The following is a 285005-nucleotide window of genomic DNA, read 5'->3' on the forward strand; positions in this document are numbered from 1 at the left end:
TTCCTACTAATCTCAACTTGTTTCCCTGCAAGAGGGAGTGCAGTCCTATCTGGTGACTTCCATTTTCACCTTGGGAAGCCTTGCAGGGGCATCCTTAGCAAAGTCTGTCTATGTGACGTGTTAGAGAACGGCCTTGGGTGTGACTCAAGAAGGCAGGGGGCCACCTTGCCTGAATCTTAGGGTACAAGCCACACCTGTTGTTCTTCCTGGGGGAAGCGAGTTGTAATTCTCAGGCTGAGGAGTTGGACTGGCCATGCGGCTTTGGCACAGTCCCCACAAAAGATCCCAGACACAGGGATTAGATCAGCGGGAAGCTAACTTTGAAGCTTTGGTCACACACGTGTAATAAGAAGAGCACTTACAACGAAGGGGACACCCTTGGACCCTCGGAGTCAATTCCAGACTGTCTGCAAGTCCCTTTCAACTTTGACCTTGAATTTCCCTTTATCCTTGGCTTCTTTTCAGCTCTCTCCATCCACATCTGCCTGTGACAGGGCCCAGACTGCGGCGGTGACGAGGGCAGAGGCCCGCGAAGACATTACATGGACTTCCAAGTCTAGATCTATAAATATATTTATTATAATATACCAAGAACTTAACAATAAACATATACTATGTACAATACCATTACAGAGAACCCTGTTTATATCATTCACAGAAACAGCCAGTTTTGCTCCAGTGTGATAGATGAGGAGAGACGCGCGGTCTCAGCGTCATCTGTGTTGAGTCCTGCTGACCACTAACACCTCCTTTGGAGGCAGCCGCACCCCGACGCTAACGTAGCCCTGCCCCAGGCAGTTAGAAATTTGTGCTCCAGTCCTTGGGTTCACACTTGCACCCTGTTTGACATAAATACGTTAAATGACATACAATGTATGTAGTTTTGTGCTTATTACTTTTTAAAAGAATAAATAATATTAAAAACTGCATAACGAAGCTCGGTATCTCGTCCAAGTGGGAGCCGCACTTGTAAGTGCTAGAGCTGGAATTTTTGTGTCCTCAAATGCTGAGAGGTGGAAGGCGAGTCCTGTCCTTTTCTCCTTGTAAATGTTTCTGGTTTTTTTTTTTTTAAATCATGAAATGACAGCAGGTTGACTTCCTAGATATAAAAATGGTAGATGTGTATTTGGTACCAACTTCAACTAAACAGCGCAGTGGCGGCGGCGTTCTTCTTGCCCTGGAATGGAAACTGATCACCGCATGAGGTTGGAGGGTCTGAGGACTGGCGGGGAAGGCCTCTCACGTTCGAGCCCCGGGGTCACCTCTGTCCCCGCGTCCCCGTCTCAGGGTGACATGCTATAAGAAGAGCGATTCTGCTCATGCCCCTCGGGCCGTGGCTGTCATGGCTCATCTAAGAAGGCTGTCCCCATCCTGAGAGCTCTGGTGGCAGGTGCCTTAATATATAGCTATAAATATCAAAAATAGTCTCCTGTGCTTTGTAGACCTTGATCCGCCCGCCCTCCCTCCTTCCGTTCCCACTGGGCCTGGGTCCTCAGCTTTACCTCATGGAGGGAGCTGGACTGTGGTTGCCTTCTAGATCAGAACCCCCAGGAGGCACAGCTTTTATGGCGGCTGTCTGGGAGTTACTTTTTCTAAAAATAAAACGGGGGCGTTTACTCCCCCCAGGAGAGATCCTCTATTCTGCATGTAGAAAAATCAGAGCAAATGCCCCGCTCCGGCTCTGCCTACAAAGAGCTTGGGGAATTCCTGCGTTCTCCCTCTTGTGGCCTCCTCCTCTTGGTACTTAAAAATAGCTTTTTGTTTATCAAGAAAATGCCTTGGAAATCTAAATAATTCATATTGGATAAGAGAAAGCTAGCATGATCATCTTGTCCTTCTCCAGCAAAAACGTGGTAGAAAACCCTGTGAGGACAGGCAGCTCCCCCAGCTGTTCCCCGCTGACCGGCGGGGTGGCTCCAGCCACGCCTGGCTCTGCCCAGGCGGCGGGACCTCTTCAGCCCCAGTGGGGACCAGCAGCCTCCGCGACCTCGTGCCGTACAATATTGTCCCTTGTTTTCTCTTGGCCACTGGAAGTGTAGATTGGTTAAAAACAAAAGTAGGAATCAAAGTGATAAGGACACTTTGATCTTATTCCAAGAGAGCCTGACGCCTAATAGTGTCACAGGATAACTGATCTAGGGTGGTTTTGGGGTCAAGCTTGCTCTGCAGGAAGGAAAAAACAGCTTCTCTCTCCCAGTTGAAAAATATGTGAGACTCTATTGCACCGGGCAGAGTGAGCGCCTCCGTTCAGAGCAAGTTCTTCTGCTGGAGCCCCGGGGCCCCGCTCGCTGGACGCCCCGGGTCCTGCTGCTCAGAGCGCTAGGCCCCACTTTCCCCAAAGGCAAGGATGATTTTCTACATTCAATGTAGAGAGTATTCGAATGTTTAGCGCAGTGAGTTCCTTGATTGTGTTTGTCGGCCTCTTATCGGTGTTGCTGAAAATCGATCACTGTGAGAAGCATTTGCCTCACCGGACTCGTCCACAGTCTCGTGTGGGTGATCAGCTGATGTCAGCCGCTTTGAATGTATTTCTTTATCACGACGCAGCCGTGTCTGAACACAGGGCAGGGCATGTGGGGGAGGAGGGTCCATGTGTTGGTGGCGGGCTCGTAGGCCTCCATGTTGCCCAGCGCGGGCCCCTCACTGCTGACAATGCCCCCGGTCGCATAGATCTTGCCATCAAGCACCACGGCGCTGTCAGGGGAAGCGGGAAGAGCATTAGCCACTGAACTTCCAGTTTGGACCTGGAGGTAGATCCTCAGTACCCTGTTTCGCTGCAGGCTGCTTCTCCCCTTTTGCAAAAGTGATATGGGATCTCACTGCTCTCCTTTGCCCTCTGACCCAAGCTGGTATAAAAAAAGACACCTTTCCTCCAGAGCCGATCAGAATGCCACACTGCACTACCCTTGGAGCTGTGGGTAACACATTAATACTGGGTGTCCTGGGACCTGCCGCACTGAGGAAAGATGGCTGGGAGACGGACAGGCTCTTAGCTCCGTTCACTGAGTCTCATCTCTTCCTGTGTCCGCACAGGCCCTCCCTGCCGCTCAAATCATGCTGGGAACATGGCTCACAGAAGGCCAGCAGACAGGATAATAAGTCCTCACTGGGCATCGGCCACCAGGCCGCATTTTCCACCCTTTCCGGGGTGCTCAGGGTCAGAGCTTCTCGCTGTGGTTCCTGAACAGCGCGGCAAGTGCTGCTGCCCACCTGGGACAGCCAGGGCCCGGGGTGCCCTCGGCAGGGTTACCCTGCGGTCCCTGTGCCATGCTCACGGGCTCAGTCCTGTGTCTCGGTCAGTCCTGTGAGCTCCGCCTGCTGCCCCGTCTGCATTTCCTCCCTTCCTGCCTTCCAGCCACCCTGTCCCATGGATCCACGTGCCAAGCCCTGCTTGTTCGCTCATCTGAGCGAGGGGCAATTTCTTCTGGGCTAGCCCCTGAAACTGGACAGATACCCTTGGAAAATCCCCACCCATTTCTGCACTTCTGAGCCTTGAAGAGAACGCGCCGGTTTAGACTTCCTAGCAGACACCGGAGGTCCCAGCCTTCTCTCCTAGGCGCCCCATCCCACCCGGGCCCCTCACGTCCCCCTGTTGGGGCACACCTCTCCCCTGCTGCTCTTGCTAGACCCAGCTTCATCCTCCCCTCGGGCACCATGTCTTTCTGCTCCCACTTTGGGCCTCAGACGAGGCCTGGGAGCCCTCCCGACAAGCCCTGTTCCCGTGCCAGCTGTCTGTATCGGTGCAGAGTGTTGTCAGAGGGGCCACCAGGTAGTGTGTGCGACATGAAAGTAAGGCAGAGAACTGGAGAACCTTCGTGCTACTGGGCGCTTAGCAGTTGTCTTGTCCAACTGCCCTTTTCATTCACAGAACCTCCTCAGAGAGGGAAAGGACCTTGTCCGAGGTCACGTGACAGGTTAGTAGTAGTGCACTGCTTTTTAGCTATGCTGTACAAACAGTGGGTGCTCCCTAAGGTGCTTTATGCTGAAAAGCCTCTTGTCACATGTAGGGCATTGCAGGGCTCTGGGCTGGTGCTACTTCCCGTCTGTGATGGGGCAGGTGGTTGGGCGTGGTGAAAGGCGGGAAGAGCTGACCCCACAGCCGCACCCCCACCGCCTGCTAAGAAAAGTTGTGGCCTCCAAAGCTGTGGGGCTGGTCCCTGCGGGAAGAAGCCCTTCTTTTCTGGCTTTGCTGTGGGGTCCGTTGAAGCCACAGGGCTGGGCTTCCAGGCCGGGGGCTGGCCCCAGGCACTCCACAGTCTGCGCTGGTGCTCCTGCCCGCACCTGCAGAGGGCGGGGGTGGGGGCTGCTGCTGTGGGCCTGGGCCTTGCTTCGGTCCATGAACCGTGGTCACTCACTGTGCTCCAGCCTGTCCTGTTGTCCCTCCCTCCCTGCCTCCTTTCCAACCCCGGCTGAATTGCTGCGGCCCGCTCACCTGCAGAACTGGCGAGAGTGGTTCATGTTCGGGCCGGCCTTAATGTTGCCTTTCTCGGGGTCATAGATGGTGGTGGCTCTGGCATAGGCCCCGCCCAGGATGAACACGAAGCCATTGAGGGTGACGGCAGGGGCGTACTTGTTGTCTGCAGGGAGAGCAGGGCAGGCAGGTCAGCGCATCACTTCTTGGCCTTCTCCCCTTCTCTTTCCCAGCGGGCCCTTCAGGGGAAGGGAGCTGGAGAGACTTCCAGTGTCACTGACTGGCCTGAGGATGAGGCTCGGGGCCAGGAGACACTGGGCACATAGTATGGCTCACCCTCTGCTCAGCTGCCCCTGGGCTGGGGTTCGCCCCCTCCCACCCCTGGACTTGGGTTCACGGAAGCGTTGGGCTGAGCCCACCTCCTGGGCTGGGCATTGAGGTGGAATGAAACGAGGAGGTGGGGCGGCTGCACTGGGCCTGGGCGGGGGAGACAGCTGGTCCTCACCAATCATCGGGGACTCAATGAAGCTCCACGTGTTGGTCTGTGGCACGTAAGACTGGAGGACACCTGCGGCTCTGCCAGCCTCATTGACACCACCAAACACGTAGATCTTGCCGCCGCACACGGTGGCTGCCGCAGAGTGCACTGCCTTGGGCAGAGGGGCCACGGCCTCCCACTGGTTGGTGATGGTGTCATACCTGCCGCGAGAGGAGAAAAAGAGCCCAAGGTCAAAGTGGGCCACAGCCGAGGCGTGGACGTCGGGGAGCACCACCATCTGCTTCCTGCCCTGGGCACCGCTGGCACGCGATCACACAGCTGGGGGCCCTTGCATGAATCACTCAAGGCCACCTAGCGCCTGCCCTCCTGAGCCCTCTCAGCCTTCGTCCTGAACCTGGAAAAGTGATGGCATGTGAGTTCCAGACCAGACAGGGAAAAACGTGGGAACAGGAAGCAGCTCACAGGAAGAGTGGAGCTGGGAGTAAGCAGACGCGTCAAGGAACCGGGGTCTTTGAGCTCTTTCTTCCGGAGGCAGCTTGGGGCTCAGTTCTCAGCGTTTGTGCCAAGTGTCCCTTGTGCACTGACCTCACGAGCCCTCCCTCTGGGCCTCCCAGCTCCGGCCCACGCCCACCCTGCTGACAGCCTTCCCGAGAGCTCTGGGCCCGAGGCAGGACCTCGCTGTGGGCTGGCTGCACCCCCACACTCGGGCCCCCCCACCCCCATATCTTTCCTGGGAAGGACATTGGGCCCACTTGTTCCCGTGGACCTCCGTGGAACACGAGCCGCACCACGGTCACAGTCCTGTGACCCAGGATGACAGCCTTTCTTTGCTGGTGCCCCTGGCTCTGGAGGGGATGAGGGGACAGCTGTGACCCAATCCAGCTCTGAGCTCGTGAAGACGCCGTATTGGAGAAGAGGCTGAAGTGCCTGAAAGGGCAGCAGGGCTTGACCGAATCAAGCCCCACCTGAGTGACAAATGCTAATAAGCAAAGCAGTAAGTGTCTTTCTGAACAGTGTCAGAAGTTCAGGTATCTGTTTTCTTCAGCCAATAGGGCAGAGATCCAAAGAGCTCCTGTGGAAGGAGCTGGGAGACGGCAGGAGGTTGTGTGGCTGTTAGTCTTCGGGCTTTCGGTACAATGGCACGTTCCGCCAAACACAAATTTCCCGAGAGCTTGGTATTCCAGGTGGCTGATTGCCAAGCCACAGCCCTCCATCAGCTCAATCTGTCAGCTTCCGGCTTGGGAGGGATATGCTAATGACATGCAAATGACCCCACAGAGCGGGGCGCTCCACTACCATTTATCCAGTAACCACAGTGACTGCGATATATTGCTATAAAATATTAGGCCCAGTTATTCATATAATGATATGATACAGGTTTGTCTACTGCACTGTTGTTTTAATCTATAATTACATAATATTGCTCTATTCCCGTAATACAGTAATGTAATATAATTATAATGCACCATATATCTCATTCATTATCAAGATGAGAGCAATTTGTACCATTAGTGCTTCCTGGGGAATAAAGCACCCTGGTGTCGGTCCCCATTGCCCTACCCTTCCTGTCACCATGAAATCTCATCATCGCCACCATGTGGCACAGGACCTGTCTTGCCCAAAGGGCTCAGCTGTGCCCCTTGGGAGTCCCGCACCCTCCACCTCACTTGCACGTACACTCCCAGGGATCTGCGAGTCTGTGTCCGGTCCCTCCAAGGACAGCCGACACCCCAGAGGGCTGACGAGGGGCTCGGGGCCCCTCCCGGCACCCTGCCGTCCTGGGCTGCTCCTCCACCTGTGGGGTCCCAGGGTGGTCTTGTCACTCGGTGCCCAGCCCTGCACGGAAAGCTGGTACAGGCTGCTCTGGGGCCCAAGGGGAGTGGAACTTATCCCCCTCTTTGCGTATTTGATCCTCGAACAAATCCCTGTATTTATCAACAAGTGTAAGTTTGCAAAATGAGCAATCAACGTCTTAGGAGATTAAAAATAGCTGACAAAAGCAAGATGGGATGACAGATCCAGCTCTGTTTACTCCTACCTAGAAAATGTCTCTTGTTGCATGTGTTTGCTGTTGGCTGACAAACAAGTGGACGCGGGGGCTTCTGGGAGGCGAGGGGCCACTGACGGCTGTCAGCATCGGGGCTGACCCGGGTTCAACGGCACTATTAGCATCCTCGTAATCACACAGGGATTTCCCCATTATCTCCCAATCGATATGACAATTAAATGTAACTGAGCCATGTCTGGGCTCCACTTGGGGGAGTTAAAAGCCCATGGTGAACATGCCCAGCCTGCCTCGCTCTGAAACCGTCCTTGCTGTCACATTTGTCAACTGCCCAATTAGCCACTGAGGGGAAAGTACAAATTGAGGGGTATGTGTGGCTCTATAGGCAAAAAGCTGTCACATGGGGAGATATGCTTTCTGTGGCGGCTGCTGGTGTGAGCCAGGGAGGTGGGCCAGGGTGCGGGAAGGACATGGGAAGGGGCTCCGGCGATGTTGGCTGGGTCCTCCTGGTCTGGAACCGGGGGCCAACGTGTCACCCTCTGGGACACTGTTTTTCCAGAGGCAGGATGGCACCGAAGCCTCCGCCTGCTCTGCCGCTGCCTCCCTGCCTACACCTGCCCCCTCTGCGCGTCGCCCCTTTTAAATGGCCCGAGGAAGCCAGTGGGGACTTCCAGCAGAGGGCAGGCTGATACCCTGGGTTCTGGACCCCACCGGCTTTTATCCCCTTCTGGAGAATTCTAGATGGTTGGCCAGATCTGTGCACAGTGGTTCTTCCCTGTGTCACATGAAGATTTCCTGGTAAGTGCGGGATGAGGGAGAAAGGGAATTCCCTGGTGTGTTACTGCCCACCTGCAGGGACATGAAGCCTAGCCACCGGCATGTGCGCATCTGGGCCTTTGGTGCAGCTTCGTCCCGAATCCCAGAGGGCCTCTGGGCTGGTGCTTGCAGCCCCCGTGCGTCCGACTGCCAGGTCAGGCCAGCGAACCCATCCGGGCCTTCCCACCCCCAGGTCTCATGCTTCCGGCTTGTCTGATGCCTGAATGGGCTGTGGGGACAAGAGTGTCCCACGGCAGTGACTGGGCAGCTGTCGCCATCCTACCCCACAATCCCCAGTCCTCTCACTCCGTTGTGTTTGAAGAGCCTGGGACTATCACCTTACAAATGTCCAACCTCTAGTTGTCTCAGTGGGTGGGTGTTGGGAAGGAGGAGCAGTGGGACACTAGCTCTCGGTGACTGTCAGAGGACGTCCCGGGTGTGCCTGTGGCCTGTTACCTTTCCACGTGGTCTACGTTGCCTGCTACCCCAAGGCCCCCGAGCGTGTAAATCTTCCCATCGTAGACGAGGCTGTTGTGCCGACAGCGGGGGACCGTCATTCTGGAGACGAGGTTCCAGTTGTCAAGCAGGGACATGTAGCACCAGACGTCGGCCAGCGTCACCCCTGATTCCATCCCACCTGCAGCAGGGGTGGGGGGCAGAGGGCAGGCAGGTGAAGAGGAGCCTGTGGCCAGGCGGCCCAGCCCCGGGGCAGAGGGAGAAGCCTTCCCCTTTGTTGCAGACACCCCTTCCTGTGCCTCGGCCTCCCTCAGCCCAGACATGCGCAGACCAGTCCACTCGGAAAGCCCGTGCCCAGTCTCCAACCCGGCCCTGAGGGGCCTCACCTGAGAGGTAGATGTTGTCCCCGGCACTCACTACACTGAAGAACTCGCGGTCGTAGAAAGGCAGCGAGGCCAAGGGGTACCACTTGTTGTTCTGTGGGTTCCAGCAGGTGACGGCCACCAGCGAGCGCTGGGTCATCCCCACCATCTGACGGCCCCCGACCAAAACGATGACTTCCGCCACACCTGCAGGGACACAGATGGGCACCCTTGGCACAGCCCCCGACACTTCAGCATCTGTACCTAGTGTTTCTCTGGAGGACCACCCAGAGCCAGGCTGACCGTCTGCATTTGGGGGGCTCGGACCATGTCCCTCAATACCTGCTGAGAGGCGTGGCCTGGTTCGGGGCGTCTGCATCTCCTGGCGGGCGTGGGGCAGCATGTGGTAGCGTTTGGCCTCATTGACCAGGTCCCGACATGCTTCTGATGACTTGATCAGCTCCTCGTTGTCAACCACGTTGAGCAGGTAGCTGGGGTGGATGAAGGGGAGACGGACCACGGCCAGGAGCTCTGCGGCATACTGTAGGGTCAAGGAGACAGGGGGTGTCCTGAGGGATGCAGATGGAGCTCCCTCTTGTGGTGTGTTTTGGGACTGCGTGACACGGATAATTCAGCCTGTCTTTGGCTTGGTATAGCCGCTTGGCTCCCAGCAGCTACAGGGGAGGGGAGGAAGGAACAGGGAGGCCTGGCCTGCTGCAGCCGGCCTTGGGAGGGACAATCCATCTGTGGGGCTCCTCCTGCTGTGCCTGAGCTCCCGGGAGCTCCGGGCACCCTCCTCCCTGAAGGACCCTGATGCTGTCCATGGGCCCTGTGGCCTCTTGGGCAGTGCGGGTCTCCTTCAAGTGGAATGCCAGCCCTGGGGAACCTGTGCTGACTGACGTCTCATCTCTCATCCCTCCCTTTGCCTGTCTGCTGCCCATGGGGATAGTTCCCCCCTCCCTCTACCCAGGCCTATGGTCACCGGAGAAGGGGTGGCCTGGAAGAGAGGGGGCGGGCCTCACCTGAGCACGGGAGGCAGGGTCTTTCTTGATCCACTTGATGACGGTCTCGTACACCAGCTCCTCGGCCTTGGTGTTGAGGCTGTCGTTGGAGATGTAGGCGATGAAGTCGTCCTTGGAGATGCCGAGGATCTCCTCCTGGGCCGCCACTTCAGGGAAGATCTGCAGCGCGAAGGCCTTGGCCATGTGGTAGAGCTCGCCGCACTGCATGGCCTCGGCCATGGCCAGCACCCCCAGGCAGTTGCTGGCCGTCAGCTGCTTCTCTGGGGGCGAGAGCACATGACCACTGACCAGAGGGACCTGGGTGGGGCACCGCCTATTCTTGTTGCCTGTCACTCTGGATCCCTCCCTGAGCCTGTCCTTGTGACCTGCTTGCAGTGCCCAGAGCCCCCAGGACTCCCTGTCCTGAGTTTTTTCCTGCCCCTTCTCATGCTGACTATCCCAGGGCCTCTCTCTGCTGCTGCAGGTCGCAGCAGGAGACTGCGAGGTACGGAGCGTCGGCACCAGCCTGAGAGCATCCTCACTGCCTGTGGGCCTTGGGGTAGAAGGAAGGGGTTGCACGATAGAAGCTTATGTCATCTTTCATAAGTGTGACAGGTATGTGTGGGGTCACAGACTCCTACTCTAGAGTCTTGAGAGCAGTAACGCCCCACACGTGCCACCCACCATCTCCCGTGGGCCTCTCAGGCTCACCCCCTTGACCTCCGGACCTGGGGTCCATCTGGTCAGCTCTCCCAAGATCCCGCTAATGGTTATTCTAGCCTGGAAGTGCCCGGATCCCAGGACATTTCGGGAGTCTGACTCTGAAGCTGTGGTTCCTGACCCTCTGGATTGCCCTGTCCCCCAGGGCCGCGTCTCAGGCCCTGGCTGCCCCCGCCTGACTGCTCCTGGCCTAGGCCCAGCCCTAGTCCCCTCTCTGCACTCCACGCCCGGGCCAAGGACTGTCGTGGCGCATCCTAACCCCACCCTCGCCCCACTCTGCCCCGCACAGAGCAGCTCCAAACTGTAAACTAAGTGTGTGCTCTGCTGAGGGCTGGCCAGAAGCTTGTGACACTCAAATCCCCATCCTGGGCCGCAGGTCTCGGTGTCCAAGGGACCGTCCCCAGTCCGCATGTCCAGACCTGTGTGAACATCTGGTGTGGTACAGCTGTGATGTATGTTCAAGGGATAAAAATTATTTGGCTGCTTAGTTCAGTGTTTGGAGAACAGGGCTGGCCAGGGGTCAGCTCCCCGCCAGCAGGCCCTTCCTACAACCCTTGTGGCTCCATTTGCCCCCACAAGGCTGCCTGGTCCTAGGGAAGTGATGCAGAGGAGCCCTCTGTCCATGCTGGTGAGCAAGGCCTTTGCGTACGTCTTTCTGAATGATCACTTTCACACTGCTTTGGAACTCCAGCGTCATCTGGAGCAGGGGTGTACACGCAGCCCTCCCCTCTAAATCCTTGCTGTTTTTGGATTCTCCCTACACTTGTGCTACGTCCCCCCAGAGGACAGACGTGCTCCCTGGGCTCACCCAGAAAGGACACACAGACTTTGCAGAAGGTGTGGAACTGGAACTTGCTGGCCGCCTCCAGCAGGGTCTTGGCATTGGCCGAGTCGATGACCAGGGAGCCCGTGTACACGAACTCCAGCAGCAGCTCCAGGACGTCTGCCTGCAGGTTGGACAGGACGAGCTCCAGCTTCTCCCGGCCGCTCTGGCTGCCATCTTGCACCGACCTGGGCAGAGAGACCAGGGTGTCCTTATCTGCCACCCCGCGGCCATGGCGCCGCCTCCTCACAGGGCTACATCTCCCTGCACGCCTTGGCCACGCCCTTCTGTTTAGGACTCAAGGGACATGGCAATGACACACCTGAACCTAATCAACCTTACACGGGATCTGAAAGAGAAGAGTCTGACCAGAGACGCCCATAAAGAACAGAAAACCCTGCTTATCACTACTTGGCATGTCCATGCAAAAAAAGGTGCAAATCAAAAAGCATGAGCCGTGGATGGGGACGAGGACCAGGACTGGCCTCAAAGGGAAACAATACGGTTCAGCCCCACTGCTGGCCCTGGCGTCTCCGCCAAACAAGGCCAGCAGGTTCCGGGCCTGGGAGATTCTCCTGGGAGATTCTCCAGCGAGACTGAGGCTCCCAACCGGCTGTGCTCACAGCCAGTCCGGAGACTTCCTTGAACACCCCAAAGACTGAGGGTCCCAAGCTGTCCCGGAACGCTGACTCCAACCCCACCTCTTTCCAAAAACATATTGTTTCCTTTTAGGCATGGGAAGGAAGCCCTTCATGACATTGCTTTGAAACTGAGGACGAGACGAGACAGACGGACAGAATGGTTAGAGCTGGGAGGAGGGGAAGGGGGAACAACCAAGGACTTCCGCCACAGACAGCCAGCAGCCATGACCTGGGACCTGGCCCGGGGCGGGACCCTCCTGCCACATGGAACACGGGGTCAGAGGTCAGAGTGGCCTGCGTGTAGAGTGTGCATCGGGCTTGTGAATTGGGGGGAGCGGGGGAGGGACACAAATATATAAGTATGTTCATATCTGGTGTCTACAGAAATACAAAACCATTGCAAAGGCTCCTAAGGCCTGGCAGCCGCACCCTAAAGCTGGACCTGGAAGGAAACAGATAAGATGAAGCAAAAACCACACCGATACAGAAGTGACCAGGAGGAAAAACACCCGGAGCGTGAAGAGTCGGGAGGCAGGCGTCTTGGGGTGATCGATCAGCTTGGCACCAGCCTCGGCCGCTCTGACCAGACCTGTCTCCTCACCGAGCCGGGCTCTGCCCAGGGCTAGGTCCAGTCACAGTCCTGGGAAATGACCTCTGCGCTCCCCCCCTCCTGAGCGGGCCAGGGCCAAGGCCCCTGTGCCTGGTCCCCGTGGGTGCCTGTGGCTGGCAGCAGGGCGTGGAGGTGTCGGGCGAGCAAGCAGGCCAGCCCCAGGGTGAGGCCGACTCCTGTGGGAGCAGGGAGCTAGGGGACCTGGGTGCCACAGCTGTGTCGCTGACAAGCAGGCCGCCTTGACCTCTCTGGCCCTCGGGCTCCTCTTCTGCAAAGCAAGACGACTGAACCAGGTGAGATCTGAAGTCCCACGGGGAGTCGGTGTGACAGAGGTTGGAGAACATCCTTCCCACGAGACTCTGCTCTACACCGTGGTGCCTGAAATGCCACCGTTAGACCTGTGCTCTCTCTGGTTGGGCGCTGGCCCCCCAGAGACAACACAACACAGCAGCACCTGGCAGGGGACAGGTGCCGCTGCCATCCCATTGCCTGAGCGAGGGTCCCAGAGACGGGCTCACCGACCAGGGGCCTGAAGGGGTCATTGTACCTCCCAGCCCAGGGCAGCCCGGGCAGCAGAGAGGGGAAGGTGCCGCTAAACAGAGTCTGAGCAGAGCCCCTTCTCAAACCCACAGATACGTGGTGTGTGTGAGTTTGAAAGTGACAACAGACTCAGTCTGCTGTCGGGATGGGTGTCCATGCTTGGGTGACTTGCATAAGTGTGCAGACTTCATTCACTATAGGATCACTTGAAATAGCAGGAATTCTGAACACACCAGGCCTCAGGGGCCACCTGGTCAGCCTCCTGGTCTAAGCCTTTATAGCCTCGGCCTTCACTCCTGCCTGGCCTTCTCTGACCTGTCCTGCTCATGCTCTCCGTAGTCTGCAGAGGTCGCGCTGGGCCACAGCCAGGGCTGGGCTGAGGAGGCCACAGTAGGGCTGCTCGCCTTCTCCCAGGGCCCCCAGACACTGCTGTCCCCACATCTGGCCAGCCCTCCTGACTACCACGAGTCCTCAGGAGAGGAGTTCAAACTCAGTGTAACAGCCAAGGTGGGACTTCAGGAGGCGCGCGCGCGCACACACACACACACATACACACAGAAATGCATGTGACACGTGATCCTGAGAACCCCAGAATCACCTGCAGGGAGGGGTGTCGAGCCCATGGAAGGGCAGTGGGGCCCTCAGTCCCAGGTGAGCGATGAGCGTGACGGGACCAGCGGGGCTGCACTTGTGGGGAGATGCTTGTCCTGCCCACAGTCTGAGCCAGGGAGAGGGCGGCGGACAGGGTGGTGCCCGCGTGGCCGGGGAGCACTGGGTTGCCTGGGGAGGCACACAGGATGTTGACCATTGTAGGTGCTGTGCAGGGCTGGAAAAGACCACTGTCCCTATGACCTACAGCTGTGGCTCTGCTCCTCCAGCACCCCAGCAGGGGCACCCATGGAGAGGAGGAGGCCACTGGGTAGAGGATCTGGGGTGGTGGTGGCTGGAGGCCCCTGGGACAAGCTGCCAGATGCTGTGAGCTGAATGGGTGTTCCACTCAGCCGCAGAGGAATACCTGGGGACACGGTGGAGGCTTTGTCAGGTGCTGGAGTTCAAGACATGCAGGAGGTGGGGCCCCGGACAGTGAGGCCTTGTGCAGCTCACCTGCACATGCTTGCTTCTCTCCCTCATAGGGGTTCAGGTGTCGCCCAGCCAGCTGTGGCGGCTGAGGGAGGCGGCGGTCTCTCTTTGTCTATGACCATCAGACTGCCTTGGGACCGAGCCTCAGTGCTCCTTAGGGCTCTTCCCTCTGGGCAGGCAGACCCTGAGATGTATCTCCCCTGATGGGTGGCCCTGGCCACCACTGGGGGCTGTATCCTTCACAGATGACCACCTGTCCCTGCCCTAAGCTAGACCTTGGGGTCCAGTGTCCTGTTCTGCTCAGCCCCATGGCTGCTGGGCAGATGGAGTCATGGCACCGCTTTAGCGGGAGGTGGCACAGGGCAGGAAAGGACAGCGATGACCTTGCCAGGTTGGGACTGTCCGGCTGTGTGCCCATGGAAGTGGGGGGCAGCCCACACGGGGCCCACGGATTCTGTCAGAAGACTATAACTTCCTGGGGTCCCTTTCTCCCCAAAGGGGGTGTGGCCCAGGGAGAGACAAGGGTATGGTACACAGCGGGCCTGGGTCTATGGATGTGCCAGGAATGCCTCGTCCCATATAGTGGAATGTCTGACATCCTACCATTAACAGTTCTGTCGCCCAGGATAGGAACTGCGCTCTCCAGCCTTCAGGACAGAGTCCCTCATCTGCCCCTCACCCTCCTCAGGGATCCGATGTTTTCAGTTTGCAAGTCAGATCTGGAATAACGGAAGGGAACTCTGGGGCAGTGCTTGGCGGGGCACACGCCAGCCTCCCTGGGTCCTGAGGACTGTTGCAGCTCATGCGGGCTCTGGCCCACCCCTGGTGACTTGGCGGTGGCCTGGCTCACCTCATTCTGCCAGCACCTGAGATGTGTGAGTCTCTTCTTTTGTTATCTGGTTTTCCAGACACGCCTGTCTATTCTACCAGGAAAAGGGCAGACTGCCACCCACAAATGCCTGACTTTGCTGCGAAGGAGGGGAGAGGCGTACGGCTTGACTAGTGCGTTAAGTCTAGCAAGTGCCCCTACATCCAGGATCTGTGCCCCTCAGGTCCTTTCCACTTCCCCTGGAAAAGGGGACAGACAAGATGCCCAGAGCCTGCACGTGACGTTTGTGAAATCATCTTGGACTCATCAATGTCTCCATCCATTTTCATTCACTATGAACAGAGGCTATAGCTCAAATGTGTTGTTGGCTCCAAATGGCTTTGTGATTTGGGAGGCAGAAGGCCAGGGCTTTCTGGGACTGCACATTTCCTCTCTCTCCCAGACCTGGGAGTGTGTTTGGAAATGCTGGCAGGGACGGTGGCAACTCTGCTGTCTCCCAAGACAAACGGTCCTTGTCCCCTCTGAGGGGGCCTGCAGCCTGTCCGGCCACTGAGTGCCGCCAATGCCCGCTGCGGCTCCTACTATCCCTGAGAGCTCCTCGGCACCCAGGGGGTAGGTGATGGGACTTCTCCTCCAGGCCTGTGCACCGGGGTTGAGAAGTGGCTCTGGATTTGGGAAGCTGCAACCGCAGCACCCCACTAGGCCTGTCTGCTCATAAGATCCTCCCTCCTTCCCAAAGCCTGGGGCTCTCCTCCACTGAATCCTGCTGGGGCTTCCCTTGCGGCGTGGTTGTTACGCAGCACCAGGCTCCACGCTATCCAAAGACAAAGCTACAGCTCCTTCTCCTGCAGGTGTTCACCCCCGATCGTCACAGGGACTCGGATGGGGCCACAAAGGGATGGCGGGGCCGGGCCAGCATGCTCAGCACAGGCTCTGAGCCTCCCGGCCTGTGCGCTCTCCTCCAAGGCCTCCTTGGCCTCCAGGCCTGACTGCAGAAGACTCAGCGCCCTGCAGGCACGGGGGCGAGTGCCTGTGACTCAGGCACTGCCTCAGGTGCCCACCTTGGGCCGATCCTGTGGCCAGTCATAAGTGTTTCTAACAGACACACATGCACACACAAACGCACACACTCTGCATCCCTTTTCCTTGCACGCCTGTCCTCAGTGTCAGCCCTGAGATTTCACTGTCCTTCCTTGCAGACTTTGTGCACAAATGAACGCTACAGTCCGTCCTCCTCTGGATCAGCCACGGATGGTGAGAGCATGAGCTGTGGACTCAGGCCTCCACGAGAATCCCGGGTCTGTCGGCCACATCAACGTCTCTGGGCCTTGGTTTCCTCATCTGTAAGGTGGGGATGCTCATGGTTCCCGCTTCTAAGCTTAGTGGGCGGATTTCCAGGATGACATGGGCCATCTCTACAAGCCTCCTGTGGGCTGGTCTTGCCCTCATCAGAGGAAGAAGACAGGTTGGGGCTAAATGAGGGACAGCTAAGGAGTAGAAGCTGCTGTAGCCTCACCGAAGGTGTGAAGAAGGGACACGTGGACGAGGTGGGGGTTGGCCTGGAGTCTGGGCGTGGAGAACAGGGGCTCTGGGCAGCTGAGCTGAAGGGGAACCGGCCGCTGGTCGGGAGAGGATGCTGCAAGACCTGCCCTCCGGCTTCCAGGCTGATTATCATGTTCACGAAACACACGCCTGACCACGGCACCCCCGGGCCTGAAACAGAGCCCGTGATCCAGCGCCTGCCCGGGCCTCCTCCCCTCCCTGCCCACCAGAACTTGGCCCTGCAGCGCGGGGAGTCCCCTGCTGGCCTCGGCCTCACACTTGCTCCTCTCCTGCCTGCCCTGCCCTCCATCTGGTCAATCCCATTCTTGGTTCAAAACCCACATCAGTTGCCACCTCTTTTCCAGTGGCGCTGGGGAACGCCCCTCCCCCGCTAGAGTTAGCACACGGCCTGCGAGCCTCTGAACCTCCCAATCTGTGTCTTCCTGACCCTGCTAGACAGCCTCTCCCCGCAGACTGGGGGCTCCCTGACGGCAGAGCCCCTGTCTTGCCTAGGGTTTTGCGGGAGACCTGGCCCCCAGGAGGGTGCTGCTTGTGCGCTGAGTGAAGAGCAGTGAATGACTTGGTGTCCCTATGTCAGTCCTGGGGCTCCTGGCGAGGTGTCCTCACTGGGGTTGGGTCAGTGACCACATCACCTGCTCCAGGCTCTGAGCTTCCAGGCCTGGAGGTCCTGGGAGGCAGGGGCGTGGATCGCTTGCCCCCGACAGTGCTCATGTGGACCCTCAGGAAGGTAAGGGCTGGGGCATCGGGTCCCCACTCCCTCTGCCTGTGTTAGTGCAGCTGCCCGAGGGGGCAGCCCCGGCCTGGGGCTCAGCGGGCAGGGTCCTGTCTCTCCCGCGGGGTGTTCCGGCCGCTGCACGCTCAGTCTCCAGGGTCAGGGGGCAAGGAGAGGGCAATGACAGCGTAACACCACCAGCTGCTCCCTGACCTCTGAGAATGTGAAATTCTCCAGGACTGTCCACGGCCGGAAAGGAAATCATCCTCAGAGAGTCTGCTTTCCTCCTCACAGAAGGAATTCGTTTGCAGCTCTCGGCAGAGATGGCAATGAGTGTCCGCAGCGAGGGCCAGGGAAGTTAAGTTTAAAATGGCTACCATGTGCCATTCTGATCCGCAGGCGCGGTGGCTCCTCTGGGCTCGGCTTTCGCTCCCCTCCTCCCTGGGCCCCCATCTCCCAGACCTGAGGCCTCTCTCTGGTTCCCCCCGTCGCGCTGCCTACCAGGCGCCTCCGCGTGCTTGTCCTGCAGGCTGCTGACACGCGACACGCCGAGCACTGCGTTCATCATCTTCCCCGGCTGCCCTGATGCTGGTCTGGGGACCTGCCCCCGGTGACCTCATTCCTCTCATGTCCTAGCGCTGGTACCTGGAAGCCTCTGCAGGGCTGGTCCTGCCACTCACCCACCCTTACTGTCACCATGCAAGGCCACCTGGACATCATTTGAACCAACCTCCTGTTTTACAGATGGGAAAACCCGAGGGCTGAGAGAGAGGATGTGACTTGCCTGGGGTCACAGGACACGTGGCAGGGACAGGTGTAGAGCCCAGGTCTCCTAGCTCCCAAGGGGGTGTCCTCCTCCAGTGACTGCCTCTCAGATCCCATCCTTTTGGGTCAGGGTCACGAAAGCACATCCCAAGTCCTCCCGCCTTCAGGGGGACATCCCCTCCCCACTGCTCCCGACGGCCCCTACAAGCCCAGGAGTCAGGCCTGCCTGCCCAGCCTGCCCCAGGTCACACCCATCTCTGGGAAGGCCATCGCCCTTTCCCAGTGCTCATGACTGTCTCTGTCCTCAACTTTCCATCCCAGGCAACCTGCCACCTTGCCTAGAACATTCTGGAACATTCCAGAACATTCCAGTCAACCCATCCCTTGCCTGGAAAGTTCTTCATCCTTCTTTTTGGCCTGTCCAAGAAGCCTTCACCGCTTTGGGTTTCCACCTAGTGGTGTCCTCTTTCCCTGCTGTGTGCACGAATTTGGCTTTACATGTAAGGTCTCTGAAGACAGTCAAAGGGGTGCCTGTGCTCCTCTTGCCCACATCTTTCTGGCCCAGGGCTGGGCCACTGCTCAGTACCAACCTGCCCCTGCGGCCTGCCCCTCCTGTGATCTTCAGCTGGTCTGGACCAGGACCAAGGCCCTAGGATGCCACATGTGCAACTCAGCAGCCAGGTGCCATCACTGCCAGGTCCAGAATTTGCCAAGTGTGGAAGCGCAAAGAGCTCTCTTGGCCTGAAGAAGCCATTGGGCATGCCCCACTCCCCCCAGAGCTCATGCCCCTGACCCCTGGGCTCGGACAGAGAGAACCTAAGCAGCGGGGGCGGGAGACCCAAGCTGTCCATGAGACTGGAAGTCACAAAGAGCCTGCCGCTTTCCGCACGGCCGGGGCCGGCGTGGCTGGGCAGGGCTTTGCACGCCGGGCAGCTCAGCTCTAAGTGAAAGGACACAACGGATTGGAAAGGAGATGCCAGCCAGTGTGCCATCCTGAAACAAAACACAGTCACTCTGGGATTAGTTGGCAAGTCCAAACACAGCATTGGGAAGCAAGCAGAGGTCCTGTCCTCCCACGCTGAGCACAGTCCTGGCTCAGCGTCCGCCCCGGAGAGGCTGCAAGGCAAAATGAGCAGCGGCATTAATCTGCTGATGGGTGAGAGAAATAGGAGTGTCCCCCTGGGCTGGCCCCTCGGCTGCTCTCCCTCACTAAGGTGCTAGAAGGTGGCCCCTGACTTCTTTGCAAGGGTATGAAGCAGACAAATTAAAAAAATCAACGTAATGGAAAAAAAAAAGATGCTCATGCACCATTAAGACTCATTCCGGTAGAAATAGCCGGGGCAGAGGGCAGGCGCGGGGAGGGCGCAGACGCCGAGAGAGACCGTGTTTAGGACACAGCTGGTCTGGGCTCAGACGACGCTGACTGAGGCTCAGTGTGCAAGTGTGAAGACATGCAGCACGGATGAGGCTTCGGCTACAAGTCTCCTCCCCGACTCGGGCTGTGAAAAAGTGGCCCCTTGGGCACCTTGTGCCCCTCAGCAGGGGCAGGTGTGGTCGATGTGCTCTCCTGGCATTACATTCACTATCGACAGCAGTGACCAAGGTGCCGGGTACCCCGTGCTGGCCCAGTGGGGGTGGTGTGCCGTGGTCCCTCACCGTGGGGTCTATCGTCCTCCTAATCTCAGGCAGGGCTTGTGAGCCACTGAGAACGCGGGCTCCTCGGGGCCGGGCGGGGGTGTTGCCTGCTGCTGGCAGAGGCCCCTAGGGACCAGCAAAGCTGTGTGGGGTGGGCTGGGGCAGTGGCTGCTCTGAGGCTGCGTGTGAGAGGGCACTGGGGAGGGCGGGGGGAGGGAGGAGGAGGAGAGATGGCTACTGGCTCTGTGACAGGGAGTCACACTTCAGGAACCTGCAAGAGAGGGGAGGAGAAAAGCGACACAAAAGCGTCCTACAAAGGAACAGACCCGACCACAGCTGGAAGGAAGGCAAACCTTTGAATCAGGTCCTTGAAATACAAGCTGCAGGAAGCTAGAACATTTTGGTGGACTTCAAACTCTCTGCCTTCAACAACAATTTTCAGGTCTGTAAAGGCTTTCGCTCTGCGCTGCTGGTTCAATTCCTTCAACATTTCTGCAGAACAGAGAAGACAGACAGGGCCAGGTTCCCATTAAGAGGTTTTTTTTTTTTTTTAAATTAAAATTTTTTTTTTTCAAGAAGTAGAGAAATAGGAAAATACTTGATACTTTTCTTGGCAAGACTGGCTCAACACCGACAGTCAAAGGAAGTCACAAACATAATGCATAAACAAGCGGCAACTGGGAGGGGCCACATAACCAAAGGAACCACAACTTTCAAAAGCAAAAAAAAAAAAAAAAAAAAAAAAAGGAAAAAACAAAACAAATACAATAAAAATCAAACCCAGAAATTGAAAGGTCTGGGGAAAAGAGTCCCATAGTGGCAATTGGAAACATAGAGAATACGTTATCACAGACGACTAAAAACTGCTATATCACTACGGAACAAGTTCTTCAAATGCCAATGAGTGCCGATGTATTTGATACCAAGTAAAGCATGGCATTGTGATGCAAGATGGGCTGGATATGGTTCACAGGAATAAAAACCACAAAACCTGCAAAAACAGCATCTCTTCTGTTAGACACTCACAGCCAAGGCTGGGGAGAGTTGCTTGGGGAGGGGTCCCTTGAAAGGAAGGGCAGAGTGGGGCCCTGGGGGACACTTCCTTCCATTTCAGATTTCGGGGGCTGCTGGGGGAAGCAAGCCAGGGGCAGGGACTGCCTGTACCTCCTCCCACATCCGGGCTCATTCAGGACTCCCACCCTCGCCGGGGGCTTCAGCACGGGATGGCCTGGCTTGCAGCCCCAGCAGGTCCTGGGCAGCGGCCTCTGGGCCTTTCCACCCTGGTGCACACCTACCTTTGCTCGGTGTCGCAGCCCCCCGGGCTGGCACAGACAAGGACCCAGGCCCACAGGCTCTGAGCCTGGGGGTGTCGGAAGCTTCTCCCAGGCCCATCTCCAGGCTCAGAAAGGGGAAGGAGGAGAGCCTGACTGCTATGCTGCTTAGTTTATATAAACTCTTTCATTTGCAAAAGTTAGGGCCTTTGGGGGACCTGCGCTCCCACAAGCCTCGCCTTGCCTGCCTGCCCCTGGAAAGAGCCTGTCCTTAGCATCGCTGGTGGCGGGAAATCAACGGCCCGGATTGGAGGGCCAGAATGATCTAGACTGTGGTGAGGCAGGTTACGTCATTTGGGAGGTGAGTGGGAGAGGGTGGTCTGCAAAACTGAGCCCTGCCCGCTGAGCCCCCTACCACTGCCCCAGCCCTCCAGGTCTATGCAGAACCCTGGCTGGTATTCTGGAATTGCCCTCCGGTGTGCCCTGCTCCAGCCTGACTCGTCACCTCTGTCCACATGGGCCGGGCCGGCGTCAGCTCCTGCCAAGACGCCCTGAGGAGCCCAGCGCTGCTTCCCACACACCCGAATGTGCGTGGAGACGCCCCGGCGCTCCCTGAGCCTCCGTATGTGCACCTGTGAAATGGGGATGTGGGCTCCCGCTCTGTTCCCAGAGCCGGTGAAGGTCAGACACTCAGGGATGGGCAGGGCCCGTGGGCTTTGCGGTCAGGCAGGCTCGACTCTGCTGAAGACTGCAGAAGACGGTGGGGGGGTCCTGGAGCACGCCCCGCATCGGGAGACTGAGATGTGCGGGCCGTGGCAAATCACTGACACCCCCATCCCCACGCGGGGCTAGGCTGGAGTGGCGGCGGGTGGGGGGCGCTGTTGAGGCCCCTGCGAGGCTGCCCGCAGGTGTGCTCAGACCGGCAGCAGGGCACGCGGCACCGAGTGGAGGGCATGGAGGTGCTGGCCGGGGGACCAAAGGCCTGGGGAGGGTGGGGTCACTGCAGTTGGGCTGGCAGGGTCAGACCGCAAGACGCTTTCAAGGGGACTCACATTTAACCTTCTGGGCACTGGGGAGCCACTAAGGACTCTGCAGGGAGCGACAAAGTTAGACCTGGGTTTCAGACCAATCAGTCTGGCAGCCACGCTAGAGGCAGGATGGAAGCGGTGCACTGAGGCAGGGCCCTGAGAGGGCCTGAGCCCTGCCTCCCGTCAGCTGCGTGGGCTTGGGAAGTTAATCCACGTCCCCAACGGCCATGTCCCTGCAGTGCATGCCTAACAGACGCTTGGAAGCCTCATTGTTACTGTTGACGGGGGTGACGGCTGCATAATCCAAGTGAGAAGTGACAAAGGCCCTAACTGACAGTCACAGAAGGACAGAGAAGGGTGAGTATTTAGGCTGTGGGCGCCTGCCATGGCCCTCGGTGCAGGAGGGGACATGGTGGGGGGGCAGGGTGTGAGGGCCTCTTCCAGGTTTCCGGAGGCATGTTGGGAAGGGAGGGGGTGATGAGTTTGGTTCTGTGGTCAGGGCTAGGGCCTGTGGGACACGGACGTTGGACAGAGAGGGGCCGGGGCCTGGGCTGGGGGTGGGGCAGCGGGTGCCTGCCGCAGGTGCAGGAGGCCTGGGTGCGGAGGCGCCGCGCAGGGGGAGCCCGCAGGGCCAGGCTGGGCTAAGGCTGGACTGCTGTGCTCACACATCAGCTCTCAGAACAGCCACCATCCGAATTCATTCCCAAACCAAGAGCCAGGTGAAGGATGTCACCTTTTGAGAGAAGCAGCGTTGGCGGGGAAGGAGTTCTGGGCTGGACTTCCAAAGACCGGGATGCTGGTTCTCAGTCCAGCTTTGCCCCTAACTGGCTATGTGACCCCGGGCACGTTGCCCTAGCTTCTGGGGCCTCAGTTCCCTCGAGCACCCAGGACACCTGCTCCACTGCCCCCTGGTTGTCACACTGCCGTGAGTGGCGGCAGCAGCCCACGCGCCTGCTGAGTTAACCACGCCCAGGGAGCCAGGAGAACACAGCAGCGTAGGCAGCGCACAGCGCGCACAGTGCCACTGCCTCTGGTCCCGGAGCTCTCTGATTGTGCGGGAAGATTTTACTTTTAAACCAAAATTCCAGCGACGATGACACCCACAGTCCCAGCCTCGGCAGCAGCGCCTCCTCCCCAGGGATTCCAGGAGGATCAGGAAGGGGCTTGGGGACCCAGGTCCTCATAACTGCAGGCACTGCCCGCTCCCACTCTGTGGAAATCTGGCTTTAATAGCTGAGCAGGATTACTTGGTTTCAGAAGAATTTTTCAATTTATGAAAGTGTTCACAGGGGATTCCTTTTCACAGCAGGGTCCCAAGCGCATTCAAAGTATTGATCGTTCAGTATGCGCTTACGGCTGCCGGCTGAGCGCCCGGCCGAAGGAGCGGCACTGTGGGACATCACGGCCCAGGGTCCACGGGAGGAAGCCGGCACCTGCTCTGGGCATAAGCTGCCCTCTTGCCCACCCCTGCCTCGGCTAAGGACAGCCCTTCATGCCTGAGGCGCTTGGTGAACTGCGGGCTCCAGGGGAAGCCTTCCTGACGCCCTCGGTGGTCTGCAGGCCTGGGGCGGAGCCTGACCCGCGTGGGGTCGTCAGAGTGGCCCCCAGCAGCGCCCCAGCACCCTGTGGAATTTGGCTGTCTCAGTCGTGTGGAAGCCGGGGTGGCCCAGAGACACATTGGGGGGACCCCTCCGGGAGAGGTGTGGGGGCGCCTGGGGAGGGAGCTGTCTGCCAGCCTGGGCCTTGGCAGGCACCTTGCTGGGAGGGAACGAAGCCTTGGCCTCAGGGCCCCTCTCTGTTGCGTGACTTTCTGGAATCTGCGTGGTCTTTCCCAGGTTTGAGTGAGATGTCCCTCTTGTGCCTGCGAAACCGCATGACACCCTTGCTCGCTCACGCAAGCCCTGCCTGCTACCCTTGGACTTAACCCTTCATAGGGACCACCTCCATCCCCATCCCCCAGCGCATGGACACCTGGGCAGAAAGCAGGGGCCTCCCTGGTCCCTAGGCTGACTCCTCGGCTCCTCCCCGCCCCCTCCCACACCAAGCCCACTCTTCTGGCCCCATTCCTGCCGGCGCCCCATCTGAGCCTGCCGCCCTCCTTCACCTGTCACTGCGGCAGCCTCCAAGGGTGTCCCCGTTTCCTGCCTGTCCCTGTCCAAGCCACCTCCACACAGCAACCCGGCCATCAGCCTCTACTTAAATAAACCCTTTTGGGTTGAGCAGGGAAAGCAAGGCCCCTCTTCCCCCCACACCCCGGCCCTCCACCCCCTGGGGGAGCCTCAGCCGGGCAGGCCCTTCCCAGCTTTCACTCCTCTCTCTGTCTCTCTGCTCAGACCTTCCTGCCCCTCTTCTTCTGGCTCATTACCGTTTGTCCTTCAACACGGGTTAAGGTGGTATTAAGCCCCCATCCTCTGCCTTCCTCGACAGCCTCCCCAGCCCCCGGGCTCACCTTCAGGGCATGCTATGTGCTGTAACGATTTACATGCCCGCTGCACTTCACAGTGTTTTATTCACATATTTATCTTCAACACTCCGCACAGGGCCTGGCATATATACAGTGTGTCTGGTAGGCTGCAGCGATTCTTCGCAGCCCCTCCCACCAAGGGGTGGAGTTCACCTCCCCACCCTTTGAGTTTTGACCGGCCCTGTGACTTGCTTTGGATCCTAGAACATGGTCAAAAGGCCAGTGTGTGAGTGTGAGCCACGGCCTCGAGAGGCCGTGCTGGCTTCTGCTCTTCCTCACAGGACCCCTGCCACCAGCCCTGCCTGGACAAGTCAGGGCTGGACTGTCGGAGGCTGAGACACCTTTTGGAGCGGAGATGAGCCATCCCAGGTGGGCCACTCACACAGGCCGGCCCCGCCCCCAGTCTCTGCTGGGCCCCGCCCAGGTCATCTGAGCCTGACCCAGACCGCACACTGGAACCAGAACCTAAAAGCGTGCTGGTTGTTTTAAGCCACTAAATCGTACAGCTGTTGGCTATGCAGCCGGAGCCGGGAGGCAGGAACACACGACAGATGCCAGTGCTCAGAGAGCTTTCTCTGGGGCAGCTTTTCCTTTTCACTCGTTCAGTTTGAAGCTAATTATTATTATTTTGTAACTGCGGTTCACTTTACCTGCTTAACCATTCTTACGTGTACAGTCCAGGAGTGGTGAGCCTGAACTGTACACGTAAACAACATTTCCACTGTTGTGCAGTCAGTTTCTAGAAATGTTTTCATCTTGCAAAACTGAAACTCGATACCCATTAAACCACAACCCCCCACCCCTTCCCCTCTGTCTACCATTCTATTTTCTGTCTCTACGGATCATACTACCCTAGGCACCTCAGCATGTATGTGGAATCATACAGATTTGTCTTTTTGTAACTGGCTTACTCCACTGAGCATAATGTCCTTGTGGCTCAGCCACGTTGTCGCATTCGTCAAAGTTTCTTTCCTTTTTAAGGCTGAGTATTATTCCACTGTAGGTATGTAACACATTTCATTTATCCATTCATCTATTGGTGGGCACTTGGGTTGCGTCTGCCTTTTGGCTCATTCTTAAGCCCCAGTTATGGACCTCTCTGGACACCCGATCTCCGACCCCGTTGTAAGTGGTGAGGGTGACCCGGCTCTGTGGACCCAGCAGCCGGGGGCGTCGGGGGAAACAGGGACACAGGGGAGGGCTGGCCTGGGGCGGGACACTTTGTTTTGGGCGTGTGAGGCCACAGAGAGAACCAAGACTGGAGATGAAGTTGCAGACCAATTTGTGCATATTTTTCACCAAACGACGCATGTTATTTGTCAGAGACTAATGGGTCCCTTCCAGCCGGGTTGGAAGGGCTGTCGGAGGCAGTAATAAAGAGGAAGCGGTGGCAGATACGAAAAAGGAATGGGCCTCAGTGGCGTCGCGGCAGGAAAGCCCACTAAGTCCGAGCCCTGGGAAGGTTGCGGGGCCGAGTAATTTTTTTCCGAGCTCAAGGAAGAACCTGGCCGGTGACGAATGCTCCCGGTCCCACTGATATTTATGACACGCATTTGATAAAGGACTAGAAAAAAATTATAAACTCAGAGCAGTTGGGAAATTCACCAAGAAAGCCCAGCAAAGGCTGTGTCATGCTTGCCCTGAGGATAATCCACCAGGAAGCAGAAGAGCTTGATGTGTGCAGACACTGTGGGGAAACGGTGGCTTTCCCCAGAGCCTCCTGCTGCTGCTCCTCAGTGGGGGCACAGCCGGGCAGGGCGCACTCGGAGGAGGCCAGCCCCCAAGCTGAGCGCTCCCTCCGTCTCCTCCTCCTCCCCCAAGTGCTCGGGCCATGCATGTCTCCCCCTCCTTTTCTGCACTGGGCTCAGAGTTGACCTTGAGGGCCGCTGGGATCCAGCTCCCAGGTAAGAGGGACTCAAACAACCTGGGTTGGAAGGGAGGGTTGCCTATTGCGAAGTCACACCAGCCCCCGCCTCCCATGGGCAAACTCTCCCAGGAAACAGGGTCTTCCAGAACGACTCAGACTTCTGGCCCGATCCAGAGTCTTATTGAGAAAACCTTCTGATCATCCTTTTGTCCAAATGGAAATCCCTACCATTTATCTGAAAGGGAACAAAAGCCTGACAACAGTCACTAGCACTCGCCAGCCTGCTTTCTTCCAGTTGCCCAACACTGGGTGACAAAACCTATTCCTTAAGCAGTGAAATGTGGCACCGAAGGTCCTTTCTGTCCCTGCAGCCCCCAACCCAGGGCTGTGTACCTGTGGGTGCTTGGTATGTGTTTGTTGGGCAGAATTGAAGTTACCACCCAGCTGGAACATTCTCACGCCCTCAAAGGAGATATAAATGTCATTGACATTTTTTTTCTTAAGAATATTTGAAACTCTCATAAAACCAACAGAAACATCACCTTCTCTTCCTCTGGCTTTGTGCTCCTGTCTCTTGGGCCCGAAGACTGACCAGAGGCAGCTGCCAGCCTGGGCTTGTTGGGGTCGGCATGACTTGGGTACCCAGAGCAAGCCACAGAGCCACCATGTTGCCCTGTAGCCTGGAGCCAAGGCCCTTCCCTTATCCAGTCAAGAGATGCCTGTCCCTTATTCCTAAACTCCTCTCCAAGGGCACGGAGAGCCTCCTGGTACCTGTGCCTCCCTTTGTGCGTAGCTTCATCTTCCAGTTACCCCCTGAATAGCCCTCCAACCTCTGAGTTCATGCCCCGTAAGTCTATTCCTTCACGTGGGTAGTTTCTTTTTCTGCTCCTTTGGCCAATTCTTGCCCCACACATGTTTCTTAGGGGCCTACTCTACCCCTCGAGCCTCAGCTTAAAATGCATCCTATAAGAGCCCTCACTGAACTCCGGGTCACAGACTTGTGCTGGGGTCCCACAAGATGCTGGTGGTGCCTACAGTAGAGACTGCTGGCTGCCTGTTTCCAGGGGAATGTCTGTCTTTCTCCTTTCTGGGCCGTAATCTCTTGGAGGGCTTGTCTTTCTGGCCTCCTGGGCACATAGCATCATGTTTTGCACAAAAAGTTCCTTTCTGATTAGGGTGGGTTGTGGATCAGATGCAGACATGTTCTTGATGGTAAGAATAACTTCCCCAGAAGACGATCCAACAGAACCATCTGAAATGTTACAGTTGTATGGAGCTGGGTGGAAAGAATGCAACGTTCAAGCCCCCTCTAACTTCAGGAGACAGCAGTGTTAATAATGACAGTGATGATCCCATAATTTGTATGCCAATCTGTGGCTCTGAAGCGTTGTTAAGTTCACTGTCTAGGTCCTCCCTGGGAAGAGATCTACCTAGTCTCTTCAGCTCAAGCAGCTTTGAAGAGCCCGGAATGGGTCTCCTGGGAAAGACTGGCCACCTGCAGAGCTCTATTGAGCACAGTGTAGCCCGAAGCCTTCAGGGCAACTCTGCAGAATAGGCGCCTTCCTGGCCAGTGGCCAGAGAGAGGTTTACCCGGACGCAAGCCAAGGACTGGTCACCCTCACTAACAGCTCTTGCCTTGTGGCATGGCAGAGTAGGAGTCAAAGAGAATGGTCTTTTGTGTGGCAAGAATGGAGGGGGGAAGGGCAGGGGACAGAGTGTTAGGATCCCAGCAGCAGCTCAAGGAACCTGGCCAAAGGGCAGTCACTGCAGAGGTGGGGGCAGACTCTTGGCTGATCGGGGAGGCCACTGGGCAAACCCGGAGGCTGCAGTGGAGGGGTGTGCCCTGGTTGGGTTGACACTAGCAGCTGTTTGTCCTTCCTGCCCCCAGTAAGGAAGCTTCCACCGGCTCCTCCCCCTGCTTAGAGGATGGAGGTCAAGGGGGTGATAGGAACGCTCTGGGCAGGAGGGGATGAAAGTTTCATGGGGGGAGGGTGGCAGAGCTAAGAGGTCTTGGGAAATGGACAGAGCTTGAGTCAGTTGGGTGAGAAACGAGGTCAAGACCAGTATGCAGAGTTCTGCAGGGAGGAAGGGTCCCTGGGTGACATGCTGGGGCTGGGGGGGCTGATGCTCAGTGAATTAAACATCTAAGTGAGTGAAGTCAGGATCCTGAAGAGCTCTGTGAGGACTGGAACCCTGAAAGTGGGCTTCAGAGGGCCAGGTGGGAGGCCACGGCAGATGGGCTGGGAGTGGCTAGGGGTCAGGGGTTTTGGAAGGAAGGTGGCCCTACCATCACTCTCTCTCCAGGGGCTAGAACTTGGCCTCAGGATCAGGGGAGAATGAGACTTGTGTCTGGCCCCCGGGACAGAGTTGGACCTTACGCCTGGGGAGGGGTTGGGGAGCTCAGGCCTCCCTCTGGGTTCTCACACTGCTCCGTGCTTCCACGAAGCTGCCTGCAGTGCAGTTAGAGGTGCTGCTTCTTTCCATTGGACAGTGGGCCCTTGGAAGGTGGTGAGTGGTTCTTGGCTGGAGGGAATAGAGTCAAGAAGCCAGGACAGAGTTGGGGCCAAGAGGGAGACCAAGTTCAGGACCTTGGAGAGCTCTATGCACCCAGGAGACTGGGCAGAAAGCCAGGAAGGCTCTAGAGAGGTTAGGGGTGCCCTGCATGAAGCTGAGGGGTGGACACCCCTCTTAGAGGAAGGCTCTGAGATCACACGTTCTGGCAGCTTCTGTCTGTGTGGCCCAGCCCTTTATCCATGAAACAAGTGTTTGTCTCCTGTGTGCTGGGCACTGGGCGGGGTACTGAGGACACATGTGAACGGAGATGCTCGCAGACCTGGGGAGCTCATGGTTTAGTGGGGGATACAGTAACTGTGAGGCCGAGTGAGAAGAGTTTTACTGGGCAAGCGCTGGACAGAGGGGTCGAGGAGGGACGTCTGGCTCTGCTCAGAGGAGCGCAGGGAGGTCCACGGTGCGGGAGAGACAGGCTAAGGGACTGCTCGGAGGGCGAGCAGGAAGCAGGAGCTTGCCATGTGGGCTGGGTGGGGGGCGAGGTGTGATTGACAGGGACGTGTGCGTGCGTGCTGGAGTGTGCGGCATGTGTAAGTATGTGGGTATGAATGTGTGAGCCTGTATGTATCCATGTGTACAAGCATATGTGTGTGTTTGACTGGGTGGTGAGTGCGTGTGAGCGACAGGGAGAGGAGCCGCAGAGGAAGGTGGGTCCCTATCAGACTGTGAAAGAAATGCACCTACTGGTGGTCTTCATCTCACAGGAGACTGGGGACCACTGGTGGATTTTACGGGAGACAGTGAGAGAGGCAGCTTTGTCTCTTACACACAAAGGGGCTGCTCCGAATCAACCCTGCCTCTCTCATACTCCTCCTCGCTCTCCTACACCATCAGGTACCCCCTTTTCTCCACGGCCCTCTGCTGGCCCATCCCACCCTGCTGCCCAGGTACACAGCCAGCCAGCCAAGCCCACTTGTCAGATATCTGCAGGTGTGAGACCCTGGGCTGAGAGCTGGGGAGGGGAGGAGGCTGCGGGGTGTGGGGGGGTTGGCGTGTAGAGGAGCACATAAATCAATAGTTCTAAAGGATTTGTAAGAATTAGTGAACCGGAGCTGGGAGTACAATTAACTCAGTTACCTCGGTAAAGAGGGAAGTGAAATGGAGCCCAGGTGCCGGGGCTAAGGCAGGCAGCTTGGAGCGCAGCGTAGCCCCGCGTGGGCCTGCAGGGAGCTCAGCGGGGCTGGGAGGAGGCAGGAGGGGCAGTCCTGGGAGCCCCTGTGTGGGGGTGGGGGGAAGGGAGGCTGGGGACCCCTCTCTGTTCCCCTTGTGCCCCCTACAGTCTCTCGGGAGGGGGGGTCTCCCCATGGCCTTCAGCCCCTGCGTCTGTCTGTGCCCTCCCCTCCTGCCATTCCAGGAAGGCTCGGCGTCATTTTCAATTTTCATATTGTAAATGGTCTTTAACTACCATGCAAGGAATTGCCACGATTATCGTAGGAAGATTAGAAAATCCTGATAAGCAAGAAGAAGAAGAAAGGGGGCTGTTCTCTCCAGGTGGTCAGGAGCCACCTGCCAGGTCAGAGGGTCAGCCGGGAGCCTGGGCGTCCCACCCGGGGAGCAGCCTCGGCCACCAGGGAGGAGCTAGGCCTGGGCCTGCCTAGCGGGCCCCCTGCCTCCTTGCCCCCGCCTGCCAGCCATCAAGCCATCGCTCCAGCCTGGACGAGGCCCCCAGGCCCGGCCCCTGTGGGTGCCTGGCAGGGTGAACAGGTGGGCTCTCCTGACACTCTCCCTCCCTGCCCCTCCTGCCTCCTGTCTCCCAGCTCAGGCCTCTCCCCTGCTAACTCCTCCCTCCTCGATGTGTGATCTTTGCTGGCTGACTTCTGTCTCCCGATAGACTGAGCCTTGGCCTGGAGAGATGCCACCTTTCACTGCCTGTGTTCCCAGAGCCCAGGGCAGCCTCTGGGACCCACAGGAGGGGTCCCAGGGTGGCCTCCAGGTGTGGGGCTCTGAGCAACGACAGATGGGTCTGAGACCCCGACGTAGGAAGGGCAGGCCTGTCTGGGCACACCGGCCGGGCTCCTTGACCTCCTGGATTGGTTTTCCAGACATGGGACCTCGCCATTATTTCAGCGGAGCTGCCGGCGTTAACGATACCCTCCCCGCCCAGTCACTTCCCCGCACTTATTTAGCCTGACAGTCTATTTTTCTTGAGCAGCTGAACCTATTAGGCTCTATAATAAAGCCAGAGTGCTGTTTTTACAAACTCTCATTGGAAGTAATTACCCAAGAGGAGCCGGGCTGCACGGGTGGGGCCCAGCCTGTGCCTCGGCTGCGGCCCTGGGTTGTGGGGTCCTTCTGCTCTGGGTGGGGTGCTGCGGCCACCTGCCACTGTGCTCAGAGGCTGATGGGGGGTGGGCACGTGGGGTGGCTCTGCCCGTCCCCCGCACAGACACCAAAGATGAGAGGCCGAGCCCCGCCCCAGGCTCCCACCGCACCTCCCACCACCCCGCCTGGTTCTGTCCTGCACGGTCACCCTACCCCCTCGGAGCATCATCGTGTGTGGCAGGGAGACCAAAGTGATCCAGTGCTTCCGCTTTGTGCCCTCGCGAGCTTTCTTGGCATGACGTGTGCTTACACACTCGCTGGGGGCCGGCTGCTGCGAAGGGGAGCGAGGGCTGTGGCGTGAGCGCGGAGGGCCAGCGCCCAGGCGGCTCTCCGCCCAGGCTGTTCCCTTCGTTGGGAACAGCCTCCTCTCCCTCATTCAGGGAATGTCCCGCGACTCCGTCAGATGAGGTTCAAATGCTGCCCTGTGGTCCCCCCACACTGGGCTGACCACTCTGCCAAGGAGATTTTGCATCTGTCGGGCCCTAGGACTATGGGCTGTTTAAGGGCAGGGGCCCCGCTGCTGACTGAGAGAACGGCTGTGACCAAAGGGACAAGAAAACAAAGAGTTCCTCCAGGACTTGGGCGTGGAGACACTGCGCCCTGGCGAGGCAGCGGGTCTCCAGCTCCTGGGTCTGCAGTGCCCCCGATGACACAGAATCTGACGGAGAGTCGTCCTTGGCTCCAGACACGGCCTCTAGCCTGGGGCCGAGAGGTGGGGAAGGCAAGGTGAGGCCTGGCCCGGGAGCCGCCTCTGCCACCGTGGGCTGGGGCCGTCCTGCCCAGCTCTGCCTGGGAGGTGAGTACGGTGTCCGTTTGGTGCCACAGAGCCTTTTAGGAAAGGAAGCCGTCCTCAGGGCCCCTGGAGCTTCTACAGATCTACTGTGGCGGTCCAGGGTGACTCTGTCTTGGGGTGAATGTTGTCTCTGGTGGGTGGAGTGAGGAGGTCTCAGTGGGACGGGAGGGTCTGGCTGGGTGTCCACAGTCCCGTGCCAGGGACTGCGGCCAGGCCCTGGGGCAGGCTGGGGAGAACGCTCTCCCGGCACAGCTGACTGGGAGCTTGGGGGCGGGGGGTCTGCACGCCAAGGCATGGGCCTCCCCAAGATTGTAGCAATGACCCCATGTGACCCAACAACGTTGGATCCACAAAGGAGTGGGCTGGGCCACCTGGCTGCTCAGAAATCACCCCCTGAGCTCCCTTCTGCCTTCTGAAGGTCCTTAAACCAACAATTCCCTCCTTCCTCAACCCCTGCTGGCCAATATACAGCAGTGCCTGTGTCCTCTTAGCAAGACCTGCATTGCCCACCCTGAGCAGCCTCTGTTCCTGTGACACACCTGCTTGGCAGGAGGTCGGAGCTCGCCCTTCCCTGGAAGGGCGGGGCTGGGAGGGGGACGTACTGGGCTTTGGTCACTGCTCAGAAAAGCTCCCAAGAGCAGAGCCTGGGTCTGACGGTCCCTGTGTCCCAGTGCCTGCTGTAGCTTCTGGCCCGAGCAGGTTGCAGGTAATGCTTGAATGAGCGATGGAAGGAATGAATGAGTAGTTGCTGGATTGGAGAAGGTGTCTAGGAATAGGAGGCACTGAGCTGGGTCTTGATGGACAGGACTGGAGCAGAAAGCCATAGGGAAAGAGCTGCCTGCAGAGTTCGCAGCACAGAGACATGGCAGGAGGGCTGGGAGGGACCCGCGGTTCCAGGGCCTGGGGCAGAGGGTGGGAGGACGGTGCGGCCCTGGCATTGAGCAGGGAGAAAGGGAAGCAGCAGAAAGCAGCACCCTGGGGAACAACCGAACTGTAGGACGCTAGGCGCTCCCAGACCTCCAGCGTCCTGTCCCCAGGCAGCACTCACTGGAGAGGGATAAGCCTGCAAGCCTTGGTGTTTAGCTCTCTCCCGGCCTGCAGGGAGGAACACAGAGAGGGGGGCACGGTGGGCAGGCTCATTCTGGGACACATGGTGCCCCCCTTGCAGGGACGCAATTCTCAGGCCCCTGGGCAGTGATGGGATCATCAGCTTGGAAGTGCTGTGGAAGGAGAAAGCGCTGAACTCAGCCAGAACCGGACCTGGGCCCTGCCCTCAAGTGCCCAGTACTCCTAAGGGCGATGACTGGGGGCCTCGGTGAAGTTCAGGGTCATCTGGGTGGCAGGCCTGGAAAGAGCAGCCAGTTCTTCATGGATGACGCTCCACGGCGATGGTGATGAAGGGACCTGGGGGCCTTTGAGAGCCCACTCTGTGCGGTGTGGCGCTGGCACTTCACATGCCTCACTGAACTTAGGTATTGAGTGTCTTGTACATATGGGGGAGCAGCGTGGAGGCCAAACTGGTTCCCCTGGCATGGGCCTGCCCTGTCTAAGGTATGGATTCTCAGCCTTGGTCTGTGCATCAGGCTCGCCTGGAAGCTTCAAAACATCCCCCACCCCAAAACTGCTCTCTGGGCCCCACCCTCAGAGTTTCTGATTCAATAGTATAGGGGGCCACCAAGGCGCCAGGATTTCTAAAAGCTCCCCAGGAAATGTTAGTGCACAGCCAAGTTTGAGAACCTCTGGGCTCATGCCTCAGTGCTGTTGTTTTTGTCTTTTCGGTCTTAGTCCCAAAGTGTCCAGAGCTGTGCTCTGAGCTCAAAGAAATTTACTGAAAAAAAATAAAATAAAATTAAGGAACAACAGCTCGAGGTGCCAGCAATTTATGCAAATGAATGCAAATAAATACACACTTCCATACATATGTTTATGCAAATATTCTTGTAGTCCTTGCAAATCACTCACCCGCCTGCAAGCAGCTGCCTACGATTTCTTGGTGAGAACCCTGGGCAGGGTGCCCAGGTTAAAGACAGGTGGTATCACGACCTCTCAGCACAGACGTCTCTATTAGCGAAGCACCCTAGAAGTCCCCCAGGGACACCGAAGCCCAGCGCTGCGCCCCCCAAACCCCCTCCCCTACTTGCTGTGGCCCCGGGCCTCACCCAAGGCCACAGGACAGAGAGGGGTCAGGACCAGCTGCCAGGTGGGCGCTGCAAGGCCAGAAGGGCTCTGGACAGAGAGCGGGGTCCTGGCCACTGCCAGGGGCCTGGTAACTGCGGGAGGACAAGTCCGATTGCTCAGTGCCAGGCTGCCTTGAGCTCTGTGCCGGTCCGGTGGGCTGGCATGCGGCTGGGCACTCGGCCCCCTCAGACAGGGTGCCCCACGTGTGCTCTCTGCCTGATTGGATCCTGCAGCCCATTTACAGAAACCCAGTGGGAGACACTGGACTGGAGAAGGAAACTCTCCCAGTCAAGATGAGAGATTGCCTGCCCCCCACCATGCACATTCCCTCAGGGATGCTAACTGTGGCTTCTGCGCTAGTTGGCAAGCTGCTGGAACTCCAGGACACCCTTGCTCTGTTGCCTTAAGAACGAGTGAGTTCTCCAACACACAGACCCTTGTCACTGCTCCCTGAGAAGGCCCAAGAGAACAGAAACCTCACTGCTGCCTTCCTGCATGCTCCTTGCTCACCAGGGGTCCTCCCCAGGCTGACGGCCTCCCCCAGGGGCTGCCTGGGGTGCAGGGAGTCCCCCCAGCGGGGCTGGGTGTGACTCTGAAGGTGCACCTGAGAACTGGGCCCTGGCACTTTGGGACCCTAGCTCAGCCTTTCCCGCACAGCCCTGCAAAGGGCACCCGCCAACGCTTATTGCTCCAGTCACTGTCAGCATGACAGCGTCACGAGGGTGGAGCTCTGTTTGCCCGGTACGGTAGGCACTCACTACATTTTTGTTGGCTGATGGAATAAAAGTGTTTTCTGCACAACCACCGTGCCTCATTGTCTTTCCCAGCTGTCCTGTGACTTCACGCACAACTAGGGACAGGGGAGGCATGGACTGTCCCCATGAGGGCGCTCACCTCGGTGAGGGCGTCTGTTGACAGAGCCCCTTCCCTCAGACCCCGGGCAGAGCCCAGTCCGGACAAGCCAGAAGTCAGTTCAGGTAGGACTCACGTCTCAGCAAACACCCACGACAGGACCTCTCCATCAAGCACAAGAATCTGAGCCCCGGGTGACAAGCCATCCATCCAAGCCCTGCGGTGCCCTGGGACTCCAGTCTGGTGGCAAGGAGTCCACCCTGCTGTGTTGGGAGACAGAGCTTGACCTCAGTGCCCCACAGGCCACTCTTCGTTGCTGTGGCCCAGCTTTTCAAGAGGAACCGAGTTTCCAAATGGAAAGTTCTCTGCCAGCATCCCGGCTGGCCCCAGCTCTGCTACCAGCCGCCCCACAAGTGCCACCCAGGCTCTGGAGAGCTGTCTCCTTGCTGCCTGCGTCCCTCTTGTTGGCTTGAACCAACCTTCTAAAGGGCATTTTTATTCTTCAATTATTTCAGGCTGATCCTTCACCTCTTCAGCTTTTCGGGGCTGTTTGGGAGAGTCCCAGGAGCTCCAGTTGCTCAGCAGCTGGCTGTGTGATAAGGGACAAAGGAGAAAGAGGCATCTCCTTTGGGGGGCAAGGGGAATATGGGCCCCAGAGCCTCCATGGCTGCTGGGCTGTGGGCCTGGCCAATGAGCCTGGGGTCTGTTTAGCAGCATGTTGTCGTCTTGAGTGTCCAGGCTTTGTCCACATGCTGACCCCCAGGCAGCCCTGCCATGGGCATTTCTAGAGCTTCCCTACCTTGTCAGAAACCAGCTGAAATGGCCAGAGATGAAAAGAGGGCCCGCGGGGTAAATTTCTGTGGTCAAATGGATCCGCCAACCTGAGACTTTTAGGCAACTTCCATCCCCTTCTCCCGGCTCTGGGTATAGCTCTATTGTGAGACCCACTCCCTTGGGACCCAGGATGGGTCACCCAGAATCTAGAGCTGAGAGCCCAGAACTGACCTAGACACCAGAAAAAGCTCAGAACTTACATCTAGAGCCCAGAACTCAAGTTAGAACCTTAAAGCCCCAGCCAGACTTTGACACAGAGGCTCCATTCCTGATTTAGAAACCCCGAGCTCCAACAACTGGGCTGACCCTGGAAAGCCCTCGTGGCTGAGTGTGATAAGAAGCTCCTTTGCTGCCTGCAACCCTCTGACTGGCACCTGACAGCATGCAAGGTATTAATTATGGTCAGAGCTTTTCAACATGCAATAAAAAGCCTTTTAAACTGATCCGAGGGGAGGTGATTAATTCTATTAAGTGGCATTATGGATCTTTCTATCTGTTGCTTTCATAAACATAGTTGTAGGCAGAATGTTTTATTGTGGGCATAAAAATGTCCCACATTACAATGCATAAGCACATATTGATGTTATATTTCTTTACTGTGCTGCACGCCCCAGTCCCCAACCACTCCGAAAAGAAACTACACGTCTTAATAATTTATGCTGCAAGTTTTAACCAGGATTATCAATGGCAGCTTTTGAGCTTTCTCTTTTAGCAACACAATAGATCATAGTAAAAATGCACCGACAAGCGATGTGTCCGTTTGATTTTTTCCACCTGAATCAGCAGCCCAAACTCCAGACACAGCAGTTTAAGGCAAGCAGCACACTGAAGAATTTAAGTCTAAGCATTTAATCTGTTCTTTCCATAAATTTCTGCTGCTTGTGCTTTATAATGATTCTACCAGAGGAAGTTTATTTATATCGCAGATTTTCAGCATCAGCACATTGAGAACACAACAGCCATCGCTCAGTCAATAGCTCACAGCCATGTATAATATCATTCCGGAAATCAAAAGCCCATTTGAAGAAAAGAAGGCTCAGATTAAAGTCACTTTAAGACATCAATAACTTGGAACTGGCTGAAGAGAAGTTATAAATATCCAGCCTGCGCATATGCAAATAAGCGCTGGCAGACGCACCTCCGCCGCTGAGCCCCGGAACCTCCGGCGGCCCCTCCTTCCCCGCAGCACGTGTGTCTCCAGGAGGGGGCGGGCCTCTACGTCACTGGGGGCGGAGCCTCCCCTCGGCTGTTCGACTGGCTAAGAACAGAAGCAGCCCCGAAGCTACCTAGGTTGCTTACCGCGTGTCAAGTGCTGGGCCATGGGCTCTTCAGTGACTTCGGAAGCCCTCAGCTTCCTTCCAGACTACATGCCAGGCACATATATCCAGTAGCCCCTCCCCCATTTCCCTTGGCTGGGGGTGGGTGTATTGGGAGAGAAGGAGGAAGCCCCTGCACTTTGAAAAAGACCCCGGGACACATGAGTCCTGCCATCCTCTCTGAGATCCACAGAGGGCATTATCTCCTTTAATTCTCAAGGCAACTCCATGACTGATGGTCCCCATTTCACAGATTCCGAAAACGAGGCACAGAGAGAGTAACGTCCCTGGCCGCAGGGTGGCAGAAACAAGATTTTGATCAAGCTCTGTTTAATTCAAAGCCCTGCTTTTATAGTTTCAATTCGCTGTATCTCACCACTTCCTGCTTGCTCTAGTCGCCCTCCTGAGGGCAGTGCAGGCCCAGGGGCCAGGGAGCACCATAAACGGGCCAGGAGGTGGACCGAGACGGGGGATGTCAGGAGTCCGGCGGCTTAGAGCGGGCACTGGGGGCAAGCTGGAGGGCTGGCTGGTAAGGCCGGCTGGGTGGGATCCCTGGGAGGGGCCTGAGGCTGGGTGGATGAAGCCAAGGCAAAACCCAGACGTTGGCTCAGGCGCCAGCTGGGCGTCTGGGTTCTACACTGGAGGTGGTGAAGGGACTTTAGGCCTTTAGGAAGGAGGAAGCAGGGTGCACCCACTGGGACTGTGTGGGACCCAAGGTGGGGCCGGTGAACTCAATGGCCACAGACCGGAAGCTGCCCTACCCTAGGCAACGCTAGAAATTGCCAAGGACTTAGATGGCCGAAGCCCCTCAGATCACAACCCCCTCAAGAGAGAGACAGTGCTCGCTGCCCAGGAGCATGATGTGGTCCCGAACAGGGCAGGGATTCCTCAAAAAGCCAGTTACCTGTGGTACGTGGGCATTAATAAGATAAAAAGGTTAAGCTCTATGAAAGTGTCTGGACAAGAGAAAAAGTGACAAAGAGCAAGACAATTGAATTACTGGTTAAGTTATACAAAATCATAGAAGCCGATAACAAAGAAGACAGCTAACTCTCTTTGGGGTGACTTTTGTCTAAAGACGCCCAAACTCTGGAGCCACCTCTGTACCCTTCAGACTGTCCCATCTCCCTGGACTCCCACCAACCCTACTCTGTACCCACAGCACCGTGGGGGTTTTCACTTGGGTACTGTGGGCAGAATCAATCACTTCTGACTCTAGTCATGCATTCATTCGTTCAGCACATATTTATTGAGCACCCGCTCTGTTCCAAGCATGGGCGATACAGCACTAAGCAAACCAGACCAAAGCCCTGCCCCTGTGGAACAGGGATTCTAGAGGATGTTTGGTGACCTCTCTGTCTCCTCCCTTTCAAGGGCAGGTGAGGCTTCGCTGGCTCACGAGTGCGGGGCGGCCAGCCGAGCGGAGAGGCGTCCTCACTCATGCATTTGGCTGCAACTGGTCCCAGAGCTCCCAGCAAATGGCTTTTCAGAGCTTCAAGCTTCATGACTCATCATCTCTCTGCCTTTCTCCCCAGTGGGCAGTGGGGTTGCTGATTTTTTTTTTTTTTTTTGAGAGCCTTCCCAGGACAAGGGTCAGTGGGATGGGCGGGTCTTTACTCCAAGATGGGTAAGACCATGTCCTTCCAGATAAACAACTTGGTCCTGGGACGGGGTTTACACCCACGTTCCCCCTCCCTCTGCCCCACTGCCGGGACGGCTCTGGGACAAGCCCAGCTGAGCAGGGCGGACCACGGGCCCTCGGATGGCTGCAGAGGCAGGCGCGTGCCCGGGCAAAGGCAGGTGCGCCTGCGTGCCGGTAGGGAGACAGCTGGCGCCTTCTCAGGCGGGTCTCCTGGGTGTGAGGAATATTCAGACCCTGGGCTTCTCTCTTACTGACTGACCAGGGCAGAGGCTGGCTGGACGCCTCTGATCAACCCCAGCTGTCATTCCAGGCCCTGATGCTACCTGCCGCCAAGGGAGGAGCTGGATTCCCCGGGGGGCTGGGGAGGCAGTTACCTGAGCCCCTTCTCCCCTTTCTGGCCGAGAGAACTAGCTTTTGTTGGGTTGGAACGTCCACTTTCCTGGAATCCTCTATCCTTCTCAGAACCCTCTGACAGGCACATACATACTGTTTTCTAGAATTCCTCAGGCGGGCCCTCTGGTTTCTGTTTGGCAGCTGCAGGGGATCTGGGGATAGTGTCGGGGGACCCTGATGGGTAAACACAGGAAAGCAGCTTCGTGTTTGTGAGCCCAGGCTTTCCTGCCTGTGAAATGGAGGTTAACAGTACCCACCTCAGAGGTTTGTTGTGGGAATTAAGTGTAGTAATACAGGTAACAGGCTTAGAAGAACGCCTGACAGTAACACCCTCAAGGAGTTCCTTACAGGCCGCTCGAGTTGCACATTGCACAACTCCAGGGGGCGCCATTCGCCTCGCAGTCGTCACAGGTTTCTTTATTATTGTGACAATTTGCCTCTGGCAGGCAAAGGTCTTGAGAAAAGGATATCTTTTAAAATTTCATATCAGTTTACTAAATTGGCCGCAGTGGGGGTGTTCTAAAGTCATTCACAACCAAATGGAGGAGACAAGTGAAGACAGACCATCAAGATGCTGGCTGCTGAGACGGAGAGTGACATCTGTGCGTGGGCCAGGGTGAGCAGAGGAGAGGATCCCACCTTCCTGTTCTCTGTTTCTGGCTCAGGCTGGTGCCCAGAGTTCTGGCCTGAAAGCCGGGGGGCGGGGTGGGGGACACTCCAGAAACCCTGACCCCGCGGGAGGCCTGGGACTGAGGACGGCCTTGCTCCCAGGCGCCCGCCTGTCCTCACCAGACTTTGCTGCTATGGGCAAGGCCACGAGCCTGGAGCTCCGGCTCTGAGAGGCCTGAGTCCCTTTCCTCTACCTCGGAATGTAAATGTTGAGTTCTCCCTCCCCTCTGCATTCCGTTCTGCTGTGGGCAAGGCAGGCGAGCACAAAATAAATAACCAGAAGACCTCTGCGCACCACGCTCCTGGCTCCACGGTGATTCCTGGCTAGCTCATAATTCACCTCCCACGTCCACAACGAACCTGGCCCACAGTGCCCGGGGCAGCCCTCCCGCTCCTATGCGTCCGGGGTTGCTCAGCCCAGGGAATGCGAACCCTCAGCATCTGTCAGTAAAGGGGACTGGTGCCCTGTGCTGGGTACGCACAGGGGGCGTTCGTGGGGAGCCCCAGAGTCAGACCGCCCTCCCCAGCCTTTGCTGGTCCAGTCCAATCAGCAACTGGTAGAGGCCGGACCCTGACACCCCCAGACTCAGCCGCCTGTGCAGAGAGGGACAGCTTCCCTCTGGTGACCGGGGGTTCAGGGGTGATTTCTGAATGGGGGGGGCTTTCCTCACAGACCCCTGAAGCGCAGGCTGGGGTTAGATCAGGCTCTGGTGGCACAGGCTCTGTAGCCCTGGAAGACAGAGGCCTCACCCCTGTGTGGGCCTTTGTGGGGGTGCCAGGCCTTCCGGGGGAGCGAGCAGCGCAGGGGCGGCGGGGTGGGGGCCATGTGCAGGGGGCCAGAGAAAGGGAGACTGTCGTCCCTGTTCTGATGGTGATGCTGCTCTGCACACCTCCCCAGGGCTCCTCATACCTCCGAGGCCTGGGGGTCCCCGAGAGCTCCTGTCAGGCTGCTGGGAGGCCAGGAGAAAAATGCATCTTTCCTCTTTCTGCTTCCCTGCCTGCCAGAGCTCAGGGAGCCTGGAAGGCTCCAGAAGCAGGACACTCAGGTGACCAAGCAGCTGAGCGAGGCTAATCCAGCCAGGGTGGGGGCCAGTCACCCCTCCGGAGGCCAGGCCCTCACGCTCTGGGGGAGGCCCTGGCCCAGGGGAGACATAAGCCTGGCCCCCAGCTCTGTCCTTTAGGCCTCAGGCAGTCCCAATCTCCCTGCCAGAGAGGGCCAGCGAGTTTCTCCCTGCTCTGCTGAGCTCCTTCAAAGATATCAACACATGGTTAATCTTCCTTCTGTTCAGAAATGCAGAGTAATTTGCCCGAATGGGGATTTCTGCATATTTATACTAATGTCTGTGTTTAAAGCTTATGAGACAGGGAATTGCTAAGAGATGTCCATTAGCAATATATACAGACTGCAATTATTTCTTTATGGTGTGTGGTTTGACTGCAGAATATTTTATTTCAATGGAAGTAGCAGGCTTTGCCTACTGTGTTTTCTTATGAGCCCAAAGAAATCAATAAGAACAGAAAAGAAATGAAAAGAGGCCAGAAAAAAGGACTGTGACCTTTTAGGATCCGGGAGCCTTGAATACGCTGCACCAAGAACTGCCTCATCCCCAGAATCTAAATGTGTGCACCCAGGTGGGGGGTTCAGTGCATTGAAGACTGTAGGGGAAAACCTGTGAGCCCTTCCCAGGACAGAGGCAAAGCTCTCAGTTCATTCACCCCAAGAGGCGCCGGCAGGGGGAACCAGATCAGGGGCAAGCAGGAAAGGAAATGGGGTGTCCTCAGAGGACCCCATATCTGACCTCTAGCTCCCTTCTCCTCATTTCCACCCCAGGACAGAAGTTAAGAAGAAAAACAGGTTTTGATCTGAAACAAGATAAGCCTCAAGCCTAGAGGTTCACAGACCAAGGCTTTCTGGAATCTGCATGGATTCTTTTCAAAAAGGGAACTAGAACTTTTGGTGATGAGTAGGAGATAGTGCACAGATATCAGACTATAATTCAGAACACCTGAAACTTATGTAATGTTACTAGTCAATGCTACTTTAATTTAAAACAACAATAACAACAACAACAAAACAACCCTTTTCCTAGGGGGCAGGCCCAGCACCTCCAGAACCAATGAGCTGAAAGAGGTAGTGCGAAGACAACCCAGAAGAGAAGCCAGGAAGCGGTGGCTGCCAGTGAGTGCCCAGCCTGGGACAGTGTGACCAGGAAGCCAGGGAAATTCCTCCCCCTGAAAGGCTGCCTGGAGCCCCCCTCAGCTCCACCCCACGCCCACCCAGCTCCTCCCCGCTCTGATGTGACTTTTCATCTCAGGGCTGCAGACCTTGAGGCAGCCAACTCCCAGCAGGCCTCACGCAGGGGTCAGACCCCTGTTGCTCTGGAAGGATGGCTCCATGACCAGTCACTGGAAGAAACTCACTGAGCCTGCTGTGGTGAGGACAGTGTTGAACTGTCCCCAAGGTCTTTTCAGGTAAGAAAGGCTGGACAAGCCCGGCAGAGGAATGCAAATGGATGTCTGACTTTGTGCAACAGATAGGTGCAATGTGGTGCTGACATTTTCCACACCTTCTCCTGGGGACGCCAATGCTTCCTGGCCCTTCCCCTTTGCCTGCCCTCACATCCCTTGCTCCTGCCAGTCGGTCCTCTGCGGAGCCAGAGCACCTGGGCAGCGCCATCGGCCACAGCGCACCTCCTTCCTGCCAGCGCCCGCCATCCTGGCCGCCAAAACGTCTCTCTCCTCTCCCCTCTGACTTCCCCTCAGCTGGAGGCTCCATTCTCTTCCAGCCTCAGAATAATTCCCTGAAGTCAGTGCTGACTTCTCACTGCCTTCTTGCACAGAAATCTTTTCCAAGAGGCGCTGGGGTCCAGAAGAGGGACAGATGGTCCCTTTCTTTTTATAACATGGCCAGTCTTTTGAAGTGAAGAGCTATAAACACAAGTTTTGCCTTTGGCAGATGTATTGTGGGCACAACAAGTACCATTTTGTACGCCTCAGCAACTGTGAGCGGGTTAACTGGGGAGGCCACTGAAACTGGGCAGAATGTCGATGAGCACTGAGGGGGCTCAGGGACCATGGTGTGACAGTCCCCATTCAGTATGCAGCCAGACCTCGTGCCTCTGCTCAGCCGGTTCCAGGTCTACACTTCCTGGAAACGAAGTCTGCTCACCTTACCCGAGCCCGGGGACCGCCTGGCACCTAGCCCACCTGTGCAGTGGCCATTTCTGAAGGGCCACTGGTCTAGCTGTGTTCCTGGATACCTCTCCCAACTCATCCTGAGGTCAGGCTTAAAGGCTACACGCTGGGGTGGGTTCTCTTCACGAGATCCATGGGTCGGAAAGTTTTACCACTTTCTCCCTCGGGCTGTTTATCACAGGGCTATCCAGTCCCCATGGACCTTTGCAAAGGACAAGAATGGCTGGCCAGATGTGATATCCGGTGAGCTCCCAAAGAGCTGAAGGCTGTGTTAGATGATAGTTGGACGCTCGTTCCCAGAGCTCTGCTCTGGTGGCTCCTCATCTCTCGGTGACAGAGATGGGAGACATCAATAACTACTTCTAAATGGATGTGCTGCTGTTTGGTAGATTTCAAGAATTTCATTCATTTAAAAGGGCAGAAGTTCAATTAATAGACCTCATTAACTCCAAAGATGTATCATCTTTGCACCGAACTGGCTCTTTCGTAGGATGACTGGCTCCATTAACTTTATTGCATCAGTAATACTTTGTATAAGGCGTGGGAAATGTAGCAGCAAGACAGAATCTCCAGGGCTGCCTGACTCCCAAGCTCCAGTAGCTTGTGGTGACCAGTGCCCTGTCTGCAGCTTCCTCAAAGGGCCCAATGTGCCTCTGGGATTTACTTTGGGAATTAAGTCCACCCATCCACCCATCCATCACACAACCTTTTGGAGAAGAGGAAAGAATCCAAGAATCACTAATTTATACAGAGAAGCACCAGGCCTATGGCTCTGGGAGACAGACAGCCATCGTGGGACTTGCCCACCGTTAGCCCAGACTTCACCTGTGGACTGTACAGGTTGTAACTGGCAAGCTGCAAGGCGTGGTGTGCTGCCAGGGTGTGGGCACCGGAGGCAGGTGGCGTTGATGCTGTCACTCCCGCTCTGTAGCTTATATCAGGGCCAGCATTCTACCTAAGCCTTGGTTTTCTATCCACAAATCTGCCTCATAGGGCTGCTGCAAGGATTACATAAGTGTAGAGTGAATATATAATGAATATAAAACACCCACTCCATTCTCTTCCAGAAGGCAAGGCTGCGTCTGCCAGCATGGCCCCCCTGGAGTCGCGGTCCCTGATCCACAGCCTGAGACCTCGCGGCAGGGCTGCCTCATGGTCCTGAGTGGTGCCCTTACTGCAAAGACCCTGCGGGAGGCCACAGGCCTACCTCTCTGTTCTCTGAGATAAATGACATTAACTCAGGAATCTTGGAGTCACTGCTTATACCAAAAAACAAAAAACAAAAAAACAACCCCCCCCCCAAAAAAACTTTGCCTAACTGTTTAGTCTAAGAAGGTAATGAACGTCTCCATAAAGAAGAGACTGAAAATATGGGAATTATTTTTGGATTAGTCAGAATTTCTGAAACTTGCCCATTCAAATGTCTAGATAGACCAGGAGGCTTCAGAATCGGCACGTGGTGGTCCTTAACTGTGCTATTTGTGGTTTGGGTGTAGAGAAGGCATCACGGGCCAGCTAACTAGGCCATTGTTTGATTCTTAAAGGTGCTCTGGGTCCTAGTGGACAAGCCTGACTGACCTCTAAAGGTATTTGCGTTCCCAGGGAGGAGCGGGTCTCTTTAAATGTACCTCTGCTTACTGAAACAATCACAATATAAGTGCAGTTTCTGAAAACCACAAATTACCAGATCAAAACAATACACAGTCCCCCGATATTCACAGAGACCAGGAAGGCAGGACTCTGTTCAGCAGGGCACACTAAGCAGGCACTTTTAAGAGAAGGCCCCAGCCAGGGGAGGGATGGAGTGAGGTCCCATGGTCTGAATGAGAGGGTTTGTCCTCATCACCTTTGCCTCTCCTGTCTGGACAGTGTCTCCTCCCCGTCAAACCACTCTCGAAGGACCAGCAGCCCCGCGCCCCTATCCCACCGCCATAAAGCATGTGTGGGTCCTGTCCCTCCTCTTCCTCTGTGGAGTGGCTGGCTGCTGGGGTGACGTGCTGATTTGATCAGTGCCCCAGAGCCAGGCCTGGGGAGGCTCCAGTGTAGGCCCAGTGCAGTTGGGAAGATGAGGCCTCTGTCTCTGTGCTTTTCCATCTGTGGGGACAGAGAAGGCCTCTGGGATGAAGAACTCTTAGCAGCACGTGGCATAGTATCTGACTCTTGACATTCATCGTAGTGATGGGGGAACCGTGAGCGCTGGGAAAGAGAGGGAGGGGTTGTTGCTAGGAGTAAATTCTCACCAACAGAGGAGGAGGTGGGGGGTTGCTTAGGGGTGGGGTAGGCCGGGCTGAGATTCACCTAACTCGGAGATTCAAAAAGACATCACTTGAAAAATGGGGTGGAAAGGCTGGCTTGCTGCTATGGCCAAACCTATGGGGCAAAAAGGTGCAGAAGTAAAGGGGGTTCTCGAAAGAGAGGTGATCACCAATCTTGATCCTGATGAGAAAGAGAGGGGAGGAGACCCCAGAGGAACCTGGGTAGTGGACAGGAGGACTTTTGTGAGATTTTTTTTCTTTTCTCTTAATTCAAAAGTTGGAGTATGTGTGTGCTTGTGTGTGTGCGTGCTTGTGTGTTTTATACAAATAAGTCATGATCATTATAGAAAAGTTAGAATGTCTGCAGTGTGATAACCAGGATGAAGGAGGTGACAGCCGCCCCTTGCCTAGTCTGTCACCTGGTGTGTCCCTCTCAGTGGCACTTTGACAGGCTGAATGAAGCATGACCAAGGAGCATCCCAGTAGGGTAAAGGATGAACATCTGAGGTCGCTGGAGATATTTAATCTGTAGCAAAGGAAATTCTGCCACCATCATAAATCTGAAGGGCTGTCATGTAGAACAGGGACCGGCTTTGCCCTGGATGGCCCCAGAGAGCAGAGCTATAGAGGTTACAGGGAGACAGCGCCTGACCACGGAAAGGATAAACCACCCAGCAATCAATCGGTGGCTCTGCTTAGTGCCCAGGCGTGGAGGGCAGATTCCTGCTTCCACCAGAGGGTTTCTGAGAGCCCTCCCGCATGAAGGTTCTGTGGAAATAAAAAGTAAACCCCATATATGGGTGATTCTATTAAGGGCAAATACAGTCCGTGCTCAGTTAACAGGGAGCAGAGTGGGCAGCGTGCAGGTGGGCTGTGGTAAAAATGGCAAGAGTGCACTTACGAAAAGATCCTCATAACCGTAAACCACTGGGAACACCCACAGCCAAGGCACACGCTGGCCGCGACCGCACAGTGCCTGTGCTGCGGCGGGAGCCGCCCTTTCCGCGGTCACCTGGGCTGCCGTGCAGCTGGTCCTGGGCCCGATCGTGTCCCCTTCAGTTTCATATGTTGAAGCCTGAACCTCAGAGCATTTACAGATGGGACCTTTAAGAGGCTTTTAAAGTTAAATGAGGCCATAGGGTGGGATTCTGATCCACTAGGACAGGTGTTCCTATAAGCAGAGGAAGAGACACGAGGAAGCCCTCTGGGGACATGCTAAGAGGATGCCACCTGCAAGCCCAGGAGAGAGGCTGCACCAGAAACAGACCCACCCTGCTGGCGCCCTGGCCGTGGGCTTCCAGCTCCCAGAGCTGTGGGAAAATACATGTCTTTAGCTGTTGTTGAAGCCCCCAGTCTGCGTGCTCTGGCACACGGCCCCGGCACCCTCACACACGGCCAGGGCGCTGGCCCCCCAGAGAGGGTGAGAGACGAACACGTATTTGCCTGGGGTGTGTGCACACCTGGAGCTGAGACCCTGGGCGGTGACGAGGTTGAGAAAAAGGCAGTGAGGGGCCAGCGGGCAAAACCCGGCAGTGGCGGCGCTGTGCTTGGTCACCAAGGGAGGTCCCAGGGCAGGAGAGAGTCCGGAAGAGCCTTTTCTTGGTGACGCATGGAAACCCTCGGACTTTCCTCTAAGATGTGTGTTTTAAAGGAAAGGAGAATGACACTCAGAAAACAGGCAATGACAGCTCTTTCAATAGATAACAACCTTGGGGCCATTTTTTTTCTTCAGGCAATTTACACAATGTTTTGTGTTTGTAACCTACTATGCCGGTATTATTTTCGCCTTTTATGTACCTAGAATAGTGAGTGTGCTCCTGAATGGAATGCAGTTTCAACCAAATCATTTCTCATGAAGCCAGGGTTGTGCCACGTTTCCTCGGGGTTTGTTTGCTGGTTTGGGGAACTGCGGGCTCCCGGCCCCACGGGTACGGGCGGCCGGGACGCCGCACCTTTGCCCCGCTCGCCGCCTCTCGAAACTCATTCCCAGATACCATGTGATTTCACTTTTATGTGGAATCTAAAAAGCCCAACACAGATGAACAAACCCACCACAATAAAAACAGACTCCTAGAAACAGAGAACAAACTGATGGCTGCCAGAGGGGAGGGGGGTGGGGAAACTGGGTGAAAAAGGTGAAGGGAAATAAGAGGTACAAATTTCCAGCTATAAAATAAATAAGCCACAGAGATGGGAGTATACAGCACAGGGCATACAGTCAATAATATTGTAATAGCTTTGTACAATGACAGATAGTTACTAGACTTAGTGTAGCGATCACCCCGCAAGGTATATGAATATCAAATCACTATGGTGTACACCTGAAACAAAAACACCATTGCCTGCCAACTATACCTCAATAAAAATTTTTTTTTTAAACCCCCCAAAACTCATTCCCAGACTCAAAAATGGAAAAACCCTAGGGGTCCGCCTGACAGGGCGTGCCTTGCCTGCCGCAGCAAAGCTAACACATGCTGGATTGTTTAAATAGCAATTAGGCCTCAGGAAACTTGCCCATCAACTTCTGTCACACAAGCTGGGAGAAAGGTTTACAGAGAATTTCGGAGCCCTGGGTATGCAGCAATTTCCCAGTCAGGGGTTAATGCGTCCCCACCCTGTAATTGTTAACCAGGTCAAAGCCCCTGAAGACCAAAGGGGTCTTCATCTTGCAGGACCAGGATGGCCTTGGGGGCTGAGAAAGGGACTCTTACCTAAGGCCATGGATTCCTAATGGCCATCCTGGCCCGGGAGGCAGCCGATAGCTGGAGGGCAGTCCAGGAAGGGCCTTTGTGTGCCAAGGATTCAGAGAATGGAATTCTTGGGCCTGTGAGTGTAAATCACTAGCTGAACCTGTCTCGAAGGAGGACAGGCCCCGGGAGCCATTTGAGTAGAGGCGTGTGTGTGTGCAACCCTATGATAGATGAATCTATCGAGAAATCATTATTCTGTGTCCCTGGCACTTATCCCAAGCATTCTTCCTTCAGATGGGGCGTTTGTAGAACGATCTGCCTTCTGCTTGCCTCCCCTCTGTCATTCTAACTGCTTTTAAAGGCCCAGCCCACACTGACCTCTCTTCTCGGCCCTTGTAGCTCTTGTTGCTGGCGTCCTCTGGATTCCCCAAGCGGAGCACAGGCTCCTCCAGGGAGAGCTCTATCCCTCCCAGAGCCTGACACGGTGCCTGGGACACCGCAGGTATCACCACAGGGCCTATGTCCAGCAGGAGCCGAGACCTGTCTGGGGACGCAGCCCGTACGCTGCGTGGTAGCTTTTGCCTGGGAGGAGCCCGTGCGGGCTCCACACACAGTAGGTACCTAGTACTACACACAGTCGTTGCACAATGAATGCTTCGTAGTGTGTCAGGGAGGGAGGTGACATGACTCAAAGCCCCTCAGTGGCCCCCGAGTGTCTGCGGCCTAGAACCCAGCAGTAATCCCTGCTGGCGCCTGCGGGGCCACCACTCCCGTGGGACAGTTAAGGCCAGAGCCGGGTTTCCAACCTCAAAGACGCTCAGCAGAGTGTTGGGGCTGAAAGCCCACGTGGTGTTCTCACTCCGCGTGCTCAGCTCAGCGAGGAGAAGGCCCAGGGGTCCGCGCTCTGCCTCTGTCCCGGGCAGTGGGGCCTGAGAGGGGTGTGCCCAAGCTGGGGCCCGGGGGTCACCTCCTGCTCCGAGGAGGACACGGTGTCTGGGTGGCCTGGCTGCCTTTGCTGCATCTCTCTGCCTGCCTGCTTCACTCATCATCAAACGATCTGTTAACAAAACCGTTAAGTCCGGACAACCCTCCAATTAATGATTAACAAACCCCTCGGGATGCGCTCCGGGCAGGGGCGGGGGCCGCCTGCGGCAGGGCCGGGGCAGGCCTGCCCGGGAGAGGAGGAGGAGGAGGAGAGGAGAGGCCTCGTGCAGACGGCGTCTTGAATCCCAGAGGCTCTGACACACATATTCCCAGGGGAGCTGGGGGAGGTGCTGGAAAGGGTAACGGTGGCCTGGGGGTTTGGTTCCCAGTCTGTGTTGAGGGTTATGCCAATCAGACCTGGGAGGTTCTTTTGGACAACGTTGTTTTAAAAACAATATTTCTTCTCTAGGATTCTTTAGAAATGACTGTAGCAACAGTAACAGCAACAGCTAACCCTGCCATGAGCTTACTATGAGCTGGGTGCTGTGTTAAGATTTTGCATACATTATTCAATCCTTAATGCATGTCTATGGGGATGGCACTGTCACGTGTCCACATTACAGACAAGGAAAAGGAGGCTTAGAGACACCGGCTTTCGAGCACAAGTTCACTGGGTTAGCGGGTAGTGGAATTTGAATTCTACCCAAGCATTTTAGTACAGAATGTGGGCTCCTGGTCGCCTCCCATGCTGCCAGCCACGTGCTCCTAACCAGCCCGCTCTGCCTGCAGTCATCCTTGGCTGGCGGACCTGTCCCATCTATTGATGTGGCTCCTACAGTGTCCTTGGCACCCTGATATCAAGCTGAATGTCACAAGGTGCTGAGATCTCCTGAGGGTAATTCGGAGGAGCCCTCTCAAGACAAAGAGTTCCTGGAATTAGGGGGAAGGTCCCAGCAAAAGGCCTGGTTCTTTTTGGTTGTTAGGGTGATAGTGAGGGTCAAAGGTTACAATGGGAGAAGAAAGGCAAGTTTCCTCTGTTCAGGATGGAGCCCTGGGAACTAGGTGTTGAGGACATCATCATGTTAGTGATGTTAATGCAATCTCCTGAGACTCTGGAGCAAACGGGTCTTTGGCTTTGTCACATTTGAGCCCCTAGAAGACCAGTGACACAGAAGGATGGCCCTGGTACCGGCAGTGGACGTAATCCCAGCAGACACTCGTATAGTGGTTACTCTGTACTAGGCACCATTCCCGGGGCTTCACGGAAAACGACTCGCTTAATCATCACAACAATGGGAAGAAGCAGGTTCTATTATTATCTTCCATTTATAGAGGCAGAAACAGAGACAGAGTTTAGGCGCCGCCTGCTCTGGCCCCAGTATTTGGATAGAGGTGTTTGGGTACAAAAGTAGACGGACTGCGGTTCCCAGAGGCGTGGGACACAGATGGGGGCGGTGGGCGGGGGGGGGGCGGGTAGCAGAAGAAGTCGCACATGAGGCACCTTCCTACCCGCCTGGGGCCTGAGGACCAACAGGCACACACAAAGGGAGGGAAGTCACAGAACTACGCGGGTCGTTCCAACCTCAGTGTTCTGTGCCCTCATCTGTCTCATGCTTTTCCGCATCTCTCGGAGCCAGGCACTGGCTGGGAAGCTGGGGGTGGCGTGGGAATTGGACGGAGTTCTTGCAGGCCTCCCCCCACAAGCCGGGGGAGGCCTTTCTCCCAATGAGACTCCCCACAGTCTCATTGGGAGAAAGACCCAGGGGGAGGGGCTCTGCCATGGCCCAGAGCACAGCTGGATGGCGGAGAACCCAGGGTGTGCGGTGGCAGCCTGTAAGTAGGATGACAGGAGATGTGGGAGTCAGACCCTGGAACCCCAGGTCGGGGGCTGAGCATTGTCCGGAGAGGAGAGGGGCTGCTGGATGCATTTGACCAGGAGACACAGGACCAGACCTGTATTTTGCAAAGGCCACTGTGGCTGTAGCACAGCCCTGGAGGTCGCCACTGCAGGCCAGTGGAGAGGCCAGGGGTCCAGGGGAGGCTGGGTCCAAGGAGCTTTCAGACTCAGTGCCCAGTGGGAAAGGGTGAGTCACGGGCAACCACAGGCTGTGACCTTGAACACCTGGATGGATTCATGACGTCATTTCTGAGACAGATACACAGGAAGAGCAGGTCTGTGGGAAGATGATTTCAGTCTGGGGGTTTCGTGCCCTCTGGGCTAACCATGTGTGGGCAAACGACTTTATTGTGAATTCCCAGCTCCTTCCAGAATATTTATTGCAAAGGGAGCAGTGCGCCCGGGCATGTCAGAGGGCAGGGGAGAGAGACATGAGGTCCATGCTGGCTGCATGGCTGGGGACAGCAGTCCTGAATGCCCCTGCCAGCAAGCTGATGCACCCCGCTCCCTTTCAGGGAAGGGGGCATGAGGTCCCGTTAAGTGGCTTGATTGGGGGCTGCCAGCCCTGTGAACAAGCCTGGGCTTCCTCCCTCTCTTCCGCTCCGGGGAGCGGGGCCTGGCTTTCTCACCCTTCACGAGCTTCTTTCCCTGGCTGAGCTCTCCAGACCTGGGGCCCCTGTCAACAGAACAGCAGTCTTCGATGTCAGGGTCTCACTAAGTTCTCCTCTGTGCTGGATGAGGGAAGACAAGGTAGATGAGGCTCAGAGAGGCTAGGAGACTTGCCCCAGTTACACAGCTGCTCACTGTGCCTCAAAATATCTTTAGCAGACCCTGTCTTTGCCAAGCAGGGGGCAGTGTGAGGACAGGCTGAGCCCTGTCGGGTGGAGGTCCAGGGGCAGGAAGGGGAAGTGAGGGGACGTGGAACCGCAGGAAGGGGCCGCACATGCCCCTCTGCCTGCACCCCAACCACGGCCCCTCACTCTGGGCCTACAAAATCCAAAGTCAGAACAGCAAGCCTCCCCACTTCAGGCCGACTTGGACTTTGCCTTTTGGTGGAGAAAAGTGGGAGCAGGCACAGCCTGGCTTCTCCATCCCCGGCTGTGCTGGTGGAAATACAATAGCTTTCCTGCAGCTCACCGCTCGGCGCAGGGTCTGGCGCTTCGCAGGGTCTCTGGCTGTCCTCTCGGCTACCAATAATCTTTCTTGAAAGCAAGTAAGGATGACATCAATAACTTGGACCTCTGCTGTGACGCTCTCAGCTGGGCTCACATGGGCGCGGTACAAGGCCATTAGACCTGAGGGTTTCAAGGCCTGAGGCTGGCCGCCACCTCTGCCCGTGGATGAGCTCAGGGGTTCCAATTCAACAAGACAAATGGCTCAGGCATTTTATAACAGGATACAAACGGAACTAATTCTTTTTTCCTCCCTTATCACTTTGCGCGCATGAAATCTATTTTAATTAGCTTTCAATATATAACCTTAAAAAAATAAGAAAGAAATCCCACAGAGTCCTCCCACCCCCATATGATTCTTAGAAAAGAAAGATTTATCTTGTTTCTTAAGAAAATCTATATGTGCTCAATGCATTTAAATAACACTCATTAAAGTGAACTGCATGCAAGCTGCTTTCTCTAGTCACAGATGAGAGACAGTCGCTTGACCTGTTGCAAATCAAAAAGCATTTCCACACCACCTTTATTTTTCAGTTGGTTACGTGTTAAATCACAGTCCCAACACCCTTTTTGGGAAGGCAGGCTAACATAAATAGCCCCAACTGAAATTTTAGCTCCCTTGATTGGAAGATAAGTACAAGAAACAAAATGTGAAATTTTAAATCAGGGCGCTAATGAAGTCTAAAAATACCAGTGGCCCATCCCTCTGGCTGGCAAGACCTGCTCTTCATGGACGGGATTTCTCCATAATTACTCCACCCTGTGAGAGACCAGGTTGTCACGTCAAGCGATGGTAGGGAAAGTCGCGGAACCTTAATGAGCCAGATCTCAAGGCATGCTATGGTGGCGCTTATTATAATGCTGGGCAAGGTTTCAATCAGTGAACAGGGGAAAAGGAAAGTTCTCTTTTTCTAAAGTGGAGTTCAGACTGGTGTTGACGCCACCACGCAGGGCTTCCTGGTTCCCGCTTGGAGCTAGCGGCCTGTCGTTTAGGAGTGTGAAATCAATTGGGCTCCAGAGACGTAAAATCCCGAGGGGCAAAATTAAAAGTGACCCAAATCCAAACCCACATGGTCTTGTCAGAAGTATGATTCTCACATGGCAAGTTTCAAAGATTTGGTTTCAAAATTCGGGTTTCTTATTTTAAAAAATATGCAGTTGTTTGACATTAGATCTGACAGACAAATTATAGCTTTAGCAATAAAGGCTTTTAGGATTAGAAATGAAAGGAGAAATTACTTAAAAGAAAAAAAAAAACCCCAACAAATCCACCCAGGTTTGAGTTTGCAGGCATTTGTATGTGCATGTTTCATTGTCTTTTTTTACCCCGAACACAAGGAGATAAATCAGCCCATGAAGGCTGTAAATAGAGAAGCGAGTTAAATGCAATGTCTGGGGAAACAGCCAGCTCTCTGGCAAACGCTGGAAGTCTGCGTGAGGGTCGTCACTGGCTGGAGCCGGCAGGGGGTGGGGAGGGGTCCCCCCTGGCTCAACAGAAGGGGGCTGTAGACACCTTCTAGGGACACCCCTTCTCTGGCCTCACCTGGCACTGAATCTACTCTTTGGGGCTGGAAGAGGAAAGCCCATAGGACCCTTTTTCCGTCTCCCCTCCTGCCCATGGGCTGGGACCCCCCCATGTCCTCTGGCCCCACAAAGATGTTAAAGGCTGTGTCTCCACAATGACCTGCTGGCCCAGGGTGCCCCGGGGCCAGCAGGGGCCTGTCTCTACACTGTATCCTCCTGGTCCCAGGGAGCCAGGTGTCTGAGCATGAAGCCATGGGCCTGCGCCTGGCAGCTTCGGGGTGGCGGCTCCCAGACCCCCGCTAAACCGCCAATGAGGGACTCCACTCCAACCTGGGCCAGCTACCTTTCTGTACAGAACAAGCCCTCTCCCTAGATGTGTGTCTGAAACGGGGCAAGTAGTCAGCACGCCCTTCCATCAGCCCCAGGAGGCTGTCGGGGTAGGGGCTCTCCCCGTGGTGGGGAGGAGGGAGCCCACCCAGGGCTCCGGGCTCTGGCAAGGCTTTGGGAGCAGCTGGGACACCCGGTGCCCATTGTGTCTGAGTTGGCAACGTACAACTGGGAGTAAGTTTTTGTTTTTTTAAAGGGAGAGAGAGCTTAACCAAAACAATTCAAACAAAAAATCAATTTAGACAATTTTTTTAAAAAAGAAGATCTTAAACAAAGTGAGAGTTTACCAGAATTTAGACATAATTTTCTATAATTTTGTCATTTAAAACTAGTGCTGATTTTCCTAAACACAGACAGGGTGCTATTAGATTGGGAATTAAACCCAGTGAAGATCTAGACACAGCTCTGTTGTTGGGATGCTGGTCAAGGCCTGGAAATTGCCCGAGAGGATGAAGGTAGAGATTCATGAGAGCAGATGGGAAGAGAATGCTGGTTTGGATCAAAGCTCTGCTAAGGTCCGGGACCCCTGAGATGCAGTCTCAAGGGGCTGTAAGCAGGGAGGCTGAGCATTGTGCTCAGAGGTCCACACTTCCTCAGTCCATCTACCTTCCACTTTCAAAAGAGGCCTGGGTCCCCCAGCAGCCAGGCCGCCTGCCGTGCACCCTCCCCCTGCACCTGGGCCTGGGCTTGGCTGCCTCCCCGCTGCACTCACTCAGCAGGAACAGGGCCCGGCTGTCTGGAGCTCTAAGGGACAGGTACCTTTGGGACAGGTGAGCCCCACCAGCCTCTTGTCAGTGGCCCCTGCTCTTCTTGCTCACTGGCTTCCCGCCCCCTGCCCTGGTCTTCCCACTCCCTCAGACAGCGCGGCGGAGGGAGCTTTTCTGGGGAGGGACACAGGCAGTTCATATTCCCACTATCCTCATGGGTGGAAGATGGAGAAGGGCCAAGGGAGCTTTTCCATGGAATCCTAAGGGGCCCTAAGGTGATTCCTGTGCATTCTGCACTTGGCCTGGCCTTGGGGTCAGAGGTGAGAATGACCCAGGGCTTGGGCTGGAGGCAAAAGCACCCTGGACTTTGCAGACTCTCCCCCCGACCCGCCTCTTCTGCCCACTCACATTGCCCTGCCTTCCCTGTCCTGTCCTACGCCTTCTCCTCTGCTTCCTCTGTCTGAGGCCTGGGGGAGGCGCTATGGAGGCAGCCTCCGGGTTGGGGAGGGGTGAGGCCAGCAGGGTGCGCTGGAGTGCACAGGCCACCAGGAGCCATGTTCCTGTCCGTGCTCTGTCGTGGCGACCGCGTGGGGAGACACAGACGCAGGCACACAGGGAGCATGTGGCAGCAGGACTTACCTTTGGGGTGCCCAGGGTCGGTGAACTCATACTTCCCCACACCAATGGTCCGCAGCATCTGCAGCCCGTGGGCTGAGTCGGTCGCGGGGGGCCCATTGGTGGCAGGGGCGCCGCTGGGGAGAGTGGCAGATGGCTGGGCTGGCGGTGGCGGAGGCAGCAGGGGCCCTGCCATATGACCGTTGCCCACCGTGGTGGGTCCTGGGCGGGCCACCTGTCCCACACCAGACAGTGTGGAAACGGCCAGGGGCTGAGGGCTGGCATACAGGGCCTGGGCAGGCATGTTGACCACCACGTTGCTCAGTGGCTGAGAGGGCGGCTGTGGGAGCGAGTAGTGGCCCGGCATCAGCGGGAGCTGGGGCCCCACGTGTGGAGGCAGTGAGGGGGTCACCCCAATGACCGGGGCCTGGACGTTCACAGCCGGGCTGAAGGTGGGAGGCTGGGCTACTCCATAGGAGTGTGCGATCAGGGCGGGCTGGCTCCCGGCGGCCACCGTGGTCACCCATGGCCCTGTGCCTGCAAGGGAGATGGAAGACACGTCATCTGCCGTTTATATAGTCACTCAACAAACACCAGCTGCCGCCCCAGGTCCTGGGCTGGGCGCCGGGTCACAGAGGTGGACAAGGCGCCTGTGCCCAGGGGCTCACAGAGTACATCTGCGGCTGCGGCGGCAGGAGAGCCTCGGGAATGCAGGCCAGGTGGCTGGGAGCGCTCAGAGGAGGACGCACAGTCTGCCTGGGAGAGGTCGGCAGTCCACGAAGCAGACAGAAAAAGGGGGGAGACCTTCAAAGAGACCTGGGTTCAAATCTCGACTCTGCCACTTACAGCCAAGAGCCTGGGGCAAGTTGCTTATCTTTTCTGAGCCTTCTTCTTCACAGCCGCTACAAGGAACTAGCAACACCCACCTCATAGGTCTCCTGGGAAGAACTGAATGAGAAAAATGTGTCTAGTGTGTGTTAAATGTTCCATAAATGCTGGTATTGCTCCTTCCTTTGTGGAGGATGCTGTCTGAGAAAGGGCGGGGTGTTTGCGGGGCAAAGCAAGAGGGGCGGAGCCTGGGCCCTGCAGGGCCCTGTGTGGCAGGGAGGCAGGGCTGGGGTGTGGGCAGCGTGGGGCCGCCGGAGGGGGCTGCTCCTCATGGCCTTGCTGGGGGGCCAGGCAACCTCTGTGTGGCCTGCCCTGGGGGAAACATGAGAAGTCCACTTTGGCTCCAAAGGCAAGTGTGGTTCAACAAAGGAGTCCAGCTGCATCTCCCGAGCCCTGAAACAAGATGCAAGGCTCCTGAGCCAAGCTGACATTGAGGTAACCCAAGCAGGCTTGTGAGTGAGACCGGAAGGTACTGGCCGTGAAGGGCAAGGCCAGTCTGGGTTGCCTCTGACCGAATGAGTGTGGATCTAGGTCTCTGTCACGTGAATGTCACCTTAGTCTTCCTGATGCCTCTGGAGTGGCAGTGGAGATTGAGGGCGAGAAGCTCAGGAAGGAGAGTGGGGGGCCACTCAGGATCCCCAGCCCCAGAAGCTGGAAGTTGGGGCTGGGAACGCACTCACAGAAATAAGATTTCCAGGCAGGAGGAAAAACGAAGATGGCAGGGTGACTATCCAGGCACCAGAGGGCACCATCCCTGAGGAGCCTTCCAAAGGGAGAGGCACTGGGCAAGGTGGTGGACAGCCAGGCTTGGAGCCAGACAGACAGCGCTTTAGTTCTCCTTCTGCCCTCCCTAGCTGAGTGACCCTAGGCACAAGCCCCCTCCCCAAGACAGCTTCCTCATCTGCAGTGGGACAGCAATGACACCAACTGGAGAGGGCTGCTGCAAGCATCGAGATGACCCAAAACAAGGCACAGAATACATGTGCCACAAATAGTTCTGCTTCTGATAACAAGGGAAGCTGGAGAAAACTAGAAGCTGGCAGATGTCGATGAAGCAGTACCAGCAAGATTCTAGAACAGGCTGCTTAGGGGGATTGTCCCCCAGCCTGAAGAAGAGGAGGCGGTATCACCCTGAGCCAGCCTGGTGGCTTAAGGACAAGGCATGTCCTCCAAAGCTCAGTTTTCCCCAGGATTAGCCAGGGAGCCCAGAAAAATGCACCAGAGCTTCAGAGTGCAGCGGGCGGGATCTCAGGGAACTGTGTGAAGCCCATGCCATGGAGACTATTGATTTATGAGCCGGGAACGGCCCGAGGAGGCTGGAGGCCTAGAGAAAGGTGTCTAATGGTGTGAGGCAAGCCCTGCTCACCGTCGTTATGAATGATTTGGACGACAAAACGGAAGACATTATGACTAAGTCCGTAGGTGATGTGACATTGGGAGGGTTAGGCCCTGGTCAGCAACAAAAGCAGGACTCTAAGAGATCCTAAGGGTCACAAATAAGGTCTTGTGATAAGGACTTGCCCTTAGGTCTCCATACCCAAGGGCCTCACCAGACTGAGAGGAGATGGACAGGGGCCAGAGGAGCCACATGACAGTGTTGGGTCCTTACTGTTGGACAGCATGCGGTGTGGCGTCCACAGAGCAGAAGTGACATAAGGCTGCAATGATCAAAGCGGAGGGGCTGAAAGGAGGGCGTGCTGGCATCATCGGGATCATCGTCGAACCAGGTGATCGGAGCAACTCCTTTGTAGGTCAAGGGACTGGGAACCATGGGCTCTGGGGCGTGGCTGAAGGATGTGGGTGATCATCCCACGGAAGACTCGGAGCGGGGAGAGTGGGACCCCCAGATATCTGTGGGGCTGTGGTGTGGAAGGCTGAGTGGATGAGTCTATATGTACCCCAAAGGGAGGCCTGGGACCAATGGGAGATGACAGGGAAGACTTTTGTTACGGCCACAGCTGTCCAAAGACGGCCTTGGGTGGTGTAGGAAGTGGCGAGCAAGTCCCCAGTCCCATTCTCTCGTAACCATTGGCAAGGCGGAAGAACCTCACTGGAAGGTGTGACTTGAGACATTTGTTATGAATCAGGGCACTGACATTTAGGAATGACTATTCAGAATAACCCTAAGCAGATTCAAAGTCACTGTCGCTCCCTTACTTTCTCCCAAATACTTTCTTGAGTAGCAGAGAAATGACACATGGCGCCCCCGTCCCACCCAGCTGGGCTGCTGCAGTCTGGAGGTCAGGACCTGCTGGGGAGCTGGGGCCCTGGGGAGCTCCTAACACCTCTCCCAGCCCCGGCACAGGTGCCTCTGTCCCTGGGAGGAAATACACACCTGGGTTGTCGCTCTCCCTCATCTGTTTGGAGGGCGGCTCATCAGTGTCCCAGGGCGTGGACTGATTGATGGGCGTCTGCCCCCACCGGATGCTGGTCGTGAGTCCCTGGGACTGACTGTCTGCTTTGGAGATGCCGGGAGCCTGGGGAGAAGCAGAGCAGGAGGGTGAGCACAGCCTGGCGAGGGTCCTGCCCTGGGCTCAACCTCCCCCCCCCAAATGCCCCAGCGGTCCTCCCGCTGCCTGAGCCACGGGTTCGCGGCAGAGACCTGGCCCGAATCCCGCCGCGGGGGGGCTCGCAGAGCATCCTGGCACAGCAGTAGCAGGTGCGGCCTCTGCGGAGCTCCCACCTCCAGGAGCACGCGGCCCAGTGCCTCTCTGGCCGCCCTCGGGGACCACTCCCCGCACGGAAGCTCCCTCACAGGAAACAGAGGTCTGCCCTGAGATGCGAAGTCCCCCAGCCCCTGGGCCATTAACAAACTGTAACGACACCCACGGGCATGTGCTGAGCGCCGACTGTGTACTCAGCCCCCTCGGCCACGTGAGCGACGGCTCTCCATCCTGCCCCCACGCCAGCCACAGAGGCCCCAGAAGTCCCGCGTCAAAGGAGACTTGGGGAGGGTGGGGCCCCAGGCTAGTGGCAGGGCAGCTCCCATCCTGCCCTTAGAGTGAGGAGGCGGGAGACACCTTCACCAGGCCCCCACGTCCCTCCCAGCAGGAAGGAGGCAGGCTCCCGGCTCCAGGATCTCACTCTCCAACTTAGATATTTAGAGTAAAGGGAAAATGAATCTCAGGCTGAAAACAATCATTAGGACAGCATTGGTCTCCCTGAGCTACAGCCTTATGATAGAATATTATATAGTCATTAAAAATCATGTTTACTAAGAGTTCTTAATGAGATGGCAAAAATGCTCACACTGTAATGTTAAATGAGAAAAGCAGGGCATAAAAAGACTCAAATATATAACCTTACCACGCAAACAATATGTGCAGGAGGGAAAAAGTAAAATGTTAGCAGGGATGCTATCCTTGGGTGATTATGGGGAACTTTTATTCTCTTGTCTATACTTTTCTGTATTTGCCAAATTTTCTACTATGGCCATTACCATTATTATCATTATAATGACAGAGTGGGGTAAATGGAGATTTACAGTTGTGTGTATGGAAAATAATACAATAAGTAAGTAATCACACAAGAATAAATTCTGTGTTTCATGTACTTACAGCTGTAAACCTACTTTTGCCCATCCGGTGTAATAAGGAAAAAAAATCCCAAAATCATGTTGGGGAGCCCCGGACCGGGATAACTGGGACGTCAGAAGGTGTGGGTCCCCACAGAGTTGGTTTCAGAAGTGACAGTGGCTTCCAGCAGTGCAGCCACAGCCCAACACGTTTTGGGGTGAAGGGTGAGGTGGGGTGGGGGGCAGAGACAGCTGCCCATTGGAGACAGTCACAAAAGGCCAAAGGAGCCCCAAGGGGCATCTGCAGACTTTGCTTAGCGGGAGCAGCGTCCTGGTGACCTCTGACGGAAGCTGACCCAGTAACCAGATTGGTGGGTGCGGGAGGGGGGGCGGGGGAGAAGGCAGCGCTCCCTAATGGGCCTCCCGGACACGAGGCCACCGGGGGTCGGGGTGGGTACGAGCAGGGAGGGCGCGCAGCTCTTACGGGGGCCTTTGATGCCTAGTGCAGAGGACAGCCAGCGCCTGCACTGGGGCCTGCTGGGAGCAGCGGGAGCCGCGGCTGCACCAAGCTAATTGCATTAGGCTGCACTTTATCTCTGGCCTGCATTTCAGATGCTCCGCATCTGTGAGCTGAGCGGGGAAACAAAGGGAAAGAGTGACCCTCCGGAGGAAAGAACAATTCAACAAACAAGCCTCCTTATCAGAGGCTCCTGCCCCATTTTTGTCTACGGGGCAGAGGGGAGCTTGGGGCGGGTGAGAGGGGTGGGGATTTGGCCTCTCTCCCCAGCAGTCTTCCGGAACTTATGAAACAATAGCGTGGCTTCTGTGGCGTTCTCTAAATAGATAGCTTTGCAGCCTGCCCTGTCTGCAGCCCCTCTGTATTCCCAGACTCTCGGGGTGCTCGAGGGTTCAGAGGCACAGAGGTTGCTCCCCGTAATCAGAGGCATCTGAGGGGGAAGAGCCTGTGCGATGTCCGGTCCAGGGCCCTATTTGGGGTGAGGTGTAAAGGCGGACACCCCTGCGTCCTCACCAGCACCCTCCTCCGATGGTAAGACAGACCACCTCCTGCCGGTAGGGGGCGCTGCAGCCCCTCTCTGCTACCTGGGATTTCTGGAGGCCTCCGCGGCCAGAGGCAGGTCTGGTTCTCAGGGTCCTCCTTTAATTTCATTCCTGCCCTGCTGAATTAGCCTCCAGGGCCGTGCCTGGCACCTTCATCCAGTGTAAGGGGAGGGTAGGGCTCCGGAGACTCAGAGGCCCTGGGCCGGGGCTGCCGCCCGCAGAGGCAGCTGGGGTCTTCCCCTCGCAAGTGGGTCACCCGATTCCGAACTCCACAACTTTAGCAGTTTCAGTTTTTGCGCTAACATTTGTTCCAAAGCATTCCAGCTAGCTCAGTCGCCGGCACCTTTGTCAGTTAGTTGGTCTGCTCAGTAAACAACACCTGGGCCTCTGTTCGGAGCCCCGCGCTGCCCAAGGCTCTGGGGTCACTGGTCCCCGCAAACTGAAGCACTCAGCTACCTATGCAAACAGAAGGAAGCTCGGGCGCAGGGGGCTCTGGGGCGCTGAAGGCGACTGGGAGTGGCTACGACTGGTTTACTGTCTGGCTGTGACTTTCCTAAGTATTACAAGCGAATTCGTATGTACAAGAAATTTGTTCTGATGTGAGAATGAAAACAGAATCTTTTTTTTCCCCCAGAAAGATAAATATGGCCACTCATATTCTACCTGGCACTAGCAACTTCTGAAGCTATGTGCAACTTGCAGTTCAGGAATTTTTAGTTATTTTATTAACATAACGACATGAACATTCCGTCCTCTCCTCCTTCCAGAAAAAACACAAACATGGGTTGTGCGCTTTGCCGAGGCGCCTGGGCCCCCAGGTGGGAGACGAATGTCCGGGGATGAGTCAGTCCGGCCTGACCAGAGCCGATCCTCTTGCGAAGGCTCCAGGTCCAAAGTAAACTTGGGGTCCCGGCTTCTGAAGGCTTCTGGGGCCCTGCGTGTGGGCCTGCGGCTCCAGCTCTGAACCCGCTCCTGCTAAGCTTTTCCCCCATGGTCCAGGCTTCGGGGGTCCAAGGCTCCATCAAAGGTCTCCAGGCCACCCCAGTCCAATTGCCAGGCCTCTGGACTTCTGCTTCTTGCCAGGGAGCTGCCTGCCCACGAGAATCCGTGGAAACCAAGCAGGACAACAGCTCGGGTAGGGGGGAGGAAGGCAGGGCTGGGAGAGCCTCCCCTTGTCCTCTGTCGCTGCCAGTGTCTGGGACATCAGTGAAGCCACCTAGATATTTGGCCTTTGCCCAGTGTTCCTCGCCGTGTTTCTGCTCCTGTGACATGATGACACTTGGCGGAGAGAGGCAGACGAAGAGAGCCCTCCTCCTGCCTGGCACCTCAAAGTGGCCTATCTGCCCATCATCCGGCCTGAGCAGGCTTCTCTCTGCTTCGCTTTAATAAGATGCTAATGAGATGCATCATTAACGCAGCAGCTTTTAAACCTCCGCTCTTGTAAATTTTCAAAGGTCACATTTCTACGGTGGCTGACAGCATCCTGCTTCTTGCAGCGACTGAAGAACACTAAAGACCCTGATCCTTAATGGATGAAAAAGTCTCTGAGGCAGCCGCACGGGCTGAAGCACCCGCAGGGCGCCAGTCGGGGGCTGGGGAAGCTCCCCCTGCAACAGGCCTCCCAGGGGCCCTGGGTTGTGCTCTACCAGGCTGGGCAGAGCCAGTACACATTGCCCACAGAGCTGCACCGGGTGCCGGCTCTGTGTAGGGAGGGGTGCGCGGGGCACAGGCCCTGACACTGTTGTCATTTGTGTGGTGCTGACAGGGCTGGCAGGGACTGCCTTCTGCCAAGTGTCACTGAGGACAACCAGCCCCACCCTTCATAGCGATGAGCCCCTCCCCTCCAGAAAGCCCAGAGTCCCCAGGCCTCACCTCCGTGTAACTGGTCAGACAACGCTTCCCTGCTCACTCTGGGCCAGAAACACTGCTGGACCCCGGGGCACCGCGGTGGTCACGGCTCGATTCCCGTCCTTGACGAATTTACACCGGTGGGATGGGACACGCCTTGCACCAAGGACCCATGAGGACGACACAGGCTGGGAGGCGATCGCAGGGAACAGAACCACGATGCGATGACACTACACCAGTTCTGGGCCTAGCCTTTTAAGAGGACTCACAGGCTCTGCCTTGGTCTCTTGGACCCCCCAGATCAGACCAGCGATCAGATGAATACCACTGAGTGATTCCAGTGAAGCCCGTGGGCACTCAGGTGGTCCGGGCAACACTGTCAGAGTGCCTGTGCACAGACTTGTAAGATGTTATAAAATGTGGTTGAAAGCCACTGGAAACAAAAGGATACACAGTCTACTGTGCGTATGGCAAAACAGCGAAAGATCAAAAGTCCTTAGTCTGTTGCTCTTGACATATAAACGCTGCAGTTTTACATGCATCCCTTTGTGTTCCACAGAGGACCGAAGGCAGCATAACTAGAGCAGGGGCTATAATTACATAAATGCTAAAACTAAAGTTAGTGCAACCTTTCCCCAGGCACAGGCAGTTGGGTGGGGGTGGCAAGGGGCCTTGGATGAAAACTGAGAAGCCACAGGGAGGAAAATTGAGAAGCCATGGGTGACCTGGGGCAGACTGCACTCTGAGCTTGATCTGCAGCCTCATTTTGTCTCATGACTCTCTGTGATTTCTACCTAATTTGGGAAAGACAAGCTTTGGTGTGATACCACCCCCATGCCCCTGGCTCTAGATTCTGAGGGTCCCTTCTGACAAAGGACTGCTGATGTGGCCTGAGCCTTGCAGTGGACTTTTGGCATCTTTTCTGATTTGAGGTGGAAGCCAGAAAACATGTTCTGCCAGCTTCCCTTGCAGCTAGAGTACAGGCATGTGCCTGCTGCTCAAACATGCTTGATGAGATTTCCGTTGGAAGTTGGGCAACAAGAGGAAACCAGCAGAGCTCTGAGTCGACACTCTGCAGAGGTTGGTAGCAGAGGCATGTGGATTTGGGAGCAGGCACATGGTGAAGGTTCTGGTGTCCTGGGCTGAGCATCAGAGTGAATGCTGTCATTTCCTTTTTTTCGTACTCTGGAGGGTTCTCAGGTCTCTTCTGAGAACAGCAAGAGCAGGTTCCCACACAGCTCCTAGCAGAAGTGGACACGCTCAGGTACCTTCAGGCCCTGGGGGATCACATCACAGCAGCTGCCTGCTCCAGGACTGAGCATAGCTGGGTAGGCCCCTCCCTGCAGAGCATGTGTGTCCCTTCCTTTCCAGCATCCCCTCCACTGCAAGGCACTCAGGGTCTTCAGGGGGTCCAGTCTCCCTGTGCGGATGGATGGGTGCCAGTTCTTAGTGAACTCATTCAGACTGGCATGTTGGGACTGAGCACGGAGCCTCTCAGAGGCCCTTGAATGACAAAAGTGAAGCCCCAGGAAGGCAATTCTTACTTAAAGGAATGATATTGAAATGGTGGCATTCAGGCCTGGGGAGGAGCTCTTTTGATGCCTGGGCTTTTTAGATCACAGCCTACGGGTTTATACACCCAGACTGCCGGCTCTCTAGGACTTCCAGGTTGTCACTGACAGCACCGTTTCCCAGACACGCAGGCGCAGCATCGACCACCTCTGGGCAGGCGTCTCCAACGGGAGTGCCTGTCAGTATCGGGGGGGAAGATTGTTAAGAAAGCAGGTTTCTGGATCCACCCCTAGAGCTTCTGATTCAGAAGGTCGAGGATGGGGGACCCCAAGCTGTGGCTCTTGAACAAGCCTGCCAGGTGGTACAGGTGGTCCGTGGACCTCATTCAGTGGCACAATGGCAGTTTTGATATCCAAGCTCTCCGGCCATTTGTGCCCTGACCGGGGCAACCTCAGGGCTGAAGCCGCTGGGCAGGTCCTGACAGGGACAGATTTTTGGGCCTTGCTCATGGGTCTCAGAGGCGCCAGCTCTTTGGTCACGCTGTCTCCATGGACTCCTGTTCCCAGCCTAGGTTCCAAGGGGTCAGAAGGACACGCCGACAGACACCAAAGCTATAAATCTGTGGCCTCTGGGAAAAACAAATGACATTTATGAGTCTCTCAAGTCCCATTTCATGATGGCGACTAAACTACACACTTGAGAATAACCGCAGTTAAAATCCCATTGGGGGTTGGGGGAGGCTTTCTGGAGCCCCCGCTCCGTGTCCTCATTAACGAGGCTGCCCGCTTTGGCCCCCTGGCCCCAGGCCGGTGTCCCTGGTCTCCCCGTTGGGGCCGCACCATAACACACTCTGGGGCCTGATGAAATTTCTAATAATACTAACCAATGATGTGTTAAATTGAGACACTTCTGGCTCGCATGCCGGAAACTGCACGATGGTTTAAAGGACCAGTGCTTACCTTTCTCTATCAATTTGCTGCTAAATTACTGCTTTTGGAGCGACTTACAGAAAAGTAATTCTTTATTTAAATTTTAATTTCAATCTTGTCATTTTAAATATATATTCAGATTCCAATCACATTACAGAATATGATGAAGTCTCTGGAGGGCAAGTGTTCCTGCTGGGAGCTTGGGTTGGGGCATGGGGAGCGGAAGTGACTTGGGGACTGGGGACAGGCGAGGGAGCTGTGTAAGGAGGGAGCGACTACAGGGGACAGCTTAGTAAGGTCCGCCCGCCCATCAGTGCTGGGGTGGGAGAGAGAACTGCAGAGCCCAGCAGTCAGCACTTAACCCGGCCCTGCGATCCCAGGCCTCGCAATCTGCCCTGAGGGTCACCTGCAAACACTTTAAGCTGAGACCACCCCCCACTTCCTGTGCTGTCTCTCTTGCTGGGTCAGCTCAAGGACCCAGCCATACAGGCCTGCCGGGCCCAGGTGAGATGGGGCTGCCGGCCTGCTGCCATCCTAACAGCTCACACTTACCGCGGGCCTCCTACACGCCTCGGGCGGGGCACAACGCGGTTTCCTTCTGTGAGGGGTTCTGTGCTCTCACCTGCCTGTTCCGGGTGGGTGTAATCAGCCGGGGAAGAGCAATCCCAGCCAGCGCGTGCCTGGGTTGGAGCCCTAACCGCCCGCCCTGCACTGTCCTGACTCCCCACGCCGCTCTGCGATGGCCAGCACGTGCCCAGGCCCCTCTCTCCAGCCCACCCCGCTGTGGCCGACGGCTCCGTAAACAGGCCTCGCCACATCGAGGCCACGCTCGCACTGCCCTGTGTGGGTGGCACTCAGTGCCCCTCTCCTGGCACCCACAGGAGTGCCCACCGCGGGCTCCCCTTCCTCGACTGTGTCCGCCCGACTGGGCTGCCTGCTGTGATCCTGACGGCTTCCGACATCTCCCTGGGGCTTCCGACATCTCCCCCAGTCCTCCACATCCCCAGGCCCTGGGTCATTGACTTGGTCCCCCAACCCCTGCCTGTGTGCTGGCAGTTCTTCGTCCTCAGACCAGGGCGGCAGCCCCCGCCACAGCTGGCATTGCACTGCAGGGCCCCCTCTCCTGGCCTCTCTCCCGGCTTCTGCCCCCTCTCCCCCAGCCCTTCCCCTCGGCTTTCCCCACGGGGACTGAAACGCCCTCGTCTGACCACTGCAGCTGCCGTCCCAGCACCCATCTGCCTTCTCCCTTTCTTTCCTGGTCATTCCCCTCTGTGGGGCCAGGACACCTGCTGTTACCCTTCACCTTTCACCTTTTAACCCTTCCCACCCCGCCCTTCAGAACATCCCCTTTAAATGACTAGCCACCTCCTGATGCCAAACCCAGCAGCTTTTCCCCAGCCGCCTTCCCGGGTCCCTTCCGCTGGCTTCCTCCCTCTTCCTTCCTGAAACGCCTTCCCTTCCGCCCCCGTAACAATGCTTTTCCTCGTCTCTCTCCCTCTTCTGTGCGGCTCGCTGGCTTCTGTAGCCAGTTCTCCCATGCGGACATGCCCCAGGGCTCCTGCCAGCTCCCTGTCTCCCTCTCTCAGGACCTTCGGGGCCCTGTCTTCTTTCACAATGATCTTTCTGATAGGAAACATCTGTACGGTAACCATTGTCTTTGATGAGACCCAGCTTCCTATAGTATTCTGCGAGTATATTTGCTTTTCCATTTTTCGACTTCAAAGTCTATACCTTAGAGACATTTTTGCTCAAAGTTCAGCACAGAGGGCTCCCCTCATAAATGTAAAGCAACCACGTCTGGGGCTGGTTTTTGCACCGCGTTCTCGCGCGTGCCCTGTCCGGGCCCCCAGAACCTCTCCCGGTGGATGGGCCTTGTGCACAAAAGAAATGATAAATCTGGCCAAACCTTCAACTCAAAGCTTTCAACTTTCCTCTAACAACATTCAACGGAAAACTTCTTAGTCCCATTTCCAAGTAACTTTTCATCCATTACAAAACCCACACAATTTTCAAAGAGGCTTTGAAATAAGATCACCTAGTAAAAAAAAGAAGCCCATCACAAACGGAAGTCTTTGAAAAGAAAGAGGCCCTTTCCTGGGCTTCAGCCCCCCTTTGCTCGCAGCTTCCCTTTCATTCTGCTGAAAGGTGCAGGGCAGGCCTGGCCCTCAGCAGCCGCCTGTGATGTGAGGGGGCAAGAGGCCCAGACGGACAGGCGAGGGGGAGGGCGAGGGGCACCTGCTCGCAGCGCTGGGGTGGGCCCTTCGTCGACCCCCGGCCATCGGCCCTCACGGCTCCCCCGACGGCTGTGTGGCTTGCAACCTGCCCGGCCTGCTCCCGCTCACCCCGGCCTTTGTGGCGCGGCAGCTCCCTGTGGACCACGGCGACCCATCTTCATTCTTGTTGCCCGAGTGGGCGGGAAGGTAGGCATGGCGAGAGCGGCCCTGTTCGGGCCTTTGATGGGACAGTTCCCAAATGCTGGCCCTGCAGGCAGGGTCTCTGGGACCACCCCTCGACCTCCCGGCCTCAGAGCCTGGGACACGCCTGTCCTTCCTGGGGTCAGCCCCGGACTCGCAGCCGCACATCAGACAACAGCCATTTCTGGGAGCCTTCATGTGCAGATTTGAAATCCTCAGTGCATGTGATGAGGAAAAGCCCTCTGTGTGGGGCAGCTGAGCCAGGAGGGAGGGGGGATGTGTGTGGGTCCCTTGCCGAACTCTGATGCTCCAGCTTGGTCCTCAAAGGCCAAGGCTCTGAGTGCCCAATATTAATTTTTAACCATGGAGGCCTGCCTGGAGGTGGCTGCTTACCTCCCCAGGGGAAACAGCAGGCTCCTGAGAATGGCTGGGTCAGGGGCTGGCCCTGCCCCCTCTGTCCCCGGCGGCCATCCCAGGCCTGCCCCCGAGAGTATTCTAGGGTGAATCAAGGCCTCCTTGGGTGCAGGGCTCACCCAGAGCCAGAAGGAACCCTGAGCCTGAGTCCCCCGACCGCCTTCACTCCCTCAGCGTCCCTTTGTCCACAAACACCTGACACTCGTCAACCCCCCCAACCCCCGCCCCTTTGGATCATGGGCCTCTACGGAGCACTTCTGACTCTCATCACAGACAGAGGGTCGCAGGCGGGGCGGCGGGAGCAGTTACGAGTTCTGAAGCCTGCGCTACGCAGCTCGCGCAGTGACTCTCCGACTGGGAAGTCGACTGAGCTTGACTCTCATGCCCAGCAAGGAGGTGCTGACACAGACGTCTTTGGCGACCTCATTAGAGGCCTAACAAGAGAGAGGATTGTGGCAGGGTCACCCCGAGGTCAGGCGGGACAAAGAAACAAACAACGCAGCACAAGTGTCCCTGTGCGGCAGCTCCTCAGACTGGGAGGCACGGCTGAAGGAGCTAAAACTGCTGGGACTTCAAGACACACTGAAGCAAGTCCAGGCCTGAGTGTGTGTCTCGGGACTGGAGCCTGGATTCCAAGGCACAGCAGGCCTGGGAGCTCAACGGGGCTGACCAGCTCTGCAGGGGAACATTCCAGAAGCACACAACCAGGGCCTCTGTTTACATCTCCCCTGCTCCCTGGCACCCCCTCTCTGCTCAGGCCCTCCGTCCCGAGAGCTGCGAGTGGCCCGGCAGGGCCCTCATGGATGGAGAGCCGTGTCCTTGGGGCCACAGTCCAGCTCAGCTTCCTTTGTTCTGAATTACGGTGGTTCCAGTGATTCTCTTTGAAGGGAATGGCATCATGGAGCACCGGCTCCTTTCCTCAGGCTTCGGAAAGCTTGCTGGGGTGGACGGGTTCTATCTATACTCACTGGAGGTCCAGGTGCAAGAGGGAAAGTGGCGAAATTCTTAGGAGGTGGTGGAAGGGGAAGGGGGAGGGACACACGGGGAAGCGGCCCCCTTGGGAAGACAGACCCACAGACTTCTCTTCCTTGGCAGTGGCATCAGAGGAGGAGCGGGGCTCTGGGTGACCAGAGCTGTGTGAGGTTCTGCCCTGCTTGGCAAGAGGGCGGGGCAGCCACGGTGCCCACTCCTGGGGCCGCGGGGCCCGGCGCGCCGTGGACAGGGCTGCGGGGCTCGCCGCCTGTGGCTGTTTGCTCTGGCTCCCTGGGCCGGCGGGGGGTGGGGGGTAAGCAAGCACCCTCTTCTGAAGCCCCTTCCTGAGCAGGGGCCAGACTGCCTGGGCCAAGGCTTCCTTCCCTTTACCCCCACGAAGCAGTGCCAGCTCAACCACAGCTCCATGCATTCTGCGCTGGGGCCTGTTGCCTTCGGGAGCGTCATCGATTCATTTCCTCATTCGCTCACCCCACACTGGCTGGGACACTAGCCTGTAGAGGAGACACAACAGTGAATGGTCTCTGGCCCAGGGGAGCGCACGGCCGATGGAGGAATCGTGAACATAACGGTAACAGCTAACACCTAGTGAACCCTTAGGTGTGCCAGCTTATAACCCTCAAGACCCAGGAATTTTTGGGAGACAAAGTCCGGGCATCCATGTCTACTCCCCATTGTATTAGTCACCTCGGCTGCTGTAACAAAACACTGCAGACCGGGGTGATGTAACAACAGAAATGTATTCTTCACAACAGTTCTGGGGACTAGAATCTGAGATCAGGGTTCTGGTTAGGTTCTCTTGAGAAATCTTTGTGGCTGCTTCTTGCTGGGTTCTCACATGGCAGAGAGAGAGAGAGAGAGAGAGAATTCTAGTCTCTTCCTCTCTCGTAGTCCTATCATAGGGTCCCCATCCTCATGACCTCATCTAAACCAAATTATTCCCATAGGACCCATCTCTGAATACCATCACGACGGGGCTAGGGATTCCACATGTGAACCGAGGGGACATAATTCAGCCCGTTGCACCCACACCGCGGGCACGCCGGGGGTGCTCAGAAAACACTTGCTGAGCGGAGCGGCCATCTATCTGCCTGTTGTTTCTCTGCTCCACCTTGTCCACCAGGCCCTGGCACAGGGGTTTTTAATAGAGGGACACCACAGGCCTGACCAGCACACGGCTGGTCCTCCCGCCAGCCTGCGCTCTCGTCTTCTGATGCTTTGCTTTTTTCTCTCTGACAACATAATCTCCATGATCTCTAGTCTTCCCTGAATGCTGTTGAAAAGCTTGTTGTATTTATCTCCAGAGAATCTGCCGTGCCCCTGTGCGATTTTCCATTGTCATGGTTCATTTTAATTTCCTCTAAGGCTGTTGGCCACTCTTGTGTTCAGAAATAGCTTGTTCCACTTAATAAAAGCGCTTGAATATGCAGACATGAGAAGTTTCCTTGGCTGGCTCCTAAACAGCACAGCAAGGGGAGTGAGTTGCATGCCCTGCCTGGCGCGATTAGGCTGAGCACACGCCAGGTGGCCTGTGAGGAAGGGGAACTCGGAATAAAAGGTGCGGCCAAGCAGGACCCAAGCGAGAGCTTCTGCTGGGGACCAGGCGCCTGGGTGCACGCTCCTGTGTCCTCTGGCCGACAGCACACAGGTCTCTTGATGTGCCTCCCCTTCCGTAATCGTCAGAGCTCTGGCCTGGCTGGCGGAAGGTCTGGGATCAAGTTCTGCTCCATCTCTAACTAGCCTTCGTGACCTTGTGCGAGTCATTTCACTGTTCAGCATTCTGCTTCTCATCTATAAAACTGGTGTGATTAGTCTTCCAAGGCTGATTCCAGCAGGAGTGAAAAGCCTCTGCTTCCAGCGCCTCATGCAGAAGCTGGGGCAGAGACGGGGCTCAGCCAACGGCAGTGATCGTTACCAGGAGGGGTCCCCCACATGCCAGAAGGATGCCGTGCTCCAAGCAGCCTCCTTCATCGGCTCTCCCTAGGTGGCGAGGGCCAGAGAATCCCCCACAGACGGTATTATTGAGGGGGGACAGAAGAGAACGTAGCAGGCTGGAGCCTGCTTCACACACCATGTCTACAGGAAGCCTAGGCGTTTGGCCACGAGACCAGAGCCAGGGTACCGCAAGCTCTGGTGGCAGCTGACCTGAATTGCAAGTCAAGGTCGTGGAGCTGTGCTGAGCTTGTAGACCTAGTTAGCGGGGCAGAGTCACAGGCACCCTTGCTTGGCCTACATGACAACAGCTAGGAGCCAAGAGTCTAGGGTGACTGCTCTTTGGGAACAGGAAGAGGCAGGCACGAGGCGCTGACTCAAAATTCCCAGTAGGATGGCCGTTGAAAGGCCTCTGTGTTATTGGTTCAGAAAGCTGATTCCTGCCCTGTGGCACTTGGCAAGACCCCATGCCTCCTGGCCCTACAGGGAAGCCCTCAGCTCAGCTCTGGGGTGGAGGTGGGGGCAGGCAGGGCATCATAGTAGTCCAGGTCCTAAGTGCCCCCCTGGGGGATGTCCCAGGCAGCCACGTGCGGCTCACCCTCAGTGCCAAGGGCCCCTAGTAAGCAAGCATCACTCCTGGGGGCTATAAATACCCCTGGGAAGCCAGCCCCTCACTCACCTTCACCTAGGTGCAGCGCTGACAGGACCACTTACATTGCTCAGAGAGGGTGAATTTACTGAGAGGCACTTGCGGTCACAAACATAAGCCAAGATTCCAACCACTCACACCATCTGTGCTCTACAGTCCCCTACAACATATACGTTCACAGGGCACACACGTGTGCACATGCACACACTCACCTGCCTGCACATGGAGCCCATGCGCATGCCTTCACACGCCTGCACAGACACTCAGAGCCTGCGCCGCCGCAGGACAGGGGAGGCTGGCGGATGCCCCCGCCTGTCCCATGGCACCTTTTTTCTGCCATGGCTCTGAAACAGAGTCCCCCACGGCCACTTTGAGCTCCCCTCCCAAACACTTTTTCCTAATCGCGCTTCCAATCTGCCCCATTCCAGTTTTAAAACAAGAAAACATCAACAAACGCGATGGAGGGAAACAGATGGTAACAATTACAGGAGAGAGAAAGCGGAGCCATTCCCTTTGCAAGGGCAGGCAAACATATTGTCCCCAGGCAGCGCGTTGTCCCTGGGCCACTACTGTGCACCCTGGGTGCAGGGCTCCCAGGGCCCGGCCTTACTGCGGGGAACAGGCTAACTCTTGGGGGTCCACGAGGGGCCACGAGGGACCCCGAGCGCCACAGGCAGGCCCTCCAGAACCTGGAAGCTGCCCCCTCTCCAGGAGGGAAGGACAGCCGTCTCAGCACATTCCAGGCTGCCTCACTACCTCTGATGCCTGTCGGAGGCTCGAGACCTGGGGGGACAGCCACCTCCCCAGCACTCTGGGCCCACTGGGACCTGCCGCGGCCGGAGCCAGGCTGCCCAGTTCAAACGCAAGTCCCGATACTTCCACGTGGGGTGAGCTGGGGCAAGCTAATGGACCTCTTGTGCTCCCTCGCCCCTCAGAAAGAGATAATTCTAGAACCTATACTGTGGGATAATGTATTCGTGTGTGCAAAGGGCTTAGTGCTGGCCTGGTGCACGTGGGTGCTGCACGTGGAAGCTGTCTCACTATTCCCCACGCAGAGAGCTGCTTCTTGTCTGGCACTCACTCGGCGTCGGCCAGGGCCTGCCAAGCGGAGGATAAGGAGGCAGGCCTTGTGCTGTGCCCTGAAGGATGGACGGGGCATTCCAGGTGGGGGAAGACATGCACAGGAGTCAGGATAAGGCGCCCCACCTTTGGGGGGGGCGCCTGAGGACCTGGGCGCAGACACCCAGGTCTGGGTCCTGAGTGGGGTGTGCCACGGTCCCTCCCTGGGACCACCCTTTGTCCACCTTTTGTGGTTTGAGCAGGACAAGGGCTCTGCCCTCTAGCAGATCAGATTGGTGAAACAGGTGTAACCGAGAGAGACCAAGTGCCGTGACAGAGGGCGGCACCTGCTCCAACCGGGCGGGTCTGGGAGGGCTTCCTGGAGGAGGAGGCTGAGTCTGGAGTGACAGGAGGAGGGTATGGGGGTGCACAGGGAGCACTGTGCCTTTGGGGGTCTGAGCAGAGGTTTGAGTCTTTGCTGGACTGTACCAGGCAAGGATTTAATGTCCCTGAGCCTCAATGTCACCACCTGCACAGTGAGATTACAGTCCCCTCCTTCCCAGGCCTGTGAGGCACGTGAGTCAGGTGCGTATCAAACATGCCACCGGCTGGACAGCTGGCACACCAAAGTGCTCGCCACCGTGGCTGCTGTGGCCTTGCCGTTTGGACGGGACTTTCTCCCCACGTGTCCTGTCCTTAGACACGTTCACACACATGAGCTCTCATGCAGCGTCAATGCTCCCCGGCACCCCAGTGACCGCACCTGTCCTCACCCTGCTAGGGCCGGGATGCCTCTGTCCCCCGGAATTCTTATGTTGAAATCCTAACCTCCAAGGGACGGTTTCAGGAGGTGCGTCCTTGGGCAGGTGATGCAGTCATGAAGGGGAAGCCCTCATAGAAGGGATCGTGCCCTTATAAGAGGACACAAGAGAGCTTGTGTCCCCTTTCTGCCCTCTGCCACTTGAGGACCCCAGAAGTTGGCACTCAGCAACCCGGAACAGGGTTCTCCCGAGAATCGGAGCACACTGATCAGCCGTCCAGCCTCCAGGACTCTGAGAACCAAACGTCTGTGGTTTACAAGCCACCCAGGTTACGGTACTGTGTTGAGGCAGCCTGAGCTAGCACACACCCTTCCACATGGCCACATACAAGGGTATACAGAGACACCAGCTGGCACGCATTGTATACCCCGAACCTCCCCATTTGCTTACACCTGGTTCCGGCTCCCGCCCCCTGCACGCTGCCCAGCCTCTAGCCTCTGGGGGAGTGCGGTGGCTGCCCCCGTTCCAGGGCCCTGGGTCAGAAGGGCTGCCTTTACCTGTCACAGAGTGATAGCACCCTGGGCTCCTCCTGAGAGTCAGGCAGAAGCAGGCTGCGGAAGCTGCAGGATGGAGGGCAGGAGGGTGTGTTTTATCCCTCCTCACCGCCCCTCACCCCCTGGCCTGCTGCTCACAAGTTTGAATCAGGCAGCTTGTCTGGCAAGCACCCCCACAGTGAAGAGGGCTGGCTTTCTGTTACATACTATTTTGGCAGCTCCTATTTTACATCATCTTGACGTCCCTTCTTGTTCTCCTGGAGGAGGGGGGTCAGCATTTCCTAGTGCTTGTCAGCCTGCCCGTTCCCCCACCTGAAGGAGTCTGCCCTGTTGGCACCAGCGACCGGCACATTCTGCTCTCTCTCCCTCTGCTCTCTGCCATGCTGTCCCCAAGCTTCCCAGGTGGTGGGGAGGGGGCAGCAAATGGGCAGTGGAGGCTGGGCTCTGTGTGACCTGGACAAGACCCTTCTCCCTCATAGGACTCACTTGAAAAATGGGCACTTGGAAAAGAGCAGCAGGTCTTCGCTCTCCCTGTGGTGGAAATGTGCGCTTTAGCTGCCGGACGGAGAGCCATTTAAGACAACGTCCCCCTCGCTGCCCGCATGCTGGTCCCGTGGTGGAGATCTGGCTTCCCCTGCAGCTCTGCCCGCGGGCTGGCTCTCACCCTGCCCGGCCGACGCTGGTCCAGCCGCCTCTGCGGGCTTGGCCGTCTCTCAGCGAGTGCTGGGACCCCTTAGGGTTCTGTAACGCTCTTCTCGTGCCCGTCTCTCCCGCACTCCGACGGGATCCTGCTTGTGTTTATGGATTTAATTATTGTTTGAATGCCAGATCTTCATCCCCTTCAAATGCCTGCCGGACATCTCCACTTGGATGTTGTGCCTGAACCTCAAATGTGTGTGCCCCTGGATTCCCAACTTCCCTTCCCCTGCCCCAATCTGCTCCCTCTGCTATGTGCTCTGTCCCCCAAGGTGGCCTCACCACTGCTGATAGCAAGGCGGGGGAGGGACTCAGCTTATTAGTCCCGCTTCCTGCCACCCCCTCTGCCACTCCCCCCACCAGCGGCCTCGCTGACGCTGCTCCAATATTGCTCCAGCAGCCCCGACCCGTGTGCCCCATCCCACCTGCTGTCCCCGGCCTCCCTGTCGCCTGTGACGTCCACTCTGCTTTGTTCTTTGTGTTGCAACCAGTGTTTTTCTAAGATGTGCCTACAGCCAGTCACTCTTCCCTCTAAAACCCTCCGGGCCCCCAGTCTGAGGGGTCAGTCCCGACCCCCTCCCATGGTTGCCAAAGCCCCACTGGCCTGTAGGACGCCATCCTGGGTCACCCCAGCCTGGCACTTCATGCTCACCTGCACTCCCTCGCAAGCTTGCCGCTTCCTATTTCTACCCCTTGGTCCAAGTGTGGGCTTCCCTTCACCGAGACGCACTCCATCTTGTCCTTGAAGACTTAGCGTCCCCTCGGGGAGGCCTTCCCGGAACAGCCCTCGGGCTTCCCACGCGGTCCCTGGGGCAACGTCCCGAGCACATGGGCTGGGATGCCTGTTGGCCCATCTGTCTCCCACGTGACCGCAAAGCCTTGAGGTTGAGGCTGGGTCTGCTCTGCAGGACAGGACCTGCCACATAGCCCAGTACGTCCTCGACGTTGTCAGTGGGCTCGGAGACGTTAAGTGAAACGACATATTGCACAAGAGCGGGCAAAAGAAGGTTTGCAGTTGAGAGTTTGTGTAACAGTTTATTCTTGCATTGTTAGTTATTTATGACTGTATGATTGTCCATACGAGCAACTGTAAAAGTACTTTTGCCCACCCTGTATAGTTGAACTAATCTTTAGCGCAGGCTAATCGATATAAACAGGAGTTAAGTTCCTGTGGTACCTCATCAACGTTGTAACTAAATGATGTTGGACAAAATAACGTTATTTGAGGACCTGCTGTCCTTGCTCAGTAAAGGTCTGAGGGGTGGATTAAGCCTTATAAATGGAAGTCACTCCCTGGCCCCCAGTGGGGGGCGGGGTGGGGTGCGGGGGCAGGACAGGCTGGACTCACGGCAGTTGCGGGCTTCACCGAGACCTAGAAGTCCTCCCGCCTCTCTTCCTGGTGTGAGTCGGGGCGAAGCACACGTTGCGTCCTCTCTAATCAAGCTGTCAAGGGGACTCCTGACACCCGGCATTGATCTTTCCCCAGAGGGGAGGAGGCTTCCCTCTTCGCCCTGTGTCCCCGCAGTCGGTTCACAGTTTTAGACCGTATCTCTCCTGCCATCACAAGCCGTGGCCTCGTTCCATGCCGCGGGGACCTGGGTTGTCAGGGCTCCTGTCACTGGGACGCTCGGACTTCTAGGAGAGCCCCGCTGAAGACCTGCAGGACTGGGCCCACTTTCCTAATCCATTTCTCCCCCTCCCCGTCACTCCAAGGCCCAGACCCTCTGAGGGCACCCAGTGACTCAAAATATTCGCCTGGCCGGGCCGGGACCCAGCGCTCACTAACGCGGCAGGGGAAGCTGGCCCTAGCCTCAGGCCGCCTGGAGAAGCCCCCGAGTGTGACGTGTCAGGCCCAGAGCCTCACTTGCCGTGGGGACATCACAGAACATTTCACATACATTTTCCTTCCCCTTCTTGCAGGGGCTGGGCAGAGGGGCCGTCACCAGGTCTGGGGACCGAGGAGCAGGGGCTCTGGCTGGAGCCGGCCACCTGCCGTCAAGAGGCTGCCCTTCTCTGGCCGGGGGAGCGGCGCGGGGTGGGGGCTGCCTGCAGCTGCTGTGGGCGCGTCTCACTGCTTGTCTCCCATCAGCCACGGCATCAGTCTAGGGACAGGGCACAGGCAAGGGGCTAGAGAGCAGAGACCCAGAGACAGAGTGGGTGGGTGTGGCTCAGCTGCCCTTCGCGTGTCCTTGGACCGTGCACTTCTCTGGTCCCCGAAGCCAGGCGCCCTGGCAAAGGGAAGGTCCACCTGGAGGGGTGGCTGTGATGGTTAATTTTCTGTGTCAACTTGGCTGGGCCGTGGTGCCCAGATGTGTGGTCATACATCATTCTGGATGTTTCAGTGAGTGTGTTTTGGGTGAGATTAACATTTAAATCATTAAACTTTGAATAAGCAGATTGTCCTTCCTAATGTGATGGGGCAGGGCAGGGGGCTCATTCAATCAGTTGAAGGTCTAAAAAGAACAAAAGACTGACCTCCCCTGAGCAAGAGGGAATTCTGCCAGCAGATGGCTTTGAACTTGAACTGCAACATTGACTCTTCCCCAGGTGTCTGGCCTGATAACCGGCCCTGCAGATTTTGGATTTGCTAGGCTCCGTAATCACAAGAGCCAGCTCCTTTAAGTAAATATTATGTGTACACACACACACACACACACACACACACACATACACACACTCATATCAGGTGTGCATGGCATCTCCAGTGAAAGCCTGGGCAAGCCCTGGCCCGGAGGACCCCGCGTTCTGGTGGGATAGGCCTCTGTGACGTTTTTGGAAGGGAGAAACGCGGTTACATCCCAGGCTGTGGTTTTCCAAGGCAGGAGCCTAGCAGGCCCCCAGGCTTTCAAAAAATGCAGACCCAGCCAGGCTGCTCCTGTGTCAAGCTCCTCAGGGGCTTGCCACTGTCCTGAGGGCAAAGTTCTAGCCCACGTGCCCCCAGGACTGGACCCCGCCCGGTCTGGGGCTCATGCCTCACCACTCTCCTCACGCACTCTTGCACCTTCCCTCTCCACTCGCACCCTTCTTTTTCTTGTCTCTCTGCCTTTGTGTTTATAGTCTTCTTTGGAGTGCTCAGCCGCCATTGCTTTGTTTGCCTAACTAGAACTTAAGCTTCAGTGCAGGCATTGCCTCCCCCAGGAAGCCATCCTGGACTATCTTCCTTCTCTGGGCTGTAACGGGGCTCCACGCTGATCTTGCTCTTAGGTCTCCTTCCTCCTCTAGCTTGTGAGCGCCTCAAGGACCGGGGCAGGAACATAATTAGCATAATAAGTGTTTGTTGAATGAGTGAGTGAGAGTACAGATGAAAAGGTCACTTCATATGGCTTCTCTTGGGGTTTCCATACTTAAAATATTCCAGTGGGTCACTGAGACTTGTTTTTGTACCATTTTTGTGATCAGAATACTGTTATTTGCCAAGACCCTAAAGTTTTGTGTTGTCTTGTGGGTATCGATATATCTGGTAAAAAGTGCTGATGGTCTAAATAGAAAGGATAACAAAATTTATTGTACACTCAGCCTATTAAGTACAGAGCTAAACTCTTCATTATTTAATTGAATCTACTTCTCATAATGAAGTTCACAGGCAAGCCTCAGAGAGGTCACTTAACTTGCTCAAAGATATAACAGCTAACAAAGGAGCGTTGAGTTATGAAGCTGGATCTGATTAGAAAACCTGTGTGCTGAGCCGCTGAGCTTCAGAGCCTAGGATTGTTTTCATTCTTGGTAATGGTCCCGGTGGGCTACGGGATCTGTACCAGCTGGAGCCCCCATGTGTGTGGACCGCATCGACGAGCCCTCCAGACCCCAGCTGACCACTGCGTGTGGATACTGGGGCAGACCTAGTCCTGGGGTGCGCATCGGAGCTCCTCTCAGCGCCCAGCCTGAGGTCGGGGCCCACCGCGCCCCACCCCCGGCCCTGCCCACCGGCCCAGGGCCCCATCATCTGGGCAGAAACAGACGCTGGGCTTATAAAAAGGAGTGGGACCTCGCTAAGGCTGAGGGGCACCGGGAGGGACGCAGTCAGGAGAGGAGAGCTGCCAGAGGCTGCGAGGGGCTTTTCTGCTTTTTCACCAAGCAGTCCTGAGGGTGGGGGGGGGGGGACCCGTGCAAGGACCTGGGGCTCACAGTACGAGGGTGTCTGCAGCGCTCAGAGTATCAGGTTTTACTTCCGGGAGCTCAGCAGGACTGCGGGGCTGGGCCTACTCCTGGCTCCTGGGAGGCCAGGCCAGGCTGGGGGGCTGGGGGTTGGCGGGCATGCGGTGGAGCTGGATCTGTGTATCAGGCCGGCTCGGCTGGGGTCCTGTGCTCTTCCCAGGTACATCCTGGGTGGGAGGAGCCAGCCCTCTGCACATTCCCTGTCCCTCCTGTCACCTTCTCCTTGTTTCTGCTCACACGGTTCATTGCCTCTGATTTTCTCAGCAGAGAGGTGTGGAGCCACTGGTCCCATTCTGAACACTTTGGGGATTTGGGGGCCCTTTTTTTCTCATAGAGGACACAGCTGATCTGGTCAGGTTATGCATTCAGGTAGGATTTTAATATTTCAGTCCCTGTCTTATTAATGTCATCAGTATTACTCAGGATTCTCCAGAGAAATAGATCCAACAGTATATATAGATAGATAGTCCAGCAGAATAACGCCTGCTTGAGTGTGGTTGGAAGGACGTAATAATATGGGTGTACTAATTTCTAGTTTTAATTTGAACATTTCACCTAAAATGTCATATGGTGTGCCTGAATGTGCTATTGCTATGTTACAGAATCCCATGCTTATGATTTTGTAATAAAAGATTTTGTAATAAAAAACAGGTGTTATTTGTGCCAGACCCTATATCTAAAGAAACCATGATAAGGAATTGGCCCACGTGATGACGGAAGCTGAGAAGTCCCAAGACCAGCACAGAGTTGGAGAGCTGGAAACCGAGGGAAATTCTAGTGTGAAAACTGGCCGGTTCAAGGCCCAAGAAGATCCGATGTTTCCATTCGAGTCCACAGGCAGGAAAGAACCAATGTCTCAGCTCAGACAGCCAGGCAGGAGGATTTCCCTTTCACCTGTGCGAGTGTCAGTCAGCCTTTTTAGTCTGCTCAGGCCTTCACCTGATGAGATGATGCCCACCCTTAGAAAGGGCGGTCTTCCGCACACATCCCACAGATTCCAATGCTAATCTCCCCGAAACGCCCTCACAGACACAGGCTGGCGCTTGACAAAATACCTGGCATCCCCCAGTGCCGTCAAGCTGACACATGAAATGAACCAGCACACCATGTACCACAACATCCACAGCTCTATCACCCGGTTTAGACAAATCTGTGCTCTAGATACCGAGAGTCCAGGCAGGACAGGAAAAAAAAGAAAAGAAAAGAAAAGAAAAGAAAGGAAAGAAGGAAGGAAGGAAGGAAGGAAGGAAGGAAGGAAGGAAAGAAAGAAAGAAAGAAAGAAAGAAAGAAAGAAAGAAAGAAAGAAAGAAAGAAAGAAAGAAAGAAAAGCCAAAACAGTAAGAATACTAAGCAGGGCTCAAGAATTCCTTCCATGATGACGGAACTTTTCTCTGGCTCTCCCAAATAAACAAGGCCCCCTCCCAGGATGGGCAGGGTCTGCCCCTCCTCCACCCCCCAGCAAAGGAAAGAAACAGCGCCGCTCCCAGCCACATCCGCTCCCGGTCTCAGCGTTCGCCGCACCGAGCTGGCGCCCTCACTGCTCAACACCCTCGGGTGCCTCTCCCAGCCCAGCCTTCCTAAGCGGCTGCTTTACACATTACCCACCACATCAAAAATGTTCCACCGGTGGATTCAAGATTCCTAAAAAATAGATTCAAAACACTTTAATACTCTCTGAAGAAGCGACACATCAGAGGAAAGGCTGTAACCTTTAGTACTGCTGACATTATCCAGACTGAGGGCTACCGAGGGAGGTGACTGCGGCCGATTCTCATTCTGCACGGCTACTGCTGGCAGGGCGCGTGGCCGTCGTCCACCCGCCGTTCCCGTCTCACCGAAGGGAGCTGCTGGGGTTTCGAGCGTTTGCCTACTGCCCTGTTATATAACCTGAAGAAAGAGTCACTGTGCCTGAAGGCGGTATTTTCCAAGAAGCAGCCTCCCCCTATTAACATAGCATCCCTGAAAATAACACTGACAGTTTCTACAGCAATAACAAGTCCTGCGTGGAATGCGCTTTGCCTGCTTTTCCCGGTCACCGAGCCCTGGCACAGCGCTGCGGCTGAGCCCGGCGGAGCCAGCGGGGCAGAGGGAGGCTCAGTGGATGGTTATGGACGCGAGCTTCATAATGACCGCAAGCCAGCCAGCAGCCCCCTTCCTCTGCAAAGACAGGGGACAGGTGTGGCGTGGGCGTGAGGTCCCCCCGGGCTTCCCTGCCAGGTAACTCCCTCCATGGCTTGTTGCACCTGTGCGGGAAATCAGATGCTTGGACTTGCATGGTTGTTTACTCTTGTTTCTTTCTGAAGGTTAATGTTATGGACAATCAAAACACGCTGAGGAGACGGGAACCAAGAAAATGGAAACCTTTCAGACCAGTGAAAGGCTTCGTTTACCTTCAGTCAATGAGAGTATGTTTATGTTTTTACGAGGATGTTTCTATTTCACCTGCTTATGATCCAAACCTGTCTGGGCAAACACGCTGTGATGTGGTCACGGCTCTCATCCAGAGAGAAAGCTCAGAAATGGGAAACAGAAACCAAAGGTGGGGACCCCGCTGTGGTCCTCCCTTAGCTCCAGGAGTCGGAGCAGCTTCCGGCTGTAGCTGGTGCTCTGGGAAGCGCCAGGCCACGTGGCCTTCTGGCTGCCTGCCTTGGTCTGAGTGGGGCTCTACCGCCAGAGACCCTGGGGACGGCGCCAGAGCCATCCAGACCTGGTGCTAACCGCGGAGTCACCTCTCACGCGCTCTGCATCCTGGGACAGGTCACCAGGCGTCTCTGAACCTGTCTCCTGGTCTATGAAATGTTCATCGGGTGAGCCAGGGTTATGGATGCCAAGACCCACAGACCAGGGCCTGGCGCGGATGCCGCCCTTCCACAATGAGAGCTTGTGTTATTATCATTATTCCAGAAAATGTCTTCGTGAATTGTTTGCTTGGTGATTGAAACTTTCCTTCTTTTTAATAAAATCTTGATTTAAAAAAGGCCTGAAGGCACCTCTGTTTTCTTTATTTAGCGGAACAGGGAGCGTGGTGAGGACAGTATTTAGATGCCTGGCAAATCTCACGCGATGGTTCATCGCCGCACTTCTTTTTCCTCCTTGCACCTTTCCTTCTTCCTCCCAATTTAAGAAAGGTTAGTTTAGGTGAAATGAGAGTTACGAGATGCCAGCCACCACCAGAGCCTTCCTGTCACAGAGCTGAAGAACCAGATGAGCCCAGGCGGCGCGTGGATGTTTTGTAGGGCTCAGGGGACAGAAGCCAGGTCAGAGAAGAAAATGGGGCTACTCCCTGGGGCCGAGCACAGTGGGGGAGGCTGGGGACAGGCTGCCACGGTGGGGTTGGGGGGCTGTGGCTGGAGCAGACCTGGCTCAGTGGGAGGGGCAGAGGGGCAGGACTGTAGGCCAGCCGTCAATCTCTTGAGCCCCGAGGGCACTGACCCTGAGATCCTCCACGGGGGGGGGGGGCGGGGGGGGCGGGGAGGGGAGGAATTGAGGCCACCGGATCTGGAAGACCAGAGGTCACACATCGTGCGCGATCCCAGTTCCCGAAAGAGAAGCCGAGGCGGGTCCCATGGGCCCTGAGCAGGATGGAATGTTCGCTGGTTGGGGACAGAAATGAGCATCTGTTTGTGCTGGACAAGGGGGATGGTGACATTGCTCTGCTAAAGGCCGGTGCAATCCGACCCATCTGATGGGGCCACTGCATTTTAATGTGAAATCCTCAGCACCCGCCACGTCCGTGCGTGACCCCGACATGTGCGCGATCATCCAGCTGCACAGGCAGGGCAGGTGTGGAGCCCCGTAGACTGGAATGGCAAGCGGAGCCGGGGGCGGGGAAAGGCCCAGGCAAGGCACCCTGTTCCTTCCCGTGCTGCCCAGGCGCTGGGACCACATGCCCACCATTTGACGGAGCCCACTGGTAGATGGAGCGGGTTCCACAGAGCCCGGGACCTCCTCCCTGGCCCAGCACCCCTTTCAACAGGGTCGCCCTCAAGCAGAATGCAGTAGAAAGAGGCCCCAGACATGTGGGCTGTGGCACTGGGCCGTGAACATGGCCTCCTCCGAGGGCGTGCTGACTTCAGTGAGCTCGGAAAACTTTCAAAGTCAAAGGCAGCGTGGGGAAGGGGGAGGTATCTTCCCCCAGCATGGACCACCAGGATGCTGCAAATGTTAGCTGCAAACATGAAGGACTGAGAGGAGTACTTTGACTTTTCTGCTAATTTTACCCAGGCATTTCAAATCAGGTTCAACTTGGAATAAACCCACCCAGCGTTAGAAATGTTGTGCAAAGCCCATGGGTTTGGAGGAGCCAGGACTGGGGCTTGGGGCCACCTGTACCCAGAGTGCTCTGGGTGTGAATAAAGAAGCATGCCTCAGGGGCCAGGGGACCTGCACGTGGCTCCTGCAGCTTCTCCGAGGGACCCCCAGCTCGTTATGTTTCTGAGCTTTGGTTTTCCCCACTATAAAGTGGGACAACAATACCAGCCTCATGTCAACCATTCATTCACCAAATATTTATTAAATTCCTGCCACAGGTCAGCATTAGTCTAGATACTTGGGAGACAGAGATAGTAAACAAACACACGAAACCTGACAAGGACCCTGTCCCCATCCTCAGGGGTCTAGCAGGATTGAGAAACAAAAATAAAGCCAGGTGGTTTCATGTACCCTACGCTGTCAGATAGAGGTGAGTACCGAAGGCACTGCCTGGGGATACCTGGACATGCCTATGGGAACTCTGAAGGTCCTGACTTATTTTCTGGGCCCAGGCATACCCACAGGGTGGGAGAAAGCGTGGGGACAGCTGGAGGTGGCTGCTCTGGAAACTGGGCCACTAGCAGAACCTGGTTTCAGTTTAAATGGAAGGTAATGTGAACATCTGTAAGGAGATGGGCTTTTTCATCTGTCCCATGGGAATAATAATGCCTGCCTAGCTCCAGGCGCGTGAGGGTGCACGGCCAGGTCCGGCAAGGCCTGGTGCACCGCAGACCGTGTGCGTGAGGGGCTCAGCGTGCATTCCTGTTCATGTGTCCTGCTTGGAGTTGGTAGAGCTTGAACCTGTGCCTTGATGTCTTTTTAACAGCTTAGAAATGGTGTCACCCATGATCTCTTGAACTAATGCTTCTGACCCATTTTCTCTCCAGAATTCCCAGTATACCTATGTTAATCTTTCTCACGGAATCCCAGTGTCTCTTACCTTCTGTTTTTGGTATTTTTTTCCTCTTGTCCCTCTGTACTAAATGTTGGATATTTTTTCCTAAGCAGTCTTGTAGTTCACAGTTCTTCCCTTGGTTGCACCTGTTAAACTAATTATTGGGTTCTTCATTTGGGGTATTATTTACATTGGGTTCTTTTCAAAAGTATAGTTTATAGTTCTCTGCTGAAAGCCCCCATTTTGTCTTTTAATGCCTTGGTCATGATAAGCACAGTTAAAGTTTGTGTCTGGAAACTCCAATATATCTGCTATGCTATGAGCTGCTATGGGGCTCGGTTTCTACTTTTCGTTGTTTCAACTGATATTTGCTCATGTTGTCTCCTTGTGTTTAGTCATTTTTTTTTTTTTTTTTTGTTGCGTGCCAGATTCTGTCTTTGCACATTACTTCTTTTTTTAAAGTGAGGCCTAGGGTAAGCTTATAGTCCTTCCAAGATCGTTTGTTTGCCCAGCAACCTGAGATCATGATTCAGGCTGAAGAGCTGAGATGACTCGAAGCTGAGAGGGCCCAGCATGCAGCCCTTCAGGGCCTAACCCAAAGGCAGTGCGGGGGTCACCGGTTTCTGGTGGCCCTGGGGGAGACTCAGGACTCCCGCCTGGGCCCTCTAATCCCACAGGCTGTTCAAAGTCTTGCTCGGCTCTCAACTGTCCCTTCAGGACTGGCAAACCGTCCGAAGGGAAACTGGCCCGAGATGCGGGGCCCAGCCCCACAGGCCTCTGTCCTTCCCCGCACCCTCATCCGATAGTCCTTCACGGCCTCGTTAACGTTTCAAGGAGCAGAAGGACTGGTCAGAATTTCCTAGTCCACCATTTTGAACATGGAACTCTCTAGCACTTCTTACCATCTCACATGTTATGTATTTTTGTTACCGATTTTCTTACTGTCTTCCCGTTCGCTAGAGGGTGAGCCCCATGGAGAGCAGTACATTTTGTTTCGTTTACTCTTCTCTCCAGAGCACTTGAAACTGTGCTTGGCACATAGTAGGTGCTGAACACGCAGTCGGGGAGTAAATGCATGAATCTACTATCTGACTTCACAGCCACAAGATTTACCCAACAAGCAGGGATGTGCATTTCTATTTTTGCAAAAGCATGTGAGATCCAGAAAGTAAGGGGCCTTGGGCCAAGTTTCTATAGTGATTTGGGGCAGAGTCAGTACCCAGGGCTTCTGAGTGGCATTTTAGGGTGCTCGTCCCCACTGCACAGAGCTACTCTTCTGTCCTAGGACCAAGAACAAGGCTGGCGTGGTGACATGGGGCAACAGGCTCATCAGGAGACGATGGAGCTGCGAATTTCAGGACCAGACTCCACCCCAGCCCCACGGGATGAATGCAAGCGGAGGGCCTGCGGGCAGCGGGAGGCGGAGGACACGGCTGTGCTATTAAACTCACTGTCCTGTGCAGCTCATGTGGCGCCATGCCCCCAAAACACCAATTTATGAACCTTATTCCGGGAAGAAGAAAGAGGAAAGCGTCCATAAAACTGCTCAGAGAGTAGCGAACTGTCCATAAATGCTCCCTCAGCCGGGGATGAGACAGGGCGCTGTGAAATCACCGGGCTCGCAGTCAGGGCGCCGGGGCCCTGGCGGGGCAGCGACGGGCAGGCTTGGGGCGTAGACCAGGCCTCGGCTCAGCAGGCCCAGCGAGGACACAGGAGGGGCACCCCGCCCCCACCTCCCACTCCCAGGTATTTCTAAGCCTTGAGCGGAAGGGCTTTGTGGGCAGCGAGAAGGACAGCCTAGGCATGCAGGCTCCCCGCTGAGCCCCGGGGGCCGGCCTGATGCAGTTGTCACAACACTCATCTGCTCAGCCCGCCCATCACACCTGAGGGCTGACCTCCCATCACCAGGAGGTAGTAGTTGGGACCCTGGGCTCTGAAATCAAGCAGGGATCTGGGTTCAAATCCAAACAGGGGTTGGTTCACATTTGCCACTCAGATTAATGGTGTGTCTTGGGCCCATTAATTAACTTCTTTGGGTCTTAGTTTCCTCACCCCTAAAATGGGGCTAATGAACCCTCCTTCATAGGCTTTGTTTAAAGGTTATAACAAATAAACACGCAAAGTGCTCACCGCTGGGCCTGGCACGCAGTATAAGCTCATGAAGCACATTCCCTTGCTGTCGTTATCGTCTTTCCCGAATTCTCAAACCCTCCCAGTTCTCTTCTCCCCACAGCCGCGGCCGGTATCTAGGCCCCACCATCATGAACTTCTGCATCTGGCCCCACCCTGGTGTCCTCGCTTCTCGTCTCTTCACGACACAAGGCAGCCGGAGAGAACATTGCGAGGTGCACACCTGACCGCTATTCTGATAAAAGCTCCAGTGGCTCCCCCCTGGCCTCAGGATGCAGTGCGAACTGACCTCTCCCGCTCCGGTCGGGTCGCTGCCCTTCTCGGTAAAGGGACCAAGCCACGTTTAGTCCTCCAAAGCCCTAAGCTCTTTTTCACCCCTGGGCCTCTCTCCTCTGGATGCCTCCAACTCACCCCTGAGGACTCTGCTGGGACAAAATGCCCATGCAGCGTGCAGTACCCATCACCGCCATTGCGGGCCGCGTCACACCTTGTTAGGTGGACACGCACCGGTCTGCAACCACGCCCAGCCCTAGAGAGTGGGGACAGTCCTAGTTACCATCGCACCCCCAGCATCGAGCACACTGCCTGGCCTGTATGAGACACTTCATACACATGTGTCAAATGAACGAGGGACTGACATCACGGAACGGGTTCACAGAATCGCAGACCTGCCTCAACTCCAGAAGAATCTTCTGGAACCAGCTCTCCTATGAACCTCCTTGTAATTATTCTAGCTCAAGGCTCACTAAAAACCTGTATTTTGTTTCCTAATTGCTTCTCTGCACCTTAATCACATAGTAGTTTTATTGTTATTGTCATCATTATCATTATTATTAATGGTGCTAAATAAAACAGAGCATAAAAGTATTTCCAGAAAAAAAACCCCAGCATGATTTAGAATTTTTAATTACTATGAGTTGGGGTCTGTCCGGGGTGCTTTGTGCGAGAGCGGATAGTCGCAGCGCCTCTCCCGACAGGTTTGGTATCTAAATGCTCCACATTGTCATTCACATCCTGCGGGGCCGCAGCCCTTAGAAAATCATCAGTCCTCCAGTTATCTCCTTCCTATCAGCGTTGCTTTCTCCAAATGAATGCATTTCAATTAAAGGAAGAATTTACCCGAGTACATGCGAGGTGTGTGTTTTGTGAATTATAGCTCTAACTTTGAATAAACACCAAACAACAAACATTTTCTGAGCTCCTGTGATATCCCGGGCATGGAAGATAAGACAAAGAGGGGAAAGCTGGGCGCCCTCCCCCATCCAAGGAGTCTCGCTGGGGAAGAAGAATGTACACAAACCCCAACATCCCACTGCGATTCGGGGCACAGGGCAAGAGATGGCACAGGCTGCGTGGGAGCTTCTGGCACAGAGAATATGCTAGGGGTGTGTTTGGAGGAGAGCGAAATGAAGGACTTCACCAGCGCACACTACCACTGTAGCGTTTACAGACAGTTTCGCTTCCCTCTGTATGTGGTAACATCTTCCAAGTTATTTCTGGGCATTGCCTTTGCTCCCTCATCATGCCAGGGACAGAGATGGATGCTACCATCTTTGTGAGAATGCCAACGGCTGGTAACCTCCAGGTTGCAGCCTCACTGTCCCCTTCTTCCCTTCCTGAGCCAATTCAAGGGCCCCAGGAAAGGAAAGCACGTGTGAGAGTCTGAACTCACCAAACAGATAAGCTGGAGAACGGCAGTTAGGGCAGAGCCTTGCCGCAGAGGGGCCCTTTAAAGAACGAGGTTCCAAGTCTATGTATGGTATAATTGGATATGATTGGATTTCAGATGTTCAATTAAAAATAAGTGTTCCATTTGGTCCAAGACTAAAATAACTGAAGTGAGTCGCTGGTAGTCTCCTGCTTCCTCCTCTGCTGCCCCTAAATCCCTCAATCGTGCCTCCATCCCACCTCGTCCCTCACGGCGCGGCGCCCCCCGCAGGCGGCAGGGGGCAGGGGGCGAAATTCTTCTTGGGGGTCAGAAGGACTCCTTTCAGCTCCCTTGCCCATCTCTGCCTCCCTGTGTGCTCTGGGCAAGGACATGGCCAGCTCTGAGGCACCTTCTCCTATCAGGAGAGTGGCACTGCCCTATCCACTCCGTGGGCACCTAAGGTACAAGGGGACCCTAAATAAATGAGGTCACAGAGACCGCTGTACCTCACAGCAGAGCCTGCTGGGGAACAGGCCTCCCTACCTTCCTGAGTACCTACTACGTGTAAGGCCCAGTTCTGCAACGGAAGCACAGCCTCTCCTAATGCCACTTCCTGAGTATCAATAGAATATCCTGGAATCAACCAATCTCCCTCTTTCCCTTCTTACACACACAAACACACACACATGCACACACATGTACTCACACACACATAGGTTGACCCTGACCCTCAGCCCCATACACGCTGCCCTTCAAGAACAGTTTTCCCAGTTCCTGCAGACCTGGCAGAACTTCTCAGGCACTGGGAAGGAGAAGGGTCCCGGATAACTTTTCTGCTTTTATTACAGTTCCTCTTCCTTTCAGGCCCAGAGGCCAGGATATATGTCAATTTACATGGGCAATTTAATCAGTAAGGATTTATGTTTTCTGAGGATATGGCCAAAATTTACTTTACATCTCAACAAAATTGAGAGAAGATGAAGGGCAAGGGTGTCCCTCAGGTGTCCCTCACAAGACAGCAGTCCCTTGGGATCCAGGGACAATGTTCTACAGAGGACTGGGTCAGACCCCTGGGGTCCTCCTCTAGGGCCACATTGTCCTCCAGGTGGTCAGGGATTGACTCCAGGGTCTTATAGAGTGAGGAGATCAGGCCAGGCGGGATCAGGCTCCAACGGGCAGGGCAGGACCCTCGGCTGATGGTCCCGCAAGACCTTCCTGCTTCACCATCAGAGGGGTGTGGCCCAGGGTTCTGCAAATGGCCACGAGGATTGCTGCTTCCCGAGCTGCTGCAGCCCCGGTGAGGGCAGGGGGCCCAAGTCAGGATGTGGTCCTCCCGCTGACAGCCCGCCAAAGGGCAGAGAGGAGGCGCGTGGGACAGGGGTCCAGGAAGGGGTCTGCTCTGGCTTCAGAGGGGTGGCGTGGCATTCGTGCCTGTTTTAAAGTGCTCCTGTCTGGTCTCATGCCTGTTCTTTGTTTTCTATATACTTGATAAACTCGAATGACCCCAAGTGACTTGGTCTCTCCATTTTGAAGACGGGCACCAGTGCTCCAGTGGCCCGAGTCCTCAGGGCTTCAAGTTCAGTGTCAAAATCAGAAGGAAAAGCTTCCTGTGTCCACCTCCCGGGCTCCTGCTGCAGCCTGGAAGGGACACTGTCTCCCAGGAAATCGCCACTTTCATTGTTGTCGATTCTCTCCTTCGGTTCCAGTGGGACCACTTACGGGCAGGCCTCGGAACAAGTATCTCCGTTCCAAGAGGGGAATGATCGCCCAGCCGCTCCAGAGCTGCCTGAGAAACCAGAGGGGTCCAGAATTTCTGGACAGTCGGAGGGGGCCCAGGCTGGGCAGACCCCCTCTGCTTCCTGATCTCCTGGAGCCGACAGGGCCCGGCCTCCACTGGGGTGCGGCCAGGCCTGGGTTACCCCAGAGATCCAGCCTCACACACCTGCAGGTCCTTCTCTCCGACCCCAGAATCGGATCTTCAGGAGAGCAGGCCAGAGTTCCAACAAGCATTACACTTAGAGCAGCTGCCTGGAGCGGTCCCTTGGCTGGGAGGGACAGTTGCCAACTTATATGCCACAGCCTTGGCTTTCCGGATCCACTTTGCGCCACTGACCTCACCCAGGGCCCTGGGCAGGGGGAGAAGAAGCCTTGCTGGGTGGGGTGGACATGTGGGCCCCGGGTCAGCCTGCGGCCGACCAGGACAGAATGTCTCCAGGAGGCCTCTGTGCAGCTGCCCAGCCAGTGCTGTTACTAAGAAAAGCCCAAGGAGAAAGGGTAACACAACACGCCTGCCTTGGACAGGGCCTGGGGCGGGGTCGAGGGGCGGGGCAGATGACTCAGGAGATGCTCCAGAAAACACAGGGACGATGTCATGTCTAATTGTCCCACACGGCTGTCCCCTTGTTGGTTCGGGAGAGGAGGCCCTGTGCTCTGGCTGTCTCCAAATTCTGCAGCGACGAGGCTTGGCCTAGCAAGCCTCTGGGCCCCGGAGGACCAGGGGCATCCTCAGGGACCCTCCCACTGCCTCCTGCACCTGGGAGACTGAGTGAGGTTCTCCAGGGCTGTGACTGCCGTGGACACTGGACCCTCTCCCTCACCCTGCCTCAGCCTGGTCACTTGCCCTCCTCTGGGCCGGGGCCCAAGAGCTTTCTGCAGTGGGTGACACGGAAGCAGTGGCTGCTCAGTGGGCCCCACATGTGCCCAGCCCCGGGGAGGGCATCCCGCATGACCTGCGAGATGCTCGGGCATAAGCAAATGACGTGCTAGGATGTGGGTGGCAGCGCGGGGCACAACACAGACAAGTCACCAGGCAAGGCCGTCGCAGCAGTGCGGTGGGCTAAGCTGAGACCCTAACAGCCACAGACCCGCTCTTTAGTGGGGAGGTTGTTAAGGACTGAATGTTTGTGCCTACCACCCCCCTACCCTCAATTCTAACTCCTAATGTGATGCTATTAAGAGGTGAGGCTTTTGGGAGTTGATTAGGCGGTGAGGGTGGAGTCCTCCTGAATGGGATTAGTGTCCTTGTAGGAGAGACCCCAGAGAGCCTTCTAGTGCTCTTTCTGCCGTGTGGGGAGACAGCAAGAAGTCAGCAGCCTGCAAGCTGGGAGAGGGCCCTCATCAGAACCCCGCTACGCAGGCACCCTCATCTCGGATGTCCAGCCCCCAGAAATGTGGGAAATAAGACCCTGTTGTTTATAAGCCCCCCAGTCTACATTATTTTTGTTCTAGCAGCCAGAACTAAGATGGGGTGCCCTCGTGTTTCTGACTGGGAATCTCGGAGGTACGAGTGCACCTGCCCCCACCCTCCAGTGGTCTTGGCTAAAGGAACTTGTTCTTGTTCTAGAACCGAGGAACTGGAAGGAAATCACAGCTCAGCTCCCAGAGACCCTGGCCCTGAGTTCTCTGGGGATGGGGGTGGTCCCTAAAGGGTCTGTCCTATCTGAGGGCCCTAGTCACAGGCACAAGCGTGTTGTGACAGGACCCCAAGCAACCCGAGCCTTCCTACAGCAGACCACGGATTGCGGGGGAATGACTGCATACGCCTGTTCCAGCGTGGAAATCGGCTCCCTTACAGCCACGTAAATGGCTTCATCTCATTTCACTGCGATTAGCAAATGATTAATATACATCCACACACCCAGAATGAAATCACTGAACTCAGACATTTTACTATCAAGGATGCTTTCCTCCCAACTGAAGCCCATTTAAAAAGTGTGTGAATTTCAGCACCGGAGCAAATCCCCCGTCCCCGTTCACTGGGACCTGGAAGGTATCCACAAGCTTGGCTCCCGATTGTCTGAGGCTTTCTGTTGGGCTCTCGAGTGTGTGAATGTTCACAGGGTGCTTCAGCACAGCACAATGGCCAGGACCCTGGACCCGGGGGACGGATGGATCCCGATCTAAATTTCAAATATTCTGAACAGTAGCCAGCTGTAGAGGAACTTCATTCGGCCTTAGTTGTTTTTTTTTAATCTGCAAAATGAGAATAACAACACTTACATCCCAGGGTTATTGTGAGGCTTATATGAGAAGATGAACAGTGCTCAGTGTGGGGTTGGATACGCTGCAGGTGCTCGAGAACGGATGGCTGTCACTGTGGCTGTTATTATTATATATTCGCTAAGTGAAGGATTCAGGGACAAGAACTTGATCAGCGGTCCAGAGCGCACTCTGGCACGGACGGTTGGGTGGGAGTCAGACCTTTCTTCATCTCCCAGCCCGACGGGTCCCTCTCCCTTCTTCCTGGCAGGACTCTCCGATCCAGAGAACATCCCACTTAAGGAGGGTCGCACCTGTCTCGTCCGCGAGTCAGGGGAGGCAATTTCCTCCAAAGCGCAACATGCACTAACAGCCGAGCGGTGGAGGAACAAAGGCGGAGGCCTTCACAGGGAGGCCCGGGGGCCTTGCCAGACAAATGTGGATGCCACTCAGGATCCTGTGGGCGAAGGCACTCATTAGACCAGAGAATGGAGCCGCGACGGCCCAGCGCCCAGGTTGGAAGACCAAGGCCTTTCCGCCTCTGCAGCTGAGGCTTTAAGCTTCTAAGCTTTTTACTCTGGCTCCACTCCTGTTTTAACAATAATGTTATTTAACATGGGTCAGTCTGAATAACTTTATTCTCTCCTTAGATCTATGCCTATAAAAAGATGCTGTGTTGTCCAGACTGCCCATAATTCATTATGCCGAATTCCCTTCCATCTGGAGGCTTATAGAGTTGTTGAAAAGCTGTCACTATAACCTATTGTCATTGCAACCTTTTATGAACCAGCCTACATTTTTATGTCAAAAATTTATCTTAATGGCCTCACAGCTCTTACCTCCAATTATTTTGGTGTCACCCACCCACCTCCAGCTTTGGCTGTGTTCCAGCCATTATGCGGGGACAAATTCCCTCTTCACTCCAAGTCAAGCCCCGCGCTGAAAATATAAAGACAGCTTCGGGCTAACATGGCCTATCCCCTCCAGCGGCACAGACCTACGTCCCCTGCAGAATGGGAGGGAGGGCAGGATCTTCGGGGGACACCCTGAGCAAGGCTGTGGAGATGAAGTGACCCGGCAGCCATGGCTGAACCCAGAGGAGCTCAGTGCGAGCAACACATGGGAGGGAGCATACGAGGGGGCGTGGCACTGGGTGGCACCTTCCAAAGAGGCTGGGCTCACGACTTCTTTGCTTTTTAGTTACAAAAGGTAACACATCATTGCTTGGCCACAACAGAAAATGCCAGAGGACAAAACAAAACAAAACAACCGTGGGTACAATTAAGAGTCGGTACCAGTATCCTCACTTAGAATTCCTTTTGTTCCCCCTTTTCAAGAATACACATATGTACAATTGGTTGTGTATATTTACATGTCACATGCACACATGTCAATAAACAAATATTTGTTTTTCCTATATGAACGGCATATGGTATATGATATACCATATATTTAAAATATTTAAAGATCTTTCGCCCCTTTTGGAGTGGATGGTGACTGAAAAGGCAGCTAACAGAACTGACATTTCCTCCTGCACCTTTGGTTCCTGTTACTTCTGGTGGGAAAAGCCCTGGCTTGCTCACTCGGGGCTCCTTGGCATTTTCTGGGACTGCCTGTGAGCTCCTGAGGGCTGGTGCATTTCTCCCACGTCACAGGTGAGGAAGAGGGGGCCGAGAACTGCCGAGAGACGCCGGCCGGGCCAGAGGCCCACCCGGGCCTTGCATACTATGCTGAAAGCTCAGCCAGCGTCCTTGGCCCCAGCGCCAGACCATTCTGCATGCGCTCTGCTCTCCTCACTGTTCCCTGACCTCTACCATTCTCTACTTCTCTTGCCCCTGCCTGCCCCAGTGTAGCTGCCTAAGTAATAAACACGCCTTAACCAGGAAAGGATGCCAGGATGGGAATCTGGGAGTTTCCTAGGACCCTTCCCCAGGCAAGCTGGCCAAGCAATGGCGGCCCCTAAGAGGCTCCATGCCAGGGCTGGCTTTCCCCTACCCTCCTCTTGCCCCAGTGCCTTCTGGGCCTGAAGAAGGCTGCCCCTGTGATCTGGCGGCCACAGGCATTGCAGTTCTGTGGCCTCAGGCCTAATTTCATGCTGGTCATAAGCTGTCAGGCTCCCTACACCAGCGCTGGAAGGAGCACAGCCCAGGGACCTGGCCCGATGAGCCCTCTCCATCATGAGCAAAATGCTCTGCGGCCCAGGCCTCCGTGGACCCTTCCCCGGGGCCGCCAAGGGTGCTCTGGGGGCGTTCTGATGCAGGCCCTGCTGTGCTGTGAGCTTGTGATCTGTCCTTGGAGAGGGGCCATCCGTTCTCCCTGTGACTGTGCAGCGGCAGCTCCCACGCAGCCATCCGTGGCTGTCGGGGACGCTGCGCATCGGAGAGCGTGGGTGCGACCGGGACAGGGCTGTGTGTGTCCGCGCACAGCAGAGGCGGGAGTGTGCCTGTGTGCATGCGAGAAGCACAGCGAGCGCCTCCGGAATCTGACATTTGCTGGAGGTCAACACAAGGATGTTAGGCTCTTGCACAGTGTTGGAGTCAGATGAACCTGAGGTCAAAACCTGCAAAGGTCACTTACTTTGCAAATGATCTTGTCAAGTAACTTCTGTATGTCTCAGTTTTCTCTTAAAATGGGGATAATGATACCTGACCTGCAGGATTTGATACAAAAATGGGTGCCTGGCACTTGCACGTGCCTGGAAGGGAGTAGGATTCATTAAGTGTCAGTCATTACTGTTGCCCTCGTGACCAACCTCATGTGAGCTCAGTCTGGTCATTACTGTCCCTGTGATGTGCCTGGAAGAGCACCCAGCTGACTTTCTGGTGCCTCCAAGTCCTGCATAGCCAAGTGCTCCACCAGCTGGAAAGGAGCCTTGTTCTTGGCACCAGGCCCACCGGTGGCCCGTGTCCAGCGGGGCGGCCATTTCAGCCTGAAGTCCCGGGGCTCCACAGGCAGAGTTGAGGACAGCCCCGGACGGCACGCCTTCATGAAAGCCTCCTGTCCGGTGTCTTTAGAGGAGCCTGCTAGGGCTCCCCATGTCCTGTCCTAGCCTGGCAGTTTGTCAGGGCTGGAGAAGGCCTTCCAGATGCTCATCTTAGAGATGGGTGAGGGATCACACAGTGGGTCAGCGGTAGAGTCTGGAGGAGGGCCAAGGCCTTGGGCCTCGATCCCGGGGCTGCTTCCCCACGTGAGCTTCCCAAGCGCAAAGTCTCACCCAGGCGTCGGAACTCCTGCTTTCTCCCCGACCCTTGCGCGGCCCCATGCTCCCTGTTCTCTGCTGGGTACCATCTGCTCCCGCCAGGCAGCGCCTTCTGAGCGTCCCGGGTCTCTTGGCCTGCCCGTCCCAGTCTCTGTCCACTCACGCCCACCCTCCCCAGCCCCCCGCAGGAGGCTGCCATGCTGCTGTCCCCAGAAACCTGATCACAACTGGCCTCATCTAGTTCGCTGGCTTTCTCTTTGCCTAGTTCTGCCCCTGCAGCCAGACTGAGGGTCCCTGAGGACAGGTGCGGGGCTGTGTGCAGGAAACAATATTCCCATCAGAAGCGTGGACCCTCAGCAAACAGCCTGTCTCTGAGCACACAGGACTGGCTTTCAGATTTCAGAGTGGGAGGCACGTCTCTTCCCAGTGACCTGACCTCAGGCCTGCTCCCCCATCGCCAGGCTTCCCTCTCTTCCTCCATGAAATGGGGTGTGTGGTAAACGAATGCTTAATTGCACCTTTTAAAAGGGAGCTGAAAATATCTTTTTAATGCATGGGTCTGGATTTGAGGGGGAGCCTGCTTCCCAGAAGCGGGGCCTCCTGTGTAAAGCAGCAAGAGACCTGGCTCTGAAAGGTATTATAGTTCCCTTTTCGGTGGGAAGAGACTTTGCCATCAACTACTTGATTCTAAATGCAGCCTTGAGACGTCCTGCACCCCCAGGCACCTATCTGGCTGGTACCAGTCCAACAGTGCCACTTAAGTTAGTTCCATGAGCAAGAGGGAAGAAAATCTGAAAAATGGGTAAAGTATACACCGGGAAGCTCTTATTTATTAATGTCCTCCTGGGGGAGCCTGTGTCTGAGAGGGAGAAAAGGATTTCATCATTCTAGGGGAGAGATGGTGTTGCCCAGCATCGACACCATCCCAGCTCCCTCATTTAGCAGGAGAGGCTCGCAGGAGAGGGATTAAAAATATGCTAAAGAGCTACGGCCTGCTCTGGCAGGGGACTTCCCCTAACACGCTGTATTCCCCTGAACACAGTCTCATCTTCCGTGCTGGAGAAGGACGACTCAGTGTGAGCTCTATTTTCTGCCTAAGTTTAAGCCACGAGGTGTGTGTGGAAAGTGTGGCAGGGTCTGATACATCGCGGTGAGCACGTGCCTGAGCCATTCTGTGCTGTGCAGACAGGAGTGCAGTTAGGAAACAGGCTCCTTCCTCTCCCCCAGAACGTGGCCACCAGGACACAAAGACCTCTGCTTGGGGACTAAGTCTCCTAGGGGCTGACTTGCAGCCAGAACCTAGCCGAGAACTCAAGAACACCGCTGTAGAATGAAGCTGGCGATATTTAAATCTCGTATGTTTTTAATCCCTGCTAATAGCCCTAAGGGATGTGGCTGGCTGGCTGGCTGGCTGGGTCTGAGAAGGAGGGAAGGGGCAGCCACCCTGGGAAGGCACCAGGGTGTGAAGCTGCTGCCCTGGCTGGTGGGCAAGGGCCCCCTATTACCATAGCACAGCTCAAGCCACCAAAGGGCCCAGCTTCTCCATGGCAACCCCAAAGAGCCTGCTCACTCCAGAGGCGATGCTGGCAGCAAAGTGAACCTCATCCCGTGGAACAGTGTCCTCATGACAAAGGCTGGGGAGTGTGGAAATGTGCCTGATTGACTTTCGCTGCCTTCCAGAACGCTTCTGGGGATGAAGCCTGCCCAGGGAGGGCCGGGAGGGCCTTGCAGAGGCAGGGGAGAGGGGATTACAGACAAGGAAGCCTGGCTGCGGATGCGGGGTCTCCCTGCACTGTGCAGGGAGCTCATAATTTACTAACCGGCAGCCTCCCTAAAAGACATGAGGATCTAGGTGGAAACACAAGTGGGAGGGAGGGGATTCTCCAAGATTCAGCCACTCCAGGGGAGCTGGGATGTATTTCCTGGCTGCATATCGGGGACCCTGCCTGTAGGCTGCTGAGAGCCTCTGCCCCTGCCCCGCCGCCGCCCGCCGACAGGACGCTTCTCTGTCTCCCAGGGTGCGCAGTCACAGCCACGGCCTGGCCAGTGGCCGCTGCCCTCCACCTTCCTGCCTGCTCCTTCCTCTCCTGCTTCTGCTCCCCCCCAGGCTGGCCAAGGCCCCCACCAGCCTCCGCCCAGGCCTGGGTACTGACGCCCGGCGCAGAGAAGGTTCTGAGGAAAAAGGGAGAGGGCTGGGCCCTGGAGTCAGACCTGCTTGGATCTGAATCTGTCCCTTGGACCTGAGAGGTCCTGGGCAAGGTACTTATTGTGCAGGAGGAACCTCCGTTTTCTAGCCTGCAGAGGAGAGATGAAAACACTGGCTATGAAGGAAATTTGCGGGGAGCAAATGGGGGGAACATGTGGAAAAGCAAGTGATGCCTCATGAGAGAAGGGGCTCGTTTCTCTCGCGGCGTTCCTCCCTTCCCACGCCACGGCCCTCTTCCCTCCCGGCCGGCCAGCGGGGGTCCCTCTTGACGGGCACCTGCGCAGGATGATCAAAGCCGGGAAGAGAGATCGCCAGAGGAGGCACGGAGGAAGTCTACCAGGATGTTCCGAACACTCCGTCTCTGTTGCGGTAAGCAATGACTTTAATTTACAAAGCAGACGAATACTAAATCTTCATGAAATTAAAAACTATATTATTTATGTGAGCGGAAACGGAAAACGTTCCGGAGCTAGCAGCGATCCTGCTTTGTAGGAGGAACACTAAAATAATTAAAACCGTTCGTGCTTCAGTAATAAATAATGATAATAAATAAATGTCCTGACCTTAAGGGAAAATATAAAATTAAAACCCATTTGGTATGTAAATTCATTCAGGGCGCTCCCAGCCCAAGATGGTGTGGGCTGGAAGAAGCATTCACTACATGAATTTTGAAAGGAAAATGAAAGAACAACAGACTTGTGTGTGTATCGACTCATTATTCTGCTTTAATTCCATCTAATGCTGTGTGGAGCCTTGAGGCCGGGACATTAATTTCCTGCTTTTTTCTGTTTTCACCGGTTCCTCGCGGAGACTAGGAAAAAGAATTTCAGTCCCGGAGGCTGAAGCCAGGGGAGGCCAGGAGACTGTAGGAGAGGTGGAGACCTGAAACTCCAGAAGGCAACTTTGAACGTGTCTACACATCGACGATGAAAAGAAGCCGAGCGCGAGTGGCACTGGGGCCGGCCGGACGTGGGCTCTCCAGGGTTCGGGACGCAAATCATCCCGGGGAATGAAATGTCCTTGCTCCCGGGTCCAGGTGGGAGCCATTCCAGGACCCGCAGAGGCCGGGCAGGAAGTCTGCGGTCGGCCTCTGACTTCAGGAAAACGCCAATCAGTTCCAGATGGTGAGGGCGCGCCCCGCCCCAGCCCCGCCCCCACTGTGCCAGGACCCGCCCGTGTTCCAGGAGGCCGCCCGCTGCTCCCTGAAGGCCAGGCAGAAACTCGGAAACTTTCAACCATTGTTGAAGGATAAACACATCAACGCCCTTTCCATCGTGCCTCCTCCCCCAAGGCCTGCCTCTCGGCTCAGCCTTACAACCCCCTTGGGAGGGGGGCAGGGCAGAGATGACTATTCTGGTTGGACCAGGAGGGACACTGAGGCACAAGGGCTCAGAGGAAGTGAGTGGCAGGGACAGGGTCAGGCTACTGCTCCCTGTAACTGGGGACCTCTGAGCGGAGAGGGACAAGACAGTCAGGAAAGCTTGAGGACAACGAGCACTTGATCGGCACCCCTGCCGCCGGTCTGCCCGGATCTCTCTCACTCCTTATGCTTCCTAGGGTCCCCGACTTAGAATTCACTGCTTCCAAGCTGCTGTACGCAGAGATATCGGAAGAGAAAGGACAGGCAAGGGAGGCCTTGCCTACGGGAAGACAGTGTGCTTCAGAGACTGGGTTTTAGGTGCCAAAGGATCAGCAGATGGGGACAGGCTCCCTGGACCACCTGGTGCTGACCCGACGCTCCGTGAGGGGTCTGACACCCTCCTATCCCCCCTCCACTGCCCAGGGGCATTGTGGGAGAGGCCAGCCCTGGGAAAGAGGGACCCACGTGCTCCGCTGTCAAGGGAGCCCAGAGTGGTCAGCGTCCTGGTGAGAGGGGCCCTCGGGGAGGGAGAAGGGCCTGTGGCTCTGTCCCTCCCAGGCCCCCGTTTCCTTTTCTGATACAACGCACCCCTTTGCCAGGCAGAAAAGAAGGGGAAACATCCAACCCAAGTCCTTCAGCGCCTGAATGGCTCCAAACCATCCAGATCTGTAAACAAAACCCTGAGGGTAATGACCAATTTTCTCCACTTTTGAATCTCAGACATTTGGAGTCACTGACCTGTTGACAGGCCACCAGACAAGGTGCCCGGATGACCGCGACGTTCCTTCTCCCGCCCTGGGCGGCACTCTCGGCCCAGCACCCCCAAAGCAGGGGGAGCCCCCGTCCCACAGGGGACCTGCGGCTGCTTCGATTCGGCGAGGGCTCTCAGGCCCCCCTTCCTCCCGCCTGCCAATTTCTGTGTGACTCCGTGATGGACATGAAGACAAAGAAAACTGCAGCCCTGGCACGGCCACTCTGGAAAGGAGGCTGACACTCCTGCTAGAGAACGTAGGGGACCCCAAGCAGGGCTGACCTCGGGGCAAACCGGCCTGCAGCTGCCTGGCCGGGGCCCGAACAACAGGTCCCTGTGCTGCCCAAGAGGCCTGGGGCCTGCCGCCACGTGGAACCTGGGCCCCTCCCCGGGGTGGCCCCCCCCGCCTGCCCTCCCCCCGCCATCAGAACGTGCCTGTGCGGCCGTCCTAGGGTGCCAGTGACAGCCCCAGGGGGCACCTATGTTTTAGGGCCAAAGTGACCTGGAGCTTTGGGCAGGAGGCATGGGGGTCGGCCTGGGGCTCAATCCCCGGGACTAAAGACCTGCACCCCTCCCCGCCCCACCGAGCTGCCATCAGGCAGCCTAATGCTCTGGGTTTCTAGTACCACCCCGCCAGGCCCAGGCCACGCCCCTTGTGTGAAGCACAGGGCTGCGAAAGGCTGGCTGGGGCCACAGGGGGCTTCTCCAACTTCTCTCTTCCCACAGCAGCCAGTGAGGGCCCTGTTGGTAGGTCAGGTGCTCAAGAAACGCCCACTCACTCAGCAAACATTTACAGACGGCTTCCTCGCCTCCAGCCCAGCAGCCCCAAGAATGGCTCTGAGGCTAAGGTGGACAGGCGCCGAAGGAAGGGGTTTGGGGGCAAGTCAAGAGTTCTCATTCCTCCACTTGACATTTCCATGTTACTGTGTATGTCGGAGTTGGGGGAGAGAGAGAGGAGGGGAAGGCCCTTCCACCTTCCGGGGGTGTGGCTGGGGTGGCAGGAAGGACTTCAGAGAGGAGACCACAGGGTCCCGAGAGAGATGAGGGAGCGTTCCCCAGGGAGGGGCAGTGGGGGCTCGTCAGGAAGGGGAAGGAGGAGGGGAAAGGCTGAAGGGGACCTGCATGGGGATGCCATGCTGCGCCCCAGGTGCAGGCGCGGTGACAGGGTGAGGAACAGCAGGTGGGGCTGCAGTGAGATGGGGGTGCAGTTCCATCCTGGGGGGGTCTCGGAGGCGGGGAGATGGGCTGGAGGGGCAGGGACGGGACGCTGGGAGACCCATTCGAGGCCTTGCAGCGGCCCGTGGGTGGCACTGTGGCCACTGGGAGGGAGAGGAGAGGACAGGCGGTGATGAGCCACTGGCTGTGGGGGGTTAGGGGGACGGAGCAGTCAAGGTTGGGCACCTGGGCTGGCTGTGGGGATCCAAGTCAGGAGATGCAACAGGAGGTTGCAGGTTGAAGGGCTACAGGAGGTGCCCAGGGGCACCCAAGGGTTTGCCTAGGCAGTAGCTGGTAGTATGGACTGGGAGCCCAGGAAGAGGCCCAGCCTGAGCCTGGAGAGGGTGAGGGAGCCTCTGAACCGGTTCCCAGCTCTGCCTGTGCCCCTTTCAGTTCACTCCCTCCTGTGGCAGCCAAAGGGGTCCAGTTCTGGTGCCCCGGGTGCCAGCCCCTCGCTGCCCTCGCCTGGGCTGGTCACGCTCCTCCCGCAGGCCTTTCTACTTTCCCATCCCTCTGCCTCAAAAGCTCCTGCCAAAAGTCCACCTGGTTTTCCCTGACTTTCCCCAGCTCTTTGGTCAAATGGCATCTAAATGGGCCTTTAAAATCCAGCAGCCCCCACTTTCCACCCTGGCATCTCTGACTTCCTTTTCTGCTTTGTTTCTCTGGGGCATTTTTCATCATTTGACCTTTACTTGTTTATCATCTGTCTGCAAAGCAGGGGCGTTTGTTTTGATTAGGCACACAGTAGGTGCCAAATAAAAGCATCTACTGAGTGAGGAATGAATACATGGCTGCCCTCTGGCTGGCCCTACCCCCACCTCCGCTGACTGAAGGACCCCTTGGTTCGTGCTGACTCAGGCTGGTACCCTCCTGGCCTGGCTCTGGGTCTGGGAGTTGAAGGCTTCAGGTCCCAGCAGGGCTCCTCGGGACCCTCGGTTCCAGCTGGCCTGGCCTTTGGATGCTGCCCCTCCCCAGTCTAGGGACTGACATGCAGCCTCTCCCTCTCTGTGGGTGGTGAGCCCAGCACGCGCTTGGCCGCCCTCTGGCCTCACCAGGTCCGGGGAGGAATGTAGGGCCTGGGCTTGGCGCCTGGAGTTCGGGTGGAATTTATAGCTCTGAAGGCTCCCTGAGTTTTAAGGTCTTGAACATTAACCCACGCACTTTGGCGGGGGGAGATACAAAAAAATAAAACCCTAAACCTAGAGGAAATAATCTGAGGGGAGCTGGAAGGGGAGCATGAAATGGACAAAACATCTGGGCCAAAGCCTGAACAAACAGCAGGCAGAAGGGCCAGCCCAGCCTAGGGCCTTCCAGTAAAGCCCCAATGTAGACTGTTGCTTGGGAAAAGACAGAAAACTCCAGAATGTGAGCTTCCGTCCAGGCTGCCTCCCTCACCGGTACCATGGCAGGCAAAATGTAAGAGGAATCAAATAGAAAAGGTGACAAAAAGCAGGAGGGGCCCAGGGGACAGGAGGCCAGCCTAAACAGTTAGCTCTGCCATAGATGCTGTGTGACCGTGGATATGTCCCTCCCCTCCCCAGGCCTCTGTTTTTGTGTGTTCATGAGAGGTTTACACGCTGTGCCTTACAGCTCTGCTAGCTGCTCTGTTTCTTGGGATTCAGGTAGCCTCCTTCGGATGGGGAGCGGGGCTCTCCCGGGTGCCAGCTGCCTCCCTTGTACGTGGTCACAACATGGCGGGACCCAGAGTGGGAGCCCACAGTCGTTCAGCGTGCGGTGTGCACAGCATGCAGTATGCGCAGCGTGTGTGGCAGCCTCACTTGCCCTGCACGTCACTCTGGCGCCCCTTTTTAAGACCATCAAGCCCCAATATTTGGGGAGGCCCCTCCGAGAACTGCTCTGGGTAACGAGGGTACTAGATTTAGCCTCTGGACCATGGAGCATCCAGATGGCTGCTGGGCTGGCCCTGCTCTGCTGGACTCAAATTTTCCTCTGAAGCAGAAAGGAAAAGCTTGCTCCCCGTAGCTCCCAGGGGTGCCCTGGTTGCTACCCTGTGCTGTGTCCAGCAGGTGTGTCAGGAGTTCTTCGCTGGAGTCCCGGGCCAAGGCGGCTCAACTTGGCTCCCACTTAAAAGGCAATCTGGGCTGACATCGCCGTATCTCCCATCTCTCTCTCTGAGCTGAGGGGGGAGGGTGGGCGGGGTTCCAGAGGAACCCCCTAAGACTCAAAGCTCCAGGGTGGCCTCACGTTGCCACCTCTCGCCTCCTGGACACGCCCGGGCCGCCCTATTAATAGACCAGCAGCGCGGAGCGCGGCCTCCTTCCGTTTCCATTTCACTTGCACTGGATCTGGCCATCCCAGTGGGGACAGCTTCCTTGCAAAACAAACAAGGGAATCAATATTTCCTTCACCAGGGGAGGTGTAAGGCCTTCCCATCACAGGCCAGGCCCTCCCCCCGTTCCTGCTGGCTGGGCCCGAGGCAAGGGGCACAGAGGCCGCCAGGCCCTTTTCTGCCTCAATTCTGCGATTTGATTACATTAGATGAACAGACATCTATTGACCGCCATCAACATGTCAAACCCACTGGCTCGGGGGAGAGAAGGATGAGTAAGGCAGGTCCCGAGCCTGCAGGGGCACATGCGTTGGAGCAGGCACATCTGAATGAACTGTGGTGTGACAGTGAGGGGGGCAGACAGGACAGGGCCAGGAGGAATGATCCATCTTGGGGCACAGTCCGTGCCTGACACAAAAGTGAACCAGACCTGGCACACTCCCTCGGCGCTCCCAGCCTGAGGGTGTGGGGACACGGTAGCCCCGCTGTGTGTCGAGGCAGCGCCCCCAAACCTCACCAGGCCTCACAGGGGTGCTGGGGCTGAGGCAGCTGCCCCCGGGCTGGAGGGTGCCCAGGCCGAGCCCAGCACAACTTCTCTGTGCCTCCTCTCTGCATCCTCTGGCCCAGCGGCAGCGACAGCCCCTAACCATTCTGGCCCCACCCATCAGGCTGTAAAAGGTCCCGGGGGAGCCTGGCGAAGATGTGGGTCTAAGCTGCAGCCCTAGAAATTCACAATCAGTAGACTTGGGCTGGGGGAGGGGAGAGGAGGCAGCGCCTAGGAAGCTGCCTGTTACACAGGCAGGGGGTGGACCTGGGCTCCTTGGGCAAGGCCAGGGGCATGCATGCCCTCTCCTCTCCTGCCGCCTTGCCCCTCCACGTCCCACAGCCTCCGCGGCACGGAAGGCAGCTATTGGCGAATGAGATGTGGCAGGTGACTCTCCGGGTGAGGCAGTGGGGGTGGGGGTGGGGGACAGAGGTGGGGGTACAAAGCTGACCCCAGGCTGCCTGCCCTCTGGGAAGCCTTCCCTGACAGTCGCCGGAGGATCTGTCCAGCTCTGTGCTTATAGACCTCAAAGCCAATGGCGCGCGAGGGTGAGAGTCTATGTAGGAGTGTGTGTTGTGGGTGTGTTTATCAGAATCCTGGGCCCAAGAAGGATCCAAATTCTACATTTCCCAAAGATGTCAATACGGCCCAGCCCTTCACCTGTCCCTCAGGTGACGGGAGAGATCAGGGGGTGATGGGAGCAGTCGCCCCAGACCCCCATCAGCCATGTCCTCCCACGAAGGTGTGCTCATTTTGCTCATTTCTGTATGTTGTTTAACGTGCTGGCTGTCCCGAGCCCCATGGGGCTCCACTATGGGCGGGGCCCACCTCGGCCTCACCCCTGAGGGGCCCGTGGAGCCCGCCGAGGGCTGGGCCCCGACCACCGGCACCAGGAGGGCCTTCAGCACACACGGCAGACGCAGGTGGCCCTCACCTGGCCGCTCCGGGGCCTGTCCTGTGCGAGGTGACTGGGCTCACACGCCGTGCGCCGCCCGGCACAAGGTAGAGGGACACCGAAGGGGAGACCCTTTCAAAGGCAGCCAGTCAGGAATTTGGGATTCAGTGTTTTTCCATTTTGGGGGGATGGAGACATTCCACATACACCATCTCATTTTTGATCACTAACTGGGAGACCATGCAACTGCTTAGCGAAGGAGACAGTGGGTTGCTCTCTCTCCTAAAAACAGCTCCATGACGACAGCCTCTGTCCCCAGAGAGCCTCCGCAGGACTGGTCACAAATATCACGGGGAGGGGAGACTGGGGGGGGCCACTGTCGCCGTGTGAAAGAGAAACCACACAGAAGGGAAAACAGACGCGAAGGCCCAGGAAGGCCTAGCTGTGGCTGGGGAGTAGCCCCTGGAGCGCTGGCCTGGCTCGGGGGAGGGACCCCGAAGCCCCAAGACTCTGCCTTGCGGCCTGGTCCCCAGTGCACCTTCCCACTGGGCGAAGGGAGAGGCCTGGGAACCCTGTGGCCTCTTCCCAGTTCGGCCTCCCTCCTGTGGCCCATGTGGTATCCAGCAAGGTGGTGGGAGGCCCGGAGGAAGGGCAGGCCTTGCCACTGGGTCCCCACAAAGGATAGGTCAAGTCCAAGTGCACAGAGGGACTAGGACATCCAGAACTGTCAGCGGCGTCTGTGAAGACTGACTGGGGTGGGTGGGCCGCAGGCGGGACTTGGGACACAGGCGGGGTCGGGGTGAGCAGAGGACAGGAGAGGCCTTTCAGGAACGAGTCAGCCCAGAACAGGCTGGAAGCCACACGGGAAGGAGGTGCCAGTGGGGCTGGCACGTAGGCCGTTCCTTCTCCAGCCCCTGCATTTTCGGTCAATCAAAACTAAACCACTCTCCCTGCCCTGGTCAAGAGTCGGTATGGGGCAGCCATGAGGAAGACCGCACGGGCTTGAGAACCCTGGACACGGAACAGCTTAGCCGGCGTGTTTTAGGCTAATAAAGGAGACTAATGGAGAAGTGGTGCTTCCTTCCCCCGAAGCTGTGATTAAACTCTGGAGTATGGGGGACACGTACCGGAGGGGGAGGACACAGCACAGGAAGCATTCTGCCTGCAAACATTCTAAAATATTCATGAAACACGGGACAAGGCCTGACTGTTAACACTGCAACTGGTTCGCTCCAATGGAGTGACAAATGGGCGCCAAGCACTGTCATCTGTCCCTTTGATCTTTCTAGGTCCCTCCAGGGAGCGGAGGGGGGAGCTGGGCGGCCCTGGGAGGCTGCGGAGGGGGGGCTGGAGCTGAGCTCTCCGGGTGGCTCCTATTCCCATGTAAGAGGGCGAGAGAACAGCGCGTTTCTTCAGACTATAAGGCAAAATAATTGATTCTCCAAGTCTTACTCCATCAAAAGTGATTAGTGGGGGGCCCTGGGGATTCCGCTGCACCACACCAACCTCCTTTGTGAAAGTAGCATTGTTATATACACAAATCTCAACGAACGGCACAGGCAAAAAGCAAACTGTTAAAAAAGAAAAGTAAATTGGCTTTCGAAAGAAAATACAGAGGAAAAGAATAAAACGAACTCCTGGCTTCCTTGGTTAAGCGCGTCCTCAGAGCTTCCAGACATGCTGCGAGGGAACCACAGTGCAAAATTGCTGCAATTTAACGGGGCGTCTAATTAAAAGGAGCGACGCGAAGGGCATTTTCTTCCGGCTCTGGGTTTTGCATCTTTCTATGCAAGGTTCAAAAGTATGACAACTCAAGGACAAAGAGGTATGTCCCCAAACAAGAAGCAGCAGCATCTCGGCCAGTAAATTATAAGTTTTTATATCTTTCTGTACAATCGGTGTTGCCGAGGCTTGCTACGGGCCAGCTGCTAGGCGAGGAACTGAGGTCACAGGGCAGAGTAAGACACTGGCAGGGCCGCGAGGGACACAGAGAGAGTTCAGGCAACTGAAACACAGAGCAGTGTGCACTCCGGCAACGGAACCAGCCGCCTCCCGCAGATGGCAGATCACCAAGCACAGGCCCTTCTCCCTCCTACCACGTCAGCCAAGTGGACATTCCATGAGTCCATTCTGTTACCTTAAAAAGTTAAGGCTCCCAGGGAGTAGGGGATGGGCAGTGGCTGCTGGCTGGGTCTGGGTCTTCTTTTGCGGCGATAAAAATGTTCGGGAACTGGTGAGTGACAACAGTTGTAAAACCTTGTGAACGTACTAAATGCCACTGAGCTGCGCAATTGAAAAATGGTGGATTTTTAGGTTTCTGTATATTTTACCCCGACTTTTGTAAAGTCATGTTTTCCACGGTCTCATTTTGTATCAGCTCCGGCTGTCGGGTTAGCAACGGGGAGGCAGCGTTAGAGCGAAACCGCCCGGGGGCTGGCCTCTCGCTGGCTGAACAGCCCGGCCCCGGGCCGTACTCAGCGTCCCAGACGGCAGGGCCTGGCAGGCCACGTCGCAGCCACCCTCTGAAAGGCCACCACAAACAGCTCCCAGCGCCCGTTCTTTGGTGCTTTGCCTGCTCTAATTTTAAACCCTCTCCTGGGGCAGAGCTACTCTGTCTCTTGAGAGGAGGCTGCTATTGCCAAGAAGTTTTCTTCTGTGAACGTGGCTGGTGGGCTCCACAGTCTCCTTCCTCTCCCTCCTTAATGCCTCCTGACACCTCCCTCCTGTCTTGAGGGAGTCACCAAGCCAGAGATCTGGGGAGGCCGCCAGGGCTGGGGTGCTGGGGGCACAAGAAAGGGAAGAGGTAGAAGCGGAGCTTTCTTCACACTGGCAGAGACACTAAGCCAGATCCTTCCCTTGGATTTGAACTTAGCCACCCAGCATTGAATTCATCATATGAATCGCCCTGCTTACCGTGACTGTGCAAATATTTAGCTTCACCTTCATCCAGCCGGCAGTCCATCTGTTCCCACGCTGGCCGGACCGGGGCCTGATGGCACGGAACTGACCCAGAAGTAGGTATAATCCTCTCTTCTAAATGTGCTTAATACCATCGATAATCTTGTCACATAAATCTCCCGGTTAGCTGTGAGCTGCAGCTATCACTGCCGGACTCCAAGAATCTTTCAGTAACGGATTCCGCCTCCCTGTAATCTATCTCCCTTCTTATACCAACTTCAGCTGCCATGTTGCCGAGCGCTTGTGAGAGCCGCCCTGACCTTTAAAGGCACCGGTGTTCAGGGCAGTCTCTTTGCAAACTGGGAATATCGAGCCAACCCATACATTCATGTGGGCTTCCTAAGGGACCCCCGGCGCTCCCTGCACATCTGTACCTGCTGATGGCTGTTCTACTGCAGGGTCTGGTGGGTAGCACGGTCTGTGTCTCCCACTCAGGCGCCTTGTTTGGGTGTAATTTTCTTCACCAAGGTTTCTCTATCCCTCACGGTCATCCTCCAGCCTCCTTGCCTGGGGACTTTAGCACTGCCACCATGGGGTCGCGATGCCACCACAGGCTTGGAGGGATGTGATTAGCTCAAAATGGTTCATATGTTCTTCTAAAGAAATTAAACCCAAGTTGATAACTCACTTCCAAGACCCCAGTTAGCCATGTGAACACCACGGGGCAGCACCGACACTTCCCAAATGTAGACTCTCTCCTCCCAGGGTTTCTGTCCTTCTAATCCTCAGAGGGCAAATGTGGGAGGAGGGTGCCTATTTCCAGGAGCATGGGACACGGCTCTGCTCCCAGCCTCTGGTGGTTCGAGAATAAATGTTCTCTGACCAGCACTGCTGCCTGCCCCAGTATGGGCTTTGGGCCGCCAGCAACAGCTGGGTAAACAATTGGGCTGCAATCTAATTTCATACCCAGACTCAAGGGACAGCTGCAGAAAAGGCACAGCCCAGACCCGCTAGACTGACTGGAGCCTGCCTGGGAATCTCTTGTGTTCTGAAATAGGCCCATAAACCTGACTGCATTTGGGTACGGTGTCATCGAGGTGGGCGTGTGGGTTTAGGGAGGCCTTCTGCCCAGGGAGGGCCCACCTGGGGTCCCTGGGACCAGCGACTGACTGCTAGAAATAACATGGTCAGAGTGTGACCTTTGAATATGTGGAACGTCCAAGACGATAGCTCTGGCAAATTTTTCTCCTTTCAATTACTGCGAGACACGGGGGTGTAGAGGTGGCAGCAAAGAGAATTTCCGTCTGAATTAAAGTCAGTGAGAAGAGGGAGCAGTTAGTGCTTGGAGCTCTAGCTTGGCTTGTGTGGTTTTTTGATTTAAAGGATTTCCTTGAAGGCTCTCTGAGTCTGATCAAGAGCCTTCTGCCGGAGGAGGAACCAGCAGAGCCTGTCCATTCCCATTTTCTTACTCTGGCTGAATAAGAGACCCGGCAGAGGCTCCCTCTAAATGGAGGTCACAGCAAAAGCCTCACCCTGCATGCATAACCTCGGCTGTCTTCGCAGACGCCAGCACAGGTAGATGATGTACCAGGCACCCTCACATCCCGAGGGGAGGCTGGTAGGTTGTGGGAGGGATGTGGGAGGCCTGGAGCATCTTGCTTTAATTGCCTGTTGAAAGGCTTCCAAACTGGAGGCCATGTGTTACAGGAAGCAGGCAGGTGGTCTCTAGGAAGCTCGTGGCAACATTTGCTGACCTCGAGGAGAAAGGTGCGACGGCAGTGTTCCGTCGCAGCGCAGCGGAGCGGTCAGCAGGCTGTCCGTGTGCCTGGACTAACCTCAGAGCATCAAGACCCGCCCCACTGGCTGGGCCTCCTTGAAGGAGCCTCTGGGAAGAGAGCTTTTTGTGGAGTGCGCGGCCCCAACAAACTACCGCAAGCTGGGTGGCTTAAGCGACAGAGTTTTTCTCTCTCAGCTCTGGGGGCTGGAAGTTCAAATTCAACGTGGCAGCAGGCCACGCTCTCTCTGAAGGCTCTAAGGGAGGATGCTTTGATCTCTCCCAGGTTCTGCTGGCTCCAGGCTTCCCTTGGTTTATGAGAGCATCACTCCGACCTCCCCCTCCGTCTTCACATGGCCGTCTTCTCTGTGCCTGTGTGTCAGATTCTCTCTCCTTTCTCTTAAAAAGACCCTCGTCACTAGATTTAGGGCCCACCCTGATCCAGGATGATCCCATCTTGAGGATCTTACCTTAATTACACCTGCAAAGACCCTGTTTCCTAACAAGGCCACGTTCAGAGGCTCTGAGTGGGGGACGCCAATCGTGGCACAGACGGCGCCCTGAACGTGAAGTCCTGTCTACCTGACGCTGCTTTCTGATCGATTCAAATGTTTAAAGAAGAGTTGAGCTGTTTTGGAGGGCACCTATCCTAATGTATAGCTGAAAGCCCTGCCTGGGTGGCTGGGGAGGCTGAGAAACCGTAGTGACATCACAAGAGGCCATAGGACAGGGTTGGCCACAAAGCCCAGACCCCCCGCTGTGAGTTGTGTTCTCAGCGGGAGGAGCAGGGGGAGGACTGCATCCTGAGAACCTCCGGTGGCGCGGGGCAGCCTCAGGCAGCTGCGGAGGCGAACGCTGGAGCTCAGGAGCCCCTGACACCGGCACCTGGCTTGCAGGCACCTTTGGGCCTCCTTCCTCTCCCTCCCCCGCCACCAGTCCCAGCTCGGGGCTGGCACCTAGAAATGTTAAATAACAATAATAATAATAACACATCTGCGTGTGACGCTTTAATGGCCAATCTGTCATTTCCCTACTTTATTCTGAGGTTTTAAGAACTGTGCCCTTCCTGCACAAAACATCAGGGTGCATTTATATTAAAAAATGAAACTAATTAAAATGTTTGAAAACTATAAACCACACCACCATAAAACAGCAGCAGCCCTATTTTTCCAGTCTAAAAAGATTTTCTTCCTCATTCTGTGGCCTGCCCTGTTGAGCAAAACACTGGGGTCGGGGGACACCGGGGGGTGGACGCCTGGAGGCTGGGGTTCCCTGACTCGTGTGGCAGCTGCGGGGAGCACGGCCAGGGCGGCAGGCAGAGGGGTGGACCCGAATGAGGAGGCTGGAGGACAGGCTGCCCTTCAAGCCGTCGCAACTCAACCCACTTCGTCACAGGCAAACGCCAGCGCTTAAATGCACGGTGATTCTGTGGCTCCTCGGTGCCAAGCTAGGGACGCGTGGCTGCCGCGGAAGGTCTACAGGCTGTCACCGCCTGTGACTGGGCATATCCTCATCACAAATGGGAGGCCCCCCCCGCAAGGAGGAGGGCCCTGGGGGTATTCTCCAGGAGGGAAGCTGCCCTCACAGAAATCAGAGTCAAACCTGCTGGGCCAGAAGGACCTTAGTAAAGCACGTATGCGCATTTGCTGAGTGAAGAAATGAGAGGAAATCCGTGATGTGCAGAATGCCCGGTGGGTGGGGTGGGGGCAGGGAGCAGAGGCTGGCTTTGTACACGAAGAGGACAGAGTTTCACTCAAGTGACACCACAAGGCGGGAGCTGTGTGACACACACAGGAACACGGAGGGAGTGGGGTGGAGGGGCGGCAAGGCTTGGTTTAAAGGCTCAGACTTTGTGTTTTCTCAGACGAGAGCCCGTTTCTTTAAAAAATCAGCCCCCGGGAATTTGTCTTCAAGAGAAAACTCGTATTTCACACACTGTCGCCACAGTCCCAGCACTTACTGAGCCTCCCTGTTTGCCCAGTGGTGGTTTTTTTTAACTTAACATTTCCCTAATTGATATACAACTCCTGGACCTTAAATATGCTGTTATTCCTGTTTTACAGACCAAGAGAGGAGGCCCCAGGCTGCCTGTCTTTAAGGCCTGGGTCTTGCCTGTGCTCTGCTGGGCAGGGTACCACAGGCCCAGATGCACGCGCCAGCCCGGCACACGTGCGTCAGCGTTGGGGCTTGCAGGTGACATGGGTGGGAATGTGGGATACGAGGGGGAAATCCACAGGTGAGAGACAAGGCTCGGTGCGGTGACCGGAGGTGGGATACCCAAGGGCCTTCAGCCACTTTATCTTCAGGGCAACTGTGGAGCAATCGCACTTTTCTTTAAGCAGAGGCGTGACAAGATCAGATTTGTTGGGGGAGAATAATGGGAGCAGGTGGGCAGACTGGAGGCAGGGATGTGGGCAGGAAAGCTGTCTCTGATCCCTCGTGAGGCTCGACCTGGCCTGGACCAGGGCAGTGGAAGTGGCAACCGAGGGAAACGGGTGGGCTGGAGGAACACCTGAAGGTGGACCTAGTGGCAGCGATGGGATGGTGAGCAGAGGGGACAGTCCCGGGCGCTGGCATGGCCGGTGGGTAGTGGACCTGCCTCTGAGCCAGGTGTGTAGGGAGGAAGGAGCAGGTTTGAGGCTGAGGATATGGAGTTGCACTCTGGGCATTTCCTACTTGACGCCCCTGGCAGATCCCTAAGGGCAGGCCTCGGGGAGAGAGCTGGACAGTCAGACGCGTGGGCTTTGAAGCCAGAAGAGCCTGAATTCAAACCTGTTTCTGCCACTCATGAGCCAGGGTGCTGAGTCCTTTCCCCAGGCTCTGAAACTCAGATTCCTCACGTGTAAAATGAGGATAATTGTCGGCTTACCACCTGGGGTTGTTCTAAGAACTGAGATAAAACATTTAAGCACTGGGCCTGGGCCTCTATAAATGATAAGGAAACAAAACAAAACAACAGCAAAAAACACAACTATCAGCACAGTCACCAACAAACAGGAGGTAGGTTGGGGCCCAGGCCTGCTCAGGGCACAGGCTCTGGATCTGAGGTCCCCGACACAGGAGATGATTTTTTGTGTCATGGAAGGACAGCAGCTGCTTTGCACAATGCCTTACTTGGGGACCTCTTGAATTAGTGAGAAGCTGCATGCATTTCAAATCTGCATTCAGTGTATTTGTGGGCTGCTGACTGCTATCGCTGAGATGCCGCCCAAAGCACGAGAGGTGGCCATGGAGCTTCTCTGAGGTGAGGATATACAACCACAGACAAGTGGAATAGGATTTTCAAAAGTGCACTGCTTTTTTTTTTTTTTTTTTTTTTTAGCAAAGCAACTGTATTTCCATGACTACACCTTCTTCTACCCACAATTCACTTTGATAGCTCAACACATATCTCCTGAGCACATAGCGGGCAGGTGTGAGATGCTAGCAATTCGAAACCAAAGAAGACAGATCGTTTGGCGAAAGCCACTTTCTGAAGGCCGTGGTAATACTAACCGATCACACCTATGGAGTAGATGCTAGACTCCAGACACTGGTGTAGCCATTTGCATTGTTAATTCATTTAATTTCCTCTTGGCCCCCACAGCCCAATGAAATAGATAGTATTATTATCCCATTGTACAGAAGAGGAAACCAGGCTCTGAGAATATAACTTGCTAAAGGTCACACAGAAAATACAAGGGTCAGGATTTGAACTCAGGCAGTCCAAATTTGGAGTGTGGGTTTCCAATCCCATCACTGTGCTGGCAAAGAGGTGCGTTAAGTGCTCCCATAAGTCCTGTGCTGCAGGTAGTCCAGCCAGGATTGACTAATGTGATTGGCTACCCAGCTGATCATTTTACCCTTCACATTAAAACAACAATAACAACAACAACAGCAACGACAACAAAACTCTTTCAGCCCTGACTGCCTCAGATGGCAGCCCCTTCTCCTCTCCCCGGTCACCCCCAGGCATGCCAACCCCAGGCTTCAGATTTGCAATCCTGGAATAAAACCTCTAATGAACAAGGGGGTGTCACTGATTTACCAACGACCAGCTGCTGCAGACCTGGCCACAAAGTTGACAATGGTCATAGGAGAATTTCTTCAGCCTCTAGAGTCCCTAGATGGGGCAGGGTCAGCTACAGAGACTTCTGAACAGTCAAAGCCAGGACACAGGGTGAGTGTCCACCTGTGCTGTCCAGTTCTGCATGTGGGGCAAAGACTCAGAGCTCCCTGCCCTTCTCTCCCTTCAGATTTGCCTTATGGCAGGCACCCCCCTGCTCCAAATGAAGCTCTTGGCTTTGATAACAAAAGACAGAAACTGGCCCCAGCCAGGAAGCCCCATTTACCTTCCACAGGTTCAGAGGGGAGACCGGGGTTGGCGCTATGAGGCGGCACAGCCAGGACAGCAGAGCAGGCCTGAGAAGCCCACTGGAGATGGGTGGTGTGTGGCCAGAGCTTGTTCCGCCAGGGCCGAAGCTGCGGATGCTGAACCCGCAGCCTGACCTCGGCTGCACCGGCGCTCAGGTCCTTGCGTCAGAGGTGGCCCAGAGTGGCCGTGCGCAGGCTGCTGCTGATGGGGAGGTGCGCCAGAGCCCACCTGGGCCCCAGTCGCGAAGCCAGAACTCCAGAGACTAGAGGCAAGGGATATAAATATCTGGACTGGGGAAGATTATGCAAGAAAAACCCGGAGTCTCGTGTTGGAGGCGGCTGTTACTAATTTCTGCTGGGAGGAAGAGTCTTTCTGGAAGCGTTATGCTCATTTACAGCTTTCAGACCTGCCAGGTGCAGACTCTCCCTGTAGCCGGGGGAGCTGCCAGATCAACAGGGGCCCCATCAGCCTGGTGAGGGAACTGCTGGGATCTCAAGAATGGATAATCCCAAATTTTGAGCACTAGTTTTTTCCTCAATTATTTACGAGGAATACAATGTGGTGTAGTAGAATTCTAATTCATAACGCCTTTTTAATACTTTTAGAACGGAAGATTCACCATATTCCCTTCTAATCTTGGCAGATGACAAGTTGCCTTGACTGCCCTCCCATGAACAGGAATTGTGGGGACAGTATACTTTGGCCCCATAGCCTATCTGTGGCCCAACACTGTGGGGAAATAAAATCCAGATGGTCAGCATATTCCTGACAAATGAGGCGACGGCGTTGTGGAGCCTGCCTGCTCCTGGCAGCGCGGAGGCTGCCGTGCGGGGCGGACGGTGGCCAAGGCCCTCGAGCGCTGTCGGGGTGAATGGTGGTGGCAGGCGTCTTTCCTCCTCCCCAGCTCTTTCCTCAGGATCGTGCTCACCTGTGGGGCACCAGGTGTCGCCACCCCACCGCAGGCCCGTGTCTCCACATCACAGCATCACATAAAGAACAGTGAGCTCAGCCTTGCCATGGTTCGAGAGTGAGGTGGCACCTGCCTCGTACAACCCTCGCGGGATGCAGGGGGTTAACCCAGGCAAAGGCACTGAGAGCCCTGGCTGGCTCAGGGTGAGCTCTCAGTCAACGTCAAGATGATGGGGGTGGCGGCAACCCCAAGGACACGTGTCGTGTCCGGGCTGGCCAGCAGCCCTGAGTTGCTTCCTAAGATAACTTCTGCGTGCACGGGGTTATAAGGGCACACGGGTGCATCGTTAGCTGGGAGCACCCGAGCTGCTGGTGAGATTTATAATCGCCGCCGAACATGGCATAGCTGAGGCCTCCCCTGCAGCCCCAGCTCCCGGAGACTTGGACAAAATGACCACAGACAAGCCCACCCATGGCTCCAGCTTCCCCCAGGACCCTCCTTCCCAGAGGCCTGGCCTTCCCACTGTGGGAGGCAATCACCTTGCTGGTGCTGGGTGGCCCCGGAGTCGCCACAGGGATGCCCCAGTGACACCAGCCGCACGATTATCCAGGCGGCCCTGCCTCAGGAGTCCCTCCTCCACTGCGATCAAGGCCACGCTGGCCTGCAGTGCGGGCCGCCCTCCGGCTGGCCTCCACTGTGACCGCTGTGATTGGCGCCTCCATTTCTTTTAATAAAGAAAATTACTTGGTGTGTCAACTCTCCCTGCATTTACAGACATGTTCTCTTCCTTTTGATGACAGAGCATTTACTTATTTAAATATTTTTTTTTCATATTGGGGTAAAATGTAAATAACATAAAATTTGCAATTTTCACCATTTTTAAGTGTACGATTCCGTGGCGTTCATTACAATCACAATGTCGTGCAACCATTGCCACTATCTATTAGCAAAACTTTTTCAACAACAGTTTCTGTTTTCCAAACAGAAACCCTGTTTATAGAGACTCTGTACCTGTTAAACAATAACTCCCCATTCCTCGCCCTGCACTCCAGCCCTTCGTCGCCTCTGATCTCTAACCTATTATTATACCTCCTGTCTCTATGAATTAGGGCATTTATTTTTTTAATGTGCTTTTGCCTTGCTGTTTCACGCAGACCTCCTGACAACCCAGTGGAGAGGGTGTTGTTGTATCCAGCTCACAGGTCAGGAAACCGAGTCTCGGAAAGCTTGTGTCCTGACTTGAGGTCGCCCAGCCAGTGAAGTGTGGATGTGGGCCTGGAACCCCATCTCCTACCCTCAGGTTAGGGCTTTTTCCTCACCGCAGGCAGCCTCTTCAGATGCTGCCTTTCCCTCCATTCCAGGAGGACTGGCCCCTGAGGGGGAGAGGCTAGAGACAAAGCGCATAACCAACAGAAGTCTTTTCTTTTTCTCTGTCCCCCCACCCCCTAACCCTGGGCGATGCTGAGTTGACAGAGAAGGCGGCTGTTCCAACCCCGTCCCACCCTGCGATTCTATGGTGTCTCCACTCCCCAGCCCAGAATGACCAAGGGACCAAGGACATGCGGGAGCTGCCCCTTTGAGCTTGGGTACTGCTCCAAGCCCACCCCGAAATACTTGTGGGCTGTAGCGATGGCCTTGACCACCCTTCTGGGCTGGAACAAGCCAAAGCAGCGTGGACAGCAGCTGCTCAGGCAGACCCCAGCCATGCACAACGTCCTCGAGCAAAAGAAGAAACTCTGAGAAAGAGAGAGAGGCTGTGTCCTCAAGGCTCAATGGTCCCCAAGATCCTGCGTCTGAGCATAGTCTATGCCACCCACATGGCTTGTCTATTAAGGAAAAAACATCAGCCATTCAGGGAGAAAATGAATGGAACCACGCAAGGGACCCCTAGGAGGCATGGGGCTGGTCTCTATGCCTCCTCTACGCGCTGGGCTCTCGATGTTCACGGCTGTTTTAGACCGTTGATGAGCAAAACTGCTTCTGGGGGGGAGCCCGTGGCCATCTGTCCAGGAGATGCCGCTAGCACTGGGGACGGATGTTAGCAGAGAGATAACTAGCCGGTGGCCCATTCAACAAATTTCACAGAGATGGTTCGGGGCCTGGCCTGTATAGGGCTAGAGGCCTGGAGTCAGGCCGCCCAGCGGTGAGTTCTGGCCCTGCTGAGGGATCTCGGGCAAGTCACGAGCCTGACATGTCCCTGAGGGATGGTAGTCAGGGTTGCCTCAGAGGGCTAATGCTGTGAAAGTGCTTAGATCAGCGCCTGGAAAAAAGTAATTACTAGGTGAGGGCCTTAAATAAAATAAACCAGGGCAAAAGGCTGCTGAGATTCACAGGCCAATGAAAGAACACGCCCCCCCCCCCCCGCCCCCCGCTGGAAGGACTAACACTGGAAGGAAAATTTGGTTCTGCATCCAAAAGCTTTGGAGCGATGGGAGTGAGCTCGCGACCCACGGCAGAGGCCCGGATCTGTACCACCTGCCCTGCTGGCGCGGGTTCGTCGTCTGGTCCCACCGGGTGAGCCTGCGCGGGCACGTCTTCATCCTCGTCATCACGGCATCCACTGAGATGACCCATTTTTTGAGTTTTGAAGGCTGATCCACTATGTAGGTAGAGATGACATCAAAGGCATTCACCTACCTACCCCATCAATAGGGACCTAATAAATGAATAAATTTATTCATATGCATGGATTCACTCATTCTCTCCTCGAACATTTACTGACAACATCTATATGATAGGCATCACATGGAGCTTATTCCTATGGAGTTCACTGCCCAGGGATGACATAGGGACAAACAAAAGTTTTATGGGAACAAGAGAAATAATAGCATTTTTTCCCACTACAGAGGTGGTAACACTTAGGCTCTCATGTGTTGCGGAATGAACAGGGAATCCACTGGGCAGATAGGAGTGGCAAGTGCAAAGGCCCTGGGGCATGAGAACTCCTCTTATATTTGGCCAATTGTGGCTAAAGCGTGTGGTAGGGGTAAGGCTCTCAAAGGATCCCACGGTTCAGGCACCTGGTGTGTTGGTGGATTTCCTCCAGACAGAAACGTGGCACCGCAGAGACAGGGGCGTGGCAGGAGTGAGTTCCGTTCTGGTGCGGGAGTTCAGGAAAGCAACAGATCGAAGAATCCCTAGATGTGGTAGTGAGTGCTGAAATAAGTGAGTAATAGAGACAGGGTACTCACAGAGGCCACTGAGGCTATTTTTAGGAAGCCGCTGTGTGCCCAGTGAGGTCTGGGAGATGGGAGAAGACGGCACGTGGGAGGCTTTTTTTTTTAATACACAATCAGGAAATGTATTCCCTCATGTAACAAGAAGCTCTGAGGCAGGCACGGATGCAGCGGTAGGGCTCTAGTTCCATATTTCTGGAATTCTCTTGTTATTTCTATTCCTCCTGTGTTGGCTTCATCCTCAGATTTGTAGCAGGATGGTTATAGCAGCTTAAAGCATGTCCAGAGATGACAGCATCCAAAGGAAGAAAAATTATCTTTTTCCTGTGACTCTTCTTTAGAATCAAGAACACCTTTTTCTCAAAGCCCCACCCCCGCCTCTGCAGGATTACTTTCAGGTTCTGTTGGCCAGAATTCGGTCACATGGCCCTTCCTAAACCAATCATGGGTAAGAGGAATGGGATTACCATGCCTGGTTTAGAGTCATCGTAATCCCAGTGTGGGCCAGGGTTGGCTTCCCCCAAAGCTTGGGAGGTAGTGGACACCTGAACAGAACCTCAGTTCTGTTGAGGACAAGGGAAGATGGACGTTGGGTAGACAACCAGTCACACCTACTAGTGACCTCCAAGGTCGTTTTGCCAGCCCTGCATGGCTCTCTACCTTCTACCTTCCCACGGCCAGAGCCACCTGACTCGCTTGCAAGCTCAGTCATCCCACCTCCCTATCCTTAATCCCCGACCTGCCTGCCTTCAGGCCACTTCGGTCCTGGTGATGACCTGAACTCGTTAAGTAGTCGGTCAAGAACCTGGATTGTGCTCAGTGCAGCCTGGCCTTGAGCTGAGTTTCTTTTAATCTGGAAAAAAGCTGCCCTGTGCTCAGAGGAGCTTCCCCAGGGCAACCTCAGGGCAGATGTTGTTCTGGAATCACAAAGGGGATCGCAGAGCGGTCAGAGCTGTGGCCCAGGACTAACCCGGGTATCCAACGAGGCAGGCTTGTCACCTGGGACTAGGGAGGGAAGCCCTCAGTGCGGGAGGTAGGCCCTGGCCCACACCTTACAACCAGCGGGAATCGAACTGACCCGGGAGGCTCCCGATAGACCTGGCCGCCCACAGGGCTGGGCTCCTGGGTTTGTCCAGTCTGCCCCAGGTCAGGCGCAGTCATTTGAATGCATGTTTTTAAAATAAAGAACCCAAATCTGAAAAGATGAGTGACTGGGATCCTCTTAACTTTCCCCCTACCATCCCCACTGGAGCCTCCTTCACAAGAGGGGAGCATGGCAGGCTCTGATTCCCCACCCCCGGGTGTAAACCAGATCACCGGGGGATGTGGAAAGAGAGTCAGCCCCTCCGTTCCCGGTTGGCAGCCCAATGGGGAAGCTTCTGTTGTCCTCGCGGGACAAAACAAGGCAGGAGCTGGGGAGGAGAGGAGAGGGGACGGCAAGCTGAGCCCTCAGGAGCAGGTCGGGGGACGAAGGGCCCGGTGTGAGGACAGAAGTGCTTTCCTTCAGAGGCTGTGGCAGCCCACGGCTGAGAGTTTCAGTCAAGTTCACGTCTGCAATCAGGGCATGTGCCTGGCTCCCTCCCCAGACCCAGGACCCCTTTCATGGCACCAGAGCGGCCAACAGCATTCACCCACCGCCTTCAGGAAGCAGGAGAGGGGGGCTGGGGAGGCAAGACCCCCACCCCGCTCCGGAGGAATGGGGTGCAGCAGGAGTCTCTGGATGCACTTGGATACTCAGCAGGGTTCTCGGGGCTCTTGCTTTGCCAGAGGAAAAGGAGGTTTCTCACCAAAAGAGGCACATGTACACACCAAGACTGGCTGAGGCTCCAGCTGGATTGGAGCATGGAGTCCTCTTATGTCTTCATTTTAGGGCAGCGAAGGGAGCGTGGAAGCTGATTGACAATCTGCTACTACATCCGCTGAGCTCTGCAGGGACTTCACAGTGGCTCTTCCTGGTGGCACTATGCTGTGGGAGGACTCACGCCAATTTGGCCGCCTGTGTCATGAAGGTGAGTAAAACAGGGACAGACGTCGGGCCAGTCTGCATTTGGAGGAAATTCTCCTCCTTGAAACTAAACTAAATCTGTAAATGCTGGTGGCGAACAAATGATACTGAAGGGCAACACGCTCTCCTTTTCATGTTTATTTCCCTGAGTTATTTTTAGCATTACAGATAGTTCCCGGTTAACAAATGGGCTGGGTTCTGAAAGTTCATTTGTAATTGGGTTGTTTAGAGTTTGGAACATACTTTCCCTGTAAAAAAACAATGTTATAAATGATGATGAGATTTGCAGGCTAGTCCTCCAAAGCCTATTAAACCCATAATGTAGCTAAAATACTGTCCTTTTGCAGTGAAAAAAAAAAAAAATGTTTAATTGCAACATGAGTAATTAAATGAAACAAGGAAAACCATTAAAACTGAATAAGAAGTAGATTTATGTTCGTCTTGAATGATGCTGTTTGCAGAAAACTTGATTTAACTTAAGAACGGACCTTTCCAAGGGCTTTGTGGGAACCGCATGGGATTCAGTCTCTGAGGGACAAAGAGCTGCCAGGCTGCCCATCTTAGGTCACTGAGCACCAGCATTGCCTACCTGGCTCCCTGCCCTGATTTCAGGCGCATCAGAGGGTCTTCTGGGCAGAATTCATTTTCCCATATGGATTCTCACCAGGAGAAATTCACTCACTGGTCAACATCCATGAGGTGGTCTCCTTGGTGTGGAGGTTTTATTCTAAATCGGGAGGTTACGTGTGTCCTTGCGAATGTCTTGGGGACTGCAGTGTCCCAGTCCCATCGGCTCGGCTGCAGACAGGGTCAAGCGTTGGGGCCTTCAGGACTGGGGGCCAAGACCGGCGAGTGGAGGGCTGTCAAGGGAAACGCACCCTTTGAGGGTCCCCCGGGGCTGGCGGCAGCACCGTCTCGCCAGCAATACAGTCTCTGCTGGGTGCCTTCCTTCGGCCTCACCAGGCAGCTCCTGGTGTGGGTGGGGTGTGCCTAGGCCCTGGAGTATGCTAGTCAGGTGTGTCCCAGACTCCCTGCATGCAGAGGAGAGTAATAGGCTTTTCTATCCTTTCTGCCTGAGCCACGGAGGGTAAATGACTATCTTTAAGCAAGTGTGCTGGAAACACTGGGGACCTGCTGCCAGAATGACCACAAATAATGCTTCCCATCTTTCTATGCCTACTCCTTTGCGACGCGGAGTTGTAGCACCTCCTATGAGGAGGCAGGGTCTCTTTGGCCACTCTTTGAATCTGGCTCGGCCATGTGACTGCTTCAGCCAATGGGGTTCTAGCAAAAGTGCCTCAAGCAGAGGTCCGACAAGCACTTGTGCTATGAGCCTTACCCACTGGCTGACCTTGGAAGTCTGAGACTACTGTGCCGATGAGCCTCAGCTAGCCGGATGGAAGATGACAGGCCACATGAAGGAGACCTGAGACGCCTTAGTCGACAGCCTGCTAAGCACAGATAAGAGTAAGGCCATCCTAGATTAGCTGCTAGTCACTAGCCACAGGCCAACTGACAGCTGACCACAGACTAATGAGAGAGCCCAGCAGAGATCAGCCGGGCCAGCCCAGGCCAGAGCTGACAGCCAACCCACAGAGCGGGGGTGTTTTAAGCCAGGAAGCTTGGGGATGCTTGTTATGCAGCAAAGCTAACATATACACAACTGGCCCCAGTCAACGACCTCTTCTGATAACTTTCTTTTGGAATCAAGATGATGGCTCATCTCTTACAAATATAGGAAAATACATAATCTTCACTCCTTTTTTTGCCCCCTGAATCAGAAATTTAAGTTCAAGTCACTCAGATCTACCCTTCCTAGACTGTACGCTTTGAAATGGGTGCTCTGAAAGTCATGGCATTTTCCAATTTTGTATACACTTTGTGACTGACAGATGGGTTTTAAGTCAATGAAGATACAATCCAAGCTGTGGCTGCATCGTAACATGCAGGCAAAAGCCATTAGCCCAGGACGAACACGCACAAGTTGTCTCATACGCTTTGCCAGTGCCTGATAATTTATCACAAGAGAAATCACAGATTCTCGTGCATGGAGCAAGAAGCAGTCTTCCGGAGAAAGTCACGCACAGTCTGGAAATTTTCCACAAATGGGGCTTGTGCAATTCTCCCAAATGAACCCACTCAGCAGCCTTTGGTTTTCCTTGTGAATACAAGAGGCAAGGGGTCTGGTTCTCACTCTGTATGAAAGCTCCTTTATCTGCTCATGGACTCCCAGAACCACAGGGAGGAGGGGGACTCACACTCATTCCTATGACTCCCCATAGAAATCCCAGACCATCTCCATCAACAACACTTCTCCAGAGACGTTAGGGTGCATGAAGGGGACGTCGTTTCCAGGGTCATCTCTATGATGACAAATATCCACCCTGAAAACCCGAAATGCTCAGAAATGTCAAAATTCTGGGAGTCTGGTGCTCTGAGGATGGAGCCTGCAGATTTCACGGCCTCCTTCGGTTTCCTCGGGCCTCGGGCGCAGGCGAAGTTTCTCTCTGCCCAGCTCAGATTTATTTTCCAGGGCTTAGCGTCCAGGAACGACGGGAATGTGTCAGCATGAGTGCTCCTGACCACAAGGGAAAAAAGCCCCCAATCCATTTCACAGACATCCGCCAGGACTCTGCAAAGTCCATTCTTTCAAGAACAAAATTGCATTTTATGAAGCCGTCCGTTTTCTGTTTCATCTGTCAAGCAGGTTTGCTGAGAATAATTTAAATTTCATGCGGCTGCCACTGCGGGGCAGCGCGGCTTCCTTCCCATCCCACAAGCAGGGCTGGTGCGGAGCCATGGTTCTGCTTCTCAGCACCAACCAGCCTCCCCCAGGCCCTGGCTGCCTGGAGCTGGGGGCCAGGGCGGGCCAGCAACTGGAGCTGTCCCAGCTCTCAGCTTTGCCTCAGACCACGTCAGTCAGGGAGGGGACGGCCCTCCGAGCCTCCCCATTGCCCACCAGCACCAACTGCCAGGGGGACTCATTTCTCCCCTAATGTGTGGGTACTTGGTCTGACCAAATCTCTGCATTAATTTTCAAAAAAAATTTTTCTTGCTGATTTAACTTTCTAAACTTAACTTGTATTCTGTGCTTCACAAGGCTTGTACTGTTTTAAGCTTTTCCACACATATTAATTTAACCAATCCTCACAACACCTCCACGAGGAAGAGGCCACTCCCATTCCTGTTACAGACACAGACTGAGGCCCAGAGATGCATTCAGCTCCTAAGGGGCAAAGGCAGAAATCTAGCCCAGTTCCGCCCGACTCGAGAGCGTGGAGCTCTTGCCAGCTGTGCATGTCGGGGTGACTTAACCCTTGGCCTAAATTCTCCCACCTATACCACGGGAGGTAAATACAGCGAGTTCTCACATATCATTCTTGGAAACTGTGAACATTACATTTACGAAAATCGATATGTAATGAAACCAATGTTGCCATAAGCTAATTGATATAAACAACAGTTAAGTTTCCAGGGCATATTTCTGGTCACAAAAATGTCACCAAACTTCTAAATAAAGACCCAAAACACTTCTCATAGTAAACACTGAAATAAATGTGAACTACATATTTAAGAAAGATGAATAAAAACAAGTAAGAGGATTCTTTTCCAACCCACTTATTCCCGTTCAGAGGCCCAGGTAGCCGCAGCCTCTCCTGGCAGCTCAGGGCACGAGGAGGGGCCCACGCTGGACAGGACGCCGTTCCATCGCAGGGCCGCGCACCCCCCCGCCGCCCACACTCGCTGGGACAATTTAGACATGGCAGCTCACCTCACATGCACGTCTTTGGGGTGTGGGAGGAAACCGGAGTCCCTGGAGAAAGCCCAGGCGAACATGGGAAGAACATGCAAACTCCACACAGACGGTGGGCCCAGCGGGGAATCGATATTTTTCCTCATCAATGTTACAATGAAATGACGCTTAACAAGTTATTCCAGGACGTGCCATGTGTCCATTTTCTTGCTGAAAGCTGGTGCTCGCTGTCAGCGAGGGAGGTGTGGGGGGGGCGTTCCCCTAACGGTGCTGCAATAGCGGTTACCATGGCGAAGGCGACAGTGCGCCAGGCAGCCTGGGGTGGGAACGATGCCGTACCCAGCGTGCGCGGTTTCTCACTCACAGGGGCACGTCGTCGGCAACTTCTCTGGGCCTCACTTGCTGAGTTCACAACAGAAGGGCTGGAGGGTGCGATCACCCTGCTTTTCCCAGGCTCTGGGGACCTGTGCCCTGGAGGTTCAAAAGCTGACCCAGGCCCTGAGGAGGCTGTTGGCTGGCCTGAGCCATGAGCATGTACAAGAGTGGTGTGTGTGCGCGCGTGTGCGTGTGTGTGGGCGTTGCCTCTGGCCAGGCCTTCCCCTGCCTCAGTGGCCCAGGAGTCTGTGCTTGTCTAATGGGCTTTCATCGAAAACCTGCAAGAAATCCTCAGGCCACAGAAAAATGAAGAAACAGAAAAATCAACTCGGCCCAAAGGCAGCAGTGACGACAAGAATCGCTGTCACCTCACTCATCAGCTGCAGGGAGTAGAGCCAGCCGTGCCCACCCCTGCGATCTGGGGCCATCCCCATGGCTTGGCAGAAGCGGCCTGGCCCGGGGGATGAGCAGGCGACCAGGCCCTCAGGGCTGCAGGGCAGTGGGAAGGGGCAGGCTGCCTGTCCAGCGCAGGGGTGGCCTGGCATGCCTGCAGCCCCAGACCATGTGACACTCACCCTGCTCCATGCGCGGCCCAGGAGGGATGCTAAGGCCTGATGGTGCTGACGCCTGCCCTTGGGGGGAGGGTGGGTCTAGTCCACTAGACTTTTCACCACGGAAGCTAGGCCAATACCCTCAGACAGCCTTACCACATGCTGGGGCCACAGAACACCCAGGAGGAACACCGGCTCTGCCTTGGCTTCTCTGCAGCTCTCTCCTCAGCCCCTCCGTCCTCCAGAGCAGGCTCTCAGCCGTCTTTACACATGGGGCTTTCCTCTCGGGACAGGGCCCCGTGGCTGGAAAAAGCTTGAAAGCCCCTTTCCTCAACATCCGGCGTGACAGGGGTGCTGATGCGGTTTCAGCTGGGGGACGACTCAAAGTCCTCTTCCTTCTTGCCCCTCTGCTGCCATGTCACCTGGGCCCTAACACCCCTCTATGTCACAATGTCCCCTTGAGCCCCAACCACTCAGAGACACAATTTCCTTCCCCTGCTCCCTTGGGGCCTAGCTCCTGTGTCTTGTCTGAAGACCTGCCCCCTGGGTGAGGCTAGAAATGATCACCTTTTCTTACAGGGTCATGGACCTTGCCCCCTAGGTCTCACCTGGGTAACAGGGACACCAGGGATGGCAGTGACAACAACACCTATAAAGGACTTGCTATGTGCCAGGTCTGGCTCTGTTCTGAGCACTTCACATGTGTTTCAACCCACACAACCCTCGCAACAGCTCTGGCCGGTGGGGACTGCTCCCTGTCCCCGTTTTATAGAAGTGAGGCCCCGAGAGGTCCGGCAGCTCGTCCAGGGCCGCTCAGCTAGAAAGTGGTAGAGTGGAATTCAAACCCAGGCAGCCTGGCTCCAGAGTCGGTGTTTATCCACTCCGCTAAGCTGCCTCTGCCAATAACCTCAACGGCAGAGACATGCTCAGGTCATTTGGTCACACTGTCCAGGCCACAGATTCATTATATCCCAGCCCGTGAACTCCCTGAGGGCAGGAGCCCGCCCTTGGCTGCTCAGGAGGCACTCAGCTTGTTGACCAGGGAAACCACAGATACCTCAGTTCGGCTGCTTGTCAATTGATGTGGTGCTCGCATGGGGTGAGACAAACACACTGGGGGACAGGCATCTGGGGGGCAGCAGCTAGGCCAGAATGGCAGAAGGCCACCACGGCGCGAACTCAAGAACAGTCCCTGGGACAGAAGCCACAGCCGGCGGTTGCCCTGCCTCTAACCCTGCACGCCCTGCGCTCCTGTGTGCCCGAGGATGCCAGGGAGAGCCAGGCACCTGTGCTTGATGGGACAAGCCCCTGCAGGGATGAACCCGGGTTGGAGCTGGCTGCAGACAAGTGTGCCAGGGAGCTGGCTGTCCTCACAGCCACGAACTTTTGCCCCCCCTTAAAAACCCCCCACCCTGGCTTCCCCGCCCCCTGCTCCCCCCGTAACCCGGCTCAGCCCTGCCCAGCTGTTGTTTTCTGTCCGAGGCTAGGTTCCTTTCCTCCCATGCACTGTGGTTTGGGGCCCGGCCAGGCAGGGATGGTGAATACTGAGCTGCCTGGAAGCCAAGTGGAAGCCGTGTGGGCAAGGCAGCCCCCGCTGAGGCTCCCCGCCGCTGGGTCTCCTCCACTTCCCCAGCAAGGCCCCCATCCTTGAGTGGGAAGAAACCATGAAGCAGGCTTCCAGGTCCAGCGTCTCCCTCCCCACCTGGAGCCCCCCGTGGTCGGTTCCAGACTCTGCCCTTTTCCAGATGGCCAACAGCTGGCCTTGCCCGGTGGCTGCCAGATGTGGTCGGCGGGGCAGGCGGCTGGCTCTGCTGGGCAGAGGTCACCACATCGGAGCAGTTGTGGGGGCTGGCGCCCAGGGGAGGAATGTGTTTGGCTAGTCTGGGGGCATGATGCCCAAATAATCCTCCGCCTCCTCTCCCCCATCCAACACTCCTGCCCTCCCCGCCTCAGTGGGGCGGTGTTTTCATAACAGGGAAATAAAATCAATAAGGCACTGCAGCAAGATGTCAGTGCGCTCTGAGCTGGCCTCCAATAGCTCCATTGTCTCGGGCCTCGCCGGGCTCTGTGCCGGCAGCACTCACAGTTATTAATGGGAAGCAGGGCTGAAAGGGAGTTTTGGAAATCACAGAGACAAAGGCTCAGCACACCTGGAGCGCAGCTTTCCCACACCACAGGCACCTCACAATGGCCGGGCTGGGCCCCCCCGCCTTTAACTTCTCTCGCAACTTTTAGAAAAGCAGGGAAGAAAAGACTAGACATGCCTGCACCCACAAACACACGCCTGCGCACACATATGCACACTCAGGCCCCGAGAAGCCTCCTGGGAGGCAGCCCGGAGTGACCGGCAGAGGCACAGGTGGCCTGTGGAGCCCCTGCTTGGCCGGCCAAGGAGACAGGCTGACGAATGTGCTTCCTGCCACCGGCCATGGGGCCCAGGGCTCTGAACAGCAGGATGGGGACCGGCTCAAATCGAAGCCAGGAAAGAGCTTTGTGACATTTTTATTTCGACGTCTTGGTTAGTAACACAGCCTGGTAACTGCTGCCACTCTTGAGGCTGGAGCCACCTCCAGGAGAAAGGGAACGACCTGGAGCTAATGCCCCTGAGTCCGATCGCTGGGGCCCAAAGCCTGGGTCCCTGGCTGTGACCAGTTCTCACAGACTTGCAGTGTGTTAGTATCTTCAACCGTAAGGTGGAGATGACAAAAGAATTCACGGGGCTGTCTGAGGCTTGGAGGGGACCGCGGATGTGAGAATTCTCAGCATCCTAAGAGGCAGCTTTATGACCATTTACGACTTACTGGTGGTTTGTAGCTTCTTGCAAACCCAAGTTATGGGTGACTCCAGGGGGACTGGTCTAAATTCAGCAATTTAGGGATCCCGCATTGCCAACGAACAGTTAGTTGTCCAGCCTGGCTCTGGGGACGCCAACGCTCCAGAGCATGCAGCATCCAGCGCACAGGCCGTGAGCCTGCGGAGCCGGCCCAGGCCTGCTCAGAGAGGACACAAGGTCTTACCTTGGTGGTGACGGCGGAGGCAGAGCTGGCCACGAGGCTGGTGATGGCGTCGCCGCTGCCGGTGGTACAGGGAGCAGGGGCCGTGGCGGGCGTGGGCAGCCGGGAGGGCACCACCGGCAGTGGCAGGAGGCCGGGCCGGGCGCTGAGGCTGCTGGCTGTGCCGCCGCCAGCCCCGGCGGTGGCGCTGCAGATGCTGGTGGTCCCATGTGTCCCGTTGGCACTCCACTCGCGGCGGTCCCAGCCCACCCGGTAATCTCTTTCAAAGCGGCTGTGGTGCCGGGACATCTCGGTGGGCCGTGGTGGCTCCTCACAGGTAAACAGAGGCTGGGCCTGCAGGCACAGAGAGGAGACAGGCATCAGCCTTGCGAGCGTGCGAGGAGGCAGCTACGCCTGTTGGCACCTACAGAGCACCTTCTCTGTGTGCGATAAAGGGCTTTCAAACGTTAGCTCATTTCCCATGCACAGCAAGCCCCCAGAGCACGGATCATTAGCCCCACGTCACAGATGAGGAATAAGTGATTTGTCCAGGATCACATGGCCAAAGTGTGGTAGACAGGATTTGAACCCAGTCACAGTTTAAAGTGATGCTTTTTGTTCTACTGGGTCGCGCTGCCCTGAACGATGCAGATGTGCACACTCTAATTATGGCTGGGATTTTATCCTGACGTCCCCACTGTGAAAGCGAGATCCTGTGGGCTCCTCAGGTGAGGGTAGCCGCATCTATAGTCTCACTTCACAGGGGACCAGACCCTCTACATACCAAATCTCATTGATCTTTGCAGAAGCTTGAGCGTGGGCAGAGGCAGCGTCACCCCCAATGTAAGGACCAGGGAGCTCGTTAAGAAAAAGGGACTCCTTTGAGGTCAGAGAACTAGAAGGTGAGAATGTGGCCGGGATCCCGGCTTTCCTGCTGCAGCTCAACCCAGGACTCAAGTCTGAAAAGGTGTTAAGCCTCTGGGAATTAAGAGTTCTCCTTCATAACCCTATGATGCAACCACTGCCACCGGAGACCCCGTGCTCCCGGACCATCTTCCACGTGACTTCCTTGACTATACGAACATAAGGCCCTCCGTGTTGTCATGGAGACCCAGACACACCAAGATCCACTGAGGGCCTTCAGCATTGTGAGGATTGCATGTTGCTCAGCATCTCGGTGACTGGCCTGGCTCCCAGCCCAGCCGGGCCGATGGCGCCCTCAGTCAGGAAAGATGCAAAGACACAGGGGACACTGTCTTAGCCAAAGAGGCCGCAGTGAGGCGGAGGGCAGAGGGTATGGTGGTGCCAGGGCCCAGGCAGGTGGCTTAGGATGGCATCTGCCCTGCACACAACATGCCCAGCCCTGGTCATGGCTCAGGCATGACTTGCTTTTCCTGACTCCTTTTCATTCTCCAACCATGACCTGCGTGGGGTGAGCTCCTGGAGATCGGGGATGGCTCCTGGCTCATGTTCCCATCCTACCCGTCTGGCTTGACGCTGGGGGTGCGGTGGGGTGGGGCCTTGGGGTGGTTGGCTAGAAAACAGACAGGCCACGGGCATGACCCTACTCTGGTCTTTGCACCCCCAGACCCAGCTGTCAACGTCTAGTGCCACAGAACCAGAGCTTGGCCCAACCCTCGCAAACCTGCACCCGTGTCCCCCTTGTGCGGGTGGCCCAGCCCTGGCAGCCATTGCGTCTTCCCTTAGTGCTGTGCTCTCTGCCAGGCACACAGAGCAGACCTGAGCTATGCCTGTAGGGCCACCGGAAGCAGAGTGGACCACAATATCTTAAGTTGGACAGTGGGTTCACTGTTTAGTTCATCATATGCTTCATGGCTTCCACAACGCCACACCATTATTTTTTTATCTAGTAATAAAAAGCACAAATGCATCCCCCTGAGGCCCCCCCGCCCCGCACCGCCCGCCATGGGCTTTTCTTCACAGAGTCGTCTAAGCTTAGCTCTGGTCACTTTCCCTCCTGCTCTTGTACAACCTTCTCTGGCGCACCTGGGCTCTGGCCACGCCCTGCGAGTCGTTCTCACCAGCATCCGGAAGGTTCTGCTGGTTCAATCCCTTGCCTCTCTTCACAGCTCCCACGTGGGGCGTGGTGGATCCCCTCTCTCTCTGGAAACTTCTCCGTGGTTGTTGTGACCCTCTTCCTGCTCTGCTACTCCCCCTTCGTCTCCTTTGCAGGCTCCTCTGTCTCTGCTCAGCCTTGAGGGTCCACAAGCCTTCTCCTCTCACCCTACATGGTCTCCCTTGGGTGACCTCACTGAGCTGCCACCTCTTCACTGATGACTCCGTCTCTTTCCTTCCTTAGTGCCCCACCTACTGTCCTGCTGCTTGCAGTTCACCTTTACCTGGCCGCTCCCCAGGTACCTAGATACTGTACATCCCCAAATGAACTTATTGCTCTTCTGCCCAGACACTCATTCTCAGAGATTCCTTCTCTCAGGAAAAAGCTGCCTCCATTTCCCCATCTCCATCCCCATATTTGACAGCAGGGTCTTTGGTTCTACTGCCAGTTGTTTCCCAAATCTGCTCCCCTCACCATCTGCACACCCACCAGCCCACTCACTGTCTCGCACATGGATGACCTCAAGCAGCCTTCCTGACCCTCCTCTCGCTCTTCATACCCACCCCCGACTCAAGGGTCCTCGTGGCATTTTAAAGCACAAATCTGATCACGATATTTACTCTCCCGCTTTAAGTCCCATCCTTCAGAACAAGGCCCAGGCTCCACAGTGCGGCCCAGCAGCCCTGAGGCCCTGGGCTGGCTCCACTTTCCAGCATCAAGTTCACTTTTGTTACCCCAGACGCAATGCCTGGCCATTCCAAATGCCTTACAGTTTCTGAAGGTGCCTCTGTCAGCTCTGGGCGCAAGTCCCCCTTGCCCCTAGGCAGGAATGGCTTCCCACCCTCCCGCCTGGCTCCGTCCCACTTGGCTGTTATGTCTCAGCTCAGGCGCCGACTCTTCTAGGAGGCTGCGCGGACCTGCCCCTCCCGGTGCGGCAGGACACCTCCTCTATCCCCCGGAACACCTGGCGCCCACCTCCATCTCACCAACGATGGCTGCTGTATGTTTGCTTCCCTGAGGAAAGGGAATCATCTCCTTTCAGGTGGCAAGGGTGCAGATGAGGAGGGCAGGTTCTTTGATGTGCCCACACTTGGCAGAGGGTGCTTGGGATCGGGTCAAAGGGGACTCCTTGGCCGCAGTAAAACCCTTGATGCCCATGAAACCTGACAGCTCACTGCCTTGGGGCCACCCGCTGGACCACATGGGGTCTCACTGTACTCACAGTTCCAGCAGCTGGCACCCCCCATCCCCCAACTCCTGTCTTCAAGTCTCCATTTCAAATGCTAAAAAGAAGATGGAGACCCCGGCAGCTGGGGGCTGCACAGTCTGGTTTCAGGCTCATGAAGCGTATTCAAAACAAAGGTCAACCATTTGCATGCCAGGTTGGGGTTGGACTTCGTTCCTCAATTTAATTGCCCCTTTCAGATGGAATGAGAGAAGAGGTGGCAACTTAAGTTCCCCTGCTGGGCACGGAGCCATCCTGTCACACGGGCCTGCCCTCGCGCCTGCCCAGGGCTGGCTGCGGGGGAGGCAGCAGGAAGTGCTCGCTGCCGTTGGAGGAGGTGTCTCAGATGAGACTGGTCAAGCAATTACAGACAAAACGTGTAAAAATGCTTCCTCGTCAAAGCGGGCACCTTTCCCTGGCAGGCTGCCTGTGAACTGGCAGAGCCGGCCCCTGGGCCCTCCACCGAGTGCAAGGGGCTCTGGACAGCAGCCGCTCCTCTGAGTGTGTGTGGCTCCTTTAAGTGGCACAGGAATTGACCTAAGAGGCCTACTCAAGGTCACTTGAGAAATCCTCTCTGTAATCTGGACATGGATATTCAAAGTGTAAAAATACCTTGCAGCCTCATTGCAGATCCAAACTCATTGCATCCTTTGGCAAGTGCCACTGGAGGAGGGACGCATCATCTTTAGTCTTTCCAGCAAGGCTCCTTCCAGTGGGTGTTTCCCCTCAGGCTCACCAAGCGCTCGCACACCTGGAAGCCTTGACTTCAGCCTTCCTCCTTCCTATCTTATCTGCCTTAAAAGCTGAGCGAAGACAGACGTGGAATTTTTAAAGACACTTTATGAGTCACTTTGATTAAATAAACAGTTGGTCATATTTTTTTTGCTCCCCCAAACTCTTCTATTAATCCAATGAACAAATATTTATTAATATTTATTTTGTTGCCACTCACTGTGCTAGACACAGTGACCGCTACAGTCACGCTTCTCCCTTCCTGCGAAGGGCAGACAGCGCACAGGGACCTGGCGCTGTGAAGGTGACAGGCAGGATGGGCTGGGGGAGGGGGCAGGAACAGGTGGGGCAGGGCCTCTCTAAGCAGGTGGCATTTGAACTGAGACCTGGAATGTGAGCATAAGTCGGATTTTGCATTTCTTTTTTTTCCTTCTTACAGATTTTCACTTCTAATAAAGTAAATATTAACCTTTAATATTTCACATAAAAAAGCTTTTTGGAGGTCTTTTGAATTTTTTTCCCAGAGAAAAACTGTATGGAGACCAAAAAATGAAAAAAACACTGTGGTTTATGCCCAGCTGTGATTGGCTTATTTCTTGTTCTGACCTCGTAAGGTACCAATGTGCTGAAATTATAAATTGCTCCCACTTAAGTCCTCTCTGTTATAGCCCAGGAAGTTGATTGGTGCTGACCTGTTGGATTTGGACAAGTTCACTTGTTTTTTCATTTCTGATGGTATTTTTGTTGTTGTTTTCATTTTTTTAAATTAAAAAATTTTTAAAATTTTCTTAGTTTTCCTTTTATTTTGTTTTTTCAGTTTTTTTGTGTTCTTTTTCTCATTTTATTTTTGTTTTAAAATTTTTTAATTTTTACTATTTTGTTATTTTTGTTCTCTCATTTTCTCTTTCTCAATTTTTTAAATTTATTTTTTCTTTTTATCTTGTTTATTGTCAATTTTTAATTCATTTTTATTATTTTTAATTCCTTTTTCTCATTTTTCCTTTCTATTTAGCTTGTTATTTTTATTTTGTTTTTAATTTTTTTCTCATTTAAAAAAATTTTTATTTTGAAGTCACCATGTCTAATGCCTTTGCAGCCACTTTTGCCAAGGGAGGCGCTATATCGGCCATTACACACCACTGAATACCATTGGCAGGGGGTCCTTTGCTGAGCGAGGTTGGCCTGGGACATTTTGATGGGCACAGAGGTGGCTGTGAAAATCACGAGCCAGAGGGGCTTCTCTGAAGTTTCACAAGAAGTCCATTGTCTTAAGAGCTTAAATCACCCTAACATCACCAAATTATTTGAGGTGACTGTCACCCAGGGCCAATGCTTTCTCTTCATGGAGCTCGTGAGTAGAGGGTACTTGTTGGACCATCTCGAGAACTACTGCCACACTCTGAGGAGGAAGCCGGAGCCACGTCCCTGCAAATGGTATCAGCGGTACAGCAGTGCCACCGGAGGGGAGTCGTGCACCGGGACCCGAAGCCAGAGAATACATTTACTTCTGGACAGTGAGCTAAATACCAAGCCAGCAGACTTTGGCTTCAGTACGGAATTTTCAGACTGTAAACTGCACACCTTCCGGGCACTGTCTCCCGTAGGGCCCTGGAGGTCCTGCAGCCCCAACCCCAGGATGGCCCGAAGGTTGATGTTGGAGCCGCGGATCATTCTCTACAGGACGGTGACGGGGAAACCGCCACTCATGGGGGAGAACTTTGAGGAACCAAAGCAGCATATACTCAGTGGGCAGTTCCATGCACCACACTTGATGACTGCAGAATGTCAAAAAGTGTTAAGAGACATAATGACTGTGGACCCCAACCAAAGAACAACCCTGGGGGTTATCATGAAAGACCCATGGGCCAATGCTGGCCAGGATGGGGCACGGAGGCCATACGCCGAGCTGCCCTGGGCTGACAGTGACTGCCAGGTAACAGAAACAATGGAGAACTGTGGATTTAAGCTTCAGGAGATGCAGGAGTTCGTAACAGAAAGGACATATAACAATGTTATGGGCACCTATCTAACAACACACCACAGAAAACAAGCTGAAAGGCCACACCATCAGGGTAGGGCCCTGCCCCTCCCCTGACTCCAACAGCAGTCTTTCCACAACCCAAGAGGTTCAGGCACCAGGGAAGAAAAGTCCAGAAGTCCATAATTCTGCTGGTCCCCCACTGAGTTGAAAGCAAGGATGATCATTCCCTCAGCCAGCATGGCGGCAAAGATGATCACTCCCCAGCCAGGATGGAAACAAGGATGACTGTTCCCCCACCCAGGCTGACGTCAAGGACCACTGCTCCCCTCCCTGGCCTGGAGTCCGGGACCACCGCCCCCAGCCCAACCCTCCCACATGGCCCTGGGGGCTCCCTCACCACCCACAGCAGCAGCAGCACCAGCTGTGGTGGGGGAGCCCCAGAGGGAACCATCAATGAAAACTGCCTCCAAGCTGCACAGCCTGACGGTGGGACCCCAGGCTCTCCCTCTGGCTCCAGCCACGGCCGGCAGGGGGTGGCGAGGAGGGTCCTCAGCTTTTTCTTAAAATTCTTATGCTGTCGGCCATCCACTAAGAAGCAGCATCTCAAAAGGACAAAAGTCAAACCAACATAATTTTAGAAAGTGTGGGTGGCCAAGGCAGAGCCATAGTCAAAGACAATAGGGAGATCAAGCTGCTCTCCCTGCATTTTAAACGCTGAACCTGAAGGGGCCGGCCTCGCGGCGCGGGAGATGTGCCAGAGGCCGGACACAAACCGCTGTGGGTGGGAGCGTTGCCAGAAATGCACGCTGTGTGTGCAGGTGAGAGGACTCGGTGCAGCCGACGACGGAAGCGTGCCCACTGCCGCAGAGTTCTCCGCATGGGATTCACATTGCGAGGGTATCCGGCATCACCGCGGCCTTCAGAAGCATCTTGTCCAAAATATTTGCTGATCTTGGAGGTTGGCCTAGAGCCCCCTTGGGGGTCAGGAAGAGAGGCTGCCCGCACGGAGAGTCCAGCCCTGAGCTCCCATCGGATGGAAACTTCAGAGGCTGGACTGCTTTTCCTGGGACCCCTCTTCCCTCCCCTGCTCTCCTTCGCTTCCATGTTTGTGGGGGTTCTTATCAAAGTATTGGCTTCTCCCAGAACTCTGGTGGCATGTATTTAAATTCCATGCACATATGTGAAGAAGGAGCTCTGGGATCTAGGAAACCTGGTATTCACGGGAGGGGGCAGCCATGCCGAGGGCCAAGGGAGAGCTTTGGTGCAGGTCTGGGGTCAAACCCGGAAGGTCTCCCAGAGGTGGGCTCTGTATGTGCAAAACTTGGCTCTGGCCCCTGGGATCCTGGGTGGCCAGGCTGTTTCTCCACCACCTTGGCTGTCCTTTGCACTGTCCCGGGGATGCTGGGATGACATAGGAGGGGGAACGGGGGCCGGGCCCCTCCCAGGGGAGTGCAGTACCCCATTTGGCTTGCCTGATGCCTCAGGCTGGCAGAGAGCCTCCTAGCTCATAACATGCCTGTGCCTCCCAGTCTCCCACGGCGGCTGCACGGGCGCACATCCGGGTCTCTACTTTTCAGAGCCAGAGCCAGACCCAGATCCAGAGAGCTTGGAGCCTCGGCCCCGGACACCGCTAAGGAAGCCGGTGGCCCCCTGGTGCCCACGCCTCTCCCACACTAGGGAGCAGAGAGGGGGAGCAGAGGACCTTTCTACAGAATCCGAGCCAATGGGACGATGGGGTGAACGTGTCACTACAATACATGCCCGCGGGGACGTGCTTCTGTGAGCGTTCAGCCATCGGTCCTGCTGCCCACCCCTGCCCCATGATTCCTCGTTCGGAGCCACATGTGCCCGCCCCTAAACACACACAGGCATGCCCCCAAAGCCAGGGGCAGGGTCTCCCACCATCCCAGAAACTCAGTGATGCCACACTGACCAGCTTAGTGACCACCGTCAGGCCCAACTACCTCATGGCTGAGATGAATCCTCAGAAGTGGCCAAGAGGCCACCCTGGGTGTGCCCAGTAGCACACTATTTCCTCTGAGAAAGAGTTTTTTTCTTTTCCCTAGGGCTCCTCTCTGGGAGAGAGGGAGGGGTCTGTTCCTGCGGCTTGTTCCACCCCTGAGGGGCGGGGTGCAGGGTCTGTGATGGCCTGCTGCTCACACCAGAGGGGCTCCCCGCCCCGGCGGGGCATCCCAGGGCATCCCGGGGCCTCCACGCACCTGCTGCCCCTGTGGCCTCCTCTGTCACCGACAGAGAACAGAAGCCGGGCCCCTGCCTGCTGGGCCCAGCCCCCACGTCGGCAAGCCCTGCCAGGGCACCGGGGCTGCAGGAACAGTGAGGGGCCACCTGCCCCAGGCTCTTGTTCCCCTGCAGGAGACGCCAGGTTGCTAACTGGCATAAAAACCAAATGGCAAAGTCGCCTGAGCCCCTGACTGCTTTCTAGCTCCTTCCTTCGTCCACGCCTGAGCCTGGAACCCTCAGCTCCCCGTCGCTCTCCTTTCTCTTTGCACCTGATAGCCAGACAGGAAGCATGCTCGCGCTCCACTCTGCACCCCAGCCTCCCTTTCCTCGGCTTTGCCGCTGCCTCTCCATGGGAGCACCCCCTGCCTAGAAGAGCCCACCGCCGGGACAGGCCTACAGCTCCACAGCCAACAGCAGCTGGGCAGGATCCAGGAGGAAGACGGAGGAGACCATCAATTCTGACGCTGCCTGGTGCCTGAAACACACAGCCATGGACCCCCTGAAACCCCCTGTTCTAGGTGGGCTCGGAGATAACAAACTGGGGTAGGAGAAGGCCATCCTCAGCTGAACACCAATGACTTGGGGACCTCCTATCAGGAACCCCAGGGCCTGCGATAGATGGGCTGCTTCTTCCTGTCGCCTAGGGGTGCTCTAACAGACCCAGGCTTATGGAAGGCTTGGGCCACCCAGGGTCTGACAATGGCCTGGAGGAGGGGAATCAGCTGACACCAGGCTCAGCCCTTGGTGCCTGGGCTGCGTCTCCCTCATTCCGTCTCCCGGACTCTTGCTGGGTTATCCGATCAGCTGCCCAGCTGCACAGATTTGCCTCAACATGAATAATTCATGAGTAAATAGTTAAGAGTTTCATGTGTCACAGTCATTGGTATTGTCCATGTGGGGCTGGGGCATGGTGGCCACTGTCTAGGAGCTCTGGGTCCGGGGACCCCCCCTCCTGCCATGCGCTCTGGAGGCCGGTCAGTGCCCGCAGCTGCGGACACGTGTCCTGTGCACATGTTGTACTCAGGCTCACAGGTGGCTAATGGCCTTTCCTTCGTTCTTGTCATTAAGGCATGTGGAGGAGTGGGTACAGGCTGTGAGGGCCTCGAAGGCACGATTAATCCACAGGAAGGCAGGGGGCCCCCGCGCCTCTGGATGGGGAGCTGAGGAATGAGATGCAGCCCGTCCGGCCCCGAACGGAAAACGTATGATTGCCTCATTTGGGGGCGACGCGTTGTCAAGTCGGCTGGAACAGCCCGTGCCCATCTTTCTTATTTTCATTTCCCTCTCTGCATCTTTTAGCCTTTCTTCTGGAGCAAAATAATAAACACCAGCCAGAACACCATCTTGGCAAATGCAACGCAGGAATTCTCTGGGTGATTCTGGAGACGCTGGCCAGGAGTTGGCGCAAATTGTTAGCAGGAGCTGGCGATGCCCCCCGGGAAGTGCCCCTCTGCTTCCTGGGGCTGCTCCAGCTATCACGGACCCCCACCCTCACCGAGCCCGCACCAACTCAGAAGACTTGCTTCTGGCTGAGCCTGGGGGCACGTGCCAGCCTCCCGCTACAAGAGGCCTTCTCTGACCAGCCCACGCTTCTTGGAACTCACCCCGCCAGGCCTCTGACCCAGCAATGGATTGTCACCGTCTACCCTCCCCGTGTGAGTTCTGCTCTTGCAAGGGTGCTCCCTAGAGACAGGACCCCCCATTTCTCCACGTAGCTGACTGAGCACGGACTGGGTCCCCAGGGCTGGGCTCAGGTAATGCTCCTAGATTAAAGCAACAGACCCTCTCCAGCTTGGAGCACACGGCAGGAGCAAGATGGGCGCCTAGGGTGAAAAATGCCAGGAGGCCTCCACGGCAGAGCCCCTCTGCACTTCCAGCCCTGGAGGGGAAGCCTCCTTACATTTTGCCTCACCCACCTCGCCGCGGTCCTGGCACTAAGGGTGAGGTGTTCCCTGGCGGGAGCAGGTGTACAGCACCGCCAGGTGGGCGTGAAATGTGCAGGTAGTAGGAGCCAGTATACGTGCCCAAGACCTCATTTCAAATCCTTTGGACCCGCTCAGAAACCAAGGGAGTTCTGAAACAGTCACAGGCTGACGCCAGCCTCTCCCGGTCCCCTCTGTAGGATGAGTGACCTAAGATATAGTTTTACTGTTCGTTTCTTTCCTTAAAATACCAAGGCCCCAGTGAATTGAACAGTCTTTGCTGTCACATTTCCACATCTTCTCTGAAAGGGCCTTTTCCTTCCTCCCCCTCTTGCCCGGCCAAGAGTGACCAACGTCCTCCTGTGACATCCCTCCCCCCACCCCCTGCTGGCCATCACTGGCCACCGCCCTATCAGGCCCTACTCAGCAGAGCCAGCGTGGCGGCTGCCCAGCCCAGGCGCCAGGCTGGGGCAGTTCATCCCAGCCCTGCTGCTTAGCGCCCAGCAGGTTCCACCAAGATCAGTTGCAGCTCCAGGGTCTAACGCAATCAAGCGACCTCCATCCACCAGGCTGTCCAGGCTGGGGGGCCAAGGGGGTCAGGGATGGGACAGCTGACCTCTGCTTCCACTCTCCAGGCAGGATCAGCCTCTGCAACAGCAAAGGGTGTCAGCTTTTTCTTTAAAAGAAGACACGTATGGGGTGGCCTCAAGTGCTTGTGGACAGAAGGAGCTGGTCCCGGGGGGACTCTGAGCCTCGGGCTGGGCGGGTGCTGCTGCGGGGGGCGCTGCTGCGGGGGGCTTCTGCTGCCGAGCTCATCAGCTCGCCGCTCTGGGGCCACAGCCACAAGAACTGGAGCCCACCCGTGCTCTGCCCGTCTGTCCCAGGCCACCTCCCTGTCCACTTTCTGCTCCATCCCAGCCCAGAGCAGCTGAGCCAACTTCCTGTGTCTTTCAGCATCCTAAGCCAGTGAAAGATCGGACCGAATCCTGTCTGGACCACAATGCTAGACGACACGTATGATGTCTCTAAAAGTGGGCAGTGTGACCTTCTCTCCCCCGAGGGGGCGGCATTAAAATTCACCATCCTGTGCAAAAAATTAAGGAAAAAAAAAAAAGACAGGGAACCTGCCTTCTTCACCGCCACCTAAACCTATATTTATGTCCTGTCTCTGTCTGTCCAAGGCTTTGGGGGAGACACAAAGCAGCAGAGCCTGAGACCCCACTCAGCAGGGGATGGCAGGGAGGGAGCCCCGCGTGAAAGGCCCAGCAACGGTCACAGCAGCAACAGTATGGCCTCCCAGGGCTGTGGGTTCTTACTCTTCACTAGCAAGGTGAGTAAGAGAGCCCCACACCAGTCGCTTTCCACAGCCTTCCTGTGGTGTAGCCAGGGATGCCCTGACATTTTGTCAATGAGCAAAACAAAAGAAGAGGATGAAGCTGAGGGCCGGGAGAGGGGCCTCAGTCCCCCCCCCCCAGGGCTCCAGGTCTGTGGTTTGCAGAATCCACCCCACCTGGGTGCTTGTTAGAAACGCAGAACCCCAGGCCCTTCCCCCACATCACGGGGTCAGAGTTTGCGTTCTAACAAGACGGGGGTGGGGTGGAGGGTTTTGGTGGCGATGGGACTACAACGCAGGTAAGAGCCTGAGACCTGGCCAATAGCAGGACTGGAGTCTGCCCAAGGACCCAGGCATCCTCACACTCTGTCGTGGCTCCCTGCTGCATCGTGGTCCTAGGAGGGCCCTGGGGAGCAGAGGCGTTTGGGGGAAAAGCCATGTTCCATAATTATAGGGCTTCACATGTGATCGAAAAGAATGCTGTTTCAAAAACGCTTTTCTGATAACAGGTTTCAGGAAAAAAACCTACTGATTCCTTTTCTGGGCACAATTTCTTGTGCAAAAAGCAATCTCCCCGCTTCCGGAGGGTGGTATCCAGTGCCTGTTTCAGATGAACAATATTAAAAGAGCAAGCCTCCTACTTCCCTCCCTTCCCAGGTGCACCTTTGCTTTGAAACATTCTGGCTATGGGTTTGGACGATTTTTTTTTTTTCTTTCCAAAAGGCACACATGATTCAGAGACTTTTCTCATGAGACTAATTGACTAGGCATTTGTGCTATTGCTATGGGTGTAAATCATTATAATGGTGATACTGAAAAATAAAAAAGATATTGGAAATGACAGTTGGCAACATCGTATCAGCATAAATGAGGGAAGAAGGGAGGCGTGTATAAATTAGGGGATCGTGAACACCAGGATCGATGAGGCCCCTATGGAGGGTGGGTCTGGTTTGATCGCTTCGAGGAGGATTAACCAGAGTTATCATTATGAGTCATCACCTTTGCCCCCCTGGCTCCTTGTTCTTGGTGGCTCCATGGAGTACGGAAACATTAAAATCTGGAGCCTGCCTCCTCACCGTCCTGCAAACACAAGATTGCAGTGCTGGAAGCTGACACATTGCAGCTACGCCCTGCTCCAGGCGGCCTCCTGACTCTCGCAGCTCACACCTGATCATTCCGAGTCTTGCCGAATTGACTAATTCAACGAGATCTTGCTGCCCAGCAAATGGTGTTCATCAGTGACCCCAGCTGATGAATGAACCCCACTGGGTGCCAGGCCCAGAGCAAGAGTTGCAAAGAAGAGGGATGTTCGCTCTCTATTTGGCTGCCAAAAAAAATGCTCTTGTAATTTGCTTTCTTCTAGACAAGAGTCTGTTCAAAAGTCTATTTGGAAACATTAGGGGAACGGCCGTCACATGGCAGGCAGATCATACTGCCCATGACAGGATATTATCTTCCTTGGGAGAGGCTCCACTGCTCTTTTATTTCCCCGAGTAAGTAGCGTCTGGGCTGATGGCTGCAGAATGGCTCCACGGTCTGGGGCCATTAAAATCCTCGTCCAGGGAGAATGCGGAACCGACAGCCGCTTCGGCACACAGGATTTGTGGAACCTTCATCAGCGTCTGCGGGAGCATGTGGCTTTTTGTCTCCATCTCTGGTGGGCTCTGGGGGGCCCTGTTTATCTGAATCCATCCCTGGAAAGCCAGAAAGTGGCTGACTTCCTCTTCTGGTTCCACTTCCAGGAGTCAGCGCTCTGTGCACCCCCGCCCCCAAAGCAAACTCCAACGCATGCCCTTGGGTTCATACATAGTCTGCCCTTTCCTCTTTAAACCACACCAATTTCACTGGCCGCCCTGGGCCTCTGGGCAGGATCCTGAAGGCAGGCAGGGGTGGCTCCGGCCTTTGCGGGAAGTGGGGCTGCTCAGGAGGGCAGTGCACAGTCAGGACCCAACAGAGCAAGCCGGGGCTCCGGGGAGGGAGCGGCCAGTCCGGCCAGAGCCAGCAGGGCAGAGCAGGTGGCCCTGGGGCCCGGGCAGGCCATTTTCCCAGGGCTCCACTCATTTCAGAGGACACACTGTACCTGAGGCCAGATGGTCAGGGCAGGCGTTTGAGTGACAGAGCGGAGGTGGCGAGGCCAAGGATGGAACTGCGGCTCTGCCCGCCACGCATCCCGTTTGCTGAGCGGCCCGCCGGCGGGACTGCGACACACCTTTCCTCAACAGGCCGGGACACCACAGAGGCCTCCGCTCTGACGCTGGGAGCTGAAGGTCCCCACGGCTCACTGGGCCCTCCTCCTGGATCAGCAGGGGAGGGCAGGCCTGTTTTGGGCAACTTGGGAGAGACTTTCATCCTCTGGTTCCGGCCACTGACCCCTTGTTTGGTGCACTCCTGCTGACCTCTGGCCACGGCCAGCTTGTCTCATACCCTAGAGGCTCCTCGGCCTCTGTTTGGGGAACCGTTGCCTTATCTTGATGTACTCGCTTCAGATTTTCACCGTCTTTATTCTTTGGCCATGTTTTTAATTTAATTTAATTAAAAAAACCCACCCAGACCAGAGGGCAGCCTGTTGCGAGGTTATGTGTTTTATCACCACCCAAGCATGCAAATGAGGCAGCCTCTGTTGACAAGTTCACATCTCCAGTGCAGAACTGGCTGTTTGAACAGCTTGTGTGCAGTAATTGAAACATAGATTTTTTGTTGCCTATCTGTTTATTTTTAGATTACCCAAGCAGAGAGGCTTGGCTCCCGGCTGCCACTTCCTCCCCTGTTGGACAGCCTGGGACCACTGGCCCTGTGCCCACCAGCAGCATGGATCGCCACCCTGTGCCCTCTGGGGCCCTGTCCTGGGTTTGCGCTGCGCCTGACCTTGGGTCTGGTCGTCCCCGTGGCCCCCAGGACCCCAGCAGGGAGGCTGATGAATGCGGGGCGCCCGTGGCGGCTTCCTGACCCCCAGGTCCCTGAAGACCTCTCTGTCCACTCTGTGCTGTTTCTCACGGCCGCTCTGGGGTCAGCAACCCCCTTTGACACCAGCGGTCACCGAGGCAGAGAGTGTTAGGGCAGCGATGGAATTAGACTCCAGACCTGCCATTCCCAAGGCAAGGGGGCTCTGGCAGAGGAGGGGCCCCCGGCTCAGAGGAGATTCTTTCAGAAACAGTTTTCTACGTGTGTCACTTTAGGGAAGTTACGGTCACATCGGCCTGGCTAGGCGAGTTACGCTACGGGGATTACACAGCCACAATCTCAGGGGCGGAAGCCACAGAGCGCACTTTTCACTCCTGCTCCCTGTCCCTGCTGGTCAGCTCCAACTCGTCCTTCCCCAGGAGCCGCGCTGGGGGAGTGACCCTCACCTGGCTCCGCACGCTTCCCCTCGGAAGGGACGTGCATCCTTTCTGCTCCCGTGTCACCGGTCAAACAAGCCCCCCGGCCATGTCTAACTTTAAGCAGGCGGGGGAGGTGTGGCCTTATCATGTGCCTAAAAGGAGGAATGATTCTGGAGAAGAGAAGACAGTGAGGGCAGAGGGTGGGGTGTGTGTGTGTGTGTGTGTGTGTGTGTGTGTGTGAGATGTCTTGGCAGGGCTGAGTTCTTGTCCCCGGAACCCCGCAGCATCGCTGAACCCCTCCATCTTGGCACCAACGACATTCGCTTGACAGTCTATAATTTTTGTTTTTCCATCCCAGGAGGCTGGCAGCTCCCTGAAGGCAGAACCTGCCTCCTCCTCCTCATCTCGTTGCCCCAGGGCCTGCCCCAGGCTGGGCATATGGCAGCAGCCCCACCGACGTTAACGGAGCCGAACTGTCCCAACAGCGGGGGTGTGAGCAAGAAGGATGTGACATGCAGAAGCATCCTCAGACCACTTTCTTCTCCTGATGGTGTGTCGTCACCTCTGCATCCCTCAAGGTCTTCCTCTGCGCCCCTTCCTCCTGGAAGCCCTCCGGGACTACCCAGATAGTAGGGCTAGCCACTTCAGGCCTTCCCCAGCACCCAGGCCTTCTCTTTCCTCCTTATAGATCTTATGAAGTGATAATCATGTAAAGGGATTATTAAATAGGCTGAACTCAGTGGAATAGCAGCAGCAAACAGATTTCTTTTGCTCCCACCACTTCCCTTCACACTTTTCCGCTGCACCCAGCCTTTTTGGGGTGCACTTTTGTGTCCTTCTTCTATAATTATCATCATCATCATTGTCACTCCTGCTACTACTTCCACAACCGACAGCCGATGCTTACTGAGCATTTACTGTGCCTGGCACTAGGCTAAGGGCCGTCGGCACATCAGCTCTTTTCATCCTCAGAATAAACCGATGAAGTGGGTGGCACTTTCATTAAATCAAAGCACAGAGAGGCTTAAGTACTTTTTAGGTTTAAGTGACCTATGTGGCCACACAGCCAGTAACTGGCAAGGTCAACTCTAAAAACAATCTCATCCTCAGCTTCTCATGGCCAAGCCCAATCTTTTATTGGAACTTTGATCTCATATCCAATTTGGAGTTCCCCCCGGGGCCCGCTCCCACTGACGCAGGCTCAGCACCCTGTCACGGGCGGGGCGTGCGGCCTTCTCCAGGTCCCGCGGGCTCCTCACCCCCCGACGGTGGCAGCGTCTGGCTTCCCCCGCGGGGCCAGGAGGGAGGCGGCGTGGCAGAGACCCAGTGCTGGGCCCGCCACCTGCGCTGGGCGCCGCCGGGGGTTCCCTGTCAGAGCGGCTGCAATGGTCTGGCCGTGCTGGGGTGCTTCCTGCCGGGCTCCCACGGCTCTTCCCGGATGGCTCACGCCTGGCTCCCTTGTGCAGTGTCTACTCCGGAAGCATGACATAACCGTGGCATTACCTCGACCAGCCAACTTGTCTTGCAGAGTCAGACATGGTCTTGGTGCCCCCAGCGCCAGGGAACACAGGTGACATCCTCCCAAGTGCTCTGGTCTCAGGGTAGTACTAGGTCCTACAGAGGCCTGGCCTGAGTCAATGGCAGTAATTGAAACATAGGGCACCTCCTTGGGATGGGAGGGAAAGGCCTTAGCTCTTTGTCCAAGGAGGACGCTTTTCCCAGGGTGATGTTTCCTACAGTCGTTGCCAGACTTTCCTAACTTAAGGGTTAGGGAAGGCAGGGGCGTGGTCCTGGGGCTACCTAGGCCCCTTTTTAAATGTGGGGATATTAGGCGCTTTTCATGCTCAGCCTTGGGATGTGTCTGCGACTCCAAGACATAGGAACAGTCTAATTTAACATCCTGCTATGGATGAGTCAATCATTCTCCAGCTCAGTTCTCACCTCCTCCAGGAAGCCTTCCTGATGACACCAGCTTCCTCTGTTGCCTCAGCCGTTTGCCCCACTGCAGGGTCTCACATGCCTGATCACATACTACGCTCTGAAAACACACAGCCTTGTCACTCCCTCCTTGCTGGCTGCCTGCGGGGAAATCCTACGCACACCCATCAGTCATGTCCTTTGTCCATAGTCACATTTGTGCAGGTCGCAGCTGCACAGAGCTCAGTCCCAGGGTCTGCTGATGGCAAGCGAGTGGGCACCCTGAGGACAACTGGGGACAACGGGGCACTGGGGAGCTGTCTGCAGGCCAGATCTCAGCTGCAACAGCCCTTGGGAGAGAGGTGAAATGCCCGTCTGTCCGGGGCTCAGCCCAGCCCAGTCTGCAGACACAAGCAACCCATTTACAGAGAACCAGCCCCCAGCAGGTGCCCAGGGTGGGGCTGACACCCTGCTGTCTGGGTTCAACAAAGGATACTGCAGAGTCTGGGCTGGGATGGGGAGGGAGGAAGGGAGTTCCTGCCTGAGTGTGGAGGACTCGGGTGTCAGACACCAGCCTGGCACCATCAGGATGGACTTCTGGGACTGGGATAAAAGAAACTCAGTATTGCTCATGACAGCAAAGAGGACTGTTCTGGCACCCATTCCCTGGCCATCCAGGAAACGGCCCAGCCCCCGGAGCAGCGTGCAGGGCGTACTCAGCCTTTCTAGGGCCCCCCATCCCTGCGGGGAGAGCCTGGTCAGTCTCCTGTGAAGCCAGAGACGTGGGCATGAGCTGGGGCCTACCTCACTCTCCACGGCCTGAGCCTCCGCCGCGGGGGCGGCCTCCTGACGGGGGGCCCTGTCTGCTGTGGGGTGCGGAGGCTTCCTCACCCAGCTGCAGAGAGACAAAGCGGGGGCGGGGCAAGGCGCATTGGTTGAGCACCTGCAGCACGTCTGTCCCTCTGAAAGTCACTCTGAATCAGAGCGCTGCCTGTATTGTATAGAGGGGGACACCGAGGCTCGAAGATTGGGTGGCTCGCTCAAGGCCACGAAGGGAGGAAGCGGCGGTGCCAGGAGGGAAGCTCTTGCGTTTGGGTTTGAGGCCAGGGCTCTTTCCACGTCCCCTCTGGGCCTCACATCTGGGCTCAAGCTCCCCGACGGCCCAAGCCCTGCAGCTCTTTCGCTGCAAACTTACGGCGCTTCTCAGAGGTCCAAGCCCCCCCCCCCGCCGACGGCTGTGAGTCACTTCCTGACTCCAGCCCCTTCTTCCCACTCCCATCCTGGCCTCCCTGGTCTGAGCTTCTATCATCTCTCACCGTAGCCTCCTAACTCATCTTCTTCCTTCTCCTCTCGCCCTCATTCAGCATGTTACCCACACAGCAGCCAGAGCGATCCTGACAAAACCCAAGTCAGGTCATCTTACTCTTCTGTTCGAGTCCCTACAATGGCTCACAGCATTTGGAGCAAAAGCCAAACCCTGGCAAGATCCGTGAGACCCTGGGTCCCCCTCTCCTCTCTCACTTTCCCTCCCCCTCCAACAACTCTGCTCTAGCACACTGGCTGTCGATCAGCTCTTCGAGCACCTGCAGCCCCCTCCTGCCTCAGGACCTTTGCACACGCTGCTCCCGCTTGCCTTCCCCGTGCGTCCACACAGGGCTAGTGTTCTTGTTCCCTTCGGGTTTCTTCACTGTGGCCGTCTCAGTGAGACTTTCCCTGATCACCTTATTTTAAGATGGCAAGCTCTTTCTCTGCTTTGTTTATTTATTATCTTTATAGCTCTTATTGCCTTCTTTTAGACCACATAATTCCCTTACATTTCTTGGTCTCCCCCACACCGAAATGTCATTTCTAGAAAGGCAGTGTTTTATAAATATGGACTCGTTTAATGCACATAACAATCAACCATTGTCATGGCCATCTCCATTTTCCAGGTGAGGAAACTGAGGGACCGGAAGGTCTGGCAACTTGCCCAGAGCCACCCAGCCAGCACGTGGCAGAGCCAGGGTACCAGCCCAGGCAGCGCAGCTCTCAGCTGCCACGCTGTCCAGCCCCAGCTCCGCTCACGGCTGTCCCTTGGCTCAGACAGGACCTGGCCTCTGGTAGGCGCTCCGTAAAGAGGGAAGGAAGATGGGAGTGAGGGAGGGAGGGAGGGAGGGAGGGAGGGAGGAAGGAAGGAAGGAAGGAAGGCCGAAGTCCCATGTCAGGGGGTTCCTGTGCTGCCTTCTCTCCCTACAGATAGAGAGATCCTGGACTGAGGACGCCTGCTGCCCCCTCCCAAGCTGTCCCGCCCACCAGGCCACCCATACCTGCTGTGGGCAATGTCAGTCAAGGTCAGTTACGGGACTGCCTCTGCCCTGCATCTTAAAGCGGTTCCTTCCTCCCGTGGTCATGGGGGAAGGGCCAGCTCAGGCTCGTTGGACAAATAAATCACCTCCTCAGAACTGTGGTCCAGAGCCCCCTCTGGCACAGCCAGACTCTCGCCCTCTCTTCTGTCCAGTGCCCCCCACAGAGTCCTGGAGAGCCTGCTGGGCAGGTCTTGCGGGGATCGGCACAGCGTGGGCCGGGCACGCCTGATGGCCCAGCAGCCTCAAGCATCCTCTTCCTGCCACACCCAAGCACAAGCCCTGGGGGTGGGGGGCGTGGCCAGCACTCCCTCCCCCAGGAGGGGACACATCCACGACACAACCCTTCCGCGGGACGATGCCCAGGCTGCCATTTATTAAACACAGCCACTCTCGAGGAGGCCTTTCGGCCGCGGAGACACCAAACAGCTTTGAAGCCCCGGCCGCCTCTGACACCGGCGAAGCAGGCTTCTAGGCACTATCGGGCTTTTAATCTGCCTGCTCCTTCCCCGTCTGGAAGGTCTAATGAAATGTTACACTGCGAGGAAACAAGGAAATAAGCAGCTTCAGGAGTGAGGGACATATATTTAATTTCTTGCCTTGGTCCGCTATTTGCATAAGCCTCGAGGTAATGAATAACTAGTAGGAGAAAGAAAAGGAAAATAACAATTTCTTCTTGTCTCCAGGGCCAGGCACTGTGCTTGAGAAAACGACAGCGTTCTATGTTTCACCCGCCCAGGCAGCCGGGGCAGGGCCGTGTCATTGTTGTCTCTGTGGCAAAGGCCACTGGTGCTCCCCATGTCTTTGGTCCCCTCTCTCTGGGGGGCTCCCGTGGGTAACACTTCCCAGTCCCACTTGATTCCAGCTGGGGACCAGGTCTCACCAGCACCTGCGAGATGCGTGCGGGTGATGTGTACGCCCCAGGCCTTCACCTTTTCTCATTCCCTGTCCACTGCAGGGGAGGCCGAGGCCCCGACGTTGGCAACACACCGTGGGAGAAGACTTGGTTCCTATCAAGGTCAGCGTAGAGCTCCTTCTTGTCAACCCACCCTGAACTGTGACCTGAGAAGGCCCTAAGCTTCTCTTGGATGAAGCCACTGCACACTGGGGTTGTTCCAGCAGCTAGCCTGCCCTGACTAAGGCGATCTTAATTTTTCAGGTGGGGAAACGGAGGCTCAGGGAGTTGAAAGTGACTTGCTCAAAGTCACCAAGAGCCTGGATCCAGCCAAGCGGGAGCGGGGTGAGTGGTAACTAGACCTGGTTCCCCTGCTTAGGTGTCCCCAGGGAGAGGCTGAGGCAGCTGTTCCAAGCCTACCCTCCAGGTTCTGCTCTGCAAGGCTGAGCAATACCCAGGCTAACTCCTTGCAGATCCAGGCAGGAAACTGTCCCTCCCCTGCCTCTACCCTGAGGAGAAGACACAGGAAGGACAGAGGCGGACGCTAGCTCCTCCAGGAGTGTCTTCCTCCAAATGCCCGACTAGCCCTGTGCACACCACGTGCTTTGCATAAAAGGTCAACTCCAGAAAGCAGGAAACTCAGCAGAGCCACAGTCTGAGTGTGACCACCCCTTCGGTGCACAGGCGGTCCAGGGACACAGAGCAAGAGCGGGGCAGAGATGGGGAGTGCCTCGCCCGGCAGCCCTGGTGACAGCCAGCGGGCTGAGCCCTGTCCAGATGGCCCTCGGTGTTCTGAGTGTACAGCTTCCAGGCGCGCGGCTCTACAGAGGTTGAGACAAGCCCTCTAGATGCCCAGGGAATTTTTGCTCCTTGATGAACATGTGCACAGAAAAACATGCGGATTAAACAAAGGATGGGAAAAGCGCTAAATTACCAGGGAAGAAACAGAGTTGCCAAAGTCCGAGAGGCTCTTTTAAACAAGAGATTAGAGAGATGGGGTTGAAAGCAGAACAAAACGAACCTCCACCCCACCCCGGCTGCCCGACGGCCGCCTGGCGCTGCCTCCCAAGGCCACCGGGGTGAGGGCACTGACGGCAGGCGCCCACACCGCGACCACGCCCGGGAGCGCTCATTACTTCCCAGGATTAATTCTTCAGTTCACCAGACGGCTCCCACCGCCGTGGTGCTGCGGCCGCTGCCAGAAACGAGAGCTTCTGCATGGAAGACACACCTACTGTCTCCCCGGAGCCAGACTCGGGGCCAAAGCCCACACATCCTGCACGAGACAGAGGCGCCAGCTTTGCTGCCACTGCCGGGAGCACCGATTCTGTGGATTTTTTTGGCTTGGACTTTTTTTTTAAATGTGTGTTTTTAATTGTGATGCGCTTCAGTAAGAATGGTGAATGTAGTGTGTCTGGGACCAGGATTCTGGGTGAGTTGCTGCAGCAGACAACTCCTGGGACGAGCCCTGCGTGGCTGGTCAGCTCCTGTCTTACTGTGCCTTTAAAGAAGAAGAGGCACAGAGCCGCTGCCAGACGTGCAGCCGCCAGCCGGCCTTGGCGCCACTCAGCACTGTGCCAGGGCTGCGATGGGTGGCAGAGGGGCACTGGGCAGGGGTAGGCCAGCCCTCTAGGGCATCTCAGACCCCCAAAGAGCAAGCGTTGCTTCTGCCGGGCACGAGTGTGAGCCCCCTGAGTTCTGGGGCCTGGTTCTCCCCTCTCGTCTTCCACACAGAACCCCATAATGTTACCTAGGCATGTACGTACCCATCCTTCTGCCCATTCATTCATCCCTGCGCTCATCCGCCCGCCCTTTGATTAGTGAATCAACTGCATGTTGAGCATCTGTGCAGGTACTCTGCCAGGCACCAGGAAGATTACCCTCAAATGGAGAAGGTGAGAATGCTTCTGAGCAGAATTCAGTGTTGAAATCTGTGTTGTCTGCTCGACATTCACCCCCTGTCCCTTCATCTGATAGTAGATTACTTCCCACGTGAAACCTATTAAATAAGGCTTGGGTGTTTCCGACTCACTCCTGGGGTGAGTATTGACCAGGCCGGTCAAGTCCACGTGCTCTGTTCCCCAGCCATAATGACTGATTCTGGGTTCATGGCCCAAACAGACCCAAATGCGATGCACCTGGCAGGAGGCTGCCACACTGGACAATGCAGGCGTGGACAAAGGCCGCGGGGAGAGAGCGTGAGGAAGGGGGAGCGCTTCTGAGGATGGGGGACAGGAGGCAGGTAGATTAGAGGTGGGGAACTGGAAATGGAGACCATCAGGACACCCACGCAAACAGCCCAGGGAGGACTGACGAGGGCCTGAGCTATGGCAGAGAAGACAGGGAGGAGCCAGGAGTGAGATGTTTCAAAGGGGGAAGTGACCAGAACCAGCTCACGGGGCGGGGGGAGGGTGTGACCATGTACTGACATGCAGAGCGCCGGGCAGGCGCAGGACTTGCGCAGGGTCACCCAGGACTCTGGCCGGGCATCCATGGAATCGGAGCTGGGAGGACGTCAGGATGAAGGTCTTTTAAGAGGGAGGGCAGAGGCTGGAGACACAAGGTTTTGGAGTCATTGGGATATAGGGGGTCAGACTGGTCAAACTGTGGAAAGTAAAGGTATTGCAAGGCTTGAGTTAATGCTCGCATTGAGAGGTCAGAGGAAGAGAGGGCGAGGAGAAGAGACGTGTGAAGTAACCAGAAGGAGGCAGAATGGGAGAGGACAGCATCGCCCACCTCCAAGGGGACTGTTAGTGGAAGTCTCATTTTTCCTATATGCAGACAACTATTTTGAGATCACTGAAATGGATTCCTTTAAATGCCCAATCTTCAACAAGAACAAAACAGCTTCACCATTTTAAAGACAGAATATTCTGAAATATATGGCACACTTCCCAATATGCTGAACAGAACTCAACCTAGCAGAGACCTGGGGCTGTGACGCAGCATCATGCTCAGGCCCAAGGGGCCCGGTGTCCCCTCACCGCCCGGCCCGGCTACAGTGCCTCCCAGGTGTGCGCATCAGATTCGAGAGTTTTGCGATGGCTTCACCTCTGTCTGATTAGCTTCTAGCAAACGCTTCCTGCTTGTTATCTTTCTGACCCCTCTCTTGTCAGATTGGGAGTTTGCAAAAATTACTTTTGACTTTAGAATCTGGGTAATTGATCTTACAGCCAATTTGTATTTGCTTTTTTTAAAAAAAGAACAATTATGAATTAAAGCCCGAGACGATGAGGAAGAATAGGATTCTGGGCGCACACAATGGGTGATCCCCATTTGTTTTGTCAGCCACTCAGAGCTGGTTTCCTGTCTCCTCTCAGCCTAGGCTCTGAGAAGGAGAGGTTTCCAGATTAAGAGAGAAGTGGTGGGAAAAGCAGAGGCCCTGACAATCTTGCCAAGAGGATCTCTTATTCCGAAAGACTTCAGTGGCACACACGGTCACATCCTCTCAAATGGTGAAGACAGGCACTATCCACTACAGTTAGCCAAGCTGCGGCCCAGACAACTCACAGAGTGACATATCGCACCAAGTGTCCCTCCCCACAACCAGAGATTGTTCCTCACGCTCCCCCCGAAAGCCGCCGGCGCACGCCTCCCAGCATCTGGAATGCACGTTCCCGGCACGAGTCCAGCTTCCCGCCTGCCAGAGACGGCGGGGATCTGGGCAGCGGAGAGCTGACAAAGGGTGACAGATAACCTCCTTGTTGGGGGTCTAGGCCAACAGCTTTGAGACATCTCGGTAAAAATAAAACAGAACGAGAATGGGGCCAAGCGGATATGATGGCGAATCAGGAATTCCAGCTCTGTACCCAAACCATCCGGCCGTCTGGCCCGTGAAGCTGTCTTCAAGCACCTTTGTTTCTCAAAGTGTGATCCCAGGCCAGGTGCGCCAGCATCACCGGAGCCTGTTGGAGATGCAGAATCCCAGGCCCTGCCCCAGGCTGCGGAATCAGAATCTGCATTTGAACTGGCCCTCAGGTGAACTGGGTTCACTTTGAGAAGCGCTGCCTTACCTAGTTCATAACCAGTTCGTTACCCAGTCCGTTAAACTGGTCAAAGGACTCCTGTGCTGGGGGTCCAGGGAAGCCTGGGCTCCAGGCCTAGTTCTGCCATTTATATGTGGTGCGAGTCTGGCTAAGTCTTTTCCCCTCTCTGGCCTCTGTTTTCCTAAGTGCTAACTGGGGTCCAGCCCAATGGGCCCCAAGATGCACCCATGAAATAGCTGTCAAAGCGAGGTCTGTAGGTGCACTCGGTGCCAACAGAGCCTCCTCTTTAGAGACCAGAGCCTCTTTCCCCTCACGGAGAAGGCCTCGTGGGCTTCCAGAAGTGCTTCTGACTGGCATGACGCCCTCGTGGCAGGAATCCTGATGTCATCTGGGCACACTCTAAGGCCTCCAGCAGCCCAAAACATCAAACCAGGGACCCAGGGAGCATCATTGGAGTCCAGCCCTTTAATCCTTGAAGGTGTGCACAGAGGTGCTGGGCTGGACTGACTGACACCTGTCTCTCTATCCTCCTCACCCCTCAACACGTGGCTTCTTGGAGGTGGCGGAGCCCCAAATGCCGGAATGTCAGCCAAGAGCTGCTGGACCTTTCCTTCCCAAAGACCCAGATGGGGCTCCCTGCTTCCTCTAGACCCTGTAGTTCTGGGCTCCAAATTCAGCCAACAGATGAATCTGGTATATTTTTATCATTCAAACAACTCTTCATTCCAAGCACTAATGCAGCTGACATACTATTGGTCACGAGTAGAGAAGCAGCCTGCCGCCTGTTGATCTGCTGGCGGGGTGCGTGTGTGAGTGTAACTGTTACGTGGAAAGTGCCATGGAGGCCGCGTCCCTGCCCGCTGAGAATCCACAGCTCAAGCCCAATCGAGAGCTATTCTTCCTTCCCAAAGGGCTTGAAATGCCCTTCCCTTCTCAGTGGCCTGACAGACAAGGCCAAGGGGAGAAGCAGACCCTTCCTCCCCGGGGTACAGGCTGCCCGCGGGAGGCAACCAGGCAGGCAGCCACCGAGCGCCATGGCTACAGAGGGCCCACTCAGAACAAATGCAGGAGCAGAGACGGCACTCCAGGTCGTAGGAAAGTGATAGCCAGCGGTGGGCTGGTGTGGGGCAAGAGCGAGGCACCCCCTGGGCTCTAGGACACACAAAAAGGGGGTGCCAGGCAGGTCCAGAGCTGTCCTTTCCCCCACACATGGGGGGGGTGTGTGTGTGTGTGTGTGTGTGTGTGTGTGTGTGTGTGTGTGTGTGTGTGTGTGTGTGTGTGTGTAGTGTCTCGGTTTCTCACCCTGGCTTAGGATGTTGCTGTCCTCGCTTACGGTGGTGTGAGGTAGATGCTCACTTGCAGTGACCTGAGGGTAAACAGTATACAGTTTCTTCCCTCTGCCCGCATTCAGGCCTTTTTCAGAGGCCCTCTCTTCATTCCTCTCAAGGCCTAAATGCTTTATGGAGAGAGATCAGGACACCGCATTCCTGGTTTGTTTTGCAAACGAAAAGGTCAACGGCCCCTCAAAGGATGCCAAGACATTCCCCCTCGGAATGCGCCAAGTGCTGGCCATGGGCTGGAGGTGCTTATGGGTGCAGCGTCATGACAGTCGGGAGACAAATGCAGTCCAGCCCCCGAGGCGGAGGTGGGCGAGAAGACCTCCTTAAATCCTCTGCTCTGTGCCCGTCCTGGGTTTGGCTCCCCGCCGTGACAAGTGCTAGGTGTCACTCTGAATTCCCAGCCAAGAACCAACCCACCCCGACAGCCGGGCCCCTTCTACAGACTGTGCTCTGACTCCTGCAGTTCGTGGCCCCAGGGGGTCTCGAGGACAGGGCCGCCCCCATCATGATGCTGGGAGTTTCCTGGGCAACAAAGGGAAATTTGCCCCTTGGCCGTCAGGCTGAAGCCGCCTGAGTCAACGTGAGGAGATCAAGTTAAATCAGTGGTGTGATGGGATCTGTGTTGACAAGAGGACCCTGGCTTTCAGGATGGAGACTTGTCACTCCGAAAGGGCTGCAGTCCGACGTTAAGCAGAGGGTAGACAGTCAGAGACGGCCTGTGTGTCCTACCCCTTTGCTTTCAGACCTGGAAGTCAGGTCCTCGGTCGGGCCACGCCTGCCTCCGACACCGGAAGCAGAGGTCCAAACGCAGGGGGCCGGTACGCAGGCCGGTTAAGCTCTGGATACGCTTTTGCTCTTTTTCTTTAATTTTTTTTCATTGTGGTAAAATACGTAGGACACAAAATTTACCACTTTAACCATTTTAAGTGTATACTTCAATGGCATTAAGTACATTCCCAGTGTTGTCTAAACATTACCAGTATCCATCTCTAGAACTTTTCATCTTCTCCGACTGAAACTATTCTCATCAAACAGTAACTCTCTATTCCTCCCTCCCTGCCGGCCTCAGGCCGCCGCCCTGCTATTTTCTGTCTCTATGAAACTGTCTAGGTACCTCATACAAGTGGCATCCTACAATATTTGTTCTTTCGTGTCTAGTTTATTTCATTTAGCATAATGTCTTCAGGGCTCATCTATGTTGCCGCATACACCCACGAGTGTAGTAGTGTTTTCCTTCTTAAGGCTGAATGATATTCCATGGTATGTCTATACCACATTTTGTTGGTCCGTTCATTCATCGATGGACATTTGGGTTGCTTCTACCTTTCGGCTGTTGGGAATACTGCTGCTACAAACCAGGGTGTGCAAATATCCCTGGAGGCGATGTTTGAGAAGGGGCCTTGGGGTTCCCATTAATGTTAACCCTCCTGCTCCAGGGAGAGGTGGACGCCGCTTGTGGCTGGGCCAGGCTGCGAAGCTGGCAGCCAGTGCTTGGCAGCTCTTCCGAGGCAGGCGAGGGCGAGGTCTGGGGGGACAGGGCGGGGAGGCAGCTGTGTGCCGAGGCCGAGGCCAGGGCCGAGGGGACTGCCACGCCGCGGCACAGGGGCTGCTCTGCGCCTCTCCTCCCTGAGCAATCCTGCGACGTGCCCGCTTTAGCCACACTTCCTGATGCCACCTCGCCCACAGTGGAGGGAGAGGACAAAGACCAGAACAGGCCCCTCTGCCTGGCCCATCTGCATTTTTTTAATTAACTAACTTTACAGAGGTATCCTTTTCACAAAGTAACGACTCAGATCTTAAGGGCGCAGTCTGACTGGTTTTGACAAATGTACGCATCCTCCTAACCACCATACACTCAAGACCATTTCCCCCAGCCCAGAAATTTCCTTCATGCCAGGCTGTACTTTAGCAACTTCTTCGAGGCCAGTCCACACTCCTGCAACATCAGCAGGGTTAGGGGACTTATAAAAAGCCAGCCGGGGGTTCTAGGCTATGAAACCCAGCACCCTCAGCTCCGAGCAGCCAGAAAAGGTACTTTCTTCTCTTTCTGGTTTTGCAGTCGTCTGCCAAGGGAAGTTCTGAACCACTGGCGCCCCAGACAGACTGTGGATCTCAGTTTCCCTCAGCAATTCAAAGCCTATTCCCTCCACAAGCTTGTCCTGAGCACCTGCTCTGCCAGGCATGGGGCTGGGTGCTGCCTTGATAGGTAAAGAAGGTCCCTCGGGCACGAAGCTCAGTGCGGCTGAGGAGACGCTGAGCGGAATAGAGAGAAGGATGACATCTGGGCGGGAACACAAGCCCGCACCTCGTGATGCCGCAAAGGCACACGTCCTTCTGGCTGAGGCTGGCAAGGGAGGCTTTTTGAAGGCAGGGTATTCGGGCCAGTCTTTTAAAGGATGCACAGGGTTTCAACAGAAGGCAAGAACGAAGAAAACTCCAGGCTGGGAGGGCAACAAAGTCAATGAAAACCTAAGAAGAACTACCATTTATTGAATGCCTATTATGCAATAGGTATTGGACTAGGTGTTCACATTCAGGATCTTGTTTAACAAAAATAAAATAATAATGGTGACAAGGGCCCTTACAAGGGGAGTCATATTAAGTGCTGTGTGGCTTAGTGACTTGCCAGGTTTACAAAGCAGAGCTCCTGGTTCAAGCCGGGTCTGGATGTTTCTGAAGCCTGTGTTATTCTACTGTTTACTGTGCTGTGAAAAGAAATGTACGTGGGAAGAAATACACTAGAACTGAAGCATCCCCGGCCGCACAGAGGGGACGTGGGAGAGGGCCTGTCGTAGCCTTGAATGGGGACTTTCTAAAGACCAGGGATTATCAGTGGTTCCTCACTTGGTTCAGGTTTCAGTGAAAATGGCAGCAGCAATAATATGATCACAAAAACCCTGTAAGCTCTGCATTTTTAAAAATGTCATAAGGAAATCCCATTTATTTAAAATAATGGGGGCTAATTAGTAACATTTTTTCCTAACAGCAGTCATTTACACAAAATGGCCCAAAGCAGACACACACACAAGGTGGAAGCACAATTGGTCTGTAATTAGCACAACTGTCCAGAATGGAACTTCCAGAGAGTGCGCCCGCACGAGGGGATCCTGTTCTCTTCATTACTGTGGATGTTCCCGACTCTTCCTTATGCTGCTAGTCCCAAAAGAGGGGGCACTCAAACTATTGCAAGTGTCACCGTCCCCTTCCCCTCCCCCAAAGGGCCCACCCCTCCCAGAGTCCAGAGCTGCCATGAGGGGAGCATTCCAGGGGCTCCCTGGCTTTTATCTGCTGGTCGAGGGCAAGGCCCCCGAGGGGCTCCACAGAAACTGCGTCCAGGACCTGGAGTTCCTTGCCTCACATCAGCTGCGTGACTCCTGGGAGAGGCTCACGTAGCCTCTGACACCAACTGCCACCAGTCGTGCCTGGCGCGGACCTTGGAGCCTCCTCAGCAGCCCGGCCCAGCTCACCTTAGCCTCTTCCCCTAAATGCGCGACTCGCCAGCCTGGAAGGGTGTTCTCAGAAAGACAGGCACCCTCGGACCAGGAGGCCACGTCAAACCCGCAGCTCCAGGCATGGCCAGTATGCAGCCACAATGCAAGGCCGAGCTTACTTTTACACATACAAAGCTGCACACACACGTGCGCACACTCTCCCCCACCCCATACACACTCGTGTACATACACAGTTTCTTTGATGCCTCTGGACAGCCAGGCCCGCTGTACGGGTGCAGCATTCCCTCCAATATCTCCAAATCCTTCATGCTCACAGGAGGACCGAGAGCTGCCTCTCAAACCCCGAAGCCACTGGTTGCTAGAAACCCCTGGAGCGCCCTAATGACCCGGCCACGTAACCCCTCGTACTCCTCAGCTTGGGGTCTCTGAGATGCATAGACATGGGGGGAGATCTCCCCCGGGCCCCTGACATCTCGCTGCCAGCTGAGCTCCTCCTCTCTGCCCACGTGCACACGCAGCTGGAGAGCTGCCTCCTTTCTCCACAAAAGTTCATCTCTCTCCAGTTGGTAGTCTGGAGCTGGGCCAATACACTCCTCCCCCCTGACTGCGTTTGCATTTGCAGAGGCCTGCAGCAAGCAGCGAACAGGGACCAGCTCTGCAGCCACGGCCCTTCTCCCTGGGCAGGGGCTGGGGGTGGCTGGCTCCGGGGATGAATCTCCTGCCACCCCACATGCAGGCGCCGACCCACACACCACAGGCCTCTAGTGCGAATGAGCTCCCCACCCCCAGGCCTCAGCCCCATCTTGTGAGCTCATCCCTCCTCCCATGGTCTTGAACGAAGTCTTTTAGCTTTGAAAGAAAGCCCAATTTAGATTTTAACACAGGAGCCAGCATAGTCTAACCTTGGAGACGTGCATCCCGCGATGGCCTGCTCGCAGGGGCCTGCGCTTGACCTGGGAGCAGGAAGCAGAGGCTGTGTGGGCCCACCACGCACTGCGCCAGCTCCCACCTGCCTCCAGTCTGATGCAAGGGAAGCGCCTTGCAAGTGAGAGTGTTTTTCCTCCTTGCCAGTGAGCCGTTGCTGTCTATGTACTCCAGGAGGAGGCCATTACAGGGAGTTAATAGAGTTTTAAATTTGTTTTTAAATTTTATAATGCAATTCATCAAATTCAGCGTCTGAGTACAGCATTCATGTTCAGATCAGGCAGCATATGTCAAACTGGCCCCAGTCTCCCCTCCACCACCCCTCCCCGCCCCCCAAATGAGGAAAGGTTAACTCTTTAGTGTAACTGCCAGGCGTGGCTCCAAAGGGGGTGGGAGAAAGGGCAGCAGGGTGGGGTCTGGTCTCAGGGTTGTTCTAGAATCCGCCTCATGGAGAGGCTGCTAACTTATTTGAGATGCTTTGAGCGCCTTTCGTCGAAGGGCCGTAGAGGCTGCCTAGGCCCTGGCTGCCTTGCCGGGACGGTCCCCTGGGAGTCACCGTGACCTGGCTGTTTCAGGCCCACATCTGTTATGGTAGCAGGTGTCAACGACAATGAGCAAATACCCACAGCAGAGATGTGGGAAGCAAATGGTGTGGTCTGCCGATCGGGAACCCGTGTGAGCATATTTTCTGTGATTTTTCACCCAGAAGGATTTCCTTTAAGGACGTGTTTGGCTGAACTTAGGATCATTATTGTAACTCGGGATCAGTTGCTGCTGAATTGGAAATAAGTGAGGTTTATGGGACCGAAGCACATCTCGGTTTTGCGAAGCACATCTCGGTATCAGAGCTTGCAGCAGATTTTCTGTATCCCTCACTGCAGCCAATCTTGCCTTTTATTAAGCTTTAATAAGTGACTTCAGTTCTAGGGAAAGTTCCGAAATAGACTTTGCCGGCAAGTGAAATCCTGTTGGCCCCAGAGCAGATTGCAATAAAGCAGCTTCCTCCTGGTGGCTGACAGCAGGGCCTTCAGCTCACCGAGGCCAGAGCCCCAAGAGGGAGCGGAGGGCCCCCTTGCCCAGCACCACCTGGCAGTGGGTGGGTGGTGGGGCACACTCTCAGGCCACAATCACCAGCCCTTGTCCCTGCACGACACGGTCCTGGTCTTGGCGCTGGTCTGCTTTGGAAACGTGCCTGCTTGTTGTACGTGGAACCCACAGGGTGGCTGCCCCCGGCCCCCGCCGTCTGGGCACAGGTCAGGGATAGGCTATCAGGTGGCAATGGCTTTCAGTCACTATTGATTGGCTACCTTGTCTGTGCTGGTGCCAAGGAGAGAGGCTTCAGGCGGTTCGGCTGAGCCCCAGAAATGGCCCGCCTCCCCTCACCAAGCCCCCAGGCGTCACCCTGAATTTGTACTGCTCAAGGGGAACAGATCGCAAATGGAGAATTAACCCTTCCTTGAAACTGTGCAACCAACTGAACACCCTGTACTACTTTTCGACGCTTGGGGCACTTCTGCCCAGGGTTTTGTGCCCTTTCGGAAGGAGCTCAGTGCTCGCATTCTGCACGGCTTCAGACCTCCTGCTTCTCCATTCACACGGATGGAAACGCGAAGGTGGGGTGGGGCCAGCCCCCTGTGTGGCCTCGGCTCCTGAGCAGATTCAGAAACAGATGCTGAGAACTGGGCACAGGTGGGATGTGGGAGATGGGGTGGGGCTGGGGTGGAGGGAAGAGCATCTTGAGGTGATGGAAGCCTTTTTGCATTCAAGGGCTTGCCGCCTTCCAAATTGCTACTTATTGCATTGAAAAATATTCCACACGATGGAAGGACTATTTTCCAAAACAAAATGCTGGTATTCATCAGGAGGCGCGGGCTGTGCAGTGCGAACAATTCACTTTCGTTAAGTACCATATGGCCGCTGGTAGGAAAACGCTAACATGTTTCAACAGTACAGCTGGGGTAGGGCTCCTTTATTCACCGTGCAGATGGCTCTAATTGACATGTCTCCTAAAACAGGTCTCCAGAATTTCTGCAGGATCATTAGAGTAATTAGTTATTAAATACCACCACCACTTTTAGAGAGGGGGTCGGATCCTTAGCAACATTCCGCCACGAAGAAACTGACAGGTCTTGGGGTGGGGGCGCGGCACAAGCTGAGGAAAAGGCACGCTCACTTCCGGGGCAAAGCCAGGGAAGGACAAGGACTGCGCTAATTCCAGAACAGTTCCCTAGAGGGAACTCAGGCAACCTAGGGGCTCTGGGCCAGGATTCTAGAGCAGGGTTTGTGTCGCCTTGAGCTATGTGACCTCACAGGTGTTCCCGTCACGCAGCCTCAGTGTGTTTGTCCCTGAAATGGGGGTAAAGAAAGCCTGCCTGCGCTGCTGTGCAGAGAAAAGCAAAGAGCAGGGAGGTATAAAGTGATGCAGTTGAATGGGTCTTGAGGCTTATTTTGGAGATGGGACCTCTGTGACAAGCGAGTTTTGGCTGCATTGTGACCGGAGCCCAGTCTGCGTGGCTGGCTATCCACGTTGTCTCAGAAGGAGGGGTCTTGGTGAGCCCCCAGTGCCAGGCTCCCAGGCGGAGGCTGGTCCTAGCCAGACTGCGTTTCTAGACAAGAGCTACATTCCAACCCCAACCTGGTCCTTGAAAGCGATCAGGGGGTATCAGGAGACAGCCCCAACATCTGCCCCTCACTCTCAAGTACGCTCATTGCCTCGCATCCATCTGGGCTTGGGGAGGAGGGTGGGCCGTCGGGGGAGAGGAGGAGGAGGCTGAGAAGGACCACGGACACAGTTCTTGTGCATCGGTGAAGCACCGAAAGGGCTCGGCAAAGACCACGTTGTGCATGGTGGGGTGTGAACCCAGCGGTCACATGAGATTTTAGAAAGGGGCTTTCCAGCCATTGCTATGTACTTGGGCCCCAGATCTGGTTAGGGCCTGGCATTAATGCGAAAGGGGAATTCCTGGTCACAAAGGACAGCTGAGGGAGGGGATCACACTTGCAGCAGAAGCACTGAGGCCACGCCTCTCAGACACCCCAGGGACCAAGGGGCGGCCCCACCCCAGTCACCTTGCAGACGCGGCTCCCCTGACCTAACCCTTCCTCTCAGAACACATGCAGGTAGCACTGTGCTGCGTCTGCGGGAAAGAAAGGGGCCTGCGGTGTACGTGCACTCCTAGGAGTTCTTCCAAAAAGTAAACACATGTATCCAAAGGGTAATAAGGATTTAGGAAACAGCCTTCACTTTGAACCCTTTGCCCACTGAGCAAGGGTTAACAGCATGTCATTATCAATTTAATTTCACAGTCTCATCAGTTTCCTGCTTTATCGATGGAAGGACTTGGACCCATTGTAATTTTGTGAGGCTCAAAGTTAACACTCTCGGCTAAGGGAACAGAATTAGGTGGCTCTCAAGCACCTGGCCTCGTCCATGCAGCTTGCCAAACGGGGGTCATGCAATCCTCAGGTGAGCTAACCAGTTGCTCTCGTTCCTCTCGCTGGCGAGCCATGCGGAGGGCACAGCACCCACACCCCACGGGGACTACACACGCGCATCAGAGATGGAGGCCAGCCTCCGAAAAACCGTCGCCTGGATGACACCGGACCCCAACTCCACCTCAAATGCCACTTGGCGCCCCAGACCGGCCGGGGGCCGTGCTGTTAAACACCCTCCATCAGCAGGGCTCCATCTGTGTGATGGCATTTTTTTGTCACTTTTTCAAATCAGAATAGAAACAATTTTTAGTCTATAATTATCATTTCTTTTCTCAACAGACAAATGTTTCCTTTTAAATTGTTGGGTGGAAAAAAAGCAAAGAACAACATTTTAAATCAAAAAGAAAGGCTAAAATTAATTTCCTTCTTACAGAAAAATAAAATACAACAGCTCTATGAAGCCAGGTTTTTCCTTTTCCCAAAAGAGCAACAAACGCAACCGTGTATTCATCAGCACCACTAACGCCCGTTTTCCAGAAAGCAAGTGGGACGGTGACCACAGGGTTCGCAGATCTATTTCAGGAGCCAGGCCTTGTTCCCAGGTCTCCTGGGCGGAGGCTGGGCTGCTCCTCATGGCCGAGCTCCCTTGGGATGAAGGATCTGAAGCCCTCAGTTCAGGGAGCCAGCTCGGGAGGTAGGGTCCCAGGGTCAGGGCTGAGGGCAGCTGGCCCTCAGTTTCCTCCTCTCTAAAATGGGGGTGGTGCTACTCATTTGACAAGGCTGTTGCGTGGATGCTATGGACCAAATGCCTTGACTCTGAAACACTGATCAAATCTTAGTGTTTTCACGGTGCAGTCAAGACTAACAGGACTCACTGATAAGAAAGACAGCCCGGAAGAAAATTTTACCCTTTGTGACAGTATGGGTGGCCCTGGGGAACATTATGCTGAGTGAAGTAAGCCAGTCAGAGAAAAACAAGTACTGTATGATTTCACTCATATGTGGAATCTAAAGAACAAACTGAACTAACAAGGAAAATGGGGACAGATTCATAGATGGAGAGCAGGATGACAGCTAGAGGGGATGGGAGGTGAGCGGGTAGAGGGACTGAGCAAAAAGGAAAAAAGGATTCATGGACATAGACAACAGTGTAGTGATTGCTGGGGGTCGGTATAAGGGGACTAAGTGGTATTGGGAAAAAAATACAATAAAAAAATTTTAAAAAAATGAAAGAGAGCTCTGCTCAGGTGCTTTCTCTACCAGCGGGCTCCTCTGCCCACCCAGGAAAACGCTGTCTCTCCCCGTCCGGCTCCCAGGCTCTGCTAGCACGTAGAAGGAGGGCCACGGACAGGTGTGCATGCACTGAGTCACCCAAGTGCCAGCCCAGTCCGGGGCGTCAGTACCCAAGACGGCAGGGGCTAAATGAGACCTCACGAGGGGGTGAGCTGAGGACGGCTCCGAGGGAGGGATGGCACATGCCAAGTGTGGAGGAGGAGAAGCGGATCGTGTTTAAGGAGCTGAAAGTAGCTGCACGTGGCTGGGGCAGAGCCTGCTCCGACGAGGATGTGGGAAGCTTGAAAGCGCACATTTCTTCCAGGTGAGGGGTGTTGAAGGGCTCGGAGTCCCAGCTCAGGAGTCTAGTTTCAGAATCGGCCAACAAATGGCTGAGCCTGCTCACCTCTCCCGGGGGAGGCCCCGTCCCCCTTCCACCCTCCAGCCTCCTCAGCAGGACAGGGGGACAGCACGCATCCAAAAGGCACCCTGCCAGTCCACTGTGTCACTGCTGATCCCACTGCGATGCCTGAGCAGAAGTCCCTTCAGGACTTCCTCGTCTCCCGGTGCCATGCTGATAAATGCCTAACGCCGGGCTCTGGTAGTGGCTGGGGACAAAACAAACACAAGGGCCGAACCAGCCAGGCCTGGCTTTGTAGTGTTTGCCAGGCTCCATTGTAGAAACACTCCCACTTTGATTTCGAGCTACCAACACAATGTCGCCGAACATGGAGCTGGGAGGAGATGTCAACAATGGCCTCTGGGGAGCCACTGGAGAAGTGCCAGGCCACTGCAGTTGAGGGACTTAAGAACGAGACGTGGAGGGTGGAGCCCAGAAGATGCTGCCCCAAAGCTGCTGCTGCACTGTGACCAGGAAGACCCTACGTCATCCTGGCAGCAGGGAGCAGCGCCGGTCACCCCCTGCCTTGCTCCTCTCTCCCTCCCTGCTCTGACCCCCATGGCTTTGAGGCATCCGATCAGGTCCAAATACCCCACACAGCATTCAAGGCTTCTCACACCTGGCGCCACCTCACAAAATTTTCAGGCCCTTCCCCTGCAGCCCCCGCAGAGTCCTGTGTGCCAGGCTCACTGTCTCCTCGAGGTTCCGTCACACCTTGGGCCACTTCCAGGCCGAGGGTGCAGCTCACCAGGTTCCCTCTGCCTGGGGCCCCACCCCACCCGCAGTCCCTGGCCAAACCCAGCCTGTCCTTCAAGGCTGAGCTCACGCACTGCTGCCTCTTTGCAGCTTCCTCTGAACACCCACGGCTCCATGCATCTGTTGGTAATGAACTCCACGGTGCCCACGGGCACGCCCCTGCTCGATCGGGCTCGCCGTGCACCTTCCTGGTAGGACAAAGACTCCGGGACCTTCTGCTCAATGAATCAATGCTCCTTCACTGTGGGCTCCCAAGTCAGAACTCTTCCTGAACTGACTTCACTTTCTGACCTTTGAAAACTTTCTCTCACAGAAGCATTAGTGTCTAACATCTGTGCTTCCAAGGGGAAAGTGACTCATTTGCCAAGGCCAGGCCAGGCCAGAGGGATGGCTGGGTTATATTGAGAGCAAGCTTAGTGGCTGCTCCAGCCGCTGCGAAACTCTCATGGCAGAACAGGCAGGGCCTGTGGAAAAGACACAGGATCCCTCTGATGACACCAAACAGGTGGAAAAAGGCAGCTGGCTGTCCTGTGCACCTGATAGCTTTCTAAAAATAGCTGGTGGGCCCTGGTTCTGCAGCCTCTCCTCTGAGTAGGGGCAGGGTCTGGGGCTCCTGGCTATTGGATCACTAAGTTTCAGGGGAGTGAGGCAAACCATGCCGGTCCTGCAGCTTACCCTTCCTGGGCAGGGCTGAAGCTAAGCCACAGCCTGACGTCCATGCTCAGGACTGGGGGCCTGGGCCTGGCCCATCACCTCTAGTTAAGCTCTGCCCACTGCCCGGGGGAAGGAATTATTCCCTGTCGGTGGGTCATGTGAAGGAGGAAGAGAGACAGGGCAGAGGCAGGGGCTCGCAGGCTCCAGGCACTATTTCTTCTTGGCCAAGGGACCTGGGTACACAGACGTTCCCCTCGAACCAAGGCACTGACAGCATTGGACAGAAATGACATGATCTGAAGCCACGTGGCAGGAGGAAGCAAGAAAAGAAGAAAGGGATTCTCTAGGCTAAGCCGCAGAAGTCTCCTCTGACCTGCCGAGGGGCCAGGTTCAGGGGCAGGCAGCAGGCAGTGGGCAGCGGGCAAAGGGAGAGAGATCTTCTCTGCCAGGTGCAGGCTCCCCCCCCCCCCATAGCCCCCGGTTTCCCTGGGTTTCTTCTCTCTCCTCTGTGTCTAGATGGAATACAGCCCCCGGCACCCTGAAGTCGTGTGTTTGGCCTCCCTTCCCCGGGACCCACACTGTGGCTGCATCTGGGTCCTCCTTCTGCCACAGCGAAATCGTTTAAAAACAAATTCCAGTCATAAGTAACAGTACGTATTCTTAGAGGCCAGCAAATTTTGGAGATCACTAAGTCACCCAGCTGAGAACCAAAGTCTGAGAGGGTTTGAAGAACAAATTATAGGGAGCAAAATTACTTTCCAATAAGATCCCTGGGAAATAAAGGCTGCCTCCCTCCTTCCCCGCTTCCCTGGGAGGATGCCTTTCCCATCCCTTTTCTGAGAGGCAAGGGAAGTGGGGGGCTTTTGTGTTCTCGGAACGTTTTCACACCAAATATGCTTCCTCTCACTGTGAGTCCTTTAGAAACTCTGACTTTTAAACGTGGTTTTCTCATGGGGTCTTGGGAAGGACACAACATTATTTACTCTGAAAAAGCCATCCAGGGCAGCAAGGAGAGGGAACGGAGCGAGCCGGAGAGGCCCCCGACAGTGCCCAGCCCCGGCACCAGCCCCAGCCCCTCTCCAAAGACCACAGGCACCCGGCGGGCGCGCCTTCCCTCTTTCACGCTGTGCCGAGATCATGTTGCTGACATGCGATGCCTGGCCTGCCGGCCTGCCAGCAGCGCGGCCACCCTGGCACCGGTGCGCACACGAGCCACCCACCCGTTAGCCGCGAACATCTATCACCGTGACTCGGCAGCGGTGGCCCGGCTTCTCCCCTGGGCACCTCTCACGCGTCCCCGGTGGCACAGCATCTCCAGGTTCCCCCATGAGCACCAGCTTCCTCACGGAGCCCTGGCAGGCCTACTGGCCGCTGTGTCAGTGCAGGCCGCTGCCCTCCTGGCCGGCCGGCCGGCTGGGCGTTCGGTGTGGTGGAAAGAGATGCAGATGAGGAGCCAGCCCCTTGGTTTGGGCGGGCTCTGCTGCTCCCTAGCTCGGCCCCGAGCAGTCATCTCCCCTCTCTGGCACCAGCTGCCTCCTCTGAGAAAGGGGATCACTTGAGGCATTTTGGGGTGTCATGGGGAGAAAAAAAACCCAGATGGGGAAGGAACTTGGAAGGGCAAAGCATGCTAGTAAAACAGTTCATTAATCGTTACAGAGCAGAGCTGAAGGTGTCCAGGCAAGGTCCCGGAAGAGGCAGAAGCCTTCTTCCATGAACCGTCTCTTTACGAGATAAGTACTTACTTCAAGGTTCCTGTTTCCTCTTGCTAACAGGAACTGTAGAATCCTTGCCAAGTCCAAGCGGTACAAACAGCGAATAATCACTTGGACGAGAAGCCTGTTGAAATGAGTCTTTGCTGGGGACAAGGTCGGCTGGCAGGCTTGGCCTATAAATCAGCGCTCCCGCCCCAGCTCATTGGCTCTTGCACGAGATGAACTCAGCTCGACTCTGACAGTTCATAGCTCCTGCTCCGGACCCTACACACAGTAGGGATTTAGACAATGTGTGTGTTGAATTGAATAACTGCAGAGGCAGCTGGCGATGTGAAGGGGCAAAGCCCTGTCCACTCGAATTGGAGATTCACTCCATAACACCAAGGCAAGGGGACAAATCCGAGTCAGACCGGACTTCAGGCTGTAGCGGGAGTAGCAGTTCATTCTGCCAGCCTTAGCTGAGAGGGATTTCAGGGGGCGGGGGAGCCGGGGGAGGTTAGAATTAACATACTTACTGTATTATGTTGCAGTAGTGATAAGACTAAAAATTTAGGATTTTTCTTAATGAGACTCCTGCATTCACTAGTTTTCCTTATCAGCACTGGCAAGAACCATAGTTTAGCATTTATGTCCACTGCTCGAGAATGGAAGGAGGATCATAAGAGGGATTCACAAACTCTCTCTGGAGAACACCTAGGCACCCTTTTTGCTCTCCTGTGAAATGTGGGTCCTTTGTCCCCACCCGTGCCACACTCACTGTGCTCTCACCCACAGGCACCCAACCTGCAAACTTTCCCAGCTCAGAGTCTGCTGGACAAAATGCAAATTGAGGCTGGGAAAGGAACCAGTGGAAGTTGAGTGTCAAGCAGTTCCGAATGCCTCTGCCCTCCCTCTCCGGCCCCAGGCTCTGGAGAGGACCCCCATCCCCACCATCACCACCTTGAGGGGCAGTTGGAAAGGTTCTAACACTGTACTTCCCAGAGACAGAGCTGACATCTGCCCGTGGGGTCAGCTCTTTGGGGACTGTGATCAGGGCAACCACAATATCGAGTCCACACAACAAGTTCTTTCACCTCCATGGCACTTGCTGCCATTGGAGCAGCCATTGTGGGGCCGAATTTACTCTCTGTGCCAACTCACAGGGGTGGGGAGGGGACGGTCACAGGCCCATTTTACCAATGTGCAGCTGGCCCCTAGAGATGGCAGATGACTTGGTATCATCTAAAGAGAGCTGATGCTGGAGTCAGGGTTAAAGCTGGGGTCCGGGTTTAGGGCTGGATGTGGCAGAGACAGCACCCCCCGCCCCCCCTGCGACTGGGGCCAGGGCCTCAGGTTTCTCCCCTTGCTGGCTAGGACCCTGGGCTCCTTCGGAGCGGCTAGGCCACTCAGGCCTGCCTCACCTTCCCACGGTACTTGGATGACTATCTAACCTTGCAAAAATGCTTTCCCTTCCTGATCAGATTTCCAAAAAGGTAAAAAGTCTCCAACATGTCCAGAAATAAGAGGACACCCTTCCTTCATCTCCCAAATAGCCACAAGCCAAGAAGCAATCAAACAGAGCCTTAGAACAACCAAACTAATGGCATCACTGTGCAAAAGTTCCTAGCTCACGGGAAAGGCCCCGCATCCTTGTTTATAGCCTATGAATGCTTCCTCTGCACACAATTCTAACAGGTAGGTCCACAGCAACAAAGGCAGGGGGTGCTGTTGCTTCAGGCAAGACAACGACCATCGCAAGTTTAATGGATTAAAATGACTGTGAAAAGCAAGAGCAAGCACGGCAACCTTTGGTCACGTAGTCCAGGGTCAAACATCCTACCCTCCCCCACGGGACCTCTGGGCATCAAGGCATCACCGCACAATAAATGATACTCTTAAGGTGGCAAACTGGTTAAGAGCGCAGGCCTTGGAACTGGACAGAGGCTTGTGTCCTGGCTCTGACATTTATCATCTGTGTGTCCTTGAGCAATTGGCTTGAACTCATTGAGCTTCTGCTTCCTCCTAGGAAATGGGAAGACAAGGAGTTGCCCGTTTGAGCTGTCGGGGGAGGCTGCCTGCAAAGCCCTCGGCGGACAGCGCCCGGTCGTGCAGAGCATGGTCCTGTACGTTCAACGTGCCGCGGAAGAGGAGAGCGGGTGTCCTTCCCAACATGGTTAAAATCAGAAAGGGCCGTATTGGAGGTAACAGTGATGGAGAGGAGAAGACCCAGAGGAGAGGCGAGAGGAAGTGTGGGTAGGGACGAAGGTAGGCGCAGCCCTGCCATCACCTGCGGAACACCTGTGGGTTCTAAGGTGCTCGACGTATTTTATCTAATTCTACTCTCGAGACTTGGTTGTAGTTATTCCAAAACTCCATGTTACAGATGAAGGATCTTACACAGGCGTGAAGACACTTTCCTAATTTTACCCAGCTTGTAAGTGGGATTCAAATACAGGCTATCTGAGTCCAAAGCCTGTTTCTTAACCTCTGCCCTACGTAGGAGGACATGAGGGAGGGGCTCAGCGGAAGGTCTAAGAGAGGTCTTTGCAGACACCAGGGAGGTGGCGAGAGGAGCAGCGCAGGGCCTGGGGGGGCCGGAGGAGCTCCCGCTCATGCCCCCCGCTCCAGCCCTGAGGTCAGCACATGGGCCTAGAGGGCGGGCTGCACCTGCAGCTTCAGCAACCCAGGGAGAAGGCGCCTGACGCCGAAACCCCCTTGCAAAGTCTGAGCATTGGTCCTGCCGGCGGTTTGTGGCATGGCTGAGGGGGAAGGAAGTCCCCTTGGAAACTTCCAAAACATGCCCCTCACCACAGAGGGTGCCCTGCAGGGGCCCCCTTTCCTTCCTCCTGCAGGAAGGGCCCGACAAGGAGGCCGCGGGCCTGAGTCTTCCCCAGGGTTGGGAAAGGGTTGGCAAGGTCCTCTGGGGGAGCCCCCCACACCTTCCTCGTCCCAGATGGCTGGCAGGGGACCTGGGAACACTCCACCATAAACCTTCCTAATTCTCATCCTCTGGATTGTGCATGCAGCAAAGAAAAAGACCTACAAAGAAAACACCCAAGTGAGGGAGAGGGGGCTTTGTAAGAGGTGGACAGCAATCAGAACTTGTATCCAGAGAAGGATGATGATTGTTAAAACCTTACATGCAGCCTGCACTCTAGTTTATGATAATGTAACATTTCCAGCAATAATATTTGGGGAGGAAAAGAGATGAAAATGAACAGGGTCTCATTACTCAGTATGGTTCCTTTTGCTAAAATACAGAAATATCTATAATGAGAATTTGCATTGTCGCAAGGAAAAAAAATGTATGAAAAAGTGCCCTGTGATCTTAAAGCACAGGGCACTTTCATATGCTCTAGTAGAGAAGTTCCTTTCCCTTCCCCACTCCCAAAGCGTTTTGTAAATAGTCCATTCAAAGAGAAGACTTGGGCGATCAGTCCCCGGCGTCTCCCTCCCCCAGTGCATTCTGCTGTTCTCATGGTCTCAGGACCCAGGGACCAGGATTCAGGGCAGTGCCCTGGCCTTGACCTCCAGCCGGGACCGGGAAATCCCAGCGAGTCCACTCCTTGATTCCCAGGCAAACAAGGTGTGCTCTGTCCTCCCTCACTCCGCCGCCCAGCTCCAAGGCTTTGCTTTTCTTTTAAGTGGTCAATGAGTCCCAGAAGGTCAGACTGAAAGGCTGCTGCATGCTCCTCTCCGCCCAACCTTCCCACTGCACACGTTAGGAAGCTGAGGCCCTGGGAGGCGCTGGCACTTGCCCTGGCTCGCATGACACTGGAGGGGCCAAGCCTGAGAAAATCAACCCAGTGCCGCACCCCATCCTGCACCCCATTTCAAGGGGCCTGGCCCTGACTGGGCTGGAGTCTGTCTAACGGAGGCCTTCACCCTCCCCTGGCGTGGCCGCGGGGCCCCTTCAACGAGATGGGAGGCTTTCAGTCCTGTCCTGCTCTCCCTGCGTCTCCCTCACCTGGCTTCTCTCCCAGGCGGGCGGACGGCACTCAAAGGTGGTTTATGATGACACCCCCTCTGCTGACAGCTATCAGCCAGGGTGACAGCACCCTGGGCCCAAGCCCGGTCCTGCCGTGGAGCTGGCTTGGGCTGGCTGGGGGCCGCAGCAGCTGTCCAGTGGCCGTGGCTCTGTTGGCCAGCCGGGAGTTCACAGATACCACAGAAGGCATATTCTGGGGCCGAGCTAGCAGGTGAGAATGCCCCGGAGGAGGAGGAGGAGGAGAAGGAGAAGGAGGAAGACAGGGTGGGGAGAGGGGCCCCGGGGTCTTAAAGACTGAGGAAGTGGGAACCGCAGCTGGCTGGAAGAACTGTCCTGGATGGTGGAGGGCAGGGGAGTGGACAGGCCAGGCCTGAGTGCAGGGGAGGAGCGTGGCACAGGGCCAGTTTACCCAGGGAGGCCCACCCCGCCTGGCGGCTGCAGCTTCCGCTGGAGCCTCTGGGCACAGGCTGCCATGGAGCCTCAGAACCGCCCTGGGCCCGGAAAGTGCATCTTAGGGCACTGTGGGGAGAGGAGCTCCTTCCCCACCCGCTGCCTGGCAACAGGGGCCCTCGCTGGGCTCGCGGACTGCGCCCTTTCCCTGCGCCTGAGCAGTCACTGATCAAAAACCACTGCTCTGAGTGTTCAAAGCGACCGGGACACTCTGGTTGCTCTAAGATCTGGTCTGGGAGTTACAGCTCCCACACTATCTGGAGCCTCTCCCGGGGGCCTGATTCATTAGCTGGGGGTAGGAGAAGAAAAGGGAACAGATATGGGGTGGGTCAGAGCTGGGAGTGACTGTGGAGGGCAGCTGACAGCCCAGGCACACACGCTGGGTGGGCAGCTCTGGGCTGGGCCCAGTGGGGAGTGCGAGCTGAGCACAGATAGTGCCTACTGAGGCACTCAGAGGAGTCCCGGGCACCGGTACATGCCTGAGGGTGCCAAGGCGTGGGACACAGCATCCCAGAAGGGGCTGCGCCGGGGCCTGGGAGAGGCCGCACTAGGATGAAGGAGATGCCCCGAGGCTCCCTAGAGAAGGTGATGTTTGCCTGGGCCTCAGCAGGGCTCCTGGGGCTGACTCTCCAAGCCAAGGACAAGGCAGACACACAGCACCAGTCAGGAAAGTGGGGCTCCGCAGACAGATGAGCAGGGCGTGGGCAAGCACAGAGCACCCCCTGGAGGGAAGCGGCCCACTCCTTGCCCTGGTGCCTCAGAGGCGCACCCCGCCCCAGGGGGACCCCAACTCTTTTATGTAAGGGAGAAAACTACAGCACAGGGAAAGCCCCTTGGACATTTAATGCAAATCTTAAAGGGTCAGGGTGACTTGAAAAAAGGTGTCACAGGTCACCTTTCACGGCTCCTCCATCCGAGAGGTGCTGGGGCTGGGGAAGGAGTTTCTGGCCTGCGTGCGGGGCCTGCGCTAGCTCACGCCCTGCTCTGGGAAGCCCCGGGGGGGCCGAGAAGGCAGCCCCCAGCCCACTGCACCTGTCTGCTTTCCCCCAATAATAGTAGTATTTACCCTAATTACTACTTCTATTCCACCCTTTACTGAGTATTTCTTATGAGCCACACGTTATCTTATTTACTCCTCAGGACAACTCTCCGAGACAGGTATTTGTCTCGTGCCCATTTTACAGATGATAAAACTGAGGCAGAGCAGTGAAAAATGACTTGTCCGTGTAGTAGCTGATGGAGTCCAGATTGGAACCTCAACAGTCTGGGGGAAACCCAAACACCCACTTCCCTCTTCCACATCATTAACCTCACAAAGCTCAAAGAAAGGAAAGCCACGTGTAGCTTGGAGAAGGTGTTGCACTCAAATGCTTTTCTAAGGGTGGGAGATGGTGAGCAAACTTAGTCTTGCTAACGGGCCCTCCAGTACCCATCCAGCCACGTGGCGTGGACTCTCGACACATGGGACATGGAATCCCATTAGGAGAGAAACAGGAACCACAGGAGTCTGGTACCCATTCTGTCTACAAGTTGAAAAGATGGGAGAAGAATTTGGAAAGGCTGATAACTTCAAATTTGATATTAATTGACTTTAACTACCCCCTCCCCGCCCCCCGCCAAATAGCTTGTGTTTCTAAGTTTAAAGAAAAAAAAAAGAAGTCTGCAGATGGCAGGCCCCTGGGCCTTGACCTTGGAGATGGCTCATGGAAGCACATCAGCACTCTGCTCTCTGCTCACATCCTCCTTGTGAACCTGTGACCTCAGCTCCAAGAAGCAGCTGACAAAGGGCCCGCCCTGCGCTCTGTGTGACAGACAGGGGCACGCCAGTCACCAGGCCGCCCCAGCCCACTCAGGGTCCCCCTGCCTAAAGCCCCACTGTCTGCCTCAGAGCTATGAGCACAGACACACACGAGTGGGGAGACTAGATTCTGCACCCAGGACAGCGCTGCCCCACCCCAGACCTGACCCTGAAGCTTTGGAAGCAGAGATTCTGCACACTAATTCCTCCTGGGCCTCCCCAGGGCCCGGACCAGACCAGCGTCCCTGGGGATTTGCTGATTGGCCAACTGTCCCAAAGGTTCACTTCCCAGGCCCTCTCTTGTGAGCAGCTCAAATTCCAAAAAGTCTGCCAGGAAGTCAGCTGTTTGTAAGTCAGATTGTACTTCCCTGTAGAGAGAGAGCCACCACTGGTCATGGGGCTGCCTGGCAGGACCACAGAGGCCGATGTCATAATCCAGCTTGCTGAGCCGTGGCACAAAAGCCCAGAGTGCATTGGTGCATTGCCCAGGAAGGTATGGCGGGGTGGGCGGGCGGAGAAAGACAGGGAGCGAGTCTGCTTTGTTCCTTTAGCATTTGTGTGGGTGTGCACGTGGGCGTGAATTAAAGGGAGGCTTGCTGAAATTAACTAATCTGAAAACTGTGACACTTGGCCTGGACAAGTGCAGCTGCTGGGCTGTGTGTACGGGACGGTCTGATCCTCTGCTCCCAGTGAGCTCAGCAGGTAGGTGCCCGTGGCCCGGGACACCTGGATGTCCAGCCCTGTGTGTATTAAGGCCAGGGCTTGGGCAATCAGATCAGGACTCATAGCTTGGGAATTGCAACTGATCGTTTACCTCTCAGTAAAGCATGCCTGACTAGTCCCATCCTTTGCGAGAGAGAAGTATCAGTCGACAGGTGAGGCCAGGCTTCTGCCGCGCTCATTCGCTTGCTCACAGAGCCTCCTCCGAGGGACCTCTGTTCTGTACTCAGGTGCTGCTGGGGCTGGAATTCCTCAGGCCGAGCCACTGCTGCGCATGCTCAGGCCCTCGAAGGACGCAGGATGGACAGGCGGCCACGGGCTGTGCGAGGACAGGTGTGGCTTCCCCAGGGAGCCCTCTGTGACCTTCCTCTAACACACAGCTGTGTGCAGCTTGGGGCTGGAATGAGCGCTGCCCTCCACGTGCTCTTTGGGCTTTAATGCAAGTTCAGTGTAGGCCCAGGTTTACCGAACACCTTCCATGGGCCAGGTGTGCTGGGCACTGGGGACATTCAGACAGACAACACAGGTGATCCTGCCTTTCTGGGGAGACATTCATAGGTTATCTTAACTGTGATAAGAGTTATCACAGAGAAAAACACAGGGCGCTGTGAGAGCGGAGGCGGGGCCCCCAAAGCCAGAGGCACGGTTGGAAAGAGCTTCTGCGAGGAGTTGCGGTGCTTGAGCCGTCTCTGAAGGAGGGCAGTCAGGTGAAGAAGGGGTGCAGGACATTTTAGGCAGAGAAAATCACCTTCATAAGGAAAACAGAGGCAGGGAGCTGAGTGTACTCAGGAGCTGAGAGGGGCTTGATGTAAATGAGCAAAGCAGGTGAGGGAGGATGGGGGAGATGAGGTGGCAGGGGCTGGGACCAAGACAGAGCCCCGGACACCAACCAGGTCACGGAGTGTGGGGTCTGGCAGGGCGTCCAGCTGAGAACAGCTATGGGCCCCCTGGGGCAGTGATGGCAGGGATGGGGAAGAGGGACAATGTGGAGAAAATAGTCAGGAGGCGACTTGATAAGCTTTGGCAGTTGACTGGCTGTTGAGTTCATTAATGAGCGCCTTCTGTGTGCTGAGCTAGCAGTGGGGCGGAGGGAAAGAGGTGTCTGGATGGATGTCCGTTTCTAGGCTTGAAAGATGGCGGGGGAGGGGGGATGGTGGTGGAATTCTACGGAGACGGAGGATATTGGAGAAGGGAGAAGTCCAGGGAGACTTTTGATGGAAGCAGAGGAACGTGAAGGCAGGGCGGGTCCTTCCCAGGCGAAGTAGGCAGCGAGGACTATTCCAGGCTGGGGAACCCACAGAAGCAAACACAGTGGGGACAGATGGAGCATGGTCTATTTAAATTAAAAAAAAAAAAAAAGAACTTGAGCCCCTTCGCTGAGTCCCGATGTTGGAGGCATGAGAATGGGGGCTCACCTGCCAAGCCCCCAGTTACGGCCCCTCATTCTAACCGTGCCTCAGAGAAGCCGAGCAAAATCAGTGATTCATTGACGAAGAGGGGCTGCGCGCCTCTGTGACAAGACACAGCCGCTGTGGCCAAGCAGCTTCTCCAGTTCTGCAGAGGGCACCAGCGACGCTGCCTTTGGCTGCCCTGGGACCCCTGTCGCCAGTCCTCATCAGCAGAGCTGAGTGGGCTCTTGTCAGGGTGGGCGAGACTGAGGGAAGCGGCCGGCAGACTGTCGGGGGCAACTCCCAGGGAAAACCATCTGCCCACCGTTCTTTGGGGTTGCGGCCGCCCACCCAGCCCGCCCACCCGGCCCTTGCTGCGCCCCCGGAGGCCACTTACAGGCCCTCTGATCAGGGTGGCTATGGCTCCACGGCCCCTCTCGTGTGCGCCCCTCTGCCCATGCCTCTGAGGGAGTCTGGGGGGTTCCAAGAAGTAGAGAAGTGGGAAGCCCAGTGCTTGGTTCCTCAGATGAGTGACAGGTGACTGTGTTTCACACTCCTCGGGGGGGCCCCTCAGCCTCACTTCCTAGCAGCGTAATTATGGATGCCTCCCCCCTTACAAACCCTTCCTATGCGCTGCCTAACCGAATACAATGTCTGCCTGTCCAAATTACAAGAGGCCGAAATGCACAAAAGCAATAAACACAGGTTTTAACAGCAATCAGATATCACTTATCGTAAACAATGGTTTTTGTGATTTATTGCATGTGAAGCAGGTTCGGCGTTGCTCCTTGGAAGATTTGGTTATTCTTGTTTTCAAGCAGAGTTGTAGGCAGCCAGCTGACGTCAGAAAAAAATTGTTCCAGCGCAGCAGATTTTAAAAATAGGGCCAATGTGGTGTTAAAATAATAATAATAGAAAAACCGGGGTGGCTGCAGGCTGAGGTGGGAGTCTAAAGACAGAGCCGCTTGGGGTTTGCAGGCTCCCATGACAATGCCCACGCACCCTCAGCAAGTCCTGCACAGGCCTCGCCCTCACTTCCTGATGTCCGGCACCTCTGATCCCTCTGCTTGTCCTCCTGTCCCCTGAGTGACGTGGGAGGGAGGAGGAGACTAGCGACCAGAGTGGGCAAAGGCACAATATGGATCAGCAGCACCTGAGGCTGCTCAGCTTCCCTGCTTGGGCCTCAGTGACTGCTGGCTCTCAGATACGGGGAGCGTAGAAGAGTCCAGTTCACACAACACACCTGCACCAGGAGGTGTGAGGTGACTGTTCAAAAGGAAGCCAGCCCGTTTCTGGCAGGACTGGTCCCCCCGCTCCTGGACCCCGTCTTGCCCATCTGCAGGGAAGGTGCTGTGGACGCTGTCGAGAACAGAGGCTGTCTGCAGGGGACAGGCTTAGAAAGCAAGGGGGAGGCCCAGGTTGGGCAGTTTTCCAACATCCTAGGATTCCGTGTGGGAATATCAGGGAGCTGTTTTTATTAAGCATCTCCAGTGGGTTTCTCTAAGATAGCTTGCCAAAAAAAATGAAAAATAAAAAAAAAAATTGGGTTAGAGAAGATTTGGGGAAGAGTTAATCCCCAAATAGGAGTCAGGCAAGTGCTGCCTCTTTGGCTTTTTCCTCCTCTTCTTATATCAGGATGGCACCACGATTTTAAAGGACAGAGGGAAGAACTCACTCTGAGGCAGTGTGACAGTGAGGACCTTTGGGAAAGGCTGTGCTCCCAGGGGGCCGGGCCTTGCCCTCTCCTCTCATGGGATCAAGGGTGAGCAGCAGGGGCTACACAAAGCCACCTTGGCTGCACCCCATGGCCTGTGCACAGGGACTTGGTTCCAAGGGAAATGGAGGCAGAGTGACTAGTGGCTCACAGGAAGCAGAGCCCCTCTTGCACGGACAGGAAAGTTACTTGGGCAGGCGATTCGCTCCTGGAATCTCCTGGAGCTGGAAGAAGTCCCCTCAGGACTGAAGGGGAGTGGGCTCACAGGTGTACACACACACACACACACACACACACAGCCCGTGGCCCTGCCCCACGCAGGAAGGCTGTGACCCTCTCCGTGCTGGCCGAGGCATCACTTCAGTCTGGGAGACAAAGCTCTCTTGCCTTGGCTTGGAGAAGAGAGCATAAAAATCACTGAGCTCTGCCGATCACAAGAAGGAAAATATATTTGTTCGCGACCACCCTGTCCCTGGAGAACAGCCGGGATGTCTTGTCTGAAGTAAATCCTCGGAGCATCACCCAGGTGGAAAATAAAACTACCGTATTTTGCCATGTATAGTGCACTCCCATGTATATTGCGCACCCACGTTTTTGGCCCGAACTTTCAGGAAAAAAAAAACACTTTTGCTTTAATTTTTTAATTCAGTTTTTTTATTTATCTATATTTAGAAACAAAATGGATTATTGTATTCCAGGGTATTATTTTGCATGTGGATATTGTTTTTGCTTTCTAGAGTTGCACTTTTAATGCGGAAGCATAAATAAAAGAATTCAAAACATTTATACAGATACGGAGTTAGCACTACCTGTATATCACGTGCATCCTTATTTTTCCCTCAAAATCTTGGGCCAAAAAAAAAAAAAAAATGCGCACTGTACACGGCAAAATGCGGTATATTGCTTGCTAACATTTACTGCATACTTCTATTCCAGGCACCGTCCTAAACTCCTTCCATAATTAACTTAGTTAATGCTCCCCACAAAATCATGCCACAGGCATTATTATCCTCCCTAGCTTACAGAGGAGGTAACTGAGGCACAAGGGAGGAGGGAACATGCCACGGTCACTCAGCCAGGAGGCGTGAACATGGTTCCAACGCCCACAGACTCACTGTGGTTCCTGCCAGGCCCGTGCACATTGTTTTCCGCTGACAGCCCTGACTCGTTTCTTTCTGAGTGCTTCCCTGCCAAGCCTTCCTTGGCCGGGATCAATGTGTCTAGGAAGATAGGTGGGATGAATGTCACTTAATACAATGACGTCAGGACTCACCTGCTGGAGTCAGAAGTTGCCAGCAGCACCCACACCCGACCTGTCTATTGTTCCCTGGCTGACTGTCCCCGCCAGCCACATGCTTCCCTCCTTACAGATAAAGGCACCACAGCCACACGCCACCCACAACTTCCACACCTGGAAGTCAGCAGCCCTGGGCTGAGTGTCAGTGTGTCAGGCGCCGATATCACAGCCCAAGACAGCCAACAGGAATTCCAGAGAAACAAAACAAAACCTGCTCTCCGATAAAGACAAAAGTGATACGCCGCTCAGAGATAGTCTTAACACTGAGATAAGTTTTTCTGCAATCCTCACATCTTCCAGCACCCAGTTCTTACAGATTTCGAGTCCTTGGCCTTGGATTGTTTTTGTGCGAAGGCAGGTGGGAGAAACATCGCCCTCTGGGACGGCTTCCTTAACGCTCCCTGGTTCGTGGGAACCTCCTTCCTCTCGAGTTACCGTGGTGCCTGGATCTGTACTGCGCAGTCGGTCACTCAATGATGTGCTGCCCTGTACTTTCTGTCTCACTTAGGTCGTTACTTAGACTAAGGAGCTCCTGGGAGGTGAGCTGTGTCATCCGCATGGCCACCCTGGGCCCCCTCGCCCCCGCCCCCGCCACAGCCGCAGTTTACAGGCGAGCAGAATCACCTGGGGAGCTAATTGAGTTTATTTAAATGCCAAATCCTGAGCCACATTCCTAGAGATTTTGATTTAGTAGGTCTGGTGTGCGGCTCAGAAACTCACATTTTTACTCAAGTGTCCTAAATGCTTCTTCTGACATTGGCAGTCCGAGGTTCACATTTTGGGCAGCGCTGCTGGCCTGTCTCTCCAGACGGCATCACAGTGTCTGAGTTGTGTCCACCCCCAAAGTCACGCATTGAAATTCTACTCCCCAGCGACTCCGAATGTAACCCTATTTGGAGGAAGGTCTTCATAGAGGTGATTAAATTAAGATGAGGTCCTTCCATAGGGTGGATCCTGAGCTGGTACAACTGGCGTCCTTCTAAGAAGAGATCAGTACACCGACAGGCGCGGAGGGCACAGGTGGGAAGACGGCCATCCACAAGCCATGGAACGAGGCCTGGGACAGATTCTCACGCCCTCAGGAGAAACCAGCTCTGTCAACACCTTGATCTTGGACTTCGAGCTTCTAGAACCGTGAGAAAATAAAGCGCCCTTGTTCGAGCCCCTCAGTTTGGCTGCTTTGTTTCCAGCAGCCCTAGCAAACTAACACAGCATCCAAACCAGATATTTTGCTGATACTTTTTTTTTTTTGTGCAAACTCATCTTTGCCAAACTTCTTAACCTTGCCCTGAATTCTTCACCAGCTATTCCTACCAGGGCGGTGGCTGTTGTCACCAGTAGCCTGCCAGGTCTGACTCGGCAGCCTGGCGTCGGCAGGAGGTGGCTGAGGAAGGCATCTTTCACCAGCCCCGCACCTGCCCCGCCCTGGGATTCCGTCACAGCACCCTCTCCAGGGAGCTCCAACCTCTCATCACTGTCACCCGCCACTCACTTAAGCTGTGCTCTCCGGGGCCACATGCCACCCAGCTCAGCCACCTCCTCTGAGATGGTGTGGCTGTCCTCCCTGCCTGCCAAATACGCGAGGTATTATTCCCTGGAAGGCCTGGCTCATGACAAACAGGGGCCCTGGGGACAGACGGACCCTCAGCAGGAGCCCCCTCGGCTGGGCCGGCCTCTGTTGGAGAGACGGGCAGACTGGCGGCAAAGCCTGTCGGAGGCTCTGCTCACAGTGCCAGCCCACTGTCTTCCCCACCACGCCCAGGGTGGCCTCACTCAACAGGCCATACAAAGCGCAGGGAGAGGCTCCTGGGGTACCAGACCCAGAAACCACAGCCGACCAGTGTGTGCCAGACGAGGGAGTGGCTCATCCCCAAGCCTCAGCAGCCACAGTGGCACCACCAACCATGTTTCTTGGTAAGGGCCCCTCCGCCTTCCAGACACCGTGTGTTTCGGGATTCATCCCTCACCACTACGGCGAGAAAGAGGCCTTCCGGCAGGCGAGGTTTACACTAGCGGAGCCCTCCTGCCACCCAGCACAGGGCCTCGCGTGGCACACAGAGTCTTTAGGATGCTCTCAGGTCACCTTCTCCTTGTTTCCTTCTCTCCTTGATCTTGCTTCCTCCCGGGGGTGTGGGTGACTGCGCAGCCCGTGTGATTAACTCCGCGGGACTGTGATCTCAGGCAGGAAGGGGGTGGAAATCGTTTTTGGAATATAAATCAAATAGGATTTCAGTTGAAGTTATTTTAAAAGAAATTAATTGACTTGTACTTGCCACAATACGCTGATAAGAGTTCATTGCCAGGCCCATCAAGAGTAATGAAAAAACAGTTCATAAAATGGGGCTGTCAGACTCAGCCCATGCTACACCTCTCCGGGGATGTCCCAAAGCCCCCGCCCCCCCCCCCAGTCACAGCGGGGGGAGCACCCCCGTGTGCACGGCCGGGCTCAGGCTTTGTGTATTTTTCTCTTGCATGGGATTATTTGAGTTTTAATACTATAAGATTCTTAGGGCTGAGACTTTTTCCTGAGCTGCTCTGTATTTCTGTGTCGTACTGTGCACATATTAAATCACAACCAAGGGAAGGATTCAGGCTAGATAAGAACTTTTTTGCATTCAGTAGCGTGTATTTTTTCATTTGCAAGGCCTTCTAAAGAGATATTTCTCCTCCCTCTTATTGACTGTGAATGACCTCGAGGAGAAGGGAGTGGCAACGTTTAATTAAAGCCGTCTACAGCTCTTCCCCTCACTCTCCCAAATCCGTGGATGAGAAGTTTTGAACTTAAACACGCACGCGGGCGCGCGCACACACACACACACGCAAAGATGAGAGAAGGTAAAATCTCTACACTGCAATCTCATTCAAGACCCTGGACTTAGCAGCCAGCCCTGCCGCCCCACTCAGCACGTCCCAGCCCGGGTGGGTGTAATTTGTCCTTTTCATCAAGGATGTGACTCTTGCTGGGGCAGAGGCAGAAATGATCCTTAGGACTCCAGCATCCTCCTAGATACCCAAAGCGGCTGCTTCCCGTCCCGGCCTCCTCTTTTGATTGTTATGTTAGATTTTACAGTGGTTACCACAGGTCACGTACCACTCTAGGCTCCCCCCTCGACAGTAAATCATTTGATCCTCATGGAAGCTCCACGAGGAGGTACTTTAGTGCATTATATTTCAATGCCCCTCCAAAGGCACAGGCTGAAGCCCTACCTGGCTGTGATGGCATTTGGATGTAGGACCTTTGGGGAGCGATTAGGTTTTGATGAGGTCAGGAGGTGAAGCCTCAGGGGATGGTTGGCGGAATTACTGCCCTTAAAAGAAGAGACATGGACAGCCACATGAGGCTGCCATGTGAAGACACAATGAAGTGGCCACCTGCCTGCAAGCTATGAAGAGAGCTCTCACATAGAAAACGACCAGGCTACCACCTTGACCTCGGACGTCTAGCCTCCAGATCTGTGAGAAAATAAATGTCTCTTGCTTCAGCCACCCAGTCTGTGGTATTTTGCTGTGGCAGCCTGGGCTGCCCAATGCAGCAGTTGCCGTTTTCATCACCCCTATTTCACAGCGGCGGGAACAGAGGCACAGAGAATTTAAGTAACTCGCCCGAGGTCACACAGTGAGCGGCAGAGCCAGTGCCGGCACCTGCAGTCTCGCCGAGTCTCTGCTCGTGTTGCTCCAGGGAAGCTGCCTTTGCTGTGCTAGGCTTTATGTTAAGTGTTCCTATAAAGAGTCATTGTCACTGGGAGCTGGTTGACTGACTGGCTTGTATTCAGTCCATGGCCCATGGGAACCGAGGGCGGGAATCCCACGTGTGGTCAGGATCAAGGAAGGTGCTCAGAACAGACTCACGAGGCCCTGTGTCCAGGCTTTGGGTTTATCTGCAAAACAGAGGGACCTACAGCAGGGAGCCTGTGGCACGCTGTCACCTCATGCTTCTCTGGATGCCTGTTCTTCCACCATCCCATGGTGGGGTCTGATTTCCCTCCTGTGGAGTCCAGGCAGACTTGTGATTCTCTTATAGCTGACAGAGTGGAGCAGAAGCAACGAGGTGCGTCTTCTGAGGCACAGCCATCAATGGCAATGTGGTTTCCACCTGTTAGCTGGGACACCCCCCTCCCCGGCCCTGAGCTTCCGTGTAAGAAGTCCACCCCCCGGAGGCCACTGCACTGTGAGGAAGCCCAGGCTGGGCGGAGAGGACTCGGCAGGGGCCCCAGCCGACAGCCCCAGCAGGGGTCCACGCCGGCAGCAGCGTCCCTGCCGGCCACGGGAGAGACGGCGCCACTGAGAGCCGGGGTCTGCAGTGGCATCACCCAGCCAAGGTCCTAGACGTTGCAGTGACAAGCTCTCCCCGCTGTGCCCCCATCTGAAGTCCTGACCCACAGACTCCGAGCAAAATGAAATGGTTGTTCCACCTCTAGCTTGGGGGTGGTTAATTACAGAGCAACAATGACTGGAACAGATGCCAGGTCACAGTCTCCCTGGTGGCTGCCATTCGGCATTCCCTGTCCCTGCTCAGCATCAGGCCATAGAGGGCTCAGCCCAGACCCCAGCTGGGGAGCTGGGAGCAGGAGCCCAACAGACCCATGGACAGACAGACAGACAGGAGTCAATGTGCCGCTCCGGGAGCATTTCCAAAGGCCGGGCCTCAGTGAGGCTGGCCCCTCCGAACTGCCCACAGAAATGCCCACCCTGCGTCTCCAGGCTGGGCTTCCTGAATCAAGAGATGGGTAGTCACACTCGTAAACAGACCCTAAAAACTCAGGCTCAAAATTTGTAACCTCTTCCCCACGGCTCTGCAACATCAGGAAGCCAAGTCCCTGGGGATATCGGATCCCAACAAGCGAGCTGTTGTGACCGTAGTCAAAGATGTGGGACAGGAGAGGAAGGACGGACGTCCCACTGTCACGCTGCTCAGACTGGGGCTGGCACTGAGCCTGTTGGCGCTGGCGATAAGGACTGTGTAATCCTATTATCCGGCGGGTCGCGGAACACAAGCAGCCTTCTGCAGCGGGCACTCCCCCTCGTGGGTTATTTTCCCTCCCCTTAGTGTCCTGCAAGTCTTTGCTCCTCTCCGGCCTCGCACGATGTCGGACCCGACTCACCCGTGCAGGGATTCTCTCTCCAGGGCCAAGGATGGGAGCGTGGGACTCACTTTGCTGATGAGGGCAGAGCTGCCTGACAGAGGCACGCAGCACGACGCATCTACGGTACGCGTGTGGCTGAAGGGCCAGCGCGTGAGCCTTCCCATTCCTGCAGCCGCACAGGTGTAAGCAGCTCCGTCGCCTAATGAATGACCTATTCGCAAGGCCAGCGAGCGGCCCAGCCCGTTGGGAGGTGGACCTCCGGTGGCAGGAAGGGGACTCCATGTGGAATACGGATGGGCAGTGTCCACCGCTCCGGGGAAGCTGGCCTGTTTTCTCAGCATTTTCTTAAAGGAGAAGAAGGCAGGATTCCGGGGGTTTGCCTGCACAACGTGCGCGGTGGCTGCAGAGGCTGCGAGGAAGTCGGTCCTCACACCTGAGTGCACACAGCCCTGCGGCCGGCCGGGTGGGGAGGCGAAGCTGACCTAATTAGCTCAGTGGCGAGCTGCCTGGTGTTGGCAGTGACAGACGGCTTGTCCTCTTCAGACACCTCCAGGGCCGGGAGGCTGTTCCCAAACTGGGTCAGGTGTCCTCTAAAGCCCACCCTCTAGGGAGGGGCTGGGAAGGAGCTTCTGAGGCAGACGCAGCCACACGTACGTGTCCGTGTCCCCAGTCGCTCTCTGGCCTCTCTTCCAAACACCACACAGTGCTCTGCTCACAAGTCAGGGTGACTGGGCACCGCCCTGGAAAGTGCTCCTTCCGGTCACCCAAGTTGGTCCCATGGGAGCTTCATCTGTCCTCTGGACCTGTCTGTAGGTGGTTCCGGGGGGTGTTTGGGGGAACTCCCCTTCTGGATGATGGGGCCTGGGGAACGGACTTGGGCTGGTGTTCTGAGAGCCTGCTCGGGATGCAGGGAGGAGGCAGGACTGACCCCCAGGCAAGGCAGCACCGAAGCCAGGGTCACGCAGACAACCCGCTGAAGCGTTCACTGTCGAGGACCAAAGGGGGAAACTGTGGACAAAGGATCGCCGGGAGGGTGGGCTCTGAAAGGAGGGGGGAAGCAGCTTAACCCCCAGCCTCAGGGTCCCTCAGGAGGCCCTGTCCCATCATCATTCAGAGAGTGTGCCGGCCCCCCTCCCACCTCCAGAGCACACAGCACGCACCAGGGAGGAGACAGCCCCATGGGATGGGAAGCAGTCCAAGGGGCAGGGGACACTCAGGCTAGATACCCCGCACGGGGCTCCCAACCTCAGCCTTCCCCCTCAGTGCCTTGGCCGCAGTTTCCCCACTTGCGAAGGCATCTGGCAGCAGAAAGTGAGAGACAGCAGCGAACAGCTTACATCTCGAAGGGTGAACTATTTTTTAGTATAGTGTGTAAAAGCCCAACACAACAGAAGACCAAGCATCCTAACAGAAGGGAGGAGAGAAATGAAAGGTGTCTGTTCTCTGTGGGATGAATGATGGGCACAGGACCTTCTGAAAACGACCGCCTCTTGGCGGCAGGTCGGCAGATCACAGCGCCCAGGCCGCCCGTGGAGGTTTGAGTTGGCTGCCCGGTGGGAGGTGAGGACACTGAGACCAGCAATGGAGGCTGAGGGGCCTGGGAGGAGAGGCTGGGGGCACACCCATGGGCCAGGGCTTCAGACCACAATCCGGCGGCCTGGGGGACACGGCTGCCCGGCCGGGGCTCCAGCTGTCCGCCTGGTGCCCAGAATGTGTCGGTCTGCGGGCAGGCCACCCCCAGGGATTGCCAGAACTATGGTCTGACTGTGTGCCCCTCCCTGCACTAGACCAGATGAAATCCACAGCCCAGCCCCCTCTTCTGGACCACCCAGTGCCTGTCCCCTGCTAATTCCAGCTGCAGCAGGAGTTATGATCCTCTTTCTGGGACGTCCCCGAGCCAGGCTTTCCCCCTCAGCCCCGCTAGACAGAAGCCCTCAGACTTGTCCTTGGCGCTCCCGAGGGCACAGCTGGCCAGGCGCAGCTCTGCTGCTCCTGGAACACACCGAGGTGGCAGCCCATCTGTAGCCACTCACGGCGGGGGCTGGGACAGGGGCTGGACAGGGGCTGGACAGGAGAGCTCTGTGTGCAGCGGGGGCGCCAGTGTAGATGTGCCCAGGGCCACTGCGTGGTGCCCCAGCCGCCTCTGTCCGTGCCTTACAGGCCCCTGCTCCACGCTCAGGCTGGAGGCTGTCAAAGCACTAACGCTCTGACTGATTTTCTTCCAAATGAGTGAATTTCTCAGGGAACTGACATTTGTCTCTTCCAGCACCAAATACTAATTTTTTCAAAAAAGATTTGCTTTCGGATGGAAGACACTTCTGAAATATACTATAAACTTGTCTGGATGTAAACAGAGTATATTGAACATGACATTCTCTTCCCTCCCTGACCTGGAATTGTCCCAAAGAAGACCTATTACTATCGTGAGCTGTCACCTGGCGGAACTGTCAGGGTCTCTGGAGGCCTCTCAGGCCTCACGTGAGTGTCCTCCTCCTCGGGAGCCAGAGAGTCTAGGGCACAAAAAGGAGGGATACGGTGGGTGTGGGGGGATTTGCTGGAAAATCCGATCCCCTCTTTAGAACCGCCTACCACCGAGCCCGGAGCTGCACGGCAGCACCTCAGAACACACTGTTCTCTTTGTTGGGGCAGAAATATGTTCGATGCTGATTACGCAGGCCGATGAGTAGGCCTCTCTCCCCTCCTCCCTCTGTTCTAGAGTCCTCTGCTCAGCAGGCACAGAGCATGCAAGAGGTCCTGAAACAAGCTCAGAAGGAATTTTGTTGCTATCCGTTGTTCTCGATGTATTGCCAAGGCCTGAGATTCCAGGCGTGGACTTGTGTCATTGACAAGACTTCAGACAAGCTCCGCGTCTGAGCCAGGGGGCTGTGCGGCCTCTGAAGGATGTCCCCCTGGGCCTGGCTACCATGCGGCACCCAGATGCCCAGGAGCCAGGGAGCTGCAGGGGATGTTTCGAATTAAAACATCAAATTCAAATGCATCTTAACAACAAACCATTCAGTGGCTGCTTCTGGAGTCGGGGAGTTGACCGGGAAGGGTCTCAAGGAACCTTCTGATGGAAATGTTCATTTTCTTGATAGGGATGTGAATTACACAGACAATTGCATTTGTCAGTTGGTGCATAACTGACTGAACTGTATGCCTAAGATCCAGGCATTTTGTTGGCTAGAAGTGACATTAAACTTTATTTAGATAGGAGCTTCAGGGTGGTAGTGGTAAGGAATTCTGGAACAATGGGTTTTACAGATAAAAATGGGAACCGTTTAAAAATCAGAAACTTTTTTTAGTTTCACTATTTTGAAAGGAAACTAACATGCTACAACATTCTAAAACTTAAAAAAAAAAAAGGGGAGAATACTAAACTTTTAATACTCCTTTGCTGATGTCGGTTCTTCAACCTGAGCATCAAGGATTGGGCTGGATGATGATGGAACTAAGCGTTTTGTCCTAAAGTTACTCTCAGTGTCCACACTGCAGAGCTATTTGCGCTGCTGTCTTAGAGCGACCTCTGCCCTCCACCCTCAGTGAGACTGACCGCCTGTGTGGCCCTGGCCAGGTAGCTCAGTTGGTTAGAGCATCGTTCAGATACACAAAGGTTGTGGGTTTGAACCCCGGTCAGGGCACATACCAGAATCAACCAATGAGCGCACAGATAGGTGGAACAACGAATTGATGCTTCTCTCTCTCTCCCCCGTCCTTCCTCTCTCTCAAATCAAAAAATTAATAAAAACTAAAAGAGACTGCCTGTGCTTGTATCACCTCTTTGGTGATACAGCAGTTGTCACTACCGTGGGTCTCAACGGGGTTCAATGCAGCTTCCACCAGCCTCTTGCCCTGGAGAAGCTCCCAGTCTAGCAAGGAATTGCCCCAAGACCCCGACCTAGACCAGAAGAGACACTGGCTCATGTGTCCGTACTCAGAAAAGCTGGGGATTTCTGACATGAGCCTGGACTCTCAGCCCCCTTGAGGAGCTGTCTCTTGCATCCTGGATCGCTGAGATGACCCAGTTCATCACTGCGCTGACGCCCCCAAACTACCAGGAAGCAATTTCAGCTAATCAAGACGCTCATCAGCTCCCCAGACTGGGCCGCAACTCTTCCAGACAGCACACACGGGCTGGGGGACGCTCCGCGCAGACAAGCAGATGCTATTGCCACTTTTGTTCTCATTAAACAGTAGCATAATCATGATTTATAAAAATATTCAGATCTTGAAAAGCATGTCAAAGTGCAACCTCATCAACTGAACTTGAAAAAGTTACTTGCTCCGTGCGCATGATTTGAAATCGGATTAAAAAGAAAAAAAAGCTTCAAGGAGATGTGGAGTTGGGGAAAGTAATCAGATTTTAAAACTCTTTTCTAGGAAATAGTTAATTATGTTCCCAAGCTCAAAATAGATTTTTTTTTCCTAAACCTAGAAATCAACTCCCAAAAGCTTCAAACAGGTTTTTAAATCAGAGAAAATGTGTTAAAAAGTAGTTCCAGAGTCACAGCTGATTGACTGTCACATGGAAATCATGTCACCGCTGTGAGAGCCTCGCTGGTTCTCTCTCTTTCTGCCCTGGGAGGGGAGGGAGGGGCTGGTGATGGTCAAAGGGCATCTCTAGGGAGAGAGGACCTGGGTCTTGATTTGCTAAAACCGCACACCAGGATCTAATAAAATGATACCAGGTGCTTTGCAAATTCTTAAGGTTTAAACACACCCAAATAATTGGAACGTAAAAATAAAACTTTCCCCATGGCTCCCCATCACTTACCTGCTGCCTTTTCCCACCTCCACATCTTTGTTCTAACTACTGAACAGCCCCCTGCACTCTTTCCGGACACCCGGAGGCTGCTGCTGCTCATCTCGAAACCCAGGTCCAGTTGCTCCCCCTTCCAGGGAGCCCTCCTGCTGGACTTGCTGCCTCTGTGCACCAGTGCCTGGCATGACCGTCCCGCCCTGGGTCCTTCCGTGCTAACACTAGGACTAACGCTTGTCCTGCTCCTCCCTCCCGGACCCTGCGAGGAAGACACTCTCCTTTAGGACAGAGATGATGTCATTCACTGTCCCCTACTGGGGGACAGACAGCACAGGGCCTTCCATACAGTGGGCACCAACAAATATTTGTGGATTTATGGAGGGCCCCCAAATCAGTTAGTTACTCCCCTGATGCTAAGCCCGAAGCAAATGCACTTAAATAAACCATTGATCCTCCTACCCCAGGTAAAGGGAAAACCCCTATTTATCTCTTGCTACCCTTCTCAGCCAGGGGCCAAAGGCTCTATTTTTAGAGACTGGGCCTCAGAGATGAACGCTTTAGAGCTCTAGGCCATCCTGGGAGAAAAGATGTATCATAAATGCAACGAAAGCGCCGAGCTATTTCCCTCGCTGCTTCCCGAGAGGCCACACCAGGAGCCTGGGAGATTTGGGGGCTCCAAGTCCCGTTCCACTCAGAAATCCATTCCAAGGCTCGCCTCCTCGGTGGCTGGCGGGAATGGGGGCAGACACATTGTCCTAGGGCTGAAGACCTGTTTCTTTTCCTTCCGGTCCTGACTCACATTCTCATTACCCCATCAGTTACCCCAGAGCCAGGACGCTGTGCCAAGCCAGCGAAAACCCAGCCGCTGCTTGGGCCTGACAGTTCTGGAACGAGCAAACGCATATCCTAGACTCTCCTAACTTCAACCCGGAGAAGACGGGTTGCTTCAGTGGAACTGGTATCAAATGGCCCCCATCTGCCCAATCCCCACAAGCGGTGGCAGCCAGCCCCTCAATCCCCTCTCCAATCACCTCCAAAAAGGGACGGATGGGGACAACTCTAAACTGGTCTATGGAAAAGACTACCGCCTTGGGCAGGGGCGAACCCTGGGCAGCCAGAAATCAGAGGGAAAATGGGAACCCAGAGACGACTCCAGTGGGTATGACAGGAAAATTCAAAAAGTAATAAAGCCTTGCAAAACCGTTTCCTCAGACAGCCGGAGGAGAGGAACCCTGTGTAGCAGCAGCAAAGGGCTTTGGGGAAATCTGCAGGATCTTCTCCTCTGCCTGCCACAAACCTCCTAACCACCATGGGGAAGGTGCTCAGCCACAGGGACCTGTGTAAGCTCTGAGCCCTGGCTGAGGCTCAGGATAATGTCTCTCTGAGCGCTCTGCAGGCTCTGCCACTTTAAGGCTCAGACAGGGACAAAATCAAAGATCTCCTGGGGCCTCGAGAGGCCTGGAGCAGCCTCGCCCTGGCCCTCCCTTGGGTCTCCCAGGGTCACGCTGCTAATACTGTGGCTACTAGTCAATGAGGCAATTCCAATTAAATTTAATTTAACTTGAATAGAATTAAAAATTCAGTTCCCCAGTCAGTCCTATGAACCACATTCGAAGTGCTTGACTTGCAGCAGACAGCACAGCACAGACTGTGTCTGTGACTATAGAAAGTTCCGGGTTGTGGACGGGACTGGTCAGGCAGTCCCTGCCCTGTCCGAAGTGCCTACTGGAGGTGCCCAGAAGGCAGTGGTGTGACTGGGTGCTGCCTGGAGCAGAACCTAGCTCCCCTGCTAGTCCTCTTGATCCCTCCCCTGCTTCTCTCTGCCCGAAGGAATGGGGCCCCTGCTTTGCAGAGCTTGGGGAGGCCCCAGGCAGCAGCCTCTTGCCTGGCTGGGCGTCTGCTCTAACATCCACCTGCGGTCCAGGTCCCTCGCTGGCACTCCAGCCTCCAGCTTGCTTGGCACCAAGGCCAGAGGAAGGGCGGAGAAAGGGTATCTACCTGGGACTGCAGAGAGGGGACTGACCGCTGCCCACGCCCCTGACTTCCTGACTGAGAGGGAAACCCTTGCCCACTTTCTAGGGGATGACTTTCACGTGAAAACAGACAAACAAAAAACCCCAACAAACTGTCATGCTCAGTATTTGAGTTTGAGAGCCCACAGAATGTTGGTGTCCCTTCCAGGAGGCGAGGCTCATCCAGAAAGTATCCAGCCACACACTATGCAAAAGGGAGACATTTACTGAAGAAGATACAAAGTACTAGAGACATTGTACATAGGACAATGATGCCTCAGTCCCCTTCAAAGTTGGTGCCTTGGGACCTCACGCAGTTCTTCTACTCCCCATCAGCTGCCCCGTTGTATTTTCCTGAATCTCATCGATGGTCTGAAATCTCTTCCCTTTCAAGTTTGATTTTAGTTTGGGGAAAAGCCAGAAGTTGCAGGGGACCAAATCTGGGCTGTAGAGGGGCTGAGTCACCTGGGTGATTTGATGTTTTTCCAAAAAACTGCATGAGATGTGATGCATGAGCGGGCACATTGTTGTGCTGAAGCTGCCGGTCCCAGCTGCCCACAGCTGCTGCCCCCTGAATCATCCGAACAGGTTCCATGGAGGAAGGTTCAAGCTTAACACAAAATGCAGATTCATTGCTCTATCTCATCAGTCATTTTGAATGCGATGGCCACACCGTGCACGTGCTTACTCAATGGTGTCCGCTGCCCCCACTGACTAGTACAGTGAAGTTGTCACTGTTCACGCAATTGTGTTCCAATCCACTCTCCTTGGCTGCCAGGTTACATCAATGTCGTGCAAACCATTCTCATTATATTACCAATGGTTGGACTTTTCCAGACAGACCTGGTATAAGATCCTAGGACTCTGGCTGGCCATCCCGAGTCAACCACTCCTGCAGTCCTTAGACCAACCTTTGTCCCCCTGGACACTCTCTACTTAGTGCTCATTTAACACAGGCTTCTTTACCAGAGTGGTTCTATATGGCTGCTTTTGCTGGACGTCAGTGTGGAGGAAAGGGCCCCCGGTGGCCCCCACTCCCGACCACAGTCATGCTGGCAGCTCAGAGCTGGCCTCATGTTACGTGCACACACACACCAACCTCCTCTCTATCCAGTTGGCATTTTCGCTTTTCTGCATGGACCTCCAGGCTGCATGGTTTTGTAGGGACCACTGGAAGGTGCTCGGGGGCCTAACAGACCTTCTCTGATTCCTCTGGGTCTTTGTTTCCCTCTCTGAGATCCCAGGGTACCTTCCAGCTGGGCTCTGTCTCTCTGGGTCAAGGTGACATTGGCTCTATTAGCATTCACCCTGGCTGAGTCATTGTTGCATTGTTCCCCACGGCCTTGGGGAACTGAAATGGTTTTTTTGGGGGGGTGGGTGGGACATGGGGGAGCATGCTCACAGGTGCACTGCATGAGGTGCTCAACGCCACTCCGCTCCAGGAAACCATCGGCCCCCTTGTGTGGTCCTCTGACCCGGGAATTCTGAGCCAAGTGAGGGAAGGAGGAATGGAGAGGAAAGCGGAAGGAGAGAGAACCAAATGGGCAGTGTACACTGGAGAGGCAAAGCCACGGAGATTGCCAATAAGGAAAAGAGAGCGATTTCCCTTGTGTTCTCGAGTGGTGGGTTGGCCAAAAATCCATTTAGTTTTCTCTGTAAAATGAAAGACACATTTTTCATTTTCACCAATAACTTTATTGATTTGGATATTCTGAGTACGTTGTCTATCTCCAATGTGTTATAACGTTGATTGTTCTCAATTAATGTCCTGATTTGATCACTGTCAACTTCAACTGGTCTGCCTAACGGTGGAGCATCGTCCATCGAGAAAGCTCCAGCACGATACTTTGCAAACAACCTTTGACACATCCCATCAGTCATAGCACACTGAGTTTCAGTTGCATTCTTACCTTCCTTGAAATAATACAGCATAATATGCTGAAAATGTGTATTTTCTTCCATCTTCAATATTAAAATGGCCACACAAAAACTCACCAATTTTAATGAGTTTTTAAAAAAATGCATGGTGATATGACAGCTGTGACAATACAATCTAACAGAATTGTTTTGAATGACGTTAAAGACAGCTAAGCGCTACTAGGGCCATCTTACCTAAAAAACCAAATGAATTTTTTGGCCAACCTAATACATTGCAATTATCCAACCTGACCTAACTTGTGAGGATAGAAAAAAATCAGATATTTTGTATCAAGAGTAACAGCCCAGCCGGGTAGAGGTGGCTATGACTGGACATCAAGTCATTCCAAAAGGGGGTCACAGTTTTGTGTGGTTTTGCTTCCTAGCCTATGAGAAACTCACGACTCTTATATGGTGGCAGAACTAATAATATAACTGTGACTTAACATTCCTCAATATATAGAGCTGATTTCACGTGCTTTCGACAGGAATATGATATTTCTGACAATCACAATTCTTCTTGATGCTGGAGTGTTTGGGGGGCAAATGTCCCATATGCCACACTCCCTGACTTGTTTTTAAGGCCTGCCAGTTATGTGAGAAACGCTCACAGGAATGCAAATTGATGGCATCTAAGGATGCGGAGTCTGAGCACCTGTGTCTGCATGCTGGTACCCTTCTCCCAAGTGCTGCCATGGAAGCTATAGGGAGGAGGAGACATGCCACAGAAATTCCCCAAGCAGAGAACCCCTGTCTTGTCACCCTCCCTGGGCTTCACAGGGCGGCTCTGGCCACTCCTGCTGGGCGGGAGGCCGCCGAGGCCTTGCTTCTCAGACAAGCCCACCACTGAAGTGTGGAGGTGCTGCTGTCCCACACTGGGGACTCCCTGGGAGAAGGTCCTCATCTTCCAGATGACAGCAAGGTGGGGGAAGGGGACAGGTGTCAAGGCCAGTGCTCTGCCTGCAGACCTCTTTTCAAACTGAATGGACATTGAAAAGAACTGAGCAAAAACAGTTGGTAATTTCAACCGTCTGGCACAATTCTCATTCTTAAGTTCAGAGGCAGGATCATGTGTGTTCATTTTATTGTCGAGTTATACAACTTATCAAAATGTTGCATGTGTTATTTCAAATATATCTTATTACCTCAAAAATTGTAGATGGTATCCAGGGATGCCTGATGTCTCAGGATGCAAAATCAAGTTCCTAAGCTCAGTCTGGCTCTGGGAGCCGTGCTGTCGAACCGTCTTCAGGGGTATGTTGAAGTCCTCTTTGGAATCAGGTGTGGCCTTCATGAACCGTCTGAGGGACACAGGCAACCAGGTGGCAGATAATGCACTTTAGGTCACGCTGTGGGTGACTGGCTGTAGCTGGGGCTCAGGAAGCAGTGGGCTGGCCGATGCGGCAATAGCTCCAGGATTCGGTTTATAAGGAAAAACAAGCAGAACAGCTGGTGTTGAGTCTGGTGCTAGGATTAGTCTGCAACGCTAATCACAAGAAGTGGAAAAAATTAGGAGGTCCTGCCTGCCAAGGAGGTTTTCAAACACATGCGTGTGCTGCAGTCGCGGCAGGATTAGATTCTCCCAGCGCCAGCGAGGCCGGTGCCCACAGCCGCGAGCCAGAGCCCATTCCTGGACGCCACACCCAGAGCCCAGTTCCGGCAGAGGCGAGCACGGCTGGCGTCCCCCTGGCTGGGGGTGCGGGCACAGAGGAATGGTGTGGGGTGCAGGCCAGCCCTCCCAAGCTCCTCCGTGATGTCCTGGAGAGTAGCCGGCATGAGCGGGTGGCAGGAGAGAGAATGTCCCCGATCCCAGGGGGCACAGCCAAGTCAGACCTTGCACTTGCTGCCACCGAGGGCAGAAGGCAATGAGCAGTCTCCAGGCTGAAGTGAGATGATGTTCCGGACGTGCGCAAAAACCAGAGGAAAGCTGCGACATCAGAAGACACGGCCCTCAGACACCTCTGCAGCAGCACTGCCCTGTGCCCCTGGACCAGGTGGCACAAGGATCCAGACCCAGCCTGGAATCTCCTCCATGGCCTGCAGTGCTTCCTACCACCTGCCAGGTATGGGCATGCTCCAGGGAGCCCCTTTCCTCTTTACAAAGTTTCCATTAAGATGGGCTTTCCTTTCAACAATGGAGCTGAGGCAGCACTGAAGCCCCAGGTCCTTGGGGCTGAGGGTGAGTGGGGAAGGAGAGATTAGCCCAAAAAGATGAAAGCAGGACTCCAAAACTGCTGCGGACTGAGTTGTGCCCACCCCTCCCCTCAAATTCCATGGTGAAGCCCTAACCCTCCATGTGACTGTATTTGGAGACAGAAAGTTTATGAGCCTAATTAAGGTTAAATGAGGTCCTAAGGCTGGGGCCCTGGCCCAGTAGGATTAGTGCCCTGATAGGAAGAGACTCCAGCAAGTGCTCACCCTTCGCTCTCTCCTCTCCCTCCCCCTTTCCTCTCCCACTTCAGAGACGCAGCAAGAAGGTAGCTGTCTGGAAGCCAGGATGGAAGCTCTCACCAGAATTTGATTCTGCTGACCTGGATTTGCAGCCTCCAGAACTGTGAGAAACCGCAGGACTGCTGTTTGAGGTCTGTGGTGTACTGTTATGGCAGCCCGAGCTGACAATTACAAAAACTAACTGTATATAAAATAAAGCAAGGCCTGTGTGACATCCTCATGGCAATGGGGTGTGGCACGAAGACAGAAGGACTGCGAGTCGTGGGCAGAGGACCAAAAAGTGGAAGAGAAAAGTAGGTCACAGGTCACCAGCATCCATCCTGGACTAGACTGGCAGCTGAATGGCCCCCAGCTTCAAAGCCACAATGAGGGGTCACCCACGCCATTGCCAGGGCCGCGGGCCTGAAACAAGCCCTATTCTCGGAGCTCTTCCTGGAGGACTTCGCGGCCTGCACCGAGATCCCTCCAGTCTCCTATCTTGGAAGCGTGCCCCGTGGATATTCATGACAGAGCATGTGTCTTTATGGTGGCCTGGGGGAGGGGGGTTTGTTTCATCTTGGACTCCACAGAGGTAAAAAACGGGTCTTAGGCTATGACCTGCCTGTTCCCATGAGGTTTTTTGATAAGGTCCCAGGATGGCGTTTTTGTGGAGGATGTGCTGGTGCAGACGTTCCCCAATGTCCTTCCTGCTTTCTCCAGCATCTCCGAACCCTCACGCCAGGGTTGCTGTTTGCATCTCCAAAATGTGAAGCTTTTCAAAAGACATTCAATTTCCTTTGTTGCTATTCAGTTGCCATAGTCAATTAAAATCTATCAATGCCCCTGAATGAATGTGTGCTAGGTGAAGAAAGAGCCTCAGTGCAATCTCTCGACATGATCTCTATTACCTTATGTTACTTTAATAGCTAGAGCAATAGTTTGTTATTAATGGAATTAAGCAATTTAGTTCGAGCTTCCCAGAGGTCTTATAAGACAACTATTATAATTTGTATTCTCAGATTTTCTATTGAGTAGATGCCATGTGTTTTACATTACTTGCTAATATTTCGAGAGATAGCAGTAGTATATTTAATATCTGGCTTTGTTTAACGATTCTAAGCCTCTTTCAATGTAGGTAAGTGCTGCTGGAATTTTGAGCAGTTTAAAAGTCTACATTGCCCAAATAATGATTTCGAATATTATTCAACCCAATTTCAATTTGTACTTTCCCCTTGCCATCCTTCCCTCCTAAAGATTTGATCCAAGTGTGCTTTCCACTTTTCTCAGCCACAACAGTCTCCTGTCCCTATGCAGAGGACCAGCAAACAGTGTACATCCTTCAACTGACCCCACAGGCACACACGTGTGTACAAACACACACACGCTCGCCCACACCCACCCCTCACACCAATTCGGCACTCTGAATAGAGCCACATTTAATCAGAGATTGAAAAAAAGCTTTTTTTTGATCGTTGCAAAACCTGTTTTTAGAAGAAATAAATGTATTCACTGCATTATGAAACAGCTTGCGAAAACAAGATCTTACAATGTACACCATCTCTGTATTTAAATAGTTTCATTTCTATTCATAAGCTCCCTGATTAGATACATGGAAAATATCAGTAAAATATGAATAATTCTGACAAATTAATAGCCGATTTTTTTTTAAGAATGAAAATATGTGTAAGCATCTCATCCTCATTAGATAAAGCAGCTCTGTCAGGGGTGCATGCAAGTTGCAGCCCGTCTGACCACGGCAAAAACCCTCTCAAATGGCAACGAACGAAAGAAAAGGCCGCGGTGAGGGGCCAGCGCGGTGCCATGCACAGGGTGCGGCCATCTCCCAGCTGGCCGAGCGTGTGCAGTGATTTCTACCTTATGTCATTCCCGGGGGGTAGGCAGGGCACAGATGGCAGAGCCGTGTCCTTTCAGAGCAGAAAAAGACCCCAGAAATCATCTCATCCAATTGCTCCTTACAGCGTAGACTATGCCTTTTGTTGCAGGTGAAGGAGAGAGTGAAGTGACTGGCCCAAGGTGACACACTCACAGTGACCCAGGGCAGGATCTGAGTTCTGGCCTTGGGGCTCGGAGTCCAACGCCTTTCCTCAGGGCTGCACGGACACTGAACTCTGCCCATCAGGCGCTTGGTGCCTGCGGGTGTGCCAGAGCCTGCGGTGGGCAACGGGGGGACAACGGTGAATGAGACTCAGGCCTGTCTTTGAGGAGCCGAGAGCCCCGAGTGGGAGACGTGGGGCAGTGAACACAGCCAACAGGAGGGGGTGCAAGAAGGAGGTGGCAAGGAAGGAGCCTTGGCTGCGAGCGAGAAAGACTGGCCCGTCACCCAGCTCTCCTGCGTCCTCGCCCTGTGACCGTCGGCACGTTACTAGTATGTTTGAGCCTCAGCTGACTCATCTGTAAAAGTGGCAAGTCTGGCAGCTGGTGAGGGTCTGCTGAACCGAGTCAGTAGTTCTTACTTGGCTGGAGTGCTGCCAAGCACTCAAAAGTAGTTATTCCGATTATGGTTTCCCTACAGAGAGCCCGCCCACACCAGCTCATGCTAAAGGGAGGAACATTAGAGCCCAGGGTCAGGTTTCAGGGGCAGAAACGAGAAGAGCTTCAGGGATGAGCCACAGTGAGCTCTGTCTCTCACTCAAGGTCCTCCTTCTCTTGGGACATCGTCTTCCTTTTTCTTTCTTTCTACATCAGCTACCTTTGAGACTCTATCTTGTCTGCGCAGAGCCCAGAATAATCGCCCTCGTCTTGCATTTGCATTACAATTTGGCCCCAAATGGAACTTGCTCTGGTTCCCTTAGTCTCCATGCCCAAGGAAGGAAATCTTGTTGGTCTTGCTAATTTCTTAAAGTCAGAACCCATCAGCCAATGGAAGGGCACTCTTGAAGCAAGGAATCTACCCCTCATCTTGCATGCTGGGGCTGGAAGGGTGGGGTCACATGACCTGCCATCAGCTGCAGGAGTTGTGGGTGTGTACGGATGTTTCTAGAAGGTGGTGTGGGCACGGTGGCCAGCCCTAAGCATGTCTGATACCGAAGGCCCTTGAAGGTTCATTTTCCTTCCTGCACTAAAGGTATGAACAGCATGTCATGGAGCACAAAGGAGGGAATGGCTGATTTTGCCCTGGGAGGAAGCCCAGGTGGCAAGTCCAGAGAGGACAAGGGGAACGTCTCGGGGTTGGGGGAGCAGTGCAGAAAGGCCATACTATAAAGTACCAGCGTGGCCACGCACACTGCTTTTGGCTTGGGGTGGGGGGCGGGCGCAGGTTTCCAAGGGCAGATTCTGGGCTTTACCGTAGAGACATTGGAGAGATCGGCAGTGTGGTGTGTACCCTAGAGATCACTCTGGAGGTGCAGGGCTGGAGGGTGACAGGGGAGAGGGCTGAGGCGCTTCCGAATTTCTGACTCAGGGACTGAATAGCCTGTGCGGCCGTTCTGGGATGGGGAGCCCAGGAGGAGGAGTGGGCTGGAGGAAAGATGGCCAGTTCTGTGAGGCCATGGCACCCTAGGGGCGGCCTGGGGAGGGGCTGGGGGACTCGCTGGACAGGCCCTGGGGCAGCTCTGGGAGCTGCCAGCTTACAGCTGAGGGACCGGAGATCAAGAGCACCTGGAGGGCTGAGGACAGTGACAGGGCTTTCAAACCACTGGGACGGGGATGCCAGAGGCAGCACCTGGGAGCTACCTGCATGGTGACAGTGACGGGACTGCCACATCCCATCTGCTCTTCCTAAGAAGAGCTGGAGGCCACTTAGGACCCTGCTACCCCTTTCTTGCAGGACCCAGGCCTCACCTCCACCTTTCCACGAGCAAACAGGCGTAAAGATCCCCTGGAGGAACTCCTGCTGGAACCCCCAGCCCAGGTGCCCCTGCACTAAATGGCCGCCCTTCTGAGCCCGGGGCTGTAGGACAGCAGAGCTGGAGGCTGAAGCGGCTCATGCACCCACCCGCCTGCGCACGCCCACAGAGGGCGGGGCTCTTGAGGGGCACAGGGAGAGGGAGAGGCTTCCTGGGCCATCAGGGGGTCCTCGGCCTTACTAGGCGCAGTGGGCTTCCACAGAGCACAGGAGAAAGCGACTGGTTTCCCCAGGGGTGGGAGCGCCCGGAGCCTCTTGATAAAAAGGGCAGCTATTTTCACATTGGGGTCTAACAGAGTGAAGCGGCGGTGGGGGGGCAGCCCGGCTCCTGAGACTGGCATTGCTGGCACCTGGCCCAGGCCCAGGATTACCCACCCCCCTCCAGAGGCCCCGTGACCCCGCTGCTGGGACGGGGGATGGCGGTGCTTAAGTTGGGGGCCCTTCCATTTAACCAGCCCTGAGGGGGGTGGGTCCATAAACCAGCATTAATATTGAATGACTGCCACTCTGTTTACTTTTACAAGCCCCAACTTCCCATAAATCCAAGTCAGAATCAATCATCTTTTATGGAAGATATTAATGGCAATTCCATTATTTAAACCCAATCAATGTTTTTTTGTTGTTGTTGTTATTGTTCCTTTGTGTTGAAGCCAAGAAGTTTGGAGGGGGCCCCTGGCCAAACAACGGAAACAAACAGTCAAATGACGTCGTTCGCATCTCAGGATTTCGGTCAGATAACTGCTTAGGAAAAAGGGATTCAGTTTCTCTCCATTTTTCCTACAGGGCGGGAAGGTTTTGATTCCACTGGCCTTGGAAAAATAAAGATGCCTCCCCGGCCTTTGCCGTGTCTTGTCTGCGCGCTGCCAAGCACCCTTGGTGCCGGTGCTTTTTAAACCCAGGACTTAGCCATGGCTACTGTTTTCCAATCAAATTACAAAAAATCCCCTCCCCCCATGAACCCAACTCTTCCAGGAACTGGCTTTGATGGCCTACAAAAAGAGCTCATGTTCAGAAGGAATAAGTGGGAGTTATTTGTTCCCAGAAGAGAAAAGGCACAAAAACAAGACAGAAACTGATGGGTCCAGGAGATCAAGAGGCCAAGAGGCTCCGCACCGCCCCCCACTCCCCCGCCAGAATGTATGAGTGAAAGAATGTGTGAGGGCGTGACACCCCTCATCTGCCATCAGCTGAGGCAGGCTGGGAAACATCCGCTCCAGCACTAGGATAAAGGGGAACATGAGGAAAAGAACTAGTTTTTCAAACCCAAACGTGGGAACTGGAGTGGAAGAGATCCTGCCGGTGGCTTTCTCCTCCCTGCAGATGTACCCGACACCCCATATTCCATCCTTCAGGAATTAATGTGGGCGTGGCCTCCCACAGGAAGCTCCCTGCATCCCGGCCACAGTCCCTCCTGGCACATCCCTGTGTGTGCTGATCTGTTCACGCGTCCCTCTCCATGCTGCGTCTCCCCCATGCACCTCAGGCGCCACTTCAGTGTTAGCCCCAACGGGGCGGGCTTTGCCACCACCAAAGCCCCCCCGCTCCCCCCCATTGGAGCCTGTCTGCTGTGCCAATATGAAAGCCGTTTTCTGGAGGCTTCCACAGGTGGGGATTTGACAGGGCATGTTTCTGAGGAGGCTTCAGCTTGGGACGAGGGACGAAGGACTTCTGGCTCCCCTTGCTGTGGGAGGCAGCTGGGGATTAGCTGCTCCCCGCTTCCACGCAAAAACAAAACAAGGGAAAATGGGCTTAAATTGCAGCAAGGGAGATTTAGGTCAGATAGAAGAAAAGCCTGCAGGAGCCACTGGAACGGGGACTCGGAGCTGATGGAATTTCCTTCCCTGGAGACCTCCGGGAGCAGCTGCGGTGTCGGGGCCAATGTGTCCCCAGGGCTGACGGCAGGCCTCCCTGTCGCACGCCACTGCGTAGCCCTGCGGCACCCCGCAAGGGGAACGGGGGGCAAATCAGGGGGGCTGCTGGAGGTTGTACTTTCTGTCTGTTACAGCCCACGGAGAAGCCATGCTCTCTGCCTCAAGACAAAGGCCGATTTCTCTCTGTCCTTAAGATGCCCCCTCCCTAAACAACAGTTTCGTTTGTGGTCAGTCCACCTACCACCTGGCTGACATGGAGAGCTATGTCCCAATGGCTTCCTCACATCTGTGGAGAGGCCTCGTGGGGCCTCAGGTTGGTGCTGCTGGAGGGGCAGGAAGCAGAGGCCCCAGGAAACAAAGCCCTGAACCCGAGGGTTGTGCCCACTTGCACCCGCGACATTTTGGTATAAGCAAGAGGTAGAGCTAGCTTATCACACTAGTCAACAGAAGCCCCAGGCAGTTCCAACGGGAGGCCAAGGTCAGAGGCACGGCCACACCTGGAGGCCAACCCGAGACCCGCCTGTCGCTAACGGAGGGGACTGTCTACACACGGCCTCACGGAGCAGCTGCCCCTGCGCCATCTCCTGCTCCTCTCTCCCGCTCTTCCTTTGCATTGTCTTACCTGTGTCCTTTGAAGTCACAAGCTTTCCTTTCTGGAAACCAGTGAGGTGACAACAAACAGCCTAGAACCTCCTGCTTTTCCCTGGTGGGGCCCCGGGCACAGCGCCTGCCCCTGCGAGGCCTCCCAGGGGACAGGGTTGGGGCCCTTTCCCCCACAGCGCGGGGTGCCTCCCTGTTCTGGGAGCCCAGCGATGGGGGTTGCAGCCGGTCTGCCAAGAGCTGCCCAAGGCCCAGGAAGGAGGCTCGGTCAGTTCACAGCCTCTGTGCGCTGATACGGGACTGGGGTAAAGAGGGGCCTGACGGGGTGGCGTCCCTTTGCCCAGGACAGTGGCAATGGCATCCTTGTCTGCCTTCCTTGGGCTGGGAGACTCAGCTCCGCACTGAGCAACACTCTGAGGTCATTGTGCAAAGGCAGGAGATGTACATTCTCATTTCTGGAAGCAAAGGAGTTCAGGAAGGGGTCAGAGGATGAACGTCGTCCTTGTGGGAGCCTGCAGGACAGGAGCAGTGCCTCCTGGGCGGCAATTCCGTCCAAAAGACAGAAAGAGGTTCCGGCTGTTTCAACCTGTTCGAGGATGCAGCAAGGTGGACCCTCCCTCGGCCTCTGTGTCTGCCAGTCCTGACTGCCCGGAGGCCGCAGTAGGAGAGGTCAGAGGGATAAAAGGGGCCCCTCCTTGAGCTGGTGACCACAGCTATTAAGAAATGAGCATGCCTGAAAACCACTGCGGCTTCCTCCAGCACGCGGCCTGGCCGCAGAGCTTTGTGCAACATTCCAGATGTGGGACAATCACCAGGCCCGGAATCCAAAAGCTCCTTGTGTTCCTTGAAGCTCCCGACTAGGATGGCTCTCGTTGCCTGAGAAATATAACCAGGGCCCTTTGAGACTCCAGGCCTTGGCGAAGCTGGCTGTAACCCTACTTTGGAGAAACCAAGAACGTACACTGTCAGCAGTAACAGATGCCTCGCAGGGACCCTCCCTGACTGGGGGCCTCTGGGCAGGTCTTTGAAATGGCCCTCCAGGCCTAGAGCGCATTGCTGGCCTTGCTGGGCAGGGGGCAGCATGGGCAGGAGAGGGGTCTCCCCTGGCAGAGTAACCCAACCCTAAAGGCCAACGCATGCCTCCCAAGGTCATTCTGTCTGGGCCACAGCTCTTGCCCCACACTGGAGCTCTTCGTGGAGTGTGGCCAGAAGGCCACCCTGTGTGCCCTGATCAGGAGAAGGGTACCAGGCCTGTGAGAAGACGGGATGTTCATCCTGAAGACACCCCCTGCTCCCCCGCCCCTGCGCCCTTCTTGGGCCTCTACCAAGAAGCCTAGCCATCCTGCCAACTGGCTGATGTGAAGCTGGGGTCCTCGGCCTCTATGAAGCAGCACCTGGGCCCTGCCTTGGTGAGGGAGGCTAGCGGGCGAACTTGGGCCTCCAGGGCCCCCGGCGTGGGGGTTGGCGGGCATAGGTCACAGGAAACAAAGAGACAAGTGACCCAGAGGTGAAAATTCACAGTGGGAGGAAGTAGGGAATACTGGTTTAGAGTGACAGCTCTCAGGGCACATGGAACTGAATCCCGGAGCTTGGGTCAGGCCTTGACCTCTCTGCACTTCAGTAAATTTCTCTGCAAAGCGGGACAGTAACAGTCCCTGCACCCGCCGGCTGGGTCAGCACTCAGTACCCATTGCTCTCATCCCAGAGACTAAGTCCTGTCTGATCCCGGGGGAGGGGCGGGAGGAGGGCTTCCGAGAGGCCCGGCCCAGCCAGCTCTGAAGTGTGGGCTGGCACCGCAGGTGAGGAGGGGCCGCACCGCCCTGCTGCCCGTGCCCGGCCGAGCCACATGCTAAATGGATTATTGTTTATTGGCAGCTTATCCCATCTCTCGGGTTATGAATTATTTACCAGATAATGACTTCATAATTGTTAATGACAGATGCCCCAAGGACATGCTGACATACCTTCTGAAGCCACAGTGCTAATTGTGGCAAAGTCCCAGAAGCCCCCGTGCAGCCACAGCCAGAGAGCCATTCCTAGGAACAGAGCCTGACAGGCCCTCGGGCGTCAACCATGAACCCAAACTCCTCATGATAGAGATGAAAACAAAAAACCCTGCCATCAAGAGAGACGGGGACATGCTTCCGTTCCGTCCCTGGTTCCGGGGACCCAGGCTTCCGGGTTCCAAAGCCAGCCAGGGCCTCTGATGGTCATTCGTCCACTGCCTGGGTTCAGGTTGCTGAAAGCAAAGTCCCCTGCTGACTGGACTCAGTCAGGCTGTAGGACGAGTGACTGACATGGTGGGGGCAGGGGGTGGCACCCAACACCTCCCTTGAAGGTGCAGGTGGCCCTAAAGAGTATGAATTTGAGTCCATGACTTGGCTGGGATCCTAGACCCTCACAATAGTAACAGGAAACCCTTGTCGTGTCCAAACACGATTCTAGGTACTGTAATCAGTCAACTCATATAATCCTTATAACCACCCCCTACTTATTATAATCCCTACTGTGCAGATGAAGAAATGAGGAGGTTCACTAACAATCGGGAAGTCCCGCAGCTGGTAAGGGGCAGGGATGGGGTCAGGGCCCAGGCGGTCTGGTCTCGCCACCTGCGCTCTTGACTGCTCTGCTACGCTGCTTACTCCTAAATGCTCCCCAAACGAATGAAGAAATGAATGCTGTGAGGTCCCTCTGACTACGGGACACACATTTATAAGTGAGGCTTAAATGTGAAATTGAGCATATTGAGACCTTGGGTTGTCCAGCAGGGCCCAGGGTGAACTATCTTTTTCCTGGACTGTGAACTGTGCCTGGAACAGCAGAAATGAGCGCCCTGGCCTGGGTGCATGGCGTCCCCATAGGACAGTGGCCTTGGAAGGACAGAATCAGTGCAAAGCCTCCCTGCCCTCCCGTGGGCGGCTGTGAGCCATTCTGACCGGTATGGCTGGCCCTTGAGCAAACAGGTGAGACAGGTTAAAATAGATGCTTCTGAGTGAAGCACACGTGCCTGCACTCGAGAGCCTGCTTGGTGCCAAGCTTTGGGGAGGGACTTGGACTGAGACACAGTCCCTGCCCTCAGGGGATTCCCAGCTGTCCCCCAAGGCAGACTAGAGAACAGCCAGGTGCCCGGTAAGAGGGTTGTGCTAGAAGGGAAGTGGAGGGGCTGAGGGACCAGGAGCACAGCTGGAGGCGCGCTGACTTTTCCTATTACCAGTTCCTGCTCAGCGTCCAGTGTGTGCTCAGCTCTGCAGAGCGCTCTCCCGCCCCGACAGAGCTCCCAGTGGTCGGCGATGCGCCTTGAGCACACTGGACAGTGAAAGGACCCCATATGACCCAAAAAGAACCAAGTGGGCGCTGGGGAGAGTGACGGCGTCCAGAGCTCCGGGAGAGAACACTCCCGGGGGTAGATGGCCAGGGAACGCTTTGCCAGGAGGTGGCTGGGGAGAGGCTGTTCAGGGAGATTCAGCCTTTGCAGGGCAGGAGCCTGGAGGTGCAGGCACACGTGCAGGGTCAGTCAGCGGCACAGGGACCTGTCTGGGTGGGGAACAGAAGCTGTGTGTGGACACGTGGGTGCACGCCGAGGGTGGGGGTCACAGGCGGTGAGTTTGGCTAGCTGGTGCGGGTCGGATTTACTTTATCTGATACGTAGCCAGTGGCGCAGCTCCGTGCACGCCCGTGCAGGACAGCAAAGCACTGGGAGTGCATTTCAGAAAGTCCTGAATGGTGCTAAATAAATAATCGCACTGTTTATTCTGGGATGGAGAGCGAGGATGCCTCCCCTCTGCGCTAATGGGAGAGCGAGGCTCTCTGGCCGGCTGGCGGGCTCCGCCTGGGCACAGCCGTGAGCACCGACCTGAGAAGGGACCCTGGTCAGACCCTCTCTGTGTCTGACGCTTGTTTCCCGTTTTCAGCACCTGCCGGTGGGCTTGGAGGAGTGGGGCGGGGTTAATTGTTACCTCCTGTGCTGTTACTAGGTTACTTTGTAAAAGCAGAAATATGCTTTTAATGATTTTTTGTTGGTGGTTGCTACCTTACAGACCAGATGCTTTTATCTAAATGAGTTGCTACAAATCAAAAGGAGCGCCCGGGAGGGTTGCTAAGCTGCGAGTGCCTCACGCAGGCCAGCTCTGGCTCTGGGAACGAGGCTCTGGTCTCCCCCCCCCCCCCCGTTCTTCTAGCATCCCACGCACTCACGGGCGAGAGCAAGTCATGTAGTGGCAGCTGTAATTCATGCGCCTCTGCGCGGCCTGGATGAGAGGACTCCGCCTGCCCGGGGAACTCGGTTCCCTGCTCACCTTGGTACAGGCTGGTGACAGCCCAGGTCTGGCTGCCCCGTGGTCTTCACGCCTCTTGGGTTGTGATAGGTAGAAGGGAGGACAACCCAGCCGTGGCTCTTTCGGTTATCTTCCTGGGTGAGGGAGGGATGACACCGAGGCCCAGAGGGTGGTCACCCGATGCCGGGCTTGACACCTAGGAGGGGCTCAGTGATGTTTGTGGGAGACAGGCGCGTGACTGACACTTGCTCGGGGCTCTTAGGGCTTCGATTCAAGGACTGGCAGTTGACAGGCAGGCAGGAGGCGCCTCTGGGTGAGGAACTGGGGGACAAGGACTCTAGTTCCCAGGCTGGTTTGACTGGCTGTGTCACCTGGGGCAAGACAGTGACCCTCTCTGGGCCTCAGCTTGCTGCTTTATATAATAAACAGCAATAATAATCCTTCTGGACCAATCTTGGCCCCCTCCTGGACCAAGTACAGAGAATTTTGTGAAAGCACTTGGCAAACTAAAAGCACGAGGTCACAGGAGGAGGTAAAATAAGTCCTATGACTTTGGCCTTGGACAGTCTAACAAATCAGGGGTGGGGCAGTGACTGCCAGGGTGTCCTACCTTTTGGTGTCTCTGGGCCACACTGGAAGAAGGAGAGTTGTCTTGGGCTACACGTGAAATACACTGCGACACATAATCACAAAAAGAATCTCATAAAGTTTTAAGTAAATTTACGATTTTGTGTTGGGCCGCATCCTGGGCTGCATGCAGCCCACGGGCTAGATCAGGAGGCTGCCAGGGTCTCTGAGCTCTCTTGTCTTTTTACATCTCCAGGCCTTTGCACAAGCTGTGTCCACTGCCTGGAATGTTCCTTGCACGCACACACCTACGCACGCCCCCCCTCGACTCCAACTTCCAGCTTCAAGTCATCTCGTCTCGGAAGCCTGTGGTTTTGACCAGACTAAGGCTGAGCACTCTCATCCCCTCAAATGTGAGCTCTGAGTCAGGGATTTTTGTCTCATGTGGTCACTGCTGGGTCCCTGGTGCCTAGAACAATGCCTGGCAGAGTAGCTGGTCAAGAGATATTTGCTGAGTGGATGAGTCATTCTCCATGGCACTTTGTATAAATTCTTACTGTTGTATTTATCGCATTTCATAAGAACGCATTTATTGGCTGGTCTCCCCACTGGTCTGCTAGCTCCCCGAGGACAGGGCTTTTTGTCTGACCTTGCTGAACCCTGAAACTAGAACAACAGACATTGTGGCTGAAGAAGGGAAGGAATGATGGTGGTAGGTATCCCTCCTCTATAGCACCACTGCTTCTGGCCTATCTGTCATGTTGTGAGAGAGAGAGAGAGAGAATTCAAGCTTAGAAGTTCTGCTGAGCGGCCTGTGACTATATGAGAGCATTAAAAAGGGACAAATGCCCACAAACGGAAGCTCTTCTTCGCACAGTCACTGGACCAATGCGTGCATGGCACTTTCCCTGGGCCGGACTCGGGCAGGGCCCCTGCCAGCCTCTTTGGCATTTTGGTGCAAAGAAGCATGCCTCCCACTGAGCGCTCACGGGGCACAGTGAAGCCTGCAGAGTGCAGGCTGGGGGTCCCCAGCAGGCCCCCGGGCCAGGTGCCCTTCTGCAGACACAGGCTCACAACTGTTTCCGCAGCCCCGGGCAGGTGCGAGGTAACGAAGGAGACAGGTCACTTGGAAAATCAAACTTGGCCACAAAAATAAACTCTGAGGTTTGCAGATAAGCTATTTCTAGCCCAGGTGCCAAAAGAGGTTTTGCAGCCGCAGTGAGATGCTGTGTGAGCCCCGCCCCAGCCCCATTAGCAAAGGGGAACTGCCCTGTGTGTATGCTGTGCCTGAACCCCTTTGCTTCCAGAAATGGGCAAAGATTCCACCCCCGTGCATCCCCTGCCTTCGAGCAATGACTTCACTGTGTTACTCGGTGCGGGGCTGAGTCTCCCAGCCCAAGGAAGGCAGACAAGGATGCCATTGCCACTGTCCTGGGCAAAGGGACGCCACCCCGTCAGGCCCCTCTTTACCCCAGTCCCGTATCAGCGCACAGAGGCTGTGAACTGACCGAGCCTCCTTCCTGGGCCTTGGGCAGCTCTTGGCAGACCGGCTGCAACCCCCATCGCTGGGCTCCCAGAACAGGGAGGCACCCCGCGCTGTGGGGGAAAGGGCCCCAACCCTGTCCCCTGGGAGGCCTCGCAGGGGCAGGCGCTGTGCCCGGGGCCCCACCAGGGAAAAGCAGGAGGTTCTAGGCTGTTTGTTGTCACCTCACTGGTTTCCAGAAAGGAAAGCTTGTGACTTCAAAGGACACAGGTAAGACAACGCAAAGGAAGAGCAGGAGAGAGGAGCAGGAGATGGCGCAGGGGCAGCTGCTCCGTGAGGCCGTGTGTAGACAGTCCCCTCCGTTAGCGACAGGCGGGTCTCGGGTTGGCTTCCAGGTGTGGCCGTGCCTCTGACCTTGGCCTCCTGTTGGAATTGCCTGGGAAGCTTGACAAAAATATGAATGTCTGGGCCCGGTCTTGAGACTGATCTGCTGTGAAGCCTGGGTACAGGACTTTTAAAATACCCCTTGGTGATTTTCACACGCAGCCAGGGCTGCGAGCCACAGCTTGGGCTTGGAACAGGCAAGCGGGGATCGGGTCCGTCACAACATGATTCGACATGACACTCTACCGATGGCTCCAGAGAAGCATGCATCTGTGCTTAAATCAGCGGCCCTGCTCCCAAGGGTCCCAGCGAAGGGATCACCGCTGTGACAAACATTAACTGCCACAGAATCCTAAATGTGGGCACGTCGACGCGATCCATAGGAAAACCAGATCTTCCAACAGCCCGTGGGGTCCATGTTCAAGGATTTTGGGGAGGGGTGAGGTGAACAGGGTTCGCAATGTGACGCAGCCAAAGTACCCAGGTTTTGGATGGCTGGATTCAAAGGGTAGGTTTTAGAATTTCTGAAAGAGTAAATAGCTACAAATTATCCAGGATTTTGTTTCTCAAAATCTCAACTTCCACCCCAATTCGTCACGGCTTGGAGTGCAGGAGTTTGCTAACACCCCGAGTCAAGAGTGGCGGTGGAGTTTTTGAAATACACGGATGCCCACTCTCACAAGGACAATTAAATGAGGAAGGTCTGGGGGGAGGACCAGGTACCTGTCTCTTTGAAGCTCTCCAGGTGATTTCAGAAGGTTGAGCACTGCCGGCCCAGGGGCACCGTCCTCCCTCTGAACTGCCCACCTTCCCCTGGGAGCTAGGGCCTCTGGGTCTCAAGTTGAGGAGACCGAGGCGCAAAAGGCTGCGTGGGGCTGGCCCAGAGTTAGTGTGGATTTGGGATGAGAGCCCACTGGCCTGCCTCCCGGTCATAGGTCCCATCCACTGTGCGGCCTGAGACGTCACTCTGTCCTGTGATCTCTGAATTAAATAAGATCTGATCTCATGACGTGGAGATCAAAGAATGGTCCCTGTCCTCAAGCTCACGGTCTGGGAAAAAAGATGAGGACCTTCAAGCAAAAGAGACAGAGATTCACAGCCAAGGGAGGGGGTGGGTTAAGGCTTCCCAAAAAGTGCATCGGAGGGGGAACGGGGTGGGGGGCCTTGCTTTGGCCAGGCTGCGTCTGGGATGCAACTCAGGCTGGTAACTGATCCTCAGGACTCAGCTGAAGATGCGGTCAGGGCCTCAGGACAGCTGAGAGGGGGTGCTAAGAGACCGCGGAGGAAACCCTTATGACAAAACTACATTAACAGGCAGAAGGCGGAAGAGGGGCTGGAGTGGCCGGAAGGATGGAGTGGCACAGCCCACCTGAGCCAAGGGGAAGAGCGGCTCCGTTTCTCCATGAAGCCAACCAGGTTGTCCATTTGCTGATCCTGAGTTGGACAGGGCAGGCCGGAGGCCTGAGGGGGACAGCTGCAGGGACCGGGCAGAGGATGGACCAGCGACACACAGACGGTACCTGGACAGGGCTGAGGGTTTGGCTAAGGCTCTTGAGCCAGCTGGTGTGGTTACACGGTCTTCTCAGGGGTCTCAGGGCCCAGATGCCCAGAGGAGGGAGGGGCTGTTGAGGTTCCCAGGGCAGGGCTGGGAGAGGCAACCAGAACAAAGGACACCTGGATGACAGAGTGTATGTGCTGGCGGTAGCTGCACGGAAATGTCTGCCCACAGTTCCGTCCTTGGGGTGGAAGCCGCAGAGGCCAAAGTGGGATGGGTGCCAGAGAAAAGGAGGGCGGAGACTCGGGGAGCCAAGGAAGCAATGCTGTCTGAAGTGAGGGAGGAGGAAGGAAAGGACAGGGGGTGTGGTCATAGAGGGCACCTCGGGACAGCTTTGTGGGGTGCGGCTGCACTGCGTGCGGAAGTCCCGCACACAGCACAAGGTCTTGTGAGCTCTGGTGACATTTGCAATGTGCTCCCAGAATTTGGAACCCGCAGGGGGACAAAGGGCTTGGTGGGGAGGGAGACAGTGCTGAGACGGTCACAAGGCTAGAGTCTGCGGATGACACCAGGGGTGCTCCTCTGCACAGACGGGGCTCGGCGCTGGCCCTTCACCACCTCCGACGCCAAGGTTCACGCCATTCTAGGCTCAGCCTCTGGCTCTGCACAGGCCAGGTGCTCAGCGGCACCTCCGCTCAGCCCCAGCCCAGCCAGGGTCCTATGCTGCACGCAGGTATCAGATGTCACTCCTGTGGGCTGGCTCTGGCACCACAGCCTTGAGGACCCGGTGATTTTCATCAAATCACCGGCCTGTGGAGAGCAGCCTGCTGTGTTTGCATGTTGGAGCAAGACACACAGAGCCCAGTGCTCTGGCCCAGTGTCCACCGTAACGTGATAGCTGGGGTCACGGTGGCTCATGGAACCTTCCTATCTTCCTGGGAATCAATGGGAGTACTGCACGAGAGGAAAAGGCGCAACCCAGCACCAGGACACGTGCCCTGGGACTCCCAGGATCGGTGGTGGCTGGGTGTGCAGGGACGTATTTACTGAAAGCCCCAGCAGGTGCTGGGTGGGGGGAACCACAGAGACGAATCGGACGGGATTCCGTCCTGCGGTGCTGGGAGGGTGGGAAGGAAGGCCGACAGGAGTTCAAGTGGGGACACCAGCTTGGGGGCTGCAGGGATGTGAAGCCATATGAGCTGTATCCTGTCAGGTGTGCCCCGTCCCTCCCCACCCTAAAATACACGCATCGTGAAGAGCCATGTGCCACTTGCGTCATGGTGGAGGACAAGAGGCCCAAAATAAGAACGATCAAACCTGCCGCTCGCGTTCTCTGTGTCCCCTTCGCCCCCCACCACGCTCACAGTGCCTGTGACTGAAAGGCCTGTCCCAGGAAAGCTGACTTCTGCGCAGGCCAACCCCCGAATGTTCCCCTAGACACCAGCTCCACCTCTGCCCCCTCCTGGATCTGGGAGCGCCACAGTTGCCAAATCCAGGCTCGGCTGTCTAGTTTCCCAACTCTCCTCCCACCCGACAATCACGGAAGCAGCCAGGACAGCTGTCCAGCTGGTCAGTACTTCCCTCAGGCGAGTGCCGACAGCCCACAGCTCCCAAGGTCAGAAACCCACCGGCCCCCACTGGCCGCCCCCACTGGGCTGCTGGGCGGCAGCAGGCTGGGTGGTACGGGGGATGTTGCTTCCATTTCGGCAGTGATCCAGGCCCAGCCGGGAGCCTCCCCCTGCTTCCTGCTGACAAACCCTGGCTACGCACAACCCAGGGTCCCGCAGCTGCATTTTCTTGTCTGTGGGCAAGGGCTCTGGGAGTAGAGGGCCAGCCCCAACCCCACTGTCTCTGAGCCCAAAGAAAGCCCTCTGGCCGGCAGAGAGTCTGCACGTGGCAGGAGCCTTGTTGGTCTGCTGCTCCGGCCCCTATGGTGGAAGGAAGCTGGAGAAAAGGCCACTGTATGACCCCAGGCAGAGGCCACGAGGCTCCTGGTCAGAGGGCATTAGGGGGCGTGGTGCTGAGAACGCAGCCTTCCTGGGGCCACCGCAGCCTGTGCTTGCCTAGCACCAGGCTCTCTGTGTTGTGCAGAGGTGGCATGGGTCCATGGATTTTGAATGGTGCAAGTGCCACCAAGCCGTGTGGGCCTGGGCCAGCTCAGGCTCGACTGCCTGAATCCCAGTGACCAGCCCCTCACCCTCCAGCTTTCGTCTCAGGCCCAGGCCCCTGACCTTCCGGGGCAGGGAAGGGGTGGGTGAGTGTGTCAGCAGCTCCAGCCCCAGGCTCCCAGCCTCTGTTGGCTCGCTCCTGGCCGGCTGGGTGCCTGGGAAAGCAGCCTTGCAGCTTCTTCTCCAGCAGGTTTCTGCCCTTACAAGGTAGGCCCAGCGCCCCTCCCCTCCCCCAACTCTCCCGTCTGCCTGGTCCTCACGATCTAGGTTCGGGAATCAACATTTTAGGCCAGACTTCTATAAATATATCCCAAGAAAGTAATCAAATGACTATGCAAGGCTATATGCACAAAAATGTTTGTTGAGATGTTATATATTAGGGTGAAACAGTAAAAACAAATTAAATGGCCATGATTAGACCACTAGTTAAGTAAATCATGTTGATATATAAAAAATGATGGACATGATTTTATATATATATTTATGAAGCTCTTAAAATGTGATAGGTTTGTATATCCTGACATAAAAAGGTTGCTGAGATATATTACATGTCAAAATAACATGTCATCAAGCAGTACATATAGTGTGATCCTATTGATGCGTGTGTGCATGTATGTACGTGCATAGGGAAAAAGCCCGGAAAGAGACACTAAAATACTTATTTCTTGGGATTGTAATAATTCATATACTTTTAGGTACTATCCTTAAAATATTTTTATTATGAACAAGTAGTTTAATGATATTTAATAATGCTATTTTAATTACGAGGAAAGTTAAGTTACAAAAAGAGAATTAGTTTTGAGGAGCTTAAAGGTCACCTGGCTACTAGCAGCCACCTCCAGATCCAACCTCCTGGGGACCTCGAGCCCCAGGAGAGTGAAGAGGAGCTGTAACAACGCGAGGAGGTTGATTCCAGGAGGGCCGGGCCCCGGCGGCTTAGCTCGGCTCTGAGCACCAGTTAATCCCACATCTATGGCAGAAACATTACCCACCAAAAGGGTCAGGGAACCAGTGACACTTTCCTCCCTTCCCCCAGAAAGTCAGCGTGAGAGAACAAAACTGGCTGTGCCCGTGCCTGACACCTTTCTCTTTTCTCAGCTCAGGCAAGCTGAGTGCAGACCTACCTGGCGCCGTGCGTCCCTGGCAAGCTCGGGATTCGTCCCCAGGATGCAAAACCCTCGATGGCCACCAACACTTAGTACAGCGTGAGCATCACCAGGAGGCCAGACAGTCTGGAAATAGAAGGGAAAAAGGTGGGGAAAAGGTATGCTCTTTTGCAAAAGGTTCTCTTTGGGATTTCAGTATCTTAGATGGTTGTTACCCTAAGTGGAAGCTTGTCCCAGTCCTGGATTTCCAAGTATGGATGATCTCACACAGGGTGGGCCCAGGATAAGGGGGGCAGGTGGGCAACACAGGACCCCCGGGGACAGACACTGCTGCCCCTCCCCCTCCCCCCAAACACACAGAGCCCTAATCCCCAAGGTAGAGCCATTAACATTGAATAAGGGAGAGAACAATGGCATTGCCTTCCATCTAATCCAAACCAAGAAACTCCAGAGATGCGGAATAATAAGGCATTGAAGTCTTTCATCTAAGGCTGAAAAGAGAACAGGACACAAACTCTAGAATTGCAAAAACAAATCATTAAGTTTCGTAGACAATGGGCAAGAAGGCCTTGAAAAGGCAAAAGATGGGTTCCCTGGGAGGAATGTTTTTAAAAAAGATATAGATTCAATGCCTAGACAAAAGAATCTATCTACTATGGAGAGGCAGGGCTATTGCTGCTCCCGCTTTGCCAGGCAGTTACGTGAAAGCCACCCCCACGACAGGGAACGGCACTCTGCCCTGCGACAACGCACGGCTGTCATTACCAGGGAATCGATGTCTTTTTTTTAATGGAATATATCATTATCAATAGGATTTCCTTTTTCCTCTTAGCACTCCAGAGTCCTGGATAGCAGGGGAAAGCTTTCATGGGATACGAAGGATTTGGACGGGTAAATAAGTTCCTGTAAACTCATTCCCCATTACAACGGGCTGCTGGCCAGCAACGCGCGCGGTGGGCTGTTCTCAGAGCCTCTCGCCCAAGCTTTTTCAGCTGCCACTGACAGCGACGCGCGTCAGCCATATCAAATAGCCATTTTAAAAGCTGAAGGTGGCAAGAATATTATTTTTCCCAAGGATGGAGTGCTCCCTTTACAGTGAAGAAATAACCTCGATGGGGAAGCGAAGGAAGCCAAGGTCACCATTTAGTTTTGACACAGAGCCAAAGTCGTGAGTACATTTCCTATACCAGGCGCATGTGAAACACATGGATAAATCTATGCTTTTGGCCGCAAAGTATTGACAGGACTGATGATAATAAGAATAAGATGATCGATGTATTTCTGGGAAAGATCTTTGGCAGATGTGTGTTGGTGAAGAGAGAGGTCTGGGAGACTGTGGTCAGGCCATTTTTAGATCCTCGAGAAGCTCATTCATTCATTTATCCACCCATTCATTCCACAGATAATTACTGAGTGTCTGCTCTGTGTCAGGCTGTAGTCTAGGCCTCGGGAAGACACAAGTGAACGTAACAAAAAGGAAAAAAAAAAATCCCAGCCTCATGGAGCTCATCTTCCTGAAGGAGTTGGAAACATATAATAAACAACAAACTTGAGAAGTACGTACGAATTGTGCATCATATTAGAAGATGCTCAGCGCTACTTATCAGAGAAGAAGCAGAGCTGAACATGAGTGTTGGGGGACTGTGGTGCAGGTTAAGGGGGGTGGTCAGGGTAAGCCTCAGGAGGATACGACACGTGTGCACACGCGAAGGTGGTGAGGGAGTGGGGCGCACAGGTACCTGGGGGACAGCATTCGGGCCCAGGGCGGAGCCAGTGCAGACGTCCCAGTGGGAGTGTGCCTGTGGCTGGACAAGGGAGATTCTAGCAGGAGACCAGGCTAGAGAGGTGAGTGTGTAGGTCATGCAGGGCCTTACAGGCCACGGTGAAGGCTATTAGCTAATTAGGAGCCCAAAGATCCTGGCCACCAAGATTTAGAGGGAGCTCTTGTTCTCTTGAGACAGACTTCTCTGAGGTCCAGGTCAAGTTCATGTGCTTCCTCTCTTTAGCCCAGGTGGCTCAACCCTCCAGGCTGCGTGGAATGAACACAGCACAGGCCAGGCAGGAGCTTAGAAGGAGGCGAGCCACCAGGCTGTCTAACGTGTTCTGATGACAAAAGGCCTCCTCCTTCCTCCTTTGCGGTCCCCAGAGGCCACTTCCAGAAGAGATAACTAAAATGAGGTTTTGAATAAAAATAAACCTCATGCAAAGCCAAGTTTATTGGGACTTTTCCCTAATGTGCTTCTGAAAAGATCCTAATAAGAGCTGACACGTTAGATATTACAGGCAGTGCCGGGTACCTTCTGTCTTCCCTTCCAGGTGTGCTTTCCTCCCCTTCTGGGCCTTGGGGGGCTCGCCTGATCTGCGTAGAGGGCATCGCCTAGGCTCCAGGTAGGCTCTGAGTTTGGCCCATGCAGGCACCAGCAGGACATGGGGGGTGGGGTCTGGTGCTCCCCGCCTTCCCTTCCTCCCTGCAGTGCCTTCCTGGGCTGGCCTTGTCCCTCAACTGAAGGTCATGGCTCTCTGGCTGGCATGGGAGGGCTCCTCATAGCTCCCTCTCTAGATTCCAGGAACAGCTCCCCCCCCACCCCTTTAGGTTCAGGGCCAATAATGCCCCCACACCCATATGAGCTGGGGGACATCACACTGGCCTACACCCTTGTGAATCGTCCTTTCAGTGAACTCTCTTCAAATCACCCATTAGAATGGGTCTTTTCCTGCCAAGACCCTAACAGATACATTTTCTGAGATGGTTAAAAAGCAGGACTTCGGAAACAGGCAGATCTGAATTAGAATTCCAACGCTGTGCCTGCCTTTTGTGACAGAGCAAAGTTATTTAATTCCTAGGAACCCGCGTTTCCCATTCTTATGACTAGAGAAACTCGTACATAATCCTCTCCCTTGTGCTCAGCATCAGCGTCACAGTATTGCCATCCCCATTCCCAGTCCCGGGGCAAGGAGCAGCCCCCTCATGATATCGCCGCCCACCCCAGCCAGAAGCCCCTGCCTTGAGTGGTTTCTAGGCATTCTCAGCTCATACTGGTGTTGGTTTATATCTCAGTGATTTTATTTATTTCCTCTTCTTGCACTTCTTCCTTCTACTCAACCTCTACTGACTGTGAAATCCTGGGCGCCCTGGGAACAGACAGTACCTGAACATTTGAATCTGTTCCACAGTGCCCCCTCACACGGTGCTGTGTACAGACACTATACTCATTATACTCTCTTCTTAGGAGTCCTGGAAGCTATATCCAGCTACCTAAACTTGTTCCACTCTAATGAGATGCATGGTATTTCAAGTGACTTTAAATTAAATGACTAGAAACCTGTGTCTAGTAATAATTTTGTTCCCAAGTTAACCCTGTAAAAGCTTAAGTTTTCAAGGATCATGGCCTGGGAAAATGAATCTCAGGAATAAACCCAGGAGATCATAGCGGGAGAGGTAAGGTTTCCATTTCCGGGTGAGGGGAAGGCACGACCTCAGGACTTGAGTTTGGCATCTCCGGTCAAACGGACTCTCTCTCTTCTCAAGTAACTTGAGAGATGTTAATTGAGTTTGACAAGCATAAAGGCCAATGTGAAAGCAAGGCCCTCCAATGAGCCATTTGGGCTAAATAGCTGCCGCAATGCCAGCAGTTCTTAAACGTTAAACTCGAAGAAATTTTTGAGACCCATGCTAAGTCTAAGTCTATAAATAAAGATGGTGCCTGACATGAACCAAATTGATAGCCAAGAGAATTATAAACAAGGGCCCCAGGATTTTTTTACTTCCTTATAAAAGAGACCAATTTTGGGGCGAGAAACTGCCTTAAGATAGGAGAACCCAATTACGGATTCTCTTGTTTGACGCAGGATCACAGAGCCGCCCTGCCTGAGTCTTGACCACGTTACCCAATTATGGCTCCAGCACTGAGGCACTCGCTGCCCCTCAACCAGCTGGGAAACGAGGATTCTTTCTTCCTTGGAAGAAAAAGGCAAACAACCTGGAGGCTGAACACTGGAGTGAGGGAAGCAGCTCCCATCCGCCCTCCCGTCAGCCCAGGCACCGCAGCAGTCCTGGCTCACAGTGCGAGCGTCTGTCCTGAATGTATCCTGCAAGGACAGCCCTCATTCACATTCTTTTCAGAGGAGAGAAAAACAGGCCAGCCATTAATACTATCAACCATGGGTTCACCAAAGCCTGCGGGCGTCTTGCCAACCCCAAAATAAACTCCCTCAGAAGGTTTATCCATCAAGTTCATGACAGTTCGCGGGCCAAGGGGTCCGAAAAGCAGTGCTTTTAAAGGGGGAGAAGGAAGATGCAGTGACGGAGTAGCTTACGAGAGCCCACCCTGCGCAATGCAGAGACTTCCTCTTTCCATTAAGGAGCCAGAGTTGGCCACCGATGAGATCCATTACTTACTCTCAATATTAGGAATGCAGTGTCTGGCAAGCTTTTGTGTGGGCATGTGTTCTGCAAAAAAAAAAAAAAAAGAAAAAAAAAGAAAAGGAAAAAAAAAATCTTCACAGCCACGACTCCTGATTGAGATATAACAGCACTTTCATCGCGGGCTGAGTTTACTAAGCCTAACTCCTTCAGGTTTTCTCATTTGTCTCTTCTACCAAGTTGGTTAGGTGATTACCATTATTATTCCTCTTTTGCAGAGCAGGAAACTGAGGCTTGTGGAAAATAAGAATGGTCCTGAGTTACATGGCACATAATGAGAGAGAGAGGCAGAACTGCAAATCTAGATTTGTGCCTCCCATCCCATGCCTTGTTCCAAATTACCGGCCCCCCCTTGTTCCTGGGGTCCCCAGCGATGAGGAGGCTGGAGTTGTCTTGTGTTCAGAAATACAGGTGTCAGAAGAGGTCCTCATTCCAGTCAGTTCCGGGAGAGCCCAAACCAACCCCGTGACCGAGGGGCTGCATCCCCCTAACCTCCACTGCCCGCTCCTTGAAGCCCCCTGATGCCCTGGTGGTGACACTGACCCAGATGGTCCCCTCACCTGAGCTGACCCTGCCACAACAGAGAGGCAACAGACTGCCCCTCCCCCCAGCTAACCGCAGAACCTCTCAGCAGCAAGGCAGCCCACGGCTTCTCCGTGACTACCACTTCAAGTGTTTTCTCAACCTTTTTTCACCATCAGCCACTGCCAAGAGAAAATTTTAATTTTACTTATTTCTAATGAAAGAAATTCAATACGAAGGAGTAAGATCTTGTCGGGAAGGGTGGAGCGCTGGAGGGCCAGGAACCGTTTTGTAACCTCTGAGGGTTTATCTGCACCCTTCCCCACTCTAGGAGTCAGTTTACACCTCCCTCCCGATGCATTAACTGACAGACTTTCTCCAAATCTGCTACTTCTGGACCTTATCTAAGAGCACAGCACTTTTACCTCCCTGGCCTCAAAACCCCCGATTCCTCCTCCTCCTCCCTCTGGCTCCTGCCACACACAGCGCCGTTCAGGCCAGCGAGCAGGGTGACCTGTCCTCTCTAACCACCACCAGCGCTCTCCGGGCCTAGGCCTCCTCGCCCCTCACCTGGACACAGCAGCCGCTGCCCAAGGGGCCCCTCTACAGCCAGAGGGATTGTGCTCCATCCCAGAAAAGGTCATGGCACTTCCTGCCCCCAAATCCTCCGTGACGTGGGCCCCAGAGAACTCAGGCGACTGGACTGTTCCCGGTGTCCTGCGCTGTCTGGGCCTCTGGTCCCTCAGGCACGCCCACTCTCCTCTGCTGCAGTGGCCACACCCCACCCCCGCTCCTCCCTGGTCCTCCTCCCACCTGCCTCCTCTCCTCCTCTACGTGATAACTCCTCTCGGAGGTTCTTCTGGACTCTCCAGAGCACAGGCGCTCGTGAGGCAAATCGCTGGAGAGTATCAAGATAAGGACACGCGTGTCGCCCAAGGAGGCTTTTGGATGGCCCATCTCTGGGTCGCTCTCACCTCGTTTGGACAAGGAGAACGGGCAGGTGAGAGCAACGCAGGCTGACTGGGACCTGAGTTATGCCAAGACTCTGCCAGAAACCCAGACTGAAACATTCCAGAAAGAAGCTGCAACCCAACACCTCCCTCCAAAAAAAGCCATTCGGTTGTTACACAGCAGGCTGCCCCTCAGCAGCCAAATGAAGTAGGATTCGCCCGATGCAGCCCACCGCGCAGGGCCAGCCCAGGGACCCCGCACCCCCGGCTGACGCGGACTGGCTTCTCCGTGGAACCAGAGCTGGCTTGAACTTTGTGTTGTTATCAGATGACTGTGAGAGGCCCGGTGATCCTGAGAGCCTGCCAGGCCCGCAGCAGCCCTGAGGATGTCGACAGAGCATGCAGAAGCTGGCATGTAGTAGATGCTCAGCAAAGCCCTGTTGAAGGAAGGAAATGCCTACGAGACTCAACTCATTTTTCACAATGTCGCTTTGAACATCTGGAGGTCCACACCACAGTTTCATCAGCAGAATATAAATCACTTAAAAAAAAAAATCAGACATTGCTTCCAGATTTTGCTCTTACAAACAGGCCTGCATCCTCCCTTTAAATTGCAATAATTCCTTCCCAGATGTTGTTTCTCCTTCAGATCCATCAATGTAAGCTTTTCCTGATGACACTCCACGTTTGCTGGTGCCGTGGGCTCTTTGGAGTGTTCCTGCATCTCCTCTCTCTCATTTGAGTGCCATGCGGACCCCAGGAGAGGCAGGGCAAGCGCTGATGTCCCTACCTATGGTCAGCTGCTGATGCTACCACGCCAAATTGTGGTGGGTATGGGTTTCCCTCTCTTTCTTCCTCCCAGAACCTTCCAGGTCACTGTGTGGGGCGGGGCATCTCTGGATGCCTCATGTTGGCTAGAGTGGCATTGCCCACTTCAACATGTGACTCGAATGGGAACAAGTCTCCTGCCTTGGTTCTCCCTGACACTCCAGGGGCCGGAATAGAGTATTTCAACAAGCCTTGTCTAGAGTCTCAGGGAGTCAAACACAACGAGAGGCCAGGAGGTGGGTGAGAACCGTGGGACAAGCGCACAATCTGCGGTCAGGCCAGTGAGCTCTCAGCGCTCTGCAGGGGTCCCACCCCAGCCCCGCGGTGAGGCCCCCACCTTAGCATCAAGCCCAGAGCAAGTCACAGCCAGGCAAGGGGAAAGCTTCCGCCTCGTCTATCTTTCCTCTTCCCCCCTCCTCCCCAGCAACTGGTAAACCAAATCCAGGCCTGAGGGAAGATGCTGTACGGCTTCTACTCCCTCCTCCCGCTCTCCTGTTAACCCAGGCCTACAAGGCCAGTGGCTGAAAACCCCTTCCTGTCCCTAAGAGAATCGGAGAGGCACTGCTTCCCCACCCGGGAAGAAGCTGTTGTATTTGAATGGATCTGAGTCTGTTCTATATTCTCAGAGAAAAAAAAAATTGTGAAAGAAAAGCCTTTGGAGATTACAGTACTTTCTACCCAGATATGATGAGTTATCCATTTAAAAATAAACCACAGACAAGCATGTTTCCCTGTACCCAGGCAGAAAGCAGTCATTCCCAGGAATTTCTGTAAGTTCTCTGTTTTTCTTGGCCAATATAGAAACAGCCTAGGAACTGAAAATAGAGTTAGAAGCTAATTCAGTTTTCCTGATCTCTACCAGCGTGTGCAGGCAAGTGCCTTGATTGCACCATGGCCTCTGAAAAAAAGAGAACACAGCCACGGCGACCAGCCTATCGCACTCTGCCAACCAACCCGGCAACCCAGGGGTCAGGCCAGGGCCCAGGGCCGTCAGTATGAACGCCCCAAATCGCTGAGTCGCAGCCGGGCCTGGCCCGGTGTCCAGACACAGGCAGAAACCAAAGGTGAAAGAAGGTGAGTGACAAGCTCAAGGTCATAGGGCTGAGGAGCAGGAGAGCGAGGACGACCGTGCTGGCTTCCTGGGCCCTGGCTGCTGTTCTGTCTCTCCCCGCAGTCACCACTCTGCAGCTAAAGATTCCAGGAAAGTCCCCTGGAAAGGTTAAACGAGTTATCACAGCCCAGCCTGTCTTCCTGCAGAAAGTCCCCGTCTTCCCTCTCCTCTCCAGCGAGCAGTAAATCAAATATTCCTTGCTGCATTACTTCTCCAGCTCAGTGTTTCTAAATCCAAAGACATCTATAAATAATACACACTCATTTATATGTACGTTTAAGAGATAAAAAAAAAAAGGCCATAACAAAGATACCTGTAGATTCTTCTGAATGCTAATAGCCTCCCTAAGTTGCAGTGGAAACACGTAGCTAAGGGACCCAGGTAACCAAGCACATAACCAAATTTCTCTCCACCCATCGGGCCCCTGCCCAGGAGGGGGAGCCTTCTTTAGAACCCACTCCATTCACTGTTTCTCTCCCACGGTCACATTGAGCCATCTGCTCCCTCTTTTATATGTAGGACTGAATGTTTTTTTCCTCTTCAGTTTTATATGAAACATTTCGCAATGAAGTAGCAAATAAAAATACTACACATCATCTAGAATTCATATGAAATTATAGTTGGCTTGAACGCAGCTAAAGGTTGATAAAAAGAAACACATAGATGCTTCTTAAAGGCTTATTTATAGTTTATTACACATTACACACGTCTCACTCCATTGAGAAAATTTAGAAGTTGATGTGGTTCTCTCTGTCACAAGCCGGCAGGCACGGCGAAGATTCCTGGGCCGGGAGAACGCTCTCCCTCTGCCACGCAACGCGCCCGCCTCCTCATCACCTCGGGAGATGGAAATGGTGCGAAGAATCCATCCGCACTCACGTTAGTCTTTAAAGGAGGGGGTTTCTGTATTTTTTCTTTCCCCAAAGGCTGCACTCTTGCAACTGTGTGGCTACCCCATCCTCCACCCTGCCGGGCATCTCTGGTCTTCACTCCGACTCAGGGGCCGGAGCATCGTCAGCTTTCAGACGGACGCTCAGGTCGGCTGGGAGCTGGCAGAGCTGACATCTGCCCCATCGCACACTCGCATGCACACTGTGTACGGAGCAAGAGCAGAGCGGGCTTTTTGGACACCTTTGACAACCCCGAATGAGTCGCTGTCAGCCATGACAGTTAGGTCAAGGGCTACGTTAAGATCGAGGTGATGGGGTGTAACGGGAACGCCCTTAGGAGGGGCCTGGAATGCCCAAAAGCGCAAGTCTGGACACTCGGATGAGGGCTCTGTCTGGACACTGATAGGGGTGTGAGCCCCAGTGACAGCGGGGCGGGGCGGGGGGCTTTCCACAGCATGTGGCCTCTGCAGGGGGCGCGGCCTGCGTGCCTGTGCCGGTGCCTCGGTCTCTGGGACCCCACCCTTCGGAGTGAGCTGGAGACACACGCTGCTCGCCATAGTAGGAGACCTTGAGTTTGCTCCCCCCCACAGTACATGCCGTGTCAAATGTGTTTGTAATGGGATCATCTGCTATCTGTCGGCCGCGCAGCAGCCATGTATGAAAAATAACATTGAGGAGCAAATTAAGCGATCTGTCTGCAAGCAGGCCGTTGAGATGAGGAAGGGCTGCTGTTGACAAATCTATTAAAATTATATATAAATTATCTAAGAGCACATAGATACATGTTCAGAATGAGGACATTTTTCATGGGCATATTAAATACAACCCGGATTAAATCATCTTGTCTCTCTTGAATGGGGTAATAATAATTAAGAGAAGAGGTGGGAGAAATAAATCATACCCATTACCTTCCTGACTAAAAAAAAAAGTTCCGAATTTTCGTTTTTCAGGATGATGATGCCTGAAAACACTGAGACTTCTGAGGGCCGCACAACATGGGTTACAGGACGGCGGGTCCAGAGAGGCCCCCCGGGCGCCCTCAGAATGGGAGGGAGGGAGCTGGGAGGCCAGGCGTGCCTCTCTTTTGAAGCAGAGCCCGGACAAAGGTTTCGGGCAAGTGGTTTATTTTGGGCGTGACCCCAGAAAGCTCCGGCAGGCAGGCGAGTGAAGAAGCGAGGCAGGGAAGCAAGGGAAGCCAGCACCGATCGCCCTAAATGAGCAAGGTCGCTGTTGCAGGCAACCAGGCCAGTCCCTTTGGGACCTCTGGAGAGAGAGGGCATGTCTCAAGCCGTCCCCCCTGAGGTGTGAGGAGGCTGGTGCATTGGGCAACTCCCATGCTCATCTGCTGAGAGCTGCTGCCAGGCTAGAAACTCCCTGGCACTTGAGGTCGGCCCCAAGCGGTCAGCAAAGGCTCAGGGGACGTGGGGCTGGGAGGGCTCTGGGGAAATGGGCCTCCAAGGTGCACACACACATTGCGCTGGAAACTCATAACATCTGATTACTTGGATGGAATTCAATTTGCCACTTTCAAATCCCTAACAAAAACAGACTACCCCCCACCCCCATGTAATCGCTGAATAATATTATAATCATTTTGCATGGCAATAGCATTATTTCCCTGATGGAAGCATAAGCTTGAAACCTCTCAGGGCTTCACCCGCTACATTACTTTTCAGAGAATAAAGTAGCAGGTTCTAATTATCTGGGAAAAAAAAAAATTTAAACCAGTAACAACAACACAGTATACAGTGTGATCCAAACGGAGAGAATACACATTTCCCAGGACAGGCCCCTTGATTAGTGACTGCGACTGTTAAACACATTTCAGGTAATACACTGATAATGGACATTAATAGTAGCAATAGTGCTGAACTGCTGGGATATAATCATTTCTGATTATGTTACTATTTCCCTTTGTGCAGCACAATGCATATTTCCAAACGACTCGGTGCTCATTAAATGACACAATAGCCCAGCGGCAGGTTGGCAGAAAAGTGGCCAAAGGGGGCTGGGGATTCCTGGTGATGGGCACGTGGGGACACGTGGTGCCTGGAGCTGCCAGGGGCCTGGGAGCCCAGCACACCCTCTGGCCTGGCTCCGTCAGAGGCCTCTGCCTCCGTCACAGCCGCTGGCCCCCAGCGGGCGGCAGAGAGGTAGGTGCTCATGTGCGCAGGGTAACAAGCTGCCAGGTTTTAGAGAATTTGGTACATTAAAAATGTGTATCTATGCTCCAGTGCATGGCACCTTTCCCCCTCATTTCCCATTATTTCTCAGGAAAAAAAAGGGTGTTGCCTTATGTTCAGTATGTCCAATATATCAGTTGATAACAATGTCAGTAAAAAGACTCATTTTATAGTGCGTTCTTTCACCTAATTCTGTTAACACAGATGTAGTAATTATTTATGGGATTGTGGCTTCATAATTTCAGATGTTGCTGTGAATAAGACCTTTAAAGGTCATTTTAACAAGAAATCCAACATTGGTTAATTGCTGCAAGAGACTTTGACTAGTCACCTATCAAGAAAATGAAAAAAAAACAAACAGCAAACAATAAAACTGCCTGAGTTTATGAGAATTGAGGCCTGTGGCTTGGGATAAAATTTTAAAGGAAGGTGCAATGCCCGGATTCAAAAAGGGCCATCTCTTGAAAACTGGGATAGACATGGGGACCGTTGGCTCTGAAAAACATGTCAAAAGACTCAAAAAGCTGCTCTAGTAAGAAAAAAAGGACGCTGGGGGCAACAGGCACACACAGGAACCAGAACTGCACACAGCATGCTTGGCTAATGACCCGTAAAATATGTAAGTGGATAAAGCAGAATTCTAAAATTAATATTTTATATATTTTTCAACTTTAAAGATGTGTAACTAAAGCAATTACTTAAATATTTTAAGTCAACAGTGTCTTCTCTAGTCTAAAAATTTCTGTACCTGAAGGTTGGCTAAAAAATTCTTTTGGAAACTTTTTCCTTTGGGAAAAATGGGGACCTGCCTTATATTTGGGTATAAAGTTAGTTTTTTTAGCATGGTAGGTGGGGGAAGAAACCAGCAAAAGGCCAGTTTCATGCACAAGTCCAAGCCACTAGGGACGCTGGAAGCTTTTTAGTCCAATGATCCCTTCATTGTAAAGATGGGAAAACTGAAGCTCAGAGAATTCTCTGTCACCACCCCCTTCCCCCCCGCCACGGAACCCATAAAGGAAGAAGAGAAACCTAGAAAAAAGTAGACACTCAACACGTGGCCTTGCCCATGGACACCCCACGTGACCATGGCTGGGTGTGGGGCTGTGGACTCCCAGACCGTACACCAACCTCAGACAACCCACCTGCAGCGGGTTAATCTAGCCACCACCTGTGGTAGGTTAGGTTGGGGCACCATGACCCCTGCCTTCCCTTTAGTGGCGCTTTCCCACTTGATCACAGACAAGTCTGCATTTCCTAAGCCCTGCTGAAACCCCGCCACTGCCTGAAAAAGGAAGACACGTTCCTTTAAAAGCCTACATAAAAGTGGAAATGCGTGTCCGATCTTCTTTTCACGTGGGCTGAACACTGCTGGAATGTGCCAGGTGGGGGTCCTCCTCCGGCCGCACTGCCACCTTCCACCCTCGGCCTCCCTGAGCTGTGCCTGTCTCTTCTCCCCTCTGCCTGGCGTGGTCTCTCCCGCCTGCAGGCCCTGGGTTCCCGTCTGTCCTGGGCCAGAGGCTGACGCCCTGGACTGTCTTCCTAATGGGAGGAGGAGTCCCTGTAATGAAAAGCTGGGAGGAAGGATCTGTGTTGGCTAATGATGTAGCGTGGGGCCCGTAGACCTACTTATTAAATTTTATTGGGAAGGCAAATCCACCTTTCCCTGCCATCAAAGACAGAGGAGAAAGGGTGCATTTGCTAGTGGGGTGGGGGTGTCCTGTTGGAGGAGTTACACATGGTCACTGGGGTCCATTCAAAGGTCTCAGACAGTGAAGGAAGAGCGGTTTTGATCTCCCATAAGCACACTTTCCCCAAGTGTTTATCTTTCGAGGGGGCATTTCAGTCACCAAATGCCGAAAACATTAACAGCAACACGAGAACTTCTAATCAGAAAGAATGAAACTGGCTATCTTGAGGCCACAGTCCTTGAACTGCAGGCACGGAACCTTTGGAGCAGCTGCAGGAACTGCTGGAACATAGGAGTTTAAATTGAGACCCCGTGGAGGCTCAAGTCTCGTTCCAGAGCCCAGATGCAGAAGCGGAGGTGGAAAGAACCACCAGGTGGTCTCCGTCAAGTCCTGGCTCCCCCATTTACTAGTCACATGACATTGAGCAAGCCTCGGGATGTCTCTGCCTCAGTCTCCTCAGCTGTAAGATGGGGTGATAAGAGCACTTCCTCCACAAGGTCATTGGGAGGTTAGAGGAGGTAATTCAATAAAGTACTCAGAGAAGTGCCTGACACACGGTAGATTCTCCCGTCCAAGTACTAACCAGGCCCGACCCTGCTTAGCTTCTGAGATCAGACGAGATCGGGAGTGCTCAGGGCGGTATGGCCGGAGACCTGGTAGTTTCTCATTAAACATTAGCAATTGCTGTTTGATGTCCTTGGCCACCAGAGCGATTTCCTGAGACACGTATTGGTTTCCTCTCCCTTGGAGTCTTTTAGTGATTCCCCATTAAACAGGCACAATCCAAAATACTTGGCACGATGCCTATGGTTCCAGCCCTACTCAAGTGACCTCTGCCTTTAGTGGCCATGGTGCCCCTGCTCTGAACTACTGGACGCCCCTGAACGTGCACCATGCTCCCTTGCACCTCCACGCCTGTCCAAAGGTACCGCCTCCCCCTGTCCTGCCTGGCTCTCATCTCTGCTTAGTCAGCTCCGCTGTGCACGCCCGTGGGCCCTGCCTCTGAGCTCCTGCAGTTACCGCAGGCATATGCGTTTATTGAGGTATTTCTCATCCTATTCCCATTTTGGAATGGATGATTCTTTGTTGTAGGGGCCGCCCTGTGCATTGTAAGATGTTTAGCAGTGTTCCTGGCCTCCGCCCACTAAATGCCAGTAGCATCCCTTCTCTCTCCTACCCCCAATTTATGACAACCAAAAATATCTCCAGACATTGCCCAGTGTTCCCTAGGGAAGGGAAAAGGGTGAAGTGACCCCTGGTTGGTAACCACTGCACTACACTATATGTACCCTGAGCACACGGGCTGTAACTTATTCATTCCTGTATCACGGGACAGGGTCCAGTACTTGACAAATAGTAAGTGCCCAATAAATGATTATTGAAAAGTAAAGGAGAAACTTAAATGCATTTAGTGCTCATAACATGGTAACTCTCTCCCTCAAGGATAAGCATTTTGGGTCATATAATAAATAAATGAATGAGATACAGAAAGAGTCTAAGTGACTGAAAACACAGGCACGTTGAACAAACAAGTCTCTCTCATTATTTCAACATCTTAAAGAAAAATTTCAACCCCTTCCAGCTTCCCTTCTACCTGCCCGGCTCATCCCCCCTGCATCCCATTCTGCAGGGATCGCCTGGGCCTCCCGCCTACTCCCTCACCTCCCCTTTCCTCCTCCGCTCACTCCCCAGCCCCCTGTTCCATCTCAAGTCCCCTTGCTAAGGTCACCGACGAGCTCCACGCTGCTACATCCAATGGCATGCTGCCACTCTTCCTCTCGCCGGCTCTCTCAGAAGCCTTTGGCACCGATGACCGTGACACTTAGCTGCCGGTAGGCACAGGCCCTGACCCACCACAGTGGACGCACTCACTGGTCGGAGTGATCTCCGGGCATGAGGGGTCGGTCCTGCGGTGGTGTGTGTACGGGCTCAACCCCAGCCTTGCTTGAAACGCTTTCCTCTCTCAGCTTCCGTGACACAGTAACTCCTCTTTTTCCCTATTCCCCTGGTTGTTACGTCTCCATCCGTTTTACAGGATGGCCCTTGTCTCTCTGGCCATTTAATATAAGAGCTAGCTCCTTGAGGATTTGTTCCTAGGCCCTCTTCTCTCTCTCTCTCTCTCTTTTTTCTTTAACTCGATTCTCTTCCCCAGATGATCTAATTCCTGCTCAGGGCTTCAATTACCCTTATGTGCGTGGACTCCCCACATTATCTCCAGCCCTACCTTTCCTCTCGGCTCCAGCTCTGTACATTTCACCTGCTTATCTGACACCTCTAATTTGGTGTCTCAAAGGCAACTCAACCGATCATGCCCCTTCCTCTGACCCAAACACAACAAAACAAAGAGGCAGGGACTTCGCCAGTGCTTCCGGTCTCGGAGGACAGCACCACTAACCATCTAATTGTACAAACCCGACACCTGTTTAAAGCCGATTCAGAGCCCGAGTCAAGCATCAAGGCTTCAGGGAAGCTGTCCTTGACCTGAGACTATAACACACCTCCATTTACAGAGCTATGAGGATACATCTTTCCTTCAAGCGCCGGGGTTCATGATTACAGTTTGTTTGCGATTACACGATGAATTTCTGTTTTCCTTGCCTGTAGCATAAGTTCCATATAGACAGAGACTATGTCCGTCTGCTTTTTTGCCTCTGTGTTTTTAGTCCAGGGGTCAGCAAACTATGGCCTGTGGGCCAAATCTAGCCCAATGCCTGTGTTTGCCGCTCAAGGTTTATTGGCAGAGCTACATGCACGCACTTATGTATTGTCCACAGCTGCTACTGCCCTGCCAGAGTTGAGTAGGGGCACCAGAGACAGTATGGACCTCCAAGCCGAAAGTACTTTTTCTACAGAAAAGGCCTGCCTGCCCCTGCTATAGTCCAGAGCACCAGCACCTATAAGAAAGTAGACACGCCATACAAATTTGTTAAATGGACAAGCTGAATAAATGAGCTTCTAATAGATGCCTGGGCGTCTGCTGAGTGAGCGACTCAAGCCCCCTCTAGGGCAGCGCTGGCCCCCTGCAGACCTGCACGGGGTTGGGGGGGGACCCGTGGGGCAGTCGTTCATGAGCTGACCCTCACTCTCTTCCCCAGAAGTGGGAGCCCTTGAATTCTCCTTGGCTTCTCAGCTGACAGTTCACTCCGGGCAAGGCGGTGTTTCCCTCTGCCCGTGGGGCCCTTGCTCCTGAGGCATCTGAACTTGGAAACTCGCTGGCTGTCCCGCCCCAGTCGGAAGCTGACACAATGCTGTGACAGCCCTACGGAAGAGTAGGGAATTCCAGCGACACCCCCACCTCAGGGACCCTGGGGCACTGTGTGGGTCTGAGGAAGTCCCAACCGCACTGTGGCAGTCCTGGATGGGGGAGGAGCTCAGACACGCACCAAAGCCCCCTGAAGTGACAGAAACACAGGAGAGAATGCAGGAGATGAGGGAGAGAACTCCTGACCCCAGGCTGTCCCTCCTCCCAGCCAAAGCCTCCAGGAGCCTGCAGTTCAAAGCCCAATGCCACCACCGCCCAAAGGAAAAGATGGACGTAGCTGCTCCAGCCTGCAAAAGCCTGCCATTTCTTGTTCAGGGTCCACTCGGAGGTCACTTGTTGGTCGCACATCATCTGACACTGGTCCCTGTGTTTGCACAAGGGTCACTCTCTTTATACTCTGCACTGTCTCAAACCAGGACCTGCTCTACCCTCCTCCTGCCTCTGTCACCCGCTGTTCCAACTCCTCACCCCTGAATCAGGAAGGCACAGAGCAAGGCACACAGGAGGGGCTCAGCACACACCTGGCGAAGGTGACCAGCCCTCGGAATGTGCTTGATCCGAGCTGCCCCACGCCTGACACTGGAGATGCCCGGGCCTGCCTCCTCAGCAGCGGCGCGACCTGGGGTGACCCCGCCTCCCCCCTCCCCCTGCCCGTGCTGTCTCAGCTGGGCCCTGTCAGCACATTTCAGACCAGCCTGGGTGCATCCACCGTCCGGCCCTGCAGGTTACTGGACTTCATGCAGGGTTATTCTAAACCTGCCACCCTGAGAAAATGTCAAAGTCAAGATGGAGCCAACCGCCCCCTTTTTTTTGTTGGGGGAAGACTCCAGAATCTTAATATTCATAAATAAGTTGTAGAAAATTCCCAAAGCAGCGATGAAGTTGCATGCAGGCTGAAGCATTAAATGTGGCAGGAACAGAAAACGCAACGTGAGCATTTACATCGAAGCACAATAGCCAGAAACCCGCAGAGCTGGCATGGGAGAGCATTTCTGGCTCTTCACTTGTGGGTGCTAGACGCATGCATCACATAGCTTTACTAGAGAAGGAGTCTCAGGTTTAGTTCTCAGATGTTTTGTCAAGGTTCATGGACCAGAGAATGAATACTCCTGAACAAAGCCCCAGTCGCTGCTCCCAGGATTCTAGAACACCCGCTTTTAGAGACGCAGGTAGCACTGCATCGCCCTGGCACGCTGTACACTTGGCCACTAAGGGGGCCCGCAGGGGCCCCATGGAGTCGGCTCCCTCTCACCCCGCCCCTGCCTGGGGGCCTCTCTCTCTTGGCCCCTGCCTTTACAAAAATGGAGAGGATGCTGACTTCTGTCCTCGTTGCTCAGAAGAGGAATCCTTGGAAATGGGTTTGGGGGTGGCGCTGCTTGTCTGCTATGGCTGCCCTGACAAACTATAGCAGACTGAGTGGCTTAAACAATAGAGATTGATTATCTCACAGTTCGGAGGGCCAGACGTGCAAGATCCAGGCGTCGGCAGTGTGGGTTTCTCCCGGGGCCTCTCGCCTTGGCTTGCAGACGGCCTCCTCCTCACTGCGTCCTCGCCTGGTCTTCCCCCTGTGGGTGCGCACATCCCTGGTGTCTCTGAGAGTCTAAATTGTCTCTTTCCATGAGCACACCAGTCAGACTGGATTAGGGTCCACCCATAAGGCCTTACTTAACCTTAATTAGTTTTTTAAAGGCCCTTTCTCCTAATACTGTCAAAATCCTGTTGGGGATTCAACGTATACATTTTGGGAGGACCAATTCGGTAAATAATGGTGACTAACAAATGAGCCACAGAGCACGCTTTGCCATATCCTGGTTGAGTTACGGAAATCAGGAGACCAACCCTCTGTTGATGTCTCAACCAATGGCAGACTTGTCTGTCTTTACAGGACGTCCTTGAACAGAAAAGTGAATAAAATACATGACCAAAATATCTTCCATTAACTGGATTTTCATTTGTTTATTTCTTTTTTTGAAACAAATGCCTTTCCTAAAAATAGACAAATCAATGATGATAACAGTAGCCATAGGAGTCCACACCAATAACTAATCATACCAAGCAAAGCTATGAACACTTTTAAGTTAAAATAGGTTAAAGTTGAGAAGCATTGTTTTAGACCTCAAATGCAACTTTGAACTACAATACATAGTGTGTGTATGTGCAATTATATATTTATAAAATACATATTTAGTTAACTTTTTTACAGAGTGTCTCAAGAGACAATGGACTGTAGACATGGTCTAATTTTACGGGTAAACAAAAACATTGTTACTGATTTAACAGACTAAAGACAACTCTACTCAAAGGAACCAGACACAAGAGGGGAGGCTGTTCCAGAAGCATCAAAGGGTAGTAGTATTTAATTCACAGCAAGTGTGTCTCCAGAGACTATAAACTGACTGAACCCAGAGTGGGACGTGAAAAAGGAAAATGAATGTGCCACCCTCTGTCCCCATTTCTACAAGCTGCCAAACTCAGTGTGAAATCCCCAGTTCTCCATAAGGTAAAGGCTCCATGACGGGACACTGAGCACTGAGGGGCAGGTCGCCTGGCTGTTCACCCCAAACTCTCCACCTGGCATTTACGTGGCATGGAGCCTGGTGGGCAGTAGGCACCAAGGAGCATTTGTTGTATGGAATTTAAAAAAAAACACATCCACCGCGAAAGAGATCTGGGAAGGGGGAAGGCTAGAAAAATGTGGAAGAGGAGGTTAGCAAACATCACATCCTACCAATCAGGAGAGATTGTGCCCGTGAAATAAGTAAATCATTATTCAGTTTTCTGATTTGGTTATAAAAAGAAACAGAAAAGATGGAATAAATAGCCATTTTAAAATGTATAATCTACATCTTTTCAAAAATAAACCCAGAATTTTGTAAAGAATATACATTAAGTATATGTATATATCAAGGTTACATAAAACATCAAGACTGTACATTCCGTAGACCAATTTCAAACCTGAGGGTTTAAATAAAATCCATCCTACTAAGCATACAAACAAAGCTATTTTTCAACCAATTACGATATGAAATAAAGAATAAATATAACATAGTAAGTCTCCACCACGTTGTGAATGGGGTGGGAGGGCTCGGGGAGGGGCAGGGTGATCCAGGAGGCCACAAAGAAAGGCTGCAGCCAGAGCAGAGGGACCTGGGAGGGAGGTTAAGGACTCTGTATTTTTCCTCTGGTAAGTGGGAGCCAGTAGAGGTTTTGAGGGAAGAACTGATTACATCAAATTTGTATTTTCAAAAGGTGATTCACGGGCTAAAAGCCCCGAGAGAAGACAGTAGCCATCAGCTGAAACGAACACAAAGCAATCGGGCACAGAACAGGACTGTGCCAGCAGCCACGTCCTGCCGTGCTGTCTCCCGTGGACATGAGACAGGCAGTGGGCCACCGTCCTGAGCCTAGGGCTCGCTGTTCTGGTTTCACATGCGACAAAATTCCCTTGACATAAAACTTCTCCCCCAGTGCTGTTCTAAAACATCTTCCTTTTTAAAGAGTAAATGCAGGTCAAGCAGAAAGTGCTGGAGTTTGCCAGTTGTTAAGAGTGAGCCTGAATTTTCTTTGTCAAAGAAAAAAAAAAAGCAGCAAAATACCAAGTCTCTCTTATTTTATGATCTTGCTTTTTCTAAATATTCATATAAGCTGACCTTTTCAAGGCATTGCCGGGAACTGAAAACATGCGGGTAATAAATTGTGTTTCTCTGGCTTAATTGAAGCTGTGTCTTTGCCGTGAGTCAGGGGAGCTGGTTTCCATTTCTCAGGGTGCCCAGAGAAGCAGAACTCGGGGAAGCATCCATCACGGGCTGCCGGGACCTCGCAGGGGCGCTGGTTCCCGGGGAAGGCCCTCTCCGCCCTGCCAGTGACGGGGGGTGTGTGTGTGTGTGTGACCTGCCCCTGCATTTCCCATCCTGGAATCCTCCCAAGGGCTTTCCTGGGAACTGTTAATCACGTAGGGTCATCAGGGAGCAGACACCGTGGCAGCCTGGGGAAGCCGGGGGACCCTTTTTCAGAATAATGCCTCCGAACGCATGTAATAAAGCACATAGGATGATACCAGAAACCAACTGCACTTAAACATAGTTATCAAAATATTAAAAAACAAAATGCTAATAGAGGAGTAAATGTACTTTATGAATGCCATAAAGTCTAGAGTCATGGTTAAGCCACCATAATTTCAAAGGAGTGATGAGTGTAAATGACAATGAAAATACCTGTGATTCCTACTGATGATGAAGTCACAGGGACTGCTAATGTCACTGTGCTGTGTTGTGCGTGCCCCTAAATCGAAGGGAATGCTGACTTTACCTTGAAAAATAAAGATGTATTTTCCCCGTTCATATTCGCAGACCTCCTGCAGTAGACCAAGTATGGAAAACAATACCACTTCCCTCCCTGGCAAAGTGGACCACCACTGGAAGGTGGGGACGCTATTTCCAACCCTATTTAATCCCAGAGCATCTCTTCTGACCTTTCTGGGGATGCTACTGCCTGAACTCTGTGGGACTGTTGTGAAGATTTAATGAGAAGTTCCTTCCCTTCTTTTTGAAAGGTTAAGAGAGAAGCAATAAATGCAAGAGATTAGGAGCCGGTGAACCCAAGGCCTCGCCCTATACCCTGGGTGCCTTGGGCCCCAGCGGCAAGCTCCTTACCTCACCAAGATGCTTAGGAGACTCTGGTGAGAAAATGCAGTCACGTGCTTTGCCCACCACGAAGCCCCGCTCGAACCAGGACCGCACTTTGAGGTTGATGCTGTTATTCTGTGTTTTCGGGTGTGGCTGCTGTGGGCTTGCTCCTGGTTCCACCATTATGAGCTGTGGGACTTTGAGGCTGTGTTTCTCTTCTGTGCCCCAGTTTCCTTACTGGCTTAGGAGCAGCTCTTCTTCACAGGGTTTTTGTAAGGGCGAGATGCGACAGTAACACACACGAGTGCTCAGAACGGGGCCTGGCACACGGTAGGCTGTCAGTAAACATCAGCCACCTCTATCATACACCGTGGCCCTGTGTCAGGCCGTGATGATGCCTTACTACCTGCACGAATGCTTCTTCCTTCATCCTCCAAGTGTCTGGAAGATGCAAAGGCTTGGAGTAAAGGGCAGGGCCTTTTCCCAGAATCCCCGTATGACAGGGAGGAAAATGCAGTACATTCTACTGTTTAATAGTATTCCTGAAATGTCTCAATATGGGAGATGCATGATAAGCCAACAAGATCCCAAAGCTTTAGAGAAACCTTGCCTCTCAGTCCTATGTGGGCCATGGCTGCATTCTCCTGTCACCTTCTACAGCACAGGTGGTCCAGGGGGCAAAAAACCCCACAGCTGGGTGGGCATGAGGACTCTGCCACCATGAGGTCAGGTTCAGTGGCGGGGGGAGTGCCTGCCAGACAATTTCCAGACACTGGGCCTTCATGTCAGTAAGAGCACATTGTGGGCATAGATAAGAAACATTTAAACATTTTACTTAGTTTTTATCAAACACACCCTCTTACGAAAGGAGACAACACGGTTCTTGTTCTTTAGAAGTTTACAGTCTCCCAGGGGAGACAAACCCAGACATGGAAGAGACATAAAAACGCACAAACAAACCGCAGTCCCAGCATAAACGCAGCCGTTACACTGAAGGGCAGCTCTAGTGCGCGGCGGGGGCGGGGGCAGCACCACCTCCCTTGATTTTATCCTGTGACCTTTCCGAATATGTTCGCGCTGTTTTTATAGTTAATAATATTAATATATTACCACACGTCAGCTAATAAGGGCAAAGGAAGAGCGACTGCTTTCACCAGCGAGGGCTGCGACGATACGTACCCTCTCCCCAGCCGGAAATAAAAACGGGGAGGCTGCCAAGGGGAGGTGACAGTGCAGGTAAACCGGGCAGGTGCCCTCCCGGCCGGCGCCCTCCCGGGGCGCTCCCAGAACTACTGCATATTGAGCCTGAACTCCCAAAGGGACTGCCTGGCGAGAAGGAGGCGGGGTGCAGGAGGCTCTAACCTTGGGTGAGGGTATTGCCAGGTGCGCACAGGGTGCAGCCCCGTGGGAAGAGCTGTGCAAGCCTCAGTAGGTGCTGGCTTTGGGGGTCCAAACGGAAGGCAGCCTGGCCCCCGAACAAAGCCTGAAAGGCCTTCAGGGACGGGCAGGACAAGAAAGATTGTGAGGACTCACCTTCACTGAGCCCTGGGTCCCAGGCAGGCACAGCGCCAAGCCTTTACAGGTGTTAACGAGTGAACTCAATGGGAGTGAGCAAGGGAACGCTCCTCCTATGGAGATGGGGAAACTGAGGCACAAAGAGGTTAGGTCATTTGCCTAAAGCTACACAGCTGGTGGGCTGTGGGGCCAGGATTCAAACCCACTCACCCGCCTGCAAAGACTAAACTTTAAAATATTTACCTAGCTTATGGCTACGTGAAAGAATACATTCACTAAAGGCCACAGGTTAGGTGATTCCATTCATTCGATCTGTCCAGAATTAGAATGTCTACAGAGAAAGTAGATGAGTGGTTGCCAGGGGTTCGAGGAAGGTGGGACTGGTGAGTGGCTGCTAATGGGTATATGTTTCTTTTTGAGATGATGAAAATGTTGTAATATTTGCCATGGCGATGGTTGCACATATCTGTGAATATATTAAAAACCACTGAATTGTGCATCTTAAATGGATGACTTGTATCTCATTAAAGATGTTAATTTTTTTTTTCAGTTAGTTAAAAACCAATCTCTTAAGAAAGAAAACCAGAGAACCTACAACTCTGCTTTTACTGGGGGGCTGGGGTGAGGAAACTCCACTTTGCTCCCCAAGGAAATGGATACAACAAATGGGGGGGGGAAGGGAAGGAATGTTTTTCTTAGGGTCTTCCAAAATCAGAGCTGCTAACTGAACCCGCACCAGGGGGCAGCCCCTCCTGCCCTGCAGAGATGGGAACCGGGGATCCGGGCTGCCCAGGAAACCTTGGCCTTCGCTCTGTCCCTGCTGCACAGCCACTGGCCAGCTCTGCCAGGTTATTAAATATGAATTAAGTAAACGTAAGATCTGCCTGCCGAAATCTAAGTACGGAAAAACAACCCTGACCCTTCACATGGTCCCGCGGAGGCGGTGAACCACGTCTGCCCAGTGGCACGTCTTGCCGGGGCAGCGTGGCCATGCCACCCGGGGAATCTGGGGAGAGTCGTGTTCTGTCTCACTGAGACGCCAGATGAAAGCTGGATACAAGGCCGGCGCCTGATGCATGATTAACTCGCTTCATGTTCTTCCCGCCTGTGCTGTGAATCGCCGAGTTGTTTTCCCTGGTATTTGCCACACTGAGGACAGAAGCGTTTTAATTGGCGAGCGAGCAGACATGCCGCTTGAGATGTCAAAAGACTGTCTTTGTTAAGAAGTGGCTCCGTTTAGGCAGAGGCCCCGCAAGTTAATGGCCGTGTCTCTGAATCAGCTGGGGAGCCTGGCTTGAGCACAGGACCGAACCAGCCAAAGGAAAAGATGATTTAGTTCATGGGGAGCCTTCCTGGACAGCCCCTGGGGGCTGAATTCTGCATTAGGTTGGACCCTGTGGGCTCCAGAAGGCTTAGCCCTGCATGTCTTGCATCCAAGCAGTGCTTTCTGAGGCACGCAGGTGCCTGGCCTTGTCTGAGAGGTTGAATATTGTGCCTAAGGTCCCTCAATGAGGTAGAATGCCCTTGCTAATGGCCTCTCTGTATCCATGCCCTTCGCCTTGACTTGGTAGTGCCCTTTACACTGTGACCTTGAGCATGACCATGTGACTCGATTTGGAAACACACGTATTTCCGCTGTCTCTCCCACTTCTTGGAAACTGCTACAAGGCATGCTGGTGGGGCTTATGGGAGGATGAGAGACCAGCCTACCCAGCCTGAGATTCTCCAGCATAACCCAGGTCTGAGAGAGTCCAGCCAAGATAACAGAGCCTCCTAAGTGACTGCAGGTGACCACACAGGTACAAAGGAAGCCAACTAAGACTGGAAGAACCAGCCGACCTACAGATTCTATAAGCAATAGCAGATGTTTATTTTCTTAGGTCACCGAGTTTGGGGGTGGCTCGTTGTTTGTGCAGCCCTGTTGGGTCAATAGCTAAATAATACATGGTGGATGGAGGTCATCCATCTCAGTCCCAGAAGGATTCAGAGTCTAGCTCTAGGGGCACCCTTGTCCCATAAAGGCACATGGACCCGCTGTAGACATCCTGAAGGGAGAGAGTGTGGAGAAAACATACTATGGGGGTTTGGCAAGTCCTGGCATGAGCTCATGGGGTAGGAGAGGCAGCTGAACTTACAGAGATTAGACTCTGGAGCCAGAGAGCCTGGCTTCAAATCTGGTTTGACCACTTCCCGTGCCATCTTAGGGAAGTCGCTGTGGATCAGCTCAATCAACATCCATTCACCTGATGTGCCTTCTGGCAATTCAAAGTTGAGAAAGCTAAAACGGCACTTGCCCTGCGCCGCCAGGGATCTAGATGTGTTTTAGGTTCTGTCAAGCAGGCGTGCCTGTATGAGGTCTGAGAGGTCAAGGACGTGAAGTGGGCGCCATATGGCAGTTGGTTCTGCTGTCCTCCTGCCAAGCGGAAGCAAGGAGACCAGTCACGGACTTTGTGGGTGTGTGGAAAGGCAGAGCACCTTGTAGCAGATGCAACTCTGAAACCGTCCGTTATGGCGACTCCTCCTGGTTCCTAGATGGCAGCTCAGGTGGGTGTTTCTGAGGCCCATAGTTCCCATAGTGGGGTCCTGACTCCCACCTTTCCCAGCTTTGGATGCATCAGCTCTGGCAGTCTGGTCTCCGAGTGTCATGTTGGGAATCATTCCTGGAGGCTGAGTCTAAATCCTGACCTTCTAATGATTTTGGAAACTCCCAATCCCCTCTGTTAATTTCTGTTCCAATAGCCAGAGAAGTTTGATTTTTGGCATCTAAACCCTAATGGATACTTACCTTCTCTGGGCCTCAGTGTCCTCATCTGTAGAGAATATTGATATTTTATGTCTCAAAGTGTTGTTGCATGATTTGATTATACAATCCATATTTGGTGATTAGAACAGTGCCTGGCATATGGAAAGCATTTAAAATCTTATCATCATTAGATTTCTAGAAACCTGCAGGTATCAGGATACCCAGGGTTGACGAATTCTCGGGACTGCAAGACACCTCGTTATCTTCTGCTTTGGGGACCTTGTTCCAGGCTTCATGCGTGTCCTGTGGACTTCCCAGGGGTGAGAAAGCCCTTATATACTAATTGGGTTTGGATATTTTCAAAGTCGTGCGGATCATGAACATTCACTCCTTGCGGCATGGGTTAACTCAATGCACGAGTTATTTCGTCAGCCGCATGGAGTGAAATTACAGGCATCTCAAGCCTCGGGTTTTAACCAGGTCCACGATCCATTAGTCCAAGTCTCTGGAACCAGACCTGCTTTGGAATTCAGAATACAAACACTGTGTGTTGCGATGCTCCCAGGAATGGCACCCTGGCATCTGACACATTAATATTTCTATAGCAAAGAGGTATAAATATTCACACTTAATGGGATAAATAAGGACTATAAATGCACTCATGTCAGTTTAGGCCAGGCTTTGCTGTCAAAGGACTTCCTGTTTCCAGGGCTTTTTCTATTCCATGTTTTTGGATAAGGGACATGAGCCTTTGCATAAGGAATGATGACATGACAAGGGCGTCTGTGCTGGGACTGAGGGGAACATGGTCAGACAGGGCCATGCCGAGGCGACCATCGGTGTTGTAAGACATGGCAGGCTGATTCGTGGTGGGCAACTTTTTAGAGTTTTAAGAATCCTTGACCAAATGCAACAAAGGTGGGCGCGCCTCCCAAGCAATGACTTCAGCAAAGCTGTTTTCTCTCTTTGAACATTTAAAAGAACAAGAGGAAATGAAACCAAAGGAAGATGTGTCTAGAAGTGAAGAGGGCAGATTCATCACAGTGGGAAGAAAATGAGAGTAATGGAAGCCCAGGAGGAAGTTGCAGGCTTTGAACCGGCGGTCTCCAGTGTTCCGGAGCCATATGTGGGGGCAGGAGTTTAATTCTGAGGTTTATTTTATACCTACAGCTCTGGGCCTCCCTCTGGAGCAGTCTCAGGACCACATTTCCTTACCCACTGTGTCGCCTGCAGAGACTGTGCCGTGAGTACTGGTGCCCCAGCCACCCGTCTCAGCACCCCTGCCGGGCAAGGGTCCCTGTCTTACCCAGAGGACACCTGGGGAGTGCTGTTCTAGCCTGGGGATTCAGTGCACGCTCCTGCGATAAAGGTGCAAACAAATATATGTAGCAGGAAAGCAAGGTCACTTTAGTCATCTTAGGTCCAAGCAGGGTCCAGGGCTGGGGAGACTGGAGCAAAGAGGCTTTACAGGGAATGAGGCAGCCATGGCTCCATGGAGATTGTGTGGCCCGCGCACAGGTTAAAAGGGCTGCTGGACCAAAGGAGAAGTGCCAGGAGGGGAGAACACAGGGACCGAGCGGCGACGAACGCCAGCAGAGTGGTCCGCCCCTGGGCCACGGGGTGATGCAGAGTCCGTCCTGCCGAGGCCCATGAAGGCACAGGGGAGTCAGGGTGCAGCCTTGTTCCATCAAGTCAAACACGAATGCCTCAAGATGACTTTGGTTACTAGGACACTTGTCTGAACCTGCATTGTCTTTAAAAATGCTTCTGCATTTATTCCTTTCTGATCCAAAATGATAAGGTTTAAAGGATGGAAGCTGCTTGACCTGGAAGCAAATGCGTTTTTCTGTATTAGGTAAACCTGTCAAAGGGGAACGCCTTTGGAAAGTGCAGTAAATGTAGCCTGAAATCAAGCGCTACCCATTGTTTACACATTTCAGCAGTGCAAAGCCATCGGCCTTGTGTGTCCCTTCCTGCCTTCCCTTCTTCCAAAATATACACCCCTCCTCCAAAAGAGTTTGCAAAGATGCATTAAAAAAAAAGATACAAGTAAATAATGTCAGGGAATCAGGATAGATATAGGAAACGTAAGATAAAACCAGGAGTGAGAGAGTGATAGTGTGAGTACTCAACAAGATCCTTTTCCATGGGTTTTTTTCTTAGCACTCTAGGACCATGACCTGTCGTAAAGTGTTGTTCATTGAAAGCAATTCCACAGGGACCCAAAGTGGTATAGATTGGTACATGGTGTCTAACGGTCCAGCATGACCCAGTTAAAGCTTTTGGAGCATCACCCAAGGACTAGATGTACTGGCTGTCCCCAAGCCCCTCTGTAATGAAGCTGTTGGTATAATTTGGGCTGCATGGAGTCTGCGATGAGTCTATTGCAATCCGACTGCATGGACCACAGCTACTCCGCGCTGACGTTAAGTGCTCAATCATGCACTTTCCCCTCTGGGGTTGGGCTGACTCTAAACTGTGGGACGTGACGGGGACACACTGTCCCTCCACCCAGAGGTGGGTTATGGTGATCTTCACAAATCTCAGGTATGACGGATGAGTAAACAGAATAGAAAACTGGCGAGTAGACCCAAGTACAGGTGGAAATTTGATCTATGATAAAGGGGGCATCCAAAACTTTGGGGGAAGATGCATGGTCTCTTGGAATAACATGAAATTGAATCCACATCTCACACTATTTACTACAGTAAACTCCAAATGAAATGTTACATGCACTGTAAGAACACGTGGGTGAATTTCTTGATAACCTGGGAGAGGAAAGCCTTTCTAATTATGACTCAAAATCCAGAGGAAATACAAAATTGATGTTTGTCTACAAAGAAATAAAACAAGACAAATGCATGGTAAAAGATATATAAGTGAAGTCAAAAGACAGATGATCAAACTAAGAAAAAAAAACACTTGTAACTTGTATCAGGGTAAAAGTCTAATTTCTGTTAGTATAAAAGTCTCAAAATTGAGAAGAAAAAGGCCAACATGACAGAAAAATGATTATACAGTTCACAGAAAGAGAAAGGGAAATGGCTCTTCTACCTATGAAATGCTGCTCAATCTTTATCACAATAAGATAAGTGAAAACTAAACTGAAATACCACTTCTTACTCATCATATCGGCAATATCCAAAAGTTTGACAAGCATTTTGTGGCTGGGGAGACCTGGGCATTTGCACGTGTCACTGGGAAAACTCAGAATAGTATCAGGCCCAGAAAGGAGAACTTAGCATTAGCTGACAAAATTACATACATTTTTATCATTTGACCTATTAATCCCACTTGAAGATATACATTCAGATGTATGAAAAAATGTGCCAACAATTGCATATCATGGCATTGTTGGTAAAAGAGAAGACTGAAGACAACCCAATCCCTGTGGATCGGGACTGGCTGGATCCATTCTGGTGCAGCCCCACAGTGGAGTGGGGTCACGTGCAAGGGAGAGGGAGGGCAGCCTTCATAGGGTAGGGAGGGACCGCCAGCCTTTACTGGAAAGTGGGCAAACCACGTGAGAAGCGTACACGTGTACACTACGCTGCTCTTGTCTAAGAACAGGGAATAGAATAAATATAAATTCTACTTATTTTTACAAAAGGATGCACTGGAAGGATAAATTAAAAGTGAACAAAATGGTTACCCAGGTAGAGGAACAGGGTGAAAAAGACAGGTATGGAATCAAGATTTCTAGGAAATTATTGTATTATAAAGTTTTGACTTTTAAACCATACAAATGCTTTCCATTTTCTAAAAAAAAAAATTAATTTAAAAAGAAAGAGGGATGGACCTTACAATCCAAAACAAGTGTTGACAAATTAACTTGTTTATCAAATTAAAAACATAATCACACAAAGAATGACTTTAGAACACTGTACTCTGTACTTAGGTAATTGGATATATTCTAAGAAAAGCAAAGAAAAACTCCTCTCAGTAGTTTTATTGTCAGGAATAAGATTGGGCAGTAAGTTTGAAACTATTTTATGTGTTTATGCATATTGTGTACAATAGGTAACTAGGTAACTGTGTTACAGTATAGGATCCAAATTTCAGTTTGAGAAGAGAGATGCAAATATTTTTTAAAAAACAAGTTAAGAAAAAAAATTTGAATACTAAATTTGAATTGTAAATACAAACTTAAACACATAAATTATTAAATAAATATATTTCCTGTCTGTATCCACTAAGTGGCCCTAGAATGAGCTTTCTAGTGCCTACATTCTGTTTTTAAATTTCGCACTAAAAAGACCCACAATACTACAGGATTTTTGCAATTTCAATCTGATGTATCAAGAATCCAACCTCAATCTTGTGGCATTAAATGAGGTTCTGAGATAAACTGCTGCTCCCAGATGAACTAGATTAGGATGACGGTTGATTTCACCCAAGTCTGTTGTTTTAAGTAACTGATTCAGATGCTGATTTGCATACAGACTTGGCCTACTTACTACACCTTTACCGCACATTCTGCTGAACCAGGGCTTTCAATCAAGCCAGCAGCCCCGCTAAACCATTGCACGTGGGATTGATTTTCAGACAGTCTTGATCTTGGCGATGAGCTTTTGATACACTGGGCGGAAACCAGTTACTTTCTGGTCTGTGGGAATTTGTGTTTGCAGTTTCATTTCTTTGGGAAAATACGCTTAAAATCATTCCTCCTCCACTCCCTTCCTTCTGGAGTACAATGCCCCTAGCAATTGCAAAGGCATAAACAGACCCAGCTTCTAGTCAGAGAAACGGCACCCAAGTCTAAGGCCTATTTTTAATTTATAGCTCCGGGCATGAAAACGTTGACCTAGCAAGACAGGGGTTTAAATGGTGCCCCAACGGCAAATAGAAAAAATCATTCTCCTTTTCTCCACGGCTGCTGAAGCCTGGCTGCAGCACCAAAGCATTTTCAAGTCTACATGTAACTAACTTGACCCCAAGACCCTCAAAATTGCCGAGGCTCCACTCCCTGCTTCGCACCGCTGCATGCACACCTGTGGCTTTGTGTACTGCTAACGACAAGAGTGGTCCAGCAGATCCACACTGGTGACTCATCCGCTTTTCTCTGTGCTGCACTTGGTACCTAAATCCACAGACTATGAGGAAAGACACAGCCACGCTGCTCCTGAAAAGCAGGCTTCCACAGTGTTGCAGGCAATCACCAAACAGTTAACACCACATTCAAGGCGGGGGAACAGGCTCTCCAAGAAGGCTTTGTAACGCCAGCTTTCAAGGGACTAAAGGTAAATTCCTTTGATGATGGGAAAAATAAACAGAAGGCTATTTGTATCTCTCAAATCCATAGGCGTTTACTGAGTATGGACAATGAGCTCAGTGCAGTGCTAGGCACTGTGGGTAATGCCAAAGGAATCCAAAAACATCCCCCCTGTACTCAGAGCTCAGTCATCTGCAGTCAAGCTATGCCCGTGGAAGGGACTGAAAGGAGCTGCCAGTTAATGAGGGAAACAGCGATCACAATGGTCATATATTTCATTTTAAGAAGAATTGTAGATATGAAAAGCTCGGGGCAGAAGATTAGAAATAGCAGGAGAATGAGGGTCCTAAAAGCTCGGCAACTGAGAAATGACAGCTGGAAGCAAACAAGGGAAGAACAGGGAGAAGCAATTGCTTTTTTAAAAAAGTGTTTTTTTTTTTTTTTTCTTTTTGAGAGAAGATCCAGAACTAGCTAAGTACAATAGCCTGGGACCATTCAGTGCCAGGGCAAAGGGTCCCACACACTTCAACAGGCCTTGAGGCAGGAGACAATGAGGACAGTTACAACTATTCACAGCAACAGTCCCACCAAACTACGGTTCCATTATGTTCTGCTTCCTGTGCTTAAAAAGGCAGAGGGTGATGTTCAGTGGTCACTATTTAGAAAGCTCTCCATCCTAAAAGAGTTAATTTAAGTTTGGGCACTTAAACGAATACACTTAGTGGAATAGAGAATGGATTTACTTGTAACAGCAGCTCATTTCCCAAACTTGGGAGTTGAGGTTCATGACTCTGTCACCTTGTCACCCAGACCGATTCCCAAGTCTGGCTGATGCCTTGTCATGCCCTCTAGGATGGTCCTGTTCAGTATTATCATAGCCACCTGGACACTAGGATTCCCAGTGACCTTCAGCTTCTCCCCAGTCCCTCCAGATTTATCCCCACTTAGCAGACGACTTTCTAATATGACACCATCCCATATGCTCAGACCCCTCCAGTTGATACAGAGAGACCTGGCCAGACCATGGGGCCAAGGAAGGGAACTGTCCCAGGCAGGGGCAGCAACGCATGGCCCCGGTAACCAAGCTGGCGTGGCACTGGAGGAAGTCACTGCACTGAGCATGAGTAAGGCTAGTCAGAGGGATTGACAAAGGAAAAAGACCTCCTGCCCCTTTCCAGCCCCTGATCGAAAGTGAGACCAGAGGATGGAGCCACACATGTAACATAAAGGTCAACATGATGGCAGGGGGAGGTGCTGTCCTGTCAGTCTAGCCTGGGAAAAGGACGGGATTGGCTGGGGGCGGTGCTGAACCCTTGTGGAGTGTGCGGAAGTTTGGGCCAGGAAGTTTAACCAAGGTAAGGGAGAATCCTGCTCTCTTCCTCTGCGACCTACCAGCACTGATGTGTGGGTCAGCGTTTGTGGGATTGGCTAGGTCCTTGAATCCGCGTGGCGGTGCAGTGCCGGCCCTATATGCAGACCCCAGGAAGGAGCCTGAAGCTGGAGAGCCATCTGTTTAGCAGCCTTGGGCTCCAAAGGACTGGTAAGGATGGAACGGAATTTCTGGGCATTGTTTTGAGTTTTAGTCTTTTTGGGAACAGATGGGCTTTGTATTTTGCGGAAGAGACGAGCCTGGAGTTGAGGAGTGTCGAGTCCTCCCGAATTGTGCAACCTTTTAATAAGGACCTTTTTCCTTCCCCACCAACATTCATTTTCAGAATTTGCCTGTGGGTGGCGGCAGGCAGCCAAACCCCACTTTTATTCGGTAACACAATGACTCTTGTTGCCTGAAGGAGCTATATATACTTCAGTACGGCCTTCAAGATCATTCACAAGCTGACCCAGTCTACTTCCCCAGTGTCATCTCCCAATACCCCTCCGTCTCCCAGCACCCCCCTGCACACCTTCAGTGCTCACTGTGCATTTTCATGTTTCCGTGCCATTGGTCCCATGGTTACCACTACCCAGGATGCACCTCACCTCTCTGCCGCACCCCGTTCCAAGAGCCACGCTCCAATACCACCACTTTTAGAAGGCTTTCATCAATGAATTAATCATACCCTCCTCGTCCCTCCATCACACCTAATTTCTGCCTCACACTAGCCTAGTACGTGGAGTTATGAGCTGATGTTTCCATGAGCTGCGTGAGGCCCAGGGGTGAGTCTTGTTTATGGCAACACCATCAGTCTCCTCAACTACCCCCGGCCCAGATGTACATCCTGCTTTCCAGATCCTCCCCACGGCAGGTGGTAAAAGCTCATTTCCACGGCCACTCACTACCCTGCACCCCAGGCCTCGACAGGCACAGCCTGCACACACCACACGATGACAGGACGTTTGTGCTTCACTCACAGCTGGACCAACAGCCAACGGGCCCCGAAGAGAAGGAAGGTTTAATCACAGGAATGGCTCGGCGCAGCCTGCCTCAGCCTGTTATGGACAACTATTTACAGCATGTCAAAACACAGCCCCCTGCAAAGCCACTTCATCTGACCCAAATATTTGTCCTTTTGTAAAGATGTGTATAAAACTCTCGTAACTGGCTTACCAGAAATAGCCCGGCGGAGGGGACCTCAATCTCTCTTCCTTCCTGTCTAAAAGGCCCCACCATGAAATTGGGAGGACTTCAGCCCACCCTGGGACTATAATGTATCGCCTGCCTAGAGTTTTAATTAGGGTCGCATTCTTAGCCACCTGAGGGGAGGGCTTGGACGGGCCTTTCTTTCCCACTTAGAGAAAAACATAAAAAAAAGGTGGTTCTGGTTTTTGTCAAAGCTAAGAACCAGAGTCCCTGGCTTTGGACCATGACCCATGGGCCTGGCTTTTTAACCTTTATTTATTTTTAATTTTTTTTCTTTAAATAATTTTTAATTTTTCAATTGCAGTTGACATGCAATATTATACTGGGTTTTTCAAAGGGCTCTGTACCCTTAAGGAGGGAGGAAACTGAGTTCACATTGATAGTTGGCTTTTTCATCTTTTTAAAGGACACCATGACTGCTTTGTAAAACCTGGCTGGGAACCTGCTTGTTTCTGCGCTGCGCCTCCTGTCTCTGCTCTTCTCTTCCCAGCCACTGTGGGGGTGCAGTTCACCCCCATCCCCTATTCCACAGGTGCCAGGACACCTGGGCAGCACTGCAAGGTGAAGTGTGGGCCTGTGACCTCTCTGCCCCCACCCAACCCCACACTCCCTCACTGGGGACAGTGGTGCAGCAAAGGCTCAAAACAACAGGATCCAGGCAACATCCACCTAGGTCTCTAGCCCCCATAATTCAGATGCCCTGGTCTCCAAGTAAAGAGATTTCAGTACATGCTCCGTAGACTTTCCTTGTTAGAGTTAATCTTTCTGCTGATGGAGACCCAGGGATGTCCGTCTTCTCAGGGCCAAAGAGGCCTTGCAGGGGAGGCAAACACTGGCAGGTCCCAGGGCGCCCTGCACCCTGCTGGAAGGGCAGGAAGCTCCCCTGCCAGCACCTGACCACTCAGGGCTCTTGCTCCAGAAATCAGCAGTGGGGAAGCACCGGGCTTACTCCACTGATTCTTCTCTTTCCCTGCTCCGCACCCAAGGCTCCATCACCATGTCCTGTGGGTTCTAACTCCAACATAAATCTCAGATCCTTTCCTTTCTCTTCACCGCCCGCCCCCCCGCCCCGCCATGTCACATTGTCCCCAGAATGAAATCCACATACTGACTGCAGTCCATGGGGTCCCGAGTGCTCTGGTCCCACCAACCTCTCCAGCCCCTTCCTAGACCGGTCACCCCCAACGCCCTCGGCTGTGCCCTCTGCCCCCTGCCCATCCTTCGGCCACACGCCCTTCTGCCTCAGGCCCTGTTCTTGCTCAGTCCTGGCTGCTCAGCCCAGGCAGCTTCCTCTGCCTTCCCATCCCCTCCTCCCTCAATCCCTCTACAACATTTCCCTGTGGGTTTTGTACAGCACTTCTCACAATCTGCAGTGACTTAAAACACTTAATTGTTGCTTGTTGATGATCCATGTCCCTTCTCTGGAAGTGCAAATACAGGGATCTCGTCCTATGTGCACTATTGCAGCCTCAGCATGGGGCCCATAGCGGGAGCTTGGTAAACATGTGCTTGAGCGAATAATAAATAAGCTTCACCATTTAAAAAGCACCCAGTGAACTAACTGGCGGCGACTGGGCAGTGAGAATGACGTGCGCAGTGCTCACAGGGCAAAGTGTGAAAACAATTGAAATAACCAGCAAAAGAGGCTTGTGGAAGTCAGTGCTTTGGCATTATTAATTAGTGAGTGCTATTGAACAAAGAGGAGTTACATCTTCAAGCATTGACATGGAAAGGTGCCCAGGAAACTCTAAGTGTGAAAACAGGTTACAGTATGCATCAGCATGATTTCATTTATGGTAAAAAAAAACAACCCAACAACAAAAGCCCTAAAACAATAAATAGCATATTTATATGCTCATAAAAACCTTAAATGAATAAATGAGGAAAAAATGATCTGGAATTCATACCCATAGTTTTTTTGCTGTGGTTATCTTGAGGGTGGGTGGCATTATAGGTTATTTTCATTCATTTTTTGTTCATATTTTCTGATTTTAAATAATGAACATGTATGGCTTTTGTAGTAAGGAAAAAATAAGGGTGAATTTGAAATGAAGAATTGTCTTCCGCTGCTCATATTCATAGTAGCACCAAGGAGTAGCCCCAGGCGGATGGGCTGAGGGAGCCGTGCAGCCAAGGCTTTGCCAGGACAGCCTCCTGAGACGGGCAGTGGGCGGCCAGGCGGGGCCACGGGGAACAGTTATTCTCTCCCCGCTCTGAGTCTGCTTCAGAGAAAATACACGTGTTAGACAATAAACAGAAGCCTCCAGGCACATTTCCTTCCCACAGAGAAAGACCAGCTGTGGCTTCCTCCTTCCGCATTCCTCACCCCCTTGCTGCTCTGCACTCTGAGCTCCGCACACAGGTCGCACTTTTAGGTCAAGGACACACCTGCAAACTCTGTGTCGGGAACGTGTGTTTTACGGTACAGTCTTTCCTATAAGCCAGCCTTCGATTCTCACTCGGGTTGTCTGATGCAGGCTTTAAGAACCGAATGGGCTGAGCCACCTACACGACCACCAGTGCTACAGGTGACACTGACACCGAGAAATAACAGGAAGCCAACACAGGTGACTGTGCTATTTACTCAGCTTTTATTAATGCAGATCCAATGCAAATCCATACGAGTCTAATAACAGTAATACTAACCTAATAACAACAATAATCACTCAGAAACAATCAGTAATAACATCACACAAGAGAACCGGGGAATAACAAACCCGAATCCCAAGAGTCCAGATCAGGTCTGGGTCTGGGAGGCAATCAGGTTGGGCAGTCGGTGTCTTGCCAGGCAGGGTCAAAGGGACCTAAGTGCAGCGTAGGTCTTTCTCTTCAGAGGCAGAACGTGAAGGATGTCTCAAAGCGACTTGTCCTCTGGCCGCGTTGTCCCTGGTCTGAAGTCTTCTGTTTTTATGCTTCTCTGGTTGCAAAGCCATGTTGATTTTGCACACTATCTCAGAAACACGTTTTTCATATTTGGATAAGCATGTTGCTTTCCTCAGCCCCGAGGAGTGCATGTGGTTTATGTTGCTGTGCTGCGCATGCTCTGAGAGGTGGTGTTATCCTTCAGAGAAGCCCCTGCTGCTTGCCCTGCTGTGCCGTGCCTGCGGAGGGACTGTATCATCCCCCCGACTCACTGCTCTACCGCACATGCTCTAAACGTGGCTTCCTGTCCTGCTCTCCACATTCTGGGCACCTGTAAACTCAGCTCTAGGCCCTGGAGAGTCGGAAGGGCCCACAGTGCCATGGCTCAGGTGAGCTCCTTGTAAATGTTTGAAACAGAACCCACACAGGTGCTATAGCACCTTCAGGCCAGACGGGGGCAGCGACTCCAGCCTGGGGCGGGAGGGCGGAAACACTGCTCTACCGGGTCCATCTCCAGTCTGTGTGCTTTCAGGGAAGGGATATCTGGGATGTCACTTAAGCAGTAAATGTACATCAACAGCAAGGTCAAAAAGCAAATCTACAGTTGTCATGAGTTAATTCAAAATGGAGGTTATAAGGGGACAGCGCTCTGTGTGGCCTGAGACAATCCCCTTCACCGCTGGGCCTCCATTTCATCATCTACAGAACGAGGAGGCTGAACTAAATGACCTCCAAAGGCCTTGCGGGGCTGATGGTCTACGGCTCTGAGATCTGAGGATCACTCTCTAGAAGAGCAAAATTCATTCCCGGGTTCTCAACTAGGCCACCAACCGCAACTGCACCCATGTTACTGTGCTCAGCAAGGAAGAAATCCCTGGGAACTGGTGCAGGCAGGGTGGGCTTCCTGGCGGAGGTGAGGACTGCTTTGTGCTTTGAAAAATGGGTCAGATTTAGGCAACTGGAAGTGGCACTGGGTACTGATGTAATGATCCAAGGTACTGTCACTTTTGGATCAGCTGGAGGGTCAAAGAGCCCTTCTTGGGAGGGATTTAACTGTGGGTGATCTTCCTGGGTACTGAGCTGAAGGCAAGGTTTGTGAATCCCAGAGCATCAAATCATCAATAGATTTCTTTTAAAGAAGGTGCACCATACCATGTCGCCACTGAAAGTGATGTTTGTGAAGCCCAACAGCAACACAGGGGAAGGCTCTCGGAATGAGTAGGGAAGTCAAGATCTAGAACTTGGTTTACACAAGAAAGCAGTCAAAGCAGTAGCGTGGTTCTCAAGGAGTGGTTCCCAGGCCAGCAGCACCTGGGAGTGTGTAAGAAATGTAGAATCTTAGGCCCAGACCAACTGAATCAGAAGCCCCGGAGGTGGGCCTAGTAATCTGTGTCCTAACAAGACGTCCAGGTGATGTTCATACAGGCTACGTTTGCGACCCACTGTGCCAGCGGAAGGAGGAGAGGCTCTGAGGTCACACAACAAGGGTTCAAATTCCAGCCCCAGCAGGTGAATGTCCTCAGTAGCCCACTCACCCTTGAGTCGGTTTTCTCTTCTATAAAACGGGGCCCATTAATTCCTATCCAGAAGGATTCTTGCAAGGAGTCAAGTAGTTAACATATGTAAAGTGCCTAAGACAGGGCCAAGCATGAAAAAGGAATTGTAAAATACATATTTGAAAAATCATGACACAGAAACTAACACAGCCACAGCAGTAGCCGTTGGGCAAGTGGGATGGCTAATTTCCGTTTCCGCTATTTCCACGCTCTGAACTTCTGCTTGGGCCATTATGTTCCTTATAACGCAAAAGAGAAACATTTACGTAGCACAGTGAGAGCCCACGGCTGGGGCAGTGCTCTGTCCTTCAGGGCCAGATATGGCAAGGCTCAGGGAGCAGAACATGGGGGTGCCCATGCCCCAACACCAGCAACCATGGCTCCCTGGGCTGCACAGACGGGACTCACATGGAAGGGACAGACCTTGAGCTCATCCGTGAACAATCAGAACCCGGCTGAGCACGTGTGTCTGTGCCAACCCAAGTGCAGCTTGTGTTGGTGAGAGGCGAATGTTCACCATCTTAACTCAAAGAGCTAGTCATTCGTTCCACAGCCCCTTGTTGTACACATGGGGAGCTGAGGCCCAGAGGAGCAGGCTTGTGCCCACCCGAGGCTACACCTTGAGTCAGCGGCAGAGTCGGGAAGAAAGCCCAGAGCACAGCCTCACTCAAGCCTGGGCTGAGAAGAGGAGCACAGAACTTTCCATGGATCATCTGGAGAGGTGCCTTAAAGGGAAAGACTGGGGCATTTGGAAAGCAAATGCTGAAGAAGTGCTTAGAGGCCCTGCTGGTTCTGTGGGGGGAGCCAACGCTCTCAGACTATTCCTCGCATCTTGTGAAACATCCAGGGTGCGCTGAGCTCCCATTAGACCCTAGAGAAGGGCCCTTCCTGCTGACTCAGGCTTACGTTCCTGTTTGATATGTTTCAGCCACTTGCATTGAGCACCCATCACAGCTCAGCCCAGGTAACACACCAATGAGCGAGGGGCACGGGGGGCAACAGGTCATCCTCCATGACCCCAAGATAATTATAACCCACATGCACCCTGGCAGTGGTGGCTCCACACAGCTGGTCGTGCAGTCATTGTCAGCGTGGGTGTGTAAGAAGGCACATTCCTCATAACGCAAGACAGGCTCAAGTGGCTACGGAACGCCAGGAAGGAGGGATGAAAGCTGGGTAACGCCAGGAAAGTCTTATGCCCATGCCAGACCCTAAACACCTCTGTTCTAGGGGAATGTGGGCTACAAGCTTGCAAGCCCGACATGCAGGGAACAGAGAAAGACCCAGCAAACTGTTCCACAGTGACTCTGCGTCCCTCCACTTCCGCCCGTGCAGACTCCTACAAGCTGCCCCGCTCGGCATCCCAAGGACTCCTGCAGACACAGCCAAGTTCTCTGTTCCCTCCGGATGGCTGCTGTCATGGGTGAGGCCACGCGGCAGGTGCTGTCATGAATCCATCAGCAGCGACAGCCTGCCACGCTCCGTCGGGGTGTGACATACTTCAACACTAATCAAGAAATGAGCTGTGAGCACACTGATGGCTAATCAAGACTCTAGACGGGGACACGCTGGCATGCTGGTTAATGGCACTCTCTATTAGAATGGAGCCATCCAGGTATAAAACAGCTACCCTGATAGGAACCAACCTCTGTGTGCACGGAAGATGGGCAGACAGACAGCTGATGGGCTCTCAACGTGGTCTTGCTTAACTACAGCATGCCAGAGTGCTCCTTCCAAACTGCCTCCCATGTTTAAAAATATGTCACAAAGCTGACATTGAGGACCTCGCTTGGGAACCAACCAACAGGATCTTACATTTTTATTTTTAAACATTTCTCCGTAGGTGAATTACTCAAATTAGTCCCTAATAGAACCCCCAATGACTATGTTTAGCCCGTTGAGTGTGACACCAAAATGCCTGACTACATGAGCCACCGCCCCTCAGAGCCACTTTAACGTGACTGCCCACAGGCGCTGAGAGGCTGCAATTTTGCTGTGATGACGGACTATGCGGCAGCAGAAGGTTACAAACGAATAAACAGGTTTATGGACACGCAGAATGTGCCTCACGCGGAACACAGTGACTGTTAATACCTAGGATTCTTAAAAAGGCTGCTTCCACCAATATCAATTTTTCATCAGGGCACGTCGTCATTCAGAGCACGACTTGCCACTGTGATAGACTTTCCTGGCAACTTGGGTTAAAGAAGTCGATCCGTAAAGAGTGACTTTGGACAGATCCATTCATTTCCTGCGATAGCACCGTCTCGTGCAGTTGGCCTCCATTTTGGTGTAAATAGGGAGCACTGTCGAAACAGGCAGCCTCGCACGATGGACAGGACGCACGCGGCCCTCCTCAGGAGGGGCTGGGGCACGATGACCCTGCTGTGTAATTAGCTGGCGCCTCCCTGTGAACACGCAGGGGACTCTGAGCTCCCGTGAGGTCTTCGAGTTTGGGAATGAGAGTAGGGACATTCACAGGGGCCTCTGGCGACCCCCTGGCCTGCGACACACCTGATCACAAGGCCTGGGTGTCATTAAGTAAATCCTTTAATGTCTCAAGTCCGTATCGCTCTGCCAAAGACTGGCATTACTTTTCTGATTAGAAAAGAAACGGGCCTTGGAAAGAGATGTTTTTTCTGAACGACACATGGGGTCCTTTCACGGGGCAGAGTCTACTGCCCGTCACGCTCACCTCATGCCAAGCAACACTGCCCCCACGGGAACCCAGAAGCTCCGAGAAGAGCCTTCAGCTATAACTAGGTCCAGCTGTTCGCTGAGACTTGGCACCGACAGCTGGCAGCCCTGGTCTTGTCTGAGCTGGTCATTGCTCCAAGTGCTGCCTTTGGTTCTCCGGCCACACTTTCAGTGGGGTGTGGCCAAACTGAAGGTCACTGAGAGACGAGTGACTGAGACGTGAGAAGGATGCACGAAGTCTGTGTGAAGAGCTGGGGAAGGAGGTGCTATTGCTGAGCTGACATTCATTTGCTGCAACAGGGAGGGTCTCGTCCCTGTCCGCACTTGTGGGAAAGGCTGTTCCGAGGCAAGCAGGCCAGGTGTGCTCTGGGCGACCCCCGGGGCAGAAAGATCTGGGGCCGGAGGGGAGAAGCTGGTGGAGGGGCTTCCCCTCAGTCAGGGGGCACCCGAGAGAATGGACGGTCGCGTGGGCAGGACATTCCTGCCCCTGGAGGCGACCAGCAGTTGCTGGGAAGTCACTCGGAGGGAAGCCCTGGGGAGCTCGTGAGTCAGTGATTCTATAAATAATTGTACCTGGGATTGATGCATTTGAGGATGGGCTGTGGCAGGTCAACCAACTGGAATAGATACAAATAAATGTTCCCGCTGGACGGGTCAGAAAGTACCTATGGTGCCCTGACGACAGGAGAATGGTTTCTGCTGTTGCTTAACCTGACCCTCTGCCCTCAGCATGTCCCCTCCTTCCAGTCTGTGCTGTCACCCTCTCCTCGCCAAGAGCCTTTCCCTGTGACCCCGAGGCCATCGCTCAGGGCATGGAAAGGGAGCAGTCATCCTCTGCCATTAGTACCTTGTAAATGGCACGTGCTTGTGAACCTGACCGCTCGTGAAGATCCTGGAGGAATGCACGCGTGGGCCCCTCCTGGGCTACCGTGAGGTTGCCTCGAGCCTCTTCCCACCGCGGGGCTGCCACTGGTCCCCGATACAAAAGGGAATGGCTTGGAAGGCCAGTGCCCTGGAGTCCCTCCCGCTCTCCCCAGTGGTGCGCAGAGTGAAAGCCTGCCTGGCTGCTGGCCTCCTCCCAAGTCACATGACAGCTAGTTCTTGGAAATGACGTCACCTGCACCCTGTCCGCCCCATCTAATCTGTGGCAGGATGGCAAAGCTGCTTAGCTGGGGATTAGCCTCGGCATGCACCTACAGGGGCTGATGTGTGGGGCGACACACATTTTTACCGGTGGCTACAGGAACAGGTCTTGGTTCTGCTGCCTGCCTGGGGTCCCATCTCTGAAGGACGCACTTTCACTGTGATGTTGGTTGAGGAAGGAACACTAATCGGTGCCCTCGGTTCTGTCTAGCTTTTGGCATTTGCTGTGGGGACAGGCTCTGGTGGGCATGAGGGGTAGTTACCAGGACCCAAGAAGAAACGGCAGGTTCCATGCTGCCTGGGGCTGGTCCCTCCCTAGCCTCACCTGCAGCTCACCCCCTTCCCTCACCCTGTCCCTGCCCTCCTGTGCGAGCTCCCTACTGGGTTTTGTGTCTCTAGCTCAGCATTTCCAATCCCGCGTTTGACTAATGAATTCCCTTCATAGTAATCTGTAATTTCACAAACCCTCTACAATCATAAAAAATCATTTTATCATTTTCGCATGGCTTACGGTAAAAAAAGATTTTTAGTTAAATATTTCATATGAGTATATTATTCAAAGATTATATTAAATAAGCATTAAAAGGCAATTTTTAATAATGTTCATTTTCTACATAAGGACACATTTCAATATTGTTCCATTTAACAAGTGATAACATTTCCTTGAAATTAATTGTGCAAGGAATTGTTGATTTGTTGACAAATAAAAAAAGGACATTTTGGTCTTGGGGCCAATATATGTTTAAAACCTAATTAAAATTTAATTATGTGTATCAGCTTCAAAAATAGATGAAACCGTTTTTGTGACCTGATCTTTAGAATTCTTGTATTTTGAGCTTAAGAAAAATCAACGGCATTTTTGGAATGTTAACATGCCATCTATAATAAATGATAAGATAAAGCGGGATTCAGAGAGATTTATAAGTTCTTCAAAATAATGCATTGCTGGTATTAATTTCTTCCCAGTCAATAAAAGGAAAAGCTAGTTAAATTATCCTGGTACCCTCTGGCCCCCTTCCTCTCATTTAATGCACTGAAGCATTTAGATGACCTATATATAAAGACTAGGATCAGATGGTCACAACGTATGGATCTGGAAAAAATGACTTGGAGGCAAATTTCCAGGCATATCATTCTCACGCTCCTCATTAGCTTGGGGTGGTTCAACATAAACGTTCTTTATGTTTCCTGTCTTTGTCACTTGCTTATAGCCAAAGCAATCCTCTTTGTCTATAAATGAAACCATATGACAGATAACAAAAACAATTTAAAAGTGTACGGCAGTCAAAGCGAACCAAAGGGATAAACCAATCGGTGACTAATGAGCACAATCACCTGATCGCCACTAGCCAGGTAGTCCCACACAAAACATGCGCGCACACACATGCACATGTGGACGCACATGCGTGGATACACACGCGTGGCTACACATGCATACACATGTGCACACTCGGAGGGTCCCAAAGTTCCATGTTAGGAAAAACTGTGTAAATAGTCACTGTAAAAGTATGCAATTTAAAACAGATGCATTTATCATCTTTACTGACAGTAGGCCCCAAGCACTTGACCTAGAAGGATGGGCTCTTAGTTGGAGGAGCGGTGGGTAGCGGGAGTGACAAGGACTGTCCTGCAGGGAGCTGTGTGTGGAGGGGACAGCAGGCCAGGCCTGTGGGGTGTGAAGGGTGGAGGGTTCCCCAGGAAGTGAGTGAGGAGAGAGCAAAGGCAGCGTGTGTGGGGAGCAGGTCGGGGAGCGCTCCGGACGAGGAAACTCCCAGGAGGTAAGAGGCGCCAAAGAGGATGTGGGGATGCACCTTGGGGAGGTGCCACGGGGCTCCCCCTGCAACCCTTTGGAGGAAGCCTGTAGCAAAGCTCCGAATCATTCTCCAGGGAGAAGGATGCACTGTTGCTTCCTTCGTGTGAGTCACTGCTGAGCCTGGGCCGTGGGGGACGTGGCTGTGCCCTAGCTACCTCGCTGGGACACTCCAGGTTGTAGGCGCTCAGGGGGAGTCTGTGCGCACAAGCCATAACCCAGGCAGGTGAGAAGCTTGCATGCACCTGCTTGTAAAGAGCTGGAGGACATTCCCGTGCGCTCTCCCCTCCCTTCACTGAGGCTGGGCTCTCCTCTCAGGCCCGCCAAGCTGTAGGGGAATCAAACACTCTGGAAGTCACGGAGGCTGTTTTCCCTTGAGGGAAACATGAGTCTGGATTTCTTTCGGTCCTCCGGGAATTTGAGAGAGCAGAAAGCATCAGTTCTGCAGCTGCTTCAGAAGTTCTCAAAGATAATTTGAAGGGAAGGACCCACAGGGCAGTGGGAAGCCCCTAGCAGGGTAGAGGAGCCCCTTCCAGAAGAGAAGTGACCTGGGACAGGGGGAGCTGGCCCACAGGGGTCCCTCAGTGAGGTGACCAGGCAGGGTGTCTCCTTGCTCAGCAAACCCCAGCCCCGGTGTGGTAGCTTAGGAGAATCCCACAGGTTTTTACAATTTTACATTCCCAGGGAGAAAAGAAACAAGGAGCAGGTGGGTCAAAACCACTTCCCAGCACACAAGCAGTTTCTCTGAGGACACCTGTGGAATCTGCCAGTGCTACTCCCTCAGCTGGGGCCTGTGGCTCCAGGCTGCGGCGATGCAGCCCAGCCCAGCCCAGCCCAGTGCTGTGCATGCTCCACCTACCCCTGGGAGGCCCCTGCCTGGTGTGACAAGGCTAGAGGAGTGTCAGGATCACCCCCAGAAGGGCCCCTCACTGTGGCCCACCCACACGCATCTCCAAAGGTTCACTGTCAGCAGCTGCAGGCTTCAGCGCGGGTCCACGCTCACTCGCTTGGTTCCAGGCCTGCACCTACACGCCCTCTGATTTGGCAGGAGCACTAACACATCTTTGGGTGGGGGTGGGGGGGGGTGCCCTCTCTAAGTTTCTGAGGTCCTCGCCCACCTCTGGACACAGCCAGGCACTGGGAACAGGGACGTGCACCCCAAGTTTCGAGCTTACTTCCAGGAGAACCAGCAGGTGGGCCCTGCTCAGCAGCGCCTCTGCCCACCCCCGGGGGCCAACCTGCTTTCTGGCAGAGCCTCCATTGCTTGGAGGCCACCCCCACGGTCCCAAAAGGCAAATCTGAAAGGCCCATTCATAGGCTGCTGTTTTGAATGACTCGAGTCTTTCATTTTTCTAAGAAACAGGGACATAAATGGCTTGCTGGCATTTTACTGACAGAGGTGTGGGCGAGTGACTGGATCCCTCCCAGGCTGGGCACTGAACGGGAAATGAGAGGCCTTCTCGGGGAGCACGGCGTCATCTGCCAGGAACGCGAGGCAGCGCCCCTGCCTGCTCACTGCCCACCTGTGTGCGGACAGGCACTCACACACCCAGATGCCCAGCCTCACACAGACACACAGGCGCGCACACAGCCATTTCTCCTACGCACACGCAAACTCACACAGGCACCCGGAGGCAGGCACAGACACACACAAACAGAAAGACAGGCAGGCACAGAAACAAAACCACGCGTGCTCTTACACACAGGGCACACACAATCCAGCAGGCAGACTATGGAGATGCCTTGGCACCAAGAACTCTGTCCGATGGGGGCAGTGCCAATGAACTAAGCCCCCTGGACACTCTTTCTTTGGAATTCTTACCAAAAACATACATACCCACAAGCAGAAAGAGAAAGCAGACAGACAGACAGACAGGAGAGCAAAGGCAGGACTGAGAGAGGGGATGTTCCTCGGTGGGCAGTGCCTTGAGGCGAAGATGCGTGAATGCCCTGCAGGCCGGGAGGACCCCCGCAGGACCATCTATCTGGTCCCTGCAGCCAGTCGGTCTTCAGCTCCCATGGGTTCCTTCTCCCTTAGGTGAGCCTCTGACCTCGGTAGCCAGAGGGCGAGAGGCAGCAGTAACCCCATCAGCATGGGGGCAGCAGGGAGGGCGAGGACACTGGGTACCAGGGACAACCAAGGCGTTGGGTGGGCTCCAACTGTGGACACCTTCGGATGGCTAAGGAGTTCACTCTTATTGGATGGGATGTGGCGCAGTCCACGAGGGTCAACGGGCAGGAGGGGACACAGTCAGAGCTGGTGGCACGTAGGGTTGTCTGGCCCAGAGACTCAATGGCGGTCTGAGGCAATGGCCAGCATGGGCTGCCACACAATCCCTCAGTCTCTGCGGCAGCCAGAGCCCCCCGGAAGGTCACCGTGGGTCGCACGAATCACCGTGTGTGAAAAAATAGTTTGTTCCATGAAGTGAAGAAGGGGGGAGGTGCCGCTGTGGCCTCTGTGGGTTGTGAGAAGTCATCCCGCCAGTCAAGAGTCAGCCGGGACCAGAACCCCGTCCCAGGATAACCGACGGGCCCCACGTCCTTGCGCCTCCACAGACCACCCGTGAACCAGTAGCAGAGCGCCCTGGGGTAAGAGAACTAGGCCAACACGCAGAGATCGGCCGCCCCTGGAAGTGCGGCCGCCCCGGGGGCCACGCCGCTCTGCTTCGGCGCGCGCCGCGGGCTCCGCACGGGAACCGGACTCCTCATTAAGGCCACTGGTGTCCTGAAGACTAATTTTGCTCAACATTTTTCAGGGAAAGGGCAATTAAAAATCTATTCTGAATGGAATGAAGACATATTTTTAGAATGAAATTGAGAAGACGTCCTGAAAATAACATAAACCGTCCGAGGCCAGCGTGATTAAAAGGAGGTAAATCAGCTGTCCTGCTCTGGGCCCCAGTGATGGGCCATTCCCTGGAGCCCCATGAAGAATGGCCCCTGGAGGCTGGCTGGGGACAGTGCCGGCCTCCCTCTCTTCTATCCAGAGCTGGCCTCTCTGCCCCCGCCCAGCGCAGAGCACAGGGCAGGGGGTCCCGCTGTCCTGGCAGTGACACAAATGTCCGGCCACAGGCCCATGCTGGGCTCCCAGAAAGCGTGGGCAGGCGAGTGCTCATCCGGTCCTGCTGTGGCCGTCCCCGCGCCAGCCAGGGCCCGCCTGGCCAAGGGGAGCACCTGGGAGGACAGGGGGCCTCCATGGGCTCCAGATGTGGAAGAAGTGACAGAAGAAAATACGGAAAGTAAGAAGAAAGAGAAGAGTGAGGTGGTTTGGAGGCCGCTGGGCGCCAGTGTCTGCCAAGTTCAAAACTGCAAGTCACAGATTTGACTTCATGGAGTCTCTTCTTTTTGGGTAAATCAGCTGGGGAATCTAGAAGCCTAGCTGCCAACTCCACCCATTTGAATTTAGTCAGCCCACAGCTCTAGGCTCTAAAAGAGTTTAGTCTGATGGGGAATGTGGCAGGGCAGGGGGCAAGAGCTGTAGTGCCTTTCAACCTCATTAGAAGAAGAGAAAGCCCATTCGTTAAATATTTATTCATTTACACTCAGAAGTGTCATTGCGCATCTTCAGGAACAAATGTTCCAACATGCCAGACTTCACCTGGTTACTTGGGGACAAGAAAAAGGGGGATAAATATTTATTAAAGTGCATACTATGAGTCAAGCAGGCTATTTTACCTTCTTTCTCTTTTCATCCGCACACGAACCTTTAAGGGGAAGGTGCGTTATCCTGGTTTCAGAGCTGAAATAGCTGTGACTCAGAAGGGCTCAGCTGCTAACGAAGCTGGCGAGTGACTGCAGCCGTACGCACCTCCACGTGACTGGAGCCGCTGCAGTCCACCTTTCCCCACTACCCCACACTGGTTACTGTGTAGCACAGGCTGAAATCTAATCAACCCAGAAAGTTCCTGTGTCAGCAGCAGTCTGTGGAGGAGAAAGTGAGCATTAACAAATGCCCGATTACTGTAAACTAGCTCAGAAATGCCAGGGCATTAAATCATGCTGAACTCTAGCATTTCCAAACCAAAGCACTCATTGTGCTGCTTGCTACCCCCCAGCTACCCGTGCCATCCCCCCGCAAGCCACAGGGGCAGGAAAGAGGAGGGACCTGTCCCCAGACCCGACTAGGGATTGCCGGCCTCTTCTGAGACATGTCCTCCCAGGAGGTGCCTCACAAAGCTCAGGCCCGGTCCACCCCATACAGGATGGACAGCCACCAAGACCAAGGAGGGAGATATCTGGGGGTAGGGCTGGGAAGAGAGAGATGAGGGTCCGTTTCAGAAGGGTTGAAATGGAGGTGCCCGTGAGGTGTCCTGGGGGACGACCCTCAGTGGGCTGGTTTGATGGGTCTTACAGCAGTGGGCCCTATGCCAAAGACATGGATTTGGGAACCATTGTTTTGGGGAGTAGAGAACATTGCTCGAGGAGAATATGTAGAATGAGGAGAACAGAGATGGAGCCCTTGGAGCAGGAAGGAAAGTGAAGTTGGTCACAAGGGTCACCGTATGTATTGCTGGCAATGTCCTGGCATACCTGTGGCTCTTGACAAGCAACAATGGATAACAAGCAGCTCCTCCAGGAAGAATTTCAACAAATGCATGGACAACAAATCTATGAGGTGTTACTGACAAAGAGCTGGGAACAACCCAAAAGACAGGGTGACGTGAACCTCACAGACAGAAGAGGACTGTGGTCTCTCTAGCCCAGGACGGTAGCTCTAGGCAGCATGTTATATTCGCATGAATAGAACCTGGCCTGGAGCCTGCCTTCTGCCCCAACTCACTCGCCAGGTGATCTTGATCAGTCCTTTGCCTTTTGCCACATGAGGAAACTGGGTGCACAGTTAGAGAGGACAATACAACCTGTCCTCCTCATCCCAACCAGAGCTAACGGAGGAGAGCGAGCGTGACCCGGGGGGAATACCCAGCAAGCCACAGCCCCAAGACACCGACTCCCGCTGTGGGGTGGGGCGTGGGCCACTCTGGGTGTGTTTCCAGTAGTGGGGCTCTGGGCCTTAGGTTTTCTGAACCTGGGCTCCCTCAGTGTTTGCGAGCGCAGCAGCTTCCTTCCAGACTGCAGGTGTTAGCAGACAAGAACTGAATGAGGCCACCCAGGGGTTAAGGATGTCCCTTGGTACCTGTCACTGTGACGGTGGACCTCCAGCAGGCACCGGAACAGGTTCTCAGGTGTCCTGGATTATTCTGGGTCTGCCTCTAGAAAGCTATTCTGGTCAATTTTGATCCCTCAATGCAATAGCATTATCAGTTCCTTAGCGACCACTGATTTTCACTTTATCCATGTTTTCTTATTCACTGCTCACTACAAATAACCCTGGGATGTAAGGATTATCATCTTCATTGTACATAAGACAAAACTAGGACTTAGAAGTCTTATGTTACTACTGGCTTACTTGTAAGCAGCCCTGGGACTTGGACCCAGGCAATCAGACTCCAGCAAACACATGTCCCTCTTCTGCTCCCCCAATCAGACTCTGGCAAACACGCTTACCTCCCATGCTCCACCAATCACACCCCAGCAAACACACGTCCCTCCCATCCTCCACCAATCACACTCCAGCAAACACACGTCCCTCCCATCCTCCACCAATCACACCCCAGCAAACACACGTCCCTCCCATGCTCCACCAATCACACTCCGCAACCCACACATTTGATCAGAAGCCAGTGGATCAAAGAAGTGAGGCTGGGCTGGCATGAGCCCAGCAGCAGCCCTGCTGTTTGGAGCTGCTGCTGGTGGTGGGACAAGCCCAAGGTCTGACCCTGCAGGGCAGCAGCGGGGTCCTGGCTGGGTCAGGTCTGGGCACGAGTGGTTGTCATCCCTGGCTGTGTGGCCTCTGAACCTGGTTCTCCACCCTCCTGGAGACTCTGGGCTGCCTAATACCCTTTTAATAAATTCCTTTTCTGCTTCAATTAGCCAGAATTGGTTTCTGCTGCTTGCTACTTAGACTCTTGACTGAAAGGATAGCACTTTAAGTGAAATGAATTTAGTTCTATAAAAAACCCCACTACACAGTGTCCATAATTTTCCTTCATTGCAGGCCAGTCTTTGATGGGCAGGGAGGGACCTGTACACTGGATTTGGGGATGGCTATTCTGCTTCCCCACCCTCAAGGACCAGGAGCCCCATAATGGGTCACTCCCCTGTGGAAGCATCACCAGTGGGTCCCCACAGCCCATGGGCAAAGTTAGGACCAACCTCTCCAGCCCCACTGCCCCTCCTGCCCTCCCTCCGGGAGCTCCGTGCTGCAGCCTGCCGGATGTGGTCAGCATATTCCACTCCCCTTTATTCTCACTGGGATCCATGACCCACCCCTTGTTTTCTGCGTTAAAAAAAAAAAAGATTTTATTTATTTATTTTTAGAGAGGGGAAGGGAGAGAAAGAGAGGGAGAGAAACAGTGATGTGAGAGAGAACCACTGATAGCTTGGTTGCCTCTTGCACGTGCCATGACTGGGTACCGAAACCACAACCCAGGCATGTGCCCTGAGTGGGAATCATACCGGGGACGCTTTGGGGTCTCGATGCCCAACCAGCTGAATCACACCAGTCACGGCCCTTGTTTTCTGCCTGTAAAAGTTCTGCATGTCCTTCCAGCCCTCCTGCCGCCTCCTTACCCAGCCCTTGGAGATCTCTCCTGCTCCCAAGATCTTGCAGTCTTACTGTCTCTGTTAATTCCTTGCTTTTTAAAGTTTTCTTTCAGAGAGGGCTGAGCCTCCTCTTTCTCTCACAGCACCCTCAGCACCAGCACACCTGCCCACATGGCACTCCTAGCCGCCCAGGCGAGGGGGCTAACTGGAAACGTCACTTGCTCCTTGAGACCCTCTTGGTCTTCTGTTGGAGAGAAGAACTCATCTCTGTGTCCCGCAGGAGCATCCTTCAAAGACAATTAAATCCCTCCTCAGCCTCTTTCTTTTGAAATGAAATTATCCCTAATCCTTTACCCTGTCTTTCAGAGTCCTGGTCTTCAGTGCCTAATGGCGTGGGCTCCGTCCGAGGAACACCATGCCTGGCAGGGCCGAGGGCTCAGGCGTGGGGTCTGCAGACGCCCGTGAGGGCAGCAGCCTCGCCTCAGATCACCTGCCAAGTGAAATTACCTGGCTGTTTACCAAAGATGGCCTCCGTTCAGCCTCTTCTTGCCTGATGCCATCTTACCGCGTGGGAAGGCACTCAATCCTCTCCTCTGGCCCCCGAGGAAGGGAGGAAAATCACTCATAGGAAGCGGGGTGGCGGGGGACAAACCGTAGGCTCTGAGGGCCACGTCTGGAGCACTAGGTTTGGGGGGAGAGTGATGGGCTGTTTAAATAGAGAGCTAACAGGAAAAATGAACCAACATTTTGGAACAATCAGGTCAAGAATCTGGTTGCTCACCCCCAGGTCAGTGGTCTCCTTCCAGGTGGGGACGGGGTCGTTCTCGCTCCCGTCTCCCTTGGGGGTGTTACCTCAGTGTCGGCAGTGGGGCAGGGGTGGTTTGGTCAGTGGGGGAAGGGCAGTCGGGGTGAATCTTAATGAGTGAGCAGATAACCACATGGAACCATAACTAACCTCTCCCCGGGAATGGACTGGGAAGAACAATACCATGACAACCAAGCCCATGGGTCTGGAGTGACCCTTTGCCACAGAGAAAAAGGATCACACAGCAAGTGGGCGTTGTTAGGACAGCTATCTCCCAAGTGCCGCCCCACCCACGGGCTGGTCGCATGGTTGACTGCTCCGCAGAGATGGCCTCCGAGGCCAGCTCAGTGCCGAGTTGATTCTGAAGGTGAATTATCATCGCTTACAAAGGATCCCTAACATGAAGTTGAGGACTTGCCTGGATCCTTTCAGGAGCAAAGGCCTTGTAGCTCCGCGACATCTCACAAGGTCACCAGGCCTACCACCCCCTGGTGCAATGAGTTCATTACATACTCCCTGAGCCTTGCCTTTCCCCAAATGAAATAGAGAACGGCAGGCATTTTCTTGAAGGCAAAAAAGAAAATTGCCCAAAGAACCAAGTAATCTTCAAATGTCAAAAACATCCAGTGCGTGAATCACACTTAAGTAAGAGCATGGGAATTTGGCAAAGTGACAAGCAGTGGTTTACAACATTAAAGATGACTTGGAAACAGTCAAACAGTCAGAAGCGGAGGGAAAAGGATGCCTGAACCAGCCTCGAACAGCCACTCGCCTCGACAGGCCCCAAACCTGCCATTTTCCCATTTGTGAAAGGGCACTTGAGCTATGAGCTCCTTGAGAAGGAGATAAGTAATCGTTGGAGCAGCACGTGGACCCCGGTCAGCCTCATCAGACCTGGCAGGGGAGTTCTGTAGCATTGCCTTTGACCCCTGAGCAGAAGAGACCTGGGCTGTTGCTCATACAGTGGTCCAAGCCTGGTGCCCACCAACTTCTCCCTCTACCAACCGCAGGATGATTATCTTCTGAAAGAGCCTCTGTAACTCTTTTTCTGTCCAGGGTCAGGTTCTCAGTTCTCAGAACAACTTCCAAGAAGCTTCTGGTCCACTCTCTCTGATTATTGTAACATTGTCCCCAGACCCAGGGGGTCCCAGTCCCCCCGCTCTCTAAAGACAGTGATGGTCATGTCCTACAGCCTCTCAGCCTTGCAGGGCGACTCCGCCTAGGCGGCCCCATTTCTGTCTACGGGTCCAGCCTGGGCTCTGCGTTCCACAGGCGGGCAGAGCGACCCCACCTGCCTGTCTCTGGCATGCCTCTTCCCCTCCACTCACCTGCTCTGTCCCCAGTGCCTCCAGCTAATGGGGCTGAGCGTTCAATAAAGAGCTGATGAGGGCCTGGGCCAGGAGTCACATTTGGGACCTGAATTCAGAGCAACGACATGGATCGGCTTATATTCCTTCTCTGGAGCCCTTCAGCTACTAACAGGCACTGAGCAGACCCAGGTGCCGGCTGGTTGCTCCCCGGCCCCGCAGCACCCCAGCCCTTGGTCTGTCCACAGGGGCTGGAGGAGGCCCAGCCCCAGCTGCCTTAGGTCAGAGCCCCATGACGTTTCCTAAGTCAGACACGCCTAAAGGGAACTAAAAGCCATTCCAATGAGAACAGGAGTCGGAAAAACATCATGACTTAATTTTGGTGCTTCCAGGAGGTAATTAGTTATGAGATCAGGCCCGTGCACAGGGCCTAAGTGACTCAGATAGGAAGTGCAACTTTCTCAGTTCTGCCCCAAGGACCCTCAGAACGAATCGCTCAGCGGTGTCGGCAGCTGCCATCCCCACACCTGGGAAGTAGAGGGGGCAGGGCCAGCAGTATCTGTTAAGGCTTCAGTCCAGGCTTTCATTTTCCGATGCGAGAAGAATCAGGGTATTTTTGTCTCGTCTCGTCTCCTGACAGCAGGAATGGAAGAGGCAGAGAAAACTCTCCGGCACAAACAACAAAGGCAGGCCCGGCCGACCTCACAGCTGTCTCCTCGGGGCCCTGCATCGTCCGCACGCTGCCCCCCTCGGCAGCTTAGACATCTCACCCCATCCCGCTGTATCTGCCCCGTTACCCACACCCGTGCACCCCAGTCTCTGTCTCCCTCACTCACTCTCACGCACACACCCCTTTCCAACACATACACAATATTCCCCAGTCACGGAAACCACTTCACATTTCCCAAGTCACTCCTCGTACCTGCCTGTTTCTTCCACTCCAAATGCCCTCGCTGTCCCGCCCCTGCCCTTTGCCACGTATCACGTATTCCCCTCTGCCTAGTCCTTCCCCGGCTTGGCTCAGTAGGACCCTCCCTCGCCTGGCCTCACGTGAGGTTTTGGACAGCCTTCTGCCCTAGCATTGGCCACATCTTCATTCAGAAAGGAGGGCCTGGGAGGAAGGGAAAGTCCCGCACAGAGGAAGAGGGGGCAAGAGAGACCCTGGTTCCACCTTGTTACTCAGAGACTCACCCTGCAGGGCGGGACCTGGGAGCCTGGGAGGCCAGCAAAAGCTTATAGAAGGGACCATCCAGATGCGCAAATTCTCTGTGTTTGTGCCCCTTTTATCATCTGCAGTGTGGACTCAGCCAGCACACGGTGGAGGATACCCAGGAAATCTCCGTCCCTGGGGAAGAAAGCACCTCCTCTGGAAGCTGGGACACTGGAGTAGCAAGAGGCAACAAGAGAGCTCAAGAGGGCTGTGGCCGCAGGCGGGCCTACTCGCCCATTCCTTACTGCTGAGACTGTTCTTCCTGAGTCTCTTTTGGATGAAGCCTCAAAATGTCCATGTCTCTAGCCCTGATCACTCCTCTGAGTGAGAGCCAGACGCACACATCTAACTGCCTACCTGCCACCAGTGCCATGTCTCAGGAGCCCTCACACCTGGTCCTAAACAAACTCAACCTTCTCCCAACACACCTGGCCCCTCCCAGTGTTCCCAACGCCATCGATGACACCACCTCGAACATCTAGTTCCTCCCACTAGATGTCCCTCTTCTTTACTTCCCACACCCAGCGCACCGCTGAGGCCTGCCGGCCACACCTTTCATGGGTCTCAAACTCTCTCACTTCTCTCCATCTGCGCCATCACCGGGTCCAGGTGCAGCCACCAACTCTCGCCTGTGCTCCAGCAGCCCTCCCTCGCCGAGCCCTGCATCCTTCCTCGGTACCTTCCGTAGGGTCCCGCTTGGCAGCCAGCACTGTCTTTTCAAAAATACCATTTCCTTGCCTAGCCATCAAAGTCAGCCAATGCTCTTGCAGTAAAGACGGACTCCCTCTGTGGCCAGCAAGATGCATGGCCTCTTCCTGCCTAATCCTCCAGCCTCCTCCTGGACCAGGCTCCAGCCTCCCTGGCCGTCTCTCCTTTCCTTGAATGTGCCATATTCTCTCCTCTCAGGGTGACAGTACACCTGTCTCCTCTGCCCGTGATGCACGACCCCCTCCCTAAACCCTGGGGTCAATCGTTCCTTTATAGCTCGGATCACTCATTTCTCCTCCCAGGACCCAAGTGGAGGCCAGGCTCCCTGTAATAGCAGTGTGCCTTCTGTCTGAACTCTGATAAACGTCTCTCTCCTCCACGAGACTATAAGCTCACGGAGGGAAGGAACCAGGCATGTGTTTGTTCCCTGCGAAGTTCTGTGCCGAGCACACTCTGGGCCTGCAGAAGGAATGACGTATGTGTCGAACCGTGAATCACAGGTTTGGGTTTTAGGGAGGGAAGGTGTCTTGCCTTACTGTCTGGCTTCACAGGAGATAGTTACAACATAGAGGACTTGCTGATGGCAACGTATTCTTTCTGAGGAAGATTTTCAAGTGGGAGAAAAACAACCTTCCCAAACTGGCATCAAAACCAAAGAGTAAAAGTGGAGTTGTCTAACGGAGGAAATGCGCACCGTCGGTACATTCACAAGCCTTCTGTGTGGGGATGCGGGGAGATTCCACGCCCACCCCCAGCCATATGCTAGGCAGAAGCAGGGTAGGAGAAATCCTTTCCTTCCCCAAAACTGATAGAAGGCCTTAATTTGGAGAAGCTGGCAGTGTAATAATGTGTGCTCAGGACAGCTGCTAAGAACAGAGTGCCTAGATATTACAGTTATATTTCTGGTCGGCCTTTCTCTTCTTTTTGGGTTTGTCTTTGTGTGGTGAATGGAAATATTGAGCGTCCTTCAGGGCTCAACAATGGGGCAGGTGGTTTCTGATTGTTTCTTCACATTCAAGTTTGTCTGGCTGTGAGTACACATCTGGGTGAAATTAAACCTAACATCAATAACAGCGGGCTCTATCCAAATAGTCTGGGACATATGTCCAGAGCTAGCTCCTAAATATTTCTTTATGACTAGCCTCTCCCACCCTCTGCACAAGGCAGGGCTGTGAACCTCAAACTCCTCTTTCAAAGCTGCACCTTTCAATACGCCAGAGCCACCGTAGCGGCAGGAGTTGCTTCAGGAGAGGCCTATGCCAAGCGCGGCATGCTGAGACTGTGTGCCCCAAGTATGTTGTCTTCCCAGGACCCAGGCTTTGCATTGCCATTTCGCTGAAACGGTGTATAAGATACAATGAGATGCTATTTTCCTCCAAAATAAAGAAGATTCTTAAACATGATAATATGGCTCTCCCAGATACTACCGGTTGTACGCACACCCTTTTGGTAAAATGATTAGTATGTTTTAAAAGCCTGAAAATAATTCTGTTCATAAGTAAGTTCTATAACTTGGCAAGGTATATAATAAATGACATGGAAAATTATCAGCTTTCTTATTTGTTAGTAATAACTCATCAGAAAATACAATTAGGCAGAAAGATCTTTATCTGTATGTAGCATCTAGGAATGAAGTTTCTAAGAACAGTGCAGAGCTCACATGAAGAAAACCACAAATGTTTACAGAGAGATATGAAAGTAAACTTAAATAAACAGAGAAAGAGAGCAAGAGAGTGAGAGTGAGAGCGAGAGCGAGAGCGAGAGAGAGAGAGAGAGGTATAGCATGTTTTTGAATGAGAACACTCAATATTATGGCCAGGATATCAATTCTTTATACATCAATGTATAAATACAATTCAAATGAATATCAGGTAAAAAAAAGTCAACAAAAGATTTTTTTTCTTTTTTTGGCTTGGCCAAAGACTCCAAAGATCATCTGGGCTCTTAGATGTGTCAGAGATAGTGGCTAAAGATATTTTGGAAAGTAAAAAAATTGAAGAGGGTCTGTAGTACCAGATTGTAGAACATAATATAATTATATTCATGTAGTACAGCACTAGGTCAGAGGGAAGAATGCTCTCACTATACGAGAATTTAGCATATGGGAGAAGCAACCTTTCAAATCCGGGGGAAAGAAAGATCATTCAATAAACAGAACTGGAAGAACGACTTAACTATTAAGAAAAAAGTTCAATTCCGATGTTACATCTTATAACAAAGAGAGATAACTTAGAACTGGATAAGAAGTGGAATCTGTAAAATGAAATCATCAAACAAGTAGAAAAAAATGTAAATGAATAGATATCAAAAGCCAGGATAGGAGAGGATTTTCTAAGCATAAAAACAAAAGGAAACATCAAAGCGAAAAAGGCTGATAAATAGCAAATTAGAGGCTTCTGTACAACCAAGAAACCATAAATGAATTTAAAAGACAAATGACAAACTGGGAAAAATATTTCTAACATTCCACCAAAAGGTTAATATCCTCTTATGCATAAAGAGCTCTCACAAATCAATAAGAAAAAGATGAATATAAATAGAAGAACAGGCAAAGGACAGGAATGTCAATAAACAGAAACGGATGCTCCAGCCCACTGGTAATCAAGGGAGGGCAAATTGAGACCACGAGATACCATTACTCATCTATCCAACAGACTATGATATTTTAAAAAATTATAATAGGTAAGAGTGTGGTAATATGGCTGTTCATGTGCTATTTATGGGAGAGTAAATAGCATAGGCTTTCTGAGGGCAACGTGTCGATACAGATCAATGTTTTCAGTATGTTCCTGCCTCCGATTTGGTAGTAGTAGGTCTAGGAATTAATCCTAAGGAAATAATCCAAAATGCCTGCAGATATTCATGCTCAACAATATCTGATTGTGATGTTATTTATAATAGCAAGTCACTGAATTACCTAAGTATCCAACAATAGGAATTAGTTAAATTAAATATGGCATATTACTATAATGGAATATAATGAAACACAGCCTTTTAAGATGATGTTTCTAAATGCATAATGACAATGGAAAATAAACACAAAGTTAAGAGGGAAAAAAGCAGGAGATAAAATGATATATATGTATGAGAGAGAGAGAGAGGAAGAGAGAGAGGGAGGGAGAGGGAGAGAGGAACAGTACAATCCCAATTCTGCTTAAAGTGACAAATAATAGAATCTAAAATGTTAACTGTTTTTATCTTTTAGTGATGAAATAGGCATGATTTTCCTTTGTGTTAAAAATTTCCATAAAGAACACTACTCTTATAACTGGAAAGTTATATAATTTTTAAAATATCAAAACTTGGGAGTTCTATTTCTAGAGCTTTATCCAAAACATTCTCCCAAGTAACTCTCACAACCAGCCCATTGGTTGGTGCTATTATGTCCACCAGCCACACGAAAGATGAGGCCCAGATGGATAACAGAGTGGGCCTGATATGACCCTCAGAGTTAGGTTTTGTCAGATCTGTCCAATGTCAAAATTATGACCCAAAATAATACACAGGAATATTCATCAGAACGTTAAGAGTAGGAAAAAAAGGCACCTGTGGGAACGGCCACTAAAGCAGACGGCAGGCATGATGGGCTGCGGGTGTTAAGAAGTGATGTTTAGGAATTATTGTTAATGGCATGGGAATGTGTTCTAAAGTTAAAAAGCCAGGACGCAAAGTCACATATGCAGCATGGGCCCCGGCTGTTATAAAAATGCAAAGCAAAAGGAAGAGTTGAAGATGATAAAATGTTAACAATATCTACCACCAGACAATAGCTTTTTAGAGATTATGACATTGTTATGCCTGAAAATATTACCTAATGGGTGGATATTGCTTTTATTAGCAAAAAATGCGCTCCACATTAACTTAAAAAAATGATCATGTTGCGCCTTGTAATCCTTGACCCTCTCCCCTTATACCCATCTTCTATTCTTGAAGGCCGAGTTGAAAGCACACCTCTCCCAAGAAGCCCTCCTTGAGTTGCCTAGGCGACCCTGCTCTGAACTTGCAAAACGTCTTCAAAGTAGAGCCTTGACTTCTGGCTTCAGAAAGTGTCACATGGGTCTTTAAGGCCATCATAGCTCTTGGGGTGAACTCTCCTGCAAGTATCCTAGGACCCCCAGGGTGGGTAGTACGCTACTCTCTGCTCTTGTGGCTGGTCTGTCAGGCTGTGAGCTGGGCAGGCTTGTGGAGCTGGTGCCCACAGAGCCGTCTCTGCCGCACCTTGGTCCTCATGGTTGGAGAAGAGAGTGGACAAGCCCGTGGTGAAGTTCTCAAAGTTTGTGGAAACTCAGAAAGTATGTAGGAGTTTCCCAAAACACTACATTTATTCAACCTGATATTCTGTGATTACATCCTTCCTATTCTTTGGGGTTAAAATATTCACTGTTTTTTGAAATGATGGGGTGAAAAGTAAGTGGTAATTTTTAAATGTTACTTAACAAACCAATAACATGCAGCTCCTTGCTGCTGCCCCCATTTTCATCACGTTTCATGGCCCGTAAGATCGTAAACATTACAACTAACTTTTTTGAAGAAAATAAGGGAGTCTTAAAGGATTTTTTTTACATTTGTACTCCGAATCATATTCATGCTGATTAAATAAAGTAGACTATTTGTTATTCACAGAAGTATTCCTAGTTAGGAATCCAAAGTAGTCACCTCTTTCCTTTGTCCACATAGCACTTATGTAATAATTTTCTGGATCGCACTCCAGTAGTTACTTGTTTTCTTTTTCACATTCAGTCTCTGTATGGGGAACGTATGTCCCATGAGGGCAGGGTCTTAGCCTGGCACAAGGCTGACACATAGTTGTAGGTGCCGAATAAATATTTGTTAAATAAATAAAGGCAGGAACATGGAACTGGAGAAGATGGAGGGCTCTTTGTACTGGAGGATTTAAAATGTTAGCAAATCAAATTTCCTGAAGTCATCGATGGATAATATCAGCTCTAGAAATGAATTCTAGCTACATACACTACATACTAGCTTGTGGTATCTCGTATCTGGGGGGGGGGGGGGAACCTCTTGTGAAGGTTTCCTTTGGTGCCCAGTCATCCTGGGAATAAGACGTTACGAACAGAGGAAAGGCAGCGAGCACAATTCCTGGCCGCTGGCACTGGCTCGCACACCGGCAGGACATTAAGTGGAAGCATACATACAACTCAATTGCAAGCAGCTCTCCATCCCCTGCTTCTGATTAACACTCTCCTTTCCCCCAGGCCTCCCTGCTCCTCTTTAGAAAACAAATCGTTTTTTACAGTAGTTGATGAGAAAATGCCCTCTTGTGGGCGTGACAGTGGACCACCTCGGTAGTGTCAGAGATTTCTGGAAATGTGGTTATGCAAGAGAATTCCTTCATTAGATTTAAAGATTTAAAAAAAAATTCAAACATCAACCCTTTGTTAAAGTGCAAGTACATTTTCTAAAAGGCCATTAAACAGTATTCAATTCACTTCTGTGTGTCTCACTTAGCAATGCAAGTTCTGATTATCTTAAACAGCACATCACAAAGATAATTACTCTCCTTCCTAAACTTCTGTATGATTTGCTAATGACTGAGTGACTTTTTTTTTATCGTCCCCAGAATCTGCCTTCTCTCTGCTCCCGAGAAACCATCACCTGAGATTGACAGGCAGCAATTGAAAACAATAAAATTATGTAAGATGAGCTTGTAATCACCAGCATTTCACAAGAAGCAAAATGCATTTCACTGTGGCTGAGGAACAGAAAGTTTCTTCCTTAATTTAAATCTGTATCAGAGGTAAAGCCTTCTATTAAAACACAATTCTCTCTACACTTACAGTCTCTGGCAGACTACCAAGGAGGCTCCCCTAGAACTACTGCTGCAGAGAAGCGGGCCGTCAAAGGCAATGGGCGGCGTTCCTGAGAGAGAGAAGCAAAGTCCCAGAATCTTGGGAGGGCTCTGCTCCCCGCCCTCCACACCCCCTCTGGCTGGGCCCCTTTGCAACCAGAAACACACATGCATGCGCGCGCGCATGCGCACACACACACACGGCTATTTGGGTTTTTTTCTTCCTCTCTTTCTCACTCCTTTGTGTCATGTATTGTCTTCATCATTATTAAGCTGTAATTGATTCTGGGTGATGATAGAAAAAAAAGTCACCCTGCTTTCCAGGACCTGGTTAATGGCAACCTTTCTGCTGGGATGGCCAAAAAGTTCATTTTATTTTTTTCTCCATAAGATGGCTGTAGTAGCGTTTAGTTGTCTTTAGTTTCATTCGACACAATTTTTGTTAGATTGTATCGTGACAGCTGTCATATCAGCGTGCATTTACAAAAAAAGTATCAAAATTGGTGAATTTTTGTGTAGCCATTTTAATACTGAAGATGGAAGAAAATATGCCACATTTCCAGCATGTTATGCTGCATTATTTCAAGAAAGGTAAAAATGCGACTGAAATGCAAAAAGAGATTTGTGCAGTGTATGGAGAAGATGCTGTGACTGACTGAATGTGGCAAAAGTGGTTTGCAAAGTTTTGCGCTGGTGATTTTCTTGCTGGACGACGCTCCCCAGTCAGGTAGACCGGTTGCAGTTGATAGTGATCAAATCAAGACATTAACTGAGAACAATCAATGTTATACGACACGGGAGATGGCTGACATACTCAAAATATCCATATCAATAAAGTTATTAATGAAAATGAGAAATGTGCCCTTTATTTTACAGAAAAAACTACATGGACTTTTTGGCCAGCCCAATATTATAATTTACAGGTCCAAGCGACCACTTGGGGGCACAGTTATTTGAGAAGCTGCCACTGCATTCACCAAGGCCGGCTCTAAAGGCTGCTTTGGCTCTGCCACCTTTAAGGAGAAAACCCCCCGCCCCCCAGTCTTGGATCCTGCAGGATCCCCAGGATGAAAGGGAACCTCGAGAGAATCGTTCCTTTAAGGAGAGTCTGAGAGTCGCAGTGGGAGATATTTGGTACAGGATTATATGAAACTATTTTGTTCTTTTCTCCCTTTTAAAAACTGGTTGTTTGAAAATTTCTTCATGTTATGGTCTGTTCTTTTTATGTTTTCATCAGATTTTTGTGGGCGTATACACAAAATATACACTTACTGCAGGTGTCAAAAATTAACCTTATTATAGTTGATTTTCTTTGCCTTGTTAATAAGTTTCCTTTTCCCTATTATGAAAAACAGCCTGATTATTTCTTAAAATCTGTAGAATTTAAAAGTAGAAAGATGACTACTGATAACATCATGGCATAGTTTGTTTTGTTTTTGTTTTGTTTTTACATACTTGACATCATAGTAAATATATCCCTAATTTCTTTCAATTAACTGAGTTTCCTTCTTAAAAACCATCCTCTCAAATAAGCAAACTCATGATAAAGCAAGCCACTTCAGAAATTTTGTTCTCAGTCTCCAAAGAGGTGTTTGGTATTTTTCCTTACCGTTTTCTGATCAGAAGAAAGGCCAGGAAAGGTGTTCCTGTCACCTTTCTTGCCAATTCCCCTGGGCACCCAAACATGGGCTCCAAGGACAGGCTTTCCCAAAACATGCCAGGCTGTGCAGCTTCCAGCTGGGCAGAGGGGAGGCACAAACCCGAGTGCAGGGTGCGGGAAGGACGAGGATGCGGGCGCAGGCGCAGGCAAAACCTGGGAGCCAGATACCGGCTGGGCTCTCGCCGAAGACCCCAGAGGCCAAGGACTCGAGGTGAGCGCACAGGTTAGTATCCTGGAAAGATCTGTGTCTGGTGTGCAGTAAAAGTGGTGCGAAGGTCCATCTCTTTGTGGCTTGGATTTGGATGCACAGTTATTTTACACTCAGGTGAAGGGGTCTCTTATCCAGTCACACATTTCAGGAAATCATCCCTACTTCCCTCTGACACTAAGCAACAGAGAGAGGGGCAATTCCACAGGGTTTTCACTTTTCCATCCCAAACAGCTTGAAACAGCACCAGGATCACATGAGCGGATCCCCCGCCAGAGCCCTCGTTCCCGCCCCTCCTCGCACGGTTTGTGACGCTCTCCCCACGTTCTAGGATTTGGGATTCTGGTCCCAGCTCCGCCTCTGCCTGGAAGCCTGCGGTGGAATTCCCCTTCTCCGGGCCTTGCTTGTTCACACTGTGACCTGTGTGAACCAGCCTGTAAAGGGAAGTCATTAAAGGAATATAAACAACAGGTGAGGAGGGCAATTCCCCAGGAGCACGTGGTCAGCTGGGGCGGCTAGGAAGCAGTCCTGTGGAGAACCTGGGCTGGGTAATCCCTGTGGGGGGGCTCTTCCTGGAGGGAGCCGCGAAGGACAGCAGGATCGGAACTGGACGGAGCCATGTGAGAACCTTCTAGAGAAGAAAGAAGGGAGAGGGGAACCAAGGGTGGCCTCCGCCTGGCCAGAGAGTGGCTCCTTGGGGCTCGCTGGCAGTCCCTCTGTCAACAGCGCACCCTTCCTACTCCCTGGTCCCGTCAGGGAGGCAGCTCCCCATGCTCCCGGTGGGCGGGCATGTCTCCTCGGACCCTGGCTTGCTGAGAGGAGTCCACGCTCCACCCCACTCCTCCGTCCGGGGAGAGTCAACACCGCGGGCTCTGTCGAGGGCATCAGCCGCGGTCACGAGGCTCACGCATCCCACTCCCCCAACCCTGAGCGGTGCCCCTCCTATCTCTTAGAGGTGAATTCAGAGCAATGCACCTCTTAGAAATCACTGCGCAAACCCAAGCTAGGTCTTCCAATGACCTCTCACAGGGGAGAGTGGATTGTTAGCTATATTGAACTTGTGAGCTGGTGGACTTGGGAAGGGGACCAGGGGTGCAGGGTGATGCTGCTGAACGGAGGGAGGGGGACCATCATACAGCCATGTGCCCTTGGGGGTCTTCCAAATTGTCCTCATCCCACAGGGCTTCCCAATGACCACGGCCCACCTCGGTCAGTCTCCATGTTCTCCACGGGGCAGCGACAGTCCGAGGCTGTCACACACACACTCTCCGTTTGTGTTGTTTATGTCATGCGATGAGACACTGCCCAGGAATGTGAAAATAGGGGAAACAACCAAATTCAGCTTTCACACTGATGCATTCTGTAGGAGTTCCGGGAAGACAGGAATTACCCTTCCACATCAATCCTGACAGGACTGTTCCAGGCAGTACATGGGACAGCAGAGCTATTATTAGTGTCCTATAGGAGGTCACTAGGTTCCAAGAGAGGAAGCGACTTGCCGAAGACCTCGCCATTTCCAGGTGGCCCTGCTAGGGTGCGGAGCCCAGATCTGACTGGCCGTGAAGGTCATGGCTCCTCATGTGAGGCCTATTTCATGACATGAGACACTGCCCAGGAACATGGAAATGGGGACACCGATCTCAGGGTCAGACTACAGACTCGTGGGAGACCCTGGCCCTGGCCTGAGGGGAGGGTGCTCTGCTCCTGCCCCCGACACCCTACCCCTCCGGCATTTGGTCGGTTCTGCAGGTGACTACCTGAGCGGGAGATAGCGCAGACACAGCTCAAGGACATTGACTTTAAGGTCATCTAGCAACCTCCTGTCCTCAGTGCAGAGTCACCAAGCAGCCTCCTGATAGAGATTTAGCCTCCCGTGTGATGAGCCTTCAGGGGAGAAATCTGTTCAGCAGCAGCACATGTATCTGGCCCACCGGATGTCATATTTTTAGTGTAAATCACCACAATGCTATTACCTAGGGACCGTTCAAGTCTGGGTGTGCAGCCAGCCAAGGAGCACAACGCCCTGCACGGAGCACTTACACGATACCCCCACCCTGCGGGGACATTCCCTGTTGGCCAGCTAACATCCTGCCTCACTGCTGGCTGTCCCCACACACAGTGCCACCCAGTGTCCATCCACAGGAGAAGGGTCACACCAACTGCGGAACATGCCACGGAATACTACTCTGCGATAAAGAACAGACGACCGGGACACACGTCCACGTGGATGCATGGCAGACACAGCATGCTGAGCAAAACCAGCTGGGCACAAAAGAGCACACACGCACGTTTCAGACTGTACCAAAGTCAGGAGCAGGCAATGCTAATGTCTCACAAAGTGGTTGTGGGTTGCTTGGAGGGGGTCACAAGGCAAACTTCTGGGTGATGGGAGTGTGTTATATTTCGTTTTGGATGGTGGCTAATGATCAAAACTCAATGAACTGATCATTTAAGATCTGTGGATTTTATTGTATTGCTTCAATGGCTATACCTCAAATAAAAGAAACAAACATAATGCCCAGCACAGGGCTTGCTACACAGTGCTCAATAAGAGTTGTTGAACTGTTCGAATTATGCCTTTTCTCCCCCTAAGCAAACTGTTTAAAAAATGAGAAGAACTGGTTTGGAATATGTTTAGAAGTCTTTTTTTTTTAATTTTTTAACTGTGGCAAAAATAGAATATAAAACGTATCATTTTAACCATTTTAACCTAATGCAGTTCAACAGCATTAGGTGTGTTGACCTTGTTGTGCAACCATCAGCACCATGTCTCCAGAACCTTTCCATCCCCCACAAAATAACCTCTGCTCCTATTAAACAACCGCTCCCCGTCCCCTCTCTCCTAACCCCTGGCAACCATCCTTCTGCTTTGTCTTTATGAACTGGGTGACTCTAGGAACCCCATATATGTGGAATCCCACAATATTTCTTTTTTTTGTGACTCGTTTATTCCACTTAGGATGTCATTAATGTTCATCCTGTTGTAGCATGTTTCAGAATTTCCTTCCTTTTTAAGGCTGAATATCATTTCACTGTATGTACATGGCACATTTTATTTATCCATTCATCCAATGATTAATACTTGGGTTGCTTCCACATTTTGGCTGCTGTGAATAATGCTGCTATAAACATAAGTGTATACATATCTATTCAAGTCCTTGCTATCCCTTCTTTTGGCTACACACCCAGAAGGAGAATTGTTGAATTACGTGGTAATTATATGTTTTTTTTTTTTTGAGGAACTGCCATACCATTTTCTATAACGGTTACACCATTTTATGTTCCCACAAGCAGCATAAGGATTCCAATTCCTCTCCATCCACACCGACACTCATTATTTTCTGTTTGTTTTTTGTAATACTTATCCTAGAGGTGCAAAGAGGTAGCTCATTGTGGTTTTAATTTGCATTTTCTTAATTATTAGTGTGGTGTTGAGCATCTTTTCATGTGCTTATTGGTTATTGGTGTATCTCCTTTGGAGACATGTCCATTCAAGTCCTTTGCCCATTTTTAAATCAGGCGGTTTGTTGTTGAGTTGAAAGTAGACACGTCTTAACTGTGACCACGTGCAGGACTCAGCCCCTAGATGTCTATGTCACACCCCCTACACTGGTCCCCATGCTGCTGGCTCACCGGCCAGGCAGAGCACAGGAGCAGAGAGTCAGACAGACAGCTGCCTCCCTCTTTTTCTAAGACCAAAGATACCTGGCCCAGGTGTCTATTCCAGATACCAAAACATGTTTCCAAAGAGCAGACACCCTGGGAGACATACCCGGAATAAAAGAAGCTGACGGTGACAGCTCTTGAATTGTGACTTCACAGTCCAGTGAGTGCCCACCTGCCTCTGCAGCCTTTCCCAAGAATCTTCACCAACAAAGATGGCTTTGTGTAGTTTCTGCAGAATCTAGGAGACAAGCTTTATATCGCTAGGTGGGAACCTGAGCAGGGAGGTAGCTCTGGAATGCCCTTCTCACCGGGGATGTGAGGGAGAGACACGGGGACAAGGCAGGCGTTGTCATCTAGAAACCCAGGGCTGAGTCCTTGCCGCAGGGTGGCAGGTTGTGTGTCTTTATCCTAGTAAGGCAGTAGCCCGTGTAACTTTCCTTCTTAGTCTCTCTAGGGCTGCCCATGACCTTCCCCTCATGGCTCTGTCACGAGGGCCTTCAGGTCACACAACCCCTAGCCCCTCCCTCCAGGGAGGCCCGTGGGTCCTTCCCCGCTAGACTTCTCTTGCAGGGGTACAGAGCAGACCCTGTCAGACACCTGGAGCCGGAGGGAGGTGCCCCTTTAATTCACGAGAGGTGGTGACTTCCATGCAGCATGGCTTCTGTGAAAACCATTTTTCTCCTCCGGGGGTGGGGGAAGGAGGAACTTTGAAATCTTAGTGCCATTTGATTGAGGAGAAAGGCAGCTTCCCCACGTCGAATGAAGCAATCCAGGTGTTCCTTTTTTTTTTTTTTTTTTTTTGCAGTGTGTTGTCATAGATTGGTAAATTGAGAAGCTTTGGCACTTCCACTTGGCACACCTAGGCTTCAGCAAGAAATATGTTCCTTTCACAGTTTGAATATTATTCAAGTTGTGATGATTAAAGCTGGTTGGAACAGCATGAACCGAATAGATTACAGCACTCTTCTTATAGCAGGCTCTTTGTGAGCCAGAGCGGCCGCGCACACAGAGACACACACACACACACACATACGACACACGCCGCCTCCAGGTCTTACCAACCCAGCTTCCCAATGCGCTGTTTACACTCCCCACATTCTGTGGCTCTTGCTTTTGGTTCAGAAAGCCAGAATCAGAGCACGGTCATCGTCTCTTCACATCAACCAAACAAGCTAATTCAGTGGCATAATAACCTACTCATCTCTCAAGAGGTCAAAAACAGTGCAGAATTGCAATAAAATGGCCTGAAGATCCAGGTGGATATGGGGTTCCTGAAGTCAGACCTTGCGGCTCTCGCTCAGTATCCGGGAGACTCAACAGGGATGCCCGTGACCGCAAAGCAGGCGGCCCGTCTTCAGGGCCCACCATCATGGCAATCCTGCCGTGGGCCGGGCAGACGGCAGAGCGGCCGCAGCTTCTGCTTTTCATAAGACAGAGTCTTCTCGTCTGCTCTTTGCTCACTGCCCCCCCCCCCACTCTGCCTCTAAGAGTTTTGGGGGGATGCATTAGGAAAAAGGAAACCTTACCCTTGCTGGCATGGCTCAGATGGTTGGAGCGTCCTCCTGGACACCACAACGTTGGGGATTCAGTTCCCAGTCAGGGCACATACCTAGGCTGCGGGATTGATCCCCGGTCGTGGCATGTATGGGAGGCAATCGACCAATGTTTCTCTCTCACACTGACGTTGTTTTCCTCTCTCCCTTCCTCCCTCTCTAGAATCATCACACATATTTAGAAAAAATTTTTTAAAAACAAAATAAAACAGTATTACCTTTAAAAACAAAAAGAAAAAGAAAAACGAAGCCTCACACCTGATTTTCCCTATACAGAAGGTAGAAACCACCAGGGAGGAGGGAAGAGGAGGGGGTAGGCTGGGGCAGGCAGGCATACAGGCACGGCCCTTGCCAACCCAGGGACAGCTGTCCCTCTGCAGAGGAACCCTCGCCCAGTATTTCCCGAGCTGTCATTTAGTTCCAGGTTTGGTCAAAGGCACTGTAACCGCGCTTTTCTCACAGTGGATTTCATGCCAAAGAAACCACTACTTGGCTGAACGAGGGCTTGAAAAGTTAAAACAGGGAGCAAACGCCTCTTTGTGGGGTCTGCTCCAGCCTTTAGTCACACCCTCTACCCTTCTCCAAAACAAAAACAAAAACAAAATGAAGAATAAAGACATGACTGAAGTTTGAAAATATGGTGTTCCTGCCCTTTCGTAGTGATCCATATGATTTCTAGGGGCTTCATTTTACTTCATGCTTTTAACAATTTTAACAATTTCATTTTAACGGTGCTTTTGTGAAATACCAAAAATGTAAAAATCTGACTGGGGACCACACCTTGCAAGAAAGCGTGATACGAAGGACGAACTTTGTGTCGACTCTCAAAAGTGTCAAATCAAATAGATTCAAGTTATCACGGGAATGAAGAAGCTCCAAGAAAATTAGTCTTCAAAGTCTCAAGTCATAAATCCTAGAAGATTTCATTTAGATTAGTTAGAACTCATCAACAAGCATATTTAACAGGTCTATGGCCAAATATAGCATCTAAAATTCCACACAATGAGAAACCACGAACAGGTAAGTACATAGCCATGGCAGGAAAAATGTAATCCAAAGCATAGGCTTTGATGTCTATTACTCGACACTGTCTCTGGACATTAACCTACCCAGGCAAACATTTTCACTAAAGAGGTTTGTGCTGGGCATTGGGGATTCAAGAGTGAACAAGCCCAGATCAGTCTTCAGTCATCCCTGGATATAACCTTAATCCTTTCTACATTGCTTCTACTCTTTAATTTGCTACTTATTTATTACACTGGCTCGGTATGGAAACAGAAGTGATTCCAAGCATCTAAAAGTTTTTCTCATTAGCCTTCTAGGAACCAGAGTAAATGGAAGCAGGTGGGCAAATCCAAAAGCATGATGAATGTTGGTCAGACCCGGTAAATATTCTTATTCAAGCTTGCCTTCTCCCTAAGAGAATTATTGAAACGTTAATTGGCACAGACAAGGCAGTATCTGGCACATAACAGGCAACGTGAAGCAGTGCCAATGCATTGAGACCCACTTTGGAGTATCAGAAACCCACACACATACAGACAGAAAAGAGAAGGCAGCCAGACTGGTAGCTGACGGACCCGGGTTCAAACCCAGCTGTATAACACGGCTGGGTTGTGGCCCTGGGCAGTGGGTTACCTTTCTAAGTCTCATCTTCATTTGCAAAATGTGGATTATCCATCCCTACCTCGCAGTGTTGATGTGAGGATTAGAGATAATATATGTAAAGTGCTAAAATAGAGTGGGGAGCCATAGCTGGAAGCTGTTATTATTATTAACTATTATTATTATATTATTGAGGTTTGATATAGGTTTGGTGAGTGAATAATAGGTGGATTAGCTGACCTCTAAAGTCCACATCAACTCTAAAATTATAATACAAAAAATGGAATTAAAAATTCATTTATCAAATCCACTCAAGGATATTTTTAACTATTGCAATCGTGATGCAAATCTCTTATGCCTTTCAGAATAAGTCCCAATAACCAGACTCGCAGAATACAATATACATGCACTCTGGCACACCATGAAAGCGCTTGTGATCAAATGTAACGGGACACGTGTCTACGGTTTCTGAGATCTCCAGCGCTGCTGCCGCCTCTTCTACCACGACGACTTTGCCCGACGCTCTTCCTTCTAGAGCACTTTCCAAGCACTTCTTAGGTCAGACACCGTAATGCTGGTTTTACCAGGGTTATCTCAGGCGCGATTATTCCCCCCACCTCCATTTTCATAAAAAGAAAAAAAAAATGAAAACAAAAACTGATGCTTACTGAGGTCAACCATCTTTCCAAGGTCACCCAGGTAGTAGGCACCCGAGACCGGACTTCACCTTGGACACAGCCCCACGCCTTGACCCACTCAGCAATGTCGCTGCGACTCTGGCCAGCCCTAAAAGCGAAGCGTTGAGAGACTGGAGGGACTTGCGAGGACATGTACACGCAGAGAGGGAAGAACAAATGTCAGTCACATCTACTGCATTCCTTATTTGTGTTCTGTTACCTACTTTTTCACCAAATCTCTCAAACCAAAGATCAATGTATTATGTTAGTGTGAAAAGTGTTAGAATATAGCAATCCCACTTCTGGGTATTATAGGTATATGAAAGAACTGAAAGCAGGACCTTGAAGAGATGGTTGCATACCCACGTTCACAGTAAGGTACTGTAAGTACTGTAAGGTAAGTAAGGATTCCACTTATACGAGGCATCTAAAGCAGTCAAATTCATAAAAAAAGGAAACTTGAAATCTGGTTGTCTGGGGCTTGGGGAGGGGGAAATGGGCAGCTGATGGTTCGTGGGTAGAGAGTTTCTGTTTGCATGATGAAAAATTCTGGCTATCCACTGCACACAATGTGCATATTAATACTACTGAACTGTATACTTAAAAATGGTAAAGATGGTAAATTTTATGTTTATGTGGGTTTTTAAACCAAAACTTAAACAAAGAAATAAAAGTGACAGAATATATATTTGCATATATATGTGTACATATATCCTTAAAAGAATCGGTGATTTAAAAATTTCAACTCTATGAAATAATTATTAAAAAGTGACACTTGTAGGGCCAATGACAGCTTCTAAATGTCCGGGGAGTGGACATCTTGACCCAAAGCCAGTACCCCATTGTAACAATACTTGACCATTTCTGCTCCAGCTTCTGAGTCATCATCGGCTGCTGCAGATTAAGAGTCTCTGAACCATCTGAATTTCATGCAGATATCCTCTCATGGAAAATGAGAAATCTTCCCCTTCTCACCGCAAAGGTGGAAATGCCCCAAGACAATCAAGTTCACTTCATGAATAAACAGTGTTGCTACTTCCAACTTGCCTCATCTTAATTTGCAGCTTCAGTTTCCCTGTTTTCAAATGACTTTCATGAAGAAAGTTCAGACCTTTCTGACCTAGGACTTGGAAAGGAAGCATGTAGCTCTCAAAGGCAGAACTGCAGACTTCACTTTCAGTCGTCCTGATCTCGGTATTGCGGATCCAACGAGCAGGTAAAATATTCTGACTGGCATGGCTCAGGCTGGGTGTTGTCCTGCAAAGTGAAGGGCCACCAGTTAGATTTCCGGTGAGGGCACAAACCTGGATTGTGGGTTTGTTCCGCGGTTGGTGTGTGTATGAGGGATGTATGAGAGGCAACTGATAAATGTCTCTCTCACACAACGATGCTTCTCTCCCTCTCTTTCTCCCTCCCTTTTCTTCTCTGTAAAAATAAATTTTAAAAGAAATCTTAAAAAAGAATTTTTGACAGATTTTTTTCCTTCTCAACCAGAATTATGAGGACCATTTCTATGGCAAAATTTCTTCAAACGCAAGTACTTTTCAGAGATTGTACCGAACATATATATATATATATATATATATATATATATATATTTTTTTTTTTTTTTTTGCATATTAGGAAATGGTCCTTGATTTCCCGAGGAATGACAAATGGTACCTTCTGCACAAACTACAAGATTCCTCCACTTTCTAAACACTTGGCTATGCAGGGGGTTTTTCTGTCTGTAAAGAGATTTCATGTTCTCTAGTCACCCTACATCACTTCTGCCTTAGTTTATCCTCAGCTACCGCAACAGTTGCCTGGATTTTCTTATTCGCAGTGTTTCTCCTTCCCCGCACACCCAAGAAGACACTTAGTTGACTGATTATAGAATCACAGGTTGGTAATAATTCCATTTCTCCATCTGACTTTGAACTTAGGTGTTCCAATTAGGTCGCCTGATCCTAATAAGCCAGCGGCGCACTAATGCTTGCCTTGATACTTCTGAAGTATACAGGGTTGGATTAGCATGGGTCTGCACCATTAGAAAGCAAAGTTGAAAGTGGGTGAGCAAAATCATCCCTCGCTTTTTGCAAAACTGCCTGTTCAGTGAACTTACAAGGTTATTATAATCCTAGGACACTCTATGCTGTGACTAAACGTATACTGCACTTGAAAAATCCTCTGATGCTCCAGAACCTTTTGCCTTTGGTTATTACTAGAAGAGAAAAGAGCATAGAAGGCAGGCCCATTCCAATACACAAAGTCCTAAAATCTGTCTGAGCCAGATACAACTGAAAACATAAAAAAAAAAAAATCCTTCAATCATATTGGGTAGGGAAAAAAAATATAAAAAGGAAAGGGAGGAGGAAAGAAGGCAGGCAGGAAGGAAAACCTTCAGTCAAGTCTGCTTGGATCGGGCTGACGTCTCCCGGCCATAAAGTGACAGAGCTTTACCGAAAGCCTGCGGGGAGAAAACAAATACCCATGCACACACACACATATCAAATGAGATGCTCCAAACTACATGAGCATCAGAGGTGTTATTTGGGTCTATTAAAAAATGTAACCCCTTTATAACTGTGTGTAATGAAGAACAGCGTAAACTTTTGGGAACTAGAATGGAAAAAAAGGAAATGCTTTAAATGAGAATGATCTGCAGCCAAATCAATTGATAAATGAGAGGAAAAAAAGATGGTACAACTGAAGCTGATGCCAAAGATTTATAAGGTTGACTAAGTAAACAAAGATGGAATGGATCACCATGGAAATGCATGAATATTGAAATAGGCGCGATCTGAATAGACTAATGATATGCCTCACTTAGACTGACAGGTGTGGGTAACAACTGCAACACTCAGTCCACACCAACATCCGCGCTTCTAACACATTTATTCCTAGAAAACAGAAGCTGGATTTAAGAGGTTCCTTTAATACAAGCTTAAAAGCAAAATACATTATTTTTTTTAATCTTAAAGGAACGGACTCAATTCTCATCTACTTGAAATATAAGAAAGGGCTCATCCATTTGCTTTCTGGTTATGAGGAGCTGCAGTTAGCAGAAGTCATTCTCTGGGGCTCTACTAGTCTTTGTTCCAATAAACCTCTCACAAAGCGGAATTCTCAGTCTTGCTTATCTTCCACCTCGAGTACTCGAAGTATGACCACCACTCATTAGAAACATAATTAAAAAGACACAACACAAGATTCCTCCCCTCATCACATCCAGATGAAAACCAATAACCCTTAATCTATTTGTTACCATGGCTACCATAGGATATTTTATTTCAGTACAACGCCAGGTATTTCGTTCGGATTGTTGCTTGCAAATGAAAGTTGGAGACCTATAAATTCCTGTTAACTGTGCTAGAGGTGGAGAGACGGCACAGAAGAAGATGGTTTTCTTAATCGCGGATAAATATGGTTTATTAGATGCTTGTGCAGAAAAGTTATTAGAATTGGTTAAATGCATCAGCCCATAAACCAATTTAAATGCCATTAAATTCATACAGAGTTTAAGGGCACATACGCTAGTAATTCCCTGATTTACAGCAGGTTGAGAAATCAAGTGCACTCAGACTAATGTGTGGGTCAGAGTCTATATCCATCAGTGGCACACAACTCGTACCTGTACAAGCACCTAAAATATGTGACTTACTCAAATACATCCATACCGACCAGGTGAACACTGTAAAGTATTCACCTATGTGTTATCAGACGTTTCTTAGCAGTGTCAGGATGAACCACCTATACAATCGTTTACCACCCCCCCCCCAAAAGAGTGAAAAAGTTAGCTCTAATATATACTCCCAATATAATTTTTTTAAACATCAGGATGAAGTGTGCTAATTAAGTCTGCTGTCATTCGTCCTAAACCAAAATGATTCCTTAACTCTGCCCTCCCAGGGCTGAGTTAGAGATCAGCCCAAGGGGCAAGGGAAGAACTCTGTAATGACTAGACAGATGACTTTCAAGAGACTGAAATTAGGGTCAAGACAGCTATAAACAGGACAGACCTGTCCCTGCCAAGAGGAGTCCAAATCCCAGCGTAACTCAGCTGACAAGAGGCTGGAGCCTGCAGCAGTGGAGCCTGAAAGTCCCTGAGCTGACGAAGTGGAAGTTTCTCGGGCAGCCGCAGCTCCACATCCTCAGCGGTGCGGTCCCTCCAGCGCCGAGGTTTCGCCTAATGCTACATAAATACCTGCGTCCACGCTTCGCCCCGGGGCGCGCTGTGGCGCAAGCACGGCAGGGAGGGAGGAGAGCGCTTGCAGAGCGGCAGTGATGGCAGAGGCGGCGGCTCCTCACCCATCCACATCCCTGGGGGCCCGTGGAGCACCTGCCAACTGACCGCATCTACCGTTGCGTTCCAGAGCCTAGGAATGGCAACTGGCTTCTCCGCTGGCGGATCCAAGCATCAGAGACTCGCGCTTTGCCCCCAAACCCTCCTTCTTGACAGAGGCAGCAGGCTGGCGGCGAGTCCCCGCCTTCCCCAAACAGCGCAGACCCAGACCCAGACCCAGACCCAGACCCAGACCCAGACCCAGACCCGAGCTGCCTCGGATCTACCCTGGCTCTCCGTTCTGCTCTCCGGGCGCAGGGCGAGCGCGCCCCTCCCTCAGGGCTCGGAGTCGGGGATGACCTGAGCACTCACCCGCGCTACGACCGACCACAGGCAACCCTCGGCTGCTTCCAGGCCCCAAAGACCCGGACGTAAGCCCTCGGCCATCCCGCACCCCCCGCGGCAGTCGGGGTGCGCGTCTACATTCCCACATTGCACATCTCCGCGTCCACACTATCCCACACATAAACAACCCCTCCCCACCCGACACCACATCCTCAGCATCAGCGTAAGCTCTTCTTCGCCCCCAACACGGTGGCACCCACAAGGTGTTAAGGGAAGGGGGGGGTCACAACAAGGTCTGTGAGGGTCCCCTCTCGATGGTTTTCAAGCTCCTCTACCTCGAAAGTTACTTGGGATTGAGTAAAGACACCCGGTTCCCAACTGCGGGGTCTGAGGACGGGAGGAGGCAGAAACCCCAACCTGCCTGCTCACTGCACAGAGGCGCGCATCTTCCCAAAACGCAGGGTGCGCGGCCGTCCCCAGGGTCCAGCCCTCGGGTGCCTCCTTCTGGCCCCCAGCCCGGCCCGGGCCCTGGGCCTCTCGGGGGAGGTGGCCTGGAGAGGGACGCGCGCTGCCGGGCCCAGCCAGGGGACTGCCCCGGGGCCGGGGGTCACTCGCTTACGGCATCCGCGACCACCGCGACATTGGCCCGGGGCAGCCCCGGTGCATACACACCCGGGAGCAGGAAGTTTTTTCCCCCTGTTTTTTTTCCGACTGGAGCAGCGCAGGCGCAAGGGCTCCTGCAGCCTGGCGAGTCCAGACTCCGGGGCTCCTGCGCCGCCGCCGCCACCGCGGGAGCCGAGCCCAGCGTTCCGGGTTCTCGGGCCCCGCTCCCAAGCCCGGCCCGGCCCCGCGCAGCGGCCAGGACCCCGGGTTCCCGGCGCCGCATCCGCGGCGCTCTAGCTGGGCTCTTACCTCCTGCCGCGCGGCTCCGGCCCCGGCCCAACGCGTCGAGAGCCGGGGGTCGCGGGTGGGCGCAGGAGGGCTGGTGGATAGCAGACGGCGCCGGCGGGGAGCGGGAGCTGGGGCCGCTCGGGTCCTGGCCGGGAGAAACGGATCCAGGTCCACCTCCTCGCGTTCCTGCTCTTCCCTGCTGCCCCTTCTCCTTCTCCTCCTCCTCCTCCTCCGCCGCCGCCGCCGCCTCCCGGCAGCCCGGGGAGGATGCCCGGCGAGGGAAGTCAGTCCTTCCGCCTGTCAGCCTGCGTGGCTACGCGCGGCGCGGCGCGGCTCTCACCGAGGCGGCGGCGGCTCCGGCAGCATCGCCCCCGCCCTCTCCCCGCAGCCGCGGCGGCCGCGGGGCTGGGCTAGCTCCGGGCTCTGGGCTCGGGCTCCGGGCGGGGGCTGCGTTCAGGCGCGGCGGCCGCCGGGGCTGCTGGCGGGCGCTGCGGGGCCGGGGCCGGGGCTGGAGCTGCAGCTGGGTCCGCGGCGGCGAGGACGGCGGCGGCGGCGCGGAGGCTGGCGCGGCCGCGGCGCGGGGACCATGCTCCCTTCTGGCTCGCTCCGCTTCGGGGACCGTCTGCTTTAGCTGAGAGGGAGGCGGGCTTCGGCGCGCAGCCAGGGGCGGGCGGAGCCAATCACCGGCGCCCGAGTGGGCGGGGGTGGCGGGTAGGGGAGGCGGGGCGCCCCCGGCCGGGCACAGGGCGCTGCTACCCGGGCCCCAGGGATGCCCCGCAGCCGCGCGCCCGGCCGGGGCTGAGTGCCGGCGGGTCTGTCCGCGTCCGTCCGCCGCCCCCGCGCCCCTGCCGCGGCTCCTGGCTCGTCCGCCCGGGGGCCGCGCCCGCAGATGCGCGGCGCGTGCCTCCGCGGCTCCGTCCCGGCCACCCGGCCCGCCGGATCCAGGGTCGGGGACTGGACCGAGGCGAGCTCTCCGCCTGCTCCCAACACCTGAGGAAACTGGCAGAAAAGTTTGAGAACGAAAAGTCCAATCGTCGTTCAGTTTCCGCCCTCCCTCTGACACTGCAGCCACAGAAAGGAGCAGGAATTGTTCCAATCTCTGAAGAGCCACGGCTGGACCTGCAAATCCAGACCACTGACCTGTCCCGACTCCTCTTTCCTCAGTGGACTTTCCTGTTTACACTCGCCCTCTCGAACCCGCACGGCCTCCCTCTGTTAGCCAGCCCCGCTCCGGCCACACCAGCCTTGCCTGTCTGCACTGACCGGCCCCCACC

At 53.8% G+C, this 285005-nt stretch overlaps 1 protein-coding gene across 1 annotated transcript; it reads right to left on the reverse strand.

The window, feature by feature from the left end:
- Nucleotides 1–643: 643 nt before the first annotated feature.
- KLHL29 (kelch like family member 29) lies at nucleotides 644–126900 on the reverse strand. The gene is made up of 12 exons (XM_054569182.1): nucleotides 126582–126900; nucleotides 58255–58396; nucleotides 55056–55568; nucleotides 19822–19960; nucleotides 11079–11281; nucleotides 9572–9831; nucleotides 8892–9090; nucleotides 8574–8756; nucleotides 8188–8368; nucleotides 4917–5110; nucleotides 4433–4577; nucleotides 644–2694 (listed from the first exon to the last, which is right to left on the reverse strand). Exons 1-12 carry the CDS (start codon nucleotides 126864–126866, stop codon nucleotides 2511–2513), a joined length of 2628 nt encoding a protein of 875 aa, XP_054425157.1. The 5' UTR covers nucleotides 126867–126900; the 3' UTR covers nucleotides 644–2510.
- Nucleotides 126901–285005: the final 158105 nt, after the last annotated feature.

This window comes from Pteronotus mesoamericanus, unplaced genomic scaffold (genome assembly GCF_021234165.1).
Source record: "Pteronotus mesoamericanus isolate MK-2021 breed Mesoamerican mustached bat unplaced genomic scaffold, CSHL_Meso_final contig_101, whole genome shotgun sequence".
Lineage (NCBI taxonomy): Eukaryota > Metazoa > Chordata > Mammalia > Chiroptera > Mormoopidae > Pteronotus > Pteronotus mesoamericanus.

Bases quoted from the DNA above. Each gene is read 5' to 3' on its own strand.
- KLHL29 (XM_054569182.1), bottom strand. From the start codon at position 126,866: ATGTCCCGGCACCACAGCCGCTTTGAAAGAGATTACCGGGTGGGCTGG. The intron at 19,961-55,055 runs GTAAGTCCTGCT...TCTGTTCTGCAG, and splicing joins CGACCCTGGGCACCCCAAAG to AAATGTTGAAGGAATTGAAC. The intron at 2,695-4,432 runs GTGAGCGGGCCG...TTCCCCTGACAG, and splicing joins CACTCTCGCCAGTTCTGCAG to CGCCGTGGTGCTTGATGGCA.